This window comes from Lagenorhynchus albirostris, chromosome 15, assembly GCF_949774975.1.
Source record: "Lagenorhynchus albirostris chromosome 15, mLagAlb1.1, whole genome shotgun sequence".
In the NCBI taxonomy this organism is placed as follows: domain Eukaryota; kingdom Metazoa; phylum Chordata; class Mammalia; order Artiodactyla; family Delphinidae; genus Lagenorhynchus; species Lagenorhynchus albirostris.
Genome location: NC_083109.1, coordinates 11,699,727 through 11,904,961, shown reverse-complemented (window position 1 = coordinate 11,904,961; position 205,235 = coordinate 11,699,727). Strand labels below are relative to the sequence as shown.

General features: G+C 45.8%; 5 protein-coding genes, 1 long non-coding RNA gene and 1 other non-coding gene across 14 annotated transcripts; 6 read left to right on the top strand and 1 right to left on the bottom strand.

The window, feature by feature from the left end:
• The first annotated feature begins 59,942 nt into the window (after positions 1 to 59,942).
• Positions 59,943 to 128,331, top strand: SLC9A8 (solute carrier family 9 member A8). 6 transcript variants are annotated; one of them, XM_060125032.1, is made up of 16 exons: positions 59,943 to 60,016; positions 61,913 to 62,091; positions 68,224 to 68,304; positions 83,374 to 83,432; positions 88,986 to 89,069; positions 93,789 to 93,890; positions 95,005 to 95,039; positions 100,660 to 100,803; positions 106,110 to 106,248; positions 107,762 to 107,867; positions 114,604 to 114,720; positions 116,960 to 117,042; positions 119,836 to 119,947; positions 122,986 to 123,206; positions 125,294 to 125,440; positions 126,769 to 128,331. In XM_060125032.1, the coding sequence occupies exons 1-16, from the start codon at positions 60,003 to 60,005 to the stop codon at positions 126,874 to 126,876; spliced, it is 1,731 nt and encodes a 576-aa protein (XP_059981015.1). In that variant the 5' UTR covers positions 59,943 to 60,002; the 3' UTR covers positions 126,877 to 128,331. The 6 variants fall into 6 exon arrangements, with proteins under 6 accessions (XP_059981015.1, XP_059981014.1, XP_059981017.1 ...); XM_060125031.1 differs by having other exon boundaries at positions 94,960 to 95,039; XM_060125034.1 differs by lacking the exon at positions 88,986 to 89,069.
• A 127-nt stretch (positions 128,332 to 128,458) lies between these two features.
• LOC132506402 (uncharacterized) lies at positions 128,459 to 132,019 on the top strand. The gene is made up of 2 exons (XR_009535823.1): positions 128,459 to 131,605; positions 131,713 to 132,019. It is a non-coding gene; the product is annotated as an uncharacterized LOC132506402 (long non-coding RNA).
• Positions 132,020 to 144,590: 12,571 nt separating this feature from the next.
• LOC132505615 (interferon lambda-1-like) lies at positions 144,591 to 145,215 on the top strand. Its single transcript, XM_060123771.1, is given in 2 exon segments — positions 144,591 to 145,014; positions 145,017 to 145,215. Coding segments are annotated over 2 exon segments (573 nt in total). The 3' UTR covers positions 145,166 to 145,215.
• A 2,676-nt stretch (positions 145,216 to 147,891) lies between these two features.
• SPATA2 (spermatogenesis associated 2) lies at positions 147,892 to 158,947 on the bottom strand. The gene is made up of 3 exons (XM_060123708.1): positions 158,792 to 158,947; positions 152,193 to 152,640; positions 147,892 to 151,264 (listed from the first exon to the last, which is right to left on the bottom strand). Exons 2-3 carry the CDS (start codon positions 152,526 to 152,528, stop codon positions 150,038 to 150,040), a joined length of 1,563 nt encoding a protein of 520 aa, XP_059979691.1. The 5' UTR covers positions 152,529 to 152,640; positions 158,792 to 158,947; the 3' UTR covers positions 147,892 to 150,037.
• A 631-nt stretch (positions 158,948 to 159,578) lies between these two features.
• On the top strand, positions 159,579 to 184,762 carry RNF114 (ring finger protein 114). 3 transcript variants are annotated; one of them, XM_060123603.1, is made up of 6 exons: positions 159,579 to 159,598; positions 173,768 to 173,918; positions 176,011 to 176,117; positions 176,437 to 176,551; positions 182,095 to 182,202; positions 182,935 to 184,762. In XM_060123603.1, the coding sequence occupies exons 1-6, from the start codon at positions 159,594 to 159,596 to the stop codon at positions 182,998 to 183,000; spliced, it is 552 nt and encodes a 183-aa protein (XP_059979586.1). In that variant the 5' UTR covers positions 159,579 to 159,593; the 3' UTR covers positions 183,001 to 184,762. The 3 variants fall into 3 exon arrangements, with proteins under 3 accessions (XP_059979586.1, XP_059979585.1, XP_059979584.1); XM_060123602.1 differs by lacking the exon at positions 159,579 to 159,598 and adding an exon at positions 169,532 to 169,692 and having other exon boundaries at positions 173,790 to 173,918; XM_060123601.1 differs by lacking the exon at positions 159,579 to 159,598 and adding an exon at positions 169,532 to 169,692.
• On the top strand, positions 180,551 to 180,685 carry LOC132506611 (small nucleolar RNA SNORA70). The gene has a single exon (XR_009535923.1). It is a non-coding gene; the product is annotated as a small nucleolar RNA SNORA70 (small nucleolar RNA).
• Positions 184,763 to 196,598: 11,836 nt separating the features above from the next.
• SNAI1 (snail family transcriptional repressor 1) lies at positions 196,599 to 203,122 on the top strand. Its single transcript, XM_060124111.1, has 3 exons — positions 196,599 to 196,746; positions 197,491 to 198,018; positions 202,108 to 203,122. Exons 1-3 carry the CDS (start codon positions 196,665 to 196,667, stop codon positions 202,290 to 202,292), a joined length of 795 nt encoding a protein of 264 aa, XP_059980094.1. The 5' UTR covers positions 196,599 to 196,664; the 3' UTR covers positions 202,293 to 203,122.
• Positions 203,123 to 205,235: the final 2,113 nt, after the last annotated feature.

Below are 205,235 nucleotides of genomic sequence, written 5' to 3'. Positions count from 1 at the left end.
CATCAAAATTGAATATCCCTCAATGACAAAAGACCTCGCAAAGGGAAAAGACAAGGACAAGCCAGAGAAGATACTCACAACCAATATAACAAAGAGATTATATCCAGAATTTATAAAGAACTCTTACAGATCAATAAGACAAAAGACAATCACCCCAATGAAAAAGGACTAGAGGGTTTTAAAAGGCATTTCTGTGAGAAGAGGTAACCCGTAAACATATGGAAAGGTGCCCAGTGTCAGGATTAATCAGGGAAATACAAACTAAAACTAGAATCAGATACTGTTTTACATCCAGAGATTGACAGAAATTCTACTTCTAGATATGTACTCCAAAGAAATTCTGGCAAGTGAGCATAAGGGGATATATACAAGGGTGTTCATTGCAGCATAGAGTGTAACAGTGAAAAATTACAGGCAACCTAAAGCCATTATTAGGGGAACGGGGGAAAAACTGGTTTTATTTGTCACATGATGGCATACCATGCAACAGTTAAAATGAATGAACTAAAGCTTCTCTATATATCAATAATGTGAGAGAACAGCAAGCTACAAAATGAGACATACAGGGGGATAACATTAGGCTGAATTTAAAACATATAAACAATGAAACTATAAATACTAAAAGAAAATATGAAAGAGGGCTTTCTAATTATGATTCAATGACCAGAAGCCATAAAGGACTGATAAATCTGACTATGTTAAAATAAAAACTTACGGCAAAAAAAGAGAGAGAGAGAGAGAGAGAAAACACCCACAAATGACAGGACATCCCTGGTGGCTCAGTGGTTAAGAATCCCCCTGCCAATGCAGGGGACACGGGTTCGATCCCTGGTCTGGGAAGATCCCACATGCCACGGAGCAACTAAGCCCGTGCACCACAACTACTGAGCCTGCGCTCTAGAGCCCGCAAGCCACAACTACTTAGCCCGCGTGCCACAACTACTGAAGCCCACACGCCTAGAGCCCGTGGTCCGCCACAAGAGAAGCCACCTCAATGAGAGGTCTGTGCACCACAATGAAGAGTAGCCCCCCATACTCGCCTCAACTAGAGAAAGCCCATGCGCAGCTATGAAGACCCAAAGTGGCCAACAAAAAACAACAAACAAAAAAAACCACACAAATGACAAGCCAGAGAAAAATTCTTGCAACTCATCCCACAAAGAGCTACTCTCCCTCATGTAAGAAGAGCTCATAGAGACAGATAAGAAAAATGGACAAAACCCAATAGAAAAACGAACAAAGAATATAAACATACAGTTCATAGAAAAGGAAATTCGAATGGCTGTTAAACATATGAAAAGCTGCTTAGCCTCTCTCATTCTAAGAAATGCAAATTAAAACTATAGGAATCTCCATGGTCCATCTATCACTTTGGCAAAGTTCCAGAAGCTTGATAACATGCTGAGTGATAAGAGTTTGAGGCAACAGGAACCTTCAATTCCTGGTGGGGTATAAATTGGCCCAACCTCTCTGAAGGACAATTTGGCAAAATCTATCAAATGATAAATGCATATACATTTTGATCCAGCAAGTTCATTTCTAGGAATTTGTCCTACAAATAACCCTGCATATGTGAAAGATGACATTTGTATGAAATTATTTAACAAAAACATGGGCCATAATAGGAAAAAAAAAAAGGAAACAAAAACCCATTGTCCATTGAGAGGAGACTGGTAAAGTAAACTATGATCCATCAAATAACAGAATACGACGCAGCAGTTAAAAAAAAAAAAGAATGATGAAGCTCTCTATGTACTGATATGGAAAAGTCTCTAAAATACTTTTATTTTAAAAAGTGTGGGAAAAAATAAGTGTGATGATACCTACCTTGTATAAAAACTGTAGGAAAACAAGACTGTATGTTTGTATTTGCACATGTATTCAAAAAGATACTCTAAATGGGGCTTCCCTGGTGGCGCAGTGGTTGGGAGTCCGCCTGCTGATGCAGGGGACACAGGTTCGTGCCCTGGTCTGGGAAGATCCCACATGCCGCGGAGTGGCTGGGCCCGTGAGCCATGGCTGCTGAACCTGCGCGTTTGGAGCCTGTGCTCCGCAACGGGAGAGGCCACAGCAGTGAGAGGCCCGAGTATGGCAAAAAAAAAAAAAAAAAAAAAAGATACTCTAAATGAACACATACAAAAATAAAATAGTATTTACCTGTTGCAGGGGGAGGGAACCATATGAATCATTCATTACTCATTTAGGAATTAAATGTTGAAACAATGAAAGTGCACATACATATACACACACATGCAAATCAGTTTATGCTTCTTCCCTGCTTAAAAACTTCCAAGAGCCACACCCTGAAATAATAATAAAAGTCAACACCTCACTGAGGCCTACAGACCCAGAAGGATCAGGTACCAACCAGCCATCCTCTCTAACCCCCTCTGGTCACCCTATCCTCACCTTTCTTCATCTCTTTCTCTATATGTTCATATGGTTGTGTGACTGAAAAAAACAAAAAGTATAAAAAGGTATCAAAAAACTGAAACCCTCATACACTGCTGGTGGGAATGCAGAATGGCGCAGCCACTTTGGAAAACAATCTGGTAGTTCCTCAAGCAGTTAAACATAGAGTTACCACATAACCCAGAAGTTTTACTCTAAGGTATACACAAAAAATATATGAAAATATGCGTCCACACAAAAATTTGTACATGAGTGGTCATAGCAGCATTAGTCATAAAAGCCCAAAAGTGGAAACCTTAAATGCATATTACTAAGTGAAAGAAACAAATCTGAAAGGACTGCATACTGTATGATCTCAGTTATATGACATTCTGGAAAAGGCAAAACTATGGAGACAAGATAAGGATCAGTAGTTGCCAGGGATGGGGGCAGGGGGAAAGATGAATAGGCGGAGTGCAGAGGAGTTTTAGAGCAGTGAAAATAATCTTTATGATATTATGATGGTGTATATAGGTCATTACACATTTCTCCAAAGTCATGGAATGTACAAGAGTGAACATACAAGCCTAAGGTAAACTGTAGACTTTGGGTGATTATGATGTGTCCATGTAGGTTCATCTTTGATTTTAAAAAAATGTACCATTCTGGTGAGTGATATTGACAATGGGCAAGGTTATGCACGGTGGAGGGGAGGGGTTATGTGGAAATCTCTGTACCTTCCTTTCAATTTTGTTGTAAACCTAAAACTGCACTAAAAAAATAAAATAAACAATTAACATGTACACAAACACATTCCTCAAGGGGGAAAAAGACACAATTTTAAAATATATATATTGTTTGAGTTACTGATGGAGGTGAAACGGAGGGTCACCTGTAGCCAACCATGAGCAGCAACGTGCCCCCAGGAAGGACTGAGTGAACTGGGGAAAAGCAAATTCAAATGTGTCCTTCCTCTGCTCAAACCTTTTTCCATAGCTCCCCATTGCCCTCAAGAGAGAATCCAAATATTCTTAACATTTGCCAAGACCTGCATGAACTGATCTCTGGGCACCTGTCATTCCTCCTCCACCTTTTCCACTCAGTCTCTTTTCTCAGGAACATGGACGTCACTGGTTTTCTTTATGTCCCTTGCATGAGCCCTGCCCCCCTCTCTCCCCCAACACACACCCCTTTTCCCTGAAAACCTCCCCTCCCTTTCCCACTCTCTGAGGCTAAATAAGCCTACACACCCTGCCAGGTGGAACAGCAGGGAGGCAGCCAGTGTGGCTGGAGTGGGCTGCGGGGCGGGGGGGTGCAGGAGGACCGAGGTCAGAGGTAACATGGGTGGGGGCCATCACAGAAGGCCTTGCTGATCAAAGAAAGGCTTTTATTCTGAATGAGCTGGGAGCCGTGGGAGATTTTGTGCAGAGGGACAGGATCTGACTTAAGATTCCTTTAGCTTTTGGGGAGTGGCTAGCAAGGGCAGAAGTAAGAAGACCCAACACCCTCAATCAGAATTAATCCCCATTTGGTCTATGCCCCCAGAACACACGCATGGACTGCTTTCAACAAGCAAAAGCCTTTACTTCTCTTTCATGTTCTAGTTGACTATAAGCCACAAGAGCTGAAGCACGGTGGATAAGACCTCTGGGGTTGAAGTCCATCCCTCTCCACCTAACAATCCGGTGTTATTTAGTTTGTTGGAACCTCAGGTTTTTCATCTGTAAAATGCGGTTGATAAACTGTACTGACCTCCATAGAGCTGTAGTGAGGATTAAAGGAGTTAATCCACGTAAAGTATGCCTGCAGCATGATCAATCTCAATAAACATTAGCTATGATTATAAAGTGTCTGTCTGCACTACTATAATAAGAACTGTGTTAATTTAACCTGGCTATGCAGAAGCAGCTCTCAGGCTGAGTTTGCTGGAAATCCAAGCCTCTGCTGACGGCAGGAGGTCTCCCCGCTTTCCTGTCTCTCCCCCACTCCCCCCATCCCGTCCTCCTCCTCTTCTCTGTCCTTTTCCTCCTTGGTTTGTTATGATTCTTGCAAACAGGTTCGTGCAGAGTCTTTACATGTTAACACTTCCAAAGGACACCAGTGATCCATGGGCTTCCTGGACAGATGAAGAGACTCGTGCAAACATCCAACCACAGGATGGAGGGGTCGATGGGGCCTCAGAGCCCTCATCTAATGCACATCGAGATACAGAACTGGGGGACCAGAAAGCTGAAACCACTAGGCACAGGGTGCAAGGGTTAGGGACAGAACTAGGGCAGGAACCCAGGTTTCCTCTCTCCAGGGCTGAGGTACTTTTGTTTCCTTTTATCAGTTTTTAATTACACAAGTAAGGCAGTCTCCTCCTTTTTAAAAACTGCAGGTGAATGTAAAACATGTCTTTAATGACCACCCTGTGCCACCTGGGAACATTCTTTATCCACGAGCCTGCTCTATTTTTCACCAAAGCACCAGTTTCCACTTGACATACCACCCACTGGAACGAAAACTCCAAGAGGGCAGGGAGTTCAGTGATTTACTCATAGCCGTGGTCCCTGTGTAAGGACCACTCTGTGCCTGGCACAGAGTTAGTGCTCAGTAGATACCTGTTAAAAGAATAAATGATACCCTGCCATCCTTGCCCCCTCCATGCCAAGTTAACCATTATTATCAGTTTGGCTTTTTCAACCATTTAGACCAGTACCATCCGATAGAACGTTCTACAGTAATGGAGGTAGGCTGTATCTGCACTGTCCAATACACTAGCCACTAGCCACATGTGACTACTGAGCCCTTGACATGTGACTGATGCCACTGAGAAACTGAATTGTTTATTTAATTTTAAATAAACGTTTACACTTAAATAAATAAGTAAAATTCAAAAATAAATAACTAAGTAAACTTTTACCTTTAAATGTAAATAGCTATGTGAGGCTAGTGACAACCGTATCAGACGGTGCTGTCTCAGACATTGTTCCGTGTGCATTTACATATATATATATTACTCACACACTGCTTTGCATTTTTGTGTTTTACATCAGTGTTCAAGTCTGTAAATCCTTCAGCTTCTTGCTTTTTGTCACTGAATGCTATATTTTGGAAGTGAAAACACCTCAGGCCATATTAATCTGCCCCTTTCTTTTTAACTGCTGCACAGAAATCCATAGTGTGGGTGTACCATGATTTGTTTAGCCATTCTCTACTGAGAGGTACTTAGATGGCTTTCAATTTACCATTATTAAAAACAGTGCTTCAATAAATGTTACTGTTCATATCTCCTTGGGCACAAATAGGACCTTTTCTCTCTGGTGAATAGCAATAATTATTATTATTGTAATTATAGTAAAATCACTTACATTTATTGAGCCTTTATTATGTGCAAGGCATAGTACTAAGTCCTTTACATGTATTAACTGATTCAATTCTTATTACAGTCTAGTAAGGGAGGTTTTATTATTATCTCCATAGTACAGATATAGCAACTGAGGCACAGAGAAGCTCAGTAATTTGCCCAAAGTCACACAGCCAATGAGTGGCAGAGCTAGAATCTGTACTTGGACAGTTGCCTCTGGGGTTGTGTGTTCAACCTGGAGTTTTCTAAGCTCCTGCCACACTACCATGCAGAGGGTAGAGGGGCTATATCAGTGTACACACAGACATGGGTTCTTCACCTGCAGGGCTGAGCTGCCACCTCAGGGATCTCTTCTCAGGGCTGAGAGCCTGGGTTCCTCTGTCTAGGGTAAGACATGCATCCCTGGAAATGTTGGGGCTCGGTCAAGCTGCCATTTGGGTTTATCTGGGCAGCAATAAACTCCTGCTGAGGCACCCTGCATCTTGTCCCCTCCCCTTATAGGCCCCAGGTATTCCTCCCTGACTGGCAGTGAGCTCAGAGTGGCATAAATAAAGATGACAGCAAGAGAGAGAGAGTGAGAGCGGCAGGCGGACTTACGCAACCCAGTGGAAAGTGATACAGGCCGACTTGCTGATTGGAAACAAACAGAAAATGAGTCGGGCAGAACTTCCTGGAATCCAGGTCTAGGAGCTGCCAAAAATGGGCCTCCTCCCCTAGGAACAATTGAATGTCACTGGGGTAACTGCACACAGCTGGCAAGAGAGGTCTCCTGCCCACAGCCTCACAGAGCAGCCTGTGTGAGCTAGGCCGGGCTCCAGAGGGAAAAAGGGCCTGGCGAGGTGCCCCGTGAGGCCATCTGAGGAGACACTGCAGTCTCTCATGCTGGACCAGCCTCTGCTGTAACCAGGATGATGGGCCACAGGCTGGGGGTTCCCCAGGGTGAGTCTCAGGCACAGCTAATGAGGAGGATTCTAGGCCAGTGGGCAGGCCCAGAACTCAGAAGCTAGGATACCTGGGTTCCAAGACGAGCTTTTCCTGCTGCATAACCCTGGGCGTGGCATAATCTCTCGTTCTTCTCCTTAATAGAAAGGGAATAAAAATGGGATAGTAGATTAAAATGGGATTAGTACAAAGGGGATAAAAACATTATAAGACTCAAGTAAGACAGAGGTCCACAAAACTTTTAGGTAAAAGTCACTTAGTAAATATCTTAAGCTCTGAGGGCCATACAGTCTCTGCTACAACTGCTCAGCTCTGCCATCAGAGGCCAAAGCATCCACAGACAACAAAAAAACAAATGGCTGCGTGCCAACAAAACTTTATTTTTGTACACTGAAATTTGAATTTCATATAATTTTCATGTGGTACCAAATATTGTTCAGCTTTTGATTTTTTTTTTTTTGGCCTCCCCTAGTGGCTTGCAGGATCTCAGTTAACCAATCAGGGATTGAACCTGGGCCAGAGCAGTGAAAGTCTGGAATCCTAACCACTAGGGCACCAGGGAACTCCCAGTTTTTTATTTTTTTATTTTTTGTGGTACGCGGGCCTCTCACTGTTGTGGTCTCTCCTGTTGCGGAGCACAGGCTCCGGGCGCGCAAGCTCAGTGGCCATGGCTCACGGGCCCAGCTGCTCTGTGGCATGTGGGATCTTCCCGGACCGGGGCACGAATCCGTGTCCCCTGCATCGGCAGGTGGACTCTCAACCACTGCGCCACCAGGGAAGCCCCCAGTTTTTGATTTTTTTAAACCATTAAAAAAATGTAGAAAACAAATCTGAGCTCTATGGGCATACAAAAACAGGTGAGGTCCACCCAAAGGACCTGGCTTTGGTGTGCAAGGGGGCCTTTAATTTATATTCAACTATAAATATTTCACTGGAGAAACAAAATATGAATTGCCCATCTAGGAAAATAAACAAACAGGCAGTGGGCTTAGGACAGAGTTTAACACAGTATCTGGCACATATAAGTGCTCCAGAACATTAGCAATTGTCATATTGAGAGTAACACATAGAATTTGTAAAAAGTAGACACAGGTGACTCTGTAAGACTTTAACAGGTAAAATAATAATAGCTAACATTTATCTTTCAAAAAAATTTTTTTGGAGCAGAGAAAGGTTTATTGCAAGGAGCATGCAAGGAGTACAGGTGGCTTGTGCTCAAAAGACCTGAACTCCCCGATGGTTTCTCAGGGAACGGTGTTTATAGGCAAAATCTGAGGGGAGGTCTGCAGGGTGTGTGACCTTCCTCTGATTGGTTGGTGGTGAAGTAACAGGGCGGTGTTCCAGGAATCTCAATCATCAGCCTTCTGGTTCCAACCAATCTGGGGTCCAGTGCTTGTGCTCAGCCTGAAGCTACCATCCTCCACCTGGGTGGGGGCTTTAGTTCCTGTAGAACTCAGAGATATGTACCACATTGTTATGTATATCCCTTGAGGAGGAGCCAGGACCCTGCCCCACAGGACAGCTAACATTTATTAAGTCCTTGCTATACGCCAGGCCTTGTCCAAAGCACTTTACTTGTATGTATGTGTTCACTTTTCACAATATTCCTATCCTTAGGCCCATTTTACAGATGGGGAAAGAAGAGAGGTTAAGTAAACAGCAGGGCTAGAACCCTCACCCAGAGAGTCTAGTTCCAGAGCCCACATTTACTTACGCTCAGTGATATTTCTAGGCAGTCTCTGTTTTAACTCATTTAATCTTTCCTGAGAATGCTCTGTGGTGGGGACTATTATTATACCCATTTTATAGAAGAGGAAAGTGAAGCTCATAGCGATCAAGTAAATTAACTAAGAGTGTATGGTTAGTAAACAGCAGAGTTAGGATCTGAACTCAAGAAAGTCTGATTCCAGAGCCTATGACCTTAACCATAACCCTGTAATATATGTAAATATAGCTTTTCCTAGCATAATTTATTATATCATACTTGATCGAATCCCCATTTGGGGACATTTAGGTTGTCTCCAGTTTTCACTCACAACTCTCAGTTGTGAAGCATATCTTCAGTTCTTAAAATAGAACTTTGACATGGGATATGCAGGTCAAAGAGCATAAACCTGGAGACTTTCCATGCATATAATGTTGGCAGGTGGTGGTACATGGGCGTGTTCTTGTTGCTGAGCAGCAACAGGTGGTGGTTAAAGGCCAGGCTTTGAAGTCATATAGATCAGGGTTCAAATCCCCGATCAGTGATTTACTACGTGGCTAATTTGGGGCAAGTCACTTCACCTGTTTGAGCTTCAGCTTCCTCATCTGTACAGCCTTGCCTTCATTGATCCTCAGCTCACTTCTGGCTGATTACAATCCCTTCTTCAGAGTTACCATTAAAATTGTAATCATTTGATGAATGGGCGTTCCCACTTCTCTTTTTCCCAGGCAGGTTCTCAAAAGAGAAAGGAAAAAGAACCAACAGTCACTGGGAAAGGAGTAGAAACATGGTCATCAGAATAGAAACTCAATCCTAATCTTAGTCCAACATCTTTAGATCGTAAGTAACAGAACCCACTCAAACTAGCTCAAGTGAAAAGGAGGAGCTTACTGTGTGGAGTATTAGAGAGGAGCATTTCCTTTGTAAGTGACAGAAGAAACCAACTAAAATTGGGTTAAGCAAAAAGAGAAGTCATTTGGCTCACTTAATTTAAAAGACCAGGATGAGTGCCAGCTTCAGGCACAGCTGGATCTAAGGCTTAAATGATGGTCCATGTACATTCTCTCCACCTCAGCAGTGAGCCTCTCCTCCTGGGAACAATATGGCACCAGTGGCTCCAGCCCTCTCAGCAACCACAGGGCCAATAGAGTCTGTCTTCTCACTGTCTTCTCACTCCCAGAATGGAGTCCTCATCGGTTCTAACTGGGTCATGTGTCCATTTATGAACCACTTATCACCCTCAGGGGATAAAATGCTATGATGGGGCCAGCTTAGAGTCAGGTGAAGATGGAATCAGCTTTGCTGAACACCATGGACAGGAAGTAAAAGGGGGGTAGTTCCCCTGGGAAAATCAAGGTGCTATTTCTGGAAGAAGGGGAAATATCAAGACCTGAAAAGCTAAGACAATAGGTGTCCACTACATCACCCAGCTGTCCTTATGTTAGAACCACTGTTATCATATCGAACACAAGGGCAGGAAGAGCAGTAGCTTCAGACATTTCTGGAAATAGCATCTGAAAAACCACCAGGAATTGTGGGAGCAATATTCTGCATCCCTTTATCACCCTGCCCACAGATTCCTTGACCTCTGTTTCCCTTTTCCCCCTCTCTCTCTCCTCCTCTTCCCCAAGCCCATGACCAAACATGGCTGCCTCACAGCAACTGAGTGCACGACCCCTTCCTTTAAACAACTACCCACAAAAGTCACTAGGTCATAATCCCAGATTCACAGGAGAAAGGATCTGATTGGCTCATGTAATCAGGCACCCATCTTTATCCAGTCAACTCTGGCTGGAGGACAGGGTCGTGTAGTTGTAAGCATGGCTTCCTGGGGTGCCCACACCTGTTTCAAAGAGAGAGGTCACCAATGGACTGGGCAGGTACTACATGATGTGTCCATGACACTCTGTATCCCGATGAGGTGACGTACAAAGAGATTGAAGCCAAGTTGCAGAAGCAGTGTGGAAACCAAGACTGTGTTTCCTTAGGACAGGACAAATTCTTGCCTCTGGGGAATGGATGAAGCTGCCTGGATGGACAAGTGGACCCAGGTGTTGGGGTGGAGCTCCACAGGGTCCCCAGAGAAGCATCCAATCAGAACAGGGCCAAGAGAGCCCGATCCCACCAGGAAGTCACACCTACAGGAAATAATAATCATGACAACAATACAAAATAGTGCTACTAGTAATCCTTCTTCGGCACCACTACCAGGCATCACTCTAGGTACTTTAAATGCCTAACTATTTTTTTTAAGATTTTTTTGATGTGGACCATTTTTTAAGTCTTTATTGAATTTGTTACAATATTGCTTCTATTTTATGTTTTGGTTTTTTGGCCACAAGGCATGTGGGATCTTAGCTCCCTGACCAGGGATCGAGCCCGCACCCCCTGCATTAGAAGGCGAAGTCTTACCCACTGAACCAGTAGGGAAGTCCCATGCAAAATGTTGTTAATCCTCACAGTGATACAATGAGGTAGGTACTTATCTTCCTCATTTACAGAACATTTGTTGACTGAATTAGCATTAACAGATCATTTGCCTCATTTATTCGTTTAGTCATTTACTCACTCTCGGAACAAATATTTAATGAATGCTGACTATATGCCAAATACGTGTGTCCTGAGTGTTGGGACCACAGTGGAGGGCAAAAATGATCCTGCCCTCAAGAAGGTTTTGGTCAAATGTTGGAGGATCTGAAGGACAAATAGCCATTAATTAGGCAAAGAGGAAAGGGAAAAGCATTGCAGGCAGAGGGAACAGCATGTGCTAAGGCCCTGTAGGGGAAGGGAGTAGGTGAGGCAGGAGAGATGTAGGTGGACTAATGGTGACCCAGGTAGGCGGAGAACCATGCAATTTATAATACATCTGCTGACTCAGTGAACCCTTACAACAATCCTATGAGGTAGCTACTATTTTCAGTGTCATTTTGCAGATGAGGAAACTGAGGCACAGAGAAGATAAGTAACTTGCCCAAGGACACACAGCTCCACCAGCAGTGGTAGAACTGATGTTAGACCTCTCCAACCAGAATCCCAAGCAGCTCTAATCCTTAAGTAAAGGAAGGCAGGAGAAATTCATCCATTTGGGGAAGGTGTGTAGTCTGGGGGCCTTCCAGGATTATTTTCACTTGCATCTGTAGCCACAGGCTTTGTGGTTTCCATAAAAGAGGGGAGAAGAGAGCACATAGCCTTTCCTGGTCACAGACAGGAATCCTCTCAGGCAGTCAGTTACTGATGTTCAACCGCAGGAGGTACCAGAGTGAGACATACGAAGGAGCCAGCCCTGGGAGAGGCAGGTGAGAAGACCAGCATGTGTCCTGAAGCCACTCACTTCCGTTTCCATTAAGAGTGAGTCTGGACTTCCCTGGTGGTCCAGTGGTTAAGACTCCGTGCTTCCACTGCAGGGACGCAGGTTCGATCCCCGGCAGTGGAACTAAGATCCCACATGCCACGAGGCATGGCCAAAAAAACAGAGTGAGTCTGTCAGCATAGAAAGAGCTTGGACTCCAGGGACAGGCCAAGCTCATTTCAAATGGCAGCTCTGTCACCCACTTGCTGTGAGACCTCAGGCAAGTTACATCTGAGCCTCCATTACCTTGTTCAAGCAGGAGAAGTAAGTCTCTCAGCTCTCTCCCGTGTCCATCCTGCTGCCCCCAGCTTCCCCATCCCCAAAATGCATGCACTGTTCCTAGGTTCATATAACACCTTCCAGGTAAATTTGAGAGAGAGAAAGAAATAGATTGATGTATATATATATTTAGATGTATATATGTATACCTATACCTAATATACATATACACACACATATATATGCATATATTGTATCTGCTGGGATGCTTTTGGCTGCAAGTACAAAATAATAACCTACAAATGTATGATTTACTTATCAAGAAGTCTGGAGATAATAAAGGCCTGTCACATGTGTGCAACTGTTACTTATTGATGTCTAATAGAAATTTCAAACATTATACGGTCAGAATTGAGCTTTTGATTTCTGACCCTCTAAAAGCTACTTCTCCCTTACTGAACATCTGGTTGCTCAAGCTAAGAAGCTCATTAGAATCACTCTCAACTTTTGCCTTTCATTCACTTTTTACATCCAATCCATCACTCAGTCCTGTCTGGCTTTCCTATAAATCTAGAGGTAGCTCTACCATGAAGAGAATGAAGGAAAAGTTCAGGGTCCCTCAGCCGCACAGCCCTTTCAATGTGTCCACAGGGTCCTGTGGTTCTGTAACATCTGCAAAGTAAGGAATTTTAACTGTAATCATCAAGACCGCTGTCTCTCCACCTCCTCCCATTTCCTGCCCTGGCATCAGGTGGCACTGGGGAAGCACAGGCACTGGGGGGGACCAGCTAAAGAGAAGCTGAACTGGGGATACATTCAGTCTGGGTTCAGTGGATGTGATCACAGAACTCACAAGCTCTTCCATGCATAGTGAAAATACTGCCTGCTGTCCTGGCATAGGAGTGGCTTCCAGAATATTCTGGCTGCCCACACTCTGACTCACCCAGTATCAAGACTCAAAGGTGCAGGGCCAGAGGTCATACTGCCAAGGCCTAAGCAGTAAGAAGGAAAGAACCTGGACCCTTGATGATATCATTGGTCCCTTAAATGAACCAACTTTAAAACGTTTCTACATCCAGACGTCTTATAAGTAAATCATATGTTTGTAGGTTGGGTGTTTTGCAGCCCAAAGCATCTCAATAGATAAAACAATATATGCTTGTGTATGTCTCAAGTTTACCTGGAAGGAGATACGTAAAAGTGGTGGCAGTGAATGGCTCTGGGGAAGGGGGCAGGAGGCAGTAGGAAGAAGATGAGAGGAAGACTTACTTTTTCTGGATATTTTCATTCTGCTTAAATTTTGTTTATCTCAGGTCAGCTTTTTACCATTTCAAAAACTAGAAAATAAAACTTCAAAAGCCAGTGGAACAATTGAGTTTTACATTTCTTTTAAAGGCATGAAATAAATAAATTTAATCTGGCAAGCCTGGTCCTTACCGATATAATCTGAGAGAGGCTGGTAGGACAGCCAAAACAGAAATGTTGACAAATTCAGTTGTTAAGGGGTTGGAAGGTGATCTGGGACTCAGCACTGCAGAGCTCGAGGGACGCTCGGAATTTCTCCTGCCTGCTTTCCTGCCACTGAGCAGTTCAACCAGCCCCGCCTAGTGTTTCAGAGGATTTCCAGGAGGCTGGAATGAGCTGCACCTCCTTGAAGTTCTTTTTGAATGTATACTTCAGATGCATTAGTCTGCCTCCTCTCCTTCAAAGACTGGACAAAACCCTCATCTGTTTTACAAGTCAGGAAGTAGGATTTTTTTTTTTTTTTTTTTTTTTTTTTTGCGGTACGCGGGCCTCTCACTGCTGTGGCCTCTCCCATTGCGGAGCACAGGCTCCGGACGCGCAGGCTCAGCGGCCATGGCTCACGGGCCCAGCCGCTCCGCGGCATGTGGCATCTTCCCGGACCGGGGCACGAACCCGCGTCCCCTGCATCAGCAGGCGGACTCTCAACCACTGCGCCACCAGGGAAGCCCCAGGAAGTAGGATTTTTTTTTCAAGGTCACACACAGTCAATTGGTGACAGGGTGGGAGTTGCCGAGGATTCCCTGCTTGCCCATGTTCACTTGCTTTGGCCCCTTGATGATCCTGGTCAGCCCAGGTTCCTTATCTGCTCCGAGGGGACTCCCTCAGTGTTCTCAGTGTTAGCACTGGGAAATCCCCTGTGAAAAAGTGACCTTGACGTCTATAAGTTTGGGGATTGCCACTTTCTGTAGGCCCCTCCTGGAGATTTATAGAGCATGTTAGCAGATTAAAGCCTCTGGAAAGTCTTGCAGTAAAGGAAACTATAAAAAAAAAAATTTCCCCCAAACAGAAGTTCTGGAGTCAGTCTGTCTGTGTTCAAATCTCACTGTTTCACCTACTAGCCAGGAGGGTTGGGCACATAATGTCCCTGACCCTCAGCTTCCTCGTCTGTATAATGAGGATATTGGGACTTCCCTGGTGGTCCAGCGGTTAGGACTCCACGCTTCCACTGCAGGGGGCATGGGTTCGATCCCTGGTCAGGGAACTAAGATCCTGTAAGCCATGCTGTGCACACCCACCCCAAAAAATAAATAAATAAAAATAAAATAAAATAAAACGAGGATATTACTGGTACCCACCTCACAGAGTTGTCACAAGGATTGAAAGCACAAGTCTACAATCCATTATCAGAAATCAGTGTTTCAAAATTTAGAAATTTTTACATTTCAGAAAAGTAATCAAACTCATTGATACAAAACACATGAAAACTCACACTAAGTGGGTTCAACAAGCCTACACATAACCTCAGATCATCAGGGTTTGTTCCCAGATGAGCTTTGGCACCAGACTTTTGGGAAGCTGTTGGTTTTCATAACTTAAAAAAATTCAGAATTGTGGATAAAAGAATGAGGACTTGTAATGAAAATAATAGCTAATATTTATTGAGCATTTTTTGAGCCAGGTCATGTTCCAAGCACTTCACATGGATTAACTTCGTTGAATCCACAGAACAACCCCATGTGGTTGATATTATCATATATCCCCATTAGGCAGATGAGCACACTGAGGCACAGAGTGGCTAAGCAACTCACTCAAGCAGCAGAGTTGGGATTAAATGAAGTGATGAATATGAATTGTTTATCACAGCGCCTGGCACATGATCCTTACTCCATAAATGTTAGCTGTTATTATCTTGTTAATATCATCCTCATCAATGGTGCAAGAATTACAACTGACTTTTGTCTTCTTTGTGCATATGTGCAATTTCTAATTTTACTATAATGAAAATAGCCTATGTGTGGGAAAAAATGTTTGTCTGAAAATGAAACTCAATTTCTGAATTGAGCCTCATCTCTCAATTGTTCTCACTTCTTCGTAAAGGCTGATGCTGATCTGGGCAGAAATAGATTTGTCACCTCAAAGGTGACTTCCTTGGACACAGCCAGGCCAGATGCTGGGCGCCCTACAACAGTCCTGGAGGGGCACGGCTTCAAGAAAGAACTTGCTATTCTCCTGTGAAGAGTGCAGTTAGCTGACAGCCTCCAGCTGCAGCATCTTTGGGATCTGTCTAAACTTCAAGCCAAGGCCAGCCTCTTCCTGAGTAGCCCCCAGGCAATGACTGAGTCTAGTGGGGAACTTGGGCCAGCCATTTCCGCCCAACATGGGGCTCCTCTAACCAACGGCCTTTGCTCTGGAGCTCCCTACATTGTTGATGAAGACTTTGTCAGATCTGTATTGAAGTCTGAAGCTCCCTTGATCAATTCTGCTTTCTCCCATGTTTTATCTTTCATAAGTATAACACTCATCCCACCCACTATAAACCTCTTGCATTCCTAACTCCACTTTAGCATCTGCTTCACAGAGCACCCAAACGGACACACCACCCTTTGCTACCCCACAGGCATTCCCATTCCACTTCTACATCTTCCCTCACCAAAGAACCTTGATTTGGGGCTCAGCTAAGAGGCAGAAATCCCTTGATCTCTGAAAGATAGGTTGTTCTCCAACCCCAGCTGATAAATCATGATTCATCTTAAGTAAGAGCAGTAATCCTATTCCCCTTCAGCAATGATTGGTCCAGGATGGGCACATGATCCAGCTCTTCGCCCCAATGGAAGGTCAGGGGAAATCTGGGGATTAACTTCATTAATAACATAGAACTTCAGGAGGTGAGAGCCTTTTGCCCCTGCCCCTTCCTTCCTGCTTTGATCAGTGTCTTGTGATCACATGATGTGGGGCACTGGAAGCAGCTGTCATGGGTGATGAGTCCGAGAACTAAAGCCAACTGCTGGAGATGACAGAGAAGAAAGATGAGAAGAGCCTGGCTCCCTGAGAACACCATCAAGCCACTGCAACATCTTTGGAGCTGCCAACCTCCAGACATTTTGTTATAAAAGGTAACAACATTTTTTCTTTGCTTAAGCCACTATGAGTCAGGCATGCTGTCACTTACAGTTGAAAATATCATAACCAATGCAGTCACCTTCCCAATGCCCTATTGCAGCGGTCCTCACATTTCTGGCGTCAGGGACCGGTTTGGTGGAAGACAATTGTTCCACGGACCAGGGAGGGGCGGGGTGGGGAGATGGTTTCGGGATGATTCAAGCTCATTACATTTAATGTGCACTTACATTTAAATGCACATTACATTTATTGTGCATTTCTATTATTATTACATTGTAATATACAGTAAATAATTATACAACTCACCATTATGCAGAATCAGTGGGAGCCCTGAGCTTGTTTTCCTTGCCACTCACTGATAGGTTTTGTTTTGTTTTGTTTTAATTTTATTTATTTATTTTTGGCTGTGTTGGGTCTTTGTTGCTGCGCGTGGGCTTTCTCTAGTTGTGGCGAGCAGGGGCTACTGTTCGTTGCGGTGCGCGGGCTTCTCATTGCGGTGGCTTCTCTCGTTGTGGAGCACGGGCTCTAGGCACACGGGCTTTAGTAGTTGTGGCGCACAGGCTCAGTAGTTGTGGCTCACGGACTCTAGAGCACAGGCTCAGTAGTTGTGGCACATGGGCTTAGTTGCTCCGCAGCATGTGGGATCTTCCCAGACCAGGGATTGAACCCGTGTCCCCTGCATTAGCAGGCAGATTCTCAACCGCTGCACCACCAGGGAAGTCCCGCTGATAGGGTTTAGATGAGTCTGCAAGCAGTTGATTTATTATGGTCTCTGTGCAGTCAAACCTCTCTGCTAATGATAATCTGTATTTGCAGCCACTCCCCAGCACTAGCATCACCACCTCAGCTCCACCTCAGATCATCAGGCATTAGATTCTCATAAAGAGCACGTAACCTAGATCCCTTGCATGGCATGGGCAGTTCACAGTAGGGTTCGTGCTCCTATGTGAATCTAATGCCGCCACTGATCTGACTGGAGGCAGAGCTCAGGCGGTAATGCGAGCGATGGGGAGCAGCTGTAAATACAGATGAAGCTTCACTCGCCTGCCGCTCACCTCCTGCTGTGCGGCCCTGTTCCTAACAGGCCACCAACCGGTACTGGTCTATGGCCTGCTGGTTGGGGACCCCTGCCCTATTGCCCAAATTGCAAGGAAGGAAACCAAACCTAGCAAACCCTTGAAGGTACAGAGCTCAGAGTTCCAGCTGAGGTATTTGGACTTTTCCTGGAACGATGTTTAGAAAATCCACCCGTCTCCAAATTGCCAACGCCTAAATATGACACTTACTTCTCTCTTGCTTCAAATCCTCCCATGACTCACCATTGCTCTTAGGAGTTCAAAATTCTCATTGTAAGGACCTGCAATCTGGCCCCTGCTGTCCTCCTGGCATCACCCCTGACCCTCCTCACTTCATATTTAGGCCCCAGCCAGACTAAGTTACTTTTAGTTCTTTAATATCCTATCTTGGCTCTAGCCTTTTGCATGTGCTAATTCTTCTACTTTCCCCCATTTCATCTGGCCCTCTCTTTATTCTTCATGTCGCAGCTCAAATGCTGTCTCTTCCAGGAAGACTTCCTTGATTTCTAGACAGGATTCAGTAAACCCTTAGGGTACCATTGCACCTTATGCTTTCCTCTGTTAAAACACTTATCAAACTAGATTGTAATTGTCTGTTTTCATGACTGGTGGACTTGTTCTTGCTCTCCACTATGCCACTTCCAGCTCTTTTTCCTAACTGCTGGCCCTGCTGACCAAAAGCTGCCTTAGCCTCTCAATTTGATTGATGACTGTTATTTGATCCGCTGAGTTCTCTTCCAAGCCTTCACTTCCCCACTCCTCCCACAATTGTAGGGGACCTACTTCCTATAATAAATCCCTTATCCTATGGGATAGTCACTGACAGTGACTCTGCTCTGCTCCGCTGATTGATACACAGTCCAGGGCAGACACCATCTTCTGGCTTTTGGGTGGAGACATGATCCAGGCCCCCGTCCAGATAATTCTACTTTCCCATCCACAGTGATTGGTTCAGGCATGGGCACCTGACCCAGTCCTCGCCAATGACAGCCCGCCCCAGGATTTATGCTAGAACAACGGGAAAGCAGAAGCAACGTTTCCACTACTGCTACTGAGCTGGTTGTTTGCAAGCCTGGAGCTGCTGGTGATCAGCTCCCCACAATGAGGAGAGGGCCTGCCAGAGAATGATGTCAACAGAAAAGAAAGCAGGATGAAGAAAGGGAGAGGCACAGACGCCATGTGACATCACTTGATCACCTGTACCCACCTTTATCTGAAGCTAAACCTTCCTCTGGGCTTCTTCTGTTTGTAGTTCAAGCCAGTATGAGTTAAGTTTCTGTACCTTCCAGTTGAAAGAGTCCTGGTCAATATGGGTGAACAATAACTATCTATTGAGTGAATGAATCCCAAATTGTCAGTGGCTATATACTTCTCTTATCAATTCCTTTTATTCATTTTTTTCCTTTTAGAAGAAAAGAAGGAAAGAATTTACAGGGTTGGTGTCATATGAAAAATGATAGTAGAATCCTAGGAGGGGGTTCTAATCAACCCTTTTTTTATTACATTTAGGGGAACTGAGGCTCAAATAGGAGGTATAACTTGCTTAGGATCATATGGCCAGATTTTATTAGAATCAAAATTAAAGGCCAGGTTGAGAATGCATAATCTGAGTCTGATCATGAGGAAGTATTGGATGAATCCAAAATGAGAAACATTGTTTTAAAAAAAAAAAAGACCAAAGTATTACTCAAAAATGTCAATGTCACAAAAGACAAAGGCTGTGAAGTGTTCCAGATTAAAGGAGACTAAATAGACATGACAACTAAATGCAATATGTCACCCTAAACTGGACCCTCCCTATACTGGAAGATAAAAAAAACTTAAGGACATTATTGGATCAATTAATTAACAAAATTGGAACACAAATTAAAACGTTATCAATGTTAAAGGTACTGAGGTTGATAACTGCACTGGGTTTATGTAAGGTAATATTCCTATTCTTAGGAAATACTTAGTGGTGAGGGGCCATGATATATGTGACTTACAATCAAAAGGTTCAAAAAACTATGTAAACACAGAGATGGAAAGAGAGAGAACACAAATGATAAAGAAATTATAGAAATATTAACAATAAGTGCATTGGGGTAAAGGGTATCTAGATATACTTTGTTCTATTTTTATTCCTCTAACTTTCCTGTAGGTTTGATATTATTAACAAATTTAAAAATTAGAAACAAAAATTAAAATGTTAGAGACCAGACCCCCAGGCCAGCCCACTCTTACTCTCTGTGTTGTGAATGCTTGTAAAGAGCTTCAGGCAACTTTGAGACTTACAAGGAAGGTACAAAACTCAGTCCATGGTGGTAGAGTCCCGATGGATTAGTAATGTTTTTTTTAAAAAATTAATTTGTTTATTCATTTACTTCTGGCTGCGTTGGGTCTTTGTTGCTTCGCGCGGGCTTCCTCTAGTTGCAGCGAGCGGGGGCTACTCTTCATTGTGGTATGCAGGCTTCTCATTGCGGTGGCTTCTCTTGTTGCGGAGCACAGGCTCTAGGCCCGTGGGCTTCAGTAGTTGTGGCACGTGGGCTCAGTAGTTGTGGCTCACAGGCTGTAGAGCGCAGGCTCAGTAGTTGTGGCGCGTGGGCTTTGTTGCTCTGCAGCATGTGGGATCTTCCTGGACCAGGGCTTTAACCCGTGTCCCCTGCATTGGCAGGCAGATTCTTAACCACTGAGCCACGAGGGAAGCCTGAATTATTAATGTTTATCACGTGCAAGAGCTTCATAATAGAACATTCAGAGAGCAAAGTAGGAGAGGCCTGACCAGCTTTAGAACCAAATAGTCTCTGAGGAGTGGCCACCTCCTTGCCTTAAAATCTATAGGCTGAAGGTAGATCCATTGGGGTGCTTTGGGCTGAAGATAACTGTATACTCAGTTAAGAGGGCCTTAAATGATGAGGACATTTTTAATCTCAGGTAACAATAAACCAGCAGGTGGAATGTTTCAGGGTTGGATAGTTCAGCATCTCAGTATTAGAGCAGTGAGTCAGCTTCTGGAGGATTCCCTTGGTCTTTCCCTCATGGTCTCAGAATGACTGCTACAGCTCCAAATGTCACAACAACACCCAAAGGCTATAACAAGACACCTGTGAAAGAAAAGGGGTTGGGGGACAAAACTTCTCTTTCTTTTAACAAGAAGGAAAATCCTTCCCAGAAGCCCTCAGCAGACTTTCCCTGCTGCCTCATTGGCCAGGACTGGGTCCCAAGCTTACCCCGGGACTAAGACAAAGGGAGACAGGATTGCTATGGCTGGCTTAGACCAATCAGAATTCATTCTCTGGACCTGGCATGTTGCTCTTCAACAACAAAATTGGGTTCTGTTGGCAAGGAAGAAGGGGAATAAAGCAATCCACAAAGTCTGCTTCGTGGTTTTGATGGTCTCCTAAGTCAGTGCCTTAGTTCTCCTTTCGTGATCTGGACAAAAGGGCAGCTTGGACCCTTCTTGGCACAAGAGTGCCAAGAAGTCCAGAGCCCCTGAGCACGTAGGGGAGATATATGGCCTAGAAGAGGAATTCTACACAGAAAACAATTCCCCTCGCCTGTCCAGCATTCATCCCACTATCGTTTGCTCACAGCACCCAGTATTTCTTTGGGGAACTTCCCCTCCCCCATGTCTAGTCCCTGAGGTTCAGGTGAGACTGTCCCTAGCCCAAGAGACAAGTGACCAGACCTGGACAATCAAAGCATCGCCTCCCTTGAGTGACAGTGATTGGTTCTGAGATAGGCCATGACCTAAATTAGTCCAATCAGAGTGAATGTTGGAACTTCAGCAGAGTTTGTGCATGTCACTTTTGTTCACATCCCATTGGCCAGGACATAGTCACACAGACATTCCTATCTGCAAGGGGTTCTGGGAAATGCAGTCTTTGGCCACCCAGCTAAAATTCAGGGATTTTGCTACTAAAAGAAAGAGAAAGTCCAAACGTCCTGTCCTGGCAAGGCTTTGTCTTTGTTTTCCGGAAGGAAAGCCTTCCCAGTGGACTTCAGCTTACTTCTGGTTGGCCTGAACTGTGTCTCATGGTCTCCGCTGGCCAGAAGGTGGCTAGGAAAATGAAATATTTAGCTTCCTGGCTTCTCTAGTAGAGGAAGGCAAGAGGGAGGAGGACTGGGAATGGGCAGCTTGAGCAGGGTGCCCAACTGTCCCAGTTTGCCTAGGACTGAGGGGGTTCTGGCGACACAGTGTTAAAACCCACTTCAGGAACTGCAGCCACCCCTATGTGACTTGAGACCTTAACCCAGTTCGCAAGGTGTATCCTCTGCACCGCCTCCTCCCCCTGACAACCTTCTCTTTCCCTTCATTGCTTCCTCTCTGGCTAAAAGGTGGCTAGGCCTCTGCCCTGCCCTGCATCTGCTTACACTAAGTCCTAACTATTGGACCTCCTTGGTCCTCAACTGTGTCCTGTGTCCTGGGAACCCCAGTGGTGCCCATCCTCCTCCCAAGTTCCCCGTGTCCCCGCCATCTTGTTTCCCTATCATCTCAGCCCCTGAGAGTCCAGGGCTTGCAGAGCTCGAAAGGAGAGACGCTCTTGCTGGTCTCACTGAAACAAAGTCAGGACTTGAACTCCCAGGCCAGGGCTCTTCCTTCTGTACCCTCAAAATCCTTAGTGCCTGTCATTCAACTGACCAGACATTTCTCCAGAGCTGAGATGAACTCTCTCTAAGATGTCCTTGTGGTCAGCAGAGGGCAGAGGACATGGCATGAAAAAGAAACACTCAAGAAGCACTCTGTGAAATACCCCCTAGGGTCCCCCTCTGGCTCCCACATGATCTCAGGAACTACCTGACCTGTCCAAACAGAATTTATCATTTCCACTCCATCACACCTGCCCTCCCCCATCCTCTGACAGCTGGGGTGGCTTTTAGACCCAAATACACAATACCAACAACATCCTGATATAACCCAGGGTTTCTCAATATCCACACTATTGACATTGGGGCCAAATAATTCTTTGCAGGGAGGAAGGGACTGTCCTCTGTGCTGCAGGACGTTTAGCAGCATCCCTGGCTTCCGCCCACTACACGCCAGCAGCCTCCTCCACTGTTGTGACAATCAGAATTGTCTCCAGACATTGCCAAAGGCCTCCAGGAGACAAAAATCACTCCTGGTTGAGAACCACTGATATGGACCATTGATATTTTCTTAATATTATATAAAATGTAACAACAAGCAACTTCAGAAAACAGAGTCACTTTCATTGAGCTGTAGATACCATCTATGTAAAAACCTCAAACTCGCCACACAATGCAGCTTGGAGTAAAGGCCCTGGCAACCCCTGGCAGCCAGTTGGCTTCTCCCAGTGGGTCACACACAGAGATTCTGGCACCACTGCCACTCTCCCCACCACAGCTCACACGGAACAATGGAGCTCTCTCTGGCTCTCCAACCTTATCTACACCCTGCACTTAACTCTGCTTTACTGGGCAGCTTTGTTTGTTCTAAGGCAATTAAAAAAGTCTTCTTGGCCTACACCCTCTGTAGGCCCATTAACAGACTTAACCTGGAGCTTCTCAGCCTCAGCACTGTTGACATTCGGGACCAGATAATTATCTGTAGTGGATGCTATACTGTGCACTGTAGGACGTTTAGCAGCATCCCTGGCCTCTACTCAACTAGATGCCGGTGGCACCCTCCTTTCACCAATCCAGTTATGACAACCAAAAATGTCTCTAAACAGCCACATGTCCTCTGGGGGACAAAATCACCCCCAGCTGGGAACCACTGTTAACTCTTACTACAAACCGCTGAGGTTGGTTATATCATTACCATTTTACAGATGAGGAATCCAGGGCTTATGGAAATAGGATGACTTACCCAGATGGTAAAGGGTAAAATCAGGGATTAGAATGAATCTCTAAAACCACAGTTTCCCAAATTCTTCAACTGATAAAATTCTTGTTAACAGAGGCCCCGCTGCATCTGGACCTGTAGAGAAGGGGCCAGCATTCCATATTTCCCACAGGATGGCTTTCCAGACATCAGCAATTTCCAGACACAAGTAAATCTCCATATTTCACCGCCTACATCCTCTGTCCTTAGAGATTTCTCCTCATTCACACCCCCAATGTTATGAGATCACCTTGCTCATTGAACAAAATGCGCCTTTAACATAATAATTCATACATATTCCAAGTAGGACTAGCAAATGGAGTTAATAAAGTCATCGTCACTAGCTGTCACCTATGAAAAGAACAAAAAGTCCTCAAACGGGGAATTAAGCCAACAGTGTTTGTCTAAGAACTGTTAACTCTAACTCCTGCTGGACGTTGGGCCCTTTAGCTGGCTTCTTTTTAAGGCCCACAACAAACATCGGAAAGTAAGAACTCTTCCCATTTTAAAGAAGAAACTGAGGCACAAAGAGAATAAGTGACTTGTCCAAAACCACACCGAAGGTGTTATGACATGCTAAACCCATTACTAGCAAGTGGATGTTACGGCCTTAAAATGATTCACTTGGACTATTTAAGATTCATGTGTGTGCGTGTGTGTGTGTGCGTGTGTGTGTGTGTGTGTGTACACGAAGATAAATGTGTGTGTGCACACTCACTTGGACACAGAAACATTGGGGATTGGGGACGAGGAGAGGCCCAACCTTCCCCTTGAACACATGGCAATCCAGTCCCTTCCCCCACCACCCGCACTGAGGGTCTGTGAGCAGGAAAGAAGGCGCAGGTCTGTTACTAGCTAGGCAACCACCAGTGTCCACCGCATACCTCCCTCACTTCATGGACGGGAAAGGTCCCACCACAAGTCAACTGGCAGGACTGGACCTCGGGCCCACTGTCTGGGCCGTCAGTCTCTCCACACAGCCTGTTACAACAGGGGATTGTCTACTGGGGGCTGTTTCCTAGGGAACATCACTCGGCCACTGGTCACACAGTTACTCAGGAACCCCCTGTCCTTCACCAACCCAGCCCTTGGGAAGTCTACTCAGAGCTCACCTGCTTGAAGAATAGGAGGTGACCCTCTGGTCACTAGGGGATTCTGTCCACAAAAAACCCTGTGAGTCATTCTACAAGGCTCCAGGGAAAAAGGACTCCCAGACGGGGGCCCAGTCCAGAAAGAATTAAAACCTTGGCCCAAGGCCCAGACTTTCAGGGAAACCAGCTGGCCTCTTAGGGGCTGGGCGGGGGGCGGCGACAGGGAGGTCACCTTGAATTGAGGTCTCTCTGGACGGAACTGTTTTCTTATTTAATCATTCATTCATCAACTATTTATAGTTGTGACATTTATTCCTGAATTCAACAGATATTAATTGGGACAGGCTAGGTAACTCTCACTTTTAACTATACACTTTTTTTTTTTAACTATACATTTTTGAATTGATTGCATTCGTTATTACAAAGAGCCCGTGCCGCTTTTGTTTGTTAAGCTTCATCTTTAGTTAATTTTTAATAATGAGTGATACATAAGCACATTCGCCCTGTGACCACCATGATGTGAGGTAACTTACACCATGATGCATGGGTGGTAGCTTTCCAAACTTTTTTTGTGCATTTCCATACAGACCCATAGAAAATTATAGAATCATTTTGTGTGTGTGTATATATGCTACTATGAATTAGTCTGTAATTTTTTAAAAAAGGAATGAAAATTGAATCTATTGAGGTGCTATCATGTGCTGGGTGTGGCTAGGTCCTAGAGATACCGCAGTAAACAAGGCACAACTGCTCCTTGAGTCTCGTGGGGGATACAACCGAACAAAGAGATCATTATACTACAATCTATTAAATGCAATGAAAATGGAGGAAACGGAGCTGTGGGAGAGCCCAGAAAGGGTATCCATCCCAGCTCAAGGGTGTGTATGGAATCAGGGAGTATTAGGTGTATTTATGTTGCAAGTGAGAGAATACCCACCAAACTAGTGAAATAAAAGTGGGAGAGGATGACTTACTGAGTTATAAGAAATCAAGATGTAAAACTGCCTTGAGGCATGACTCCAGGGACTGGAACAATATCAAAAAATACATGTCTCTGTTTCTCCTTTCATCTCTCTCTCCACCTTTCAGCTCTGCTTTCCTCTGTTTTGGATTTGCTTTCAGACAGGCTTTCTGCACCTGGTGCCAAAGATGGCCACAAGCAACTCCAAGCTTGCTTAATTCTTATAACTGGCAACCCCACTGGGAAGGGAGATCCTCTCTCCCAAAAATTCCAACAAAACTCCAGTGAGTCTCATTGGCCTCACTGGAATGACGTGCCCATCGAGGAGCCAATCACTGTGGCCAAGGGAATGGGATATGCTCATTGGCCAGGCTCACCCGTGGAGCCAGGGGCCCATATCTGAACCCCATGGATAAAAGCTGGGGAGGCAGTGGCTCCCCAAAGGAAAATTGAGATGCTGTTTTCTGATCCAGAGGAAACAAACGTTGCATAGGCAAGATAAAAGATCCCCACTGCAGAGAGCTTCCTGGAGAAGTTGACCTCCAATCTGAAAACTCAAGGATGAACTGGACTATGATAGGTGACAGGGAGGTAAGGAGCAGAAAGGGTGCTCCTGGCAGAGGGAACAGCATGTACGAAGGTCTGGAGAGCACTGCTTGTTCCAGAAAATGTGAGGGGTTTACTCTGACTGATGGGTACTGTAGGAGGAGGGAGAGGAAGAGATGAGATCAGAGAGAAAGACCGGATGCCTTTAGGGAACTGCGATTTTATCCAGCCCCCTCCCACTCCTTCCCCCACCTCCCCACCCCCATCCCACTCCAGGGATCATGACTCAGTCATGGGGTTTTCACACTTTCCTGCTTCAAGCTTGGCAGTTTCTATATCTAAGGGGATGTGTCATTCATCAGCAGATCATGTCACCCCACTGAAACACTCTGTGGGTTCCTGAATGTCAGCCGATTATCAATGATTAGCCCGCAAACCTTCCAGGGTTGCACAAGACAAAGGAATTCCAACTTGAAAATAAAGGGAGGGGCTTCCCTGGTGGCTCAGTGGTTAAGAATCCGCCTGCCAGTGCAGGGGACACGGGTTCGAGGCCTGGCCCAGGAAGATCCCACATGCCGCGGAGCAACTAAGCCCATGCACCACAACTACTGAGCCTGGGCGCCACAACTACTGAAGCCCGCATGCCTAGAGCCCGTGCTCCTCAACAAGAGAAGCCACCGCAATGAGAAGCCCGCGCACCACAACGAAGAGTAGCCCCTGCTCACTGCAACTAGAGCAAGCCCACGCACAGCAACGAAGACCCAACGCAGCCAAAAATAAAAACAAACAAACAAATTAATTAATTAATTTTTTAAAAAAGAAAGAAAATCAAGGGAGCATTGATACATATACAGTCCAGTGCATAGCACACAGATGTGCAGGAGAGATTTGCTCAACTGGAAAGAGGGAATCACATTCTAACTAGGGGTACAGCCACCTTTTATTGATTATGTCCTGTTCTCTAGCAGCTGTCTCCTTTCCTCCTCAGAAAAACCCTATGAAGGAAATGATTTTGCTATACCCATTTCACAGATGAGAACTGAGGCTCAGAACTTAAGAGATTTGCCCTAAATCTCATACGCATGATCTCTTTTTAATCCTCACAATGGTGTGTCCCCATTTCAAATATGGAAAACTGAGGCCCAGAGAATTGAAACAACTTGCCAGAGTTACACAGCAAAAGTAAGGTGGGGTAGGGGGCCTCATAATTTGCAGGTGGGAATGTTAAATGGTACAGCCATTTTCAAAAAACCAGTTTGGCAGTTCCTCAAAATGTTAAACATGTAAAAAGAAGGAAGTAATGCCATTTGCAGCAACACGGATGGACCTAGAGATTGTCATACAGAGTGAAGTAAGTCAGAAAGAGAAAGACAAATATTGTATAATATCACTTATATGTGGAATCTAGAAAAATGGCACAGATGAACTTACCTGCGAAGCAGAAATAGAGTCACAAATGTAGAAAACAAATTTATGGTTACCAAGGGGGGAAAGGGGGATGGGATAAATTGGGAAATTGGGATTGACATATATACACTACCTTATATAAAATGGATAACTAATGAGAACCTACTGTATAGCACAGGGAACTCTACTCAGTGCTCTGTGGTGACCTAAATGGGAAGGGAATCTAAAAAAGAGTGGCTATATGTACATGTATAACTGATTCTTTTTGCTGTACAGCAGAAACTAACACAACATTGTAAAGCAACTGTACTCCAATAAAAACAAATAATAATAATAATAAAGGTTAAACATAGCATTACCATATCACCCAGTCATTCCACTCCCAGGAATATACCCAAGAAAAGAAAACATACATCCACACAAAACGTGTACACATAAGTTCATAGCAGCATTATTATTATAGCCAAGAGTAGAAGCAACCCAAATGCTCAACAACTGATGAATGGATAAATAAAACGTGATATACCTTTTTCACAGAACTAGAACAAAAAATTTCACAATTTGTATGGAAACACAAAAGACCCCAAACAGCCAATGCAATCTTGAGAAAGAAAAACGGAGCTGGAGGAATCAGGCTCCCTGGCTTCAGACTATACTACAAAGCTACAGTAATCAAGACAGTATGGTACTGGCACAAAAACAAATATAGATCAATGGAAAAAGATAGAAAGCCCAGAGATAAACCCACGCACGTATGGTCAACTTATTTTTGATAAAGGAGGCAAGAATATACAATGGAGGAAAGACAGCCTCTTCAATAAGTGGTGCTGGGAAAACTGAACAGCTACATGTAAAAGAATGAAATTAGAACACTCCCTAACACCATACACAAAAATAAACTCAAAATGGATTAAAGATCTAAATGTAAGGCCAGACACTATAAAACTCTTAGAGGAAAACATAGGCAGAACGCTCTATGACATAAATCACAGCAAGGTCCTTTTAGATCCACCTCCTAGAGAAATGCAAATAAAAACAAAAATAAACAAATGGGACCTAATGAAACTTAAAAGCTTTTACACAGCAAAGGAAACCATAAACAAGACCAAAAGACAACCCTCAGAATGGGAGAAAATATTTGCAAATGAAGCAACTGACAAAGGATTAATCTCCAAAATTTACAAGTAGCTCATGCAGCTCAATATCAAAAAAACAAACAACCCAATCCAAAAATGGGCAGAAGACTTAAATAGACATTTCTCCAAAGAAGATATACAGATTGCCAACGAACACATGAAAGAATGCTCAACATCACTAATCATTAGAGAAATGCAAATCAAAACTACAATGAGATATCACCTCACACCAGTCAGAATGGCCATCATCAAAAAGTCTACAAACAGCGCTTCCCTGGTGGCGCAGTGGTTGAGAGTCCGCCTGCCGATGCAGGGGACACGGGTTCGTGCCCCGGTCTGGGAAGATCCCACATGCCGCGGAGTGGCTGGGCCCGTGAGCCATAGCCGCTGAGCCTGCGCGTCCGGAGCCTGTGCTCCGCAACGGGAGAGGCCACAACAGTGAGAGGCCCGTGTACCGCAAAAACAAAAACAAAACAAAACAAAACAAAACAAAAAAGTCTACAAACAATAAATGCTGGAGAGGGTGTGGAGAAAAGGGAACCTTCTTGCACTGTTGGTGGAAATGTAAATTGATACAGCCACTATGGAGAACAGTATGGAGGTTCCTTAAAAAACTAAAAATAGAACTACCATATAACCCAGAAATCCCACTACTGGGCATATACCCTGAGAAAACCATAATTCAAAAAGAGTCATGTACCACAATGTTCATTGCAGCTCTATTTACAATAGCCAGGACATGGAAGCAACCTAAGTGTCCATCGACAGATGAATGGATAAAGAAGATGTGGCACATATATACAATGGAATATTACTCAGCCATAAAAAGAAACGAAATTGAGTTATTTGTAGTGAGGTGGATGGACTTAGAATCTGTCATACAGAGTGAAGTAAGTCAGAAATAGAAAAACAAATACCATATGCTAACACCTATATATGGAATCTAAAAAAAAAAAAAGGTCATGAAGAACCTAGGGGCGGCAGAGGAATAAAGACGCAGACCTATTAGAGAATGGACTTGAGGACACGGGGAGGGGGAAAGGTAAGCTGGGACGAAGTGAGAGATTGGCATGGACATATATACACTACCAAATGTAAAATAGATAGTGGGAAGCAGCTGCATAGCACAGGGAGATCAGCTCAGTGCTTTGTGACCACCTAGAGGGATGGGATTGGGAGGGAGGGAGACGCAAGAGGGAAGAGATATGGGGATATATGTATATGTATAGCTGATTCACTTTGTTATACAGCAGAAACTAACACACCATTGTAAAGCAATTATACTCCAATAAAGATGTTAAAAAAAATGTGGTATACCCTTACAAGGGAATCTTACTCAGCAATAAAAAGGAATGAAGTAATGGCACATGCTACAGCATGGATGAACCCTGAAAATGTGCTAAGGGAAAGACCCAAAGGAGCACATAGTATATGATTTCGTTTATATGAAATGTCTAGAATAGGCAAATGTATAGAAACAGAAGTTAGATTACTGGTTGCCTAGGTCTGGGGTGGTGTGGGGGGATTGGAGGGAAATGGGTAGTGACTAATAATGGATACGAGATTTCTTTTTACGGTGATAAAAATATTCTAAAATTATGGAGATGGCAGCATGGCTCTGAATATATTAAATACCATTGAACTGGACACCTTAAATGGGTGAATTAAGTGGTATGTGAATTATATCTCAATAAAGCTGTTAAAGAAAGTTTTAAAAAAGAAGTAAGGGGATGGACCTGTGACTATGACAGCAACCACAACTGCAGTTTGAACATCTGCTCCTACTATGTGCTTAACTGAGCCAACAAAAGGGGGGAGGGGGACAGAATATATTAGCTCACTTCATGGAAAAGCCCACAGGCATTTCAGGTATGGCTGGATCCAGGACTCAAGCAATGTCAGTGGGGCTTTGTCATGCTCAGATTCGCCTGTACTGCCTTCCTTCTCAAGCAGGTGACAAAGAAGGTCTCAGTAGCTCTAGGCTGCTTCTCTCTTACCATCCCCACCACCCTGGGGAGTACGTTTTTCACCTAGTTTTAATAAAGGTTTGAGGGAGGGTTCCCATTGACCTGGTTGTGGTCGCCTTTGAATTAATCACCGTGGCTAGCTTTGATGGGCCAGGACTGATGACATGACCTACCCCAGAGCCAAGGGGCATGGTCAGTTTCACCCAAACCACATGGTCCAAAGTGGAAGTGGGTGAATCCCCAAAGGAAAGTTGGGATTCTGGGCGGGTATGAGCCGCAGATGCCCACAGTATTGGGCAACACTACACTGCCCAAGTTTGATTCCTGTTTCCTCCACATGCCACTGTGACCTGGGCAAAGTACTTAACCTTTCCATGCCTCAATGTCTTCGTCTGTAAAATGGAGATAATAATAGTGTGTCCCTCATAGGACTGTTCTGAGGCTTAAATGAGATGAATTCAGTAAATTCAGACTGGGGGGTGCCTAGCAGACAAGTATTCATTATATTATCTGATACTATCACACACATGCTACAGAGCCATCGCCAGTTACCCGTGTCACTCTTGGACAGCAAGAAAGTAGATGATAAAAATATCAATTGCTGGTCAAACAGGAGTTTGGGGGCAACTGTGAGGAAATGGGAAGGACAGCCTGGGCACTTCTGAGTGACTGGATCAGGGCTACTTACGGTACCTCTACTTCCCCCAGCAGTGCACCTGCCACTGTGTTTTAACTGCTCAACTCCTCCAGACTGTGAGATCCCTCTTCGATTCTTAGTGGTTATGGGTTTTGAAGTTCATGTAATTTTAGAAAAAGAACACAATCTATAAATATGAAATAGGTAAGAAAATATTTATTGACAAGGAAAAAAAATAACTCACCTCAAATTACTGGATACTTGGAGAGTCAAGACCCCTTCCTCTGGAATCTCTTTAGGCAGTTTACACAGAAATACTTCCCGATTGCACCCTGGCTGCCCCTCACTCACCCCAGAACACTCTAGAACTCCTAATACCTCCCAGTACTCGTAAATCATAGTCAATCTGCATTTGAGCCCAATAAAGATTTTTCAATAAATGTTTGTTGAATGACTAATTGGTCAAATGGCTACACCCCTTATTAATCTTCACAATGGACAATCCACACCCACACAGTAAGAGCCAGATGCTTTTTTTTTCTTCCTTTAAACAATGAAGATCCTGCCAAACTCACGCCTCTGAGATGAGACTGACCTGGGTTAACTCCTGGTTCTGAGTTCTGCTTTGGGTGAATCACCTCCTTTCTTGGAGACTAAATTTTCTCCTCTGTGCAGTGGGCATAGTTGAGAGGAATAAACGAGAATGGTCTGGAGCATGTAAGTAGTAACACAGTGCCTAGAACATGTGTCTAATAAATGAACTTTGGTTACTTTTCACTTTTTAGTTATTTATTTAACCAGATAATACTTCCAAAAACTACAGAAGGGTGAAAAAGTGGGGCTCCTTCCTCCATGTTCCTTTTTCCACCCAAGACGCAACCACAATTACGGGTTACAAGACAGTTTCAAATTTATAGAAATGCTGTAAGAATAATTCAGAGAATTCCAGTACGCCCTTTACCCAGATTCACCAATTTTTTTTTTTTTTTTGCGGTGCGCGGGCCTCTCACTGTTGTGGCCTCTCCTGTTGCAGAGCACAGGCTCCGGACACGCAGGCTCAGCGGCCATGGCTCATGGGCCTAGCCGCTCCGCGGCATGTGGGATCTTCCCGGACCGGGGCACGAACCCGCGTCCCCTGCATCGGCAGGAAGACTCTCAACCACTGCGCCACCAGGGAAGCCCCAGATTCACCAATTTTTAATATTTTGACACCTTTGTTTTATCATCTTCTCTTTCTTCATGGGAATATATTTATTGATTACTAGTATATTTTTTTCTTTTTCTTTTTCTTTTTTTTTTTTTTTTTTTGTGGTACGCGGGCCTCTCACTATTGTGGCCTCTCCCGTTGCGGAGCAGAGGCTCTGGACGCACAGGCTCAGCAGCCATGGCTCATGGGTCCAGCCGCTCCGCGGCATGTGGGATACTCCCGGACCAGGGCACGAACCCGTGTCCCCTGCATCGGCAGGCGGACTCCCAACCACCGCACCTCCAGGGAAGCCCAGATTTGTTTATTTTTTCGTAAAAATTTATCTTGGAGTGCATTCCACCTTGATACAATCTTTTCCAAGGGTAGTTATTATTTTAATAATGGTGAATCAATTTTATTTTAATGATGGTTGCTCCTGTTCAATTCCTTTGCTGGTTTTCTCCCTGTCTCTCTGACCTTGACCGTGTTGGATGTGCCCCACAGCTTAGTCCTTGGATACCTTCTCCAATCTAATCTCCTGCCTTGAAATACTATCTAAACACTGACTTCCCTGAATGGATGGCTTCAGCCCAGACCTCTGTCCTGAACCTCAGGCCCAGATCTCCATCTGCCCCTTCCACATATCCACTTAGAGATCTGACAGCCATCTCAAAATGGGTATGCCCCAAATCCAGCTCCTGAATTTCTCCCCACCCAAACTGCCCCAACATGTTTCTAACCATCTTAGTTAATGTCTCCTTCATCCCTCTATTTGCTCAGGCCAAAAATGTGAGCACCATCTTGGATTCCTTTCTGTCTCTCACTGCCTCCTACATCCAATCATCAGCAATTTTTTTGGCACTACTTTCAAAATACATCCAGAATCCATACTCCTCTGTTGATACCATCTCGGGCCAAGCTACTATCATCTCTCACCCAGATTATTGCAGCAGCCTCCTCACCGGTCTCCTTGCTTTCACCTTTTTTCTCAATAACTTACTCTGAAAACAGCAGCCAACATTATGGTAGAATCAGATCATCTCCCTTCTCTGCTCAAATCCCCCCATGGCTTCCTTCTCACTTGGAGTAAAAGTCAAAATCCTTACCCTGACCCCCAAGGCAGGGGATCTGGTTCCCTGCAATTTCTCTGACCTCAGCTCCCTACTCTCCTTTCTGGCTGGAACATTCTTTCCTTCCATCCTCACCTGGCCCACTCCCTCTTCTTCAAGTCTTTGCTTAAATGTCACCTTCTCAGGGAGGCATTCCCTGAACACTGTTAAAAATTGCAAACCCCGTCCCCAAACTTGTCTTACACTCTGTGTCTCCATCTCTGTCTCCATCTCCATCTCCATAGCACCCATCACCATCTAACATACTATATATTTATTTGTTTATTTATTGTCTATCTCCCTCCACTAATAAGTCAGCTCCAGGTAAACAGAGACCATGTCTGTTTTCTACACAGAGGCATCCCCAGTACCCAGCACAGTGCCTCGTAGGTGCTTAATTAATATTTATTGTATGAATGAATGAAACATCTTTGTACCAACCACAAACCTTGTCAAGAGCTACATACATAGTGTCTGGATTAATGAAATGAAGATTGAACAGCTCTAATCCCAGCTGTAAGATCAATGAAATGAGGCTGCTGTTCCGGTGACTTATGGAAGTTCCCCTGTCTAAACAAGTCTCTCCCAAGGTCCAGGAGCTGATAACATGGGCAGTCAGGCTGGCTGGCACCAGGCTGGACCCAGATGTGGTAATCAGGCCACATCACAGGGAAAGGGGAACTTTGTGGCCAGAGGCTCCAGTGGTAGACGCCAAGCTGAGCATTTGGAGGGGAAGCTGACGCCTGTACCTCGAGCTGAAACAGAAACTGTGGTGGCTGGCAAGGAAGGATGCCCCGACCTGTGCCTTTTGGCCCCTCAGCCACTGCTGGCTTTCTAATACACTACAACTATCTTTTAGAGGGAAATTTTTATTGAAGTGTAACATACATACAGAAAAGTGCACATATACAAGTGACAGCTCAATACGTTTTCACAGAGGCAACACACTAGGGTAACTAGCCTCCAGACAAAGGAACAGAAATTGTCCAGTCCCCTAGAAGCCTCCTTCCAGCCTCTATTGCCACCCTGAATGGTAACCATTACCCTGATTTCCAACACCAATGGTTATTTTTACCTGTTTTGAACTCTGTGTGTTGGCACAATACAGCATTAATTCTTTCATGTATGACTTCTTTGCACAACATTAGGTTTGCAGCAACAGCGTTTGACCCTGCCTCTTCCTCCACAAGCTCAAACTGGGAAAGGGGACCTAATAATAACTCACCTCGCTGCTGGTTTCAATGTGCCAGCAATTCCTTGGAGCCTGAAACCCATCTAGTGGGCTGGAGCTGTTACCGCTCCCATTTCACAGATGAGAGCACTGAGGCACAGCCAGGTTAAATAGTTTGCCCAGCTAGGAAGGAGAAGAGTCTACATTTGAACCCAGGTCTGTTTGATCTCTGAGCTCATGTTCTTACCTATCATACACATTTCTTATCAATAAAATGACCCTTTACTGAGCACCCCCTTTGGGCTGGACATTGTGCATGAGCTTTACGCTCGTTGATTTTCCCAGCCCCTGTATGAATAATATGCCTTTATCCCTGCTTGACTGATGAAAACAGGATTCGGAGAGATCACATAGCCATGAAAACAGAGACTTAAACCTTACTGTATTGATTCCAAAATCCAATGCAGGGTGATATCAGTATCCAGTATTTAGGTATATCTTTCAAATACACCTACTGAGTTTTTCAAAGAAGAGACAACAACAATAGCAGTTGTAGAGCCTCTCTGAGCCAGATGCTTTGGGCAAAGATTATGAATGATTCCCCCCAATATCTGTTCCTTCCCCTCTTCCCTAGTAAGAGAACACCTGATTCTTAGCTGGACACACAGCTTCCCACAGCTTTATCACATATCCCAGGCTTCTTTGCAGCAAGGTGGAGTCATGCGACTAAGTTGTAGCTAATGAAAAGCTCCTCTGCTACATATCCCCTGGACCCACTTCTGCGTCGTGACCTTCACAAGGAATGGGCAATGTTCTTCCCTTCACTGTTCCCTTCCAGCTGGCTGAAATGACAGACATGGTGTTGGGGAGCCGTCTTGGACCATGTGGAAAGGATGCCTCTCTAGGGATGGAGGAGCAACAAGGTAGGAGCCTAGGCCCCACCCCATGGAGCCATCCTGGCCCTGGAGCACTCATACCCCCTCAGATCCAACATAGATTTAAAAAAGAAATTAAAAACTGCTCTCTTCACTGAAGTATACATTTTTGAGTGGTTAAAATGGTGAATTTTGCGTTATGTGTATTTTATCTCAATTACAAAAACAACTTTTCCCTTGTTAAGCCATGGTTATTTGGGGTCTCTAGTTTGTACTTTAATATATAGTATCTTATGTTCATAATCTTTATTTCTTAGATCAGCATCAAGAGAGAGAGAGTATGGTCTCTCCTTCATGGTTGAGGGGCTGAGGCTCAGAGCCGAAGGGATTTGCTCTAAATCAGCACCAGAGTCCACCCTCTGGGACACCAAGTCTTTTTTTTTTTTTTTTTTTTTTTTTTGCGGTACGCGGGCCTCTCACCGCTGTGGCCTCTCCCGTTGCAGAGCACAGGCTCCGGACGCGCAGGCTCAGCAGCCATGGCTCACGGGCCCAGCCGCTCCGCGGCATGTGGGATCTTCCCGGACCAGGGCACGAACCCGTGTCCCCTGCATCGGCAGGCTGCGCCACCAGGGAAGCCCTGGGACACCAAGTCTTTTGTTCTTTCATTATACTGGGAATTGGCAAACTGTGGCCTGTTGGCCCTTGCAGCTGAAAATGGTTTTAACATTTTTAAAGGGCTGAAGAAATGAGAAGGAATAGGCAGAGAAGAAAAAAGAGAAGGAGGAGGAGGAGAGGAATATGCAAAAGAGGACTTACGTGGCCTACAAAGTCTAAAAGATTTACTATTCGACCCTTTACAGAAAAAGCTTGCTAACCCCTGAATTAACACCATTTTTTAAAAACGCTCAGTTTCTCTGCCTGGGAAATGAGGGATTAAATATTTATTTAATAAAAGCAGGAAGATATGTGTTACAGTCACACACGGCTCTTGTGGATCGAGAGAAGAAGCTAGGATGGGAGGATATAAAGGGTTTGCACTGGATAAGCCAACCCGATTTATTGAGAGGCCACAGGCTCCTGGTGGAAAGATGCTGGGTTAAGACAGGAAGCTAGGTTGCTGTTGTCTAACTGAATGACCTTGGGCAAGTCCCTTCCCCTGTCTGGGGTGCTGGTTCTCATCTACACATGCAGAGCTTGGACTACATCTGTCCTCTTGGTTTTATCTACTCGGTATCCAATTCCCCATCCTCTGGTAACAGCACCCCGATTTCCCTGGGAGCCCCCTTCCTTACTCCCTGTCCATATGAAACAGATGGAGCTAATTCCATCCTTGGCTCCAAGGGAGTACAAATGCCCTAAAGCAGGCAATCAATACCTCATCCCTCTGCCCACAGGGACTGGTTCAGGGATAGGCATGGGCCCCAGGTGGACCAATGAGTCAACCCTCAGGTTTTTTCTGGAGTCGTTGGGAAAGCATTGCTTACTTTCTGCTGGGCTAGACCAGTATGAAGAGAGCCTGAAGCTCAAAGGTGGCCACTATTGAGAGAGTAAGAGAGAGACTGAGTCCTGATAACTTACGAGCCCCTGAATTTAGCTGTACGTGAAGCCGGCATGTCCCGGGACATGTTATTCTCCATGAGCTAAATGTTCTTTTTTTTTTTTTTTTTTGGCTTAAGTCACTGTAGCAGATGATGTTGATCCTCTGCCCATACCCCCTTGGCAATCATTGTTTTGATGCTCAATGACCTTATGGCTTCCAATTCCCAGCCTCTGTCTGAGGGCTTTGCCCCCCATGAGCATTTAGTACAAACAAACTGAGAATGTTGGGGGGGGGTTCACCCTCCCCAATGACTGACAGGAGTCGGTGGGTAAATACCCCGACTCCCTTGCCCACTGAGTGGGCAGTTCTGAATTGTGTTCTACTCTGTGTCCCAGAGTCCCATGATGGGGTTGAGCCTCAGCCGCCTAAAGTGACTACCTGCTCAGTGACTCCCCTTATATTGGCTTCTTTCCCTTCCCCGTCTCACTTACCACTTCCTTCATCAGCGCTTCCCAGAATCATCTCCCAAATGAACTACTTGCTCACAAATCCTTATCTCAGATCTGCTTCTGCAGGAACCCAACCAAAGCATTTCCTAAGATCGGTTTTTCTGTCACTCACAGCCAAAAGTGCTCTGGCTGACATGCAGTTTAAGCTTTCTTAGAAAATCTTTGGCTCATAACTATATTTTTCTAACGTGCTTTTCAGCTGAAAAGCAGTACATGCACTGACGTATGGTGGGCCCCAATAAGAGAACCCCTGCCCCGATGGCCCCGGGACAGCCCGGTGACCCACCCTGCCCACTCCCTCTCCCTCACACAACGTCCTTTCTCCAAGCCCAGTCATTCCGAGGCCCCAGCCAGCTCCCCTGGCAGCCCTAGGAGACAGCCCCAGTTCCTTCCTAGGACTCTCTTTCATCTACAAGGCCTGCCAGTGATAAGACATTCCACGTCATCATCCTGTCCCTGACCTTTGAAAGAAAGGTAACCGTCTAGGGCTTGTGATGTTACCACTTGGGGATAAAAGCAGTGGGAACAGGGAGGTTCCTAAGAGGTCATCATTCATTCACTCATTCAACCAATATTTATTGAGTGCGTGCACAAGGCATTTTAAATTGCAAACAACAGAATCAACTAGAGCTAGCTTAAGGAACAAGGGATTTATTAAAGGTATTAGGTGGTACCACAGTTGCTAAATAACCCCACTGTAGCCAGGAGCATCAAAGCCAGGAGAAATAAAAAACTTCACTGCTGAACTATTCCAACAGAAACATCTCTACTGCCTCTGCTACGTGCTCAGGACTTAGGGAGCTAGGGGCTGGCAGCTAGAACTCCACTATTATTCCCTAGAAGGACCAGATATCTCCACCGTTGTGCTTGCCAGAAGATTCTACCACTTGGCATCCCCACAGCTTATTTTTGCCTCTAAGGCTTACCAGGGGACCTTAAGCCTGGACCACATGAATCACTCCTGCTTCAAAGAAGTCTGGGAAATCTAGTTTTTCATTTTCTAGCTGTTACAGTACAAGAAGCCACATTACAAGGGGATTGGGACAAGTGTTGAGTGAGCCAGGCTGTAATGCCTGCCACAGGCCACCAACAGTGATAAAGTCAGAGGAGTTCCCTGCTTTCCAAGAGCTCACTGTTGAGAGAGGGAGACCAACGCTAAAGAATTAATTCCAGGAGGGAGAAGCATTACTTAAGGGACATGTTTTCAAAGTTATGAGAACACAGACCAGGAGGACCTAACCCATTCCTACGGGGTCTCCTGAAAGAGGTGTCACTGTATATGACTGTGAAGGTGTTTAGAGGCTAACCAGGTAAAATAAGAGCAGGAGGAAGCAGCATTTCAGGCAAAGGGAAAGGATGTGCAAAGGCCCAGTGGGAGGGAAGGTGAGGGGTATGGGTGGAATTGAGAGAAGGAAAGTTGATTGGAGAATAGAGAACAGGGGGAAACAGGGGAATGAGATAGAGGGGTGGGAAGGGAAAAGGCCATGACCTTGTAGCCCATGTTGAGGAGTTCAAACTGTCTCCTAGGGGCAATGGTGAACCACTGAAGACTTTTGAGCAGGGCGGTGACATAAAAATAACTGTTAATGTTTACTGAGCACTTATTCAGTACTAAACCTTTTCCTAAGCTCTTAACATGTATTATTTACTATATATTTGCAATAATCCAATAGGTTAAGTTCTACAGACCATGACCATAAGTTTCTCTGCCCCTCTATGCCTCAGTTTCCATTTATACACAATGGGAGTAATAATAGAGTTTACCACAAACGGTTACTATGAGGATTATAATGAGGGTTTGGCACATGGGGAACTGTGTATGTATTAGCTTTTGCAACTATTGTTCCCATGTTGCAGATGAAAAAGCTGATGCCCAGAGAGATTAATCAACTTGCCTGACATCATAGAGCTAATAAGCAATAGAATGGACGGAACAAGGGTGGGGAGGCTGGGAGGTGCTAGTGAGCATGGAGAAGCCATTTCTGGACCACCCACTGGGGCCCACATGGTCAACCTCTGCTCTGATCGGTTGGTGCCCAGGTCATATTTCAATATCACCTCTGGTATTACCATACATATAATGTTGTTTTGTGACTTTAATATTTACATAAATGGTATCATACTAAGAGTTTACTTCTGAAAGTTTCTTTTCTCATTCAACATTACATTTTTAAGACCTCTTTAGATCTAGTTTATTCATTTTTGCTGCTCACTGATATTCCTTTCTGGGGATATGTCACAGTTTGTTATATCCACTCACCTGCTGACACCTATACTGTCGATATCACTTTTGGCCTATTATGGGTGAAGCTATCCATCCTTACAGGTGCGAGAGCTTCTCTACGGTGAATACCTGGAAGTGGGATTGCTGGTCACAGGGTGCATGCCTTTCAAATGCCAAACTGCTGTCTATGAAAGTTTCTGTTTCCCACTTCCTCACCAATAATAATACCACCATCACATATGGCGTTAAGTCTGTGCCAAGTACCTTTCTCAACATTTAACATGAAATAGCTCATGTAACCCTCCTAAGAAACTTTGAGTTAAAGACGATTCTCATCCCCATTTGACAGATAGAGAAATGGAGGCACAGAGAGGTGAAGTAACTAGTCCCAAATCACCCAGCTAGGAATGGCAGAGCATGGTACCAACCCGAGGAAGCTGGTTCCAGAGCCTGAGCTGTCAACCACTCCTCTACAGTTTGCTGGTTTTTGATTTTCAAATTGTTGCCAGTCCACAGCTGTGAAATGTCTCTAAATGTTTTACCCTGCATTGCCTGCTTTGGAGGGACCTTGAGGCTCTTGCCATCCATTTGTTGGCTAGTCAGGTGTCCTCTTTGGAAAAATGACTCTTTATAGACTTGGCTGCCCCTGAATTTCTGATCTTCAAAGCAAATGTTCCTGGAAGCCAGAACTCCAGGCAGGGCCTGGCACAGAGTAGACACTTGGTAAAAATGTACCGACTACCTGGTAGTGTCTCTCACCTGCCCTTCCTCTCAGAAGCCGGATGCTAAGTAATAAAACTTCTGCTTGGATTACTGGCTGATCATCTGTGTTTTGGGCACATGAGCAGCTCCCTGTCCCCAAAACCATTTCCCCCTCTTGTGATCTGACTCTAGTCTACCTCCCTGACCTCATCTCCTTCGACTCTCCCTTCCCTTGTTTCTCATGAACCCCACTGGCCATCGTCCCATCCCTTCCATCAGCCAACTTCACTCCCCCCTCAGGGCCTTTGCATATGCTATTCCCTCTGCCAGGAACACTCTTCCAGTGGTGGCTCCATCTCATCCTTCTTGCCTTGGCTCAAATGCCACCACCTCAGAACGGCTTTCCTGACTCCCCAGAGGAAATAGAGGCATGAAGGGATTAAGCATAATTGTCAACAATTATACAGCTGGAGTATTGGTAAGATTTAAAAATTATGTTATCTTACTATGTGCCTATATTTCCAATTTTTTTCTAAAGTGGTGATGTATTCCCTACATGAATTTTTTTAACCCAAATTTAAAATTAATTAAGAGCCAATCCTGAGAGGACAAATGAGTTTCTGGGGTTCTATTTCCCAATCCTCCTGGCTCAATACTTCAGCAGGGCTGAAATAAGATCCTAGCATTTTGCAACCTTCAGGATTTCCTTACTCCCCAGTCCCACTCCTATCCCCTTCCACTTGACTATTATCTGCCCTTGGCTCTGAATCATAAACTTGAAAGGAAAGCCTCAGATCCAAAAGCCTCTCTGCTAAACAACCTCCCCTCCCTTGTGAATGTTTCTGATCTGCAAAATGGGGATAATAAAAGCACTTATTTCACAGGGTAGTTAGGAGGATTCAGCGTCATGGTGCTCAAAAAATATCTAGCAGGAGGACGGCTACTACTGTGGGGAAACCACACTGTGAGATGAATCTGGAATCAGACAAACCTTGGATTAAAGCCTGGCTTGCTGTGTGACCTTGAGCAACTCACTTGATCTCTCTGAGCTTCAGTTTCCCCATCCGTGAAATAAAGATTTAAAAATCCATACCAAGTCCATTAGTATGCCTTTTGCTAGAAAAAAGGAGCCAATAAAACACAAATTGGCTTAACTAGAACAGGCTATCCTGCTTCCCTCACAGGATGTCCAGGTCAGGCCAACTGTAGGACAGAGGTAGTTCTAGCAACCTATGATATCATCAAGGACTCAGGTTCTTTCCGTCTCTCTGTTCTTCCATCTACAGTATTGGCTTCTGCCTAAGGCTGGTTCTCCTTGTCATCGTAGGATGACTGTCAAGAGCTATCAGGGCTACAGGCATTCTCTTTCATGTCCGGTAGGAAAAGAGGGTCACTTCCAGACCCTCTCCTGAAAGTGAGGAAGAACTTTCCAAGAAGCCTCTGGCAAACGTCTCCTCACTTCTCATTGGCCAGACTTGGGTCACATGCCTGTTCCCAAACCAATCTCTGGCAAGGGGATGCAATTCCCATGATTGCCTTACATTAATTGGGTCCCAGGCCTGTGGCTGAGCTGGAATGGATATCAAGGAGTCAACTACAACTGTCCATTACACCTGCCTCAAAGGGTTGCAGAGGGAATGAAATGAGATCGTGCTTGCAAAACCTAGCACTCCGTAGGTGCTCAACTAATAGTAGTTCTTATTACAATAATTATCAACAACATGATCATCATTTGGGGGCTTTGGCATTAGACAGACTTTGATTAAACACCAGTTCCTCCACTTCTTAGCTGTGTGGTCTTATGAAAGCTGCTAAGCTTCAAATCTACTCTGTAAAATGGAAGTGGTAAGTGTTCCTATCCCGTGTCATTACTGTGTGGCAAAAAGTTAATCATGCATTGGTTTTTTTTTGGCCTTCCCAGTAGCAGCTTGGGTGGTCCTTTCCCCTCCTCAGTAGATGTGGTCCAGGTGAGGGAGACTCCCTTTTGTCTCCGGGAGTAGATGCATTATCCTCACCTGGATTCCTGCATACCTCAAGCCACTGTGACTGGCTCAGGGAAAGCATGTGATCCAAAGTGAACCAATGACAGGCAGCTCTAATACTCTGCTGGTGTTGCCAGGGGAAGGGGTGCTCTTCTCTCCCTAGGATCGCTGAGCTGGGAGGACAGAAGCTGAAGATGTCTTGGTCACCTCATGGGAAGAGCCTGCCTGAGAGTGAAGCCAACAGAAGGGAAAGCAGAGATGGGAGATAAGAGAGACACAGGCCTGTTGACACTGTTGAGCTCCTGAATACAGCCATGCCTGAACCAATTATATCGCTGGACTTTTCCTTATGTGAGCCAATAAATTCTCCTTTAAACTAGTTTGAGGTTCTGTTACTTGCAGTGATAAGTTTGGAGTCCAGCCCAGTTTGGCTTATGTGGGGAATCAGAAAAGGAGATAGTCCTCTGAGGGTTGGACCATACCTGCCTGAATCAGCTTAGTGTCTTGAGAATTTTTCCCAGGCCAATGCATAGAATAGAACTCCAGAAATATCTGGAGTTAAAAGCGGAAATATTCTGATGAGTATCTCTCTGGACTTTTCCTCTATGCTTATAGTAAACAGACATATATACACACATAGAGGAATATGTTTTACAAAAGTGGAATCACACTATGTTTTCAATTCAAACACCACCTCCTTAGAGAGGCCCTCCATGACCACCCCATCTAAGTAGCTCCGCCTCCCTCCCACTCTCTTGCGTTAAAACAGTGGACATCAGATTGGGACTTGAACCCACACGCTGGGACTTGAACCCAGCCAAAACCCACAGTCTTTTAATTGAGATCACACGCCTCTTTTCAGGACTTAATGAAGCTCAGGTTCTTGATGTCTCATCACAGAAAAAATTCAGTGAGAGACAAAGTGATAGATAAGAAGTGGATTTATTTAGAGAGAAACACTCCACAGACAGAGCGTGGGCCATCTCAGAAGGCGAGAGCGGCACCAGAGCATGGGGTTGTCAGTTTTTATAGGGGTGGGTCATTTCATAATGAGTGGGAATGAGTGGGAGGATTATTCCAGCTATTTTGGGGAAGGGGGTGGAGATTCCCAGGAATTGGGTCACTGCCCACTTTTTGACCTTTATGGTCGGCCTTGGAACTGTCATAGCGCCCGTGGGTGTATCATTTCGCTTGCTGATGTGTTGCAATGAGCATATACTGAGGCTCAAGGTCTAGTGGAAGTTGATTCATCTGCCATCTTGGACCTGTTTGGTTCTAATCAGTTTATGTCCTGTCCTCAGGCTATGTTATTCTTTTAAAGGTTGTGCCCTGCCCCTTTCCCTCCTGTTTCAGCATCATAGCAATTTTCATTACCTAAATTAACTTTGTTTTCTTGTTCTCTCTTTCTCTTCTTCCAGAATTTCTGCTCTACCAGGGCAGGGGTTTTTCTCCGCTCACCACTGCTGTGTCCCTAGTGCCTTGAACAGACTGGCTAAGAATTCAATACCTACTTGTTGAATAAATATCATTCTGTAGTTGGTTTGTTTATTTTCATTGAGTGGTGTGATCACAAACATCTTTCCAGGGTAATAGATATGAATCTGTCTCGATCTTTGAGACGAACCATGGAATTCTGTTGATTGGATGGGCCATGTTTGTTTCCCAACTCTGTTGAATGACTGTGAGTGAAGTAAATGGTCAGATGAACAAGGGGTTTTGTGAGTCAGTACCTCCTCCCCTGCAACAAAGTCAGACAGGGGGAAGGAGAACCCACCCAGCCTTTAACAGGCTGATTCACAGAGAGAAAAGTTAAGCAAACAAGGGTAACTTCGTGTTCTAGCAAGAATTTCCCAGGAAAAACAGTCCTCAAACACAAAAGGCAAGGACAGGCAAATAACTCATTGATTGCCTCTGCAGTGGAGGGTGGAGTTGTTTATTAATTCCCCCACCCCCAAATGGAATTAACTTAAAATTTTTTTTTCTGGTTACAAAAGTAGTATGTAATAATAGGCTTATTATTATGAAAAATTTTTTTCAGACAATACAGAAAAGCATGAAGAAGAGAGTGAAAAACAGTTATAATTTTAGAGCAGTTTATAAATTATCTCGGATTTTTTCAATGCATAGAAATATGTTTAAATCCTAAAGTCCATTTGTGCTTTTTTTTTTTTTAAATTAAACAGTAACAGCTAAGGCTTAATGAATACTTACAATGCTTGTGCTAGTTGCTCTCGGTGTATTACTTCATTTTATCCTAACAATAGTTCTCTATATGATAAGCACTATTATTAACCCTACCTTACAGATAAGGAAACTGAGACCCAGAGAGGTTAAGTGTTTTAGCCAGCATCATACAGCCATAGGTAGTCAAGCTGGGATTCAGACATAGGTGGTCTGCCTTCAAGGTCCATGACCTTAACCACTATACTACATCACCAAGGCAGAGCACAGGCCCTTTCCTAAGTTAATATCCATACATGTGAATCATTTTCAGTGTCTGCATTTACTCTTCCATTAACGAATAATTGGAATGTTTCTACTTTTCTCCTATTAGGAAACAGAGAGGAATTACCCTTTTGGTCTTTAAATGAAGTTAAAAACAAACAAACAAACAAAAAACAAAACTGTGGTTAGATGTCACAACAACCAGTATTTCCAACCCAGGAGAAGCAAAAAAAGGAGTGCAGCATCACTTGGAAGCAGTTGCCCCATTAGGAATACATATATTATCTGGGGAGGGGTTATTTTAATTTGAGAAACATCTAAATATGTACCTGGCATCATTCTAAGACTTCATGAATATTAGTTCATTTAATCTAAAAATAATACTCTGGAATACATTCTGGGGAAACTGAGGCACAGGGAGGGTAACTTGCCCCAGGTGACAGAGGTAGTAAGTGGCGGTGCTGGGGTTTGGACTCTGGAAATTTGACTCCAGCATCTGGTTTCTTAACTCCTATTCTAACCGGCCTCTCGGTCTACCAGCTGGCCCAAGTGATCCAACCAGCCCTGGGGTCCTGAGAGCAAGCCTGCATTTAGTGGCAGACTGCAGGCAGCAAGGTGAATATCTTTTTTTTTTTTATTTTTTTTGCGGTTCGCGGGCCTCTCACTGTTGTGGCCTCTCCTGTCGTGGAGCACAGGCTCCGGACGCGCAGGCTCAGCGGCCATGGCTCATGGGCCCAGCCGCTCCGCGGCATGTGGGATCTTCCCGGACCCGGGGCACGAACCCGCGTCCCCTGCATCGGCAGGCGGACTCTCAACCACTGTGCCACCAGGGAAGCCCTTTTTTGTCTTTTAAACTACATCCAGCTCAGAGTTCTTAGGTCCTAAGTCCATGCAGGCTCTGCTGTGTTCCATGCTCAGGGTCTCACAGGCTGAAGTCTAGACAGCAGCCTGTCTAAATCCTTATCTGGAGGCTCTGGGAAAAATCCACTTCCAGGCTCATTTAGGTTGTTGGCAGAATTCAGTTCCTTGTGGTTGTAGGACTGAGGTCCTGATTTCCTTGCTTTTTGGTCATGGAGGCTATTCTCTGTGCAGTTAGATGCTTCCCGTATTCCTTGTCCCATGGTCCCTTCCACTTTTTATTTAAGGTGACTATCTTAACTGTCACACAGATTTGTCTTGAATAAGAACCAAAGGGACAGGGAAACCCCTTAGTAACTGGTGCTCAGTTGGGACTTATCTTTTGTTTCAGTCTTGGTTGGGGCCTCTGTGCTGGTGTGAGGTGTCCCTTTCTGGAGAGAGCTGGATCGTGTCTGCTGGGCCAAGAATGGGGAGACTTCCCCAAACCAGCCTACTAAGTCTTGGCCCATCACCCTCCTTGGGGATGCATGAGGGAAGACTTGAAGACTACTTAGGAAAAAATAAAGATTAGAGAGAGTTTCCTTGGAGAGGATTTTTTGTGCTACTGTGTGCATAACACCTAATAGGTGCTTAATCCATATTTAATGACGTATACTGGCACTATTCTAGGTATTAGAGCTTCTGAGGGTCTAAAGGGGATGATAGATAATAAGGAAGCAAATTTTTATAAGAAACAGAATATTATGATAAGTGAAAGAAGGCAGACACAAAAAGGCCACGTATATGATTCTATTTATATGAAATGTTCAGAATAGTTAATCCATAGAGACAGAAAGTAGGTTGGTTTCTACTGCCAGGGATGGGGGCAGGGGAGAGTGACTGCTAACAGGTACAGGGTTTCTTGTTGGGGTGATGGAAACGTTTGGGAATCAGACAGTGGTGATGGTTGTACAACATAATAAATAGATTAAAAGCCATTGAATTGTATGCTTTTGAATGCTGAATTTTATGTTAAATGAATTATATCTCAACAATAATTTTAAAACATTTTAAAAAGAGAAAACCAGGATAATTTCACATGGTGATATGTGCATTGAAGACAAGAAAGTAAAATGTTGCAAGAGATAGTAGCTGGCTGGGGTAAGCGGGCAGAGTGGTTCCTGAAGGCCCCTCTGAGGAAGTGACATTTGTGATGGAACCTGAATTATGACTAGGAGGTACTAGATAAATATCTAGAGGAAGGGAAATGAAGGATCAGCCTGTGCAAAGGTGCTGAGCTGGGGATGAGCTTGCCACATTCAATGAGTTGAAGCCCACTGAGTTGGGGTGCAGAGGAAAAGGTACAAGAGAAGGTCAGAGACCGCTGCAGGGGCAAGAGGCAGACCAAACTGGGCACTGTAGATACCTAAGAGGACTTTGGGTTTTGTTCCCAGTAAAATGAGGGGCCATGGGATGGTTTTGAGCAAAAGAGTAATGTGATCTGATGAATGCTTAAAAAGGATCACTTGGACTGCTATGTAAAGTAAATAGCAGGTGAGTAAAAGTAGAAGCATAAAATGTATTCGTAAGTAACACCCTTTGACACCGTGCTGTGACTAGGAACATTCAGTCATCTTTCACAAACTAGAAATATGCCAGCTTGTCATATTTATTTAAAAACAGGAAGTCAAGGCCATGGTTATTTTGATATTTCTCTCTGTGACACTGCCTCACCTCCCTATTCTGTGAGTCACCAAGCTCTGTCAATTCTTCCTTCCCTGCCCACCCCGCGTCACCTTTGTATCCTTTGCACTCTCCTCACTTTGAGACCTGGTGACAGATGGAAACACTGGTTTCCAGGCTGCCTCTGGGCAGACCTTTTTTTCTTTCTCCCTTTAAAAAATATTTTTTTTCTCACTTCATGCCATATGTTATTTGCAGACAAAAATTATTAAAATAATGACAAGTAAGAAAAAGGGGGGAAATTATCCACGGTCCACAATGCAGAGATAGCCATTATCAAAACAACATTTTAATATCTGGTATGCCTGTCCTTTTTTATTTTTTGGTTTTAGATTTTATTTTATCAAGGTTATACATGAATTGAAAAGTCAAATATTCTAAAAGCAGAAGTCCCCACTTCACTTCTTCCTCCCATTTCCCCCTCCCCAAAGGCAACGACTTCAACTACTTTAAGCTAAATTTTTTATATTTAATTCCATGTCTCTAAATAACATGCTTCTATTGATTGCCACTTCTAAATTTTTCAGTTTTCAGAATAATCTGCTTTCCCTCTCTAGGATCTGAGGGTTCTGCTCTCTTTCCTTCCCTACACTTGGCCCCAGCACATATGTATATGCCCTTCCCACTCCCCCATCCTCTCATGATAGGTATATGGTAATTTTGGTGAGATCAATATTTACTAATTACATAATTGTGACATTCACCACTGAGCACCATGGTAAACTATGATGTCCTTTTGCTTTTCCTCACAGCGTTTTTGTTTTTTATATTGTTTGTTTGGTTTTGTTTTTTTAGTTTATTTATTTATTTTGTTTTTTGCTGCATTGGGTCTTTGCTGCTGCACGCAGGCTTTCTCCAGTTGCGGCGAGCGTGGGCTACTCTTCGTTGCAGTGTGTGGGCTTCTCATTGCGGTGGCTTCACTTGTGGAGCACGGGCTCTAGAGCGCAGGCTCAGTAGTTGTGGCACCTGGGCTTAGTTGCTCCATGACATGTGGGATCTTCCCGGACCAGGGCTCGAACCCGTGTCCCCTGCATTGGCAGGCAGATTCTTAACCACTGTGCCACCAGGGGAGTCCCACTTTTGTTTTTTTTTTAAAGTTGATTATTGTCTTGTTCTCTGACCCCACCCAAGCTGACCTAATTTTCTCAGTATTTGTTATCAACTCCAAACTCTTTGCCAGTGGTGCAAGTATCCTCTCAACTCCTTCTAATGCCTCAGAAACTCTATGTGTTCACCTTCTTAAAGAAATCTCCCTGGAGTCTTCAGACCTGCTGGAATCTAACCTGTTACCGACTCTGGTGCACAGCTGTCATCCTAGGATGTCCGTTCACCATCATCTGGAGATTCCACCTGCTTCTCCCCTGTGCTGTGTTTCTGTTTCCTGTGTCTTGTTCTTCCTTGTCTCACCACAAACACACACCCTTTTTGGTGTAGCCAAAAAGTTCAGCCTCCAGTAAGTCCCTGAGAAAGGGTGTGTGGGAAGTAGAAAATTTTCAACTTCCCATATCTGAAAATGGTTTTATTCTATCTGCTCCCTTGATGATTGTTTGGCTGGGTATAGAATTCTATGTTGGAAATCATTTTCCCTCAGAATTTTGAAGGCATTAATCCACTACCTTCTTATGTCTGAATTTTGGTGGAGAAGTCCAAAGTTATTCTGCTCTTGATACTTTGAAGTGACCTATTTCCCCTTCTCTTCACAAATTAGTTCTTGGTATTTCAAAATTTCACAATGATGTGCCTTGCTATGGACCTATTTTTCTCCAGCATGCTGGGCACTCAGTAAACACTTTCAATCTGGAAACACATGTCCTTTAGTTTTGGAGAATTTTTGTGAATTATTTTATTGATGATTCCCCCACCCCACCCTGTTTCTCTTCTTTCTCGATAAAATGCCTATTTTTCAAATGTGGGATTTTTTAGACCGGTCCCTGAAACAATGTATCTTTTCTCTCCTATTTTCTATCTTTGTCTTTTTGTCCTACTTTCTGAGACAAACTCTCACATTTATCTTCCATCTCTTTTATTAAATTTTTAATATCTCTGCTTTTAATTTCCAAGAAGCCCTCTTTGTTCTCAAAATATTCCTATTTTTAATAGCATCTTGTTCTTGCTTCAGGGTAACTCTCTGAAAAGTTGTTTTTGATTTTTTTTTTTTAGTTTTTTTTTTCCTTCCTGCATTGTCTGTTTTCTTTAGTTACTTTTCCCTATTTGCTTTGTTCTCGATTTTTCATTTAAGAGGGTACGCTCAGATGTCTGATATTTCTTGATTTTCTGCTCATATTTAAGAGTAGTGGACCAAGAAGCTGATCATTGTATATATTGGGAAGTGGGCTGTTGACACTGAACTGTCAGTGTCAGTTGGGAACCCCCCTGATGTTAAAGTATCTTTAGGTGATTCCTCTGAGTCTAGCCAGATTTTCTGGAGAAGATTCTTCCAGTCTCCTACCTGGAATGGAATGGCCTGGGAAAGACCACTACATACAATTTGCCTGGCCTCTGGATGTGAGCAATGGGGCCAGCCCTGCAGATGTGGCAGGACTGGAATAGGATATCTCAGCGTGCAGGCCCCAAAACAGCCCCCAAAAGTATATCCATGTTAAATTCCTGGAACCTGTGAATGGTATCTCATTTGTGAAAAAGGTTCTTTGTAGCTGTGATTAAGTTAAGGCTCTTGAGATGAGGAGATAGTTCTGGATTATTCAGGTGGGCCCTAAGTACCATCAAAAGTGTCCTTATAAGAGAGAGGCAGTGGGAGATGAGAAGCGTGGAGGAGAAGACAATGTGAAAACAGAGCAGAAAGAGATATGTCCACAAGCCAAGGAATGCCGACAGACACCAAAAGCTGGAAGAGACAAGGGATGGATTCTCTCCCAGAGCCTCCGGAAGGAGGATGGCCCTGCTGACATTTTGATTTCAGCCTTCTGGCCTCCAGAACTATGAAAGAATACGCTTCTATTGTTTGAAGCCACACAGTTTGTGGTAATTTGTTACAGCAGTCCCGGGGAACTAAACACAAGATTTCACTTAATCCTCCTGTTTTCAATATAGTACCTCTGCCTGAAAACGTGCTGGGGTCCCCAAGCCCAGATACTCTGTGTTACCGTCTCCAAAGAATAAACCTGCAGACTTTTGCAGAGGTAGGTGGCCAGTTACCTAGAGTCGGGCGGGGGCTGGGAGGATCTGCAAATCTGACTGCTCCTCAAACAGACTTTTAGGAAATTTCCTTTATTTCACATCCTCCTCTCTGCTGCCCACTCCTATCCCCAATTTTACTTTCAGGAATTGGTACCACCAATTCCCGAGCCTTTGGGAGGGATTTTGGGGGATAAATCAGGTTGGCTTTGACTTTCCCCTCTGCTGCCGGAGGATTGGGTTTTCTCAGTTCTGCCGATTAACCCATCTGCTTTCTGTTCTCCAAAATGTTCTCACTCTTGTCTCCTTTCCCATTCTCCAGTCCTTAACGGTTTATGCCTTTAAAAAAAATAATAAATCCCTTTACTGTCAACCTAGTGGAGCCAAGGGGTAAAGCAAAAGTAGAAGTGTGCGCTTAGCTGGCTGTTTTCCCAAAAGTCTCAATGGGCTAATCTTAAAATGACGCTCTGTACCTCTGCTGAAATCCCACTTCCTCCTTCCCCAGGGGTCCATGCCTAACTCATCTCTCCATTCCCTGTGCCAAGAATGGGGCCTGCCACATGGTAAGCACGGAGATGATTTTTTTTTTAACAGGATCATCCTCAGCAGTTGTTACCAAGTGTGATTACCATAAGAAATTCTTTTTTTTTTTTTTGGCCACACCACGTGGCATGCAGGACCTTAGTTCCCTGACCAGGGATTGAACCCATGACCCCTGCAGTGGAAGTGTGGAATCTTAACCACTGGACCGCCAGGGAAGTCCCTACCATAAAAACAATTTTCTTTTAACATCTTTATTGGAGTATAATTGCTTTACAACGGTGTGTTAGTTTCTGCTTTATAACAAAGTGAATCAGCTATACATATACATATGCTCCCATATCTCTTCCCTCTTGTGTCTCCCTCCCTCCCACTCTCCCTATCCCACCCCTCTAGGTGGTCACAAAGCACTGAGCTGATCTCCCTGTGCCATGCGGCTGCTTCCCACTAGCTATCTATTTTACATTTGGTAGTGTATATATGTCCATGCTACTCTCTCACTTCGTCCCAGCTTACCCTTCCCCCTCCCCATGTCCTCAAGTCCATTCTCTAATAGGTCTGCGTCTTTATTCCAATCCTGCCCCTACGTTCTTCATGACCATTTTTTTTTTTAGATTCCATATATAGGTGCTAGCATATGGTATTTGTTTTTCTTTCTGACTTACTTCACTCTGTACGACAGACTCTAGGTCCATCCACCTCACTACAAATAACTCAATTTCAGATTTTTTTATGGCTGAGTAATATTCCATTGTATATATGTGCCACATCTTCCTTATCCATTTATCTGTTGATGGACACTTAGGTTGCTTCCATGTCCTGGCTATTGTAAATAGAGCTGCAATGAACATTGTGGTACATGACTCTTTTTGAATTATGGTTTTCTCAGGGTATATGCCCAGTAGTGGGATTGCTGAGTCGTATGGTAGTTCTTTTTAGTTTTTTAAGGAACCTCCATACTGTTCTCCATAGTGGCTGTATCAATTTTCATTCCCACCAGCAGTGCAAGAGTGTTCCCTTTTCTCCACACCCTCTCCAGCATTTATTGTTTGTAGATTTTTTGATGATGGCCATTCTGACTGGTGTGAGGTAATACCTCATTGTAGTTTGGATTTGCATTTCTCTAATAATTAGTGATGTTGAGCATTCTTTCATGTGTTTGTTGGCAGTCTGTATATCTTCTTTGGAGAAATGTCTATTTAGGTCTTCTGCCCATTTTTGGATTGGGTTGGTTGTTTTTTTGTTTTTTTCTGTGTTTTTTTTTTTTTGATATTGACATAAAAACTCTTGAAGGGAGTGTCTTAGTTTGCCCAGATGCAGAAGTGGAGAATTAAGACAGGGAAGACAGAGAAGTCAGTGTAGGTTACGTTGTTTGTCAGTTATATCTCAATATATATATATATTTAAAGTCTATAGGGAGAACATAAACAATCTTAATTTCAGGACTCTGAAATTAATATGATTGTAAACTTCACAGACACAGAAAACAGACTTGTGGTTACCAAAGGGACAAGGTGGGGAGGGATATATTAGGAGTGTGGCATTAACAGATACACACAACTATATATAAAATAGATAAGTGACAAGGATTTATTGTATAGCACAGGGAACTATATTCAATATCTTGTAATAACCTATAATGGAGAATAATCTGAAAAAAAATATGTATAACTGAATCACTTTGCTGTACACCTGAAACTAACACAATATTGTATATCAACTACACGTCAATTAAAATATGATTGTAAACTTGTTCAGAGTTTCATTTATAAACTGTATTTTAAGAGTATGTATTTTTTATTAAAATACAATTAGGGGACTTCCCTGGTGGCGCAGTGGTTAAGAATCTGCCTGCCAATGCAGGGGACACAGGTTTGAGCCCTGGTTCGGGAAGATCCCACATGCCACGGAGCAACTAAGCCCCTGCGCCACAACTACTAAGCCTGAGCTCTAGAGCCCGTGAGCCACAACTACTGAGCCCACGAGCCACAACTACTGAAGTTCGTGAGCCTAGAGCCCGTGCTCTGCAACAAGAGAAGCCACCGCAACGAGAAGCCCGTGCACCACAACGAAGGGTAGCCCCCCGCTTGCCACTACTAGAGAAAGCCCGTGCTCAGCAATGAAGACCCAATGCAGCCAAAAATAAATAAATAAATAAAATACAATTAGGAAGAAAGTTATTTTTGGCATTGTTTACTATACAGAATGTTAATGTTTATCAAATATATCCTTTCATTTCCTATGTATTCAAAGCCTTCTATAATCTAAAAAACAAATTAAATGTTTATAGAATTTAAATAATGAGTTACTAAACATCACTATACTCTAAAAATAAAAAATAAACTTTTCCAATTCTCTGTGTACTTCACAAAAATTGTTTATGAATTAGACAGTGAAGTAAGTCTCTGTGAAGTCAAAAAGCAGAAAATGTTTAGTATATACTACTGAGTAAAAATATAATAAAATTGGAAATGAGTAACAAAAGTTACATTTAACACTCAATAAGTAGGAAATTCTAAAACACTCCCTAAGTAAATCTTGTCTCAAAGAAGAAACTACAATGAGAGTATCATGGGTGAAAACTCATGAGATATCCTCAAAGCAGATTTTCAAAACAAAGTTAAACTCCTGAATGTTTATATCATCCAAGCATAACACACACACACACACACACACACACACACACACACACACACACACACACACACACACACACACACACAACACTGTCCTCCCTTGGTATCCTTGGGGGGATTGGTTCCAGGACCCCTCATAGATACCAAAATCCATAGAGGCTCAAGTCCCTTGTATAAAATGGTGTAGCATCTGCATCTAACCAGGCATATCCTCTGGTATACTTTAAATCATCTGTAGATTACTTTAATACATAACATAATGTAAATGCTATGTAAACAGTTGCCAGGGCACAGCAAATTCAAGTTTTGCTTTTTGAAACTTTCTGGAATTTTTTTTTAAATAGTTTTGATCTGCAATTGGTTGAATCCGAGGAGGCAGAACCCAAGGATATGAAGGAGGGCTGGCTGTGTGTGTTTGTGTGTGTGTGTGTGTGTGTGTGTGTGTGTGTGTGTTCAAGTGGGTCACCATTGAGGGCAGCTGAAGCTTACTCCCACTGAGGGGTTCCAGGAAACTAGAATATGACCGCAGAATTGCCCCACGCGAGGGGCAAAGGATTGGGGGTGTTTATCCTCCAACTCTTTCGAGTTACTGGTTGAGGGGTGCTCTGACAGCATCAACTCCCTAGCACAGCTGGCTTGTACTGTGCTGAGAAGAAGCCCTTAGGCAGCAGCAAGACCCTCCAAGACGGTATGAGCAGGCACTAGCAGAGTCTGGTAAGGGTAGGGGAGAGCCAAGCAGAAATTCAGATTCCCAGGCACCATGCCCAAGCTCCAGCAGGTCTGTAATAGGACTGGAATCTGTACTTTTTCACAAAATCTCTCAGCAGTACCTACTGCACCTGACTCCACTGAATTCTACAAGCCCAATTTTTTCATTTGTGCCTGGTAATTCTAGTGCTTATTACCTGCTAAGTGGCCAGGGCCAGATTAAAACACTAATGTCAACAGGCTTTAAAAAATTATTCCCAACTCTCCCCCATGTGTAAATGAATATGACACAATGCTAAATGATAACAAAAAATACAGGGAAAGCCAACACAGAACTTATTTTTCCATGGCATGGGAGGCAGAGTAATACCTCCCAAAGATGTCCACATGCTAATCCCTGGACCCTGTAAATGTATTATGTCACATGACAAGGGGCAATTAAGGTTGTTAATCAGTTAACCTGGAGACAGGGAGATCCTTCTGGGTGGGTTCAAGGTAATCACAGGCTTTGAAGATACAGGATGGGACCAAAAGCCATGGAATGTGGGTAGCCTCTAGAAGCTGGAAAAGGCAAGGAAACACATTCTCCCCTAGCGCCTCCAAAAGAATGTAGCCCTGCTGACACCTTGAGTTTAGCCCCATGACACTTCTAACCTATAGAATTATAATAAATCTGTGTTGTTTTGGGAAAATGCCTTGCAATAAATCCCTTAATAAATATCTCCTGTTGGTTCTGCTTCTCTGATTGAACCTTGACTAATAACCACTTGATGGTAACCACTTTGATTCCCTTTTTAAAAAAATATGAAATGTCATATTTGTTCAAAAGTTTTCATTGGTAACCCTGTTTTGTTGACACCTTCAGCATTTTCTAAACTCTGGGAACAACGGAATGATGTTCAAGTTTCCACATGCGTGAAATTGGGCTAATCAGTGTACCTCACAGGGTTATTAAAAGGATTAAATAAATTACTGAGCATAATGCACTTGGAATAATGTCTGGTACAAAGTGTTCAAAAAATGTTGGAAGAGATAAAGGACAGAAGAAAGGAGAGAGAGGGAGACAAGCTCCCTGCTTTCAAGGAGATTATATCCTAGAGGGGGAAACGGATGATAAACACAGGAAGGAAGGAAAGGAAGGAGGGAGGGAAGAAGGGAAAAAATATCTGATAGTTATAAGTGTCTCAGAAACACTTACGTTTAAGACTAGACCAGGGGTTGGCAGCCCACGGCAGGCCAGATCCAGACTGCCACCTGTTTTCATATGACCCGTGAGCTAAGAATGGCTTCTACATTTTTAAATGGTTGAAAAAATAAATAAAAAGAACACTGTGTGCTACGTGAAAATCATAAGAAATTCAAACTTCAATATCCATAGAGTTTTACTGGAACACAGCCATGCCTATTTAAATCTTCGATGGCTGCTTTCCCACTGCAATGGCAGAGTTGAGTTGTTGCCACAGATCAGAATGCCCACAGAGCCTAAAATATTTACTGTCTGGCTCTTTACCAAAAAAGTTTGCTGACACCTGCTTTAGACTGAGTGGTCAGAGAGGGCCTCCCTGAGGAGGTGACATTTAAACTGAGACCTGAATGGCAGGAAAGAGGAAGATTAGGGGTAAGAGGGCAGAGATCAGAGAACCAAGGCAAAAGCTTTCTCTCTAATCTTACAACAGCCTTCCAAAGAGGGGCTCTGTCAAAACTATGATGGGGCCCTGAGGCTCTGAGGGTGCTGTGGTGTCCCAGGGTCAGAGCCCACAGGTCCCGAGTCGGGGTAGAGAGCCAAAACTGCCTGGCACAAGAGCCTGCCCCTTCTCAGCCTGGCATGGCACATGAACCCAGGAACTGCATGTTGAAAGACTTTGTTTGCCTTCCTGGGGACAGTGACTGGGGATTTTAGATTCGTTCCCCGGAATAGGTGAGGAGGGCTGGGATTGGCTCACGGTCCTGAGAGCAGGTGTTCTACAGCTCCCCTGTTGGCAGCAGGTCCAGGACTGGCATAAAGCCCAGATCTGGCCCTGACAGCAGGATCTGTGGCATGGCAGGGAGAACGGGGCAGCCCTCGATGAATTCAGTGCCCTGCTTTCATCCTGACTGGCCCACAGCTTGTAGCCCAATGCAAGGAAGCCTACCTCCAGCCCAGGGGGGCCCGACTCCAGCCAGGTGGGGTTTTCTGAGGCTGGAAAAAGAGTGACAGTCTCAAGCTCTCAGTTAATGAATGTGGCTCAGAGAGAACCCAGTTCTTAATCCTTTATGGGCCAGTTCATTCCTGCCAGGCTCTGTGCTAATGGAGGAAAGTAGGCTGTTAGTCCCATTTTAGAGCCAGAGAAATTAAGGCAGTGAGGAGCAACAGGGGATACTGGTTAAAACCAAAGACTCTGTACCTGAATCCCAGACTCAGTATTTGCCAGTTGTGTGACTTCAGGCAAGTGGCTTGACTTCTCTGTGCTTCAGTTTACCACTGATGATAATCTCTTCCTGAAAGAAATGTAAGGAATTAAGGAAACAATAGCCCAGCACCACACCCACAGAGCCCATTCTCTCAGCTTTGACAACAGCCTTAAGAGGTCTTGGCATGGCAGAGGACTCTGGCTTTGAGCCAGACAGAGCTCTTCTCCTCAAGGAGAAGACATCATCCTTGACTCCTCTCTTTCTTTTAAGGACCACAGTCCATCAGCAAACCCTGCCTTCAATAACCACCCACAGTCCAACCATTCCTGCCATACCCGTGGTATCAACTTAATCCAAAGTGCCTTCAGCTCTCGCCCAGATTATTGCAAAGGCCTCTTAGCTGGTCTGAGATCGTCCATCCTTGCCTCTGCCCCCAGGTCTCCACAGCACTCCTCTTTTCAAAACCCTTCTGTTTCCTAACACTTCTGGAGTTAACTAACAACTTTTTTTTTAAATTTTTATTGGAGTATAGTTGATTTACAATGTTGTGTTAGTTTCAGGTGTACAGCAAAGTGAATCAGTTATACATATATGTATATCCACTTTTTTTTTTAAGATTCTTTTCCCATATAGACCATTACAGAGTATTGAGTAGAGTTCCCTGTGCTATACAGCAGGTTCTTATTAGTTATCTATTTTATATATAGTAGTGTGTATGTCAATTCCAGTCTCCCAATTTATCCCTCCCCCTCTTATCCCCTGGTCACCATAAGTTTGTCTTCTTCATCTGTGACTCTACTTCTGTTTTGTAAATAAGTACATTTGTACCCTTTAAGATTCCACATATAAGCGATATCGTATGATATTTGTTTTTCTGTGTCTGACTTACTTCACTCAGTATGACAATCTCTAGGTCCATCATGTTTCTGCAAATGGCATTATTTTGTTCTTTTTTATGGCTGAGTAATAGTCCATTGTGTATATGTACCACATCTTCTTTATACATTCCTCTGTCGATGGACATTTAGGTTGCTTCCATGTCCTGGCCACTGTAAACAGTGCTTCAGTGAACATTGGGGTGCATGTATCTTTTTGAATTATGGTTTTCTCTGGGTATACGCCCAGGAGTGGGATTGCTGGGTCATAGGGTAGTTCTATTTTTAGTTTTTTAAGGAACCTCCATACTGTTCTCCACAGTGGCTGTGCTAATTTACATTCCTACCAACAGTGTAGGAGAGTTCCCTTTTTTCCACACCCTCTCCAGCATTTACTGTTTATAGATTTTTTTGATGATGGCCATTCTGACGGATGTGAGGCGATACCTCTTTGCAGTTTTGATTTGCAATTCTCTAATAATTAGTGATATTGAGCATATTTTCATGTGCTTTTTGGCCATCTGCATGTCTTCTTTGGAGAAATGTCTATTTAGATCTTCTGCCCATTTTTTAATTTATTTTATTTTATTTGTTTACTTTTGGCTGCATTGGGTCTTCGTTGCTGCCCACAGGCTTTCTCCCGTTGCCGCGAGCGGGGGCTACTCTTGGTTATGGTGCGCGGGCCTCTCATTGCGGCGGCTTCTCTTGTTGCAGACCTTGGACTCTAGGCGCATGGGCTTCAGTAGTTTGTGGCACGCGGGCTTAGTTGCTCCACGGCATGTGGGATCTTCCCAGACCAGGGCTCAAACCCGTGTCGCCTGCATTGGCAGGCAGATTCTCAACCACTGTGCCACCAGGGAAGCCCTTCTGTCCATTTTTTATCTGGGTTATTTGTTTTTTTGGTATTGAGCTGCATGAGCTGCATGAGATAATCCCTTGTCGGTTGCTTCATTTGCAAATATTTTCTCCTATTCTGAGAATGAAATTAGAACACTCCCTAACACCATACACAAAAATAAACTCAAAATGGATTATTTATTCAAGGATCATTTTTTCTTGAGTATCTACTATATGCCAGATACTATTCCAGGCACTGGAGATAAAACAGAGAACAAAACTTCTGCATTCAGAAGTTTACATTCTCATGGAGAGAAGGACAATAAACGAATATATAAGTAAAACGTACTATTAATATGTTCAGTGTTCTGTAGGGGAATCACAGAGGGAAGGGAAGAGGGCTTGCGCTTTAGACCCAAGGTGGTCAGAGAAGGTATAATGGACAAGAAAAGGGTAAACAAAAAGCCCAAAAGTGGGAAAGGTGGGAGCCAAGGGGCAACCTAGGAGCCGAGTATCCTTGACTAAGGGCTCAGCAAGTACATGAGTGGAAGTGTTCCTGGTGTGTTTTAGGTACCCCGAGGAAGCCACTGTGACCATCGTGGAAAGTGTGCATGAGGAGAAGAGGGGATTGACCTCACGGGGGTAAGGGGGCAGGGTTCAGTCTTGGAGATTCTCCAAGTTTTTTTTTCCCTCAGATTGAGATTGGAAGCCAGTGTACATTTTGAGCAGCGGCGTGACTGCTGCTCAAAAGGATCACTGAGGCCGATGTGCGGAAAAGCTTAAAGAACAATAGCAGAGTCAGAAAGAGGGTTTAAGCAGCTATCACAGCTGCTGAGATACGATGGTTTCGACCAGGAAGGGAGGTAGCAGCAGAGGTGGTGTCAAACCCAAAGGCCTCATAACAGTGTACCAGCTCTCCCGATGGGGTTCTTCCTACCCCTCCAAACTCACCTTGTTCCTTCCTGTATCCCCAACCCCACAGACCACTGCTAAGCTCATATAGGCGTCTAATGAGTATTTGTTGAGACAATGAACAAATTAATAAACAATCTATCCCTAGATCATCATCACCTATTTTAACGATAGGCATATGGTCAGAACTCAATAAATGTTTGCAGACGGAATACCGCACGATTCTGCTAAACCCAGGTGGCTAGGCCTCTTCACAGCTGGGGAAAACTGAGCCTGGGGAAGTATACATCTGGGGTCCCTCTGCACAGCTTACGCTAGAAGCTTCCTTCCCAATTTCAGCATGGCGAATCCCTGGACACTGAGAAGAAAGAGCTTGCTTTCAGGGTGAGTCACAGTGACCTCACAGGAGTTTCCCCCAAAATGTCCCTACCCTGTGGAAGGGAAAAACTGGAATCTCGTAGGGGCGGAGGGTCAAAAGACTCAGGCCAGACAAACGCTCGGAACGTTCCCGGAAGACCTCCCACCCTCGGGCCATAGAGAGGAAAGGACAGAAGTGCCGCTCTTGCGCAGCCGAGACCCCGCCCCCCGTTCCGCGCCTCCAGCGGAAGCCGGAAGCAAAAGCGGGCCCTGCTAGCCCCGCGGCTCGGTGGTCTCGGAGGCTCCGCAGGATTGGGGAGAAGATGGCGGAAGAGGAGTGAGTGGGTTTTTCCGGGGCGGCGGAGGCGGCAGGGCTGGGCCCCATCGGGTGACTGCGAGCACCTCAGGCCGCCCTCCGGCCCCATAAGGCGGAGCTCTTTGTGCTGGTTGGCCAGGACTGACCATGCCGGCGCCTGCGAGGAGGGCTGGAGGGACGGGCCTGGGCCGTGCAGCCTCCTAGAGGTTGGACCCTCTGGCTAGGGATCGGCTGCCCAGCATAGGTCTCGAAAGCCGTCTTGCGGAAACCGCAAGACAAATTTCACTTTCCTAGTTTTCGCATCCGCTGATTACGCAGCGCTTCGCTGCCTCCAGAAAGTCCCCCAGCTGCACCCCTTACGTAGCCAGTCACCTCCTCCATTGTAATGACTATTTTTCACATCTGTTTCCTTCAGTGAGTTTCATTTATTCGTTAACTGGTGGCCATCTACTCTATTTCAGGCCCTGGTCACATGGTAGTGAAGGAGGCCGACCAGGAGCCGCTCTCAGGGAGCTTCCATTCTAGTGGAAAAAGAAGACCATAAATAGACTAGATGATTTCAGTGCTCTGGAGGAAACGGAGTGGTGTTGGTGTGTGGGAGGCTTCTCGGGAAGAGGTGACGTGCCACATGAAACCTTAGTGACCAGAAGGAGGGATAGGAGAGGAAATAAAAGGTGCAAAAGGCCAGGAGCAAGAAAGAGCTTAGTGCCTTTTTGAGGGACAGAAAGAACGGCAGGATGGCTGGAGTGTGGAGAGCAAGGGAGCTAACTGTACAAGATGAGATAAAGGGGGGTGAAGGTGCCTCTGTCCTCCTGGTGCTGCTGGGGAAGGACCACTCTTAGTCCATCTACATACCTGCCAGGCACAGTCTGTTGCGTGTTATAGGTGCCCCATCTATATTTGTGGAATGAGTATGTGAAAATGAACAAGGAACCAACCCCATGGTTGAACTTTGACTTCCTCACCTGACAACTTTTCATGCATGTCTTTTGGCCTGGTGGTCATTTCATTTAGTCACATTACTTATTGAGCATCTTCTCTGTCCCAGACACTAAATTGGGCCTCAGCAGCACAAAGCAAAAGAGGTGGTATGACTCAGTGATTTCAAGTTTGGACTTAAAGCTTGATTCTGCCACTGACTGATACTCGCCAAGCTTTGCAACCTCTCTGAGCTTGTTATTCATGGGTAAAAAAGAGAAAGTAGTAGTGTCCACCTCAGGCTTATTATGCCCATTAAATGAGACTTGGTATGTTACCTGGTTCCTGGAATTAAGCTGTACTCAAAAAACATTAGCTGTTATAATCACAGTTATGGTGATCATTATGTCAATATCGTGCTAGTTTACAATCCCAACACAGTGTGAGGAGATAGTGTGAGGAACACAGCAGTAGTATGGAGGAGGGGATTACAGAGGGGATTACATTTGGGCTTTTTGAACTCAGAGAAGGTTTTTGTAAAGTAGGGTAGAGCATTCTGACCAGATCAACAACTGGGCAAATTCAGTGGCTTCTTCAGCTTGCAGATACCATCTAAGGAAAAGAATGTAAACTGGAGAAATAAGGCACTTAGTAAATAATGTTGGACCTTGGAATATGATGAGACTCCAGTTTGCCTCCCTTTAAATCCCCCATTAAGTGCCAAAGAGCAGGCAGCCTTTGATTCTACACCGGTCCTGATTCCCCCTTGTCCCTGTCCTCTAAGTGTTTGCGTTCAGAGTACCTGAGGCCACTGGTGCCCTTGTGCTGCAGCAGGAGGGAATCTTCCTAATCAGTTTCTCTCCAAGGCCTGCCTCTTGGTTGCAAGTGTTGTGAATCCCATCAGGCTCCGTGCCGAAGTTCTGTCTGGTTTGTGTGTGTTGGTAATTCGGGGCCCTTTTTCCTTTGTCTAATTCCTCTGCTTTTTATGTTCTCCAACAGGTTCCCCAATACAACTCATGAAGGTTTCAATGTCACCCTTCACACCACCCTGGCGGTCACTACGAAACTGGTGCGCCCGAGCCCCGCCAAGCCCATCCTCCCGGTGCAGACGGGGCAGCAGGCTCAGCAGGAGGAGCAGTCGAGCGGCATGACCATTTTCTTCAGCCTCCTGGTGCTCGGTGAGTGCGGCCCTTGGTGAGTGCGGCCCAGGGTGAGTGCGGCCCGCGGTGGGTGCGGCCCTCGGTGAGTGTGTGCGGAGACACCATCATCTGGCATTGCGAGTGTCTGTGTGTGCTGTCTGTGTGGTCAACCCCGTGTCAACCACTGTTGACTTGGTCAAGTCTTCCTCCTGTTTGGTTTTCACTTCAAACGCTGAGGGTCAGTGATCAGTCTGTTCATAACATCATAACAGGGTACTCCTTTTTCTTTATAAAATCATTGAGCTGAGCAATTCTGAAGAGCCCTTTATATATCTTAGACATCCTTTGAAAGGAAGAATTAAAGAATTTTTGCTCTAGAGAGAACTTTGAACATCTAGTTGAGTGTATTTCAGACTCCGCTCCTGAGAGTCTCTGTGTGTTTCTGTGTAGGTGGCGGTGGGAGCAGGGGGTGGGGTGGGGCCTGAAATGGCAGAGCATCCAGCTTTCTGACCAGAGCAGCATTTTGTCCCTCGTACCCATTAGGCCTCCACGTAAAATTTTACTTAGTTAAGAGGTTTGCTGTGAGTAAAAGATCACACACTCTTGCCCTAGCACACTGTTTTCCTTAACTTCCGTCATTCCCATTAACCATGGTCATGACTTTTGCCATATCTGTGTACCACCTGTGCTGTTATTTACCTATATAATGTTTTTCTTTAAACAGATTCACTCTCTCAAACTGAAAATCTCATTTTATTCGACTTCCTCCTTTAACAGGTGAAGAAATTTAGGCCCAGAGAGGTTAAATTATTGACAGACCTGGTTTGGGGGAGACTAAAGGCTAATATCCAGGTTGCCAGACATTGGTCAAGAAGTTTAGATAAAAGGCAGTAACTTAGCTGCCTCCCAGAGACTATGGACAGTAGACACCTGTTTTAGACCAGAAGACCAGTTGAAACTGCACAACCACTTTGGATCAGCTAAAGAAGAAATAGCTTCAAATATGACCCTCCAAACTCTTGTTTGAAGAGTGAAGTTGGAACGTTTACATTTTCTGCTTCTCTTTAATGATACTGAGTCATATTTCTGATTAGATCTTTTCATAAGAAAGGAAGGTACAAAGAAATGGAAAAGTGCAGAGTATTTCCATAGCCATAATAGATGGCTATTAGGACTGTTTTTTTGAGGAAAAGTGTAACTTCTTTCACACTTCTATTCAGACTCTGTTAATTAAATAATTTTAATAAGATACTAATTTTATTTAAAATCCCAGGACTCATCCTTGTCTTTCATAGTTTTTAAAAAACTTCTAAGTTGTACACTGAAAAAGTACACAAACCACAAGTGCACAATGTCCATTTAGATTTGATATGCCCAAATAATTTTTTACTCTTTCAGTGTAATTGAATTCTACTTCTAGGGGATTACTTTAACAATCAAGGAATCTTGTTTTCTTTTCTTTTTTTTCCTTTTGTTACAGTAGTTGAATACAAAGAAGAAAAGCAGTTCTTCCCTTGATCAAGAAGTCTTTAGTACCTGAATCCTTAAACCTGAAAGAGTATTATTAGTCTGTTTACATTGTTGTCAGCATGATATGTTAGGGAATATAAAAGGCAAGCCTTGGGGAAAAAAACTTCTGTTTTGTAATCACTTTTTTCACCGAAGGGTGAAAAAGATAAAGCTTTCAAAGTAACTTTCAGGGTGTGGAGCGTCTAGGATTAGCTTGTGCCGGAGATCACAAAACAGGTTTTTATGATGTGCTTTTTAATCCAGACAAAATCCTGCCCACTTTTGGCCTCTTTGAGGCCAAAAAGGGCTGAACTGTATTTGGTAGTGCTGAATATTTCTATTGGATTGTCTTCTCTTCAAACAGATCATAAACCTATACTTTAGAGTCATACTGATGTCAGATGGTTTCAGTTTTCACCTAATCAGTTGAGCTGGTATCTCCACTTTTTATGTGTAGGTCAGCATACATTAGAAAAGTGGAATGCTTTCTAAGTAAATTTGAAGGCATTTTTTTCCTCTGTTCTTGTATATCAACAAATTATTAAGTATCTTGTATATTTATTTGTGATTATGTGTCCAAACAGTGTAAATCTGATAAAGAAAAATAAAATGGCTGTTAATAAGTAACTTGCCAGCTCACTAAATATATAGACTAGTGAATTGCGGGAAATAGTCCATAGATTATTCTAGACTTCAGGAACTCATAACCTGGAACAGATTTACCACTTTTGTTTATTATTTTAGTCAGGTCAAATGAAATTGTAACTTTTGTGTGGAAAGGATGCCAAAACTCTGGTTACTTTTGACTTTTAGAAGCTTGAAATCAGTTGACTTACACTTAACCCTTGCTGATCTTTGACTCCACAGAGACAATAGTGAGTCATTATTATTGACTTAGAGTTAACTATTAGCATCATTTGACACATTTTATGGGCCATTAAATTTAATGGAGTTGTTAAAATTGACATGCCTATGTTTCAATATATTTTCTGTAATTAAAACTTCAGGCATGAAAAATTGGAAACATTAATTTGTACTCATACCCTCCATATGGCACAGAAGTTTTCGTCCCTTCTTGCTCTGTTTTTTCCCAAGTGTACTTGAAAACATGCACTTGTATGTGTATATATACATGTGTACATTCGTAAGCACATACACACCAACAGGCACATATAGTTTGGAGTTTGTTTTAATATAAGTGGGGTCCTATAACTTGCCTTTTCATCTTACAGAATGTCTTGGAGATCTTTCCATGTTAGTCTTTTTGTATCTACCTCATTTTTTTTTTAAGAAAAAGGATGTGTATGTGGTAAAATAAACATAACATAAAATTTACCATTTCAAAGTGCACAATTTAGTGGCATTTAGTACATTCACAGTACTGGGCAACCATCACCATTATCTAGTTCTAGAACATTTTCATCACCCCAAAAGGAAACCCAGTTCCTATTAAAAGCAGTCCCTCCCCATTCCATCCCCTCAGTCTCTGGTAGACACTGTTCTGCTGTCTCTAGGAATTTGCCTACTCAGAATATCTCATACAATTGGAACCATACAATATGTGACCTTTTATGTCTGGCTTCTTTCACTTGGCATATGTTTTCAAGCTTCATCCATGTTGTGGCATGTGTCAGAATTCCCTTCCTTTTTTATGGCTGAATAATATTCCACATTATGTTTATCCATTCATCACTTGATGGGCATTTGGGTTGTTTCCACCTTTTGGCTATTGTGAATAGTGCTGCTATGAACATTTTTGTACTTTTTTTTTTTTTCTTTTGTGGTATGCGGGCCTCTCACTGTTATGGCCTCTCCCATTGCGGAGCACAGGCTCCGGATGCGCAGGCCCAGCGGCCATGGCTTATGGGCCCAGCCGCTCCGCGGCATGTGGGATCTTCCCGGACCGGGGCACGAACCCGTGTCCCCTGCATCAGCAGGCGGACTCTCAACCACTGTGCCACCAGGGAAGCCCCTTTGTACGGGTTTTTATGTGGGCATATGTTTTTATTTCTCTTGGGTACATACTTAGAAGTGGAATTGCTGGGTTAAGTGGTTACTCTATGTGTAACTTTCTCAGGAACTGCCAAACTTTTCCACAGAGGCTGCACCATTTTACATTCCCACCAGCAATGCACAAGGGTTCCAGTTTCTCTCCATCCTTGTCAACACTTGTTATGTTAATTATAGCCTAGGGTGTGAAGTTTTATCTCATTGTGTTGGTTTTTTTTGTTTCTCATTGTGGTTTTTTGTTTTTTGGTTTTTGTTTTTTTTTTTGCGGTAGCGGTCCTCTCACTACTGTGACCTCTCCCATTGCGGAGCACAGGCTCCGGACACGCAGGCTCAGCGGCCATGGCTCACAGGCCCAGCCGCTCCGCGGCATGTGGGATCCTCCCGGACCCGGGCACGAACCCTCATCACCTGCATGGCAGGCGTACTCTCAACCACTGCGCCACCAGGGATGTCCTCATTGTGGTTTTGATTTGCATTTTTCTAATGATTAATGCTGATGAGCATCTTTTCATGTGTTTATTGGCCATTTGCATCTCTTTAGAGAAATGTCAGTTTCAGTCTTTTGCCCATTTTAAAATTGTGTTGTCTTTTTGTTGTTGAGTTGTCAGAGTTCTTTATATACTCTGGACACTAGACCTTTATCAGACATATGACTTAAAAATATTTTCTCCGATTCTATGGGTTGTCTTTGCAGATCTCCTTCTTTTTATAGCTGAAGACCATTCCCTGGCATTGATCGTTCTTATATGTAGCTCTCTCCATTGATAGAGCTTTCTCTTTTGCTCTTAAAGCTGCAAATAGTTGTGTGATTTATGAGAAGAAACTGTAAACTTTTTTCATCCAGCTTGGTGCAAAGAAAGAGCAGAAACTGATTCCACTCCTTAGATCAATTTTCTGTCTACTTATGTGCTTACCTGCCTGCCTTTTTAGGCAATAGGCGTTCTCATTGGTTACATGTACTAATGCATTGGAACTTTTTTCTTGCTGTTAGTACTTAATGTAGGATTTTTCTAACTAGGCTAAATATTTATAATAAAATAACATCACAGATTGATAGTTTAGAGCACAGAATAAAAGGAGGACAAAATTTCTGTATTTACAGCTGTTTCCTTTCTCTGGCCACCTGGTGCTTCTTGGTGGGACTAAAGATAATCTAATTTGTCAGTGTGGGCTCTGAGGGTGGCCAGTTCACAGCCATGCAGATTGTTTAAACATTTCCTTTTACAAAAAAAAAAAAGGCAACACATTTATTTTTAGTACTATCAAGGTAATACTTTGATTGATGAGATGGCATACCACCTAGGTGCCTAGTAAGAGAAAAAGACATGCACACTAACATTTGGGTCTTGAAATTACATTTAGGAGTTATTTATGCAAAAGTGTGCTTTTTGTTGTTGTTGTTCAGAAATATGTATTCCTTTCAAATAGTTTTACATCTTTCTGTTTCTTTTCTTTCATGACAACACCCCTGTGAGGAAAGTCAGACATTATTCTTATTTTGCTGGTTGAGGAATGAAGGCCACAGGGAGGGAGGTGGTGGGTGCCCAGGATTAAGGGCACAGGGTTAGAATTAAGCTCAACCCTGTGGCGTCTACCAGCAGTGGGACCTCTCTAAGCCTCCGCTTTTATCTTGAATCAAAGGAGGTAGTGGTGATAACAGCTCATTCAGAGAGGGGTGTTGAGGGTCAAATGAGACAGCGTTTGGGAAGTGCTCGGTACAGTGCCTGGCTCATGGGAAGCCCTCAACCAGTGGGAGCCCCAGTACCCATCTGGGGAGCAAACACCCCATCTTCAGGTCTCTGATGCTCTTATCACCAAACTAATATTAACTTTGTTCTGTTTTTTAAAACACCCTTACTTCCTTCTGCGTTAAAAGAGAACAATCATGTGGTGGCAAGATACTTTGTGTCAACATATATTCTGTTGCAGCTCTAGTTGCATAAAAGTGATTGATTTCATTAACTTCCTCCTCACCATTGAGGATCATTTCTCAGAATCAGGGAAATTTGAATAATTTTAAGTGGTTGTATAAGGTTTACAGCTTAGAATAGCGGTAGCTGTCTGTTGCTCTTTCAACAACTGGAAAACAAACTGGTTCAGGCATGTAAAAAAATACGGAGAAAATGTAGTGAACACCATGCAGCTACCTCCTGGTTAAGAAATAAGAAATTGAAAATACAGCTGAAGTTTACTGTGTCATTGTCAGTTGTCCATTTCCCTGGCAGCCTCCTAGAAATAACCCCTGCCTTGGACTTGGTGTTTATCATTCAAAGTTGGGCTGTTTTCTAGGGGCAGGACAGGAATAAAGACGAAGACGTAGAGAATGGACTTGAGGACGTGGGGAGGGGGAAGGGTAAGCTGGGGCAAAATGAGAGTGGCATGGACATATATACACTACCAAATGTAAAATAGCTAGTGGGAAGCAGCTGCATAGCACAGGGAGATCAGCTCAGTGCTTTGTGACCACCTCGAGGGGTGGGTTAGGGAGGGTGGGAGGGAGACGCAAGAGGGAGGAGATATGGGGATATGTGTATACTATAGCTGATTCACTTTGTTATAAAGCAGAAACTAACACACCATTGTTAAGCAATTATACTCCAATAAAGATGTTAAAAAAATAATTTTAAAAAAAAGTCTTATTTTTTCCCACAGCTATCTGCATCATATTGGTGCATCTACTGATCCGATACAGATTACATTTCCTGCCAGAGAGCGTTGCTGTTGTCTCTTTAGGTAAGTGCTTATTGGTGATCTTATAATAAAAGCACTAACTATACCACTTTTTGAGTGCCTCCAAAGTGCTAGAAACCACAAGAGATGTGGTGTATACTGAGCTCATTTCATTGTCACTGCAAGCTGCCATGAGGGTGTTATGATCCCATTTTACAGATGAGGACACTGGGGGCTCAGGGGTGATGACCTCCTAAAGGTCACATAGAAGCCCCTCTGTCCAACTTGAGAGCCCTTTCTACTTCTAGAACCACCCTCAGGGCACATCTAAGGCTTTTATCCGCTTATTATATTGTAGTTACTTTATTTCTAGTTTCAAGTTGCCTACCAATGATATTTATTTTTTTCTTATCACCACTGCTTTTTAAGTTAATTTTATATATAAAATTATATATACTTTATAAGTTTTCTTTGCCTTGTAGATCTGGTTTAGTATATTTAGAAATTCTTTCCCAATATAGCGATGGTTTGGGTTAGCTTTGGAAATGAACATTCACACTGTTTATTCTAAGGTCTACTACTAGGCTGTGCTGTCACTCGACTAAGGCGAATAATTGATAGTTAATTCATAGAATCACTGAATTTTACAGCTGGAAGAGGCTCTCACTTTAAGGTTTAGGATGGAGGAATGGCTCACTTTAATGTCAGTCAGATCTAAGGTCTTCAGAGAGCATTCCATTCTACCTCACTTATATTTCCCTCTTTTGTTTCCTGTGGCAATTAACTGTTAAGATAATTAGCCTCTATTTAGAATGTATGAATCACTGTAATCACAGTTGACCTCACATGTAAGTCCACTGAAGTGGTTACTGAAGCAGGGACCTTACTTTTCAGTAAGTATTAAAATGAAGATGTGGGTGGGGAAGCTTAAAGGATAGTAAATAGGGTTTCACTAAGGCCAGCCAAAGCTTTCATCAGCCTATTATATTGTAGTTACTTTTACTAGTTTCCACTTGCCTACTGATGATATTTAATTTTCCTTATCACCACTGGTGCTTTATAAGTTACTTTTCTTTGCCTTAGATCTGGTTTAGTATAGTATTTAGTATTTTTTGCAATATAGCAGCAGCTTAGGTTAGCTTTAAAAATGAATGATCAGACTCTGTTCATTCTCCTTCCCCTACCAGTACCAGCATTCCTACTACTCTGTTTCAGCCCCTCCTATATTTTCCCTGGACTTCACAGTACTACTAAGTGCCAGGTTCTGGCCTATGAGCTTTCACATTGCCATCTCATTTCAGTCCCGTAACCCCCAGGTGATGCCATATTTTAAGGAAGATGTACCACTGGATAATTTTGATCTTCAGTAAAGAGTTAGAAATCAATTTTACTCAGAGTTCCTGCTCTCTATTGAGCAGTCTCTTCAGCTACACATCCTGGCAGATTCTAACAAACTTAGTTAACAAGAGCCTTAGAGCTCTAAGAAGAGGAGGATCATTTGTTAGCATTCTTTTCCTGATATTAGGCACCTCGAAAATAACCTATATAGCTAATACCTATTATTCTGGGGCATTCAGTAAAGACTTAAAAAGCCACTGCAAGGAAGTTACAGTTTTGTGGTCAGTTTACATAGTTTCTTAAGAATAAGACCTATAGTTGGTATGTATTTAGGTATTGTGCACATGGAAATTTAAGTGGTGGTTCTTGTAATTTGGTTTGGAATGTCAGGTTCTTCACCGTCTCTTGAATGTTTCAGTAACTGCGGGTCACTGAACACCAGTGCTTGTACAAGGACTTACAGCGACATTGTTGTGTGCCTACCTAAGGACCACTCCCCCTCCATGAAAACAGAACCCTCGCTTTGACCCCGTGTCTTTCCACAGTGTGGTCAAGGAAGGTGGGCCCCTCCTCCAGGTCAAGATTGGTTTTCTCCATCGTGGTAATTGTTTCAAAGGGGTGGAGGCAGCAGGCAGTGTGAAACCCAGGTCTGGCCAGTGAGACCGAGGGGAAGCGTGCTGGGGTGATGAGTTTTGGAAACATTTTTCCTCTCTGATAAAAAGAGAAATTTCCCCTTCCTTTGATGCTGTTGTATGAGGATGTGATGCCAGGAGCACTGGTAGCCATCTTGCAATCACTGTGGCTCAAAGACGAAGCCGGAATGCTGAGGCTTGCCAAGGGGACAGATGGGAAGCCCAGATTCTTGACTGCACTGTTGTTTTGTAGAATTGATAGCCCCGAAACTACCTATCTCAGAGCTGCCTGTTACATGAGATAATAAACATCCATTGTTTAAGCCATTTTTAGTCAGGTGTTCTTTTACTTGCAGAGGAAAACATCTTAACTGATATAGGACTCTTTCCATTCAATGGACAAAATCAATTCAAAATGATTCAAAGAAAACAGATATTGGTGTGGGTGGAGTTGCACACCCATTGGCTCATGGCACCAAAAAACCTACAGGCACTGCCAGCTTCAGACTTCGCTGGATCAAGTCTCCTGGGCTCCGTTTTTCTCCATTCTCAACAGTGCTTCCCTTTGTTTTGGCTTCACTCTCAGGCGGGCTCTCTCCACATGGTAAGACTTGACAGCTTCAGGCTTGCTGTCCTTACAGTAGCAGTCACGCTGGGAAAGGTGGCCTCCTCTTCCCCCTGCTTCCACCAGAAGTTGTAGGATGAAGTCTGACCAAATGGCCACCCCAGAACTGGACATGGAGTGGAGCAGTGCTGGGGGTCAGCAAAGGCTGTCCGTCCACAAGGTTTCTTTCTTTGCTGATGTTGCGCAAATAACTGTAGCCTATACAGCTAGGGCTTGGGAGTGGGTGATGGAAAGTCAGTCTTGCTTTCAGTACTTATTTGCTAACTCAGGTGATTGGAATACTAAGAGCACTTCTAGGGAGAGTACTGGGGTCCAGAAAGGACTTTTTGTTAATATTAGAGGACATTTGGTTAAAATTTAGAAATGCTGACAAAGCTGTCAAAGTAGTTCTGTATTTCATAAAGCTATGTAAATGGAAGGAAAACTTTTTTCTCCTACTGGAGCAAGTGTAACAAAATATTGAGATATCCACCGTTTCAAGAATTTCCAACTTTTGTGCCAAAAAGAATCTAGATGAAGCTGCCAGAGAAAATGGAGTTTTCATTCTTTCAAGGGTAAGTTTTCCTAGCCTACTTTTTCTAACCAGAAGTTACTTTTTAGTCCACAGTCATTTAGAGATACTGTTGGCCTTTTGTGTTAAGCATTCAGAGTTCCTAAGAAATCGTAGATATAGAAGAGGACTATCTGTACTCAAAAAGCACATTTCCGCTCTTCTATTTTATTGTATTTTCAAATGAATTGAGACTTTTTTCATTCTTTATAAAAGCATAGTATCAACATGAAGTTCTAAAGCTATTTCCTTGGCCCTTGTTCAAAGCTTTCAGATACTTTCTATACTTAGGGAATTCTGTGGTTCGGGCCTTTTAAAAATGTATATATATATTTTTTCACACTTAGCTATAAAGAAGAAAAGTCCTTTTCATTGACAACCAGCTCTTTTTATCATGCTTCCTTCTCTTCCAAACCATGTGTAGACGCACACATGCCCATCAGATGACTTGACTTGGTTTGAGCTTCAATCATTTTTTGTGTTCTTCACTTTTTACTGTTCTTTCCATGTATTAGTAAAGTTCACATATTTATTTTTATTGGCCATATAGTGCTGATTCACTGTTCATATATTTTGGGCTGAAATTGGTAAGGAGTGAAAATGAAATAGTTGTACTGCCTACTGTCCTCTGTTGTATATAGCAAAAATAGTAATAAATTTTTTTTTCATAGTCATACTTTATCGTAGAGTGAGGAAAGGCCTGCATGGGGTTAAGAATGGAATTTGACTTCAAAATGCTAGGGTTTAGCCTGAATACTGCTGATAGTTAGAAAAACCGTATTTTAACTTATAACTGGATTTGATTGAATCATTGAATAAATAGGAATACACAAATGTGCTTCCTGTCATAACCTGCTTAACTATGTTTGTGCTTTTAGTTATATTAACTCCTTGTTTTGACTAAAGGATTGAAATTTTTTTTTTTTTTTAAGAGTAGGGCTCTTTTTGTCAATGGGGGTTTTGAGTGGAAGACGAAAAAAAAATCACTCAGTTCCTGAGTTGTTGACTGAAGGTAATTCTGGGAAAAAGTATATATATAGTGATTATATTCTAATTGTACTTAAGTTCTAAAAACGGTTTTTTTAGAGAAAACTTAAAGCAAGAATCCTGACTATAACTCTAACAGCTTTCCTGACTTTTTAGACTGTGAGAGTCCAATTGTGACGCAGCTTGAGCTGTCCCATGGGGAACTCTCCCTGAGTCTCAGGTACTTTGATTTTTGTTAGAGAAGAAACAGGCATTCATTTGTTGGCATTAGAGTAGCTGTCTCAGCGGTAGAGGCCAAAATTGGTTGTCACATTGACAAAATGATCACATTAGACTCTAAGGATTTTCTGGGCTGTCGCATTCCAAGGAAGAGTGCTAGCGCAGACTTTTAGCCTCTGTGTTTCTGGAAACATGGCTGAGAGGTGACAATTTATTCTTGGAACATCTTGTTGCTCGTTAGCTGGCGTTAGCTAAACGTGTGCTCTGTAATAGTGCATATGCTTTTGCCTGGAGTCTTGCTCTGATTCTCCTTAGTTTTATGGTCATCCGCTCTTGGCTCAGCATTTTTTCATCTTAAAGTTGTATTTTATACTTAAATCTTTTAGATATGTCAGAATAGTGAGGTAGTCTGAACTTTAAAGGAAGAAAGGTTGTTAAAGGATTACATTTGGAAACTTGCTACATCTGGGCTGATTTCTATAAATTTCCTCTTTCGCCACATAAATGTTCTCAACAGAACAGAAAGGAACAACATTCCACTGAAAAAGTAAGCTACCTTAAAAACAAAATATATAAACAGCATTTCCCCAGAAAACAGAGAGACAGCTCTGGGGTCCTGATTCTCATCTTCCTGGCAGGTCTTCTGTCTTTCAGAATACTATCTTTGGAGTATCTATTTTAGTATAGGTAGCAGCATCAAGGACTGGAATTTCAAAATCACCTTAGTATAGCGTAAGTGATTCTATGATTATAGCTAACAAAATGTGCTAACAATATTTTAAAGTATTTTCAAAAAATCATTTGTGGTTAAAAACATATTACATAAGTAATTATATTCCTTTCTGCCCTATCCTGTAGTAGCAGGGCTGTCTCCTCATGGTAGTCAGGGTTAGTCACCCCTGCCAACGTGGTAGCCTTGGTAGCCTGTTTCTAGGCCTGCTGGTCTGTTGGCACAAAAAGCCCAAAGTGACCAGGCAGCAGCCATTGTAACTCTTACTATGTGAACTCTGGTGGAAATGTCCCCTTCTGGGAGCCAGGTTCTTTCAACCCACCGAGCCTAAAGTTTCAGGCTAAGGAAGCAGAAATCCTCCAAGCAGGAATCCCCACTCTTAAGTGAGTCGCTGAGAGTGGTGGTGAGTGGTGTACCCATTGTGTGCTGTACCCATGCTTGCCTGTTGGGGATGTACCACCCTATAATGGCCACTGGTTTCAGGAGTATACCGCACCCTGGAGGAGTATGCCATTCCTTACAATATGTCACCTCCAAGCTGGTGCCTCGGCTCCATTTTTTTTTTAATTTTTATTATTTATTTATTTTTGGCTGCGTTGGGTCTTCGTTGCCGCGCGCGGGCTTTCTTTAGTTGTGGCGAGCGGGGGCTGCTCTTCGTTGCGGTGCGCAGGCTTCTCATTGCGGTGGCTTCTCTTATTGCAGAGCACGGTCTCTAGGGTGCGCAGGCTCAGTTGCTCTGCGGCATGTGGGATCTTCCCGGACCAGGGCTCAAACCTGTGTCCCCTGAATTGGCAGGCGGATTCTTAACCACTGCGCCACCGGGGAAGCCCCTCAGCTCTTTTTTAAGAGGCCATTTACCACTCTGGCTGGCTGGCAGTTTCTGGATAGGACCGTGTGGTGTCCATGTCTCATGCCCACTTCTGCACCTCCTTTGCCAAAAAGCGAGTCTCTTGGTTTGACATGTTGTTGACATATTGTTATGCAGTATCCCACTTTGGTGGCTCAGACACTTATGGACCCTGGGACGGTGGTGCTAGCATATGTGTCAGCCTCAGTCAGAATGAGTTGCTGCCCTTTCCAGGATGGAAGGCGTCTGATGTAATCGAGGTGCTATCATGCAGTTGGCTGGTCTTCTCAAGGGATGGTACCACACCAGGTGATGAGTGTTGATCTCTGTGGCTCTCCAGTCATACATTCAGCAGTGGCAATGGCTACAGAGCAGCCTTGGTGAGAGGGAGTTCATGCCGTAGGGGCCCTGCACAGCTTCCATGTCTGCCATCATGGCTACTGTGCTCATGAGCCCATTGCACAGACGCTGAAGTGGCCAACATCGGAGGCTGGCCGAGTGTTTCATGAACCACGCGTGGGTTTTTTTTTTCTCCTCTGTCAGCTGGTCTTAAAGAGCTCCCCATGAGGCCGTATGTAGGAGCTGAGCTGAGAGAGATGTTGCTGTAACAGCTAAAGATGACATAGAGGTCTGGGCCACAAGTAAAGCATACTTGTGCCTTTTAGATCGGCACAAGTCTGATCGCTAATGTAACACTTCCATCTTAAAATGGATTGCTCCTGGGCCCACCTAGCCTGACAGCAGGTATGGCAACCCAACTTATGAAAGATGATTCTGGCCACCTGGGCACTTGACGTCCCATGCTCAGATGCTCTGTCTCTACCACGGCCCAACAGCATGCCAGGAGCTTTATCGTGTTTTTCCCTTGGGAGTTTTTTGAGTGGTATATGTGTCTCTTCTGCAAATGGCATGACCTTGCTCCAGAGTCCTAGGGATCTATGCTGAGCGACCCTCCTATTGGGGCTTGCCGGCCTCCCTTCCTACCAGATACTTCCAGTTCCATGGGGTCCGCCAGATCGTATGGCGAAAGCAGCAGAGCTGCTTGAACTGCAGCTAACTGTTTTGGGCCTCACTCAAAACCGTCAGTCTCTCAAAATCCAATAAATGGGTTGAAGTGTTGAATAGTTTTCTCAAGTGTGGAATATATTGCCTCCAAAACCTGGAGAAGGCCTACCAAGCATTGTGCTTCCTTTTTTTTTTTTTTTTTTTTTTTTTTTGCGGTATGCGGGCCTCTCACTGTTGTGGCCTCTCCCGTTGCGGAGCACAGGCTCCAGACGCGCAGGCTCAGCGGCCATGGCTCACAGGCCTACCCACTCCGCGGCATGTGGGATCTTCCCGGACCGGGGCACGAACCCGTGTCCCCTGCATCGGCAGGCGGACTCTCAACCACTGCGCCACCAGGGAAGCCCTGTGCTTCTTTATTACAGTAGAAGGGGCAGACCTTTTCCTTTACTTGGAGGCAATGTCTTGGTGTGCTTCAGACCACTTGACCTCTGAATTCTTCCCAGATGGGCAGGCCCCTGAAACTCTATCCTCTGAAGCATACGTGTCTTACCAAGACATCTCCTCGCCACTTCATGCTTGTCGCAGTACATTAGCATGATGTCAGTAGTGGACCAGTGTATTGTCCTGTGGAACGTCCATATGGTCTGTGTCCTTGGGGACTATATTATGCAGGAAGCAGTAGTTAACCTAAGGCACTTGCCTCATTTGGGGCATCTGTGTAATCTTGAAATAACCTGGGAGCTCTGTATTCCAATGGTGTGGTAGGGGCCACTTCTGCAGGCCTAGAAGGTCCACGGGAACCTGAGGGTTAAAGGTGCTCATGTGCATCTCGCTAGGCACCCCTATCCCATGTCTGAGCCCCACTTCTTCCTTATCAGGGACCTGCTAGGAGAAGGCATAGGAGATTATCATCTTGAGTTCAGCCTTCTCTGAAGATCTGCCACTCTTGCAGTTAAGACCTGTGCCCAGTCTTCAGCTCTAGAGGCACTCCAGCTGCAAGAGATGAGGGTCTGTTTCAATGCTGCCAAGGAGGCCCTCTGACTCTCACCGTTTACTTAAAGTTGGTGATTGTTCGGGCCTTTTGTTTTCTTTTTTTCAGAGCATCGGTGGCACTCAGCAACAACCACAATTCCACTTTTCTTACAGTTATTATTTCCGTCATAACCTCTTTAACACCAGAGATACTGGTGTTAAAGGCCTTGCCTCCTCCACCAGTGTCCCAATCCAGTCTGCCACAAGTGAAGGTCTTAGCAATGGCACTGCTACCCCCGGTGAGGGACTAGTAGTATTTTACCTGCAGTGTTGGGATCCTCTTTGCCCGGAAGCTGCTGAGTGGTCCAACTCCAGAACCCCATCCTCGAGTTTGCTTCCTTTGACCGCTCCACTCCTGGAACCAGTGGTCTTAGGTTGGCTCCCTAAAAGCAGAATCTGAGACAGGGGTTTGGGGATAGGTAATGTATTGAGGGGTGCTCTTCAAGAGCAAATCTGTAAGGGAGGGAGTCAACAAGACCAGGGAAGGAGAAAGCCAAACGGTGGGTATGATCTCAAGGTAGGCCTGGCCTAGCCTCAGCAGGAGGGCTCTGGGGCAAGAACGCCCAGCAGAGTCTGTCTCTCCTTAAACCAAGGGGGTGGGACTTGTGGACCCCCATCAGTTAGTCATTGACTATGAGCTGGTGTGGGGCGGGCACAGCTTCCATGATGAGGTGCCTCTCGGCGGCTAAGGGCAGTTTTCTGGAGAAGGGGACAGCCGTGAGCACTTAGCAGCCAACACGCACAGCAGCTCCCACAGATGGGCCCAGTGAAGGGGAGTGGGCGAGCCTCACAGCATCTACCACAGAAGGCAGCTGATGAGCTCTTTACAAAATTAAAAATGCCTGTACCCTTGACCCAGCAGCCCCTCTTTCAGGAGTTTTGTCTGTGGATACGCTCACACATGTGGAATGATGTTTTTACTCAGATGGCAATGGCAGTGATAGCAGAAGCCTGGAGAACACCTGAGCGCTCATTACAAGGGGACATGTTAGATGGCACAGTGGAATACACTGCAGCCACTAACAAAACAAAAAGTGTGAGGAAGCTCTTTATGTGTTGATATGGAATAGTTTCTAAGAGGTAGTGGTGAGTTAAAAAAAATTCAGAATAGAGTAAATACTGTATTACCATTTGTTTTAAAATTTATTTTATATGTACATGCATATGCATGTATATAATTTTAAACGTACAGACACTCTCAGCAGAAATGTACAGTATAACCAAGAAACTGGTAACGTTTGTGGTCTACGGGAAGGAGAAAAAAACAAGAATGGAACAGAGACTTAAGTTTTCACTGCATACTCTCTTATACCTTTCAAATTTTGTACCATAGGCATCTGTTACATAATCAAGTAAAAAATAAAGTAATTCATTTTTAAAACAATTCTGGATCTGCTATTTACTAGCTCAGTGATGCTTGTCCTTAGCCTCGGTTTCCTCACCTGTAAAATGCAGGTGACAAAGCCTTCACTTCATAGGACTGCAGATATTAAACTGGGCAATGCGTAGAAATCACTTAGTATAATGCCTCCCTGCTAAGTAATCAATAACTGTTAGCTGCTGCTATTAATATTATTATCATTTATATTATTATGGTTTATTACCTTGTAGGGTAATCGTGAGAATGAGCTTAAATAAAGTATATTGTATACAGTAGCGCAGTGCCTAGCACCATAGTGTGTGTGTGTGTTTCTTTTTAACACAATGCAAATTAATAAATGTGTGTGCATATACATATATACATATATTTTTAAGGGAACTAGAATCATGTTCTACATATTGTTTTGTAACCTGATTATTATACTTAATACATTTTAGGCACTTTCCTGTACTGTTCATATTCAGGAATACTTGTATTTTACAGCGATAATGGTAGACCAGCAGTGCACCCTGGGAGTGGGAAGGGTGTTAGCAGTTCGTAGCAGTAGTGCAGTCTCCCTGTGTCTCATTGTCCAGAGGTGGTAGAAGGCACCCAGGAGCCAGCAGTCCACTGTCACTTGCTGGCCCTGAGCTGTCAGAAGAGGCTCTCTTGAGCCTTCCTGCCTGGAGCATTCTCTTGAGGAGTAAGAATAATTTAACCTGACAGATCCTGGGAGAAGGATCTCAACAAATAATTATGAATTACTCCTGATCCTTTGACTTAATCCAGTGGCATCCATAATGAGGTGTGTGTATGAAGGTCCATAGGAGGCAAAAGGAAATATTAGAACTTACGTTTCTATTTAATTTGAATCTCCCTTACAATCTCTGTTTTTTGTGTTATTTATTTTATTAATTTTTGGCTGTGTCGCACAGCTTGTGGGATCTTAGTTCCCCGACCAGGGATTGAACCTGGGCCCTCGGCAGTGAAAGTGTGGAATCCTAACCACTGGACAGCCAATTCCCTGTGTTATTTTAAAATACATTAATATAGCAGCACTTTTTTTATAATAATAAAATAAAAATTTGTAACTTGAAGGTGCATGCTCATATTCTTTTAACTGATAGGAATATACAAAATTGTATCTAGGGTATTATTTCCAGGGTGTCTGGTTGTATGGTATAAATTAATTTCTCCTGGACACTAGGTTGATTTGACCTAACTTTTAACCTCAATCTCAAAAGGTAAAGGAGGAGTTTGCCAATTTAATGTTGTACCATATTTCAGTCCTAGGACATTTCAAAAGGATTACTCATGTAATAGTAATAATAGTAATAGTAGTAATAATATCATATTGTATTTTACAAAGCTTTCCAATTCCTCATTGATAATAATATAGAAACAAGCTTAGGCAATAGAATAATCACTGATTCTCAAATGTAATTGCTTCATGTGTATTAATTACAAAAGCATTGATCATAGTATTAACGTTTTTGGTGTACATTTACAAAGGAAAAAAAGTTGAGGTTTAGTAGCACAGAAAAACACTAGCTTTAAAAATTAAATCTGAAATCATGAAAAAAGTTCCAACTTCCGTAGTAATCAGGAATGATTACTGAGTGCAGGTTGACTGTAAATGCAAATCGAAACCTTAATGTACAATTTCTTGCCCCTCATACTGGCAGAAGTGTTAAAGTCTGATGATTTTCCAGGGTTGGTGAGGATGCTTTGGTGCAAGGGATGTAAATCGGCACAGCTACTTTGGAGGACAGTTTGGCAACGTTTTCAGAGATAAAAATGCTCATGCCATTCACTGTCTCTGGATCTGCCCTAGGGAGATACTCAGACACAAAGAGGCACATACAAGCATGTTCACTGCAGCCGTTAATGGCAAACAGTTGGAGACAGCCATCATTGGGGGAACATTAAAAAGATAGTGACTTAAAAAAATTAAAATGGAGGGGAGGGATAAATTAGGAGGTTGGGATTAACACTTACACACTACTATATATAAAATAGATAACCAACAAGGACCTACTATATAGCATAGGGAACTATACTCAATATTTTATAATCTGTAAGGGAAAATAATCTGAAAAAAAAATATATATATATATATATATGTTTACCTGAAACTAACATGACAGCGAAAATCAACTATACTTCAATAAAATTTTTTAAACAGTGAAGTAGAATTTATATAACATAAACTTTATAATTTTAAAGTGTAGAATTCAGTGCTTTTTAGTATATTTACAGGGTTGTGCAACCATCACCACTATCTTAATTCCAGAACATTTTTATCACCTCAAAAAGATACTCTCTGCACATTAGCAGTCACTGCCCATTTTCCCCCTCCCCTTTCCACTGGCAACCACTAACCTACCTCCTGTCTCTAGATTTGTCTGTTCTGGACATTTCATATGAATGGAACCATACGATCTGGCCTTTCGGGGGTGAGGGTGGGGTGACCGTTTTATTGTGATATAATTCACATTCCATGCAGGTTACTCGTTTTAAACGTACAGTTCAGGGTTTTAGTATATTCACAGAGTTGTGCAACCATGACAACAATTTTCGAACATTTCATCACCCCAGAAAGAAGCCCCATACCCTTTAGCTATCATCCCTGAAACTCTCCTCCCCAGCCCCAGGAAACCATTTCTGTCTCTATAGAAACAAAGGCAATCTATAGATTTGCCAATTCTGAATATTTCATATCAGTGGATCATAAAAGATGTCTTTTGTGTCTGGCTTCTTTTACTTAGCATGTTTTCAAGATTCATCCACACATTGCAATATTTGTCAGTACTTCATTCTTTTTTACTGCCGGATAACATTCCATTGTGTGGCTATACCACATTTTGTTGATCCATTCATCAGTTGGTGGACATTTGCGTTGTTTCCACCTTTGGGCTAATAATGCTGTTATGAACATCCATGTACAAGTTTCTGTACGAGCATAGGTTTTCTATTCTCCTTTGTAGAATTGCTGGGTCATATGGTAATTCTGTTTTACTTTTTGAGGAATTGCCAAACGTTTCTACAGCAGTTGTGCCATTTTACTTTTCCACCATTGATGTATTAAGGGTTCCAGTTTCTCTATATCCTTGCCAACACTTATTTTCCATTTAAAAAAAGTTATAGCTGTCCTAGTGGGTATGAACTGGTGTCTCATTGTGGTTTTGATTTCCATTTCCCTAATGACTAATGATGTGGAGCGTCTTTTCTTGTGCTTATTGGCGATTTGTATATCTTCTTTGGAGAAATGTCTATTCAATCTGTGGCATCTTTATGCTGTGCTGTAGAGCTGTTAAAAAGGAATGAGGCAGATCTATATGTAGTCACCCCTGATCATTACACTGAGCAAAATAGCAGGTAGTAGAAACTACCTGCTATAGGACTTCTCTGGTGGTCCCGTGTGCTTCCATTGCAGGGGGCACAGGTTCGATCCCAGGTCTGGGAACTAAGATCCCACGTGCCGGGCAGCCAAAAACAAGAAAAAAAAAGATGCATTGTAGTACCATGAGTTTTATATAAATACACATGTGTGCTATGTGTTACATACACACACCCCCTAGTACTGTATGGTAAATATAAATATGTAAGAGCATAGAGAAGGGTCTGGTAGAATAGTCCCCAGACTTATCAAGATGCTTGGTTACCTTGGGGCAGGGAGAGAGAGAACTAGTGGGGGTGGGATTTCATCAAAAGGGACTTTTGTCTTATTTATAACATTTTACAAAGTATTCATGAACTATCTGGTTAATAAAAAATTGTATGAAAACTCCTTAAAATATATACACAGTTTAAAAATATAAGAAAAAGGAAGCAACTGGGGAACTCTAGAGAGGGGTTAGAATCAGTGCTTTCATGCCACGTTGAAGTGAATGTACAATTACTGTTCGGAAAATGTCATTGATCATTGATTCCCTTTATGGCTCAGACCTATTTCGTCTTATATCCTTTTTATCAAAACAGTTTTGTTTGGCTTCCCTGGTGGTGCAGTGGTTGAGAGTCCTCCTGCCGATGCAGGGGACACGGGTTCGTGCCCCGGTCCGGGAAGATCCCACATGCCGCGGAGTGGGTAGGCCCGTGAGCCATGGCCGCTGAGCGTGCGCGTCCGGAGCCTGTGCTCCGCAATGGGACAGGCCACAACAGTGAGAGGCCCGTGTAACGCAAAAAAAAAAAAAAAAAAAAACCAGTTCTGTTGGTCTTTTACTAATATATAACAATACAAATAGTAGAGAGGTTTATAAAGTTAAAATTAACTGATCCTCTCTTCACCTCAAACCCCTCCTTCCCCATGACAGTTAGTGTTAGTGCAGCTTCTTTTCCTAATAAACCTCTGTGTTTTTGTATGTTCTTCTCACCCCACCCAATAAGGTGTGTTTTGTCAGCTTTCTGTTGTTGATGGGAAAAAGCTCCTTCCCCTCTAGGGGTAAGGGAAGTCCTTTTTTTTGGCTGCATTGGGTCTTCATTGCTGCATGCGGGCTTTTCTCTTGTTGCAGCAAGCGGGGGCTACTCTTGGTTGCGGTGAGCGGACTTGTCATTGCAGTGGCTTCTCTTGTTGTGGAGCACGGGCTCTAGGCGCGTGGGCTTCAGTAGTTGTGGCTTGTGGGCTCTAGAGCACAGGCTCAGTAGTTATGCCACACGGGCTTAGTTGCTCCGTGGCATATGGGATCTTCCCGGACCAGGGATCGAACCCGTGTCCCCTGCATTGGCAGGCAGATTCTTAACCACTGCGCCACCAGGGAAGTCCGAAAGGGAAGTTTATCTTTAAGCATCTGTGATAGTGGTCTTCAGCCTTGCTTTGTATCACCCCCTACCAGAGATTGTTATTTTGCAGATCCCAAGTTCTGCTCAGGTGTCTTTATTTCATAAAAAGCTCCCATGATGATTCTGATGAGGCCACAGGGTTAAGAATCATTAATCTAGTGAGTAACAGAGCAATCATAAATTGTACCCATGATGCTTCTTCGAGAATTATTTTTGGTAGGTTCTTTATGAGAGAGTAATGAGCCTGTCAGCTTTGTGGAAACATGCCTGAACTAAGATGGTCTGTTTTGTTCCAGGAATTTCACAGAATTTTCACTTTAGGTTATTTTCAGCATTGGGGCTTTAACTCTAACTAAATACTCTACATAGAGCTACCATCTGAGCCTGAGAAAGTGATCTTGGATTCCTTTTTGAAAACGGTAGGAATAAGTAGTACAGGGCAAACTTAGCTTTCTGCCATTTCAATCGAAAATGAGTGGATATAGCAAGAATGACAGATGCTTAAACCTTCCATGCCAGGCAAACTATCCCTAGGTCTTGTTTTGTAAAGTTTTTTCACCCCTCCCCCCACCCCCACCCCCAGATTTTTGTAGACTTTTTTTTTTTTTTTTTTTTGTGGTACGCGGGCCTCTCACTGTTGTGGCCTCTCCCGTTGCGGAGCACAGGCTCCGGACGCGCAGGCTTAGCGGCCATGGCTTACGGGCCCAGCCACTCCGCGGCATGTGGGATCTTCCCGGACCGGGGCACGAACCCGTGTGCCCTGCATTGGCAGGCGGACTCTCAACCACTGCACCACCAGGGAAGCCCTAGACTTCTTTATAGTATGTTTGCCTGAGATGCAAGTGAGAAACTCATGTGATTCATAAAACTCCCCACGAATTTCCATTCTTAATGTTTTCAGACATAAAACGCAGAAATTCATAGATGCCATTTAGAGACGTAATAATAATCAGTTTCTTTAGAATAATAAACCTGAGTAATCTTTCTTATATCTTAAATTTTTTTAAACTTTACATTTTCTCTTCTAGGTATTCTCATGGGAGCAGTTATAAAAATTATAGAGTTTAAAAAACTGGCAAATTGGAAGGTAGGTTTACCCAATTGTTCTTTTTTTTAACATATTTACAATTTTTATTGGTTCTTAAGTTTAGTAACACTGATTATGGTGGCTTTCTTATCATTCCTTGACTGTCAGTGAAGTTTATATTGTCCCATTAATTTTTTAACATTCTGGTAGATTAGGGTTGATATCTTTACATCTGAGTTTTCTGAAAAAGCATAAATCTCACACTTTCAAATTAACATAGGAGCATTCAATGCCATGTTTTGTTATTTACTTGCATTTTTATAATCTTAGACTAACTTGCTGTATACAGGGCTCTAATTAGCATTTAACATTAAACAATGTTTATTGCTCCTAATTCCATTCTGACAGCTGAGCCCAATAAGACACATCTGCCCAGCACTGTAGACCTTACAGAATGCTTTATATACTGTAGCTTTTGTCATCCTCATGACAACCATGGAGGTAGATTGACCACGTATTATCCCCGTTTTTACAGATGAAGAAAATGACCTCTGAGAGGTTGGGACATGTCTAACATCACAGAGCTAGAGAGCGGTTGGGTTGGCTCTTGTGTCCAGACCCTCTGGTCCTATGTGTTCTATATTTTCTCTGCCACACCATGCTGTCCTCGCTTGTGGATGTTCCCACCCTTACGTTCACACAATAGTCATTAGAGCGTGAGGTCCAAGGACTAATTGAAACTCAAGTTTCAGCTTAAACTTTGAGCATCTATATCGAGTAGGGAGTTTAACAAGTGTGTAACAAAACTGATTTTGTGGAGGGAAATAAGGTCCATTTCAAAATATTAAAAGAATTGTATGGTTAAAATGTGTCACATTTGAGCCCTTCCTACTTTGACGCAGCTCCTAGGTGTGAGGATTAATTTACCTGTGGAACTGTAGAGTATAAATTTGCAAAACAGGGCTTCCCTGGTGGCGCAGTGGTTAAGAATCCGCCTGCCAGTGCAAGGGACACGGGTTTGAGTCCTGGTCCGGGAAGATCCCACATGCCGTGGAGCAACTAAGCCCGTGCGCCACAACTACTGAGCCTATGCTCTAGGGCCTGCGAGCCACAATTACTGAAGCCTGTGCAGCTAGAGCCTATGCTCCACAACAAGAGAAGCCCACCACAATGAGAAGCCCGCACACCGCAACGAAGAGTAGCCCCCGCTCACCACAACTAGAGAAAGCCCAAAGCCCATACACGGCAACGAAGACCCAATGCAGCCAAACATAAAGAAATAAGTAAATTAAAAAAAAAAAAAATTTGCAAAACAAGCCTCATGGTCTGACGTAAAACACAATTTGAAGCTGTTATAAATAATATTCAGGATATATTTTATTAAATGAATTCTCAAAATGTACATTGAGCTTGGAATATTTCTAGAGCTACCCTCAGCTGGGGAAGGGGCTAGGCAGGCCCCACTGGAGCATGCTGTGTATGATGCTCAACTGGTTCAGTTTAACCCCCCTCACAGTAGCTTCTGCAACTGGTTCAGTTTAACCCCCCTCACAGTGGCTCATTCTAGGGCAGGAGCAACTGACTGTACACTCTTTCTCAACTCTTAGACTAGATAGAGCCTGATGTGTAAATACCACCTGCTAACACATTTTGTTTGATTTAAAATCAATTGATCAAAATTGGAATCGATTTTAAAACAATTAAAAAATCATTAAGTTTTTTGTTTTGTTTTATTTTGTTTTTCATGGAGGAGAAAGAAAGAGTGGCTTTATTTCTTTGCCAGGCAAAGGGGGAACACAGTAGGTTAGCGCCTCAAGAACTGTGCCCCCAGTTTTATTTTAAATGTTATTAATCTATACAAAATTCTAGAAATTTCACATGGATTTTTTTAATATTTTAAACTGCTTAATTTGTAATCTTTTTAAAAAATTAATTAAAGTATTTATTTTTGGCTGCATTGGATCTTCGTTGCTGCGCGCGGGCTTTCTCTAGTTGCAGTGAGTGGGGGCTACTCTTCGATGTCATGAGCAGACTTCTCTTGTTGTGGAGCACGGGCTGTAGGCACGCAGGCTTCAGTAGTTATGGAATGCGGGCTCAGTAGTTGTGGCTCACGGGCTTAGTTGCCCCAAGGCGTGTGGGATCTTCCCGGACCAGGGCTCAAGCCTGTGTCCCCTGCATTGGTAGGCGGATTCTTAACCACTGCGCCACCAGGGAAGTCCTCACATAAAAATTTGAACTTCTAGCTTCTCTCAAAGTAGCAGAAGCTCTCTCAACACCAGGCCCACATTCCCCACAGCAGAGATCCGAGGCACTGAGTGCAGCTGCAGCCCTGGGGAACGCTGTATGATCCCTTCTCCGAGCAGGAGGAGGAAAGGTTATCTTTTATTTTTAGTTTTATATGCTTCGGTATTATTAAATTTATTTTTCAACAGATGTTAGTTTTCAAGTTAAATAATAATAATATATTGAATAGTATAGATGAGTGAACCACAGTTGGGTGGTGAATGTAATTAAGTGCCCTGAAGAGCCATCTAGACAACCAGTGCTTGACCTCAGAAACGGGTGAGGTTTTTAGGCTAAAACCATTGGGCAGGCTTTCTGGAGGAGCAGGTGTTTGTGGAAGCCAAAGCAGGAAGTAGGATCTGTTTGGAAACTGGGTGCTGCAGCGAACAGGGGAGGTAAGAAAAACAGTGAAGTTGCTGGGTGTTTTCTTTCCATGTAGGTCTGTTTCCAGACTGTCCTGCTGGGCCTGCCTTCTACCTATATTGTCATATGCTTAATATGTTTCTTTAAGTCAACTTGCTTTTTTATGTATGTAAGTCTTTATAACAGTTTTTTAAAAGCTTTTATTGTGGTAAAATATACGTAACATAAAATTTAGCATTTTAGCCATTTTTAAGTGTACAATTCAGTGGCATTAAATACATTTACAATGTTGTTTAATCATCACCACTATCTATTTCCAGAATTTTTTCATCATCCCAGATGGAAACTCTACCCATTAAACAATTCCCTATTCCTCTCTCCCTACTTTGTTTTCTACTTTCTATTTTTCTTAGTATTTTCTATTTTTTTAGTAGCCCCTATTCTACTTTCTGTGTTTATGAATTTACCTATTCTAGGTACCTCAAATGGGTGGAATCATATAATATTTGTCCTTTTTTATCTGGCTTATTTTATCAATACTTAGCATGATGTGTTTTTTCTGTTTTGTTTTGTTTTGTTTTTGCGGTACGTGGGCCTCTCACTGGTGTGGCCTCTCCCGCTGTGGAGCACAGGCTCCGGACGCACAGGCTCGGCGGCCATGGCTCACGGGCCTAGCTGCTCCGCAGCATGTGGGATCTTCCCAGACCGGGGCACAAACCCGTGTCCCCTGCATCGGCAGGTGGACTCAACCACTGTGCCACCAGGGAAGCCCTAGCATGATGTTTTTAAGGTTCATCCACTTTGTAGCCTGTGTCATAACTTGTTTCCTTTTTATGGCTGAATAATATTCCATGGTCAGTATATACGACACTTTGTTTATCCATTTATCTGTTGATGGGCCCTGGGGTTGTTTCCACCTTTTGACTGTCATGAATAATGCTGCTATGAACGTTGGTGTACTATATACATTTATTTTAAAGGAAACATTATAATACTGTTTTAAGTGGGAAACCAATATTGTTTTTATAAATAAATACGATAAAAACAAAGTGGTACATTTGCTTGCTGAAGCTTCTGAGGACAAGCCTGTCCTCTTTGTCAAAAAGGGGGATCAGCATATTGGAGAGAGGCTTAACACGGTAGCACCAAACTGATGCGTCTGACTTAATTGGGATTGAGAAAGAATCAAAAAGGGCTGACTTTCTCAATCCGTGGGGTCAGTGGTATTCGACACACATTGCTCAAGTACCACCTAAAACCACATCAGATCACTTTAGGGGAGATACTGCCCAAAGGAACCTGGGATCTTTCTGTGACACTATTCACTGTAAGGTGGTATGTGCATTTCCTGTGGCTTCTGTAACGAATTACCACAAATTGGGTGGCTTAAAACAGCAGAGATTTGTTCTCTCATAGTTCTAGAGGCCAGAAGTCTGAAATCAAGGTGTTGGCAGGGCCACACTCCCTCAAGGGAGCGAATCCAGGCCCTAGAGGAGAATCCTTCGCTGCCTCTTCCGGCTTCAGGTGGTCCCAGGCATTCCTTGGTGATGGCAGCCTAACTCCTGTCTCTGCTTCAGTCTGTCCTCATGTGCCTTCATCTCTGTGTCTGTGTGTCCCCTTCTGTCTCTTTTAAGGACACTGTCATTGGGTTTAGGGCCCACCCTAATCCAGTATGATCTCAGCTGTGATTCTTCCATTAATTCCATCTGCAAAGACCCTATTTTCAAATCAGGTCGCATTTTGAGGTTCCAGGTCACATGAATTGGGAGGAGAGGACACTGTGAACCCACTGCAGGTGGGTTCTCCGTTTTCCCAGGGAGTGTTTTGTTTCTGAAACTCCCAGAGTCTCTGCAGTGGCCCAACTGCACAGATCCTGCGAATAGCTTGCCCCACAAAGCACAGAGATCGGCCCATTTCTTTTCACATGGCCCCAGTCTGAGTCATGAGCTTGTGATACAGGCGGTTATTTTAAGACTTAATAAGGCATTTTCAGAAGTCATCATTTGCTTCTATTTTGAGCCTTTTTTGAATGTTATTTTAGTCTTTATGGTAACAGCCGTACATTTGTAAGGATACATTTATCATTCTTTTGAATAGGGATTTTGACAAGAAGTCAGACTGTCAAGATTGTGACATAGAAGTTTTCATATGAAAAGGGCCTGATTTTGCAGTATTAAATAGACTGCGTATTACCTGTAGTCATTTTGGGTTTGAGAACCAGTATGTATTTTCCCCCAATCCACCAACAACTAGAGAACTGTATTACTATAGAAGATGAAATTATTATTCCATTCCCCCCAAAAGTGGCCATATTCTAAAAATACCTTTCATAATGGTACTTAATATTTGAATCTGAAAGCATGACAAGGGGCTCGCTTTATAGCCATGTCCCAGGTTGCAAGGGCATCAGGTGAGGACCGTTTCATCACATCAGATTTAGGAAAATGGCATAGTTGTCTATGACATGCAGAGAAAAGGCAGGGCTATTTTAAACATGAGTAGGGTTTACTCTTCCTCTAAGTGGATTGTTTTAGGGCTTACCATTAACCTTTTTCCTGGAGGAATCCAATTTGTGGACTTGTTTTTGAAAGTGTTCTATTTGAATTGAAATGTTTTCTATATTAAAATTAGTTTTCTTTCCTTAGTAAAGAATAAAAAGCATACCGCTGTATGTTTGGAAGTGGTTCATTCTGCTATTTATTTTGCTGGTCACCTTTTAAAATCATTTGTCCTACATTTTTAAATGCAGGTTTTGAGAGTTTTGTATATTTGTTTGTTTTTGTCTCTCCTTTTGTTTGTTTTTGTCGCTCCTTTTGTTTGGTTTTATTATCAGGTGGTGGTTTAAGCATTGTATTTTTCCACTGGGCCAGGTTCTAAGAGAACAGTTACTTTGGCTTTTCATTGATGGATTTATTTCTTAATTACACAGATTTCATGCCTCTGAAAATATCCATTTTATATTTACAGGAGGAAGAAATGTTTCGTCCAAATATGTTTTTCCTCCTTTTGCTTCCACCTATTATATTTGAGTCAGGATATTCATTACACAAGGTAAGACTCAGGCACACATTAGTGCTTTTGGTCCGGGTGGCTCCGTGTGTTTGTAAGGCAAGTTCCTTAAAAGCTCAGGTGTTAATTTAGCAGTGGTGGCTCTGTGTGAACACCCTGGCGTGTGTGGTAGAAGCTAGACTGTCATGCCTGACTTGTAGAGGGAGCAAACATGGTCAGTGGGCTGCTTTCATGGTTTTAGGCAGTGTGGCTTACTAGTGTTTTCCATAGAGGGGTACTTTGCCTAGAAAGAAATAGCCAAAGTGATTTTGGTGGTACACAGGTGTTACATTGACTCCTCTTGGACACAGACTGACCCATGTTAAGAGGACAGACTGTGTCCTGGGATGACAGGGACAGGTGCCCCAGGCCTACTGGTTCTCTCACGTCACCATATCGGGCCTTTCTCCTGCCTTGGGCCCATCCATCCTTCAGTGTCTCCCCTCTCAGGGCACTGCCCTGGGCCTCAGCTCCCAGCCATTATGCCCTTTAAGCCCCAGTCTCCATTCCTTCCCACCCTCTCCCTGGCCGTGCTTTTCCTCACCAGACTGGAGCCCCATCCTTCCCCCTAGTCTTCCACCTCCTTCTGGCCCAGCTACCTACTCCCACAGTTGCTCCGCTCATTCTTGGCTCCCTGACCCTGGAGAGCAGCATCACTGGCCCCTGCTCAGTTCTCTGCTTTGCTCTGGCATTTCTGGTCTCTGTCTTCCAGCTTCCAGTGGGGCTCTTTCTGCCTGGGCAGGAGCTTCTCGCTTTTAAGCCAGTTTGTGTGTGTACCTGAGTCTTTTCCTTGTCTATGAGTTCCTTTTTTTTTTTTTAATTTGTGTAGCAAACTTGTTTTTTTTAATACATTTATTTATTTATTTATTTATTTATTTATGGCTGCGTTGGGTCTTCGTTGCTGCCTGCGGGCTTTCTCTAGTTGCAGTGAGCGGGGCTACTCTTCAATGCGGTGCGCCGGCTTCTCATTGTGGTGGCTTCTCTTGTTGTGGAGCGTGGGCTCTAGGTGTGTGAGCTTCAGTAGTTGTGGCATGCGGGCTCAGTAGTTGTGGCGCACGGGCTCTAGAGCGCAGGCTCAGTAGTTGTAGCGCACAGGCTTAGTTGCTCCGTGGCATGTGGGATCTTCCCGGACCAGGGCTCGAACCCATGTCCCCTGCATTGGCAGGCGGATTCTAAACCACTGTGTTACTAGGGAAGTCCATATGAGTTCTTTTTAAATATAAGTGTATTTAAGTTTTAAAATAAAAAGGTGATTCAACTTAAAATACTAGTAATACAACAGTTATTTTGTAAATATGATTTTAAAAAACTGTGAAGGTTGGAAAGACTAAGGATCGGCATATCTTTGGAGAGAGGAAAGAGCCTGGACTTTAGAGCCGGAGAGACCTAGGCCTAATCATGCGCTGCCCCCTATAGGTTCCTCTTGAGTAGAGTAGAAATTAAAAACAGAGGACAAAAAGATCCCCAAAACCCTACCTCCTAGGTTGCTTTGAGATTTACATTAGATGAAAGTGTATGCAAAGCACCACTCACCACATTAAATAATTGGTAGTGCTTCTTGTTATTATCTATTATAACATGACTAGTGTTACTATTAATAATAATGTAATAAACTTGAGTTAAATTTGTTATGAGAGTTTTGGTAAAAACATACAAATTAAATTTTTAATTTTCCTCCTGGATATTAAAGCAAAATTATTCTAAGATGTTCAGGCCAGATTTTTTTTAAGTTATTATTTTATTGTGCATTAATCAAAATAAAAAGTGAAAAGGAAATTTAATATTAAAAAAGTCCCATATCTTATAAACCATTACTGACATCAGATAATTGTTAAAAAGAAAACAAGCAAGAAGGATTTGAAGGTCAGTATCTCTCACTCTTTAATTTTGTGAACAAATCTTGAAAGAACTGAGCAGATTATGAAAATATTTCAAAACAGTGCTGAAGAAAATGGATTGATTTTTTTTTTTTCCCTTTGCCTGCCACTCGGCATGTGGGATCTTAGTTCCTCGACCAGGGATTGAACCTGGGCCCTCGGCAATGAGAGCAAGAGTCCTAATCACTGGACTGCCAGGGAACTCCCGAAAAATGATTCGATTTTGACTTAAAAACATAAGACTGGTTATTATATTAGCACATGTAAACTTTTTATTTTCTAATTTTTTGGAGGGAGGGGAAATAAACTTATTCAAAATTTGAGGAAAATAGTAGTTTCTTAAGAGAAGAAATTTTTGAAGATGGCTTTACAGCAGAAACTGTGACAATTTATGTGAAAGGGACTAGTGTGAGTTGGAATGGGAATTCAGAGACTTCTGTCCACTGCCTACCCACCCCCAAAGAAGATAGGAAGTTGACTTTATTTTAATATTGCTATATTTGCTGACGTAAATTTGGACTTGGAGTAAAAATTTCAGTACAGTTATCATCAGTTGGTATGTATTAGGTAGGCAGCTATTTGGTTCTTTAAATTATTAATATAAAGAATAGAACTTTTTAAAAAATAAATTTATTTATTTATTTATTTTTGGCTGCATTGGGTCTTTGTTGCTGCGCGTCGGCTTTCTCTAGTTGGGGCGAGCGGGGGCTACTCTTCATTGAAGTGCACAGGCTTCTCATTGCGGTGGCTTCTCTTGTTGTGGAGCATGGGCTCTAGGCACGCGGGCCTCAGAAGCTGTGGCTCACGGGCTCTAGAGCGCAGGCTCAGTAATTGTGGTGCACAGGCTTAGTTGCTCCGCGGCATGTGGGATCTTCCTGGACCAGGGCTCGAACCCATGTTTCCTGTATTGGCAGGCGGATTCTTAACCACTGCACCACCAGGGAAGCCCAAGAATAGAACATTTTTTAAATTATGTCTGAGAGAAGCAGATAAATTTGCTTTATGTAGCAAAGGGAAGTTCTTACAGTGGGGCAACTTGAATTTGGGTAACTTTCCAACATCCAGATTAATATTAGCCAACGACGTAAGTTATATCAGAATTAGATCCCTATAAACAGACCAAGGCTTAGTGTAATCTATTTTTAAATAACAAAATTAAGCAGCTCTCTGCAAAGAAAAACTCATAGATGAAAGCCTTTTGTTTAGGAAAAAACCAAATCATTGTGTTTGCTTTGAGCTATTTTAAAGTTCTTTGTGTGCTAAAGATTGAGATGCCAAACAAAGTAATTGAATGTCTGATTATGGTCAGCCAAATCAAAATTGCAAAAAATGAAGCAAAGAAACTTCCTGAAGGAGATAGGCTTAGTGGGTTGTCAGTGCTGAGCTGAGGACAGTCTTCTGAAGTGAGCTTTAAAGATCAGTTCCTGGGAATTCCCTCGTGGTCCAGTGGTTAGGACTCAGCACTTTCACTGCCGAGGGCCCGGGTTTCAATCCCTGGTCAGGGAACTAAGATCCCACAAGCTGCATGACGTGGCCAAAAAAAAAAAGTATCAGTTCCTGTTGTTCATGGCTTGACAATTTCTGAGCGAAAAAATGGTTTTCCTTGTCCAGACCCACAATCACGGACCATCAAGTTACCCTGGCCTTATTCCTAAACAGAGTCCACAGGGTTCTAATAAATAGCTTAATTTTTTAAATTTTATGGAAATTTGAAAGATGTTACCATACTGCTTGGACTCAAATATTTTCTCTTAAATGCTGTATAGATGGGAATATATTTTATCTATCACATTTGATGATATTAATAGAGTGAAATAAAATTGCTTAAAAGATGTGGACTACAAAAAGGAGCTTCTGATAGTATAAACTATTATCTTGACATTCTTTGTAGCAATGTACCTTTTCTTAATTAATTGAAAAATTATAATTATATAAACTTCGGACTTTAATCAGACATGAAACACAGTTAATTCCTTTAGTACCTATTCATGGGGCATCTTGCATCTCACAGGCTGTATGCCAGTGACTGTTATACAAAAGCAGATGTGGTCTTTGCCCCCATTGAGCCTGCAACCTAGTGGGAAAGACAGATACCAAATAATTACATAAAATAAATGTAACGTTTCAGCTATGTCAAGTGCTACCAGGAGAGAGTCACTGTGCATTGAGAGAATAGACTGGGATCTGACTTGGGTAAGGGATCAGAGAAGGCTTCCCTCAGGAAGAGTCAAAATGTCCTGAGATCTTGGGACGATTAAAGTTCACTAAGCGAAGGGGAAGGAAGAGTGGTCCAAGCCCAGGGAGCATGATGTGTTTGAAAAACAAAAAGCTACTAGTGTGACTGGAACCCAGAGAACAAAGGGGAGGTTAGAGGCCTTCGAGGGGTCAAACCATCCAGGCTTTGGTTGGGTTTTAACTGCGTTTTGAGTGGAAGTGGGGGTCAGAATGTAGGCAGCACAGTCAGACTTATCTTTTGCAGAGATCATTCTGGAAGCATTTGGAGAGCAAGAGGGCAAGGGCCAGGGCTGGTTGAGACTTGTTAGAAGCTATTGCAGTGATCCAGGGGAGAGATGATGGCAGTTGGGCAAGGGCAGTGGGGATGGTGATGGAGAGAAGCAGGGAGATGTGAGTGACGTGGGGAACGCAAAAGCCACAGGACTTGGCTCTGCATTGCATGTGGGGGTGAGGGAAGATGCCCAGGTTTCTAGAGCTTGCCAACCAAGGTGGGTGATGGTGCCCTTTACAGAGAATCAAGCATGTGAGGAGGGCCAGCTGTGGGGTCCATGACTTCACTGAGCAGACCAGCCTTTCTAATCATTCCTCTCATTTCTGTTCTCTCAAACAGGGTAACTTCTTTCAAAATATTGGTTCCATCACCCTATTTGCTGTTTTTGGTACGGCAATTTCCGCTTTTATAGTAGGTGGAGGAATTTACTTTCTGGGTCAGGTAAGGAAAACATCTTTGAAAACTTTGAAAACCTTAAATTCTTAGAGCTCATGCAGGGCAGTGGGGTAGTGACACCTCATGGGGGTTTTACAGTCAAGGTAAATGCTCTCCTGCAAAGAAATCCGGACTCAAACAAGGCACAGTAAAGGCATGCTGAAGTTGTCTCTCAGTGTCCTCGAGAAGCTTTGGTGTCTGGAATTGAGTGAATCTTTTCCATAATCCCCAAAAGTATTTGATATTATTTGCAAACCAATATTGTCTTAAGTTGGAATACCTAAAAATAAAGCAGAATATATACCATCAAGATCTTCAAATTATAACAGTATCAATTCTGTTGTCCGACTGAATCAAGGTTAAACACTGTTTCTTTAATAAAAATTTGCATTTTAAAAATCAAAGATAATTCTGTATGTCTTCACTCAATTCTAAGCTGTCCTGTAGAATTACTTTCCCTGGATTTTCCACCATTGCTAAACCAATTCCCGGTGTCATCAACTGAGTGTTTTGTACTTTGAATTCAAATTAATTTGAATTAATTTAAACCAGACCTACCTAGGAAGGTAGTATCTGTAGCTTTGCATTATGCACGTGTGTGCATGTCACAGTTCTCTTCCAGTATGGTCAGTTGCAGAAAGTTTCTCCGCCCTAGTTCTGCAAACGCAGTTTGAGATCCAGGCCTTGGGGTAACTGGCAGATTTCTCTTACATGTGTCAGATATGTCTGCTGCTTTTGATGGCTGTCGGTAAAAGCCCATATATTCCATCTGATTTTCACCTTTACTGCTGCCTCAATGGCACCAGAATAAATCTGTCTGTCATGCAACCTTCTTCATTGCTCAGCTTCCAGCTTCAAATGGGAATAAACTTTAGAGAAGAAAACTCGTTAATTTGGCTTGCAAATATTAGTGTTCATTTTCGTACTTCCTGTGTATGATGATTGAATGCATGCCTAAACTAAAACTTAGGAGTTTTCTGTATTTTTCAAGTGGTTTGGGGACTGAAGATTAATGTCCTTATTAGTTTGTAATAAAGCACTAATGGACATTTTAATCTTCTTGGCTGTTCTCCAGGGGTTTTTTTTGTGTGTCTGTGTGTTTGTGTTTTTTATTTTACAGGCTGATGTAATCTCTAAACTCAACATGACAGACAGGTAAACCTTTCATACTGTAACACCCATGTGGCTACTTTTCAGACTGGGGCCAAGTTTTCTCCACATTGATTCCTAGCTGTGGTACTTCTCTATTCTGTCTTTTCGTTTTGCTGACTATTTCTGCTGTAGAATCTATTCTGAATTAATTTGTGTCTCTGAAATGAATCAAAACTATATTGAGGAATTTTGAAGATCTCCAGTCAGAGGGTTGCTGATGGAAATGATTTAGTTTCAGCTTTGAAGGGAATAACTCTTGGTTAGTTAAGTTAACTGCCACCTCACACACACCACACGCTGCACCATTGTCCTTTTATTATTAAGAATCATCTTCAGCTCATTTCTAAGGCTTTGCAATGGCCATAATGAAAAGTTGTCTTCTTGAGAGATTGGGGATGGAGTCGGGGGTGAGGTGTGAATCTTTACTCTGGGATTCCCCCCAAGGCGGTGGGGATGGGGAGGGGGAAGGAGGTGCTCTGTTGTGGGCACCCTTCTCAGGCTGCAGCTACTCCATTGGGCACTCAGAGCTGCTGTCTAGGAGCCCAATCCAGAAATTTCCATAATTGGCTTAGCAAGAAGCAACCTAGGAAGCCGAAGTTACCAGATCTAGTGCTAAAAAAGTGCACACACACAGCGTGACCTGGTTTCCCGTCTCTGAGAAGTGCAGTGAATATGCAGCCTTGCTCTGTGTTTCTCTCCCGGGAGCACTGGATTCTGTCTTGTGCTTGGCTGGGGAGCTCGGAAGTGGGACCCAGTGCTCTGCCCCGGGGTCCCTTTCACTGGGCCAACCAGAGCTTACAGCCTTCAGCAGCAACTTGGAGATTAAAATCTTGGAGCCCTTTTCGTGAGAAATGTGCCTTTGATAGCATCAAGTCCAGCCTCATTTTCTCTCCAGGGACATAAATTTCAAAGCCTTTGTTGTAAGATAGTCTTGCTATACAAACAAGTAGCGAAAGTCACATCCCTGTTCCATAGGGAGCGTGAAGCGGAGCAGAACTGATGCCCTGCATTTTGTAGGTATTTTGCAACTGAAAAGAAATGTTCAAAACCCAGTGGATGTAAAGGAAGATGTCACAGCATTCAGTCCTTCAACCTGTTTGGGGGCAACTGCTTAGAGATACAAAAAACGCTTGATAAATCCTTGTGTAATTGAATTGAACCGGAGGTTGGGATGTTCAGGAAGAGAGGAATAAAAGAATTGGCCCTTAGACAAGCAGAGTAAGAACCAGGTGGAGTTTCTCTCTGTGTGGGCAGACACTTCCTTTCCTGTTAGAAAGTGACTGTCCCACAGATGGGGGGGTGCTCTGGGGGAAATTAGCCAGCAGTCGCAAACCCACACAGCTGCAGGGCCTGACAGAACCCTTCACAGAGGGGAGCTGGCCAGGTGTGTGTCTGGAGGTGGTGACAGTGGTGAGCCGGAGAGCCCATCGTCTGAAGGGGACAGCCACCTCTTAGCTCCACCGGCTAATTACCACGTGGAAACATGGACCCAGAATTGCCAGATACTTAATTGTTTTTTTTCCAAAAGAGGCCAAGTTTCTAGATTTTAATAGGGAATTTTCCTGTTTTAAATGTTGCCAACTTGATCCATTTTTCAAAACACCATGCAGGTCAAACATGAGGCCCATGGACCTCTGCTCGGTAGGAAACATAAAAATAACTTTTTTGCACAGAAGGTTTTACTTCACTGGTGTTTCCTCTGGAGAACTTATTCACTCATAGATACACCCTAAATTATTTCACCATCCCAGTCCATTTTCTTTTTTTTTTTTATTTTTAAATTTTATTTATTTTTGGCTGCGTTGGGTCTTCGTTGCTGCACACAGGCTTTCTCTAGTTGCGGCGAGTGGGGCTTCTCATTGCGGTGGCTTCTCTTGTTGCAGAGCACGGGCTCTAGGTGTGTGGGCTTCAGTAGTTGTGGCATGCAGGCTCAGTAGTTGCGGCTCATGGGCTCTAGAGCGCAGACTCAGTAGTTGTGGTACAGGGGCTTAGCTGCTCCACGGCATGTGGGATCTTCCCAGATCAGGGCTCCCTGCGTTGGCAGGCAGATTCTTAACCACTGTGCCACCAGGGAAGTCCCCCAGTCCATTTTCTTTTTGTTTTGTTGACGTTGCTGTCTTCTGAGATGATGGAATAAAGAAAACACATTGTTCAGTTGAACTGGCTTCTGGCCTTTTAAAAGACTGGGTCATAAGCTGTGATGTGGAACAGCTGCGGGCAAGATTCAATGCCTGCTTATATTCAGACCTCTCCATGATTCAGGCAGTTCATATTTCCGACTTTCCATGTTCACTGTCAGAAACACTGTGCCCCAATTTAGAGTCTCAGCCAAAGCTAAATGTGTTACATAATTTATGCAAAGCACTTCTCCCCCAACATTTTATTATGGAAATTTCAAACACACAGAAAAGGTGAAGCACTGTACAGTGGACACGCACATGACCGCCTAGATTCTACAGTCACTGTTTTCACTGGATTTGCTTTAACCACAGATCTTTCCATCTCTCCATCCCTCTGTCCATTCATCAATCCGTCTTCTGGTTCCTGCTGTTTGGTTTTCAGTTCAGGATGCCACAGGAACTATGACAAAGAACATCAGTCAGGCCTCTTTCAGTGCAACTGAAACCCAACACGAACTCGTTTTAGCAAAAAAGAAGTTTGTTGACTCATAGAACAGAAGTGTCCCCGGAGTGATGGCTTCCTGCATGACAGCCTCTGGGGGCCTGTGATGTCAGGAACCTCTCCTCTCTCTGTCTTAGCTGTTCCCTGGTCAACGTCATCCTCAGGTGCGCTCACCCCACGTGGCAGCACCAATGGCTTTCGTCTCACGATCACCCTCGCCATCCCCGCCAAAAGGGCCAACCTAATATCTGGTGACCTGGTAAAATGCCTGGCGATGGACCTCTGACCAGGCTTGGGTCCCCTGCCTACTCCTAGAGCCCCACGCAATAAGGGATGGAAGGTGGAGGAGGCCTGGCTCCACAAAGGGAAATTGGAGCCCAGTGGGGCTGTGGGTGCTGTCCACTGTGTGCTTGCTGAGGAATGGAGGGAGGGGCCCGCGAGCCGCACCGAGTCGTCGCCCAGCACACAACCTGCGGCACACTCCCAGGCTCCCACCCTGCTTTGGGATGCACTTTTTTTTTTTTTTTTTTTTTTTTACTTATTTAGGCCTCGCCGCACAGCTTGCAGGATCTCAGTTCCCTGACCAGGGATTGAACCAAGGCCTTGGCAGTGAAAGAGCAGAGTCCTAATCAATGGACCACCAGGGAAGTCCCCAAGATGTACTTTTTAGACGTTCTTCTTCCTTCGAGGCCTCTGTTATGTCGCTGTGGGTGATGAGAGTGGGAATAAAAGAAGGAGAGGGGAGAGAAGAATCTCTGTGGGTTGCAGAGCAAGGGCTTCAGGCCAGCTGCCAACAAATCGTGGCCTCCCGGGTTGGCAGCTGTTCGGTGGAGTTACCTTTTCTTCCTTCCCGGACCCCTCCCTCCTGCCTGCCTTCCCCAAATATCTCTGGGCGCTCACAGTGAGGTGAGAGGCAGGTGAAGTCACAGCTCATAATGCACGCGACAAGCTCTGTGAGGACAGGGCAAGTCTGGGAACTGAAGTCTGAGCTGAGGCCGTCTTTGAAGTGAGCAGGCTCTCCTGCATGAATTCACATTTCCCTCTGGCGCCACCACGGAAACCGGTACGCCAGATTATCGGTTTATGAAGAGAACTGTAACTGGCAGGGCAGCCACACGTCCCTTCCCACCAGCGCTCCTCTCCCTGAGCCCGGAGCCAGATGATCGTGCTGGTGACATACGGTGGACAGAGCACGCTCCAGTCCCCAGGCCAGGTAGCTCCTCATCCCTCCCAGACCGCAAGCTTGGTGCGGGCGGGAAACAGGTGGATGGGCTCTGGCTCACGTCTCCACCCGAGGCTGTCCCCTCGTGGCTCCTGGTGTTGCGGAAGGGGGCAGACCTAACCATTCTGCTGAGCTGAAAGGAAAGCAGTGCCAGGCGAGGCCTTTTGAGGGAAGCGACGAGGGCTTGCAAGAACTCTAAGGGGAAGAAGACAAATGGGCTGCGAGAATAATCTTCCTGACTCCTCAGGTGGCCCCCAAGGCCCTGCGGGGTGACCCGGCCCTGCCTCCCTCCCAGACTCCAACATTTCCAGCCACTTGCCCTCACTGCGCTGCTGCCAGGCTCACTGTTTTGTTTCTCAGGCAACCAAGCTTGCTCCACCTCAGAGGTAGCTTGCTCTGGTCACTGCCCCCAGGTCTTGGCCTGTCCATCTGCTTCTTGTTAGGTAGGCCCTCGTTTAAATAAGCATCATTTCTTCAGAGAGGCCTTTCCTGACCCCCCCGATCTAAGTGGGCCCCACCCCCATGCCTCCACACCACCCCGCCATGTTACTCTTTCTCTCATCACCCTGACTTCCTGTGTAACACTCGCCTTTTCTAAGTTGACCTTGGCCTCCGGGTATTGCTGTATCCAGTGTAGTGGCTAAGAGCACCCACTCTGAGCCAGATGGCCTGTGTTTGGATCCGGGCTTCGCCACCTCCTAGCTGTCTGACCTTGGGCAAGTTCCTTCACCTCATTGTCCCTCAGTTTTCTCCTATGTAATCAGAGCAATACTAGTACCATTTCATACGGTTGCTTTGTGGATTATTGAGCTACTATATGTAAAGTGCTCAGAACACTGCCTGGCACGTGGTAAGTGCCACATAAATATTTGCTATTATTATAAGCCTTGGGACTTCCCTGGTGGTCCAGTAGTTAAGAATCCACCTTCCAATGCAGGGGACGCAGGTTCAGTCCCTGGTCAGGGAACGAAGATCCCACATGCCGTGGGGCAACTAAGCCCTCAACGCAACTACTGAGCTCGCATGCTCTGGAGCCCGCGCGCTGCAACGAAAGAGCCTGCATGCCACAACTAAGACCCGACGCAGCCAAATAAATAAATAAACAAATAAATAAATGTTTTTTAAGAAAAAGCCTTAGTGCTTGAAACATGTTAGGTGGTTAATGCCCATTTGTTGGAGGTAGTTAGACCCTCGTGAGTACTGGGGTGAGAGCTGCTGGCCTGGTGGTAGGCAGCACTGGTGTCGCTGTCTGCCTCCCAGGCTGCGCAGCCCCTGAAGCAGGCTGCAGTTGCTGCTGACTTTTGGCACTTTCCTAGATGTTGCAGATCTGAGTGGAGGCTGGCGTCGGTCACAGATGGCACTCCGGTGGCCTGGTGGCAAGGGGCAGAGCAGAGGTCAGACCCAGGGGCGCATGGGCCATTTAGGGGAGGCCCTCTGGGCCACCATGGTTCCAGCTGCTCTGGCCAAGAAGGCTGGGATGGCTGTCATGTATTTAAGCAGAAGTCTTCCCTCTGTCATTGGTCAAAATAAAATCTTGGTATTCTCAGTGGAAAACCAGGCCATTCATAACAACAGCTTGTTGAGTGGGACTTTCACTTCTCCACCCACAATGTTAATTAGCAGGTATTTTAAGTGGAGAAAAAACCACCATCTTCTATAGTTCCTTCAGCTACAGTGTGTACTGTTGTTATACTAAATACCGTCTCTGAGTTTAATGTTTTACTATGTGGACCAGGGGTTAAGCGTTACAGAACTACCCCTTCCTTTTCTCTTTGACAGTTTTGCATTTGGCTCCCTAATATCTGCTGTTGATCCAGTGGCTACTATTGCTATTTTCAATGCACTTCATGTGGACCCGGTGCTCAACATGCTGGTTTTTGGAGAGAGCATTCTCAACGATGCGGTCTCCATTGTCCTGACCAAGTAAGTGTGCTTTCTTCAAGTGACGGAACTAAAGGGCCTTATATCAGAGGGGCAGATACTTCCGTGCAGCTGCGTGTACAGTTGCTTATCCTCTGGGTGATTGGTTCACTGCTTCTCCATCTTTCTGGCCTGACAAGCCTTGATGTGCCCCAGGAATCTTGTCAAGGCCCAGGGTGATTAGAGGAGAATCTGCCTTTTAGGATCTACCTTTTAGCAGTGCTTTTAAATTAAACCCAGCTTGGACTTCGCTGGAGGTCCAGTGGTTAAGACTCCACGCTTCCAATGCAGGGGTGTGGGTTCGATCCCTGGTCGGGGAACTACAATCCCACATGCCATGGGGTGTGGCCTAAATAAATAAATAAAGCCCAGCTTCTCATCAGCATCACGGGGGGTGCTTATTAAATGTAGCATTCCCAGGTGCCACCCTGAGAGCTTCCGATTCAGTAGGTCTGGGGTGAGTCCCCAGATGATGATGGAGCAGCCAGTTGAGGGATCAGTATTTGGGCAGCATTGTTCCAGATGAAAGCATGTGACAGAGGCCCTGTTCTCCCACTTGTGAGCTGGTGCACGTCACCTTCCTTTTCGCAGCTGTAAGGTACGGTAGTGATATTCACGGGCATCCTGCCTTAAGATGCTATTATGTGAAAGCTACTTTGGAAATTGCAGATCTTTTTCAGTTGTTCATTGGTATACTGCCCTTGTTGATAGGATCTGAGAAATTAAAGATGAGCCATAAAATGTCAAGAAGTCATTGGGAAAAGCAAATGAGTCTAAGTTCATCTCAAATCCATTTGTCGGATGCGGGGCTGTTTCCTTGCACTCTGAGGTTTGTGGTGTTCATGTATGGACAGGAGACCCAGACAGTTTTACCAAAAAACAAGAAGGTACAGACAGTCAAAGCAGTTGGAGAAAAGAGCCCTGGACCATGTATCAGAGATGAGCTAAGAGAATTTGGGGGGCCATTATGTGTTCTGTTAAAGAATAGTTTTTCCATTTTGATTTTGAACTTGTTTCCTTTGTTGTGGGATTCCTTGCAAAGCATAACCACTCTGTGGTTTTCTTAAAAGCCTTACTATAGACTATACTCAGCATTCTTATGTTGGAATAAAAGAACATTTTATCGTGGAAAGAGCCCGGGTCTTGGGGTCAGGCTGACCTGGGTTCAAGTTCCAGTGATGGCCACTCAGCTGTGTGACACCCTGGGTCAGCTCCTGAACCTCTCTGAGCCACAGGTGTCTCAACAGTAAAGTGAGGGTGATAATGCCTCAGCCTAGAATTGGATTTGAGGATTGAATAGTTAAATCTACTATGTGAAAAGCATCTGCCGTCGGTGAATGTGAGATCCTTTCCTCTTCTGCTCCTGTCCCCCAGCTATTGTTTGTCCTGTTTTTGTCCTGCTTTTGCAGGAAGAACTTACCAAGTGTTGCTTAATTGAAAGAGGTGCTCAGCAGACCCTTAAACAAAACAAAAACATATGTATATATTCTAAAATAATACCTATATTCTGTATATAAAATTTAGAAAACTTACAAAGAAAGAAAGAAAAGAAAAAAAATGCAAGCATTGTAACTCCCAAGAGATAATTACAGTTAACAATTTGGTAGAAGGTACATGTAATTTATTTAGATGGGTATATACTGTATTGTAACTTTTCCATTGAATGGAGTTGATAAACATCATTTATATTTATAACATCATTTAACTAGTTGCATAGTATTCTTTCTATGGGTTTACTGTGATCTATTTATGGATTTACTGTGATCTATTTGACCAGTTCCCTATTGTTGGCTTTTTCATGTTTCTCTTGGCAAAAATTTCTGTAGCTTTATTAGGAAATTATATATCATGCTGTAAGAGCTTTTAAAAAAAATCTGATATTTTTTCTTAAGACCTACTTTGAAAGTGTCTTAGTTTTCTGGTTTTTACCTTTATCTTGTGTCCTGGTTGTGCATTTGAACATTTGTGATAAGGAATTGTGCCTAAATTGGAGGTGACATCATGAGTTATTCTTATACATGAGGAGCTAAACTCAACTGCCTTGTCTCTAATTTATTTTTTTCTTAAATCTGGCAGAAGTAGGATCTTTTCTGAGCTTTCCCAGGTCTCCTTTGCCACAGAAAGGCCAAAGGTTAGGAGATACTTTGTTTTTAAAATGAGAAAGGATGGAGTCATTGTAACTAGCCATACATTCTTCCTGGAAAAGTGCTTTTGAAGGCCAAGTTCACCTATGATGACAGTTTCCAAAATTGAATCAGGGGGCCACATGCATATATGGTTTCCAGCCTTCACCTCCACTACTTACCGGTACACAGGCTGGGGTAGGAGTCACTGACCTAAGTCTCTGACTCAGATGGGTTGTCCTGTGAGTCCGTAGGCATTTTCCGGTGAAAGCGGGAGATGGGGGAGAAAGGGGATGTGGTAGGACTGCCTTGTTTTTGCAGTGTAGGGGGGAGGTGTTGTCAGCTTTCCTTGGTTACAAGGAAGAATCGCATCTTGTTTTTCAGAGTGATCTGATGATGATACATTTATCTTTGTAACTGAATATGTGAATGAATTACCCCTTTTTTAATGTTTTCACTTTCGTAAGTGCCAGAAAGCTGAGTATCTTCTGTTTCTTCATTAACCTTAATTAAATTATTTTTAGCTTTGATTTGTTACTATGACAATCTATTCTTACAATAATTGTGGTAGAGGAAACCTTTAGTTCTCTGCAGCTGCAGCTAAAGCTCATGAAATGGATCCTGAAGCAACATTGTCTTTTATTCTTTAAGGTGTGAGGAACATGACCTGAAAAAGTAAAATGCATGACATTTCCAGGCTAGAAAGAGTCCGAATTCTACCTTCATTTATCTTGAGTTCAGAAACCATTGGCCTCGGCCCTGGGTCTGCTGTTAACCATTGGTGTGACGTCACCCAGTTAGCCACTTTCTTTAGGCCTCAGTCTCCTTTGCATGAAAAGAAAGCAGTGACACCAGCCAGTGTCCCAGCTGTGGTAATGAAATGAGGGGGCTGGATGCTATGCTCGTGGCCCACGGATCCATTTGGGACCTAGAGGTGATCTTAGCCTTCAAAAGTACTTTCCCAATAAGAACCTTATTGGTTCCCAGCTTTCCCCAAGGTGGGATGTTAACATGGGATCTGCTGGGAAAGAAAGGGAATGGGGCTATTGGGGTGAGTTTAGAAAACTTTTATGTGAAAAAAGTTGGTTTTCTTTTTTGCAGCACTTCTCAGAACCTTTATTATGTTATATTATGCTGTAAATCACCACAAAAGCCTGAGGTTATCTGACCGAGCCACCCTTTTATCACAAATTATCCTGCTTTAAAATTATACCAGTTCATGAAACGCTAATTAATGAAGCTGAGCATTACTATTGACAATTCTTTGTTTTGTTTACTGATTCAGCAAAAATTTGTTGAATATCTTCTGTGTGCTGGGCTCTGCTTAGGCCCTGGACATATGGCAGTGAACAAGGTGGACACAGGCATGGTCCTTATGGAATGATTCACTAGTTCCACTGCTGTGGAGAAGTCAGGCACCAGGAGAGCCTGTAAATGGGCTGGCCTATGTGAAGGCAGGTGTCCCTGAGGGAGTGTCACTGACCCTGTGTGCTGAGAACAAGCCAGAGTCAGCTGGAGCCCAGGAAGAGTGACATACGACCTACTGGGAGGTGTCAGTGACAGTGGAGCCCCGCCCGAATGAGGAGGAGATGGGATGGGAGGTGTGGTGGGGAGGAGTCCGTCAGGCTCAGAAGCCTAAGCTTCCCCCTGAAAGCAGCAGGAGACTGACGAGGGGTTTTGAACAGGCCAGTAACTCCATCAGATGTGCATTTTCAAGGGATCGTTCAGGCCCCTGAGTAGAGAATGGGTTCTCCTAGGAAGAGCAGGATGTATAGAGAGAGAGACCCGTGAGGCAGAAGCCCAGAGCTGGAGGATAGTAGGGGAGGGAGGGAGAGAAGTGGATGGATTTGAGAGAAGGTGGACTCAGCAGGAGGAGGAGATTTAATGAGAATAACTCTTTTAATGGTATAATGGTTTTACCCTTGGGGGTAAAACCAACAGTTGAATTTAATGGCTGCTGACATTTTTCTTTGCTCTGTAGCAGTGAAAGGAAAGCCCTTTCAATTCTTCCTCTTGATGTCTCCTCCCAAATCCCCACTCTGGGCCTTACCCACTGATATTTCTTCTTCAGGAGGCTCCATTCTAGTCTGACTTCATGCCACAGCCTCAGTTTCGGGTTTTATCCCACAGGATCCCCACTCCCCCACGCCCACCCCGCACTGAAAACATTTCCTGTGACTCCCCAGGGCCTTCAGGATGAAACACCAACTCCTTAGCTTGGTTCATCGAAAGCCTTTCACAGGGCCTGGCCCCGCCTGCTGCTCTTGCCTTACTCTTGCCACTGTCCTCCCCGCCAGCCCCTCCCCCAGCAGCCAGTTCCTGTGTTCTGTCCACAGTTGTCTGTGTAACTTCCTGCTCCTAGATACACTGCTAGTATTTTGGGGCTCCCTACCTCCACACATGCTCTTCCCTCTGCCTTGGGTGCATTCCCTCATTTCTTCACCTGGTTAGCTCTTCTTTATCCTAAATTGAAACCCAGCCCATGTGCCATAAAGAACCTTCCTAGACCCCCACCAGTCTGAGTTTGATGCCCACCGTGTATTTCCTACAGCTCTCTGCTCTTTCCTGAGATGGTCCTAGTTTCCATCTTGTTAGTTTTTTTATTTTCTTTTTGGCTGTGTTGGGTCTTCGTTGCTGCGCGTGGGCTTTCTCTAGTTGCCGTGAGCAGGGGCTACTCTTTGTTGCGGTGCGCGGGCTTCTCATTGCAGTGGCTTCTCTCGTTGCAGAGCACGGGCTCTAGGTGCGTGGGCTTCAGTAGTTGCGGCACGTGGGCTCAGTAGTTGTGACTCACGGGCTCTAGAGCACAGGCTCAGTAGTTGTGGCGCACGGGCTTAGTTGCTCCGTGGCATGTGGGATCTTCCCGGACTGGGGCTCAAACCCGTGTTCCCTGCATTGGCAGGCGGATTCTTAACCACTGCGCCACCAGGGAAGCCCTCCATCTTGTTTTTCTCCCTCATTAGACTATAGAGTTCCCTAAGGGCAGGCACCTGCTCTCATCTCTGAACCCCCCAGAAACTAACACAGTGCCTGGAACAAAGTAGGTGAACAAATAAGTGTTTGACTAATGGGTTGAATGATGAATGAATGAGAGAATAAGCCAGAAATAAGTTTTGAGTTCTAAGTTAATTTCTAATAACTTTGTCTATAACATTTTAACTTCTTTCTTTTTTTTCTTTTATTTCCTAGCACAGCTGAAGGTTTAACAAGAAAAAATATGTCAGATGTCAGTGGGTGGCAAACATTTTTACAAGCCCTTGGCTACTTCCTCAAAATGTTCTTTGGCTCAGCAGCACTCGGCACTCTCACTGGCTTAATCTCTGCATTAATATCCTTTTAATATGATGAACACATGTGGCTGAGAAGATTATTCCTAATTACATCCGTCTCTCGTCATTTTCTCCAGTTCCTTAAGGGGACCAATTTTAGTCTAAAGTCGTATTTAAGGAGGACTTTTATGCTTAGTTCTGGTTTGAAGAACACTTTAATTTAAACTCAAGGATTTAAAAATTTAACATTAGAAATTTAGGATATCACTTTTCAAAGCTTAAAAAACATGTACACTGTTGAATATCAGATCTGACTTTGGGGTCTTCTCAGTTCCCAGAGTGTGATAACTGCATTCAGATGAATTTCATTTTCTGCTGTCTCACTTTTCATATTAAGAAAATCGGAAATTAATTTCCTTTGAAAATGTCAAATTGAGAAAATCTCTATGCCACTGAAAGTATTTATCTGGAAGAACCAGAAAAGAGACTTTCAAAGTGAGCTCCATCTAAGTTATTCACACTGATTTTGTGGCTTAACAACCCATAAGCTTTTCCAGCCATAGAAGCCAAGAGACTTGTTAAGGCCGCTGACACCTTTATTGCTGTAGAAAATTTGTCACATTTAAAACGGGAACAGGCACCAGACCTTTTCTGTGTGAGCGTAAGCCTGCATGCATCTTGGGGAGATGGCCACCTGGCCCTCCTCCGCCAGCAGTTTGTTTCACAGATGGCCGGCCAGGAAAGCCTCTTCTGCCTGAGACAGGCGTGTTTGTCTGCCATCCTGTTGAATTTTCCCTTCAGTTCCTATGTCCAGAAGTCTCAAGGTGCTGTTGAGTCAGCTGACAGCTTCTTATATTGTATCAATAAACGGAATGGAAAAGAAAACTTTTTCTAGTTCAGTATTTTCCTCTGTATTTATCTCTTTATTTAAAAGAGCGGAGGGGCGGGCGGGGAGAGCATCTTCTTTAATGAAGCCCCAGTAAATGGGTGCTGTGGGCTCCAGCACAGGCATGTGAACAACATTTGAATACGTGGAAGATTCTCCTTTCACAGGAACATGAGTTTATAAATGTCCAGGAATAGGAGAGAACGTCCTTCAATGGGGCATCGATCCCCAGGATTCTGGAAACCTCATTAGTGACCTCAGCTGATGTGGTCAGTGGAGTGGAAGAGGGACACGGCCCTGGAAGGGGCCTGGCAGTATGGGGTGTCCTCAGTCTGTCTGCAGCCCCAGCTCCCCACAGCCCGCCCCCCACCCATCCCCCGGTGGCTCCCGGCCCTCCAAGTCAGCATTTCCAAATGAAATGACTTAGGGTGACTTTAGTTTTCCCCTACCGTTTGTCTCAGGAATTTACATCTCTTAGTATTTTGTCAGATGCCCTTCCTTAAAACAAGAGTCTCCCTGCAAAGAAAAAAATCCATAATGACAAATTTTCACCTGTTACCTTGAGATGTTCCCAAATCTTTGTATCCATTGTTTACCTTCTCTATTTGGAAGGCAGCAGTTTTGTGACTTCTCTAGACCGCCCGTAAGTGTCCTTTGATTCTTTTTCCTTGACAATTGTCATTTACGTGCTAAAGCATATTGACTTGAGGAAAACGCCTTCCTTGGAGTTTGGCATGATGATCATTTTTGCTTATCTTCCATATGGGCTCGCAGAAGGAATCTCACTCTCAGGTAAGTGACGGAGAGTGTTGAAATGCTGGGGTTGATGGTCCGTGGTCCTGCCTGGTGAAAGGTTATGTCGATTGGGTCACTTTCAATCATAAGAGAGTCACGACTCAGAAGAGCTTAAGCAGTAAAGGGGACTAACTGGCTCTCTAGGGATACATCTGGATTTAGACCTGGCTGGATCCAGGAACTCAGTGTTGTCAGGGTCACCTTTTCTCTTTACCCGCCATCCTGTAGCAGAGATCAAAACATCTCTTCCAATGTTGCCTCTCTCTCAAAACAAGCCTTCTGAAGGGCCTTCAGACTGCCAAGGGCAGTCAATCCCTTAGCCCGTCCCTGGGCCCTGGCACCCACTCTCCTGCATTCTTCCACTATAGTTTTGCCTTTTCCAGAATATAAATGTCATATAAAGGGAATCATGTAGTTTTTAGTCTTTTGTGACTTGTTTCTTTCAGTTTTCATAATGTTCTTGAGAGACACCACGTTTTTGCTGTATCGGTAGTTTTACATTCTTATTGAGCCGGTTTTTCCATTCACCCTTTGAAGGACATTTGGACTTTTCCAGATTTTGGCTATTAATGTGCGTATCTTCATTTATCTTGGATAAATACCGAGGAGTAAGTAAGGTTGCCGGGTCTTATGGTAGGTGTATATTTTGCTTTATCAGAAACTGCCCAGTGTTTTACAGAGTGACTGGGCCATTTGCATCCCCACCAGAATGTATGAGAGAGTGTCAGCTGCTTCACATCCTCGTCAACACTTATTTTAATTTTAAACACTAGCCATTCTGACGGGTATGTGGCAGTTTGGTTTTGATGTGCCTTGGTGTGCTTCTCTTTATCTTCCTCTCGGGATTTGTTGAACTTCATGGGTTTGTAGTTTGTGTAAGTTTATGGCTTTTATCCAATGTAGTACGTTTTTATCAGTTTCTTGAAATGTTTTTTTCTGTTCCTCCTCTGCTGCTGAGCAGAATTCTCCTTCCCTCAGGTCACTGTCTGGCATCACACATGGGTCCTCTGTGACCAGGTGTTGCCAAGGAGGAGGCAGAGAGGACTCTGGCCATTTTCTCTAGAGAACTTTGTAAACCTCAGGGTCTCGTTTGTTTTTAATCCCAAGCCAGTTCTCTTGGATAATTTAATCCCGGTATCTGCCATCCTGTTCCCTCTCTTACCTTTCCTGAATTTTGGCACTTACATAAACACCACCTGTGAGTCATTTGGCTCTAGCCTAGCTATTTTTACCTCTGTTTTTCTAGATCATTCCCCACCCCTTTGAGATGAACACTGAGTACCTGTTGGCAAAGATATATTTCTTGCATCCATTTGAAATTTGTGATTAAGACCAGGGAGTGTTTTTCTTGTCTTTTCTTCAGAGAGGCAGTGTTTTCTATTTGTAGGGGTTTCGTTTCCTTGGGGACCTCTGCCATGCACGCTACTGGGGCCGGAAGGAGCACATGCAAGCCAAGAACACACTTGTCCGCCTCTGGGTGACGGGCTGGCTCTGCCCACACTCTGCTGGTGGGATGTTTGTCACGCAGAGTTTTCAGAGAAGGGGAGGCTCACCCTGTTAATGTAAGGGTACAAACAGGAAAGGTGGCTTTGGTGCTGTCCCCTCCTTCCTCTTTGTGCTCTGCTTTTCCTGACTGTCACAAAGGACGAAGTGGTTACCGCGGCCACCAAACAGGACGTTCTCCCTAAGAATCATTTACCTAAATCTGTGTGTCTAGAACACAGCGGTTAAGGGCACCGGACAGACTCGGTTTGAATCCCACCTCCACCTTTCATTAGCTGTGTAACTGCAGAGAGCAGACTTAACCACTCTGAGCTTCTACTTCCTCACATGAAGTAGACATAATAAAAGTGCCACTCTGGGGCTTCCCTGGTGGTGCAGTGGTTGAGAATCTGCCCGCCAATGCAGGGGACACGGGTTCGATCCCTGATCCGGGAAGATCCCACATGCCACGGAGCAACTAAGCCCGTGCGCCACAACTACTAAGCCTGTGCTCTAGAGCCCGTGAGCCACAACTACTGAGCCCATGTGCCGCAACTACTGAAGCCCACGCGCCTAGAGCCCGTGCTCCGCAACAAGAGAAGCCACCGCAATGAGAAACCTGTGCACCGCAATGAAGAGTAGCCCCTGCTCGCCGCAACTAGAGGAAGCCCGCGCGCAGCAATGAAGACCCAACGCAGCCAAAAATTAATTAATTAATTAAATTTAAAAAAGAAAAAGAAAAACCTTTCACTCATCCATTCAGTAAATATTTATTTAATGCCTACCCTGTGCGGAGAACGCTCCTTGGTTTCAGAGGTACAGTAATAAACAAGACAAGATCAGGTTTCTGCCTGGAGAAGGAAGATAATAAGCAAGTAAGCAAACACATAGGGTAATTTCAGGTAGGAAGAAGTGATGTGAAAAAAAGAAATCAGAGTAATGTGATGGAGTGTCACGGGGGCAGGAACGTTATGAGGTAGGGGGTCAGGAAGGTGTCCTCAGAGGGGTGGCACTGGGGCTAAGACCTGTGTGGTGAAAAGGAGCCAGCATCGGAGGCTCTGGGGAGGGAGTGATTGGCAGCGTGAGCAGCAGGTGCCGAGAGTCCCAGATAGATCTGAGGGAGCTTGGCTTGCTCCAGGAAGAGCAGGAAGATAGCGTGGCTGAAACAGAAGGGCAAGGACCCCATCCCGCAGGGTTCTGTAGGCCTGGGAAGGAGTTGGCATTCTGTTACACACGCAAAGCCAAGTGTTGGAGGACTTTTTAAAAATCACTGTGCCAGTAATACGTGTCATATCTGTAATATGATAATGTTTATTACTTTTTAAAAATATATTTATTATTTCTTTTTTTGGCTTCATTGGGTCTTCGCTGCTGCGCGCGGCTTTCTCTACTTGCGGCAAGCGGGAGCTACCCTTCGCTGCAGTGTGCGGGCCCCTCATTGCGGTGGCCTCCCTTGCTGCGGAGCTTGGGCTCTAGGTGCGTGGGCCTCAGCAGTTGTGGCTCACGGGCTCTAGATCACAGGCTCCGTAGTTGTGGCGCATGGGCCCAGTCGCTCTGAGGCATCCCGGACCAGGGCCCGAGCCTGTGTCCCCTGCACTGCGCCACCAGGGAAGACCCTGTTTATTACTTTTTTTAAAGACAGATAAACTTTATAATGGCATAGTAAAAGAGCTGGCAATCTGCATGTTGAACTGTATGGTAGTTACCTCTGGGCAGGCGGTGTGAATGGAGAGTCTTGTTTTACTCTTTACCTCTGAGTTCAGATTTTTTATAGCAAAATATGTTCCTTATTGGGTAATTAACAAACAAAACTGACTATGGCCTGACTCAGCCTTCAAGAAGTACATCATGTTTTACCTGCAGTAAAGTTCAGTGCAATAGAAATTGTACACAATACCCTTTCAACTCCTGCCTTTTGGATTTGAATCCCTTTATTCCTTAATTACATTTGAAACAATGGATTTAACTGAGACTAGAAGTGGATTTCCTCCCTCCTCCCTCCCTCTCTTCTTTTCCTGCCTGCCTTCAGAGGCTGACCGCTTGCTGCACTGCTGTCTGCTTCCTTAAATGAACTTGCCTTCTGAAAGAAGTAAATGTGTCAGGATTCTTCATTCCAGGGCATGTTTTAAATCCCCAGGCCTTTTATCTCCAGGAGTGAGCCTGCTGGACCGTTTTCCCCTTCAGTGTCTTTGCAGCCTATGCCGGGGGCAGCTGCAGTGGGTGAGGGTCGTCTAAGTGGTAAAGTCACCTGGGCTTAGGGAGGGCACGTAGGGCAGACACTTGAGCTGTCCCTGCAGCTTTTGTACCCACTGCTGACCCTGACTCTTTCCTTTAGCCCCCGGGATTTGAGAGTTTCCCCGACCCCAGACTGGACTGGCATGAAGGTCGTGGCTGGCTGGTCACTCTTGTAGTCCAGAGGGCCCATTTCTGTATGGTCCAAATTCAGCCCCCAAATGGGATTTGTTTACCTCTACAGAAAATGTTTAAACACTTCAATTAGTTGCTGTCGTTAAAAGTCAGAAGATTTCTGGGAATTCCCTGGCGGTTCAGTGGTTAGGGCTCGCTGCTTTCACCGCCGGGGGCCCGGGGTTCAGTCCCTGGTCAGCGAACTAAGATCCAGCGAGCTGTGCGGCGCGGCCCAAAAAAAAAAAAAAAGTTGGAAGATTTCCCATAAGAAACAGATTTCTGGAGTTTCTCAAAAACCGGAAGGAAGACTGGCCAGCACTAGGCCTCCATCCACAGGGCTGCCATCAGCCCTTTATAGATGGGCTTGTGCCTTCTCTGCCCATGTGCCAGTCACCCGCTTATTGTTTTTATCTTTATTTTTATTGTCTGGCCCCTGAGGAGTTTGGGTTTCCAACCCCTAGCCTACAGTGCACCAGACTAAAGCGGCCAGCCAGACGCCTGCTGCGTTGAGCCTGTCTCCTTGTTTCCTGTGGAGGAAAGCTTGCTGGGCCTCTGGCAGTGGCCTCTCCTGATGCTAGTCCCACGGGAAGTTCCACGTTTCACTGTCAGAGCTGACTTTCCAGAACCTTTGGCTTTCTGCAGTGGCTGTTTAATACCGGGACTCCCGTGGGCTATGATGACCTCGTTCTGTAGGCAGAATGACGACGTGGGCGGAAGGCCACTCGTGTCACAACTTAAGCGGTTGTGATTCACAGCTTAAGTGGTTCAGGCTCCTCCGGGGTTGACTTTCCCTTCAGGGTAAGAACTCCAAAGCCTCAGCTTTGCAGTGAATTGATAACCCTTCTTGAAGCAGGCTGGCGAAACAAAGCCCTTTGAGAGCCCAGAAGCCAGAGCCGTCTCTAGCATTGGACTGCACGGAAGGAAGAGAGAGGCTTAGGAGCAAGTCCATAGGAACTGAAGTGTGCTGTGCCGTGTGCTCCTCCCCCAACCTTGACGGTTCTGGTCTTTCCCTCTGTTTCACCTCACATTGCCTGTGGCGTCTGTGGTCTAGATGCAGAGTCAGGAAGGAGAAGCTCTCGGGTGGTTGCCTGCAGGAACTTACTGAGAAGAGCAGATGAATTGAGGGGACAGCCGGAGGTGTTGTTATTGTGTGTTTTATCTAGCGGAGCAGAGGCTCAGAACGACTCGTAACTTCCAGAGTCTTCTCACTGCTCTGAAGTAGCAAGTAAAGAAGTCTCCTGCCCTCTCCTTTCCCTTCTCCAGGCTCATCAGGTGTGGCTCTTGGGCAGCATTGCTGGAATTTCCCTGTCTGGCCTCCTTTTTGGGAAAAATGAAAGAGCAAAGGAATTTGCTGTTTCCCAAGAGGGCTAGGAGATAACACGTTCCAGCTACTGCTATCTCTCTGGCCAGCAAATACCTGTTGGGCACCGCAAAGAGCGGGGTTTTCCTCTGTTTTGTAAGGTCTTGTTTATGCAGCAAGCTTGGCAGTTGAAATGTCTCCAACGCAATTCTGTGTTTTTCAATCATTTTGTTTTCTGCCAAAACAAACTTTATTGCACCAAAAAGAAAAAACAAAACTTCATTTATGTACAGTCAGATATAAAGACATCTCTTTGACTCCTGTGCATATTTCCTCAACTCAAGATTAGGGTGTAAAAGTCAGGCTAGTATGCCAGACGTGCTCTGCCCAATGGCAGGACCAAGGAGAGGATTGTCACTTGAAAGTGGGAACACTTAAATGGATGACAGGTAACACTGGACCAACAGACCAAGGGCATTCTTCCAAGCCTTGTACTAGCTCTGGGAATGGAAGAGGGAAATTGGAAGCAGGGCCCCTTTTTGAGACTTCTTGGAAGAGACCCAGCCTTCAGGTATCAAAGCTAAACTTCTGTCCCCCAGGCGCACTTCCTGTCCGGTTCCTTTGCTTCCTGCCCTCCCAAGTAGGACATTCTCCTATGCTTCACTCATTTTTAAATGGAAAGTTAGCCAGTAATCTGTTTCTACAAAATGGCATAAGTGAGTTAAATATTTGCTTATAAAGGTTGACTTGGAATTCATGTATCTTGGCAGCTTGTTTAATGGCTTTGTAAAAATCTCAGCTTCCTTACATGAAATAAAGACCTCTTTGCTGCTGCCTTGCCAGGGAGACACTGAGAGGAAACCCATGGAAGTGGCTTCAGCAGTGATTAGGGGCAGTGGACAAAAGTTGAAACTCAAATCCGGAGTACACAACAAAAGTTGTAGACTCTCTCATGGTGACCTTTAAAGAAAAGACATCACTTTTTTTTAAATAACACATCTCTCTTTTCATATTATAAGGTTAATTCATGGCGATTATAGGAAAATTCAAAATTAAAGTATGACAAAGTAAATAAAAATCCACCCATTCTCCATACCCAGATTCTTATGTTCCCTTTCTGCCCCAAGAGTGGTTCACCTGCCCCTATTATATCCATGAATGACAGTGACGGCTCACACCTGTTCTGCCCTGGTCTTGTGAAGGGCACTTTACATGGCTTCTCTGCATTACCCTCCTAACATGTCCATGAGCGTGGGTACTATTAGTCCCACTGTACAGTTGAGAAAACTGAGGCTTGGTGAGGGGAAGAAACTTGGCCCAAGGTCACCCAGCCGGTAATGAAGCTGCCAGAGAGATGGGCCCTTAGCAGTTCTCTGCAGCCTCTGGGAAGCCTCAGGTATTATTTTCCCATCCTTTTTCTTAAAATACCTAATACTATAGGCTCCAGGGACTTGTAGGAAGTGTGAGGCATTATTGCCTATCACATGGAAGGTGCTTTTCTGTTCTGTTCATGTCTGTGCACTTTGCCCCTTTGTCCCTCTCTAGGCATTATGGCCATCCTGTTCTCAGGCATCGTGATGTCTCACTACACACACCATAACCTGTCCCCAGTCACCCAGATCCTCATGCAGCAAACCCTCCGGACTGTGGCCTTCTTGTGCGGTGAGTTCTGCCTCTGTGTGGTCCCACGTGGGCCTACCCAGAGCTACTTGTTCTTCCTCAGCCTGTTTCAGGAGTCCGTTGAGATTTTCCCTGACAGAAGAGGCAGCAGAATTCCTCAGAGCCAGATACTGCACTCCCTTATCTTTTGTTTGTTACTCTGGCTTTCACGTTTCATAAAGTAAGCCTAATACCTAACAAATGGAACTTTCGATGCCTGTAATTTTAAGACCAAAAAATAATGAGAACTGCGAATAACGAACATTTGAGACTCATGTATTTGCAATATATGAAAGTGACGTTTCTAAAAAATGCGTTCCTTGGAACTGATATTGATGAGAATTAAGTGAAAAAAGACTCCATAGTCAAAAAACAGTTTGGGAAATCCTGGGGTAAATAAAGTTGAACAAGTTTCTGAACTTGTGAGACTTTTCCGCCAACGTGCATTGTGAATTTCTAAGAGAGAGACAGAGTGACAGCATTTCCCAAACTTGTCCACAGGATCCTTTGTTCACAAGAGCATCTTGAAGGATGTGTCTCAGGCAAACCCTGAATTAGAGGTGTCATCGTTGGCCTGGGCCACACCGTGATGACTGTTTCTCTTAAGCAGTTTCAGTTATGCATCACAGTCTGATGAACCCATCATGTACCTGCCCCTAGTTTACACCTGGGAGTGAAGGAACCACTCTCACACTGTCCCTTTACACCGGCCCCCAAGTGGCTGTGCTCTGCCTGTCACCATCAGCACCTCCCCTGGCATTTCTGTGGGGTGTCTCATTTCGAAGCACCAGTTCCACACTGTCACGTGCTGGGAGTCGGGGGCAAGCTGTGCAGAGACTTCATTCCACAAACAGGGAGTCTCAGGTCACATGATCTGAGCACTGTCTCATGGCTAAGAAGTGAGTCTGGAAGCAGTCTGTCTCTTCCTGGCCCAGTGGGTATTGTTTCCACAGCACCCTTCTCAGAAAGTCATGGCGAAAGACTCTCTCACCGTAAGGAAATGTAAAGCAAAACATCCATCAAATTCTATTTTGTACCCATCAGATTTTCAGTTTGGTGATTCCCCACTTCCGGCACAAACGTATAGAAAATAGGCCCTGTTGACGGGCATATACATTGATGCCATCTTTTTTGGAGAGTCATTTGCAGCATCAGTCTGAATTTAAAAGGCACATACTCTTTGACCCAGCGATTCTACCATCAGGGATTTAGTCTGTGCACAGGGATGTTTGTTGTTGCTTTTTCAATATCAGAAATAGAAAGTCTAAATATCCATCAAGGATTCATTAAATTAACCATGACGTGTCCACATAATAGTATTCGTGCTGCCAGGGAAAAGCATTACATAGATCTGGATGTGTTCTAAATAAGCTGATTGCAAAAGATGACAAAAATATTTGATTAAAACATTCAAGAAGGAGAAGGGTAAGTATACTGTCCAGCTTGTGGACTTGTTCTAAGAGGATACACATTTGAAGAAAAAAAACATTGCTGAAATGTTTCAAAACAGCCTTGATGTTTTATGATGCTCAACTTTTAAAATAGTGTCTTTGTCTCCCTGGCTCTACGTTTATTCTGGAGGATGTTACAGTCTAAGCAGGGAGCCTGGTGCTAGGAATTTCTAAGGTGCTTTTTCTTAGGATACACAAGTGACTGCTTGTACAGCAAGAGTAAATGTCAGACTCTCTTTGACTTGTGGAGTGGAGCCAAGAGTTGAAATGTATTTCTTCCTGCAAATCCTGCAGGATGTAAGCCTTCTTCTAAACTTTGTGGCAACATTAAATATGTGAAGTCAGTCATTTGGCTTTGTCCACTCTGGCAAGGAAGTTAACAAAGGGCCCTTTCACACTAGTCACATGGCGTCTGCAGTCATTTGCTCTGAATTTTTGCCACTTTGCCGCAGTTGGGATCCTTGCTGATCACAGTGTTCAGCAAATGGACAGATTCATATATTTATCACCGTCCCCAGGTGGGAGAGTATTTATTTGCATGGGTATTTGACAGCTGGCTTATTAAATTAGGAGATTCTGAATAGCAAGCACTTGTTGCTTATGTGATAGAAAAGAATGAGAGAATCAAAGGACAAGTTTGCCAAGGTACTGGTTGCAGGATTTTCCAGAAAATAAGCAAAGTGGTATACTGGATTCTGATTAACTTCTGAATGTTTGCTTGCATAACAATCCCATGCTGTACTGGAAGAAAATAGTTGAGGCTGAATAATCCATTCTTTGGTTTGTTTCAGAAACATGTGTGTTTGCATTTCTTGGCCTGTCCATTTTTAGTTTCCCTCACAAGTTTGAAATTTCCTTTGTCATCTGGTGCATAGTAAGTATTTTCCTTGTTTTTTATTTAACTACTTATTTGTAGATCGATAACCACATATTCTGGATTCATTTATGTAACTGTTAACTGGTCAAAGTCAACAGCTACATAGACAACCTTCTGTTTGAAGTTTCTTTTTGTTAAAAATTCATGAACATACAATAAATGGGAAGGGATGGAATTAAGTAAATAAATATCCCTAGAAGAGAATTCTTGCTTGGTTTTAATTTTAAGTGGCCTTGAACTGTTATAGTCTTCTTTAAAAATTACCATTTTTTTCAGGACTTCCCTGGCAGTCCAGTGGTTAAGACTTCCGAGCTTCCACTGCAGGGAGCCCAGGTTTGATCCCTGGTCAGCAGGGAACTAAGATCCTGCAGGCTGCAAGGCACAGCCATAAAAAAAAAAAAAAAAATTTACCAGTTTGTAACGTTAGGTAGTAAAAGCAGATTTCAGAATTGAAATGTGTAATTGATCATAACCATGTAAAAACGGCATGCATAGAAAAAAGAAAATATGTAAGAAAATGCAGCCGAATGTTCACAGTGGTTGTAGAACGGGGGAAGATTTCTTTCTCTTTTCTACTTTTTCTGGATGATTATAATGAATATACCTAATTCTTGCTGTGGTTTCCTTCAAATGTGTCCATTTATAAGCATGACCTTGGACACTTGTTCAAGGTAAAGATTACGAGGCCCTTACCTCCTTTGGAGATTCATCTGGAGGAATCATCATCCCAGGTGGTTCTTATCATTGAGAAGATTTGGGAAACTGTTGTAATTGGACGAGAGACGGGTAGTGGCAGTAGGAGACAAGTTAAAATGTACCTTTAAAAAAGAAAAATAGAAGTTTAATCATTTGCATTCAAATCAGATCTTGGGAATGGAATGGGAGAAAAATAAATGTTTAAGCATTTAAAAGAAAGGTCCAGCTCCCTCAGGCATCTGATCAAAGTGATGGGAATGGCTAACATTTGGGCATTAGCCTGGTGTTCCCAGGTCCCTCGTCTGTGTCCCTCCTGTGTCTCTGTCCCGTCAGTGTGAACTCATCTCCCATAGGTCCTCCTGCTGATTTATACTCCTGTCCCTAATTTGATCTGTTTGTTGTCTTTTTAGATCCTCTGTTAATTTAAGGCACTTGCAAAGCACAGCTTGTTGAGTTACCATAATTCATCTTAACTCTTATTACCAGCTCCACTTAACAAAACACAGCTATTGAGAGGCAGGCTTTTTCTTTTAAATCACTGTCACCTACCACGTGCAAACCAGTGAGGCCTACCTATTTGGCATATGGGGAACCTGAGGCAGAGAAGATATGGAACCCTAAAGAAAAAGATGTTTCTCCTTGCAGCCTGGGTGCCTCTACCTTAGTTGGCACAAGCTCATTGCTTTTGTCACTGTTATGTGTCCTCCAAACTCAGGTTTTAGGACAAGAAAACAGCAGCAAAAGTCTTTTATAGAAAGTATAGTAGCCTTTAATGTGGTCACTGGGTGAAAGGGGCCACATTTGGTCAACCCTGAAACACACATGTGGGAATGGAGGATTGGATTTCAGTGGGTGAAACAGGGAGGTGGCGATCTCAGCCATGAGCTGGGAGGGAAAGAAAATTGAGGTGATGCCTGGGGTGGTGACTCAGTTCCCCCTGAGCAACTGGTCAGTCTGGCCCTGGCACTCCTAGAGACGGCCTGTGCCGCTCAGATGGATTACCTTAGACTCACTCAGTGGTCAAGGGCATGGGCTCTGGGGACCGAGCCAGGTTTGGGACTTGGCTCCACCACTTCCTGCCTGCGTCAGCTTGGACCAGTTACTTAATACTTAACCTCTCGCTGTCTCAGTTTACTTGTCTCTAAAATAGAGACAGTAATACCTACCTCATGAGACCTTTGGAAGGATGTAAATTGAACAAGATAATGCATATAAAATCATTAGAGCATTGTCTGGCATATAAATGTTAGATGATTGTGGGTAATTATTAACTTGACCTTCCAAGGCACAACAGTCCAAAGCACACTCAATTCATGCTGGTTGTAAGAATAAACTTAGAGCCTTAGAATGTATGTGTGTATATATATATATACACACACACATATTATTCTGTTCAAGTTAGTTATGGTGAGAACCAAGATGAAGAAACGAAGTAAATTAATAAGTAGTTCTAAGAAGCCACTTAGATAAGATTTAGACTTTACATAAAGCTATATTTTGTTGAAATCGACATGCCTTTGGAGATGGCTAGGAACCAAAAGCCATGGCAAGCAACTGGCTAGACAGGGTGTATGTGACCTCCTGTTAGAACCCACCTGTGCATTCCTCTTGCGCAGGGAGCAGCATTTACGGACATAGGTAGGCGCTTTTCAGTCTTCGCTCCTTTCCCTGAGGAGTGGGGCCCCCATGGGAGAGGCAGGAATACCTTGTCTGTTCCCCCAGAGCTAGCCCATTGGGAATGATCAGTGCAGGCCCATCCCACAGCGGAGCACATTTGGAGGAGCCAGATTACCCTTAAATTAATCTCTGGGTACTTCTGCATGGCCTCTTGGCATTACTGAAGCTGTCATTGATACCTTGTTAGTCCTCTCTTTCTGACAATGGAAACGTAACATACAAAGCTTTAATCCTTTCCTAGACACATAGAAACTGGCATCTCCTGGGTCTCTGCCTAGCACTGAGTTCATGTCTTTGATGACAAGGGGATGCTGCCTTTATAATGGGTGTGTTACCAGGTCTGTGTTAGCCTCAACAAGCTTCAACTTGAAGAACCAGAGGTTTCCATGTTAAGACTTAGTTTGTTGCTGTTAACAGGTGCTTGTGCTGTTTGGCAGAGCGGTGAACATTTTCCCTCTCTCCTACCTCCTGAATTTCTTCCGAGATCATAAAATCACACCAAAGATGATGTTCATCATGTGGTTCAGCGGTAAGCCTAATCTTGAACGAACGGTGGAGGGAAAATGTGTGTTATAAAGGCACAGGCCCTGCGGAGAATGCACGTGCCTGTCCCCGGAGCCCTTGCGAAACGAGCATGCCTCATCGGCCCCAAGTTGCACGTGCTCCCGTTTAAGGGCGCCTGCTATAACACAGGCCCTGAGCGAGGCCCTTCGCAGGCGGTACCCCTCCCCACAGCGCAGGAAGTGGGTGGTGCGTGTCTGCTCTACAGATGAGGAACCTCAGGCTCAAGGGTAAAGGACTTGCTCGGGACGAGGGGCCCCAGGAGGCAGAGCCAGGATTGCCCTCCTTCCCTCCACTCTTTCCTGGACAGACGGGGTAGCCCAGGGCAAGGTGTGCACGGCGCCCCTCCCACCTGAGCGCTTTCTAGGCTGAAGTAACAAGGGGCTCAGAATAAAAAGGTTAAAGTTTAAACTTTTTTGTACTATAGGTTAGATTTGGATTTTTTTTATTCAGTTACTAAGTTCTGATAGTTTATTTGACCATTTCAGTTGCTGTTCAATCCCATATTCCTCTACTTTTTAAAGGATCGAAATGATTTCATAAATCTTTGACTCCTAAAGAACCGGATCCGTAGACATCTTTAAATTTACTTAGGAGCAAATACATCCAGTTCTTTGTGCTTTCTTGTTTAAATATTATAATTAAAATATTTCTGTGTGGGTCAGGGTATAGCAACGTGCTTTGTAAGCTGTTTTCTGTCCAACAGCATATCTGTAAATTTCTCGCAGATTTCCTTTTCAAAAGACCTTGTTTAAAATATATTCATAGGTGTGTGTGTGACAGATCTAGGTAGGTAGGTGTGTATATATGTGTGTACAGTGAGAGAAACTTTTTTCTTAATCTTTTTTGCCAGTGAGGGAAAAAAATCGTAAAGTAGTTGATCCAAGGTCTTGAAAATCTGAAAGAAAATCTAAGAAATGTATCAGGCATTTTACAAAGTATGTGAGCTCTTTGGGGTTGCGGGGTGTGGTGAGAGACCTCTACAGGGAAGTGGGCGGTGGTTTTAAACAGGGAGGGCTCTTGGTTCCGGGTGTCCTCAGGCTGTCCAGGCCTCTCTCCATTGATTCCCTCCCTCCTTCCTGGATCCTCACCCTGTCCCACTGGCTCCGCCATCATTCAACAGTTGAAGATTCTCCTTTTCCCCGCAAAAAACCAACGACTTCAGCCAAAACCCCTGCTCCTCGTCCCCTCCAGCTGCTTCCCCATCTCTTCCTATCGTGGCCAGACCTCTTGAGTGAGCTTTTCTTGCCCATTTTCTCCACTTCCTCCCCTCCTGTCCTCAGGGCTGGACTTGGCCTCACCCGGATCACCAGCAGCCTCCCCCAGGCAGACCTGGTGGGCACCGGTTAGCCCTCATCCCACCCGCCTCCTCGGCTTGGGACTCCTTCCTCCCACCGACCTGCCCTCTGACTGGGAGGATACCCTCTTCTCTTCCCTTGGCCTCCAGGCCATGCTCTGGTTCCCCTCCTTTCCCTTGGGATCTCCTCAGGCTCCTGTCCAGGTCCCCATCTGCCTTTACCGGCACCTCAGCAAATATTGGCTTCCTCAGGACTCAGCCTCAGACCTGCTTCATCTCTTGCGCTCTCACAAGCTCACCTGTCCTGTGGCCTCAACTTCCATCTGGTTCCCACCCTCCCAAAGCTGTTTCCTCCGACCAGGCCTTCCCTCTGGGATCCAGACTCCAGTGTCTGAATCCTCCTTGGATGTTGTGGAGCTATGGCGATCTCATTGTCTAGGACGGAACTTACCTTCCTGCCCCAGCTGCTTGTTTGCCAGCATTCCCCTTCCTTCCACAGGAAACAATAACACGTAGCTCCCTCTTACGAAGCGTTTACTGTGTGCACATGCTGTTCTATGCCAAGGCATTTCATCCTCGGGCCGCCGTCATGGCAGGCCCTGTGTCTCGTTCCTCGTGCCAGCCTGGGAGGCCCCAGGGAAAGCAGGAGGCCAGGGGTAGACCCAGGAGCCAGACTCCTGACCCCGTGCCCAGACCGTTGAGCAGCAAGCCTCCTAGGACCCGGGCATCCTCCAGGCCCTTCCCTTCCCTGGTCACCCCACCTTCCCCTCGCTCCTGTGACCTGTTGCTTCTGCTCCCCATGTCTCTTTTAATTCCACCCCCTTCCCTCCGCCCTGCTGTGTCCCCATATAGGGTCTGGGCTGCAGCAGCCAGCCCCCCTTCATGCTGTGATGCGCCGGCCTCCACGTCTGGGTCAGATCCTGTCGCTGTGTGCCCGGCCCGCCCTCCCTTCTCCTTCAGGCCCTCACCCTCACACGAGTCCTCGTTTGACATCTCTCCTCCCCGCTGCTCTGGGAGCTCCTGTCCCCCCGTATGGCACCAGACAAGCCAGGAAGTTTTTTAGAGAGAACGTGCCATTTCCCGGCTCAGTCCATACCCCTCAGTCCAGCCAGCACCCTCCCAGGGAACCAAAACAGGAAGTAAGGGAGAGGCCGTGATGCAGTCCCCTGAGCCGCTGGCCACCACGGGGGTGGCATCCTCCACTACAGTGGGCATTGGGCAAAAGGCATTCTGTGACGTTGCCAGTAAAGCGTGTGGCCCTGGGGGGACACCTCATTCTCAGTCTCGGCGCCTCATCTGTGCGCTGTGAGAATAACAGGACCAGCTCTACAGCTGTGACAATCGGATGAGGTCATGTCCGCGGAGCACGTAGCACAGGGAGGGCTCGTCTGCACCAGCTGTCGTGTTTCTAAAACATAAGCACTGGGCTTGATAAATCCTCAACACGCACACGCCCAGCGCTTCACAGCCTGGACAGGTCACTTCACCCGCTCCGCTCTGCCGCCCTGAGAAGTGGGAGCGGAGGTGAGCCTCCGTTCCTTGCGCCTGCTTCTCTCACACCCCAGAGCCTCACAGGCTGAGTTCGCACTCTCCAGTGGGTGCATTAGGATGTCAAGCGGCCGTGGTGCCGGGCTGGGCCCAGATCCCCCGAGAACTGCTGCCTCCTCCCGCCTGCCTCCGTCCCTCTTACTCCCTTCACTGTCGCCCAGGCCTGCGGGGGGCCATCCCCTACGCCCTGAGCCTGCACCTGGACCTGGAGCCCATGGAGAAGCGGCAGCTCATCGGCACCACCACCATCAGCATCGTGCTCTTCACCATTCTGCTGCTGGGCGGCAGCACCATGCCCCTCATCCGCTTCGCGGACATCGAGGATGCCAGGGCGCGCCGCAGGAACAAGAAGGACGTCAACCTCAGCAAGACCGAGAAGATGGTGAGTGCCGGCCAGGCGGGTAGGGGCAGAGGGTGGGTCCCCACTTGCCACCAGAAAATGGGGGAACGAGACACGATCTGAGGATGATCCGTCCCTGGGCACGCACGCATAGGCGTGCAGCACATGCACACACGCACGCATCAGCTTCCCAAAGTGACAGGGAGTTTGGACTCAGGGTCTGAAGCTTGACTCTTTGGGGTGGGTTGTCTGCCGGCCTCGTGAAGCCACGGAGGCAGTGGCGTGGGAACGTGAACCTTCCAGACTCTTCCAGGAATGCTCCTCCCCTGCCAGTAACCACACCGCCCCATCAGGCCGGGACTGGAAGGAGGGTTTCAAAATCACAAAATGACAAAATTGTATCATTCCCTAGCATCTACTAAAAAGCCTCCTGTTGGGGCTAGATAAGGGGAAAGTGCTCACAGAGGCTTGGAGAGTCACAGGAGACGACCCTCCACTGAGGACAAGCAAGGGCATGATTTGGGGGTGGAGGTGCCCAAGGCCATCTGCAGCGAGCCTGAGGCCCCCGGACCCCTGCCCACCTCTGCCTCCTCCAAGCCACCCTCCTCCCCTGAGTCACAGTGATTGTGCCTTTCCTGCCCTGTGTTCCCTCGGGCCCTGGCCTCTGGTCCTGCCTTCCTGCACCACCCCCTGCTCCACGCACATGCTTTTGCAGAAATGCATCTTTTTCTAGTTCCCTTGTTCAAGGCCATCAGTAACTTTACTCAGCCCTGGAAGGCACAGAAATCCTCAACCAGAGGTGGGGAAAGGGGATGTGGCCCACCTCCCACTCTGGAAAGTCCAGTCTGGGTGGATCTTGGCCTCCAGTCTCTGCCCGCGGCCTCTCCAGCCAGAGTTGTGCTGCTGGGAGAACCTTCAGATGACGTCAGACAGGGCTGGCTGGCTCACAGAACTTTCCTCACTCTCCGTGGCCCTTCTCCCCCCACCCCCATCCACCAGCCTTCTTGTCTGTTTTTAACCAAAGCTCAAGTATAGGTTCTCGAAGCTTTTAGTGGGTGTCAGGATTGGTGGAGGGCTCCAGGGTCTTACAGGTCTGGGGTGGGCGCCCAAAGAATTTGCATTTCTGATGAGTTGCCGGGAGGTGCAGCCACACTTGGCCAAGCACAGCTCTGGTAGAACCAGGATGTGTGCTCAGGGGGGAGCAGCTGCTGTTTAGGGCATGTTTTCTGTGGTGCCTGCGCTGTCCTTGGACTGTCCCTGATAACCTGCAGGAAGCAGATGGTCTCATGATCCCCATTTTGCAGATGAGAGCACTGAGGCACAGAGACCAAATCACACAGCCCTGGTCACACAGACTCTTAACCACCCCACTTTCCATCACTGGTCGTCAAGGTGGGGTTCCTGGTCCAGCAGCATCAGTGGGCGCTTGTTAGAAACGCACATTCTTGGGCCCCCTCCCAGACCTGCTGAATCAGGAACTGCAGGTGGGCCTAGTGGGCCCAGCATTTTGTGGCTCCCCAAGCTCCAGGTGATTCTGACGCCGGCCCGAGTTTAGAAGCGCTGCTCCACGGCAGGGAAATGCCCGCCCTGCCGCTCCCTCTCTCCCACCTCCTACACCCAGGGTACACCTGCGCTTGGGGGCGACTGCAAAACTGCCTATGGTCGCCCCTGCAGAGGGTGGGTGGTCCTTCCCTCCCTCCCTCTCTCCCTCTCCACATCCCTCCCTGCTGCATCCACATGACCAGAGATGTACCCAGAATGGGCCTCTGCAGGCAAAAAACGACAAAAGCCTCCTCCCTCGTTCAGTTCACTGGTAAAGAGACAGCCTAGAAGAGCTCCCAGTCCTGGCCGCACAGACAGCCACCTGGAGAGCTTACAGTAGACCAAGCCCCAGCCCTGAGCTTCCAACTTCTTCACAATTCTGATTTTCCTGGATGTCCATCGTTTTCTTACACACCTTCCCACCTCCCTACAGGCTCCCAGGAGGCCTCTTTGCTGCCACCGTTAGGGTTGGGGACACGGGGGCCGGGGTGAAGAGCTGCGAGGAGGTAGGCTGGGTGGTGTGAGGGCTTCCAGGCAGGTGTCAGCTGAGGAGCCTTCGGCTGCCTTCCCCCCCACCCCCGCCGCAGGGCAACACCGTCGAGTCGGAGCACCTGTCAGAGCTCACCGAGGAGGAGTACGAAGCCCACTACGTCAGGCGGCAGGACCTCAAAGGCTTCCTGTGGCTGGATGCCAAGTACCTGAACCCCTTCTTCACGCGGCGGCTGACCCAGGAGGTGGGACGCAGGCCAGGGGCCCCTCGCCTTCCTCCCTCAGGGCCTGCAGTGGCCAAGAGCAGGGTGGGCAGGGAAGACCCACGTGCCGGGCTGGGTGGGGGCCTCTCCCCACTCAGCGTTCTCTCCTTCCCAGTCTCGCGGGCTGGACATGTTTGCAGCACTCTGCATCTGCTGTTTTTCCTTCGCTGCCATATTTAATGCTGGTTTATTTATTTATTTAATTCATTTATTTTTGGCTGCACTGGGTCTTCGTTGCTGCGCGTGGGCTTTCTCTAGTTGCAGCGAGCGGGGGCTACTCTGCGTTGCGGTGCGCGGGCTTCTTATTGTCGTGGTTTCTCTTGTTGCAGAGCATGGACTCTAGGTGCGTGGGCTTCAGTAGTTGTGACACGTGGGCTCAGTAGTTGTGGCTCGCGGGCTCTAGAGTGCAGGCTCGGTAGTTGTGGTAGTTGTGGCTCACGGGCTTAGTTCCTCCACGGCATGTGGGATCTTCCCGGACCAGGGCTCGAACCGTGTCCCCTGCATTGACAGGCAGATTCTTAACCACTGTGATACCAGGGAAGTCTCTAGTGCTAGTTTAATAATAGACTTGTTAACCCAGTTTGGATTTCCTGGATGATAGACTTGGGACATTGATCGGCTACTGAATCTGAGCTGCGGAATTTCAGACCTGCCAGGGCCTTGGACAGTGGCCCGAGGCTCAGGGCTCTCGCTCCATCCCTCCAGGCACCACTGGCCTGACAGTGAGTGACACACTCAGGGACCAGCTTGGGCCTGCTTTGCTGAAACCGTCATCCTGCACCGTGCAGGGTGGGGGAGGGGTTCTCCTGGCTGCTGCCCCGCTTTGGTCCTGAGCCCCGTTTTCCCTCCCTCAGCAGTCAGGATCGCTGTCAGCACGTGAGTTCTTGCTGTGAGCCAAGGCGCTACACCAGACGTTTTTCATGATTGCTTCGTTTCATTCTCCCAGCAACCCATGCAGTAGATGCAGCGGGTTGTCTCAGTTGATAGCCGGGGAGACTGAGGCCCAGAGAGGTGAAGTAACCCCCCGAGGTCACACAGCCAGTACATGGCAAAGCTGGAAGCAGAGCCCAAGTGTGTCTGATTCCAGAGGCCAGGTTTTTTAACATCATGCCATCCTGCCTCCTACTCCTGTTCCAGGGTGACACCTCCCGTTATCTCCTCCCCAACAGAGAATGATCCCAGCTTGCGGTTAGTCAGTTAACACTTTGAAATTGCTTGTGGCCGCGCCCCCTGCCTCCCGTCTCCTCCCTTCCTCAGCCCTGACCCTGAGCCAGACCACTAACAAGGGCTTGCTGTGTCTCCCACCCCAGGACCTCCACCACGGGCGCATCCAGATGAAAACCCTCACCAACAAGTGGTACGAAGAGGTGCGCCAAGGCCCCTCCGGCTCCGAGGACGACGAGCAGGAGCTGCTGTGACCTACCAGGACGCGTGGCTTCCGGGCAGCCGGGGCCACAGCACTGCCATCCAGCCTCCCCGCGGCTCCCAGGACGGCCACCCAGCAAGGGCCCCCGAGGCGTGTGCATGTGGCACTTCTTTGGGGCGGATGGAAGCAGGGTGACGCACAGGCTACTGTCGTCTTAACCCAGGACCTCCCAGGCCTTTGGAGCCAGCCGGCTGCCCTGAAGCACCCTCTCCCCGCTCCTCACTGGGCTGGACCTCTGCCCTCAGGGTGGCTTCCCAGCCCGCGGATTGGAGGGACCACCTTTGCAGGTACATGTTTCCTTCTGCTTCTGTAGCCGGGGAATAGTCATCTGTCACGCCAAGGTGCCTGAGAGGAGAAATCCTGCCGTGGACCCACTGTGCAGGGCGTCCCGGGAGCGTGGTGCGCCGTTGCCGCCATCCCTGGCCACTGCCTTCATTACAGGGGCCCTTCCCTGCCGGACGGGTGTCGGTAGCAGCAGGGCGAGAGGCCAGCCGCCGCTTCCCTGTGCGTCATCAAGGCACCTCCGCCCTCAGCAGCGGCGGTTCTCACTTAAGCAGCAGGCTCAGAGGCCTTGGAAACCTCACACTCCCCTTCGTGATGTCGCTTGCACTCCCTGAGAAAGAGAAACTGAGTGACCTTTTTCTCTTTACCTCTGATTGGCACCTCACAGGCTGTCTCCCTGGGCAGCAGGCAGCTACTGCCCTTCTCTGGGAATACTGTGAATGTTTACACTGGAACCGAGCACGAGGGCACAGGCACCTCTCTAGAGCCCCATTGGAAGCCGTATCCCTGGGTTTTTTGGGGGTGAGTGACCCTATTCTGTAGGGTCAGAGCACCCTCTAGAGGGAAAGTCTTCAGGGTTTATGCTGGCCAGCAGCTGCTGTCTTTGAATTCAGTTTAAATTCATACACTTTTACAAAGTGGTGAGAGCCTAGCAGTCCCTTCCCTGACCTCTATTCCTTACTCAGCGGTCCTTGTTTGTTCAGAGGCCCCTTTTCCTGGGCTCTGCCCACCGTTTACCTGCTGCACCTTCACTGCTCATCGGCATCTTTTTTTTTCCCTCCCAATTCTCTACCATCTTGGGTCCCATTTGTCCCCGTGCTCCTCCTCTGCCACCCCTTCCCAGGGCTCCAGTGGCCTGCAGCCAGATGCATCTGAGTCTCACCTGCAATCCCTGAGCAGCCACTGCTCCCTCAGGACTCGCTCGCTCACAGAGCGCTTGCGCATGCGCGCGCACACACCACACACACCCCTGCCCCGGCCACGCGCGCACACACACACCACAGACACACACACACACACCACACACACACACACACCCCTGCCCCGGCCACGCGCGCACACACACACACACACACACACACACCCCTGCCCCGGCCACGCGCGCACACACACACACACCACACACACACACACACCCCTGCCCCGGCCACGCGCGCACACACACACACACCACACACACCACACACACACACACACCCCTGCCCCGGCCACGTGCGCGCGCGCGCACACACACACACACACACACACACACAGACACACACACCTGCCCCGGCCACGCGCGCGCGCACACACACCCCACTGCCCCGGCCATGCACGTGCGCGCACACACACACACACACACCCCTGCCCCGGCCCCATGGTCCGGGCCCCTGGGCCACCTCAAGGTGAGGAGCTGCCAATCATGTCCAGGGGACATGGAGTTTCTGACTTCCCCGCATCCACCCCCTTCACCGGCCCTTTAACAAGTCTTTACCTGCTTGCTTGTGCCCATCTACAGGCCTCTGGCAGTTTCCATATGTGGCTCAGGGTCTCAGCTGGAGCCTTGGGACTCAGCACCCCCTTGCGTGGTTTAATTCATCATGTGCATGTCGTTGGTTCTGTTTCGGACACAGTGGGCCAGCATGGACCTTGGGCTGGCAGCAAATATGTTTCCATCTTCTCAGCCTCAGGCAGCGTGGCTCTGGATGTGAGGAAGGACTGACCTCGGGACCCTCCAGGACCCATGTACCCAGCCCACGAGGCCAGACCCCTGCCCTAACCCCTTCCCTTGCCCCAGAAGTGTAAGCGTAAAGCCAGTCAGGCAGGAGGGCACATGGCTTCCTTTTTATGCATGAAAAGTCAATTGGTACTTGATAGAGCTAAAATATGATTTCTTTTTGTAATCTCCCACCATAACCCCATAATTTGAGCCAAATAGGATTACTTTACTTCACCTAATATCCCCACTGGAAGATTAATGCCATGCATAATTCCAGTCTCCGTCATTTCCTATTTCTTTTTAGTGGAAGAGAAAAGAGGTCAAAGGGGTAGGACCTTTGTCCATAAGGGGAGGGGGCAGGGATCAGAGGCCAGATTGTTCTCTCATTCTCCAATTCATAAGTAACTGACTTTCCCCCTGAAATTCAGAGTCTGATCTCCGAGGTGTAAGTTGCATTGTAAACTCAGTAGCTTGCCGGAAAAAAATTTTGGGGGGCTGTGAGTTCATAGATTAAATAATGAAAACAGGATCTTCTCAGTTCAGACTGCCCTTTGTCACCAGGTCCCACCTGTCCTTCCACTTTTAGCTGAGACCTGAGAGTGACAGTAAGTAGAGAAGCACGCGGGGTCGGGGCGAGGTCCCCAAGGCTTGGCTGTGTGAAGGTGGCTGGGGGAGAGTCTTGCCTGGCCTGGAGCAGCGCCAGCCTGGGCGTCCCATGAGCTGCTCCTGCCCTCTTCTGGCCAAGTAGTGGCTTAGCAGCGTGGGAGGGCATTTCCCCGCCAAGGAGGGCGCCCCGTGTGCCTCAGCCATCACCTTTGAACAGGCCAAAGCCCATGGAGAGAGATTTTTCTGGTGGACTTTTTTCAGATGTCTTTGCCTGAGAATCAAAAATTGCTGCTGTCTACCTTTAGCATTCCTAATAATTCTATTGTTGGGGGAATAAATGCCTAGAAGATTAAAAATATCCAGCATAACTATAACTTCACACATGTTTTCTTTTAGGTCTAGGCCATGGGACAGGAGAAGTATAGCACAGAGAGAAGGTAATACTTTAGGAGGAGGTGAAGGCTGTAAGGTCAGTGCGTGCCTTTGGGGAAGCTGGTTGGCTAGCCAGTGAACTCTGAAGACACGCCGTCTTGGGGAGCTGGGGCGTCCTGTAGCGCTAAGGCCCCACCCCAAGGCTCCCCCAGCAGCCCCTCCACAGCAGGCCCTACGATTTTGGACTTGGAATTCATCACGTGTTCTGCAGCCCTGTGGTTGTAGGACTGCTGGGACTAACCATGCTCAGAGGCTTGGAGTGTGAGGCCTCACAGGAAAAGAAGCTGGCTTTTCCTAGGGTCCCCAGAGACCAAGTTCGGGCTGAGCTGGAACAGAGCCAGGCAGGTGGTGGCTCAGTTCCATCATCTGGTGCTCACTCAGCCCAGGGGCAGACCCTGTCCCCCTGGCCAGCTGCCTCTTTTCACACACTGGGAATGCTTGCTGGGCCCCGGCTGACATGAGGCCAGGGGCCCAGAATGTTGGCAGCCCCTGAGTGCCCCAAGTCAGCCTAGGGAGGCCCTGATTTGCCTGCAGATTCCTCTGTGTGCAGTGGAGTGTGGAAAGGCTGGTGAGTGGGGAGCCTTCTCCTTCAAGCCCTCACCTAAGGTGGCCTTCCGGGGTCTCAGGTCCACACTCCCATGGGGGTCCACACACGTGGCAAAGTCCCCAGCGGGGAGGCCACAGCCAGAATCCCTCTTCTGCTTCAGTGGGGAGAGTGAGGGTGGGGCCTGGTGGTGACCGGCTTCTCCTCAGCCAAGTCCGGGCCATCGAAGGTCCGGCAAGGTGTAGGCGTGGCTTCGGGTGGCCTTAGAACTGACCCCTGATTCTAATGGGAGGAGGAATCTCTCAACAGCAATGATTGACTGTCAGTTAGGACTTCAAATGCCAAAAAAAGAGGAAAGATCCTTTGCTCCTTCCTCATTCCCTCCAGAATGCAGGCATGTGATTCTCCTGCTGGGTGGTGGGTAGGAAATTATCTGAAACGTTCCTGGTAGAGCAGCCAGAATCATTAAGAAGTTGTTCTACCAGGAACCCGGTCTCCAAAGCCCCAGGCAATATGTTTTAAATGAAAACACCACAGTCAGAGTGACGGCTTCGGATAATCAGCCACACTCCCTTCCACTTAGTCTCCTGTCATTTCTCACACAAATGGAGTTAGATGTTCAGGGACTTCCACCATCATTGCCCATGTTACAAAAGAAGACTTTCTAATTTCCCCCACCCCGTTTCACCCTTTCTCACCCCAGCCGACACAGTCCCTAATCCCAGAGGGAAAAAAAATTTGTGGCTTTTCCTACCCAGGAGCTGGTCTTTTCCCAGCTGCTCTGCGTTGAGCATCCTGGCTTCAGGGCGAGAGAGCTGAGTCCTTGGAGTGCAGCTGCGGGCCCCGTGGCCATGGGATCCATGGGGATTGTGCAGTTCGGTGGTCAAGAGAAAGGTCACCTGTCAGTGCTATGGGCCCCTGTCCAAGGAGCTGGTCAGCCACACAGAAGAGCCACTTCTCCAGGCCCCAGCGCTGCTCTGAGGAGCTGCGGAGGCCCATGGGCCGGGGAAGGCTCCTCGCTCGCTCGGCTGACTCAGGGTTCGTGGCTACCAAAGGCTTTAGCATTTTCTCCAGTACAGCTCCTGCAAAGCTTGATTTATTCTCAAGATTAATCAGAATCTTGTATTCTTTTGAGTAATTTTCTTTTTAAAAATGAAGGTTTTTTTTTTTTTTTTTTTTTGATAGGCAAGAAGTGGATTTATTTAGGGAGAAACACACTCTACAGACAGAGCCTGGGCCATCTCAGAAGGTGAGCAAGGCCGAAGGATTTTTTTTAAGTACAGCTTTTTGATATAAGGACTGTTGGGAAGGTCAGGCTTGTTCTTTTGTCCTCCCCCAAGTAAGATGTGAGAGGCAGCCGTTAGTCCTGGTTCCTGAGAAATATGCGGCTCTTCTTGGTGGGGCTGTGGGTTGCAGAGGCGAAGGTGGGTCGGAGGTGGAGGGACCTGCGGCTGCTCTGCTGGAGCCTCTACCTCGTCTCACTGGACTCTTCAAAGAACTCAGAAATGGATGAAAAACAGTAATGTCACTGGATTCTTATTTAGAAATAAAAATGAACGCTGCTGAATCAGACCCACTTTCTGTGTTTATGTTCCGTGGCTTTGCAAAGGCCTGGGTCACGCCCCCCTAGACTCGGCTCTGTCCACGGCTGCCCGGCTCTCGCGGCCAGAAGCCTGGCAGAACGCAGTGGTTAGTGGGCAGGAGTGCGGGTTTTGGGCCCCAGTTCCTGCCTCTGTCCCTGTTGGGCTGGACCCCGTGAGCCCATAAGCTTTGTAGTTGCCCAGCCTTGAGACCAGAGGAAGAGCCTAGAGACAGCAAGAGAGACATGAACGGTTTGTTGGATAGAGGGATCTTAACAAACGGTCCCGGAGCAAAACCCCACGGCGTGCAGCAGCCATCGGACAGGACACCAGGACATGGCAGCAGTCCTCACCACATTGGGGAGATTGATGTCAGGTGGGCTCGGTTACCAGGAACTAATTGAGCCCTATGATTAAGAGGATTGGATAGTCACGTGAGGGAAGCAGGGGCTGATCGAGCAGGGGATATGCAGAGAGCAGGAGACAGCCATCTTGAATGGCCTGAGCACACAGTCCCTCAGTGAGGAGGACGTGAGGCCAAGCAGGAGGGCTCAGCTCAGGCCCAGCCTCCAGCCTCCAGCCACAGCTGCTTCCTCACAGGTGCGAGGGACTTGTCCTCCCTGGGGTTCTCTGGGCTAGCTGCCCTCCTCCCTGCTGGGGTTGCAGACTGGCTAGCCACCCTCCTCCCTGCTGGGGTTGCAGACTGGCCCCTGGTAGGCCTTTGACTGAAACCAGGCTCTGAACCCACACGGCCGTGCGAGTCAGATGGAAGCTGGTGGCGGTATCTGTGGGGAGTCTGGAGGCTCCGTTTGTTTATACTCTCTCATGCTTCCAGAAGGCATCTGAAGCTACTTACGGTAACAGGTGCAAACAAAAAATACATGTGATATAAATGAAACCAGGCAGAAGAACCTGTCCTGACCCCAGGCACGAGCCTCCTGACAGGGAGGCCAGAACCAGGGCTCTTAGTTCCTCTCCACCCTGCAATGCATCCCCACCCCCAGGCCAAAGGAGGAAGGGTGGGGGGAGAATAAATCACATCCTGGACCCTTCCTCTACCTGGATTGCTAACTGCACGCCCAAACCAATGCCTGCTGGCGTCAGGCAGGGAACCTGGTCAGGGAGCAGCGCTGGTAGGAGGCGCACGTGGCCCTCAGCTCCCTTCCGCCTGTGACGGAGACCTGGGTTCAGAGAAGGATTCCTCCACCCTAATGAAACCATGCAGGTGGGATGACAGGTGGCACTGGAGTGATAGGCCTCTGGCAAATATAAAGCAGAATCTTCCCAGGCCACCGATGGCTGCAGAGGAGGCTAGGAAATGAGCAGAGTGTCAGCCTGGACAAAATGGAACCCTGGTAGTAAAGGTGAGCAGAGCCTGAGTGGGACTGGGTATTTTCATTCACATTTCAACCTTCTCAATGTCTAGAAAAAGCACTCAGGGTGAAGGGGAGCAAACCAGGGAAGAAGTATTTTGCTTGGAGGCCAGAAAGCTGCAGGGGAGGGTCACACACAAAGTTGAGGGCCCCGTGACCTCCACTCGACTCCCAGGGGAGCTGAGGGGAGATGAAGCCATTTATGGTCATTCCACTCCCCTCGCCTGAGAATGCTGAGGAATGGGCCTCTGGCCCAATTCCGGCAGAAGAATGAAGCAACATCTTAGGGAATTTCCAGGACTGTTTCCTCACACTCAGTCACTCAAAGAAGGGAAGCACCCTCTTCCCATGGTCTGGCCTTTGCCTCCCATTATGTGGGGATGCAGTGCTCAGACCTGCTGCAGCAATTCTGAGACAAGGGAAGGCCTCACCAACCTGCTGCGCAGAAAGACAGAGGCCCTGAGTTGTTAACAACACTGTCGGACCAGTGAATTAAGCAGTCCTGGAACCGACCTCCCACCGGAGCTCACTGCGGGAGACAATACGTGTTCTTGCTGCTGATGCTGTTTGGGTTGGGTTTTATGTTACAACAAAAATAATCCTAACTGAAAGAACTTCATGAAGTCAGACGATCAGATTCCAAAACAACATATATAGCATCAGCCTCCAAAAATTAAATTGATGTGTGTGTATATAGGAAAAAATCTGGAAGGATAGGTATGAAGTTTGAGAGAACATTGGTCCTCTCTGAGTGGAAAGATAATGGGTAACTTTTAAGATCTCGTCTGAAGATATTTTCTATTTCTTTCACAAAGAACTTTTATTCAGACCAGAGGGCAGACAGCAGAAGCAAGAAGAACTACAATTCTGCAGCCTGTGGAACGAAAACCACATTCACAGAAAAGTAGACAAAATTTAAAGGCAGAGGACTGTGTACCAGATGAAGGAACAAGATAAAACCCCAGAAAACAACTAAATGAAGTGGAGATAGGCAAGCTTCCAGAAAAAGAATTCAGAATAATGATAGTGAAGATGATCCAGGGCCCTGGAAAAAGAATGGAGGCAAAGATCGAGAAGATGCAAGAAATGTTTAACAAAGACCTAGAAGAATTAAAGAACAAACACCTAGAAGAATTAAAGAACAAACAGAGATGAACAATACAATAACTGAAATGAAAAATACACTAGAAGGAATCAACAGCAGAATAAATGAAGCAGAAGAACAGATAAGTGACCTGGAAGACAGAATAGTGGAATTCACTGCCATGGAACAGAATAAAGAAAAAAGAATGAAAGGAAATGAAGACAGTCTAAGAGACCTCTGGGACAACATTAAACACAGCATTTGCATTATAGGGGTCCCAGAAGGAGAAGAGAGAGAAAAAGGACCCGAGAAAATATGTGAAGAGATTATAGTTGAAAACTTCCCTAACATGGGAAAGGAAATAGCCGCCCAAATCCAGGAAGCACAGAGAGTCCCAGGTAGGATAAACCCAAGGAGAAACATGCTGAGACACACAGTAATCAAACTGACAAAAATTAAAGACAAAATATTATTGAAAGCAACAAGGTAAAAATGACAAGTAACATACAAGGGAACTCCCATAAGGTTAACAGCTGATTTCTCAGCAGAAACTCTACAAGCCAGAAGGGAGTGGCACAATATATTTAAAGTGATGAAAGGGAAGAAACTACAACCAAGATTATTCTACCTAGCAAGGATCTCATTCAGATTCGACGGAGAAATCAAAAGCTTTACAGACAAGCAAAAGCTAAGAGAATTCAGCACCACAAAACCAGCCCTACAACAAATGCTAAAGGAACTTCTGTAAGTGGGAAACGCAAAAGAAAAGGACCTACGAAAACAAACCCATAACAATTAAGAAAATGGTAATAGGAACATACGTATCGATAATTACCTTAAACATGAATGGATTAAATGCTCCAACCAAAAGACACAGGCTCGCTGAATGGATACAAAAAGAAGACCCATATATATGCTGTTTACAAGAGACCCACTTCAGACCTAGGGACACTTACAGACTGAAAGTGAGGGGATGGAAAAAGATATTCCATGCAAACGGAAATCAAAAGAAAGCTGGAGTAGCAATACTCATATCAGATAAAATAGACTTTAAAATAAAGAATGTTACGAGACAAGGACACTACATAATGATCGAGGGATCTATCCAAGAAGAAGATATAACAATTATATATGCACCCAACATAGGAGCACCTCAATACATAAGGCAACTGCTAACAGCTATAAAAGAGGAAATCGACAGTAACACAGTAATAGTGGGGGACTTTAACACCTCACTTACATCAATGGACAGATCAGACAGAAAATTAATAAGGAAACAGAAGGTTTAAATGACATAACAGACCAGATAGATTTAATATTTATAGGACGTTCCATCCAAAAACAGCAGATTACACTTTCTTCTCAAGTGCACATGGAACATTCTCCAGGATAGATCACATCTTGGGTCATAAATCAAGCCTCGGTAAATTTAAGAAAAATTGAAATCATATCAAGCATCTTTTCTGACCACAACGCTATGAGATTAGAAATCAATCACAGGGAAAAAAACCATAAAAAACACAAACACATGGAAGCTAAACAATACGTTACTAAATAACCAAGAGATCACTGAAGAAATCAAAGAGGAAATCGAAAAATACCTAGAGACAAATTACAACGAAAACATGACAATCTAAAACCTATGGGATGCAGCAAAAGCAGTTCTAAGAGGGAAGTTTATAGCAATACAATCCTACCTCAAGAAACAAAAAAAATCTCAAATAAACAACTACACTTACACCTAAAGGAACTAGAGAAAGAAGAACAAACAAAACCCAAAGTTAGTAGAAGGAAAGAAATCATAAAGATCAGAGCAGAAACAAATGGAATAGAAACGAAGAAAACAGTAGCAAAGATCAATAAAACTAAAAGCTGGTTCTTTGAGAAGGTAAACAAATTGATAAACCTTTAGCCAGACTCATCAGGAAAAAGAGGGAGAGGACTCAAATCAATAAAATTAGAAATGAAAAAGGAGAAATTACAACGGACACCACAGAAATACAAAGCATCCTAAGAGACTACTACAAGCAACTCTATGCCAATAAAATGGACAACCTGGAAGAAATGGACAAATTCTTAGGAAGGTATAACCTTCCAAGACTGAACCAGGAAAAAACAGAAAATATGAACAGACCATCACAAGTAATGAAATTGAAACTGTGATTAAAAATCTTCCAACAAACAAAAGTCCAGGACCAGATGGCTTCACAGGTGAATTCTATCAAACATTTACAGAAGAGCTAACACCAGTCCTTCTCAAACTCTTCCAAATTATTGCAGAGGAAGTAACAGTCCCAAACTCATTCTACGAGGCCACCATCACCCTGATACCAAAACCAGACAGAGATACTACAAAAAAAGAAAATTACAGACCAATATCACTGATAAATATAGATGAAAAAATCCTGAACAAAATACTAGCAACAGAATCCAACAACATATTAAAAGGATCATACACCATGATCAAGTGGGATTTATCCCAGGGATGCAAGGATTCTTCAATATATGCAAATCAATCAATGTGATATACCACATTAACAAACTGAAAGATAAAAACCATATGATCATCTCAATAGATGCAGAAAAAGCTTTTGACAAAATTCAACGCCCATTTATGATAAAAACTCTCCAGAAAGTGGGCATAGAGGAAAACTACCTCAAAATAATAAAGGCCATATATGACAAACCCACAGCAAACATCATTCTCAATGGTGAAAAACAAACCATTTCCTCTAAGATCAGGAACAAGACAAGGATGTCCACTCTCGCCACTATTATTCAACATAGTTTTGAAAGTCCTAGCCACGGCAATCAGAGAAGAAAAATAAAAGGAATGCAAATTGGAAAAGAAGAAGTAAAACTGTCACTGTTTGCAGATGACATGATACTATACATAGAGAATCCTAAAGATGCCACCAGAAAACTACTAGAGCTAATCAATGAATTTGGTAAAGTTGCAGGATACAAAATTAATGCACAGAAATCTCTTGCATTCCTATACATTAACAACGAAAGACCAGAAAGAGAAATTAAGGGAACAATCCCATTCACCATTGCAACAAAAAGAATAAAATACCTAGAAATAAACCTACCTAAGGTGGTAAAAGACCTGTACTCAGAAAACTATAAGACACTGATGAAAGAAATCAAAGATGACACAAACAGATGGAGAGATACACCATGTTGTTGGATTGGAAGAATCAATATTGTGAAAATGACTATACTACCCAAAGCAATCTACAGATTCAATGCAATCCCTATCAAATTACGAATGGTATTTTTTACAGAACTAGAACAAAAAAATCTTAAAATTTGTTTGGAGACAAAAGACCCCGAATAGCCAAAGCGATCTTAGGGGAAAAAACGGAGCTGGAGGAATCAGACTCCCTGACCTCAGACTATACTACAGAGCTACAGTAATGAAGACAATATGGTACTGGCACAAAAACAGAAATATAGATCAATGGAACAGGATAGAAAGCCCAGAGATAAACCCATGCACCTATGATCAACTAATCTATGACAAAGGAGGTAAGGATATACAATAGAGAAAAGACAAGTCTCTTCAGTAAGTGGTGCTGGAAAACTGGACAGCTACAAGTAAAAGAATGAAATTAGAACACTCCCTAACACCACACACAAAAATAAATTCAAAATGGATTAAAGACCTAAACATAAGACCAGACACTATAAAACTCTTAGAGGAAAACATAGGAAGAACACTCTTTGACATAAACCACAGCAAGATCTTTTTTGATCCACCTCCTAGAGTAATGGAAATAAAAACAAAAATAAACAAATGGGACCTAATGAAACTTAAAAGCTTTTGCACAGCAAAGGAAACTACAAACAAGACGAAAAGGCAACCCTCAGAATGGGAGAAAATATTTGCAAATGAATCAACGGCAAAGGATTAATCTCCAAAATATATAAACAGCTCATGCAGTTCAATATTAGAAAAACAACCCAATCAAAAAATGGGCAGAAGACCTAAATAGACATTTCTCCAAAGAAGACATACAGATGGCCAAGGAGCACGTGAAAAGCTGCTCAACATCACTAATTATTAGAGAAATACAAATCAAAGCTACAATGAGGTATCACCTCACACCTGTTAGAATGGGCATCATCAGAAAATCTACAAATAACAGATGCTGGATAGGGTGTGGAGAAAAGGGAACCCTCTTGCACTGTTGGTGGGAATGTAAATTGATACAGCCACTATGGAGAACAGTATGGAGATTCCTTAAAAAACTAAAAATAGAATTACCATATGACCCAGCAATCCCACTACTGGGCATATACCGAGAGAAAGCCATAATTCAAAAAGACACATGCACCCCAGTGTTCACTGCAGCACTATTTACAATAGCCAGGTCATGGAAGCAACCTAAATGCCCATCGACAGACGAAGGGATAAAGAAGATGTGGTACATATATACAATGGAATATCAGCCATAAAAAGGAACGAAACTGGGTCATTTGTAGAGACGTGGATGGATCTAGAGACTGTCATATAGAGTGAAGTAAGTCAGAAAAACAAACATCCTATATTAACACAGATATGTGGAATCCAGAAAAATGGTACAGATGAACCAGTTTGCAAGGCAGAAATAGAGACACAGATGTAGAGAACAAACGTATGGACACCAAGGGGGGAAAGTGGCAGGGGGCTCGTGGTGGTGGGATGAATTGGGAGATTGGGATTGACATATATATACTAATATGTGTAAAATGGATAACTAATAAGAACCTGCTGTATAAAAAGTAAATAAAATTCAAAAAGAACTTTCATTCAATAATAAGGAACATACAGTGTGCTATCTTCACTTTTCAAAATGTGATTATAAATGAAACTAGAACTAGAGGAGCAATGCATTAAATGGAGAGATCTGATGTGATTTCAAGAGGGCTAGGGATGATACAAATGAACTTATTTACAAAACAAATAGACTCACAGACATAGAAAACAAACTTATGGTTACCAAAACGGGAAAAGGGGGTGATAAATTAGGAGTTTGGGAGTAAAATATACACGCTACTATATATAAAATAGATAAGCAACAAAAACCTACTGTATAGCACACAGAACTATACTCAACATCTTCAGTACACCTATAATGGAAAAGAATCTAAAAAATATATATATATACACACACACACACACACACACACACACACACACACACACAACTGAATCACTTTGCTGGACACCTCAAACTAACACAACATTGTAAATCAATTATATTTCAATAAAATTTTTAAGAATTTAAAAATAAATTTTAAAAAGATTTTTTAAAAGTGAAGAAAAAAACGCTAGGGAAATAGGAAGTCTCCTCATGCTCTGGTGAGGGTCTAAATTGATAGAATTCACTTTGAAGAGCACCTGGCAGTGCCTAGTAAAGTTAAAGATGCCTGGGACCCTTCAATCCAGCGAGTCCTCTCCTCGGTTTAAGCCCTAGAGAGCAAGGAGAGGCAAACACTGCCTGAGGCCCAAGCCCAGCCTGTCTCCTGTTCTGTACCACCAGCGAGCTGAGCCTGGGATTTTAACGTGTTCAAATGGTTGAAAAAAAAAAATTCAAAAGAACAGTATTTCACGACATGAAAATTATATGAAATTCAAAGTTTAATGTCCATAAAGTTTTGAATGTTTTAATAAAAAAATCGTGGAAATTTGTTTTATTTGTTCTATATTATCTATATAATAATATATAAATATAAATATATATATTTGCCTCTTGTCTCCCAAAGCCAAAAATATTCATTATCACCATTTACAGAAAAAGTGTGCCCACGCCACCCTATAGAAATTCTTACATAGTCATGCATACTCAGGAGACACCTACAAGAATATCTGTAATAGCAAATTATTGGAAACGAGCTGTTTCCCACTAGGAGAATGGATTAAACAGTGGCACAGTAATGTAAGGAACAGTATACAGCAGCAAGAACGGATGGATGGATGAATGAATGAAACTAGAATAACATATCAACATGGATAAATCTCAAAATACTGAAAGAAGGGGAGAAAGAAAGCTGCAGATGAATAAGTACATATAAAACCAGGCAAAATGATGTTGTGAAACAGTAGTGCTTAGGGATGCAGCCAAGTGTAGCAGAGTGTGAAGAAAGGCTGGAAAAGTCAACCCCAGGATCCAGGGCTCCTCTGGGGTAGGGGAAGGAAGGTGAGGAACTGCATTTGAACCACATGACACCTACCCTGGCTTCACTTGTATCCCTGATATTTCATTTCCTAACAGAGCCATGGGCAACCAGGAGTTAATCATATGTGCAAACTTGCAAAGGCTCCTCACACTCTCTGAGCCTTAGTCCTTCTCCCCGCTCTGTGGTGAGTAACTGAGATGCTCTCCAAGGGTTGTCCCAGGTGACTCCCTCCTTTCAGGGTCAGGTCTAGCTATGGTGACAAAATCAAAACTAGTAGTGGCTTCCCTGGACCCCTTGAGAACCAGGATCCTCAGCATGGGAATAAAAGAGAAATGAGGTTGAGCAAAAATCCTGTGGTCCTGAATTTTAATTTAAGTATAAGTATGAACTTACAATGTACTTTGTGTTTTTAGATATATAAACCCATTGCTAGCTCTGCTCACTGAAAAGACCTGGAAACAATGACCAACCCAGAGGCAGTGAGCACCCTTAGCTCTCGGACTTTGGTATCCAAATGTCATTTCACAGCAAAAGGACCCAGGGCTCTTTGGAGAAACATCTGAGCCCAGGAGTTGGGCAGGACATGTACAAAGATGAACATGGAGCCCCTTGTCATACCAAACAGAGAGGAAGCAATCAGAGGTTTCAGGGTCAGGTCAGGACTCAGGAGCCAGCTTGAAGAGGTTCTGACTGAACAAAGACAGGAATTTGAGCCTCAATAACAGTAATCATGTAATTGATTGAAATACTTAAAATATATGGAAATCAATGAGTTCATAATAATATACTTTTAAAAAATCAGTCACTGCTGGGGAATTCTAAGGCATCAATTCATTATTCTAAGTAAAAATAAAGGCAAAGAGGGCTTCCCTGGTGGCACAGTGGTTAAGAATGCGCCTGCCAACGCAGGGGACAAGGGTTCGAGCCCTGGTCCGGGAAGATCCAACATGCTGCAGAGCAAATAAGCCCGTGCGCCGCAGCTACTGAGCCTGCACTCTAGAGCCTGCGAGCCACAACTACTGAGCCCGTGTGCCTAGAGCCCATGCTCTACAACAAGAGAAGCCACCACAATGAGAAGCCCGCGCACTGCAACGAAGAGTAGACCCTGCTCACCACAACTAGAGAAAGCCCGTGCGTGCCGCAGCGAAGACCCAGCACAGCCATAAATAAATAAATAAAGGCAAAGAAGTACGCATCTATCCCCCCACCTTTTTTTGGCCGTGCAGCATGCGGGATCTTAGTACCCCGATCAGGGATCGGACCTGTGCCTCCTGCAGTGGAAGCACGGAGTCTTAACCACTGGACCACCAGGGAAGTCCCCATCCTGCTTTTCTTAAACTATATCACTGGTAGTCAAATAGTAGATGAGGGAAGTTTCTTTGTCTAACTTTTTTTTAAATTCATAGATTTATAGGAAGTTGCAAAAATAGTCCAGAAAGGTCCCATGTACCCATGTTTCTCCCAGGGGTAACATCTTGCACAACTATAAAGCAGTATCACAACCAGGAAACTGACATTGGCATAGACCTTGTTCAGATTACAGCAGTTTTACCTGCTGTCCTCTGTGTGTGTGTGTGTATGTGTGTGTGTTTAGCTCCATGCAGTTTTGTCCCAGGTATAGAGTCACACCACCACAGAAAAGTTTCTTTTTATAGAAGTATTCCAGTTGCCAAACAAGACTAGAATTGGAATATCTCCATTTTGCATGCTCTGATGAAATAATGGATCTAAGTCCTGAGTAACAGCCTTAACAGCTATTAATATCCGAAAGGGAGAGAACTCGACATCATGTGCCTCCTGATGAAAGAAAATAACATCTATGAAGTATTCTTACAACAACAAAAAAAATCATACCCACATCTGAGCAAGCCTCAAAAGTCAACTACCATGTGATATAGCACATTAATGGGATGAAGAACAAAGACTACAAGATCATCTCAATTAATGCATGAAAAGCGTTTGACAAAATTCAACATACTTTCATGATAAAAAACACTCAACAAACTAGGAATAGAAGGAAACTATCTCAACATAATAAAAGCCACATATGAAAACACATACACCACAGCTAACTTCATACTCAGTGATGAAAGACAGAGTTTTTCCTTTAGAAGAGGCCACGATGCCCACTCTTGCCTCTTCTATTAAACATAGTACTGGTAGTCTTAGCCAGAGCAATTAAGCATCAATCAATCAATCAATCAATCAATAGCATCCAAACTGGAAAGAAGTGAAATTATATCTGTTCTCAGATGACATGATCTTATGTAGAAAACCCTAAAGATTACACACATACGCACACCTGTTAGAACTAAGAAATGAATTCAGCCAAGTTGCAGGATACAAAATCAACACACAAAAATCAGTTGCATTTCTACACACGAATACTGAACAATCTGAAGAGAAAATTACAAAAACAATTCCACTTACAATAGCATCAAAAAGAATAAAATATTTAGGAGTAAACTTAACCAAGGAGGTGAAGGACTTGTACACCAAAAACTACAAAACATTGCTGAAAGAAATTAAAGAAGAGACAAATTAATGGAAAGACATCCTGTACTCATGAGTTAGAAGACTGAATATCATTAAAATGTCCACACTACCCAAAGCAATCTACTGACTCAATGTAATCCCTATCAAAATCCCAATGGCATATTTGCACAGATGGGAAAAAAATCCTAAAATTTATATGGGATCTCAAGGGACCCCGAATAGCCAGAACAATCTTGAAAAAGAAGAACGACGTTGGAGGCCTCACACTTCCTGATTTCAAAACACATTACATACAGGGCTTCCCTGGTGGCGCAGCGGTTGAGAATCTGCCTGCCAATGCAGGGGACCCACGGGTTCGAGCCCTGGTCTGGGAAGATCCCACATGCCGCAGAGCACCTAGGCCTGTGAGCCATGGCCGCTGAGCCTGCGCGTCTGGAGCCTGTGCTCTGCAACAAGAGAGGCCGCGACAGTGAGAGGCCCGCGCACCACGATGAAGAGGGGCCCCCGCTCGCCGCAACTAGAGAAAGCCCTCGCACAGAAATGAAGACCCAACACAGCCATAAATAAATAAATAAATAAATAAAAATAAAAACACATTACATACAAAGCTACAGTAATCAAAATAGTGTGGTACTGACATAAAGATAGACCTATGGTCCAATGGAACAGAATAGAGAGGCCAGAAATAAACCCTCACGTATGTAGTCAAAAGATCTTCAACAGGGAAGCCAAGATCACTCAATGGGGAAAGGTCAGTCTCCTCAAATGGTACTGGGAAAACTGGATATCCAAATGCAAAAGAATGAAGTTAGACCCTTACCTTACACCATACACAAAACTGAAAACGGATTAAAGGTTCAAATGTAAGACCTAAAACTAAAAAGCTCCTAGAAGAAAACAGAGAGAAGTTTCATGACGTTGGATCTGGCAACAATTTCTTGGATATAACACCAAAAGCATAGGTAACAAAAGCAAAAGTAGAAAAGGGGACCACAGCAAACTTTAAAACTTCTGCACATTCAAGGGATGCCCCTTCTCGGCCACTCAGGCAGCCTCACCCACACCCGCCAGGTCCCTACCCCACTGTGAGAGTCCTCGAGCCACTTTCCCATCCCTCCACCTGCCTCGGCCTCATTCGGAGGCTCCCCAAAGTCAGCGAGCTAAAGGCTGCCCCCGGGAGTCCTAACCTGGAGATTCTCCAGGCACAGGGACTTCTCAGAAGCAAAGTTCTCTCCTGTGACTGAATTTCAGTATCTCTTTCCTTCCTGGCACAGGTCCGGGCTCACCTGGTTCGGCGACTGGACCCCCACACTCGTGCCTTTGCCATCAAAGTGGAGATTCCTATTTCCATTTGCCTTTTCACTTTACACACATCAGCTGGGATTGCCCAGTGAACCTGGCTAAAAGCAGAGCCATGGGGCCAAACAAGCAGTTGGGATTTAGCCATGGCTGCAGCTTGGGTCCTGGTGTTGGCGACTGTGATGCTGGACTTGGCCAGAGCAGGCCCTGTCCCCATGTCCAAGCCCACCACAACCGGGAAGGGCTGCCACATGGGCCGGTTCCAATCTCTGTTGCCAAGGGAGCTGGAGGGCTTCAAGAAAGCCAAGGATGCCTTAGAAGAGTCGCTCTCGCTGAAGAACTGGAGCTGCAGCTCTCACCGCTTCCCCAGGACCCGGGACCTGAGGCAGTGGCAGATGTGGGAGCGCCCTGTGGCCTTGGAGGCAGAGTTAGACCTGATGCTGAAGGTCCTGGGTGCTGTGGTAGACTCGTCCTCGGGGGTCATCCTGGACCAGCCGCTGCACACGCTGCGCCACATCCACTCCGAGCTTCAGGCTTGCATCCCGGCTCGGCCCACAGCAGAATCCCAGCCCCGGGCCGCCTCCACCACTGGCTGTGCCGGCTCCAGGAGGCCACAAAGCAGGAGTCCCAAGGCTGTCTCGAGGCCTCTCTCACATTCAACCTCTTCTGCCTCCTCATAAGGGATCTGAGAATTGTTGCCAGTGGAGACCTGCATATCTGAAAACCTGGACCCAGACCTTACTTATGCACTAAGCCCCAACCCTGCCTTAAGTTATTTCCTCTAATCCTTTATTTATGGAGCTGCAGAAGAAATGTTTATTTTTCTACTTTTGTACAACATGTTCAAACAAACAGTAAGAAACTGTAAAAAAAAAAAGAAGAGCCAGCTGCCAATTTTCAGGAGGTTGAGAGAACAGAGGAACGTGATAAACAACAGCAGAGGATGCAATCAGCAAAATGTAGACTCTGGCAAACTGAAGGACAAACAATCCGATTTCTTCAACAAATACATTTCAAGGGAAAAGAAGAGAAAGAGGAAAATGTCCTTCTATAGGGACAGCCTTTAGGATAAATGTGATTTAAAGATCTATCCATTGCAACAACATGAGACCTTATTTGGGCCCCAAGGCAAACAGACAGTTTTAAAAGTATGAACTTCTAAGACAACTGGACCTGCGAACAGTGATTGGGTATTTGTTACAATTAAGAAACTGTTATAAAAATTTAGATGTGATCATGGTATTGTTTTAAAAGTCCTTGTCTTTTAGATACAGGTACTGAAATGTTCACAAGTGAAACAGATGTCTGGAATTTGCTTCTAATAAACTTAGGAGCGGGGAAAGTGGATTGACAGGTACAGAAAAAAGTCAGATTGGCCAGAAGTTGTTAACCGTTGAGCTGTTGAAGTCCTGCGTTCGATGTACATGAGGCATCATTAGAGTAGTCTCACTTCTTTTGTAAATAAAAAGCTTTCCAAAATGAGCAAATGGAAAAAATGTGGTTTAAGCAAGACAGAAGTTTACTTCTCACATATAAAACTCTGAAGGCAGGTGGGGCAGGCCAGGTATGATGGTAGCTTCCTAAGCATCAGGGACCCAGCCTCTTCCAGCTACTCACTGCAGCCCCCTTCACTTGGCCTCTGCCTCAGAGTCTCACATGGCTGCTCCATGCCAGCCAGCGCAGCCAGGGTGGGAAGAACAAGTTTCTTTCTTTGAAGGACATGTCTCAGAAGCCACACACAGTATCTTTCCATCCTAGGGACCAGACATAACCGTATGACCATGCCCAGCTGCAGGAGAGGCTGGGAAAGGCAGTCTTTATTCTGGATGGCTAGATGTCTAAAATTCAAGGCTTCTATTACCAAGGGAGAAAGGGTGAGCAGAGATTGGGGTCCAATTGGCAATGTCGTGTGGGGTACAGAGCTGGCAGCAAGGCTAATGTTAATCTTGTACAACTGGTGGGCCTGAGGATGTTTAAATATGCTTGTCATTTACATATACAGATTAAGCAACCTGCTCAGAGTCTCTGCTCCGCTTTAGATACAGGAGTGAGTGTCTGGCTTCCTTTGCTCTCCCAGGCTGGGTGTTCATCTCTAGGAAGCTGCTGTTCCTGGTAGCCAGGATGGCAGTGCCATTTCCTATGCTGTCACTAAAACCAAACCCAGTACCTGGGCCTTGGTCTGGTCCAAGGCCTGGATATTTGCTCAGCCAGTGAATGAGATGGAGAAAACCATTCAGTCTCTTCCCCAACAGCTGAGTGACTTTGTGGGGTCCAACCCTGCAGAGTGGTCAGCATGGTGGCACAGACACCCCACCAGTGCATAAAGACAGGATGTCCCAAACCACAGCCGCGCTTATACCACTCTTAAGATTTTTGCAATACATTTTGCTTTTAAGTCAACCATGATTTATTTTTTATTTATTTTTATTGAAGTAGAGTTGATTTACAATGTTGTATTAGTTTCAGGAAACTTCATTTTTAAAAACACCTTAAATTGATTTTTAAAGTAATCCCCCATTATGGCCTGCCCTAAATAGAAGGTAACTGAAAACCTAAGATTCTGCCAGAGGTTCTCAGCCTGACTCCTGCTTTCCCTTGTTAAAGACAAACTCGCATTACACTGACCAGAATCCTCCTTAGGGCATTTAAACGGATCAAAAAAATTTTGAACGGGATTAATTTTTTTCACAACGCCCTTCAATGTTATTTAATTCCTGTCAGGTCACCACCAACAATCACTTCTCCTGGAGTCTGCAGTCTTACTTCTAGGAAACACGGCTGAACTCTGAACACCTTGGTTTCCCCGTTGGTAAGATGGGGATCAGAACAGGATTTATGTTATCTTCTAGGAGGATTGAGACAATTATATGAGATCACGAACGTAAAGTCTCAGCGTATAAAATGCCTGGCTCACAGTATAAGCATTCAAATGCTGGCTGTTATTATTTGTCAGTTTAATGGAGGAAAAAATGTGAGTCCTGTCACTAAAGAACTAAACATGGCTTGAGCAAAAAAAACAAACAAAAAAACACCGAAAAACCCAAGCAACTGGACTTCCTTGGTGGCGCAGTGGTTAAGAATCCACCTGCCTGGTTAAGAATGCAGGGGACATGGGTTCAAGCCTTGGTCCAGGAAGATCCCACATGCCACGGAGCAGCTAGGCCCGTGTGCCACAACTACTGAGCCTGCACTCTAGAGCCCGCGCTCTGCAACAAAAAAAGCCACTGCAACAAGAAGCCTGCGCGCTGCGACGAAGAGTAGCCCTCACTCACCGCAACTAAAGAAAGCCCACGCACAGCAACAAAGACCCAACACAGCCATAAATAAATAAATAAATAAATAAATAAATTTTCTTGAAGTTAAATTTAAAAACAAAAAACAAAAAACCCCAAGCAACCCAAACTTCAAAGCAGCAGGGAGCAGGGACATAAAACCCCAAACACTTCATTTAACAATGGAAGACACTTTATTTATTTTTTTAAATCATCTCTCAACATTTCAACTCTTGGTAGAAATCAAATGCAAAACATCTGCTTTTTTAAGTTAGCGTGTATTTATCTCAGTCACAGCAACCTCATACAATAAGATACACAACGAGGAGGAGCATGGTCACAGCATTTCCTATTCCAGTCCACGAACACAGTATTTCCGTGATGATACACACACTGGCCTTTCTCTTCCAGGACAAGTTAGTTATTCCTACTTTCGTCTGCTGTGTAAGTTACGTGGCATCACGGTTGGTTAAAAGAGTTAGTGTAGTGCTAGAGCAGTCTGGAAATGGAAAACTAGAAAACTCAGGACTGGGACAGGCACGGACACTTCTGAAACGTGAAAAGGAAGAACATCAGAGATGAATGCCCCAGAATGGGTGGGTCTTAGTAATAAAGTTGGTTGAAATTCAGCTTTATATACACATTGAATATCTACACGTGATCTACCAGATATATAGAAAAAGAGCCATAGAAGATTTTGAAAACCTTAAAATCACGCAACTAAGTTGGAAGAACATCAGCAAATTCACAGTGGCCTCAGGATTCAGCCAGATTTAAATCTGCTCAAGAGCTGAATACCTCCTTCTATCAGAAAACGCACTGCATGTAAATTCCTACAACGTTCTGTACATCACAAACACTTATGGCTAAAATATACTGTTAGTTCACAAGGAAGCAGTTTTATTTTCAAATTCTTGCCCCACTCCTGCTCTGCACCCCAAAAGGAAATCCGGGGTCAGCAATTCACATGAGGAGTTTAAGAGGCCTTCGGGTTTAGGAGCGCTGAGGCTCGGCTAAGAACCTCAGGACACATCTGTCTGATGGGCACACGCCGGCTCCTGCCCACTTTTAGTGCAAAAAGGTCACAAATGTTGCAGAGGAATCCTGGAAACAGGTGAAGAGAAGAGGACTGAGATAGAGGGGTGGTGGGAATCCCAAACGATTTTCCTTCTGAATTGAGACTCAAGAAGTTTGGAGTGCAAGGTTCACACTCAGCAAGCGGCAAAGACCAGGCCGGAGATCCACAGGGTGAGGTTCCTGAATGGTCACTAGGTTGTCACAGTCTGCAGGCGCACAGACCTCTCGGCCCAGACTAACCCCCTAAGTGCACACTGGAGGTAGGTGTTAGAAATGTATTGTAGGGAAGACAGTGGCCCTCCACCAACTCAGGGGACATAGTCTCTGTTCCTCCTCTGCCCCTACAATCTCCACTCTACCCTCGGGCTGTGGCGAGTGGAGGATACAAGATGGAAGGGCACGAGCCCCTCCCTTGGAAGACTAAAGAACCCGGGGCATTTTTATAAATAGCTACATCGTTAATGTTTTAACCACTTTGAAACACACAGCAAGTTGAATATTTATTTAAAAATAAATCTCAAAAATATCTATTTACAGTAGAGTAAGAGAGGCATGTGCAAACAACAGAAAGGGGGGAAAAGTCAGTCCCAGTGTGGAAGGTCCACCCTTCAGAGAGCTAGAGCCAACTTCACAAACCCCAAGGCTGAACTGAGCTGTGGAGGCAACAGGATGACATTAAGCGAATCCTGGACTGGGGTCACCTTCAATACGTGGAGAGGCAGTGAAGTTGGGTGGGGGGCTGCCGCCGGGGATCCTCGTGTTTGGGAAAGGGTGGTGGAGGGATGAGCCAGTGGATGAGGCCCGGTGTGGCAGGAGGGCTCATTTCACAAGCCAACAGGCCTCTAGCTCACCACTCCAGGTGGGCGTTCGGAGGGGACCTGGAGGGCCCTTCCCAGTCCAAGTTGGCTTTGCTGTGGGAGCAGTCGGCATGGCAAGAGTCCCAGAGATAGAAATCCTCTTTGAGAGACAAAAACAAAAGAATGGAACAGGGAGTGATAGCAAAAATGAATCTGAATGCAAGTGCCACCCGTCTCTCTTGCCAGGTGGCGAAGCAGCCATCAGCTGACATATCTGAGTCGATACGGGAACTCCCACGTGGGGCAGCAGGCCACACGATCCCCCCCCACAACCACGTGGTCAAGTGCAGGCCTCTGCTTCTGGGATCAACGTGTTAACGTTTCTTCCCCGTGAAACCAGAAAGGTCAGTGGTGTAGCCCTTGTAGCAGGGAGGTGCAAGGTCGAGTCTATCTGTACACGAGATGGGAGAACTGGGCGGACTTGTAGTTCAGCTGGTTGTTGGGCATGAACTTGTGCAGCTCGCTCTTTTTGCAGCAGGGGTCGTAATGGTAGGTGCTGAGGCAGGCGTCGCAGGAGGCTTTCGAACATTGGGTGCAGGTGTTGGCGGCCCCGGGGCGGTCACAGAAGCCACAGCGGGTGGCGGCTGCAGAGGAGGGCTTGGATTTCGAGTGGAGGTGCGGCGGCCGGTCGAGGCCCTGCGTCTGGCCTGCATACTTCTCCCGCAGAGATGACCCGTGGGCCAGGCTGTCGTGGGCGGAGGCCTTGCTGGGGAAGCCGCCGGGCTTGGAGGCTGGGGAGCAGGCGAGCAGGCTGTCGCAGCGCTGGCAGAGGGAGGAGCTGCAGGACAGACCGCAGTTTTGGCACTTGGAGAGGGCGGACTCTTTGGCGGGGGGCGAGCGCTTGTGGTAGATGGGGTGGGCGTCGTTTCTGACCAGCCAGACATCTGGCCGCAGGGCATCCTGCCTCCGGTACGTGGCCCTGGGTTCCGAGTCTGTGTACAGATCCACATCCTCCTGAGCGGAGAAGTACGTGCCACGCAGCAAGCCAAGGCCATTGTTGGGGGAGGGGGATGGCAGGTCATCCGGGCTGCCGTGGGGGGAGCTGGACATGGTCAGGAGCGAGGGGGACGGGCGGATGATCTCGTCCTTGAGGTCGTCCCCCAAGTCTGCTGCCACAGGCTCCTTCCGCAGGCTCAACGAGGTCTTCAGGGGCGGCTTCCGGCTCTCCCAGTAATTGTCATAGGTGTCCACCGACCTTGAGGGCTTGGTCACACGGGGCTTGTAGTAGTCCTTGGCTGCCCGCTCGCTGGCCGACTTCTGGAGCACCACGCGGGCCATGGAGGTTGTCAGGTGCTCCCGGCCCTCGGCCCGCCGCCGCAGGGCATCTGAGCAGCCTCGCACGTCCTCCGCGCTGCTCTTGCGCTCGCTCACCACGTCCAGCTCAGAGTAGCCTTTGTCCTTGACTTGGGAGTGGATTTCCAGCATCTGTTCACACTCCACCTTGGCCAGAAAGAGTTCAAAGGAGACCATCTTCACTTGGAGGGTCTCTACCAGCTCTTTGAGCTTGTACGCAGTCCCCAACTCGGGCACGTAGCCCATGTAATTCAGGATGGCTCGGATGTCCTCTTCCAATAATGTGGACTTGACGTAATAAACAAAGGGGCCCGTGTAGGTCTAGGGGAAGGAAGGGGGGTAGAAAAAGAGAGGTGGGTGTTTCTCTCTGAGGCACACAACGAACGGAGCCTGCGTCAGAGCGTATCCCATCAAGTCTGAACCGGAACACACAGGGAGAGGAAGGGGGAGTGATCTCCACGGCAGTGTCTCACTGAGGAAGGCAGAGGCTAATGCTTCCCAACAGCTCGGCGCACGGGTCTGAGGGAAATGACGCAGCGCTCCTTTTTCCAGCGTAGGGAACAAAGCCACTAGCTTTCTACGTGGGGTGCAGCGGCTCTGCTCCTTGAGGAAGAGCAGGCACAACACCCATGAGCAATGAGAATATTCCTTTCTGGCATTTCTACAAAGGTTTGAAGCATACGTTAGGCTTAGCCTGACTTGGTGGAAACTCTACTGAGCCATCACTGCCTTTGGAATGATTCAGAATTCTGTCTCGAGTTCATCCTCCTCCCCGCTCTCTGCTTTCCTCCGCTTGCGCGGACACCTGCAGCAGCCTCCTAACGGTCTCCCCGGCTGACTCTTGCCCCTCTACAATCTCTCTCCCGTACAGCAACCAGGAGGATTCTTTTCCAATGTAAACCTGATCCCGGCACTGCCTGCTTCCCAGCCCCCTTAGAATAAATTCCAGCCCTCTGCCCTGGGCTCCAAGGCCCTGCACAACCGGGTACTGCCCACCTTTCCAACCTCAGTTTCAGATGTGAGCTGCCAGGGGTGGGGAGCCAGTTAAGAGATGACACCAGGCAGAGGGGCCAGGTGGGGAGCCATAGGGGCAGTTCTGGTTGTTATCTCAAAGGCAGTGGAGAACCTGGGGGGGCCCGCGAGCAGAGGAAGGATGTGATTAGATGGGCACAAACCCTCTCAAGATGGACTGGAAGGGGCAAGAAGGGAGAAGGGAGACCAGTGTGGAGAGCCCGTCCCTAGACCTTACCTTGATGCTTCTGAATTCCTTCTTCCACGGGTAGAGGAAAAGGTTGACACCCACCGTTTCGAGCACACTGAAGGCACAGTGCAGAGCCCGCAGACTGGAGGAGCTCAGTGAGCGCAGAGAGCTCTCCACCACCTCATAGAACTGGATCAGCCGGAATCGATAAAAGGGATCCACCTTGTGCAGGCTGAGCAGGGTCGAGGCTGCCACCCGCAGGGACTCATCACTGCCAGGCCGCTGCTTGCTGGGGGTGGTGTCCACTTTGCCTTCATGGAACTGCACGTACTTCCGAAATAAGTCATCCTTATATTTTGCATCCATTGAACTGGGCTTCCGCATCCAATCCGATCCAGGGACAGGGGCTACCTTATTTCCTCCATGGCTTCTGAGTTAGAGGCAGGGACATTGCTAAAAGCATTGACATGTCGCCTGCCTGGACCAGCAGAGTGCTCTGCAAGAGGAAGAATAAGCAGCACATCATTCCTTGAAATGGTCCACGTCCCAGCTTGTAGCAGCTGAGGCCAAACAAAAAACAGCTGTCCTGAGCTACACTGGGCACCACCAGCCCCTGGCCCTCAACACATTTAGTGAATAGGTACACCATGTTGTAGTGGAAACAAGACAGATAAGGTCCTTGACTTTGCTGAGCTCACAAATGAAAAATATGATTGGGGCACCTAACCTGGTTTCATGGGGATGGGGGATGGTTAAAAAGCCCCTGAGAAAGTGACGGTTAGACCCAAAGGATGAGGCGTCGGCAGGGAGGAAGGCCCTGAGCTAACACTATCAGCACTTACTACCTGCCAGGTGCCTACATGGACTAACTCATTCCATCTTCTTAAACAACTCGAGGAGATAGGCACTGTTGTTATCCCCATTTTACAAATGTGAAAACTGAGACATGAAGACATCAAGAAACTTGCCCAAAGTTACAGGACTATTAAGAAGCAGAGCTGAGATCAGAGCCCAGGCAGGCTGGCTCCCAAGTCCGTCCCCTTAACCACCACACCCCGCTTTCCTGAGGCGGGAAGGAGCCTGGCATGTGAACACAAAGAAGGCTAGTGTGGCTGAAGCAGGGAGAGGAGGGGAGTCACAGGAGATGAAGCTGCCGGCAGAAGCAGGATCCTGATCCCCAAGGTCTCAAAGAGTTGTACATTTTATTCAAAGAGCCAAGTGAAGCCCCTGAACAGTTCAAAGCAAGGGGAAGAGGGACATGATCGTATCTGCAATTTTTTTAAAAAAGACCACTTTGGGGCTTCCCTGGTGGTGCAGTGGTTGAGAGTCTGCCTGCTGATGCAGGGGACACGGGTTCGTGCCCCGGTCCGGGAAGATCCCACATGCCGTGGAGCGGCTGGGCCCGTGAGCGTGGCCACTGAGCCTGCGCGTCCGGAGCCTGTGCTCCGCAACGGGAGAGGCCACAGCAGTGAGAGGCCCGCGTACTGCGAGAGGGAAAAAAAAAAAAAAAAAGACCACTTTGGCTGCTGAGCCCTGGAGAGTGCCTTTATCCATCTTCGATTTTTTTGTTTGTTTTTTTGGGCCATGCCACATGTGGGATCTTAATTCCCAGACCAGGGATCGAACCCATGCCCCCTGCAGTGCAAGCGTGGAATCCTAACCCTGGACCGCCAGGGAATTCCATATCCGACTTTTACAGTCTGCTGTTGGGAGAGGAAAGGACATTCAGAGCTGGGACACACAGGATTTATACACTCTTGCTGTCTCCTTGGCCACTTGTTAGTAGAACATGTACAGATCCATCAGAATTCTTGGTGTTACGATGCTGGGAGCAAATCTGGATTCATGGAGGGACCTGCCAGGCCAGGGGAGGCAACACAGCATCGGGGTTACAAACAGATTGCAAAGCTGGACTGCCTGGGTGTGAACCCTGGATCTGCTTTTCTAGGTTACTTGGGCAAACTACTCAACCTGGGCCTCAGTTTTCTCATCTGAAAAAGGGGGTTAATAATAGCACTTATAGTCCAGAGTTGGTGGAAGGATTATATGCAATCAGTATAGAAAGCTCTTCAGAATGCCAGCTCAAAGTAAGCCCTTGATACATACAAGCAGACATTTCTGGTGTCTGAAGGTGCTAGACCCTCCAAGCATCCTCAAGGATGCTTGTAAGATCAGAGTGATGCAAATATCTCCGACTGGGGGGTGGACATGCATTTTCACACTCGCCCGTCCTACCTTTCCTGACCACAAGCTCATGGGTGCAGGGATTGCGACCAAATGACTCAGTAAGGGTCACAGTGCCAGAGCAGGTTACACGCTTCATAAACACCTGCTGCCTGAGTGAAGGGTGGGGTCCTGCTGGCTGTGGGAAATGTTGAGGGACCAAAAAGAAGCCGCGGTGGGATGGGACGGACCTGTGGAGTCCTTTAGCAGATGTGAGCTCAGCTCAGAAGTTCTAAGGGCCTATGAGCCTGGCAACTCTCAGGAAGTCAATAAAATCACCCATGTCTCAATGAGCCACTCCTCTGGCTTCTCCACAGTTTTGGGGAGACACCCAGGGGTCTTAACTGTTGGGTGAGGGGTAAGACATGCAAGAGAATTAGGGACACAGAGAGGTCACCTTCTCCCACCCACTGCCCTGCCAAGGAAGCCCAAGGCTTCAGGAACAAATAGAACAAATAGGCCTGAGGAGCACACAAGGCAAACAAATCCATTTGGGATCAAATTCTACCTCCTGACCAACGTCTCTGTGGTCCTCAGAGCAGTCTTTCCCTTCCCTCTTAAGGTCCACCCACAAGGACCCTTCTGTCTGCTCCTCAAACACATCAAGCCCATTTCTACCTCAAGACCTTTTTTTTTTTTAAAAGGCCAGGTAACCTTTTTGTTTTGTTTTGTTTTTAATTCATTTATTTTTGGCTGCATTGGGTCTTCGTTGTTGGGTCTTCGTTGCTGCGCGCGAGCTTCCTCTAGTTGCAGCGAGCGGGGGCTACTCTTCGTTGCGTTGCGCAGGTTTCTCATCGCGGTGGCTTCTCTTGTTGCAGAGCTCGGGCTCTAGGCACGCAGGCTTCAGTAGTTGCGGCTCGCGGGCCCTAGAGCGCAGGCTCAGTAGTTGTGGCGCACGGGCTTAGTTGCTCCGCGGCATGCGGGGTCTTCCCAGACCAGGGCTCGAACCCATGTCCCCTGCATTGGCAGGTGGATTCTCAACCACTGCACCACCAGGGAAGTCCCTACCTCAGGCCTCTGCACATGTTGTTCCTTCTGCATGTTCTTCCTTTGATTCCTCCCGTCGCTGGCTCTCTCATCATTCAGGTCTCAGCTCAAATGTCATCCCTCCGAGGCTCTCCCTGACAACCGCAGCTCAGTAAATCCCACTTGCCCTGTCCCTCGTTATTGCGTTACCCTGAGGTAATCACCATTTGAAATTACCAACTTTATTCATTTACTAGCTTCCTCTCTTTGTCTCCCACCAATACCCAGTAAGCTCCACAAAGGCAAGGACAGTGTCTGTTTTGCTCACCATGATGCCTCACACAGCTCCTGGCACACAGTAGGTGTTTGATAAAACAGGCGAAATGATGCTTTACTTTCTCATTTAGCTCTCCCCAGAATTCTGGGAGACCAGCAAGAGCGAGAAGAAACCGAGGCTCCATGACATGACGTGCTGTCTATAGCTCAGTGTTAGGAAAAGGTGGATCCCAGATTCCACTGGCCTTATGACATGAAACCTGTGTACCTCCCACCACCCCATGATTCCTGAGCTCAACAAGTATGCAGCACCTACCCTATGCCAGGCCCTAGGCTGGGTGCAGTGGGGGGAATGTGGGGTGGGTAGGGGACAGTAGGGAACAGAAGCTGAGAAGGTAAAGCTCTGCCCTGAATTCTACTTGAAAGGGCTTACTGCCCAGTATCAAATTATGTATGTTCTCTTAAAAAATAAAATTGTATTACAACCTGAGAGAAGACATCACTGTCCTTGCTAAAAAAAACCCATATACATATACCATTTTTTATTTATCCAAAAGAAGCTTTCATCCAGCCTTTGGCCCCAGGGACTGTTTTTTAGTACACCTGAGAACAATTTAAACAGAGGGACATCAAGTCTCCTAAACACTGCTGTGATTTTTCTCCAAGGAAGTCAGCCTTCAGCCAATAGAGACTGATTTTTTTTTTTTAAAACAAAGTCAGCCGCCCTCAAGCTCAGCGTCTGCTGCTCTGTAATCACACCACAGTCCACACCCTTGTTTACGGCTGGCAGATAAACAAGGAAAAGGGATCCAAATAGCCCAGTTGGTATTCAAAGTCCCAAAGTCAAGGATAGGAAACTCATCTAAGAAAAATCTTGAACCAACCTAGGTAGGTAAGGAAACAGGTGAAAGAAAATGAATGCTAAAAGATAATTAAGGCAAGGAGAGAAGGAAACTAACAATTATTGAAGTCCTACTATGTGCTAAGCATTGGGCTTTCCACTTTAACTGCATCACCCAGTTTAATCCTCACAATTCTACGAGGAAACAGACCAAGGCTCAGCCATTAAACAATCTGCCCAACACAGCTTGAATGGGTCAGAGCTGGAATCTGAACTTGGGTTGACCGGCCCTGCAGCCTGTGCTTTTTTTCATTTATCTCACTCATTTATTGTTACCATTAGTACCATTCACCAAGGGATTAGTACATAAGGGCTCTTTGCTAAGTGCTCCGTGAAAATCAATGAAACCCACACGACAACCCCAGGGTTAAAAAAGAAAAAACTGAGGCTCAGAGGGGCCAAGTCGCTTGCCCTAAGTCACAAGGCTAGGAAGAAGTGGCTCTGAGATCTGAACCTAGGTCTGAGGCCAAAACCCTGACTCAAGCTCTGAGCTGTGCTGCTTTTAGGCAAAGCTGTCCTGCTGCTGGACAGCTCTTCTTGAAAGGGCTCAACTAAGTCAGAACGCCCTATGGCAGGGCCAGCAGAGTTGAGCTCTAAAAATTCCTGTAGTAGCAAAATTCACATCTTCTCACACAGAATGGGGCTGGAAGAGCCACAAATCTATTTATGACGTAAGCTCAAGGGCCAAGAGGAGAGGCGACCAGAGCCGGGCCGGTGGTAGAGCAGCTGACATCATCCCTCCTGAATTCATTCCTGAGAATACAGGCTGCATTGTAGCTGGTGTCTCTTCTGAGCATAGAGCCAGCAATTTATTCCTAGCACTCTGCAAAAACAACAGAAAACACGCTCTCTGCAAAAACAGCGTGGTTACAGGAGACCAAGACAGCCTGGTGACAGAAGCCATTAATTTCCCCAAGCAACCCAAGGATTGGAACGCCAAGACGTGCCAGTGTGGCGGAAAGAAAAAAAAAAAAATGGCACCGTGAACGTCCCTAACAGAATCAGACGGGTGCCCAGAGCCAACAGGCCTGGTCAGCACTTCCTGCACCCATAATCCGGGTCCCCTTTGAAAAGCAAAGCAATGAAGAGAGAGATATTGCAGTCAGGGAAGTGGTGGATTTTAATTATTATTTTTTAAACATCTCAAAGGAAAGCTATATCTGTTTAAAACCTCACTAAACGGAATTGAAATGATTCTGGAGAGCAAAGCATGAGCTTGGCTTTACCTCAGCTGGCCCATTCAAGCAGAAACATTCTCCAAGCAGCATTTGAAGGCGCCCCCTCCCTGCACAGACAGAAGCTATTTTGGGCCCGGCATCGCCCCAGTCCACAGGTTTATGTATCCCTGGTCTCGCTTCAAGAGGCTCAGAGTTTCCCTGGCCTCCAAACAGCAGCAAGGGGAGCGCAGAACAACCCCCTCCACCTCCGCACCCCAATCCTCTGCATTCATCCCCAGCCCAAGGCCCGTGAGACACATCCTAGGCAACCTTCCACTGGCTGTGAAGCGCCAGAGGGTCCCCACACCCCAACCCAGTTCCAGAGAGATTCAGAGAGAGGGTTTCCAAACCTTTGAAAATAATCTCATCGATGCTGAAATTGGGCTTCCCCAGTGGCAGCTGCGACTCGCAGAGGGGCTCTGGAGCAAGGAGGTTCTCCTCCCTGCAGGGAACAGAAGCTGGCGACTGCTATTCCCAGCCTGATAATTCCAACAACCTCTGAGTGCGACATCAGTTGTGAAAAACACCCTAGTCCCAAACTCGGGCTCTCCCCACGGGTCTGTGAATTAATTAACAGCAGCTATCATTTATTGGACGCCTGCTGTATGCCAGAGACTGTGCTTCGCATGCATCTCACTTCATCCCCACCACGGCCCTAGTAGGCAGGTTCACTCCCCATTTAACTAATCAGGCAACTAAGGCTCAGAGACGAAGTGACTTGCCCAAGGTCACACAGTGAGTACAAACCCCAGTATGCCGGCAGAGCGTGAGCTGGGGACCACTGCGCGGTAACTGCCTCACGGTGGAATCGGGGTGTCCTCCTGCCTTGTTAGTCGCTGTAGAGGGGGTGTTCCTCCTGAGCTGCCCTTAGCCACCCTGGGGGAGTGGGGATCCTGAGAATTAAATGGGCCCCCGGAGCGCCGAAAAGACGGGCCCGCCCGTCGCCCCCGCAGGCCGCGAAGGGACCCCGCTCCCGGGCCGGCAGAGCCCCGCCTAACCGGGGGGCCCCCTCCGCCGGGGAAAGCCCCAGAGGCCTTTTCCGCCCACGGCCGCCCCGCACTCACCCCGGCACTGCCGCCGAGGACGCCCCGGCCGAGGGGAGCAGGAAGGAGCCGCGGCCGCCGCCGGAGCCAGGCCCGGCTGGGCTCTCGCAGCTCCGGCCGGCTGCAGGGGACAGAGACCAGTAGCCCGGGGCCACGGCGACCCGGAAACACTCAACCAGGAAGTGACGTCTCTCGGAGGCGGGTCCAAAGGGAGGCCCGGCCGCAGCTACGCCCTGGGCTGGGGTGAGGCCGTTGCTCGCTGGCGGTGGAGGAAGAAGCGGGAGGCAGAAGAGTGAGCAGAGAGGCCGCGGAGTCCCGCTTTGAGGTCTAAAGGCCCACTGCCTCTGCTGGGGCTGGGACCCGGAAATAAACGTGCCGGAAGTGACGCACGCCCTCGGTCACAGGATGGCGGCTGGCCGGGTTGTCATGGGAACCGGTCTGTAGTCTGGAGATGGTAGCTCGGAGCTGCGATCTCAGACTGAGCGATCCGCGGCCTCCTCCTCCCCTTGTCGAGATGATCTGCGAGCTGAGCTCCCGACCGCGCCTGACCAGAAGCTGACAATTGGATCCCTCACCCCCATTTTACAGGTGGAAATACCAGAGGCTTAAAAAGAGCAAGTGAGGTGCCCAGTATCACGTGAGCCTGAATCCAGACTTGAGAGGACTGTTGATGTTACAGGCTGTGTTTAGTGAGGGTTCCAGCTTTGCCTTTGCATTTTACCAGCTGCATGACCTTAGGCTAGTTACTTAACTTCTCTGAGCCTCAGCTTTTTCACCTGTAAGATGCAATAATAATATACCGCCTCCTGAGTTTCATGTGAGAATGAAGTGAGTATGGAAACAGCTTATTACAGTAGTTGGCATATAGTAATAATCTAAATACACTTTGTTTTTAAAATCTGGTTAAGTTGGGAATTCCCTGGCGGCCTAGTGGTTAGGATTCGGCGCTTTCACTGCCGTCGGCAAGGGTTCAATCCCTGGTGGGGGAACTAAGATCCCGCAAGCCCTGCCGTGGGGCCAGAAATAAATAAATAAATGAAGTAATAAGATCTGGTTAAGTTAAAGGAAATGACTTCTCTCAGCCCTCAACTTCCTTGAATGGAAACCAGGGTTGGGGAAGACCAAACCAAATATTGCCTCCTTGCTTTGTGACCTCACCAGACACCTGCAGTGTAAACTACACTGGCATAGATTCTGGTGGCTTGTCACTTCACTTCATAGATTTGCCTCCCACCCACCACATTGACCGTGAACTCTGCTTTTGTGGTTCACCACTCACTGAATCCCTAGTGCTTGCAAAATGCCTAGCACATACTCAAGACTTTATTGAACATATTTACCATTGAACCACTCATTCTATCTCTCTAACTTACCCCAGACTCAGAGCCCACTCCGTGCCAAGTTCTCTTTCTCCAACATGGTCTTGGCTGTCTGTACCTACCATACTCTTCCTCCCCTCTGGCCTCTATGCCTCTATATTGCTGTTTCCTGGGTTTGAATGTTCTTCCTTTCGCCTCTTCCCTTCCTTGTTTTCTTGGCTTCCAGCCCCAGCTCAGTCCTCACATCCTTTCTGAAGCTTTCTCTGATTTCTCCAGGCAAAGACCCACCTTCCTCTGGTTTCCCACTCCATAACACTGTCTTTCAATATTTTATCTCAGCTCTTACTATAAATAAGTATATATACATATATATATATATATATATATATATACACACGCTTAAACCTGACACCCCCCACAAGACCTGGAGCTTCTTATTTATCTGTGTTTCCTGTGAGCTCTGCACATGATCAGAAGGTGCCCAACAGATGTTGCTTGATTGCAGGATTCTCTCTCAGCCTTGGGGTCCCCAGCTAAAGTCAGTGGGTCTTGTCTCAGGAGTCAATGACATAATACATGGGAGAGCATTTGGAGAACCAGCAACCAGCTATTCAAACAGCAGCAATTACTGTATTTAGCTGTTGCTGTCTGAGCATCACTTAAGGTCTTCGTATACTTCAGCTGTTATCAGCTCATGTTTAAGCTTCTCTCTTAATCACCTGTAAGGTGATGGTGTTTACAGGAATTCCAGCTGAGAAAAACTGTCCTACCCAAACCCTCTGCCTTTGCAACAGCTCAAAACTGTCCTTTGGAAACTGTTAAAAGACTGCATGAGGCTGCTAATAAGTCCCTTCCATCTCTGTGGTTCTGTGACAGCAAAAAAGAAAACAGATTTTTAAGAAGGCTTTACCGGTAGGAAACCCTGGCCATTGATTCTCGGTGACATTTCGTATCAGAAAAATACCAAAGTCTCTGAAGGGAGCCATGTTTCTCATCTTTTAGACAGGGCTGGAGGTCTGAGAGTTCTCTGCTTGGTGACATGGAATCACGGGAGCATCCTTTTCAGATTTTATTACATAATGATTAGCAGATTATGTAACAGTCATGTAACAATGATTAGGTACCTCTACTTTCTAAAAGCCAACAACATGAACCATCTACCTACTTCTTTCTATTTTTTAGTGTTTTTTTTTAAATCACAAAAGTAATGCATGAATTCTAATGACACAGACGTGTAGAGCAAAAAATGAAAAAAAAAAGCAATGGGGCTTCCCTGGTGGTGCAGTGGTTGAGAGTCCGCCTGCCGATGCAGGGGACACGGGCTTGTGCCCCGGTCCGGGAAGATCCCACATGCTGCGGAGCGGCTGCGCCTGTGAGCCCTGGCCGCTGAGCCTGCGCGTCCGGAGCCTGTGCCCCGCAACGGGAGAGGCCACAACAGTGAGAGGCCCGCGTACCGCAAAAAAAAATAAATAAATATATAAATAAAAGTAAGCCTATGACCCATCAATTTGATTTCTTGTAATCTACCAGAGAAAAAGCGTAAGTGCACAAGGAGACCTGTTGCATCATTGTTTGTAATGCAAAAACAAAACCCAGAAACATTCTAAATGTCCATCAAGGGAATGGTGTAGCCATACTAATGACTACTGTGTATCACTTAAAAAGGATAATGTAAACCTACATAACTCTGCAAGACATATTTTGGAAGGAAAAAAGAGAGACATACCCTGAAATGGAAAACAAAACATCAACTGATACTATATATTTTCTAAGGGTGCGCATGTATGTATGCATATGTATGAAGCCAACTGTGGACAATAATGCAAATACAGATCATGTTTTTTATATCATTCTACAAATACATATTATATGATTTTTATTAATATCTTTCTCCCCTAGAAGTCAGTTAGCTCTGTGAGGACAAAACTAGTATACCTGTTTTGCTCACAATTATATTACTACTACCTGCCATACTACACTACTACTAGTAGCACACCCATTAGAGAGCATTTGTTTCCAACTGAAATTTTCATTGAATGCCTACAATGTGCCAGGATTGATGTTCGATTTAAGGGGCAGAGACAGACACAAGCAAGACAGATACAGCCCTTGCCCTCAAGGAGCATACAGCCTCCTTATCAGAAAGAGAATATTAAGGCACTTCCCTGCTGGCATGGTGGTTAAGACTCCACACTCCCAATGCAGGGGGCCTGGGTTCAATCCCTGGTCAGGGAACTAGATCCCACATGCATGCCACAACTAAGAGTTTGCATGCCACAACTAAGGAGCCCGCCTGCCACAACTAAGGCCTGGCACAGCCAAATAAATAAAATAAATAACTTTTTAAAATGAGAGAATATTAATAAATTAGGAGTAGGATGAACTAAAAACCAGTGATTCAGGATAGAAGGTGGCGAATGTTATGAGAGGGATAGAGAGCTTAGAGAATGGAGAAGTGACATCTGAGATGGCAAATTGGGGACAGCCTCAAGGAGGAGGTGGCATTTGCACTGGGCTTTGAGTGACTTGGACATGTAAGCATGTCCAGCTTTCCTTCCAGCTGGAGGGAAGAAAGCAATAAAAAGTAAGGACTGGAAATTGAAACTCAACTGCCTACAAGCATATAAGGTAGGCATAACTAGTACTAGAGTACTATCATCTCATACTATATAGTACCAGAAATTAGTAGTAATGTAATACAACATAGTACCTGGCTCACAGTAGGCATTCAATAAATACTTCAGTGAGAAAATGAAAATTATTGAACCCCTACCATCCTCCAGCTGATTGTTGCCAATTTCCCAGCTGATCATGATCAGATATTCAGGTTTCTGAAGAGGAGCTAAAAGTCCAGATTTTTAAGTGAAATTTTGCAATTATAAACACTATATGTAGGTATACTTCCTAGTTCTGTCTACTGAGTGAGCCTATGAGAAATGACACCACTGTTAGAAAAAAAAAGCCGGGGGGAATTCCCTGGCAGTCCAGTGATTAGGACTCCCTGGTCCCACTGCAGGGGCACAGGTTCCATCCCTGGTTGGGGAGCTAAGATCCCACAAGCCATGCGATATGGCAAAAAAAAAAAAGAAAGAAAGAAAGAAAGAAATGACACCGCTGTAGCAATAAGCACTGACCACCCATATCTTGCTTTCTAAATACCATTCTCCACTAAAATGAACCAAGTCTTGGAGAAACAACTGATTGTCAGAGCTGGGACAGGGAAATTACAATGTGGGGCTGGTACATCTTATTGAGCCGGAAAGTAAGGAAGTGCCAAAGCATGATGGGACTTGTGAAAAGAAGCCAAAAGGCCTGAGTTCAGATCCCAGTTCTGCCACTTTCCAACTATATGTGACTTTGGACAAGCTAGTTACCTCGCTGGGCCTCAGTTTCCTTATCAGCAAAATGGGGTTAATAGAACTAACTACCCCCAAGGATTGAATGAGCTAATACAGGTGCCAGTGCGGAGTGATAGTTCAACACAAGCTAGCTAGGATTATTTTTGACTCAGACTCATGGGGCTTGCTAGGCTGGGGTGTACAGTAGGCCTCAGATGTTTGGGCAACGTGGTTGTGCTTGATGTCATTCTGCTCAATCCTGGGCACCTTGCATTTATGCTGCTCAGAAGAGTAGAATTTATAATATCCAAAATATTTTAAAAACTCCTAAAAAAAAAAAGAACTCCTACAATTCAACAACAAAAAGACAACTCAATTTAGGGACTTCCCTGGTGGTCCAGTGTTTAAGACTCCGAGCTTCCACTGCAGGGGGCACAGGTTTGATCCCTGGTTGGGGAACTAAGATCCCACATGATGCAGGGTGTGGACAAAAAAAAAAGACAACCCAATTTAAAAATGGACAAAAGACTGGAATAGATATTTGGGATAGATATTTCTCCAAAGAATACAGACAAATGGCGAATAAGCACATGAAAAGACATTCAACATCATTAGCCATTAGGGAATGCAAATCAAAACCACAATGAGATACAACTTCACACCTACTAGGATGGCTATAATTTAAAAAAAAAAAGAAAAGAAAAATAACAAGCATTGGCAAGGATGTGGAGAAACTGGAAAACTTGTACCTTGCTGGTTGGAATGAAAAATAGTGCAACTGCTGTGGAAAACAGTTTGGTAGTTCTTGAAAAGTTAAAAAGAATTACCATGTGACCTAGCAATTCTAGTCCTAGGTATATACCCAAAATAATTGAAAACATGGACTTGAGCAGAATATTGTACACCAATATTCATAGCAGTATTATTCACAATAGCCAAAAGGTGAAAACAACCCAAGTGTCCATCAACAGATGAGTGGATATACAAAATATGGTATATGCAAACAATGGAATATTATTCAGCCATAAAAAGGAATGAAGTTTAGACGCATGCTACACCATGGATTAACCTTGAAAACATTATGCTGAGTGAAAGAAGCCAGTCACAGAAGGACAAATATTATGCGATTGCACTTACATGAAATGCCTATTGTAGGCAAATTCAAAGAGACAGGGACTTCCCTGGTGGCACAGTGGTTGAGAGTCTGCCTGACATTGCAGGGGACATGGGTTCAATCCCTGGTCTGGGAAGATCCCACATGCAGCAGAGCAACTAAGCCCATCCACCACAGCTACTGAGCCCATGCTCTAGAGTCCGCGTGCCGCAACTACAGAGCCCATGTGCTGCAATTACTGAAGCCCGTGCACCTATAGCCCATGCTCCGCAACAAGAGAGGCCACCGCAATAAGCCTGCGTGCCACAATGAAGAGTAGCCCCTGCTCACCGCAACTAGAGAAAGCCAGCGCACAGCAACGAAGACCCAACGCAGCCAAAAAAAAACCAACCAAAGGATAGAAAGTAGATTAGACATTACCAGGAGCAACCATAATATCCATTTTTCAGGTTTAGTTCTTATCAGATCTTGCTGACCCTTGATATAATACAAATTGTAAAATGCTGTGCAAAAGCAATGAGCTGGTGGAGTGACTGATGAACTGCAATTTTCTGGAAGCAGCCTTTTTACGTGGTCATCCCCCGTGTCTTTCCTGTTTATATCCAAATCATTCTCTGCCATAATTCCAACACCTATCAGGATACCTGACACCTAGAAGTTATTGGTTAAATAGACATTTATTTATTATTAATTTACTTATTTATTTGTTTTTGGCTGCATTGGGTCTTCGTTGCTGTGCACGGGCTTTCTCTAGTTACGGCGAGCGGGGGCTACTCTTCGTTGTGGTGCGCGGGCTTCTCATTGCAGTGGCTTCTTTTGTTGCAGAGCACGGGTTCTAGGGGCACAGGCTTCAGTAGTGGTGGCACGCGGGCTTAGTTGCTCCGTAGCATGTGGGATCTTCCCAGACCAAGGCTCAAACCCGTGTCCCCTGCATTGGCAGGTGGATTCTTAACCACCGCGCTACCAGGGAAGTCCCTAAATAGACATTTACATGCCAGTGTCACTCATGTTAAAACTCCTTGCAATCCGACACTATGTCCTTTTTTTCCCCAGTCTTTTTTTTTTCTTTTGGGTTTTTACTTCCATGCTAAGTACAGTAAGCCATAGAGGTAGGGGCAGTAAACATTTAAGGAACTGTAAAGAACAAGGGAAGCCATGATCACCTAGTTGAGCCAGGCAAGGTGAGCCTGTGAGATACTCCTACGACCCCTAGTGGTGCAGATGGGAATTCCTCCTGGCTCTCTTACCAGTTTGGCAATCTTTTTTTTTTTTTTTTTTTTTTTTTTTAAGGTTTAATTTTAGGGCTTCCCTGGTGGCGCAGTGGTTGAGAGTCCGCCTGCCGATGCAGGGGACATGGGTTCGTACCCTGGTCCAGGAAGATCCGCAGAGCGGCTGGGCCCGTGAGCCATGGCCGCTGAGCCTCCACTTCCAGAGCCTCCACTTCCAGAGCCTCCACTTCCAGAGCCTGTGCTCCACAACGGGAGAGGCCACAACAGTGAGAGGCCCGCGTATCGAAAAAAAACCAAAAAAAACCCAAAAAGTAATGCATGAACTTGATAGAAAAGTTTAGACAATACAATAGGGAAGAGAATGACAAGTAAGTCTTGCTCCAGGCCCAGAACCTAGGCCCCAGGCCCTCAGTTTCACTTCCTGATAATAGCCACTTGTACTAGATTCTCTGTAATCCTTCCAGCAGGGTAATCAACTCATCCTGCTCTGCCTGGGACTTTCCCAGCTTTAGCACTGAAAGCCTCACATCCTGGGAAACCCCTCAGCCCCAGGCAAATTGGGATAGTTGGTTACCCTACCTTCCAGAGACATCTATTCATCATACACAAACATATTCACATATTATTTGCATTACTCAGCATCCTGGTGTTATTTTAATCAAAACTATATTTCAAACATCATTCCTTATCAGCTGTATATTCATTTAACGAATACTTATGGAGTTACCTACCATGCTCTAGGTACTGTTTTAGAAGCTGAATATACAGTAGTAAACAAAATGGGCAAAAATCCCTTTCCTCATGGAGTTAACATACCAGTAATTATATCTGTTGTATTAATCACTTTGCTATTATGACCAATGCTGTCCTGGACATTTGTGTGTACGTATCTTTCCTACATGTCAGTGTGAGTTGGTCTATAGCAGCACCGTCCACAGAACTTTCTGTGATGATGGAAATGTCCTCTATCTGCTGTGTCCAGTATATAACCACTAGCTACATGGGCTATTGAGCTCTAAAAATGTGAGCCTGAAGAATTGAATTTTTAATTTTGTTTTTTAATTTAAATTTTTAAATGTAAATAGCCACAGTATTGGATGATGCAAGTCTGTGGGAGAAAGTCCTAAAAATAGAAAAGATAAATCAAAAGATGTGTGCTCTTGTAAATTGGATAATTATAGGCAAATCGCCCACGAAGAGGTTGTATTAGTTATTCGTTGCTGTATAACAAAAGACCACAAGCTTTGCAGCTTAAGCAACACACACTATGTCACAGTTTCTGTGGGCAAGAAGTGTGGGCATGGTGGGACTGGATCATGGCATAACAAAAGATTACAGGAGCAGATTTCCCATTGATTTTCCTTAGGATCACTATTTAGTTGAATAATTTTTTAAACCATCTGTCGCCACCCGCCTACCTCACTGCCTATTAGAGACCAATGTCTTTCTCCCTCACACCATATCCCCGGCACTGGAGGGCCCAGCACACAGTAGGCCCACAGGGACTCTTTGTTGCCTGAATGAATGAGTCTCCCTTGGCAGTAAAAATCAAGTTTGCAAAGCCTTTGAGCAGGACCCCTTCCCCACTCCAGGCTCTCATCAGAACCCCAAGAGGGTCTTAGATGATGTAGGCCATCTGAGAGAGGCTGCCAAAAACTAAAGAGGAAGAGATGATTGTGGGAAACATTTTCCTCAAGAACATTAAGGGAAAATGGGAGGAGAAAGATACATTCATTGGACACACATTATTAGGTTGATTGTTTTTGAAAAACAGCCAGTGTGACTGTGGGGAATGAGGGAGGGCTGGCAATACATTTGCAAGCTAAGAAAGGGAGAGTGGGGACATTTTCACGGAGAATGCCCAGAAAAAACAGGAAGGGATATTGTACATTTAGTCTAGTCTCAGCATTGACCGGGGCTGGGGTTAGGGGACGGGGGTGGGGGGTGGGGGCGTATAATGTAGGTTAGTGGTTCTCAAAGTACAGTCCTGTCCAGCAGTGGCTGCATCACCTGGAAAAAATGTTAGAAATGCAAATCCTCAGGCCACACCCTAGATTTACTGACCTGCTGAATCAAGAACTCTGGGGGTCTGCCCCAGCAAATTTTGTTTTCAGAAGCCCTCCAGGTGACTCTGATGCACATAAGAGTTTGAGAACGACTGGCACTATTAAATGCACAGGTACCAAAGCCAGACTGCATGGGTTCAAATCCTCACTCCGGTTTTCCATCTGTGTTAAAAGGTAATTGAATCTCTCTGTGCTTCGATTTGCATAGTTGTAAAATGTGAGTGGTAGAAAGCTAAGTCACAGCTTGCTCTGAGGATTCATTCATGGAAAGTGCTTAGAATAATAAGCACACAAAAAGTTCACTATTAATATAGTATTATTTCAATCCTGTCCTCCTGTATCTGTGACTAAGTGTACGAGCTCATGGAAAGTTCATTTCAAGAGCCCAAACTGGAGGCACTCAGTGGATTTGAAGCCCGGGTCTGGGACTCCCCTGCCCTCACCGTCCTCCCTGCTCTCAGCACAGGGTCTGGTGGCAGCTACAAAGCCAACACAAAGGCTTATAAATACCCACAACACACCTCTGCCCCCACTAAAGCACCCCCATCCCTGGAGAGGAGAAAGGGCACTTTTGGCTGGGAAGAGGTCAGATGCACAGGTTATTCGTTTGTGAAAAGATGCCCACATGGCAAGCTAAAAATAATCCTCCTGCTGCCAGCAGGTCAAGCAAAATCAACCCAGAGGACTGAGAATGGGACAAATGAGGCGCAAATTTGCATTCAATTAATCTGGCTTAGCAAACGTGGTTTATTTGTCCTGTGCAGACTCCTTACTGTGAGGGCTTTGTGGCCTTTCAGGGTGGAGTTTAATTGATCATTGACTTTCCTGGTTAAGAAAACCACACAGACTTGTTAGCAGAGCCTGCCTTTTAAAAAGATGTAGCTTTTGTTAAGTGGGCTATATACAAGAGCCAATTTGGTGCAGTGAAAAGTGGAGAAAGTTGAGATTCAAAACATCTGGGTTTTAGGCCTGCTCCTTTCAGGATTGAGGTTTAGTCTCTCTTCAAACCCGAGGCTCCCCATCTTATACAGAGCTGGAGCTGGACCCCATGGCCAGGAGGCATGTGGACACAATTTTAAATAGTTTGACTCTAAGGGAGATAGAGATTACTTCTGCTTTCACTAGGCAGTCTCAGTGTGGTGGTAGTCTGTCTTCAGCACCTCTCTACTCATGCTTAATCTCCCTTTTCAGCGGCAACAGTATCCAGCATGAATTTATAAGATTGTATTGTTTCCATTGTATTTTTCCAGTGTCCTGTAGAAATGTGATACTGATTTTCTATTTGTAGCTTGGGAGTGATAACAGATCTTCCTTTAAAATTTGTTTGCTGAAGTTTAAAAAAAGAACAACTCGATTGAAGAGAAAGATTCAGTAATAGTGCATAAGTAAATTTTAAGTAATAGTAATAACGATTTAAATTTGGGAAACAGTGGCTGAAGCACAAAGCCTGTTCCACAAAGCCAGTCTCTGGATCTGGCTCCACATTTTCCAGATTTCCCTCCCTCCCTCCCGTCAGAGAGGCCAGGAGGCGCTGCCCACCCACTAGCCCCGCCCCCAGCCCCCGACGCACGTTCCATAAGTCACGCCCCCAGCCCGACGCACGTTCCGTGAGTCACGCCCCCAGCCCGACGCACGTTCCATAAGCCCCGCCCCTAGCCCCGCCCCCGCGTGCTCCTCCTTCTCGGCCGCCGTTGCCCTGCGCTGAGCGGCGGCAAGATGGCGGCGCAACTGCAGGACCGTGATGGTGGTTCGCAGCTGGCAGGGCCGGCGGCGGAGGCCGACCCCCTGGGCCGCTTCACATGTCCCGTGTGCCTAGAGGTGTACGAGAAGCCGGTGCAGGTGCCCTGTGGACACGTGTAAGTGGAGAGTCAGGGGCCGGTCGTGGGGGCGCCTGACTGGGAGGAAAATGGAGCCGAGGAGCGAGGCCTCGGCAGGGAGGGTCTCGAGGAGGGAGCGGGAGGACACGGAGTTCCTGGAGGCCCGTGGAAGTTGGCGGGGTGGTCTTCTCTTCCGCCCTGCTTACTCCCAAGTATCCCGCTCTTCCGTTGAGCGCCTGCTGTGTTACAGGCAGCCTGCCAGGCTCCTTCCCACGGGCGATGGTGGAGTCGCACCCTGCTGGGGGTTTGGTAGGGTCTAAAGTCGGCTCTTGGGGAGTCAGTTTCCCTTAAATAGTCTGTACGTGGCCCCTGAAGTACACTGTATATGGCGTCATGTGTCTAGCTGTGCCAAGTAATGCTAATGTTCACTACAGTTGGGGAAACGCCGGACTAGACCAAAAGAACAAAAGGGAAGTCTTGATGTAGATCTGACCAGTCTGCCCTTCGCTGTGAAAGAGGTGGGGAGTTGGCAGATAGGGATTGTTAGCATTCCTACTTGGGTACGAGGTTTGTTTCATTGTATTTGAAATTATAAAGCCTCCATATTGCTAATAGACTGCTTATGACGACTGAAGGGGATGTATGTGAAAATGTCCAGTATAGGTTCTGGGGTAGGTGCTTTGAGGTTGGCTGGGTTTGAATCTAAGCCTTGCTCCATCAGACACACATCAGACGCTTAAGTTGAAAGAACTGTAGAAGATGTGGCTACCTACCTCTTGCTACTGCGAGTTGGAGTTTCCTCTGTGGCCTTCCCCAGTGCTCGTCACGGGCATCATCTTGGTATTGGTCTTAGGACCCCTCTGTTGGTCAGTAGGCACAATAGGCACCTACTGGACCTCATGGGCATTCTTATTTCTGCAGCACTACAGCAGGGGAAGAGAGTTGGAGGCCATCTTGCAGGTGAGGGCACTGAGGCTCACTTAGGGCAGGTTCACCATTGTCTACTCTCCCCAGATGGACTGCAGGTGTCTGTTTGCCAGTTCAGAGAACAGTTGGCACCTGGCAAGGGCTCTTCAGGCACACTGACTGCTTTTTGCTTCTTCAAGTGCGCCAAGCTCTTTCTAGCTTCAGGCTGTTCCCGTTTGCAGTTCAATTAGCCTGGAACTCTTCTTGCCCCATTTGCACCTCCCCCGTCTCTATCCCAGATCCTTTCCAGACTTCAAGTCCCAGTTTAAGTTACCTCCCTTGTCACCATCCCCATTTAAACTACCTCCCTGCTTCTTTCCTGGGGCTTCTTTCTCCAGCCTTGCACAGAGCAAAACTTAGGGATCACGAGGGCAGTGATCATGTCTGTTTTGCGCCTCTTTCTGTCCCAAGTGCCCAGCGTAGTGTCTGAGCAACCATCTTCCAATCTTATGTTCAACTGGCTAAAATATTTGTGTGCTCACTATGTGCCAGATTTGGGGGCACAGTAGGAAACAAGGTGATTCTGCCCTCGGAGTTCACAGTCCAGTGAATTGATGATAAATCAGTACTAATAATGCTCAAACTTTTGTCAAAACTCATTGTGCAATGGGAAGGTATTATGGAGATCAAACCTGGGATGGGGACGGGGGAGTGATCAAGTAAGGAACGAATGAACTAAGAAATTAGTGGTGGAAGCAAACTTTGTGAAAGTTGAAGTGGAGCCTAGGTAGCTTTCTGGTTGAGTCCTCTTTTCCTTGGATCAGTCCTCATTATTATGTTTACCCAATTTTGGATTAATTCAGTGGATTTCATTTACAATTAACATTTATAAAGAGGATTGACCCAGCACAATTTGCCAACTGAAGAGAAGCAAAATTTGAGGTTTCCTTGAGCCAGATGGACCTTTCCTAGGTCAGAGGTCAGGGGGCAGTACTGGGATTCAAACCTTGGCTCTTTTCTGTACTCACCATACTAGCTCCGTGTGTTCATCAGTTCAATGTTGATTAAAGACAGATGGCTACACCTCTGTGGGGGCAGCCAAGTCTCCCTTAGCTCCAGCCAAGTGCTTTTTGCTCTGCCTGGTTGATTTTTGCTAACTTTTGTGCTTGGAAGTGAGCAGCACTGCAGCTCCGGCTGCGTGGAGTGTTGATCTTTATAAAACTTTATTTCAAGCCCTGAATTTTACATCCCCCTCCAACTTAGTGGAATACAGCTGGAGAATGGCAGGTGGCTAGGTGCCCAAGAGAAGGATTTTCTAAGTAGCATTATAACAGGAAGTGGAGCATCTAGAAGGCTGAACTAGAAAAAGCCCCATAAATAGGAAATGGAAACTAAAAGCCAGTCCAAGGTGCAGGGGCCATTTAAAAGCAGGCTTGTTCGTCGGGTATGACTCAGGCACAGAGTGGCTTGTGAACATTGATCTCTGAGCTGAATCTTGGTGTATGCTTGAAGGGAGGCTTTGAGCCGCTTTTATCTACAAGCTGGGTTTGATTTCATTATGCTCTCTGGGATCTTCTGTGCTCTCTTGGGTACTCTATTGATCTGCCTTTGAGAAGAGGTACAACAAGTGATGGCCATAAGGCCCCATCTGCCTCTTTAACCTCATCGCTTATCCTCTCCCCGTGGTCTACCACATCATGGCCTCAGAGACCTTCCTTTCTACCTTTTGGTTCCCGCTTTGCACTTGGTGTCATCTCTGTGGAACTCTTTTCATCCACGTCTGTGCGGCTCTCCTCATAATTTTAGGTCTCAGCTCAACTGTTACCCCTTTAAAGACGCTTTCTATGACCCCCTTCCCCCGCAGCTGATCTCTTTGCCTTGTTTTATTTCCTTCATATATTTAATCACTATCTGAAGTTAACACTTGTGTTTTCCCCTACTCTGGAATATAAGCATCATGATGACAGGGATTTTGTTTAGTTCACCACTGTGCCCTCGGTTGTGAATCATTAGACCCCCTCACTTTCTCCCATCCTGGTTTAGAATTTTGTCTAGCAGCATTTAACATCTAGCTAAATAACAAAAAGGAAGAAAATTTTTAGAGACAGTAAAAAATGGTCAGATGCACAGATTACCTTTGATTATGTGTCCTGAGTTCTTCCTGGCAGATTTTGTTATCTTGTCTGTCAGGTTGAGGATGTAGCCAGGGTATTTTCATGCTTTATTATTCCTTCCTTCTCTGTACCATATCTGAGTATCACCACCTATCTAGGCTTCGGACAGAAAGTTGGTCATCTTTGACTTCTTTTCTTTTCCAAATTCAGTAAATTGCCAAGTCCTACCGATTCTACCCCTGAATCATTTCCTGAATTCTTTTATTGCCTCAGGGTTTCTTGCCTTTGGCCATCTGTTTGGTTTCTACATCAAGTCTTTTCTGTCTTTCCTCATCTAAAAAATTTTTTAAACCAGCAACTCTATTGTCCTTGATAACGCCAGAGTTATTTTTCTAAAACTTGAATTTGGTCTGGTTGCTACCTTGTTTTAAACACCTGGCTCCCTACTGCTTATGAGGAAAGGTGTTAAACACTCACGATGCATCTGAGGAAATAAAAGTCTAAGTCTAAGGGCCTGGAATATTCTTCCCCTCCTGTACCACTGAACTCTTTCTTTTAAGGCTCTTTCGCGGATGCTGCCTCTGAAGTCTTACCAGCTCTGTCCTTCTTGGGTCACAACTGTTGCTCTTGACTTTGTGTTTCCATAGTGCTTTGCATTCACCTCTAATGATAGCCGCGTCTGTTTGTGGTGCATTTCATATGTGCTAGACACTGCAGTAAGAGTCTGCTATGCATAATCCATCCTCCCAGCAATCCTAGAAGGAGGTACTACAATCTCCACTTCACAGAGGAGAAACTGAAGTTCAGGAGATCCCGCCAAGATCCCTCAGCGGCAGGGGCTAAGGTCTGAAGACTGTGCCGAAGCACCTTCTGCCATGTCATGGGAGTTTGCATTTATTTCTGTTGCTGGACCTGTGTGTTCGTTGCAAGGAACACCCTCCCCCCCTTTTTCTTGCCCAGAAGGACTCAGTATTTGAATCAAGAGCAGGGAGCAAGTTGTTTTTTATTCATTGATGTCATTTTAAAAGTTTATCCATTTTTGTTGTCTTGTCTCCACGATGCATGACGCAGGTTCTCTGTATGTCTTGTTCTAGCTTTTGCTCTGCATGCCTGCAGGAATGTCTGAAGCCGAAGAAGCCTGTCTGTGGGGTGTGTCGCAGCACTCTGGCACCTGGCGTCCGAGCCGTGGAGCTCGAGCGGCAGATTGAGAGCACAGAGACTTCTTGCCATGGCTGCCGTAAAAATGTATGTGGAAGTAAAACGGAAGAGTCAGTGTCTTTCTATTAGATGGGTAAAATGTAGATCTGTTGCCACATCGTTTCTGAAGTTAGAGCGTGACTAAGTGACTAACAGCACGTGTGCATGCTGGTTATCTGTGGCAGTGGCTGTGCTGTTGCATTTTGGTAACCTTAATTGGTTGTGGTGGGGGTTTTTTTCCTTTAAGAATTGGTTTAGTATATTACATAGTTTAGCTTTGAAAGCCATAGAAATCAGTTGTCCCGGTTTTTTCCTGCAAAAGACCCATTTTCCCAAAGCAGCATACACAGTTTTAATTAGAATATAATGAATGATATTTCTTAATTTTTTAAAATATAAAATGAAGTCAGTGACTCAAAGTTACCTGCTGCAATGAGTTTGAGGGGAAAAATTTTTTTTTGGGGGGGGGGGCCATGCCACCTGGCATGCAGGATCTTAGTTTCCCAACCCCAGGGATGGAACCCGTGCCCCCTGCAGTGGAAGCATGGAGTCTTAACCACTGGAACACCAGGGAAGTCCTGAGGGGAAATTTTATAATGTATATTACTAAAGATATAAAACTTGTTCAACTTTTTAGCACTTGGCAAGGAGAAATTGTAGTGCAAAGGTCAATATGAAGTCATTCGATTATAATAGCAATATCTAACATTTGAAGTGCATCCATACTCTTGTGTGTGACCATATTCGAGTCAAGAATATTTATCTTAACATCTGTTGTAACTGCACAGGTTACAACATTTTATTTTCAAAGAGATATACACAGCATTATTGGTTTTTAAATCATTATGATTTTATTAATTCCAGACAACACAAAAATATAAACTAATGTAGGCTTGTTCCCCACTCCAGAGATGACCTCTTTAAAAATGCTTCAATTTGGAAGGCTGCAAGATATTTTTCTGCCCATTGACAAACACAAGTGTGAGATTTCTACAAAATAGGATCATACTATAATACATATTTCTACAAGTTCTTTTCACTTTTGAAAACTTTTTTTTACTTAATGACTTATTTGACATCCTCGCATTTTAGTTTCATTACTTCAACACCTTAATATGGATAGCCATAAAATGGATATACCTTACCATTTCTTTCCTTTCAGAGTGATTTAGCACTAGGGGTACCCAGTGGCTGCAGTTCTGAGTAGGGCTCTTTCCCGTCCCTTTTAATTGGGAGCTCTTTGATAGACAGCTTGAGGTCAAGTTCTTTAGCTGGAGATAAGACAGAAAGAAGCAAGCATCATGGTAAGCCAGAACTCAAATACTGAAATATATTTTTCCTTGTAGTTTCTTTTGATTTAGAAACTCAAGATACTGAAATAAAGTTTCCTGTTACCTTCATCTTTCTTTATGTATGCATGATGAGTTTTTAAAAATTTCTGTATGCTTTTGATTTTCTTCATTTTAAAGATTAGTGATTGTATTGTATTATACCTCCAGAAATGTTTATCTTCCCTTTACCTCCTCTTTCTTCATTCCTTACACTTTTTCTTTCTTTTTAGATCACCTGTGATGAAGCACTCTTCTGTGGGTTTTCTTTTCTCTTTCCATCTTGCAAAGACTAGATTTTATTAGAGAAATAGAATTCAGATTCTGGGTTTTTTTTGTAAGATCATTTATCACAGTCTGGTGATAGGATATAATTGTTTAACTAGGATTACTAGCCTTTATCCCTTTTACGTAAATCATCACTTTTCTTTGCCGCACTTATAATGGAATGTGGTTCTTGGCTTGCATAAGGAGATTAGTTTAAGTGCCAGTGTGGAAAACTTTAAAAACTTCACTGGGTTTGGAGTGTCTCTGTGAGCAGAGAGCATATCATGAATAAAGCAAACCTCTCTGTGAGTGATTTTAGAGCGGAGGCAGATAGCCTCGTTTGGTCACGTAAAACATCAGCCTTGGTATTAACGGAAACCCTGCAACAGTCAGAGTTTCAGTCCCATCAGCATAGCCAGGAGTCTGGTGAGATTGTTTGCCAGGGTGACATAGGTCTAGTTTTCATCTTGCCTTCACTTTGGGACTGTGTTGGACTGGGTACAAGTTCCTGACTAACTTGTGGGCTCTGATTCTTCCTACTTAAGTTCTTCCTATCCAAGATCCGTGCACATGTGGCTACCTGTTCCAAATACCAGAATTACATCATGGAAGGTGTGAAGGCCACCACCAAGGATGTGTCCCTTCAGCCAAGGTAAATGACTCTGTCACTCTCTTAGGTGGACGTCTTTCTTCATGAGTTTTGGAAAGTGGCGGTATAATTGTTATGCTGGCTAAAGCTGACATAAGGTTTTGTTTTGGGATGGGTGTGGAGAAGGACTCTCATGTTCACTTCAAATATTAGCTGATCTGTTATTTTCAGTCATTTGACCTGATGCATAAGTGATCATCAGAACCCCTGTCATGACACATTGAGTGAACTTTGCTCCTTTTGGGAGGGTACAGTGATTGAAATTATGTGGAAAGTTACTCACAGAGAGGTTTCTTCTTTTTTCCTGCCTTTCATCTTCCAGAAATGTCCCAAACCGTTATACTTTCCCTTGTCCTTACTGTCCGGAGAAGAATTTTGATCAAGAAGGACTTGTAGAACACTGCAGGTTGTTGCATAGCACGGACACCAAATCTGTGGTAAGAGTAACTCTTTGAGTTTTTTGTTTTGTTATGTGGGTTTTTGTTGTTGTTTTTTGAATTTTTATGAGGAAAAAAAGTCAAACTTAACAGAAAAATTACAGGGTTAGTTAAATGAACTCTATGTACCCTTTACCTAGAGTCACAGATTAATAAGATTTTACCATATTTGCCTAACTGTACTCTATATACATATTTTATGCTAACCATTTGAGAATAAGTTACAGATGACATGACCCTTTGTCCCTAAATACTTCAGCACATATCTCCTAAGAAGAAGTAAATGTCTTCTTAGAAAACCACATTTTTTCGTGAGTTTGATTTTCACATTCAGGAATTGTAACATTGATACAATCTAATACCTACTTTGGGATTCATGTTTAAATTTTAACAATTGTAGTGTCCTTCATAGCAATCTCCCCTGGCCCCAAAATCCTGGATCTGTGTGTTATATTTAGGTGTCATGTCTCTTTAGTCCTCAGTTTTTCTTTGTCTTTCATGACCTTGACATTTTTAAAGAGGACAGGCCAGTTGTTTTGTAGAATGTCCTTCAATTTGGGTTTGTCTGTTTCTTCATGATTATGAGCAGGGATGCTACATCTTCCGGGTATACATCAGGCGGGTCATGTGATGTTTGTTGTTCCCATTGTTAGTAATGTTAACTTGGATCCCCTGGTGTCTGCATAAAGCTGCCGTTTTCCATTTGAGTAGCTTCTTCATAGTTGTGGGGAAAGAGAATGTAGATGAAATTATCAGGATAGTGCTTATCAGTCCTTTGATATTTAATTTATATATCAAGGCTGACATGTAGTTTTCTTTAAAAAAAAAAAAGTTTGAATTTGGTCCATCTCAGCAGTGTTACCCCTTCCCTCTTAATGTGATTGACAGACTAGGTCTTAATACAACTTTCTCTATAGTTTTGTTTTCCCATTTATCTCACACTGCTTCTGTTGAACTGTGTAGCTAGTTCTATGAGCAGATCTTCAGCTCCACTGCTATAAAAGATGGTGTACAGACTTGAGAATTTGCATGAGCTTTTGCTAGTAGAATTAGGCCTGATGGCACTCGGTGTTTTTCTGTCTTAAATCTTAAGATGCAGCTGGTCTGTTTGAGAATACCTTGAATCTTCTCTATTGAACTCCTTGCCAAGTCCAAATTCTGGTCAGTACAGCTACTTTTTACACTGGGCTCCCTGGACTCTTAATGTTGTGCTGTGACAGATTCCACAGATTGAACCCCCCCCTCTCTGCTTTTCCCAACTCCCCAAACTAGGGAACTGGGCTGGCTTGGCCCAGCGAGCACCCTGTTTTCAGCCAGGCCCTATTGCCACTAGGCACACACACACACTGTCTGGTGGCTGTACTGGACACTCTCTTTTCATTAAGTTCCTGGCATGAACTATCCCCATCTTTTCCACAGATAATGGTGAGTCCTGCTTTTCACTAAGTTCCAAGTACCAGGTGTGTGTTCCTTTCTTCTCTGTTCGTTCTGTCTCAGGAGCTCTCTGATCTATCTCTGAGGTCACAGACTGGCAGCCTGTCTGGCCCATACCCATTTTCATTTCCCCAAACTTTAAAAATTAGCAGATTTCTCAATCTTGATACTCCACATTTGAGAAGTGAGAAGTTCCGGCAAGAGTTGGCTGGCTCTGAGTAGTGCTGGCCCCTCTAGATGGGATGGCTCACAGACATCCTGCTTTGCTTGTTTGCCTTTCCCACCGGGTTCCTGTGAACGCTTGAGTGTGCACCCCTCCTTCTGTGTCCTTATCATTCCCTCGTGCTGAGGAAAAGGCTCCTTTGCAAGTCTGCCTCTTCTCTGCCCGCATCCTCAGATCCAGGCAGAGGACTGAGACTAGGGCCTTGCCCTGCCCCTGAGGCTTCCTCTCCCCACCATGTCTCTCCTGTCACCTTCAGCTTTTCTCTCTACCCGCTCGTAACACTTGCTTTCCTTCAGACATGCCCAATCTTTCCTGTCTAATTGGTGGGAGGAATATTTGGTCCACTGTTTTCTCTGTATAGCCTGCAGTTTCTCTTTTCCTTCAGGCTTTGGTTTGTCAGCTGCTGCTGTCTCTTCTGTATTCTCTCCTTTATCCCTTTAGAGTCCAGCGTCCACTGCTGGCATCACATTCTCCATGGACCCAGCTGGTCTTCTTAAGTCCTTGTTTTCTCTCACCTCGCTGCAATTTTTAAAATTTGTTTCTTTGTATGTAGTCAGTTCCTTGTATAAGAAGTGGACTGTGGCCCCTTCCCCTAGACTCCTGGTTCCCTCTATACCATCAGTTATTCAAGTATTTTTTATATTCTTGCAATTTAGTTTATGTTTGGATGTGAGAAATGCATTATATTACCACTTGTCATTTTTGTATAATAGAAGTAAACCCAGTGTAAAAGTAGAACAACACACCATGCCTGCCGACCTTGCGTGAGATCAGTCACAAAGAACTGATGATTTTCTCTCAGAAATAAACAGCCTCATCATTTGATACTAATACCCATCCTTCTGAGATCTGTATCTTTATTACATAGATGAGTGTTGAGGTTTCTGAGGCAGATGCCAATCTGGAATGGCCATCGCACCCCAGAGCCATCTGGGATGAGCCACTTCTCAGCCGCCAAGTCTTCAGATTCATCTGCATTAAACTTAGTAAATCCCCACTCCTTGGAGATGCAGATTTCCTGGCGGCCAGGGCGCCTGAACTTGGCCCTGCACAGGGCCTCAATCACATGCTCCTTGTTCTGCAGCTTGGTGTGGATGGGCCTGATGACTTCACCAACGGAAGACTCTGACTACTGTGCCCAAGGGCCATCCCAAGGCACCCTGTACACCTGTCTGGAGCCTAGATTGGGGACGGCCTGAGGCCAGACATTTTCTTTTCCTATGATTCCAGAATAGCTGCTCAGTACACATTCTTTGTCTGCACTAAGCATGATATATTCTATGGAAAACACCCCAAAGCCAGGTTTTCAGCTGCTTCTTCAAGACGTTTCAGTTATGGTTCTTAATAACTAATTACTAATTGAAAGAGCAAATGAGCTTAGACACAGACATACAAACACCACCACCTGCTCCCACTACCCATTTTCCATTTTAAAGTTAGCCAGATAAGCTCAACTATTTTAGTAATTACGAAAACTAAAACGGATGTTAAATCAAATGATAGAGCTACTCAAATTCATTTCCTACCACTGTCTCCCCTGCACTCATTTCTGGAAGTGAATAAGAAACCAGCGTACCACCCACGCTAAGTGGATTGCCCACATTGTGAAGCTGGTTAGTGCAGAACCAGTACTGGAACCCAGTGTCCTGGCTCCTAAACCAGTTCTCTCTTAACAGCATCAGAGACACCTCTGTCGGGTGCTCATTGGCCTCTGAGTAGTGCTCAACTGTGTGTGTGGAAAATACACAGTTATGTCATCCAGTGACATTTCTAGCTTTCAAATGTATGATTCATGTGCGTCTTCCTTTTTTGTCCCCCTTTGGATGCAAGTGACAGCGCATTTCTACACACTGTAACCAATGTTGTTGACATCTGTCCACATCAGTACATGTAGATCTGATTCTTTTTTAATGAGCTTCTCAGTTTTCCATTACTTGTCTGTACCATGATTTAACTGGTCCCTTATTGATAAACGTCAAGGTTACTTCCAGACGGTATCAGAAAATCTGATTAAAGACTGGATATTAAATGCAACTAAAAAAAATTGATCGTTGGGTGAGATAATAAATAGTACTGTATTTGTAAAGGGAAACACATATTTTTAGGACTGTTCTGAAACAGTTAAGGGTGAATTGTTGTGTCTTATTTTTAAATGCTTCATTTTTTGCTGAAGTAAGTATGCCAAACTTAAATCTAGGTGTTGAGGATAAGGGATGGTTTATCAAACTATTATCTACTTTCCTATAGTTCTGAAGTTTTTCATAGTACATTTGTAAAGGCTGTCATAGATTTTAACATACCTTTGCCTGTATTTACATATGTCTGAAAAATAAAGTCTTAGCCTGCAGCCAGTTAAGCCGACCGTGCTCTTTTCTCCATGGGGGCCCGGTGTGCAATGGCTGCAGAGAGCAGCCTCCTTGGTAGTGTATGCAGCCTGTTGCCTGTACGGGTTGCCCTAAGGGACCTTGGAGACAGCCCTTTCCAGTGGACATTCATGTCTGGCCTCAGGCCATCCCCAGTCTAGGCTCCAGACAGGTGTACAGAGTGCCTTGGGAAAACCCTTGGGCACAGTAGCCAGAGTCTTCCGTTGGCGAAGTCATCATGCCCATCCACACCAAGCTGCAGAACGAGGAGCATGTGATTGAGGCCCTGTGCAGGGCCAAGTTCAGGCGTCCTGGCCGCCAGGAAATCTGCGTCTCCAAGGAGTGGGGATTTACTAAGTTGAATGCAGATGAATCTGAAGACATGGCGGCTGAGAAGTGGCTCATCCCAGATAGCTCTGGGGTCAAATACATCACTAATCGTGGCTCCTGGACAGAGGCACTCATGAGACCTTGGCCCTGTCCCTTCCTCACTGAGGCCCATCAGTGAATCCCACTTCCTAACAAAAAAAAGAATAGTAATAAAGTCTTAGATATGGATTAATTTGGTCAAAGGTTAAGTACATTCATAATTTTGATAGATAATTGCTAAACTACTCTGTGGTATCTGGTACTGCAACCTAATTTTTTGTCCTTTTTTTTCCCTCCTTTGGCTTCTTGAAATCCCTCTGATTATTTTGTCTCTGTTGAAGCCTCACTTCCTTCAGCCCTTGGTCCTCTGTTCTGCCCTTCTCCTTCTGCAGAACTCCTTAAATGTCAGTGTTTCAGCCCTTCCCTTTGGAAGCCTCCTCCTCCCCAGACTCTGGTTCTGATCATGCTCTCCTCCACAGCGCCAGCCGCCTGCCTAGCTCCTTAACCATTTCATATTTATCTTATGTCAGCCCCCTTTGTCACATATCTTACTTGTAGATGGTGGGGTTCCGTTGGCAAGCCAGACCGCTTATGCCTGCTTCTCTCCCCCTCCAACTCCTCTCTGCCCCTCACCGTGAATTTTCCATTCTAGCCAGACTAATTGGCTTCTTGCCATGTACTCTTTGTCTTTCCAAATACCTCCCGCTCTTCAAAGCCCAAATCAACCTCTTGTATGAAGGCTCTTTAGCCTGAGCCCCCTCATCTGCGCATTTACTTTATAAAAATAGCATATAAGTCTGTGTTTTACTTCCTTGGGATGTCGCTCATCTGTCATTTCCTTGGTTTTCTTTGTGCTTTTAGATCATTTTGTGTGCTGGGTTGGAAGGTCGTAGTCTAGGCTCCTTCTAGGCTGACACAGTGTTCTCACCTCAGGAGGGGATCAAAAATGGGTGGTATCATGGCCTAAGCCTTTTGACTCGAGTGGGAGACTGACAGTGTCTTCTGGGATGTGAATGTGCACTTGAAGATGTGACCAGGCCCTGGACTGGTGGTCAGGAAAGCTGTCCTGGAAGAAAGGTGGCCGGACACAGGCCACAGAGGGCTAATGTCAGCTCAGACATCCAGCACCTGATACTGTGCTTCTTTATTGAAAGGTTTGTCCGATATGTGCCTCGATGCCCTGGGGAGACCCTAACTACCGCAGCGCCAACTTCATAGAGCACATCCAGCGCCGGCACCAGTTTTCTTACGACACTTTCGTGGTGAGTCTGGAGCCTGTGCTCTAACTCCTTCCCCCGGGGGTGGCACAGCTCCCTCCCTTCTCTTACCTGGAGAACTGTGGGCCCCCTTGGTGAGTTTTGTCACTGATGTGATGGGCTCCCTGGAATGACAGCTGTGTGGTATTTAAGAAGATGAACTGGCCAGTCATCTAGACTGAGATATAGTAAGCTTGCTTTTATTTTATGTTTTCCAAAACTTTTGTCCACTTCAGTATGTGGTTTCTACCTGTTACGGAACCTGGTTTAGGATCCTTAAGCTCAGGTGCCCACGGGAACCAGGCAAGTAATGGAAGTGATTCTGCTAAGGAATTGCAAGCTGGGTGGGTGTGACTCAGGTAATGCAGCCAGCAACGCCAGCTGCAATTCCCAAATAGATAGCTTTGCCTCATTGAATCAAAAAGGCTGCTTTTACTTCGGAACGCTCCAGGTCTGAATGCTTGGTCTGTGCCAGGCTTCACTCAAGTGCTCTCTGGTCCCCACCCTTCCATCTGAGGGAGCCGTCATCATGGTCATCGTCAGGATGAGGCAGCCAAGGCACAGAGAGATCAAGCACTTTCCCGGAGTCATGCAGCCGGCATCGCAGACCGTGGAGCTGGCCCCTGGCCTCCGGCCCCTCTCCAGAGCCACCGCTCACATGCCCTGCTTCTCCAACTGAAAGTGAGTTCTTGCAGCTGCGCACAGTTGGCTGAGGCCGAGCGTCTTTTTTGCCCGTAGGATTACGACGTGGATGAGGAGGACATGATGAACCAGGTGCTGCAGCGCTCCATCATCGACCAGTGAGCAGGCTCTGCTGGGGCTCGTGTTCCAGAGCTTCCATTACATGTTCCGCGGGAAACGTGTGACTCCTCCACCTAAATGTACAACAGACCTGGAAGTGAGCCGTGGTATTAGGACAGGGTCACTTCCAACGGGGAACAGGTTCCCAGATCAGAGCCCTCCTTTCCTTTGGTCTCTTCCCCTACTGTTTACCCTGCTTGTCACATGTCTGGTCTTGCTCCTCAGCCACATCCTGCAGCTTCTGCCTCCTTTTTGGAAGGGAACCCAGCTTCTCCACCTGTTCTTGTTTCACATTTGAGCCTTGTGTTCGATGTTGACCTCTCAGGTCCTCTGAGCCAGCCAGGACCTTTTCTGGGTCATGAATAGCACAGATGAGACAAGCGTCTCCTCTCCTTGTCCCCGGGGTGTGAGCTCTGGCAATAACGCATCTGATCAGTGATGGAGCTCCTTCTGTGCTGTGCAAGTTCCTGTTAGTTGGTCCTTGGCAGCAGCTGCCAAAAGCTGGAGTTACCTCATGGGAAACATTTCACACGTCCTGTTGGCCTGAATGTTCTGGACTTAACATGGTCTGGTGCTGGAAGTTTTGCTTAGTGATATTTTCCTACCATTCCTGCATACCCTTAGGATTAACTGGTTCAATCTTAAATGCCTGCATGGTGCCTTTTTAGGATAAAGGTGTAACCACATATTTTTAGTGAAAGTAAGTGTTTCTGGCTTAGGAAAGTTAAACTCCATTTATCCATAAGTGGGGAGGAGGGTCAGCTAAGTGAGGTGGGAGGGCCATAGCTTTTTGGTTCTGATTTTCAAACTAATGAAGTATTTTCCGGTGACTTGGTTATGTTTGCTTCTCAACTGGGGAGCCTGCTTATGTTCCTGTCCTTGAAGCACAAAAAGGAGTCCTCAAATGAATAAGAAGTTTGGGGGCTCCAGTGAATACTAGTTCTTTTATTTGGTAATTTAGATTAAACTCTGTGTTGCTTTTCTGTCATGAATGGTTTCCTTATAAAACTGGTTTCAACACGTAAGTCGGTGTGTGAAGACCTGCCTTCTAAAGCGGAGGGGTTGGGGAGATCTCGTATCGCCGCTGCTGTCTCTGACAAGACACGCTGTTCAGAAGGCACAGCACACTTCCTGGGAGCAGTTGGTAATGGAAGCTGTCCACTGGAAACTTGCTTTGCTAATACCTTCGGAAGCCTGAAGTTCGACTGTTTCACGAATATTAATAAATACGAGGCTAAGGGCTGTCTAATCTGTAGGAGCAGAGCTTCTGATCCACCAAAAGGCATCTGGGTCTAGGTTCATTTTTCCTTGTTAGATCTCTTGTCTGAATATGGACATTGTTTCTGGTCAGTGGCTGAGGTTTCAGATGACAAGGGGCTCTGGGCCTGTGCACTGAGCTGTGGGCCTTGCGCTCCCTGCCAGCGAGAGCTGCATGTGCCCAGGGCCCAGCAAAGACGGGCCCTTTGGGGGCAAAGTAACTTTTTCTAATGTGCTGTTGCTTGGGAGGGCCCCGATGTTATGGTCAGATTCTTCACTAATTTCTGGAAGAAGTTCATCTCAGTCTAAGTTTAGAGGGAAATTTGACAAAACCTTCATTTGCGGGACCTGATGATGGTGGTCTCACTGGTGATACCAGGAAACTGAGTTCCTTGTATTAAGTGCACTTCATGTATTTCTAATAAGACGACTTTCCAGAAAGTGACATTTGTTATGTTCTGGCTTTTAAAAGGTGAAATATAAATAAATTTCATAATTTATCCAACTGGTAAGCTGTAATGCCTGTTTTCATTAACCACCATTTGCTGAAGTCTGGGTCTGGGGGGCTCCCGGAAGATTGTTGCTCTTTTTAAGGGGAAGTTCTTGTCTGTCATGAGTGAGTCCCATCTGGCTCTGATCTCAGCTCTGACACTTCGCCGGCTGGCTTCACCGGGCCTGTGTTGTCTGGAGAACGAACCCCCTTCCCTGCCGAACCCCCCCCTCGCCCCCCATGTTGGGAGGTCCCATGAGGCAAGAAGTGGCTGTGTTCCATGAAACGACTTCAGGTGCCTTAGCGGCAGCCCTGAAATATCATAGCAGAGGGTTCCACACGTGAACATCTGAGGTCATGGGCGTGTTTCTGTTCTGCACTTTGCCGCTGGCTGTAGGATGTCTGGAAAATACTTCCCCCTCCCGATTTAAATAGGTTTTAATAGGATCTATCTCCTACATGTGGAGAAGGGACAACAGGGGGAAAGAGGGGAAGCAGAGACCAGGGAGGCTGCTGTTGGCGGTTCCAGGCAGGAGACAGCGGCCGTGTAGCCATAGGGGTGCTGAAGTTGTCTGATTCCGTCAGATATATTTTTGAGGGTAAGGTGTGAAAGCAAGAGAGGAGTTGCCATGAGAGAATGACACCAAGGGTTTGGGGCTTGAATGACTGCGGGGTGGAGTTATCTTTCTGAATTGAAGGGAAGACTCCAAGAGGAGCAGCTGTGGGGGAATCAGATGTTTTAGGAATGGGTACCTAGGCCTTGGGATAAGACTTCAAGTTCTAGCATCATGCACAAGATACAGGAAGTGCCAGCCCTCGAGCAACTCAAATAGGACTAGGATGTGCCTGGGGCACTTAAATAACTAAAAGTTACTCTGATATTGTCAGTTACTCTGATGTCAAGGGTGGATGTGGATCAAACTATTTCTTAAAATGTATGACTAGACAATATGTTTCTACACTTGTTTTAAATATAGTGTAATTAAAAATAAGTAGGCATTAGAAGTATTTCATCTTCAGTGCTAAAAGCTCTCACATTCAATTTGGCCAAAAAACTTTTGATTTCCTTATATTCAGGCATATATGGTGTTTACTAAGCACCCATTATGAGCCAGGATTGTGCTAGCCACTGGGGATTTATACACTAATCAAATGTATAATTACAGGCTGTTAAGTCCTCGTGGTAGGGGATTAATAAATGGTAGCTATTTCATAAATAGTAAATACCTCCTACTTTATAAAGAAACTAGAAGCCAGAAGTCCAAAGGCTTACAGAAGCATCTAGACCTTTTATCCCTTCTCTACCTGTGCCTTCTCCCTTTCCTATAATATTGCATGGGAGTGTAATTTGCCCAAGTTAGGAAGTGAACACCAGGAATATTCATACTAAAAAATTATTTGTTGTTTGTTTGAAATTCATATTTAACTGGGTGTCCTGTATTTTTATCCATTGTCTGGAAACCCTAGTCAATGTATATTAGCAGAATAAATGTCCTGAACATCTGCTATATGCCAGGCAGCTCACACCTTGTCATTAAATCATCATTTGTGCAGTTACTTGTTTTAATGGCTGCCTCGCACACTAACAAGCTCTTGAGGGCAAGGACCATACCTGTCTCGTGCACCACTCTCCTCCATACTTGACCCCGAGTATACTCAGTAAATATTCCTAGAATTGAAATGGAACTAAAGGGAGCCCTTTCACAATGATACTTCCTTTCCGTGGCGACTCTTCCAGCCCAGAATTAGGGGCCGGTACGGTGGCAAAAAGATCCTGAAAGAAGCTGGCCCCGCTGTCCAGCGCGGGGAGGCGGGTCCTCAAACCGGAAGCGCAGGAGCCAGGACTTGCCGGGCAGAGGGGGCGAGACTGGGGGCAGGTAAGATGGCTGCTGCCTGGTGGGGACCTGACCTGCCCAGGCCCTCGACGTGATCCCTGGAAGCTCTCTTGCCTTTTTCCCTCTCTCAATATCCCCTGGCCTTCCGCAGTATCTGCTGAATGTCCCATGTGAGGCTCAGCTGGGCGTTAATGAGTACAGGAATAACGACAATAGATAACCATTCTCATCCTGGGTTCCTGACACAGCTCCTGCCCTCAAATAATTTTTATTTAACCCTCTTTCCTGAAAGGTGACCAAAACCAGGCATTCAGGATACTCCAGAAAAGTCAATCTGATCGAATCCTTTTAACCAGCCCCGCCATTACACACATGATGGAGTGGAGGAGGGAAAGGGTGAGTAATTTTCCCGAGCGGAACAGGAACAACTCGGTGGTACAGCATAGAGGTGTGAATAGACGCATGGTCTCAGGCACACTGCAGTCCCCAGCATCTACACTACTAGTTTTGTGACCTTGGACAATTTTTTTTTGGTTTGGCCGCGCCGTGCAGCTTGTGGGATCTTAGTCCCCTGACCAGGGGGTCAGACTTGGGCCCTGGGCAGTGAAAGCGCAGAGCCCTAACCACTGGACCGCCAGGGAATTTCCTTGAACAACTTACTCTAATCTCTTTGTGCCTTGGTTTCCTCATCCGTAACATGGGGTTAATAAACGTGTCTTCCTCAGAGTTGTGGGAAATCTAGTGAAATAGTCCACATCAAGCCTTAGAACAGGGCCTGGCACAAAATAAGTGCTTAATAAATGTGAGCTCCCAGTGCCACTACTGTTTTTCTCCATTCTTGAGACCACCCAGCAGTGCTCAGCCTCACCCAAGCAGCTAGCAGCTGTAAATGTTTGATGACTAAGTACTACTATTAAGTGAAGTGTTTCCCAAACTTGCCCTGAAGACATGAATTACCTGGGAGGCAGGTGCTCCAAAATAGATTCTCAGGCTCTTCTCTGAGAGATTCTGATTGGCAGATGTGGGTGGGGCCTGGGAATCTGTATCTTTTAAAAAGAGCCTCAGGTAAAACGCATCCTTAGGCTAGCATAGGAAATTCTATTCTGTACACAGGCTAGTGTTACAACACGTCTATTGCAGCTGGGGTGGGGCAGCCACTCAGTTGATGGTTAGAACCAGACGGACAAGCTCAGTTCTTACAAGACTTTAGGGATAACTCTTCTGCTTATAAAAATCATCTAGACTGTTTGGTCTCACATGATGACCCCACAAAGGGAAAATTAGTAACTTTGTAGCGGAGAAACCTAGCAGACACCTTCTTTACCAAGGGATCAGACTTAGTATCCCCGATAATGGGACAAACCGTGGGTGACATGATGGGATGCACTCGAGGACGCAGCACTTCCGAGGTTCCTGGCAGAAAAACGTTTAACCTGAGTCTAATTATAAGGAAACATCAGGCAAGTCATCCAAACTGAGGGACATTTTTCGAAACTCTTGAAAAATGTCAAGGTCAGATTAAAGAAGACTAAAGAGGCAAGCAACCGACTGCAATGCTGCATGATCCCGGGTTGGATTCTTGATGGGATAGGGGTTGCCGTAAAGGATGTTAATGGGCCAGTTGCTGACATTTGAATATGGATTGTGGAACAAGTAATAGTATTTTATCAGTGTTAGATTTCCTGATTTTGATAATTACACCACAGTCACATAGAGAATGTCCTTATTCTTAGGAGATATGCATAGAAGAGCATATCAAATTACTCTCAAACGGTTCAGAAGAAAATAATACATGCCTGTGTATAAATAGATAAATAAAACGATAAAGCAAATATGCACAATGTTAAAAATGATAAGCCTTATTGTTTTAAAAAATAACAGAAGACAGGTAAAGCAGAAAAATCTGAAAAAGAAAGTGGAAACCACTCCTCATCCCACCCCAGACAGCCAGGGATCATTTCTTCAATGAAATACTTACATGTCCTTGGATCACCATATTTTTGATTGAAACTTAAAATGGGCAAATGCTTTACTTCTGGTCTATAACCTGCATTTTTCACTCCATGATATATCTCTCAACATCCTTCCTGTCATTGTGGTGTCATTTTTAATGACTGCATGATGCTCCTGGTGAGGATGGACCATACTTTATTTATCGGTGGGTATTTAGGTTGTTTGCAGTTTGACTGTGTCAACCTAAAACAATAATACAGCCAGTTATTTTAGCAACAAAATGAGTTTATCCAGGAGCAGCAAAGAATTGCAACTCGGGGCACGCAGCTATGGCAAACCACACGCGAGTCTGGTAGAACAAAGGAGAGGAAACTCTTTTATAGAGGAGAAGGGGAAGTTGGGAGGGGCTGTTATAAACAAAAAGTCCATTGGAGGAAACTGGGAGTTCAGAGTATAGTGCCTTGTCATTGGCTGCATTGTGAAAGTCTCTCAATGGCCGAGCTATTGTCAAGCAAGGAGAAAATCTTTCTTCCTCCTGCTAGTACTAGTAAAATAGTGTCACTTCCTGCCGGAGATGCAAGGTACATCCCCTGTTGGGATTTGTATTGACTTCTAGTGGCATATGCATGAGAGCTCCCCCTTCTGGCCTCCCAACTCCATTTTAGTGAGGTTTCCCTTTATTAATTTTCACAACTGTTATGGACTGTGCTAGAGTGAGCATCCTTCCAAATATGTCTTGCCTGCTCATCTAAGCATTTTATATACAGAGCTGCCGGGTCAAATGGAGACAGGTTGAGAGAGGCAGAAATAGGGAGAAAGACTGAGAGAGACAGAGGCAGGCAGAGTCCAGGGAGACAGAGAGAGACATGCCCAAGGTGAGACAGTGAGAGAGAGAGAGAGTCAGAAAGAGACTCCCAGAGAGACAGAGAGGGAAAGAGACAGAGATGGAGAGAGACAAGGAGAAAGAACAAGGTGGAGGGAGAGACTGGGATAGAGAAGGGTTGCTGCTGTCCGGGGAGACTGAGGGGGAGCTGGTCTGAGGCATGGAGGCCCTGACAGCCTGGCCACAGGAATTCAGGCAGAGAATGACAAAGCGACTTTTAGGAACACACCCTCCAGATACGATTGTAGATGAGGTCAGTGTCCTTCGTGCAAGGATTATCATGGGACTATTGTTCCCGGTAAGCAGAAGATGAGAAGCAACCTCATTGCCCATCAGCAGCAGGGGACTCGTTATATAGATTGTGCTCTAAGTGCTGGTCGGAGCCAGTCTCCAAGTAGGGCTGCCAGACTTAGCAAATAAAAATACAAGAGATCCAGTTAATTTTGAATTTCAGGTAAAGAATTAATCCTGTTCCTTGCAGTCTGATACTAAAAGCTTATTTGTTGTTTATATGAAATTCTAGTTTAATAGGGTATCTGTATTTTATTTGGCAACCCTATCTCCAAGATCAGTGAGAACAGCCAGGTGAAATCAAGATAGAGGGTGTGAGTGTGTCTCTGTCTGTGTGTGCCTGTGTGTGTGTGTCTGTGTACACGTGCCTGCGAGGAGGGCTTCTGGGGTGGCTTGTCCAGGTTCTAGGTCCCAACCTACGTAGTAGTTGTAGTTCAAGGGAAGGGACCTATCCAGGGTCACACAACCACAGGTGGTAGGGCTAGGTGGGACCCCACCTTTGTGCTTTGCAGTAATGTGCGTGTATATGTCTTAAAAGTGTTAATGTGTTAACTAAAAATATTAAAAACAAACTATAGTTTTCTAAACTCCAGTTGAACATTTCTAATTTCAAAAAAGACTGGCAATCTCAAAAACTGCAAGGGCCATCTGTGGGGAAGATATTCTACAGAATGGGAACACCACATGCCAAGTCGCTGAGACCGGAGCATGCCTGGTGTGGTCTGTTGTGGCTGGAGCCTCATGGGGGAGGTGGGCTCAAGGGGCCTGGGGCTCTCTCAGCCCCAGAGCCTCTGCCATCTGAACTGATTTCTCATCCTGGAACACTCGTCTGCCCCTGGGCTTCTTAATCATGGTTGTCAGCGGTCACTGCCGCCTGGAATGTCTTCTCACTTCCCTTTCTCACCTGCCCATCCTTGTGACCTCAGCCTGGAGTCTCACTCCTCTGACTCACCTGGGTCCCTCAGGGTTGGCGAATTGCCCGCTACCACTCTTCCTCCCTCACCTGTGAGCTCCTCGAGCATAGGGGCTTGTTTGTGTCTTGCTGACTTATTACAGTATCCTAGCCCGCTAGGCCAGGGACATTCCATTGCTTGCTCGCTGTGACTTGAGCCTGTTACATGTCACCTCTCTGAGCCTCGGTTTCCTTATCTATAAAAAGAGGCTGATAGTCTTGCCTACCACTCAGGGCTTGCTGTGGAGGTCATGGACCAATGTGGCGGCAGTGGGAAAGGGAGATGACATTAGCATCTGGGAGGTGATGTATGAACTGAGAACAGCTCTGGGAAGATCTGGGGAAGGCCGTTGTGGGCAGAGGGCACGGCAAGGGCAACGGCCCTGCTATGGGAAAGAACCTGTATGAAGAGGAAGCAGGAAGTTCACTGAGGCTGGAGCAGGTGAACAGCGGGGACAGAGGAGGAGCTGAGCCCCAGGTTAGGTAGCATCTTGTGAGCCAAGAGCAGGGTTTGGATTTTATTTTGAGTCCGAGACTTAAGGTAGCTTTGACCTAAGGAAATAGTCTGTTCTCACTTTCCCCTCCTTGGCAATATCTGCCACACTCAGTGGTCCAGAGATGCACAAAGGTCTCCAGGTGCGAAAGGTGGACACAGGTGGGGAGAGAGGAGGCCCTGGGGCCTTACCTGGAAACAGGCTCAGCCTTCTGCCAGGAAGTGGAGATAACAGGGCGATATCAGTGCAGTACGAGGGGCGAGGCTGCCAAGGCAAATTAGTGCGCAGGAGATAGTCTGCGAGATAACGGATGTCAGCCCCTGTGGCAAACGCACGATTTGCCAGGCAAGATGCGCTCTGCACCTTAGCGAGATCCAGGGACCTGCGTCAGGTCTAGAACATCAGTGGACCTCCAGGGGGGATGCCGGCCCAGCAGGTGTGGAGAGGTCTAGCTTCAGGGTGCCACTCAGCACCCACACATCCACCCACCACCCTCAAGGCCTTGGACACCTGCCTTTTACCCCAGGAGACCCCCTCTTCCCAGCTGCCTGGGACCATCCCAGGACTCCCTCAGTCCTGGACAAGCCAGGATGGTTGGTCACCCGACTTATTTACTAGATGAAGAAACTGGGTCTCAGCGGCAGGCAGGCAGTATTTGCCTGGGTTTTGTGGTTGGGTTTTTTTTCATGAAAAAGTATTTTATTTGAAATGGTGACACATGCATCTGAAATAAAACATTCATACCCTTCAGAAACGGTTTGGAGAAAAATCTCCTTCCCACCCCTGTCTGCTTCCGTCCTCAGAAGTAACCAGTCTTGGGTCTAATTGTACAGTCTGGGCCTAAACTTATAATTTATTAAGTTCTGCACAACAGGCAGCCTCTGAGATATTCTGTTCACCTGAATTTTTTTGACATAAAAGTGGGAATTCCCTGGCAGTCCAGTGGTTAGGACTAGGCGCTTCCACTGCAGGGGGCCCAGGTTCAATTACTGGTCAGGGAACTAAGATCCTGCAAGCTGCGCAGCGTGGCCAAAAAAAAAAGTATGAGTTCTTTCATCCATTCAGCTAATATTTGTATCATTTGATACATTGTATTTGATACATTGTAAATGTATCAACTTTTTTTTTTTTTTTTTGGACACACCACATGGCTTTTGGGATCTTAGCTCCCGACCAGGGATTGAACCTGGGCCGTCGGCAGTGAGAACGCAGAGTCCTAACCACTGGACCGCCAGGGAATTCCCTCAACATTTTTTGTAACATATCTTTGCACTTCAGGTCAAAGATGTGTGTACAAGACATTCATTGAAATTGCCACCTTGTTTGTAGTAGCAAAAAATTATATTCTAATCTAAATGCCTATCACAAGTCCCCTTGTTAGATAAATTGTGTGATTATGGTATAATCCATGCAATGAAAAAGTCTGCAGCCCTGCAACAGATGAAGGGAGCTACATGTAATGATATGGAACAACTTTCAAGACCGTAGTATAGTTACTTGGGAGGAAAGCAAGTAGGCTAGCGTATAGGCTCCCATTTGTGTTACATAAAAAAGGGAGGTACATATTATATTCACATATGCATATATCTCCTTGTCTCTATAAAAACCATCTCTGGAAGGTCATACAAGACACTGGTAAAAATATTTAGTTACCTTTGCAGAGGGAAATGGAGATCTGGGATGGAGGGGCGCTTTCTTTTTTGTTTGGTTGAGTTGTAAATCACATTTTTAGTTATCGTTCTTTTAGTGGGGGATGGACACCCGTGGAAAATGCAGGCCTTTATTCAAATTTATCTTCTCTCAGAGGCCTTTCCTGGCCGTATTAGATATTCCCAAACTGCTCTCCAAGGCAGCTGTACCAGTTTTCATCCTCGTTGAAGGCGTGTGCATCCGGCCCCACGTGACGGCCAGCAGAGGGCGCCGTAAGGCCGCGCCCCGGGGCGAGGGCGGTGGGCAGGACCGGGCCGGCCGGGTCCGCTGCAGCCCAGCCGCAGAGCCAGTACATTTCCGGGAGGACCTGACACCACAGCATCAAAAGTGTCGCCTCGCCTTCACCTGCAAGGAGGCCGGGACCGCACCTCCAGGAGCTGGCTCGCCGTCCAGGGCCTCGCCTCGCCCAAAGCCCCCTCCCACCTTGCTGTCTCCGCCGCCTCTTGGAGGGAGGGTTGTGAGGGTGACCCGGGAGAAGAAACTGCCGGGACAGTTCAATCGGAAGGGAGGGGACAGCCCAGATCTGAGAAAGCCCCCTCCCCCACCTTACGCCTCCTCCAGGGCGCAGGTGACCGACCGAAGGAAAATGGAGAGCGGCAGGCCCAGGTAATGGTGTTTTGAGTACCAGCCTCTGGACTCTGCCCATCCCGGCATCTCTCGGAGACAGAACACCCACCTTTTACAGTTGAGGAAATTGAGGCTCAGAGAGACTGGGTAACTCGCACAGGGTAACCCAGGAGGAGGAACAGCCAGTAATCAGTCATTCACCAAATACTTGAGCCCCTACTAAGTGCTTTGAAGGTAATTGAATAGGGTAATGGAATAAACAGTGACGTTGTGAGTGGGGCAGGGTGCTACTTTGGCTGGGATGATCAGGGAAGCCTCCCTTGAGGTGACATAAAATTTGTGTTAAATATATCATTCTTACCAAAAGTGTTTAAATTGTCTACAGTTTCAAGACTACTAATAAATAGCTTTCTGTGCTTAAAACAACATTATCAAGAACTCTCTAGGAGCACCTTCTCCCCCAGCTAACCACTCTCCAGAATTTTGTATTAAACATTTCCTTGCTTTTCTTTATAGTTTTACCGCCTCCATGTACATTCCTAGACGATAAAAGGTTTCATTTGCTTGATTTTGAACCTTATGTAAATCCAACTAACTGTATGCATTTGAGTTGGTTCTTTTTGCTTAACATTATGCTTTTGAGATTTATCCCTGTTGTTGCATGGAGTTGCAGTTTGTTTTTATTGCTGTATATGTTCCATTATGGGAATGAACCGCAGTTTATTAACCCTTTGTACTGTTGATAAACATTAGAACATTACGGTTGTTTCCACTTTTTTTGTTTTTTGTTTTTGTTTTTGTTTTTGTTTTGCTGTTAGGAACAACGGTGCAATGAATATTCTCTTGTTTCTTCTGGGATTAGGGCTGGGCAGCAGTTTTCAACCTTGGCTGCTCACTAGAATCACCTGAGGAGTTTTTTAAAATGCTAATACCAGAGGGTCCCACCCAGGCTAATCAAATCAGGATGGCTCTGGGGGTGGGGCCCAGGCTAGGGTGTTCCCTGAGGGAATCTAATCTGCGGCCAGGGCTGAGAACCTCTGCGATGCTGTTGGCCTGGAAATAGAATTGCTAGGAGAGTCACCTGTTATTAGCTGATGCCAAACTTTTCCGAAGTGGCTTGTACCTATGACACTCTCGCCAGCATGGAACGAAAGTCCTGCTGCCCTCACACCCTCAACACTTGCTAGTGACCAAATTTTAACTTTTTATCTTTCTGATGGTGTGAAATGGTATCTCACTGTGGTTTTAATTTGCATTTCTCTCATTACTAATGAGGCTGAGCAGTTGGTGAAGTTAATGCTGAAACAAAGAAAAGGAGCCAACATGGTGAAGATCTGAGGGGAGAGATTTAGGGGGCAGGGAAGATGAACGGTAGGTGCCAAGGTCCTGTGGTAGGCAAGGGCTGGGATGTGGAGGAACAGAAAGAAGGGGGTGATCATTGTGCAGGGGGAAGGAGGAGAGTGGCTCAAGACAGGATCAGCAGAGGTCAGATCAGCAGGGTGGAGGGCCGTGGTGAAGACTTTGGTTTTTACTCTGGGTGAGATAGGAATATGGGAGGTTTTGAGGAGAGGGACACAGCCTTACTCCTCCCTCTGGATGCATGTGGAAAATCGTGATTGAAAGTAAACAGACGTAGAAGAGGCTATATTCTTCGTAATGACTGTGCATGGCCTGTCTCCCTCACCTTACCCTCCCCTCACCAGTTAGAACATGGTAAGGATTGTCTTGTTCACAGCTGTTATCCCCAGCACCTGATGACCAAAACAGACAGTTGTCCCTGCCCTCATTCTAGGTGGTGAGTGGAGGGACTTACAGGTTTTCATCGTCCTTGCTTCACAGGTGGAAACCCGTGGGCAAGACCTGTGGATTTATTTCCGTGCCACAACCCCACTCCAGGCGGGGCATGGCCCTCAAAGTTGGTGGGCTCACAGGAGAGCTGAGGATGAAGTGTCCCTCCCCTGGGCCCACCCCACAATGAACCAGTCAGTGCCTCCCTTGGAGCCCAGCCTTAGGTCCTTTAGACACAGTATTGAAGACCCCAGACAAGTGAGGAGACCACCTCAGCCCCACCCTTCCCCACTTCTTTCTCCCACCTGCCCAGAGTACTCTTTCTCAACCATTCTAAACAGGTCCCTCCTCAGCTGAAAATTCTTCCTTGGCTCCCCAGTGCCCTTGGGGCAAAGTCCAAACTCCTCCAGGCCCTGGAGGCCAGGCAGATCTGACCCATCAGCCCTGCCCACCCCACCCCCAGCCCTGAGAGCTGCTCTCAGTGGCTCTGAAATAGTTACTGATTCTAACCTCAGGCCTTTCCCCTCGGTATTTCTTCACTTCCTCTGGTAAGTGCCCCCCCCCGACCCCCTGTCAAGTGACCCGCCTCTTGACTGTCACAGTGCCCTGTGGTCTCCCCCCATCAAAGCACACTTCCCTTTGCATTGGAATTGTCTGTTTACTTCGTCTGTCTCCTCCGCCGGATAGGGAGCTACCCTTCGGCAGAGACCCCGAGTGTTTTGTTCAGGGCTGTATCCCCAGCTCCGGTAACAGTGCCTGGCATGTTAGTGGTCACTCAGTAAACACTGAGGGAACGAATGCATTTTTCTAGATGATGCCCATTTGCTTTGCAAAAAAGGCTGTGGCACTGCACAGTCAGCAACCACGTGCAGAAGTCCATTGCTCTTCCCCGTCCCCGAACTGTGTATTGTCCCTTTCATTCCCACGTTCTTTGCGAGTTACCTTCCGGGCGAAGGCACCCCCTTCCCAAACCCGAGGAGGTGGCAGTATCGGAACGTCAGGTGTCCAGACTCGCGGCGCGCGGCGCCAGGGGGCGCCAGAGGCGGGCTACCGTGCCGCGTCGAGCTGGCTGGAGCTCGGGTCCCGAAGGGGGTCCCGCCTAGTCCGGGGTTCCCGGCGCCCCGCCCCCGGCAGCCCGCAGCCGGGTGATGAGTGCAGCCCCGAGGCCCAGAGCCCGAGCGGCCCCTCCCGGCTCCCAGCGCCACGCGGCGCGAGCCCCGCCAGAGCACGGCGCACCTGCTTGGGGCGTGGCCTCCGGCGAAGGCGCGCCTCGATTGGCGCGGAGGTGACAAAGGGGCGTGGCCGTAGTCGGCCCCCGCCCACCCGCGGCTGGCGTACTTAAGGCAGTTGGCGGCCAGACTTCACTCACAGCGCAGCTGCACGGCCTCGCGTGTGGAGGGTCTTGGTATCCCAGCACGACCCGGCTCCCCCCGCTGCTTCGGCCACCATGCCGCGCTCTTTCCTCGTCAGGAAGTCCGCCTGCTCCCGCCGGAGACCCAATTACAGTGAGCTCCACGACTCTTCTCCAGGTGAGTGGACGGGGTGCCGGACCCCAGGGAGTTTGGGGGAGGCAGGCGAAGGCTGCATGGGGGGCACTTGAGAGGCAGGGCCCTTGGGGACAAAATGGAGGGGCCAAAGTCGAGGGGCCAAAGTCGAGTCAAAAGATAACAGTCTGGGTGTGAATAGGCCGGGGCAGGTGGATCCGGGAGATTGGGAGAGGGCTTTTAGAGGCCGGTGGTCTTTGGCTGAGGGGACTAATTAGCCGCCGAGAAGCGGGGCGCCCCGAGAGCACAGAAGTGAGAGGAGGCGGCTTGTGTCTGGATAGACGCCGGCCAGGGGCTGGAAAGAGTCCGGAGTCCACAGGATTTGGGGGAGGGGGTGGGAGAAGAGATGTGTATGGAAGGGGGACAGGGGTGGTGCCTCGGCAGCTGGGGAGATTAGGGGCCAGGGAGCTGGGGGTCTCGCCTCAGGCTGGGGACTTGGGCACCGCAAGAGGAAGGAGACCTGAGAATGACCTCCTTGAGTTGGAGCTGGGGAAGGGGGTGTCCTTCCTGTAAGATCTGGAGGTTGAGGTGGGAGAACCAGGTGACCTGGCTGAGGAGGGGGCTCTGCCAGGGCAGGAACCTGTCTGTCCTGGTCATGAATCTTTTTTATTCATCTACTAAGCATTGAGTGCCAGCCCCACTCAGCCCCTGGCCCACATCAGGCTAATGTTTGCTGACTGACTGAATGATCTAATCCCTGACCTTGCGCTTTTCCCTGTCTCCTCACAGAGTTCACTTTTCAACAGCCCTATGACCAGGCCCACCTGCTGGCAGCCATCCCGCCACCCGAGGTCCTCAATCCCACGGCCTCACTGCCTACGCTCATCTGGGACTCTCTCCTGGCACCCCAAGCCCAGCCGATTGGCTGGGCCTCTCTTCTGCCCCAGGAGATCCCCAAGGCCATCGAGCTGACCTCCCTGTCTGACGAGGACAGCGGGAAAGGCTCCCAGCCCCCCAGCCCACCCTCACCGGCTCCTTCGTCCTTCTCTTCCACCTCAGCCTCCTCCCTGGAGGCCGAGGGTTATGCTGCCTTCCCAGGCTTGGGCCAGTTGCCCAAGCAGCTGGCTGGGCTCTCCGTGGCCAAGGACCCCCAGTCTCGCAAGGCCTTCAACTGCAAATACTGCAACAAGGAGTACATCAGCCTGGGTGCCCTTAAGATGCACATCAGAAGCCACACGCTGCCTTGCGTCTGTAGCACCTGCGGGAAGGCCTTCTCCAGGCCCTGGCTGCTGCAGGGCCACGTCCGGACCCACACTGGTGAGTACCCCTGCAGGCTGGCTGCCCTTCTCACTGTCCCACTGCTTTTGCTACAAGCTCTTGTAAGATGGGCTTGCTGTTACTTTCAGATTGTGGAAACTGACCCCCCCACCCCCACCCCCCACCCAGTCTCCTGACTCCTAGCTCAAGAGTTCAGGGGCCTGGCTCCGAAAAGTTTGGCAGAAACATTCGTTCATTCACCAGCTAAGCAGATGGGCTAAGGAGATAATTTTACACGTCCCTCTGCAGGCTCAGTTCTCAGCCAAATGGGTTGGAGCTGGGTATGGGAAAGGTGTAACCAGCACCTTGCTGTTGGGGCCAGGTGTGAAGGGGCTCACCCTGCTCCACTTCCCCCACCCGCCCCCCAGCCAGACAGGATGTTTGTCAGACTCCCCACCTGCCTCTGACTCCTGCTTTGGGATCTTCCCAAACTTTGGGCTGCTGTTTCACCTCTCTAAGCCTCAGTACCCGCCTCTGTGAAATGAGCACAGAAACACCTTGTGGGGTTTTTGCTCTGGTCAAATGAAAGAAAGCATGCAGAAATCACCTGGGACAGTGCTTGGTACATGATCAGTACACACAAACATCATAGCTGGTACTCACTCTGCTTCCTTGCTGTGTGTCTTTGAGCAAGTGATTTAACGCTCTGAGCCTCTCCCTTTATAATATAATCATATAGGGTGGGTTACGATAGCATTTCATACGGGGCTATCTAGATTCAGTGGCTCCTTAATCGCTTTATAATATCATCATGGTTCTCAGATCTGCTCTCCCCGCCCCCATTCACACTGCTGAATAGATAATCTTAATCCTATCATGCAGACCCGGGAACACGTTTGCTGGCAGAAAACACAATTATGTCTTGGTGTTTCAAAAAATGCAATACTGAATGTGTAGAGAATTATGAAATGGAGCCTGTTCTAGTCTTTAGCTTTCTGGGAATGCAGAAAAGGTAGCCACTCCACCTTTTCAGAACATGAATGGTGGAGGCCACCCTGCTTGGGGCTGCTCTTTGGAGAGTGTCTGTTGAGGGAGAAGAGGGTTCAAGGGTCATGACTGTTGGTTTTGGGGGTCAGGTTGGCCAGGTTGGAGACTCAGTTCTGGCATTTCCTCATCCGGTGGCTGACCTCTGAGTGAGCCGTGAGGGTCAGTGAGGTGGTTTGTGAAGCCTGGCATTTTGCAGGCATTACTGGTGTCATCGTTACTCCTACGGGGGTGGGGGGCATCCTCCACACCTTGCAGACTGTGGCTACTACCCATGTCTCTTACTTGGTGCACAAACAGCTCTGATTTTAACATGGAAGGGTCCAATTGCCTGGCCTCTGTCCTGGGTGCCTGCCCAGCTGATGGGGTCTCTATTTGGGGGGAGTGGAAGCCCTCAGATGCTCCCCTGGGCCCCCCAGCTTCTTTCCCTTCCCACTCGGACATTATTTTAATGTAAAGGCATGGCTCAGACACAAAAAGCCTGTTGAAATGCACCAGTGCCATCCTCATCAACTCCCATTGTGTGCCTTAATGGTGCGCCCAGGGGGCGGGGCTGGGGAGTGGAGCAGGTGCACAGGGCAGCGGTGCCCAGCACCTGTTCCAGGCCGCAGCTGCTGGCCCGCAGTGTGTCAGGCCGCGTTAATCCAGGGAGTATTGCATGTACACTGCCCCCCTCGGCGGCCTTTGTCCCGCTGGTCTGGTGCCGATTTCACACTCCAGGAGCACCATAAAGACGTGGCTGGGGTGGGGAGGGGGAATCCGCGAGGGGTGGAGATCTGCTGCCTCCTGCTGCACCCCTCACATCCCATCAAGCCTGCCCCTTTGTTCAGGTTTGTGTCTAATCATAAGAAACATAAAGATAACGTTCACTGAGCACTTGGCAGTGCGGGAGGCGGGGGAAGGCGTGATGCTCAGGGCTTCCTTCACCTGGTCAAGGCGGTAAATCCACCAACAGTCCTAAGAGAGACGTGCCATCATAACCCCCTTTTACAGGGTGTGGAAACTGAGGCATAGAGAAGGAAGTCACTTTCCCAAGTCACAGCCCATGGGCTGGAGCCAGGGCTCCTTCACCTTGGCCGAGGGGGTGAGGGGGCAGTGGGGATTACAGGACTCCATCCGCTTTTCCGGACCTGCATAGCGTGGGCCCTGAGTTCACAAAGGAGTGTGTGAGTGAGGAGGAAGTTCCCTTGGACCTTGTAGACTGCGGTCATCAAACCCTTCCGGCCTGGTGTGCAGAGGCAGCTCAGTACGGCAGAGCAGGTCACTCAGGTGTCCCTTCCCCAGTCCTCTGGCCAGGTCCCCGCTCTGCCCCAGGAGACTGAGCCCATGAACGTGGTTCCACAGTGGGCCGCAGGCATCTGACTTCTAGACCCTGCCCTCCCTGCTCAGCTAGTGCCCCAGGCACCCAGGAGGCTGCTGGAATTCATTCATTCCCAGCTCTCAAATCCAGCACTGGGATTTAACTAGAGGGCCTTGGCCTAGGGGCATATAAGGCTGGGAATGGAAGGATAGGAGAGTGTAGTTTCTTCTGGAAAAGACTATTCAGTATTACAGAATAGTGCCGGGCCTGTGGTAGGAACCTGATTAGTATTTGTGTAATGCGTTACCCTTCTGACTTTATTTGGGAAATGCTGCAGCCCCAGGAAAAAGTGAAACACAGCATTTGACGTTTCTGGAATGTGAGTTATAGTCTCTTGATTGGGGCAAGAATTACGAAAAGTTGGTGAATGGTGTTTTCTGGTGGTGATTGAGGAGTCAGGCTCTTCTGAGACCTTTATAAAAAAAGACTTATTGTTGTACAAGCATTTATTGAGTTCTCACTGTGTACCCAGCCCCGAGTGCAAGACTCTTCTCAGTACAGCCTGGCCAGGCAGGTGAATGAGGGCCACAGGTAGGGTTTTTTAAAAAAAATAAGTCATAAGGTAAAAGGTTTCTGTAGCCTCTTGGGGGTTCTGGGCCTTGGGCTGGAAGCTTGGAATGGATTCGGTGTTGGTGGCGGGAGGGATCCTGCCCTCATGGGGCTCAGTCTGATTGGGGGACGAACAGACTTGAAACTACCCTGAGTGTGATCCGAGTCGATGGGGAAGCAGGATAAAGGAGTGACCTGCTGGGGGATAGGGGTGGGCTGGGGCTTTAAGGCTGGCTCTTAAGCTTTGTCCCCAGGAGGAAGTAAATCCAGGGGTTAATAAGGAACATCCATTACAGCCCCCTTAACTGAGGGGCAGTCTGTGTAGTGCTTAAAATCAAGGGCGCTGGGCTTCCCTGGTGGCGCAGCAGTTGGGAGTCCGCCTGCCAATGCAGGGGACACGGGTTCGATCCCTGGTCCAGGAAGATCCCATATGCCGTGGAGCAACTAGGCCCGTGCGCCACAACTACGGAGCCTGTGCTCTAGAGCCCGCGAGCCACAACTACTGAAGCCCCTGCGCCTAGAGCCCGTGCTCCGCAACAAGAGAAGCCGCCACAATGAGAAGCCCGTGCACCGCAACGAAGAGTAGCCCCCACTCGCTGCAACTAGAGAAAAGCCCACGTGCAGCAACGAAGACCCCAAAACAGCCAATAAATAAATAATAAATTCTTTAAAAAAAAAAAAATCAAGGGCGCTGGAGTTGGGCTATTTGGTCTTGCTGAGATGCTGCATATTCCCTGTGCCTCAGATTCACCATCTCTAAACTCAGGACAAAGGTGGGGTTAAATGAGATCATGTAAAATGCTTCCACTGTCCCTAGCACAAAGTGTTCAGCAAACACAGTTGCCATCACTGTCATCATTGTTGAGCACTTCCTGCTGGCAGGGCAGGAAAAGTACTTGATTCAACCTTCTCTCAATTACCAGCCTCTATGAGTGGGGGATGAACAGCTCCATTTTACAGATGAGCAAATGGAGGCTCAACAGAAGCCAGCTGACTTGCTCAGGGCCACACGGTGGGAAGCAGCAGCGCTCCCTGCCAAATCCAGGCCTTTGGACACTGTATGGCCTGGCTTTTCTGGGTCGCGGGAGTTCCTCAAGGTTGGAGTGAGCCCAGGGTGGGTGGGGATTTCAGTAGACGTCAGCTGTTCTCCCAAGTGGCTGAGTCTCACTCAGCTCCCTCCTGTCTTCTCTCCCCAGGCGAAAAGCCCTTCTCCTGCCCCCACTGCAGCCGCGCCTTCGCTGACCGCTCCAACCTGCGGGCCCATCTCCAGACCCACTCGGATGTCAAAAAGTACCAGTGCAAGACGTGCTCCAGAACCTTCTCCCGAATGTCCCTGCTCCACAAGCACCAAGAGTCAGGCTGCTCAGGGGGGCCCCGCTGACTCTAAAGGCTCCTTGCACCTCTCCGGGCCCTACCCCAACTCCAGAAGGAAGGACCCGGCATCCTTCTCGCTGCCACAGAGTTCCCTCCTGAGCTCCGCCTTCTGGCTGCGTTGGCCCCCCAGGACTCTGAGGACCACTTCCCAGTCCTCTGCTCTGAGCGCCCCACCGGGCTCTGAGGGGGGCCTTTCTTTGGACAGCTGATGGGAGGGTGGCTTGCAGCAGAGACCCCCTCCTGGCAGCCACTGCTCCAGAGTGTTCTGGAGTTGGCCTTTCTGCGTGGGTTTGTGTATCCAGAGCTGTTTGGATACAGCTGCTTTGAGCTCCAGGACAAAAGCCAGCAGACTGATGAGAAGCTCCCACCCCACTCAGGGGACCCCAGCCTCCCCTACAGGAACCCTCAGGCCACCCCCTCCAGAAGGTGCAACTTAACTATGCAAACATCCACCCCCAGGTGCACTCGCGGGGGTGGGCCCTGACACAAGGACAGCGTCTAGACCCCAGGATGCCCCAGGGCCTGGGCAGCTATTTCAGCCTCCTGTTTGTCATAGTGGCACCTGTTTCATGGGCAATTTAACAACGTCTCCAAAGGGACTGTGAATAATTGCCTTCACTTGTCCGGGGCCCAAGTGGGGTGCTTCGGCTCCACTGGTGTGTCTCCCGGAACTATTTTCGGGGGCCCGACAGGTGGGCCCGGGAGGAAGATGTTTACATTTTTAAAGGTACACTGGTATTTATATTGCAAGCGACATTTTGTACTAAGGAAACGTTTTGTATAGTTATATGTACGGTTTATTGATATTCAATAAAGTGGTTAATTTATACATAAAAAGTCTACTTGGTTTTATGTGGAGTGGGTATTTTAAAGGGCCTTTAGGGAGGGAGGAGGGGGGCAGGGATTCGTGGAGCTCGGATACTCCTGACACAGCCTCAAATCTTGGCCTCTTAAACATCACATGGCTTTGGACCTCTGGGTTTGTCAGGGACCTTGTTTGTGCAGATGGGTTTTCCTCGGAGCCTGGATGTCCTGTCCAATACGGAGGTTGGGAAACACCTGTGGGCCAGTGAGCAGTAGAGCTGTGTGTGCAGGTTTCTACACTGCGGCCCTTACTCATTCTCTCGTGCTCCCGTTTTGAAGCCAACCAGGCCCACAGGGTGAGAAGCCAGCTCCCTGGGTCTTATCAACTAGGCCTGCTGTGGGGCCTTCCCCAGCACTGCAGGTCTTTTGGGGAGGGAGCGGCTGCTGCCCCCAGATGAGGGAGTGGAATGCGATGAGTAAGAAGGGGACAGAGGACGTCCTTCCTGTTTCCAGGGGCTCCAGGCCCCGCTCCGGCCTCCCTGTCAGACCCACACCTCTGTCTGGCCTCTGGGTACCAAATGGCCTTTGATGCAAGGAAATTGGCTGGCTGGAGTCGGGAGGGTGAGAAGCCAGGCCAAAGGGTAGGGGTCATTCTGCTTCCTGCTCGAGGACAGGACAGGACAGGAAGACGGTCAGCTTGCGTCCCGTCCCGGGCTGAGCTAATTCACTCACGGCAGGCTGTCATGGTGACCTCACCTCTGGGGCCCTCCTGGGGCCAGGAGAAAATGAGTGTCCTTTTTGAACACAAAAGGTGCCGAAGGTGCCAGTTTCCTGCGGGGAGCTGAGCGGGCGTCCCAGAGCCCCCGAGTCAGGCCGGGGGCGGGGGAGCTTCGTGTTCCAAAGGAGAGATGATTCTTTCTTCTAAACAGGAAATGGTGACCCACAGGCCAGGAGCAGCCCTTAATGACTTGCAGCTTTCCTCCCAAAAGAAAAAAAAAACTTCTCTAACAATCGCCAAATTGTAGCTGGCCTCCCTGAAGGGAAGTTAGGGAGTCGGTGGGGGGCTGGGGGTTTGGGCGTCAATTTGCTGAAGGCCTACTGTGTCCCACGTCCCTGGGTGTCATACATCCACCCGTAGTAGGTGCTGACATTGATGGTGAATGTATAATTGATTTCATACACTCCCAGAGGGATGGGCCTCGTGGAAACTCCCAGCTGGCATTCAACATGGGTGCACGAGGCTCCGATCATTCTGGGAGTCAGGTACCAGGCTCATGCCCTTGGCTCGCAAGGCCTTGGAGCAAGGCTCTCCGCCTCTCAGACCCCCAGTTGCTGCCTCTAAAATAGGGTGATGACGGCGCCTTCCTCCCCGGAGACTGTAAAGGGATGTCCATCCAATCAGTTTTGATGAGCCCCGTGTGTGCCAGGCCCTGTTCTAGGCCCCGGGGTTACAGCCCTGAACAGAGAGACAGTCCCTGCACTCAGGGAACTAATGTTTTAGCAGGGGAGACAGAAAACAAACGAGTGATTAAATAAGCCGCTTTCCTACAGTGATGTGCCAAGATGGAATTAGAGCGCCTACTAGAGAGCGATGGGGTAGGGCACCCTCCGATAAGGCGGGAGAGCTGCAGCCCAGTGCCCATTCCAGCGGAGACCTGGAGGAGGAGAGAGCTCCAGCCTCTCAAGGAAGCAGCAAGTGCAAAGGCTCCGGGGCTGGAATAAGCTTGCCATGATGCCAAAAAAGACCAGGGTGGCAGAGAGTCTGGGGGGACCAGGTGGGATTGATGAGCTGGTCCAGATCCTGCAGCACTTGTGCAGGTGGCCAGGAGTTCTATTTTGTTGAGCCCAGAGGGCAGCCACAGGGACATTTTAAGCAGGGGAGCCATGAGGCCTGCTTTACTTTTGCACTGATTCCCCCCACCCTGGTGGAGAATGGAGTTAGCCAAGTCAGAGCTGGGAGCCAGTGAAAGGCCCAAGGCAGAGGGATGACTGCTGGCCTGGCCCAGAGGGGTGGAGGCCTCAGGGGATGGTTGGATTGCAGACTCTGTGGCAGCTGCGCCTCCAGCCCTGTGCCAGGCACACCTGAGCGCTGGTGGGTGCGCGTTACTAGGGATTATTTAAAGGAGACGTTGGACCCGGTAGCGGG

Coding starts and splice junctions, on each gene's coding strand:
- SPATA2 (XM_060123708.1), bottom strand. CDS start 152,528: ATGCGGAAGCCCAGTTCAATGGATGCAAAATATAAGGATGACTTATTT. Junction 151,265..152,192: donor AGGAATTCAGAAGCATCAAG/GTAAGGTCTAGG, acceptor TCCTTCCCCTAG/ACCTACACGGGCCCCTTTGT.
- RNF114 (XM_060123601.1), top strand. CDS start 169,553: ATGGCGGCGCAACTGCAGGACCGTGATGGTGGTTCGCAGCTGGCAGGG. Junction 173,919..176,010: donor GCCATGGCTGCCGTAAAAAT/GTATGTGGAAGT, acceptor TTCCTACTTAAG/TTCTTCCTATCCAAGATCCG. Junction 176,552..182,094: donor GCACGGACACCAAATCTGTG/GTAAGAGTAACT, acceptor CTTTATTGAAAG/GTTTGTCCGATATGTGCCTC.
- SNAI1 (XM_060124111.1), top strand. CDS start 196,665: ATGCCGCGCTCTTTCCTCGTCAGGAAGTCCGCCTGCTCCCGCCGGAGA. Junction 196,747..197,490: donor GCTCCACGACTCTTCTCCAG/GTGAGTGGACGG, acceptor GTCTCCTCACAG/AGTTCACTTTTCAACAGCCC. Junction 198,019..202,107: donor CCACGTCCGGACCCACACTG/GTGAGTACCCCT, acceptor TTCTCTCCCCAG/GCGAAAAGCCCTTCTCCTGC.
- SLC9A8 (XM_060125031.1), top strand. Junction 114,721..116,959: donor GACTGTGGCCTTCTTGTGCG/GTGAGTTCTGCC, acceptor GGTTTGTTTCAG/AAACATGTGTGTTTGCATTT. Junction 117,043..119,835: donor CCTTTGTCATCTGGTGCATA/GTAAGTATTTTC, acceptor TGCTGTTAACAG/GTGCTTGTGCTGTTTGGCAG.